The 280,879-nt window shown below is 52.6% G+C and overlaps 8 protein-coding genes, 1 long non-coding RNA gene and 1 pseudogene across 34 annotated transcripts in view; 4 read left to right on the top strand and 6 right to left on the bottom strand.

Annotated features, from left to right (window-relative positions):
• CELSR1 (cadherin EGF LAG seven-pass G-type receptor 1) overlaps positions 1-9,956 on the top strand; it is a 149,315-nt gene extending 139,359 nt beyond the window's left edge. For 2 of the 8 annotated variants that reach the window (XM_036864896.1, XM_036864894.1), the window contains exons 26-35: positions 1,998-2,110; positions 2,485-2,564; positions 4,027-4,153; positions 4,882-5,007; positions 5,374-5,468; positions 5,742-5,845; positions 6,113-6,262; positions 6,663-6,893; positions 7,147-7,408; positions 8,196-9,956. In XM_036864896.1, the coding sequence (XP_036720791.1) occupies positions 1,998-2,110; positions 2,485-2,564; positions 4,027-4,153; positions 4,882-5,007; positions 5,374-5,468; positions 5,742-5,845; positions 6,113-6,262; positions 6,663-6,893; positions 7,147-7,408; positions 8,196-8,220 (1,313 nt within the window). In that variant the 3' untranslated portion in view covers positions 8,221-9,956. Of the gene's footprint in view, positions 1-1,997; positions 2,111-2,484; positions 2,565-4,026; positions 4,154-4,881; positions 5,008-5,373; positions 5,469-5,741; positions 5,846-6,112; positions 6,263-6,662; positions 6,894-7,146; positions 7,409-8,195 lie in introns of those variants that run through there. The other 6 variants (XM_036864895.1, XM_036864897.1, XM_036864900.1 and 3 more) reach the window with 6 other exon arrangements.
• A 1,569-nt stretch (positions 9,957-11,525) lies between these two features.
• TRMU (tRNA mitochondrial 2-thiouridylase) lies at positions 11,526-37,618 on the bottom strand. Of its 2 annotated transcripts, XM_036864903.1 has the most exons (11): positions 37,487-37,618; positions 33,942-34,107; positions 33,131-33,237; positions 22,992-23,114; positions 19,740-19,912; positions 18,166-18,219; positions 18,015-18,081; positions 16,640-16,740; positions 15,130-15,274; positions 14,631-14,713; positions 11,530-14,181 (listed from the first exon to the last, which is right to left on the bottom strand). In XM_036864903.1, exons 1-11 carry the CDS (start codon positions 37,566-37,568, stop codon positions 14,017-14,019), a joined length of 1,266 nt encoding a protein of 421 aa, XP_036720798.1. In that variant the 5' UTR covers positions 37,569-37,618; the 3' UTR covers positions 11,530-14,016. The 2 variants fall into 2 exon arrangements, with proteins under 2 accessions (XP_036720799.1, XP_036720798.1); XM_036864904.1 differs by lacking the exon at positions 37,487-37,618 and having other exon boundaries at positions 11,526-14,181; positions 19,740-19,853; positions 33,942-33,979.
• On the bottom strand, positions 32,149-33,116 carry LOC118901617 (annotated as a pseudogene).
• Positions 37,619-42,248: 4,630 nt separating the features above from the next.
• GTSE1 (G2 and S-phase expressed 1) lies at positions 42,249-67,230 on the bottom strand. Of its 3 annotated transcripts, none has more exons than XM_036867499.1 (12): positions 67,194-67,230; positions 66,633-66,732; positions 60,192-60,249; positions 59,465-60,089; positions 56,712-56,882; positions 55,786-55,909; positions 53,776-54,150; positions 47,951-48,023; positions 45,476-45,706; positions 43,891-44,095; positions 43,219-43,422; positions 42,249-42,742 (listed from the first exon to the last, which is right to left on the bottom strand). In XM_036867499.1, the coding sequence occupies exons 2-12, from the start codon at positions 66,652-66,654 to the stop codon at positions 42,659-42,661; spliced, it is 2,172 nt and encodes a 723-aa protein (XP_036723394.1). In that variant the 5' UTR covers positions 66,655-66,732; positions 67,194-67,230; the 3' UTR covers positions 42,249-42,658. The 3 variants fall into 3 exon arrangements, with proteins under 3 accessions (XP_036723394.1, XP_036723396.1, XP_036723393.1); XM_036867498.1 differs by having other exon boundaries at positions 42,250-42,742; positions 43,210-43,422; XM_036867501.1 differs by lacking the exon at positions 45,476-45,706 and having other exon boundaries at positions 43,210-43,422.
• Positions 67,231-68,032: 802 nt separating this feature from the next.
• Positions 68,033-93,463, bottom strand: TTC38 (tetratricopeptide repeat domain 38). The gene is made up of 14 exons (XM_036866799.1): positions 93,395-93,463; positions 92,295-92,372; positions 89,480-89,561; positions 87,954-88,125; positions 86,904-87,077; positions 85,548-85,623; positions 81,971-82,090; positions 79,088-79,147; positions 78,201-78,239; positions 76,116-76,197; positions 74,166-74,331; positions 72,849-73,008; positions 72,552-72,625; positions 68,033-70,365 (listed from the first exon to the last, which is right to left on the bottom strand). Exons 1-14 carry the CDS (start codon positions 93,425-93,427, stop codon positions 70,272-70,274), a joined length of 1,410 nt encoding a protein of 469 aa, XP_036722694.1. The 5' UTR covers positions 93,428-93,463; the 3' UTR covers positions 68,033-70,271.
• Positions 93,464-96,743: 3,280 nt separating this feature from the next.
• On the top strand, positions 96,744-104,776 carry PKDREJ (polycystin family receptor for egg jelly). Its single transcript, XM_036867490.1, has 2 exons — positions 96,744-100,445; positions 101,277-104,776. The coding sequence occupies exons 1-2, from the start codon at positions 96,744-96,746 to the stop codon at positions 103,686-103,688; spliced, it is 6,114 nt and encodes a 2,037-aa protein (XP_036723385.1). The 3' UTR covers positions 103,689-104,776.
• Positions 104,777-110,604: 5,828 nt separating this feature from the next.
• CDPF1 (cysteine rich DPF motif domain containing 1) lies at positions 110,605-117,287 on the top strand. 4 transcript variants are annotated; one of them, XM_036865683.1, is made up of 5 exons: positions 110,605-110,663; positions 112,995-113,107; positions 114,174-114,285; positions 114,633-114,775; positions 117,174-117,287. In XM_036865683.1, the coding sequence occupies exons 2-5, from the start codon at positions 112,995-112,997 to the stop codon at positions 117,193-117,195; spliced, it is 390 nt and encodes a 129-aa protein (XP_036721578.1). In that variant the 5' UTR covers positions 110,605-110,663; the 3' UTR covers positions 117,196-117,287. The 4 variants fall into 4 exon arrangements, 3 of the variants coding, with proteins under 3 accessions (XP_036721578.1, XP_036721580.1, XP_036721579.1); XM_036865684.1 differs by lacking the exon at positions 110,605-110,663 and adding an exon at positions 110,696-111,116; XM_036865685.1 differs by lacking the exon at positions 117,174-117,287 and having other exon boundaries at positions 114,633-115,220.
• Positions 115,415-121,574, bottom strand: LOC118901902. Its single transcript, XR_005021487.1, has 2 exons — positions 119,479-121,574; positions 115,415-118,803 (listed from the first exon to the last, which is right to left on the bottom strand). It is a non-coding gene; the product is annotated as an uncharacterized LOC118901902 (long non-coding RNA).
• A 35-nt stretch (positions 121,575-121,609) lies between these two features.
• Positions 121,610-192,708, bottom strand: PPARA (peroxisome proliferator activated receptor alpha). Of its 11 annotated transcripts, none has more exons than XM_036865680.1 (8): positions 192,664-192,708; positions 190,209-190,301; positions 140,216-140,465; positions 134,327-134,487; positions 132,793-132,931; positions 131,668-131,870; positions 125,561-126,008; positions 121,610-122,875 (listed from the first exon to the last, which is right to left on the bottom strand). In XM_036865680.1, exons 3-8 carry the CDS (start codon positions 140,421-140,423, stop codon positions 122,628-122,630), a joined length of 1,407 nt encoding a protein of 468 aa, XP_036721575.1. In that variant the 5' UTR covers positions 140,424-140,465; positions 190,209-190,301; positions 192,664-192,708; the 3' UTR covers positions 121,610-122,627. The 11 variants fall into 11 exon arrangements, with proteins under 11 accessions (XP_036721575.1, XP_036721568.1, XP_036721573.1 ...); XM_036865673.1 differs by lacking the exon at positions 192,664-192,708 and adding an exon at positions 191,436-191,598 and having other exon boundaries at positions 190,209-190,375; XM_036865678.1 differs by lacking the exon at positions 192,664-192,708 and adding an exon at positions 191,436-191,598.
• Positions 192,709-265,503: 72,795 nt separating this feature from the next.
• On the top strand, positions 265,504-268,174 carry LOC118901899. Of its 3 annotated transcripts, none has more exons than XR_005021485.1 (2): positions 265,504-265,965; positions 267,622-268,174. XR_005021485.1 is itself a non-coding variant. In XM_036865682.1 (2 exons), exons 1-2 carry the CDS (start codon positions 266,221-266,223, stop codon positions 267,797-267,799), a joined length of 726 nt encoding a protein of 241 aa, XP_036721577.1. In that variant the 5' UTR covers positions 265,980-266,220; the 3' UTR covers positions 267,800-268,174. The 3 variants fall into 3 exon arrangements, 1 of the variants encoding a protein (XP_036721577.1); XM_036865682.1 differs by lacking the exon at positions 265,504-265,965 and adding an exon at positions 265,980-266,768; XR_005021484.1 differs by lacking the exon at positions 265,504-265,965 and adding an exon at positions 267,275-267,430.
• Positions 268,175-280,879: the final 12,705 nt, after the last annotated feature.

The raw sequence follows: 280,879 nt of genomic DNA, 5'->3' as shown, positions 1-280,879 counted from the left end.
AACACAGCAGACACACTACATCGCGTGTTTCCATGCCGTTTCTGGTCAACTTGTGAGGAAGGTGCTAATTCAGGTGGTTCCTGAGCCCCAAAGACGAGGAAGACTGAGGGCTGGGAGCAGCTCGTTTCGGGGTCCTCCCAGTGCCCATCTACTAACCCCCTAAGCAAGGACCTGGTTGTGCTTGGACACTCAGGACACTCATCTTTAATTTCATCTTCAGTCTGCCCAGAGCCTCTATTATTATTTGGGTTTCTTTTTTAATTAGCAAGTTAATCTCAGAAACCAGAGCATCGGATTTTATTTACATCAAATTCTATGAAGAGAAATGAAGTCAGATCAGAATCATTTGCCAATTTGCTTATTTTACAAAAGGAAGAGTTAGCGTTTGCTGTCTGGTTTTCTGTGCCCCAGTAAACTCAGAGTGTGGTTCCTGGTCTGTACTGTACCCTGTTCCATCTCCACCTGTGTGGTCACCTTGGGCGACCCCTCCCGATGGGGCTGGATGGAGCAGAGCATCTCTATGGGACCCTGCATGGGGACAGCCCTTGTCTCAGGTCGTGGGGCCTGACCCAGCCGGGCCTCCGGGACCCGGGGGATGGGGGACGGGGGCCTGAGGCCACCTCTCCATGTGCTTTCCTTAACCCCCACCAAGTCTTAGTTGCCCAAGAACCCGGGAGCATTCGCACGCTCCTTCATTCGTTCATTCATGGTGGGCCTCTTCTGTGCCGGCTCCGTTCTCGGCCCGGGATCAGAGCAGTGAGTGAGAACGGCAAAGCCTGTGTCTTCCAGGAGTTGCCCCTCCAGGGAAGACGGGCATTAAGTGATGGTGAACGTGACTCTAGGCTCATCCACAGACCCTGCACTGAGGGGTGGGCTCAGAGCCAGTGGGGCGGGGGAGGATGAGACCTGCTCTCATCTGGGGGGTGGGGTGGGGAGGCAGGCCAGGAAGGCTTCCTGGAGGAAGCACTCTTTACACTGGAGGGCTCGCAGGAACCAGGCTGCTGTGCTGGGGGGTGTGCCTTCAGGGCCCAACACGTGCGATACCTGAGTGGAGGAAGGCTGGTTGGGGACTGACCCGAGGCTGGGCTGGGGCAGAGTGGGAGGTGCCACGTGATCTGGAGTGTGGCCGTGGCCACGCCACGAAGGGCCCAGAAGGCCGTGGAAATACCCGTGTCCATCTCCTGAGGGCAGTGGGAAGCCATTGCAGGGTTTTGAGCAGTCGGTGGGGAGACTTGATCTTTTAGGGCTTAAGCAAGGGAGTGTGGCCTGTGGAACAGTCCGGGCCAGGTCCGGGGAGGCCACGGCGCGGAGTGGGCTGCTCTTTCGTCCTAAGCAAGGTCTGTGTTGGAGAAGCCACTCCGGACTTCACCTTGACGGTTCTGCAAGGGCAAGTCCTACTCTAGCTTGTGACACGGTTAGAAACCATGGCCGTGGCTTAGATAATATAGGAAACTCCCCATTTGCCCAGCACCTTGGAGTGGTGAGCCGTTCCTGGGGTGTGTGCACGTGTGTACATGTGTGTGTGTGGCGTGTGTGCTCTGTGCACGCACATGCGTGTGGCGTGTGTGGCATGTGCCTGCCCTCAGGTCCTTCCTCCCTCACACCTGTGGTCCATGGCCGTGTCCTGGCTTCTGTGTGGCCCAGCCAGCAGGGCATCCCCATCGTGCTTCGTGGCTGGTCCTGCCGGGTCCCATCACCTCCGTCTTCTGTCTCTCTCCCACCTCCATCAGCAGCCCCGGCCCGGGTGGGCTCCCCACCTCTGGGGTGAATCCGTGAGCAGGTCGTGGTCATGGTGGGCCTGTGACCGGCACTGAGAGGGCCTTTGCTGGGAGGGGACCTGGGCCTTTGTCATTTCCCGGCTGTTTATCTCGGGTTCCCCGCCCTTCCCTCTGAGGGCGATGCCAGGGGCCCCGGGTCCTGCCTGGGGGGCTGGGAACACCCCGTTGTGGCCACCCCCCATCGGGGTGGCCCTCACTCTTCTCCTCCCTGTTGTCCAGGACTTGCGGTGGGCCTGGACCCCCAGGGCTATGGAAACCCGGACTTCTGCTGGCTGTCCCTTCGTGACACCCTGATCTGGAGCTTTGCGGGGCCCATTGGAACCGTGATAGTCGTGAGTGCCGGGGGTTTCTCAGAGCCCCTGATTATCAGGGACGTGGGAGGCCGGGTGCCCCTTGGGTACGTTGGCTTGAAGGGTGTTTGGGGCTGAGCACCTGGGCGGGACAGGAAGGGCTGACCTGACGGTGATAAAGCCTCGTCCTCAGACCCGTGGATTCTGGGATTTGGTCCAGGTCCACGTCCACTGTGACACCGCTCAGCATCCACCCCCAGCGGGCTCCTGGGCTCCGAGGCCTCATCCCAGGGGGCACCTCCCGAGATGTGGGCTGGAGACCCTCAGAAGCCTTTGGCTTTTGAAGGTCTCTAGTGACAATACAGTGGAGCGGCCACTGGACTTCGGGTTTCTCTGTTTGTTTGGTTTTTTTTCAGGTCAACTCAGTCATTTTTGTCCTGTCTGCAAAGGTTTCCTGCCAAAGGAAGCGCCATTATTATGAAAGAAAACGGGTCGTGTAAGTTGGTGCTAAACCCGGCCGGTGGGTGGGACCTGACGCGGAGCCAGCCCCACCCGAGACCCCTGCCTGTCTGGTTTACACGCCAGGCAGAGCCCCATGAAAGTGCCCGTCACCGAGCCGGTCAGCTGCTGGCTTTCCGGGCCGGTCCAGGGCGTCACGGCAGCCACGTCAGTGGGGAATCAACAGGCCGCAGTGGGGAGAGGCCAGCCGTGTCTGGACGTGTCTGGGCTGTGCCGAGCCGAGTCTGGATCCAAGTTGGACGTCGTGGAGGAAAGCGAGAGAGGCTGACCTCAGGGGGACCGGGGCAGGTGGCCGGCCGGGATGGCAGCCCGGACCAGGGAGGGAGCGATGTTTAGGATGTAGGACCCACGGGGTTTGTGGTGGAGTCACTGAGGGGAGAGGGGTTAGCAGTGACGCCTGGGTGTCCTCGCCTGGATGGGCAGGAGGAGGGGGATGGTGACAGCCTGTGGTGGGGAGGTGCCAGGGTGCCTGGACACTCCCTGGAGTCAGGCAGGGTGGGGGTGGGGGGATGGAACTTTCTGGGTTGGTGGTGATAGTGATGCTGGCACCACAGGAGTGGAGGAGCTCGCCCAGCGAGAGGGGGCAGCACAGGAAGATGGGGCCCAACAGAGAGGGAGCCTCCCATGTCTTCAGGTTGGGAGAGAGCAGGGGACCCACAGAAAAGCCTTGCGGGAGGCAGGCAGGGCAGCGTCGGGAGAGCTCAGCGTGAGTCCAGGAGCCACGAAAGGGTCAGGGGAGGGGAGGACAAGGGTGTCCACTGGGCCGGGTGACCCGAGCTGGGGGGCCAGGGAAGGGAGGATGTGTGAGGAGGGGCTGAGGGGCCACAGGAGGTGCCGGTCCGCCCGGCCTGCGGGAGAGCAGAGTCTGAAAAGGCCACGGAGGAGCAGAGACCGCGGGCAGGGGACGCGGGGTCGGGGTCCAGCCTGCTCACCGCCTCCACCGTCCTCCACTTCCTCCCCGCCCCAGACCTGCCTCTCCCAGCCCCTGACTCACGTTAGCACACGCAGTTCCCTCCGCCCCCCCACGACCCCACCAGGGATGCGCGTCGCCGTCCGTTCCCCTTCAGCTGGGGAGACCGAGGCGGAGAGCAGGAAGCCCTTGCTAGGAGCCTGCACAGCGGGCCTGACACCTTCTGGCCACCCGCCTCCTCCGGGTCCACGTAACTTCCGGGCCCGTGCACCGGGCTTCCCGGAGTCGCTGTGGGTGCAGCCCGGGTACCAGTCTTGGCTCCTAGTTTGCTGTTTACCTGTTTGCTTTTTACTGCTCGCCTGCTCCCCACTCAGCTGTCTCTTCCCGTGTGAGCCAGGAGCTGCCTCATGGTGGATGCTTCGAAAGGGTGTGGGAAGGAAGGAGGGTGGGGCATGGCCGGCTGGCCGGCGGGCGGGTGGGAGAGAAAGAGGGGGAGGACGGTGCAGTCACGCCCGCGTCCGCCCCCCAGCTCCCTCGTGAGGACGGCCGCCTTCCTGCTGCTGCTCATCGGCGCCACCTGGCTTCTGGGGCTGCTGGCCGTGAACAGCGACGCCCTCACCTTCCGCTACCTCTTCGCCGTCTTCAGCTGCTTACAGGTGGGCGGCTGTCAGACGGACCTGGCGGGGCCCAGGGGTCACCTGTGCTGCTTCCTGTCTGAAGTGCCCCGAGAGGGTCCCTGGGGAGATCCTTGACCTGGCGTCCTGGCTGTGTTCTTGCTCTCTGGACACACGGGGCTGCACCGTGGCTGTCCTTCTGGTGGCGGCGCAGTTTGTTAGGGGTTATGGTGAAGCCTCGTGGTCCCACCACCAAAAAAAAGGCGGCTGTTGCTCCAAAGGCAGCTCTGCCCCGAGCCCTCCCAGGGACCCCCATCCATGGCCTCCCGTGTGTCCGTCAGGACGCAGTCCTCTGCTCAGCCAGTGCGGGGCCTCACCTGCTCCCCGGCCGGCATAAATCCCACTGTGTCCCCAGGAGGGTGCTGGCCATTTACTGTCCGCACCGTGGACCCTGATTAATGATGCAGCATTGGGGACCCGGATGGCCCGGGGGCTGGGGCCTGGGAGGGGGTCCTCCAGGCACCGGCGTGCTGGCTGCCCTGACCAGGCCCCCGACCTGGAGAAACTGGAAGCCCCCGGGGCAGGGAGGCCGGGCGTGGGCCGTGGTGGGCGTCTGCACGGCCAGGTCTGCTCTGGGCACCGTCAGCTCCACGTGGCTGAGCTGTGCTCCGTGCATCCTCCGGGCAGGCAGGCGGGCAGTGAGGCAGCGGCAGGGCCCTGGCTCCTCTACGGGGGCCAAGCCCGGCGCTGACCTGCCCCCTCCTCTGCAGGGCCTCGCCGTCCTCTTGCTCCACTGCGTGTTCAACAGAGAGGTCCGGAAACACCTGAAGGGCGTGCTCGCCGGGAAGAAGCCGTACCCCGACGACTCAGCCACCACGAGGGCCACCCTGCTGACGGTAGGAGGCTCCCGGGGACGCCAGGGCCTGGACCAGCGTCAGACACAGCCCCTTGGTCTCGCGTCCCCCACAAAAGGGGGCATCACAGACCCGTCCCCGGAGCGTGGCATCCAGCCTTCCCTGCAGCCCCGGGAGCGAGCCGAGTCGACAGGGTGGGGTCTGTCCCACTCACAGCCTCTCTTGCCCCCACGGCCGGCCGAGATCCTGGCCAGAAGCAGGGGCGGTGGGAGCTGCCACCGGGCCGCTGTGCTCCGTGCTCGGCAGGGGCACGGTGAGGGTGCTGCGTGGGGGCTGGTGGTGGGGACCGAGCCACCCTCTGCGCCCTGGTGGCCTCTGCTCGGCTGATAACCAGCCCCCTTCCCCCAGCGCTCCCTCAACTGCAACAACACGTACGGCGAGGAGCCCGACGTGTTCCGCACGGCCCTGGGCGAGTCCACCGCCTCGCTGGACAGCACCATCAGGTCAGGCCGGGCCGGCGCCCCTGCTGTGGCCGGTGGGGGGGGGCAGCTCTCCGAGCAAATGTGGGCTTTGCCGCCTCCGCCCCGAGCTGTGTGCCCTGCGGTTTAAGTCCACGTGTGTTTACCCGTGTGCTCCGGGAGTCTCGTGGCAGAGAACCTTCCAGAGCCTGGTGTGGCTGCTCTGGCACACGCAGAAGGCGCTGGGTGACGGCGGGTGGCCGGTCATGCGTCCCCCAGAGCAACGATGCTAAGCCCACCCACCTCTACCCTCTCCAGGGACAAAGGGGGCCAGAAGCTCAGCGTGTCCTCTGGGCCGGCGAGGGGCGGCCACGGGGAGCCAGACGCGTCCTTTGTCCCCAGGAGCACCAAGAAGCCCCACGGTACATGTCCCCTGGGGCACGGTCTCCTGCCAGCCTGCGCGTCTCCATCCCTGGGGGCCGTGGCGAGAGCTTCCTGCTGGCTCTCAGCTGCCCCGTGGCCCCTCGGTCACCGGAGAACATGCAGCCTTGAGGAGGTGGCCACCGCGCACTGGGAGGGTCAGCGGGCACCCAGTGCCCTCCCGTGCCCAGGCCCGGGTGGCTCCGCCCTGCCCCTGGCAGGAAGCCCCCGCCCCCGCCTGAGCGCTGTCCCTCCCGCCCGCCCGGCAGGCCACGACTCGGACTCGGACAGCGAGCTGTCCCTGGATGAGCAGAGCAGCTCTTATGCCTCCTCTCACTCCTCCGACAGTGAGGACGACGGGGTCGCGGCTGAGGACAGATGGGACCCGGCCCAAGGCCCCGTGCACAGCACCCCCAAAGGTGAGCGAGCCCGCTGGCCGCAGAGCGGCCCTCAGCCATGGCCACCTGCCCCAGGGACGGGGCTGGGCGGCCGGAAGGACAGCCCCCTGCTCCCCGTCCGCAGAGCCCAGGTGAGGTCTCGGGGGTCTCTGTGGGACCCCCGCGGCCAGGACTCCACGAAGCTGACCCCACGGCTGCAGGGAGCACGCGGCTCCCGGGTGTGGGGTGCGGGGGCGGGGCTTGAGGCCGGGATCCCACCCGGGACCTTCCCTCTCTAAGCCTCGGTCGGGGTCCCCACCTGGACGGCGCGGCCCGGCCAGGCCTGCGGGTCGGGGACCGTGGGTCAGCGCCCCCGGGACACGCTCCCGCTGAGCCGAGCAGGCAGCCGCCCTGCAAGCTGAGGGTCCGTCTTGTGCCTCAGCGGACGCCGCGGCCAACCACGTCCCAGCCGGCTGGCCTGACGAGAGCCTGGCCGGGAGCGACAGCGAGGAGCCGGGGGAGCAGCCCCGCCTGAAGGTGGAGACCAGGGTCAGCGTGGAGCTGCACCTGGACGAGCAGGGCAACCACTGCAGCGAGCGCAGCCCGGCCCGGGAGAGCGGGGGCCCCAGGCCCGCGGCCGCGCCGCCCAGCCAGCCCCCCGAGCAGAGGAAAGGTGCCGAGGGCCCGCTGTCCCCGAAGCTGGGGGCCAGGAAGTCCCTGGTCCTGGGGGAGGCAGGCCCAGGCACGGGCTTCGGGGGTGGGGTCCCTGGGGCACGGGGGTGGTGCCCGGCAGGGCAGGGGTGAGACCCGAGGGGGGGGAGGAGTGGCCGAGAGCTCGGCTCTGCATGACGGTCCCTCCCTGAGTCCACTGCATCCAGCAGAGGCAGCCCGATCGTGACCGTTTCGATCCCCCCGCCCCCGCCCAGGCATCTTGAAAAACAAAGTCACCTACCCGCCGCCACTAACGGAAAAGATGCTGAAGTCGCGGCTGCGAGAGAAGCTGACTGAGCGTGAGCAGAGCCCCGCGTCCTCGCGGCCGTCCTCCCTGGCCTCCAGCGACGGCGTCCGCGCCCCCGACAGCACCATCCCCGCCAAGACGCTGCACCGGGAGCCAGGGCGCGAGCACCTCAACGGGGTGGCCATGAATGTGCGGGCCGGGAGCGCCCAGGCCCACGGCTCCGGCTCCGAGTGAGTAGTCTGGGCCGTGGCGGGAGGGACGGCGGGGGCGGCCCCCGGCCAGCCTCCCCGTGGTCCCCCATCTGGAGGACAGGCCCCGAGCACAGAGGCGTGCCCAGGCAGAGGCCCGGGGGCTGCGGCGGGCTTCCACCCAGGAGAGGGCCCCTGCTCGGGATCAGGAGGAACCGGCCGGAGGTGGAGCAGACGCCTGTCAAAGCCCTGGGTCCCGTCCAGCCCTGAAATTCTAGGACTTGACACCATGTGGGACCAAACGTCTTATGAGCAGTTTCCTTGGCCCAGGGTCATTACTGCCCCATTTTGTGGTTGAGGAGACTGAGGCTGGGGGTCGGGGGGCGCCTGGCCGCAGAGTTGCGGAGCTGGGATCCGGCTCCAGACGTCCCGGGGAGGTGGGAAGAATGGGAGCCCGGTCTTCTAGAACGACCTTCCCAAAACTTAGAGAATGACTCAGGTTGCTAGCCTTGGTACTCCAGGCACCGTGCAAGGCCAGCCCTGGGGAGGACACTCGGGCCTGGGTCTCCAGGTGGCCCTGGCCGTCAGGGGTGCAGGTTGATTGTCCCCTCCCCTGCCTGCCAGTGTCGCTGTGTCCACACATGAGCGTGCCCTCCGTGGAGCCTCCGGGCACCCCGACCCCTGAGTGGGGGGTTCTGCCCCCTGCCCCCCAAGTGGGGGTCTGCCCCTGCACAACCTTGGACCCAGCCCAGCTGCTGGCTTCACGGGTGGCAGGGGCTGTCCTCGCTGACCCTCCTCCGCCTGCCTGACGGCTTCTTCCCACGTGCAGAGGCAGTAACGAAACTTCACTTTGAACCATCAGGAAACCGTGAGACAAGCCCATCACCTCCGCCCAGGCCTCTGCTGTGTCGTTGTGCTCCTGGACCTTGGAGCCCGAGGGGCCCCTGCCCTGTCAGTGAAGCAGGCCCTGGTGGCGGGGGCCCCATGGGGCTGCAGTGGTAGCCCCGTGACTGGCATGACTGAAGGTCCAGACACAAAGCCCTGAGCTGCCCCGGAGGCTCAGGGCCCCTTAGACCCGTGACAAGTGCCAAAGGCCACAGGCACGGGAGGCGTGGACTCCCGGGCCGGCACAGCTCAACCCTCGGACTGCAGACAGAGCCAAAACCGTGCGCTGGCCTGGCCGGGACAGGGCCCAGCAGGAGAGCTGGCCTTGAGAGGAGCCGCCGGGCCGTTTGGCCAGTACTCAGGGCCGCAGGCAGCTCCCAGCAGCTCCACAGCCCTCTGCAAAGGCAGCCCTTGTCTTAAAGCAGATCACTTTCCTTTGTTGCAAAGGTGTAGATACTTTTGTATATTTGTATGGAACTTTGAAAAGGCAAAAACCTCTGTATATTTTGCATTTGTACTGACTCTGTCCATACTGGGAGATCCGTGGGATGATCTCTCCCTCTTTCTGACGTCAGGAAGATTGCACAGCCAGCCTGGAGTCTGGCACGCATCCAGCAACTGGTGTCCCAGCAAAGCAGAGGGGGGTAGTGTGTAGGGAGTGCTGCTGGACAGAGGTTCCGGTGCTGCTTCCAGCCCAGAGGCAGGAGCCCGTGGGCATGACACGTGGCCGCCTGGATGTGCAACACATTTGCATTTGTGATGCTTGCCCTCAGCTCCCATCTGCCTGGACGGGTGTGGCTCCGAGACAGGGCCATCTGGGGCTGGACCGGACTCGGGAGCTCTGCTGAGCGTGGGATGCAGGTGCACACGGCCGCGACCGACACACTGGTCATCCCCTGCCCCCTTCGCTGGGGTGGGCCCCACTCTGAGCCCCGCAGGGCCTCCCTGGCCCCCTTCCCGGTCAGTGGTACTGCAGGTGGGGAATTCCTTTGTCCCTCTGCGCCTGTTCTCGGCGGGACTGTAAAATGTTCACACGTTCCCGATTCAGACGGAGGTATGAGGTCTTCCAGGATGTCAACATTCCTTCCTGCCAATTTTCTAGCTCTTTTAGACTCCGAGGAGCTCCAGGCAGGCGGGGGTCTCACCCCCAGAGTCTGACCAATTACTTCATTTTGCTTCAAATGGCCAATTGTGAGAAGGGACAAAGCCTCAGCCACACTGTTCAATGGTTACCAAGCTGTTTTTTGGAAACTCACACCAAGGACCGGCTGTGACTGTCCCTCTGTGGGCAGTCGGCACAGCGTGGCCTGAGGGGCTGTGGAACGGGGCCCAGAATTATTCAGACACGTCTTATTTCAGTGTTTCCTTTGTTCCTCAGTCGGATGCCCAAATAAATGGTCAGCACAGCTGCCTCCAAATACGAGAAACCATAAAATATGATGAAAATCAAGTAAAATGCAAAGATGTCCATACTGTATTATGTTGATGAAAATGCAAGTATTGTTAATGGCTGAGAGGAAAACATACCTGATACTTAGGTCTAAGACCACAGGCTTCATACAAAAATGAAATGCGATCCCAAAGCCCTCACACTTGAATGAATTATAAATGTGCCTTAGCAGGGGAGTGGCCTTTTCAAGATACAAAATAATAGTACCTTCAAACGTTTACCATTGAGGAGACATTTTCTAAGTAAAAAAAAAAAGTGGAAATATTTTTGAGTCTGAACACTTCACTTTCGTATTATCCCATATTCTTCTGCAACTGGATTTTGTCCCTTGAGATGTATTGTTTTTTTCATTTGATCAGAACTGTTACCAAAAAAACAACTGTCAGTTTTATTAAGACAGGAAAAATGTAAACCTATTTTTGTGACTTAAGACTTTATGAGAGATACTAGACACTGGAGGTTTTTTTTTTTAAACAAATGTGTATTTATTAATGTTCAGAACACTGGAATTGCAACACAAATGAGGAAAGAGTCTACAATAAATTAAGATTTTTTTGAATTTGTACTTCTGCTGTCTGGTTTTACCCCCCACTCCTGCATCCCTGTTCCCGCCCCTTCCTAAGGCAGCCCTGGAAAAGGGACCATGTACAGGATGCTGACAAGCCGGGGGGAGCAGGAGCCATTCTGGAACTTTCTATTCATTTCCTGCTCATCCAGACTCTTGCACCTCACACTTCAAAATTTTTTTCCTGCACCAATCTCTTTTTCCTGTCCTTCTGGGACGCCAGTGAACACAACTGGTTCCTGAGGCTTTGTTCATCTGTTTTCACTCTTTTTTTCTCTCTGTTCTTCAGATTAGATCATTTCTAGTGATCAATTTTCAAGTTGACTGATTCTTTCCTCTATCATCTCCATTCTGCTATTGAGCCTATCCAGTGATTTTTTTTTTAACTTAAAATATTGTAATTTTAAGTTCTAAAATTTCCATTTGGTTCCTTTTTATTACTTTTATTTCTCTACTGAAGACTTCTAGTTTTCCGTGAATTTCAAGAGTGTTTACCTTTACCTCATAGAGCATGATTATAACAGATGCTTTAAATTCTTTGGTAATTTGGGCATCTGGGTCATCTTGGGGCCGCAATCTGTTTTCTTTTCTCTTGGTGTTTCCTGGTTCTTTGTAGGCTGGCTAATTTCAAACTGAATCCTTGATTGACATCTTTGAATGTTACATCATGAGCCTCAGGGTCCTGTTAAGATCCGCTGGCAGATGTCAGTTGTTTGTTTTAGAATGCAGTCAACCCCATTAGGTTCAGACCACAAGTTCTGTCTCCTTCTGTGGCTGTGACTTTGCTGTGCCGCCTTGGGTCCACTCTGTACACCTGCCACTCCGTTAGTCTAGGACTTGGGGTGGTTTATATCCGTTCTGCCCTCAAAGCCTTTCATATGCTGCTTTGGGTCTGTTCCAACTCAGGGTGAGCCAGCGCCTGTCAGTATATATGGAAAGCGAGGGGTCCATTCCGCCAGCACTCTCTCCTCTCTGGGATTTGCCTCACACACTGTTACTCCTAGGGCCCCTTTTCTTGGTTCCTCTATCCAAAAAGATGGGTTTCTAACAGGGTTCTAGCTGCCTGCACTGCCTCACTTCCACCCACCTGGGGCTACCTTTGGGGAAAATCAGTGGGAGCAAAGAGAAGACAGTGGGGGATCCCACACACTCTTCAGCCCACAGGGCCCCCCCCTTCCCAGGCCTCTCTTGGAGTCCCTGCCCCAGTGCTGGCCACACAGCTCCAGAGGTTGGGGCCATCCTTGGGTCAAGCCTGGGAGAAAAAAAGAGGGAAACCACCCATGAACGCCCCACCCCCAAAGGTCACTCTCAGGTTCTGCTCCCTCCCCTGTTCCCCTGCTAACATTCACCGGTCAAGAGTGCCCGGTCATGAACGTGATAGAATACCACCATCTCAAGCCAAAAGTGCTGCTTAAAGGGGACACGTGAGGAGAGTAGCCCCCGGCTGAAGGGAGCAGGTGCGTCCGCTGGGCCTGGGTGGCCTCCCGTGGACGTAAATAATTGCACTCCATACCAACCTCTAGCCAAGGCCACTCCAGGACCCGCGGGATCGAGACAGAAACACAGACGTGAACACTGAACATCTGAACGCCGTCCAGGCCACAAAAACAACAAGCCTCCCCCGTCCCAGCTGTAGGAGTAAGTGCTCCCTCACATCACGCTGTGGCCTCACTCCAGGCTCCCTCCCTGTAGACACTGGGGGTGCAGGGAGGTCCGGGGCTTGCAAAGGCTTCTGGGGACGTGGGCAGAAGACAGGCCCCGGGGGTTGACCCTGACCCGAGCCTTCTAGGAGCGAAGCACAGGCCCAGTTCTAGGGTCTGTCTCGCTGAGATTATCCTGGAAATGATGTGGGGAGAGGAGAGGGGGGGCGGCGGGAGGGGGTGGGTGCGGGGAAGCTCTTGTTTACATCAAAGGCCGGGAGTTGGTGCGTGAAAGCATCCGGCTCTGGCCCCTCCTCTCGTTATCGATGGTGTGGGAGTGACCGGGCCCTGGCAGCAGGGCCCCTGTGTGGGAAAGAGAGAGGGGAAGCCCACCCACTTCTCAGCCCCAGCCCCTCTGAAGGTCACCTGGGGGTGCAGCCCTGGAGTCCGGGGGAAGCCAGAGGCCCAGGCCACGAACTCGGCCCAGTGGTGCCCCCCGGCCAACAGCTACACCTGAGTCTCTGAGGCGTTGCCCAGAGGCCTCCCAGAGTCTGTCAGCTGTGCCCCCAGAGAGAAGGTGGTACTGCGGCCCGGAGGCTGCCATGGGCGCAGCCAAGGGTGAGAGCTGGTGACCCGGGGGCAGCGGCAGGCTTGTGCTCCCTCCTCCCGCCTCCACTGGCCGACCTGGCTGGAGGCCTGGCGTCGGGCTGGCAGGACGGGAAGAGCCGTCTGGAGGCTAGAAGGGCGGCCTCCCCTCTGCTGGCCTGTGTCCATGCTGACTGCCTCCACCCGCCCCTCCTCCCACTGTGGCGGCTCCCCAGACGGGGCCAACCCCCGCCTGACCCAGCTGACCGCGCCCCCGGGGGAGGCCCGGTGGAGCATCTCCAAACCTCCCGCCTCCAAGTCCTGCGGTGGCTCCGCAGCGGGCCTTTCAACCGCCCACGGCAGGACGACGGCCACCCCAAGATGCCCGCGGCCAGAGCCAGCTCCGAAGGTGCTCTCATCTGCCACTCAGCGCCCGGCGAGCCGCCCGCCGCACTAAACGCGCACATGCTCTATGGCGTGTGTTTGTGTCCCGAAGGGCACAGGTTGAAACCCTAGCCCTGAGGTGGTGGCGGCCATTGGGTCTTGAGGGTGGGGCCCTCACGAAGTGGACAGGTGTTCTTCAGAGGCCGCAGGGAGCTCCCTGGTGGTCCAGTGGTTAGGATGCAGCACTTTCACTGCCAAGGGCCCGGGTTCAGTCCCTGGTGGGGGAACGGAGATCCCACAAGCTGCGCGGCATGGCTGGGGGTGGGGGGGTCCCAGAAAAACCCCTGCCCCTTCCACCACACGAAGACACAGCGAGAAGACGGCCACCGGCCACCCGTAAGAGGACCCTCCCCCGTCGGAGCCGGCACCCTGACCTCAGACTTCCAGGTTCCACAACCGTGAGAAATAAACTTCCCTTGTCTATAAGCTACCCTTCAGCTCTCGATGTGACTGGCCAGGGTGCCGGGCACTCTGCAGGGGGAGGGGAGGCTCCCACGCAGCTGCCTGGACTCGGGGCAGAGCCGCCGCCCCTCAGAGTGGCCTCAAGGCCCCACTGTCCCCCTCAGACACCCTGCAGGCTGGGACTCAGCTCAAGGCCCGTCACACGTCCTCTGCCACAGGTAAGGGTGGGCACAGCCGTGAACGGAGGCGGAGGAAGGGGGGATTCCATCGCTCTCCCGTGCAGCGCACACACCCGCCTCCCCACACGTGGCCAGTGCCGTGAAGCCCCCGGGACGGCCCACCCAGGCCCCACCCCACTGGAAGCCGTCAGAATCCACACCCCGGACAGAGCTTTTATTGGGTGCTGCCCCTGCAGCCCAGCCATCCCCCTCCACAGGTCCCCTTCTAGGGGGTGCGAAAGAGGAACTCCACCCATGGGGCACTTGGGACAGACCCGCCGGCCAGCGAGCAGAGAGGACGGGCTCTCCCTGGCTCTGAAGCGGCCCGGAAGCTGGGCCGGCCGGGCCAGGACTGGGGCGGCAGGTGCCGGCAGCAGTGGCCGAGCCCCCGGCGGCCCTGCCCCTGGCTCCGCTCCTCCACGTCTCCTCCCGCGAGCTCCGCAGCAGCCGCTCGGCCTCTGTCAGAGCGTGGGCCCCCGGCCCGGGCTGTCACCCCGGCCGCTGCCGGAGCCCTCCACGGCCATACTGGGTGTGCTCCTGCCCTTCTGGAGTGTGTAGGCGGATGGCCCCAGGCGCAGGATCTTCCCACTGCCCAGGCACTCGCCCCCTTTGTAGAACACAGCGAACTGCAGAGGAGAAAGGCCGTGTCACCTGCAGTGCGACCCGGCATCCGGGTGCCCACAGTGCAGCCAGGAGCCCGGACCGGGGGCTGGGGAGGGGCAGTGCTCTGCCTCTCCCACTCCCGTCCTTGTCCCCGGGGCCCAGAGCAGAGGCGGGCCCGGGCAGGGCAGCCGGCGCTCCCACTAGCCGCGCAAGAGCCAGGCCTCACGGTTGCGGGCTGGCTGTGCACCCACCCCCGCGGGCTGTGAGCCGAGCACCGCAGCCCCTCTGCCCCTCACTGCCCCCGGAGACCGGCTGCTCTGCTCGGGAGGAAGTGCCGGCCTTCCAGAGCACGAAGCCTGCTCCACTGCACAGCCGGGCAGGTGCTGAGGAGGGCCGGGTTCCGGGGCAAAAGCAGGCGCAGACTTGGGGCTGAGGCCCCAACCCGCCTGCCAGCCGGCGTACCCCCACTCACCTGTCCCAGGGCGAGAGCCCGCACGGCCTTCACGGCCGTCACCCACACAGTGCCGTCTTGATTGAGGGTCAGCACGCAGGGCACTGGGGGAAGAGAAGGACCCTTGGAGGGGGCGCTGGCCTTGCCACGTGTGCTCAGCCCCAGGCCTTGGGCCCCCGGGGAGGAAGGAGCAGGCAGTGAGGACAAAGAAAGCTCGGGGCGACAGCCAGAGGGGCTCAGCGCCGCCCGGGCCCCGGGGCAGCACACACACTACCTGCCGGCCGGCCTGCCAGTGGGACCCTCAATCCCACCCGCCCCGGCAACCTGCCCTCTTCCAGAGACCGACCCTGTGTCACGGACAAAGGAGGCTAAGCTGGCCTCAGCGCCCCCCAGGCTGTCTCTGCGTAGGCAGAGGGCAAGGAGGCCTGCACGTTATACAATCTGAAAAGTGGGGGCCCCGGCCCAGGTCGGATCGCCTGTCCTAACTCTGGCCTTGCCCGGGTAATCCCCGCTCAGTCACCTAGCGCCATCTGGTGGCGGAACCGGAAGTGGCACTCCATCATCTTGTCGCGGACCAGGGCTGCGGGCGGCTCCTCCGCCACCCAGTGCACGCGGCCGGTCCGCAGCAGGTCCCTGTACAGGGCCGGGTGGTCTGTCCGGGGGGCCTGCGGAGCGGAACGCGAGGACGTGACACCCTGGAGCCCTCAGCGGAGGGTCCTGCCCCAAAGCCCCCTCGCTGCACTTCATTAATAACGATCGTAACAGTAAACGCTCACTGAAATCCACGCTGACACGTGGAAATTCATGCGCTTATCCCTCGAGCCTTTCTACCCCACTTTGCAGATGAGGAAACCGAGACACGAGAGGGAAAGTCACTCGTCACGGTCACACTCAGCAAACAGCAGAGGAGCGTGCAATCCGACCCCATGACCTCTCCTCCTGGGAGTTCACCCTGCCCCTGCCACAACCCGGCGGCCCAGTGCCAGAGGCGCACGGGGCAGCCACGTCACCACAGGGATCCCACCAAGCCCCACGTGGCTGGGGACAGGGCTCCCGGCGCCTCCACGCACCCGGCCTCCTAGGACCTAGCAGGCCTCCCGTGAGGCAGGACCAAGGGCATCAAGTCCGCGGCCCTTGGGTTCTAAGTAGATAAGGAGACCCACACAGGGGACAAGTGTCGGTGATGTCCCTTCTCAAAGCAAAAGAGACAGCTAAACTTTACACTTAAGTCCCTTTAACTCATGCTGGACCAGAATCACCGTCCAGGCCCTTGCGCCCAGGGCTCTTCTGGGCGGTGATGTCTCAGAGGCCTGCTGGCCCCTCTGCCCGCGTCTAAGGGAGGGCCCCCCAGCTCTGGGACAGAGCGCGCTCAGAGCCAGGATGCTCAACCTCGGCACCGCTGAGATTTGGGGCCGGATCACTGTGCAGGGGACGGGGCTCCCTGGCTTCACCCACTAGACACCAGCAGCACCTGTTCCCCTCCTCCCTCCCCCATGCCGTGACACTGAAAATGTCCCCAGACCCTGCCAAATGTCCCAGGGAGGGGAGCAGGGCAAACACGCCCCCTCTGTGAAGCCCTGCTCTAGAGCCTGAGGACACGGTCCCGGGTCCCAGTGGCCCAGAGCCCCGCTGCGGCAGACGGCCTAGGCTGCTCCCGGCTCTGCACCCCACCTGTTCAACAGTGAGTCACTGGAGCCCTCTGTGTGCAGGCCCAGTCCGGGGCACTGAGCCACCCCTTCTCCAAGGGGCCTTCCCACGTTAACGTCATCTTTGAGTCTTGTACAATCGGAGGAATACATCTATTTACAGGGACTGATGTGATGATTAATAATGTGACCTGCATACAGTAAGAGCCTAGTAAGCACCTTAAACAAAACCCTTCTGGTACCTAGGGCCAGTCCCAGGAGGATGCAGAGGAAAGGCGAGGACGCTCCCGACCGCAGCTGCCCTGCAGGTCCCCCACGCTGCCTGGCTCAGCGCCGTGGGCTCTGCCACGGCCAGGCCTCCGTCACCTCACCCACCCGACTCACCACGAGCACGTCGCCCCTGGCGCTGTCCTTCTCCACCACGTACCAGGGCTCCCGTAAGCCACCTATCTTGGCTCTCTGGCCCAAAGTATACAGGAACCAACCTGTGGAAAGAGTTTCTCAGTGAGGTGGGAGGGGCCCCGTCTCAAACGTCCCACCCTCGGGACGGGGAGGAGGCTGGGAGGCAGCAGGCAGGGGGCTCCCTCTGCGGACCCCCCGGGCAGCCTGGCTTAGGCTGTACCTCCCCCGCCGCGAGGGGCCGTTCCAGCTGTGCGGCCCCCGACCCACCAGGAGCAGGGACCGCTCCTTTAGAACGCGGGCCAAGTGCCCCGCCGAAGCCACAAGCCCCTCTTGCCGAGCCCCCGGGCACTAACCACCTCGGGGGGCCAGGACACCCGGCTGCCCCGGTTTCTCTGTGCACCCTCCCCCCGCCACCACAAACATCACAGGGCCGGCCGGCTAGGCCACGCCTCCCCCAGCCCCCAGCCCGGAGCTCGGCGCTCCACTTCTGCAAGCCGGCAACGGAGCTGGGCTCCCCTGCGTGCCCTGGCAGCCTCCTGCCGCGACAGGCTGCGAGCGCCCTGCAAGTTGTCCCCAGCAGGGCCGGCACGTCCTCCCTCAGGAACGCTCAGCTCTCTGGGAGCCCGTGGCGTCTAAGGCCCGCTCCCTCCAACAGCACCAGGAAGGGGAAGCCGTCCGGCCCAAACTGAGGCGAGGGTCTCCAAGGAACAAGCCCCTTGGGAGTGTCCACGCCTGAGCCCCAGCCCTCGTCCTTCCGGCAGGTCAGACCCACGCTGGACCAAGTCTCGTCTGTCATCAGGCCCCCAAGGGCACAGCCCCACCGTTGACCAAGCCCGCCTCTGTCCTCCCACCTGGGCTGTGAACCCTCACGCCTGACCCGTCCTCCCCACGCCGGCTCAGGGCAGGCTCGGGGTGTCCTGACCCCCAGCAGCGTCTGCGAATGAGGGAGCAGCACCTGGGGTGCAGCACTCCGGCCAGGAGGGCCACCTTCTGGTCCCAACTCTTCACGGCGTCCTAAATCATGAAACTCGTGCTCTGAAGTCAACCTAACTCCTTCCCTCCAGTGGAGTTTTTCTGTAGTCTGGTATTCTCTATATGTAATGAAAAAATAAGTCTATTCACGGGGACTTAATACATAACTCAGACAGTGAGGCTCCTGAACCAGACGGCACCCTTTGTTATTGGCTGCGATGCTCTCGAATCGCAAACACCCAGTCAGAGCCACTCCCACCTTCCCTGGCGCCACGCACACCCGTCCCTGAGGGCCTGGAAGCATCCCGTCTAAGTTCCCAGAGCTCAAACTTGCCCCCCGCCTCAAGGAGCTCAGGATGAAAAGCAGCCCAGGGGTGCATCTCACCTTTATGCGTTCCCAGAACTTTATTGTCTTCTATAGAAATAAATTTACCAGGTCGAGGCTGTAAATACTGGAAAACAAACGTTTCATTACTAACGGATCCAGGTCCAGAGCAGAAACGTGGCTCCATCCTTGTGCATCAAAAACCACTCACCTGAAGAATGAAATTTTCAAAATTTCTTTTACCAACGAAACAGATGCCCATGCTCTGAAATGAAAGGAGGGCCGACCGTGAGACGAACGGCCGGGTGGGGTCCTGCACTCCACCTGGAGAGCCTGGGCAGGGGCGGGGGGCACACGGGGCCTCTCGGGGCCTCACCTGCCCCGAGCCGCCCCACCCCCGGGCCAGGGGCCTGGCTTCCTTTCTCCAGCACCACACACACCAGTCACAGCCACAAACAGACCTCAGGGGCTTATTTCAGGCCCCAGACATGGACCTTGGCAGCTAAGTAAGCAGTGCCACCTCCACACCCAGCAGGGTCTGGCCCCGCGCTGCAGACCCTCAGACCAGCTGCCCAGGAAAGAAAACTAAAGCTGCTTAAGCCCTCAGGCCACTGTTGGTGAGCCTCAGGGGACAGACACGGAGCAGAGCAGAAGCAGGAAGTACAAGCCAGGCCACGAGGTGAAGCATCGCGGGTGGGTCCGAGGAAGGAGAGTCTTTTCTCGAGGTGACGTTTCTAGCGCGCAGGAAGACCTAGCGGGAACAGGCCCGCCGTCCCGTGCTCGTCGTTTGGCTTCCGCGCTTCCGCGCTGACCTGTGTCCCTAGAACGTGGGTCCTATGAGGGTGGCTCCCTCGGCTCCTACCAGCCACAGCCAGAAACCGAGCAGGTAGAGACACGAGCAGAGATGATATGGGCGGAGGGATGGCTTCCCTGGGGACAGCGACTTGCCGACAAAAGCACAGCTGTGCCCGTCCCCAGGACAGACGTGAAGCAGCGGCTGCAGCCAAGGCCGCCTCGACCCGAAACAGCCTGCTTAGACTGACCACCCCGGGGTCTGCCGAGCCCGCTGGGACCCCTCCCACATCGCACCCCACCCTCCAGCACCAAGCGCCCACCACACTGGCTTCACCTCAACTCCACCACTGCGCCAGGCTCGGGCCTTTGCACAGGTTCTTCCCCGACCGTCTACGGGACACTAAATCCCATTCACCCTGAGGCCTGAGGACAGACAGACTTTCCCTGGAGGCCTTTCCTGGCGTCTCTCTCTGCCCCCGAATCTAGATCAGAGCCCGTGGCATTTTCTCTCACCGGACCCCACCCCTTCTCTCAGGGACACCTTCTGAGTTTACAACGGTAGGTTTGTCCGTCTGCCCCCTTGGCGTAAGCTCCCCGAAGGCAGGGATGGACCTGCGCTCCTCACCGGGTCCTCAGAGGCCAGCGGTGCAGTGCCTGGCGCAAAGAAGACGCCTGACGAGGCCGTGCTGACGCGTGGACGGAAACAGAGATCTGCGTGCCGACGGGGGTCTCGGGGCCCGGTCCTCACCGTCCCGCTCTCACCTGGCAGCTGAGCCAAGAGCACCCCAGCCAGCCACCGAGCTGCCAGGAGAGCTGCCACCCCGGGGGCCGAGGCACGGCCGGGACGGAGAGGTCCCTTCTCTGCTGCTTTCTGAAGGACCCAGCCCCTCCCACTGTGTGCGTGACGGGCTCCTCGCCCGATGCCAGACCCCGGGCAGGGGAGGCGGTGCGGGACCCCAGGCTGGGAGCACGCACACCCCTCAGTCCTACCTCTTTTTTCTGAAGCACATGATGAAGTCTATTCTCAGCAGCTATTTTCTTTACAAAATCTTTCGTTAATCCCCCCAAGGGGAAGAGGGTTCTCCTCAGGGCATCCTGGGAAACCTGGCTGAGAAAGAAGGTCTGGTCTTTAAAGCTGTCAGCTGCTTGGAGAAGTTTTACCACTGCCAAGAGTAAAGAACAAAAGATGTTGCAGGAATAAAAATAATCATACTTTGCTTTTAATAATGTCCCTCTGTTTACTTTGATAGATTACCCCTGGTCTGGCAGAAACAAAGATCAATACTCAATAGCAGATCTCCAGAAAAGAGAACTGCCGTGGTTAAGGTAAGAAAAATTCTCATCTCTAATTGATCCACTACTGAAAAAAAAATACACAGAAGGTAGAGTTCATGTGATAAGGACATTTATTCCAGTTCACATGTTAGACTATATTTGCAAAGATTAAACATCACATGATAAAAATGTTACAAAGTATTAAGAAAAAAACAAACTCAGCCACATCTGGGAAAACTGGACGAGACCACGTACAGAAAACCCTGCTGAAACGGTGTCAGCTGTGCTGCTTCCTAAAAACCACAGGATGTGTTTGCACCGTGGCTGCTCCCAGGGGCCCTGCTCACCTCCCAGGCCCCACAGTGGACGCCAACCACGCCCCCCAGCAGCACCCGGCTTCTAAACGTACGCCCCACTTGGTCACAGTGGGCTTTTCTTATGGTTCGAGCTGACGTCCCTCAGCTGCTCCTCGGCAGTTTCTCTAATGTTCTGTTCACTGTAAACACCCGTTCCCACCTGGGCAGCAACAGTGCAGAGCTGTGGCTGGCCCCGGCCACGGGATGCGGCTCAGAGCACAAGGCCCAGCTCCATCTCCGGGTCCCTCGGTCCTGCCTGGTGTGCTACAGACCTTCCATGACCGCCAACGCTGGGTCCCCCACTCTGCAGCTCAATGACCAACGGAGGAAACTAAACGTGACACCAGTGTTCCGGATTCTTTCCACGTGACTCCCATCCAGGGCTAAGCAAAGCCTCGGCAAGTCACACCCACAGCTCACACCCGTGCCAAGGGTACAAACAGCCCAAGTGCAGCGTGCAGATCAGCCCAGCCACGTGTGTAACATGCTCTCTGTGTAGCTAATGTTTTCCACCCGTGACCTCAAATTTGATTCTCACTTTAGCCCTATGATAGAATTATCCCCATTTTCAGATGAGGAAACTGAGGCTCAGATCATTAAAGCGACTGCCCACAATGGTGCAGGGAGAGAAGCACAGTGGTGGAAACTGAGCTCAATCGCCTGGTTTCTATTCCATCACTTTTTATGTAGAAAACAACAAAATCAAGTGAAAAGTGAAAAACCAAGTTCAGTCAGCCAGTCATCAGGTAGGCAGACCCATTTGCCAAAGGCTCTGTTTTTGTTTCAAAACTAAACTTAAACAGTCTAAGTGCATAGAAAAGCCTCAGAATACTGGGAGCAATTTCTCAAAGTTCTGGGTTATTTTAAAACAAACTCAAAATCTATGATTTTTAAGAAAGCAAGCAGGAACCCTAAACCACGGAGAGGGATGCCGGCTAGGCAATGGTCTGCCTGTGCCTGGAGCCTCATTCACACCTTCGCTCCTCCGGGTCGGCCGTGGTGCCACCTGCCACGGGGACGGGGGAGGACATCTACCCAGGCCCAGGGCCAGGGATCAGGAGGGCAGGCTGGACCCTGCTGCCCCTGTGCACTCTCCCCAGGGAACCAGGCCAGGAGGCCCAAGACCAGGTCTCCAGGGCAACTGAGCCAGAGCTAAACAAAAATCTCTAGGTGCCTAAAACGCACACAGAGAACAAAGACACTGTGGTATTATTAAAATAGCTACACAGAACAAAGCGCACGCCAATGCAGTCAGAGGTCTGAGTGCCTTCGGCCTGTCAAAAAGGCCCAGAAAGCTCTGTAAGGCGCCACATTTTCTAGGAGGTAAGCGGGGATGGCTATGTGACATGGAAACAAATCCTTCATCTACTCAGGCCCCTTAGACCTACGTTCACTGGGCAAATTCCACCGTGGAGTCCCCAGGCGGCAGGGCTGGGCAGTGTGCAGGGTTTCCTGGTGAGGGTTGCCCAGGAGTGCGAAGGCAGCAACCGGGGAGGGAAGCGGTCAAAACACACACACACACACACACACACACACACACACACACGTCCCCTCAGGGAACACAGACGGCCCAGCGCCCTGCAGGCAGCAGTGAGAGGCCTTTCCAACATCAAGCGGTGTCCTTGTCTGGGCCCTGCCAGTAAGGTTATCTCTGGCCTCGGCTGCTGTGAGAGGGGGTAAGGAGGGAGGGAGAAGGAAAAGAGTGGCCAAGCTGCAGCCTCCAAATCAGGCTGGATGACACGGAGGAGGGCGCAACGACCAGGGACGGCGGAGCTGAACAGACCCAGCGGGGATCCAGCCCCCCAACCCGAGGCACCCCGGTTGGCGAGTGCAGCCAAGCTTCAGTTTCCTCATCTGAGAAACAGAACCAGAGAACCTGCATGCTGGCACTGCCAGGAGGGGCGCGGGGAGGGAGGCGGTGGGCGTGATGCGGCCCGAGCAGGCCAGATGCGGAGAAATGCCAACTCCCCCACGGGCCTGCAGCAGTGGAAACTGCCTGCAGAAACATGGCTCCGAGCCCCATCTTGTCCTTCACTTAATAACGATGCAAATTCCTCTGTTCTACATGCAGATGTACACCAGGACAAGCCAGCAGCTTTCCAGGTGACTGCCTGGCATTTTCTAGGCAGGTGGAACTTTGCTCCCTTTGACACTGATAAGCTAATTTATATATGTAATCTTCGTAAGCATAGTTACAAGCCTGGCTGCCAGGCCTGTGCCATGTCAGGTCCCAGCTCTCGTGTCACACTAAAGTACACCTCAATCTCAAGTCCTCAAAAACTCGAGGGTAAGAATCAGGCCGTTAAACACTCCAATTATTATTGTCGTGCGTCTCCTCCCAGAACTGGGTTATGAATTACGGCTTCAGTTTCCCAGCAGCCCTGGCCCGGGCGCCCGCCTGAGCCTCCTCCTGGTACCAATCACAGGCCCTTGGGGAAAACGACCCTCTCGGTAACTGTCCTTTTTCGAAGAGGAAACCAAAACCAACAAGCTAGTTTGGAACACACGGAGAGAAGTCGTGCAGGTGTGCTCAAACAACTCACTGTCATTCTTCAAAATACTTTACTTTATTCACAAACAATTAAGCTCTCGCCCAGGCACTTTTACTCACCATTTCTAATTTCAAATCGATTTCTGAAAAGCCCTTCTGGCCTCTTAATGTGCTTCTGCTGAAAGACCTCTTCATCTTCCAGGGACGTTCTTGCATAGTGACCCGTAGCGACTGCATCTGCTCCTGGGAGGTTTTTAAAAACACGAGGATCAGATTTTATTTTAAATTTTTTTTTTAATTTTAATTTTGTAGTACAGATGTCTATCCTGGCTGTCAAATACTTTAATATAACTGACATTCTGTTTTTTTAATTTTTTGGCTGCGTTGGGTCTTCGTTGCTGCGTGTGGCCTTTCTCTAGTAGTGGCGATCGGGGGCTACTCTTCGCTGAGGTGCATGGGCTTCTCATTGCGGTGGCTTCTCTTGTTGTGGAGCATGGGCTCTAGGCACGTGGGCTTCAGTAGTTGTGGCACGTGGGCTCAGCAGTTGTGGCTCACAGGCTCTAGAGCACAGGCTCAGTAGTTGTGGCACATGGGCTTAGTTGCTCCACGGCATGTGGGATCTTCCCAGACCAGGGATCGAACCTGTGTCCCCTGCATTGGCAGGCAGACTCTTAACCACTGTACCACCAGGGAAATCTCCAGAGATTTTTAAAAAAATTTAATTAATTTATTTTTTATACAGCAGGTTCTTATTAGTTATCTATTTTATACATATTAGTGTATATATGTCAATCCCAATCTCCCAATTCATCCCACCACCACTACCCCCCGCCGCTTTCCCCCCTTGGTGTCCATACGTTTGTTCTCTACATCTGTGTCTCTATTTCTGTCTTGCAAGCCGGTTCATCTGTACCATTTTTCTAGATTCCACATGTACACATTAACATACGATATTTGCTTTTCTCTGACTTACTTCACTCTGTATGACAGCCTCTACGTCCATCCATGTCTCTACAAATGACCCAATTTCATTCCTCTTTATAGCTGAGTAATATTCCATTGTATATATGTACCATATCTTCTTTATCCATTCGTCTGTCGATGGGCATTTAGGTTGCTTCCATGAACTGGCTATTGTAAATAGTGCTGCAATGAACACTGGGGTGCATGTGTCTTTTTGAATTATAGTTTTCTCTGGTTATATGCCCAGTAGTGGGATTGCTGGGTCATATGGTAATTATATTTTTAGTTTTTTAAGGAACCTCCATATTGTTCTCCATAGTGGCTGTTTACATTCCCACCAACAGTGCAAGAGGGTTCCCTTTTCTCCACACCCTCTCCAGTATTTGTTGTTTCTAGATTTTCTGATGATGCCCATTCTAACCAGTGTGAGGTGATACCTCATTGTAGTTTTGATTTGCATTTCTCTAATAATTAGTGATGTTGAGCAGCTTTTCATGTGCTTCTTGGCCATCAGTATGTCTTCTTTGGAGAAATGTCTATTTAGGTCTTCTGCCCATTTTTTGACTGGGCTGTCTGTATTTTTAATATTGAGCTGCACGAGCTGTTTATGTATTTTGGAGATTAATCCTTTGTCCGTCGATTCGTTTGCAAATATTTTCTCCCATTCTGAGGGTTCTCTTTTCATCTTGTTTATAGTTTCCTTTGCGGTGCAAAAGCTTTTAAGTTTCATTAGGTCCCATTTGTTTACTTTTGTTTTTATTTCCATTACTCTAGGAGGTGGGTCAAAAAAGATCTTGCTGTGATTTACGTCATATTGTGTCCTTCCTATGTTTTCCTCTAAGGGTTTTATAGTGTCCGGTCTTACATTTAGATCTTTAATCCATTTTATTTTTGTGTATGGTGTTAGGGAGTGTTCTAATTTCATTCTTTTACATGTAGCTGTCCGTTTTCCCAGCACACTTATTGAAGAAACTGTCTTTTCTCCATTGTATATCCTTGCCTCCTTTGTCATAGATTAGTTGACCACAGGTGCGTGGGTTTATGTCTGGGCTTTCTATCCTGTTCCATTGATCAATATTTCTGTTTTTGTGCCAGTACCATATTGCCTTGATTACTGTAGCCTTGTAGTATAGTCTGAAGTCAGGGAGCCTGATTCCTCCAGCTCCTTTTTTTTCCCCTCAAGATTGCTTTGGCTATTTGAGGTCTTTTGTGTCTCCATACAAATTTTAAGATTTTTTTGTTCTAGTTCTGTAAAAAAATGCCATTGGTAATTTGATAGGGATTGCACTGAATCTGTAGATTGCTTTGGGTAATATAGTCATTTTCACAATATTGATTCTTCCAATCCAAGAGCATGGTATATCTCTCCATGTGTTTTCGTCATCTTTGATTTCTTTCATCAGTGTCTTATAGTTTTCTGAGTACAGGTCTTTCACCTCCTTAGGTAGGTTTATTCCTAGGTATTTTATTCTTTTTGTTGCAATGGTGAATGGGACTGTTTCCTTAATTTCTCTTTCAGATTTTTCCTCATTAGTGTATAGGAATGCAAGAGATTTCTGTGCATTAATTTTGTATCCTACAACCTTACCGAATTCATCGATTAGCTCTAGTAGTTTTCTGGTGGCATCTTTAGGATTCTCTATGTATAGTATGTCATCTGCAAACAGTGACTGTTTTGCTTCTTCTTTTCCAATTTGTATTCCTTTTATTTCTTTTTCTTCTCTGATTGCCATCATTAGGACTTCCAAAACTATGTTGAATAATAGTGGCGAGAGTGGACATCCTTGTCTTGTTCCTGATCTTAGAAGAAATGCTTTCAGTTTTTCACCATTGAGAATGATGTTTGCTGTGGGTTTGTCATATATGGCCTTTACTATGTTGAGGTAGGTTTTCTCTATGCCCACTTTCCGGAGAGTGTTTATCATAAATGGGTGTTGAATTTTGTCAAAAGCTTTTTCTGCATCTATTGAGATGCTCATATGGTCTTTATTCTTCAATTTGTTAATATGGTGTATCACATTGGTTGATTTGTGTATAATGAAGAATCCTTGCATCCCTGGGATAAATCTCACTTGATCATGGTATATGATCCTTTTAGTGTGTTGTTGGATTCTGTCTGCTAGTATTTTGTTGAGGATTTTGGCATCTGTATTCATCAGTGATATTGGTCTGTAATTTTCTTTTTTTGTAGTATCTCTGTCTGGTTTTGGTATCAGGGTGATGGTGGCCTCATAGAATGAGTTTGGGAGTGCTCCTTCCTCTGCAATTTTTTGGAAGAGTTTGAGAAGGATGGGTGTTAGCTCTTCTCTAAATGTTTGATAGAATTCACCTGTGAAGCCATCTGGTTCTGGACTTTTGTTTGTTGGAAGATTTTTAATCACAGTTTCAATTTCATTACTTGTGGTTGGTCTGTTCATATTTTCTATTTCCTCCTGGTTCAGTCTTGGAAGGTTATACCTTTCTAAGAATTTGTCCATTTCTTCCAGATTGTCCATTTTATTGGCATAGAGTTGCTGGTAGTAGTCTCTTAGGATGCTTTGTATTTCCGCGGTGTCCGTTGTAACTTCTCCTTTTTCATTTCTAAATTGATTGATTTGCGTCCTCTCCCTCTTTTTCTTGATGAGTCTGGCTAAAGGTTTATCAATTTTGTTTATCTTCTCAAAGAACAAGATTTTAGTTTTATTGATCTTTGCTATTGTTTTCTTTGCTTCTATTTCATTTATTCCAGCTCTGATCTTTATGATTTCCTTCCTTCTACTGACTTGGGGTTTTGTTTGTTCTTCTTTCTCTAGATGCTTTAGGTGTAAGGTTAGATTGTTTATTTGAGCTTTTTCTTGTTTCTTGAGGTAGGACTGTATTGCTATAAACTTCCCTCAGAATTGCTTTTGCTGCATCCCATAGGTTTTGGATCGTTGTGTTTTCCTTGTCATTTGTCTCTAGGTATTTTTCGATTTCCTCTTTGATTTCTTCAGTGATCTCTTGGTTATTTAGTAACGTATTGCTTAGCCTCCATGTGTTTGTGTTTTTTACGTTTTTTCCTGTAATTTATTTCTAATCTCATAGCATTATGGTCAGAAAAGATGCTTGATATGATTTCAATTTTTTAAAATTTACTGAGGCTTGATTTCTGACCCAAGATGTGATCTATCCTGCAGAATGTTTCGTGTGCACTTGAGAAGAAAGTGTAATCTGCTGTTTTTGGATGGAATGTCCTATAAATATCCATTAAATCTATCTGGTCTATTGTGTCATTTAAAGCTTGTGTTTCCTTATTAATTTCCTGTCTGGATGATCTGTCCATTGGTGTAAGTGAGGTGTTAAAGTCCCCCACTATTATTGTGTTCCTGTTGATTTCCTCTTTTATAGCTGTTAGCATTTGCCTTATGTATTGAGGTGCTCCTATGTTGGGTGCATATATATTTGTAATTGCTATATCTTCTTCTTGGATTGATCCCTTGATCATTATGTAGTGTCCTTCCTTGTCTCTTGAAACATTCTTTATTTTAAAGTCTATTTTATCTGATATGAGTATTGCTACTCCAGCTTTCTTTTGATTCCCATTTGCATGGAATATCTTTTTCCATCCCCTCACTTTCAGTCTGTATGTGTCCCTAGGTCTGAAGTGGGTCTCTTGTAGACAGCATATATATGGGTCTTGTTTTTGTATCCATTCAGTGAGCCTGTGTCTTTTGGCTGGAGCATTTAATCCATTCACATTTAAGGTAATTATCGATATATATTTTCCTATTACCATTTTTTTAGTTGTTATGGGTTTGTTTTTGTAGGTCCTTCTCTTCTCTTGTGTTTCCCACTTAAGAGACGTTCCTTTAGCATTTGTTGTAGAGCTGGTTTGGTGGTGCTGAATTCTCTTAGCTTTTGCTTGTCTGTAAAGCTTTTGATTTCTCTGTCAAATCTGAATGAGATCCTTGCTGGGTAGAGTAATCTTGGTCGTAGGTTCTTCTCTTTCATCACTTTAAATATATCATGCCACTCCCTTCTGGCTGGTAGAGTTTCTGCTGAGAAATCAGCTGTTAACCTTATGGGAGTTCCCTTGTATGTTATTTGTCGTTTTTCCCTTGTTGCTTTTAATAATTTTTCTTTGCCTTTAATTTTTGTCAGTTTGATTACTATGTATCTCGGCGTGTTTCTCCTGGGGTTTATCCTGCCTAGGACTCTATGTGCTTCCTGGACTTGGATGGCTATTTCCTTTCCCATGTTAGGGAAGTTTTCGACTATAATCTCTTCAAATATTTTCTCAGGTCCTTTCTCTCTCTCTTCTCCTTCTGGGACCCCTATAAGGCAAATGTTGGTGCGTTTAATGTTGTCCCAGAGGTCTCTTAGGCTGTCTTCATTTCTTTTCATTCTTTTTTCTTTATTCTGTTCCACGGCAGTGAATTCCACCATTCTGTCTTCCAGGTCACTTTTCCGTTCTTCTGCCTCAGTTATTCTGCTAATGATTCCTTCTAGTGTATTTTTCATTTCAGTTATTATATTATTCATCTCTGTTTGTTTGTTCTTTAATTCTTCTAGGTCTTTGTTAAACATTTCTTGCATCTTCTCGATCTTTGCCTCCATTTTTTTCCCGAGGTCCTGGGTCATCTTCACTATCATTGTTCTGAATTCTTTTTCTGGACGGTTGCCTATCTCTACTTCATTTATTTGTTTTTCTCGGGTTTTATCTTGTTCCTTCATCTGGTACATAGTCCTCTGCCTTTTCATTTTGTCTATCTTTCTGTGAATGTGGTTTTTGTTCCACAGGCTGCAGGATTGTAGTCCTTCTTGCTTCTGCTGTCTGCCCTCTGGTGGATGAGGCTATCCCAGAGGCTTGTGCAAGCTTCCTGATGGGAGGGACTGGTGGTGGATAGAGCTGGGTGTTGCTCTGGTGGGAAGAGCTCAGTCTGCTAGTGTTGGAGGGTCTCCTTCAGAGGCGGGGGGCAGCTGTGGCTCACCACGAGGACAAGGACACTGGCAGCAGAAGTTCTGGGAAGTACTCCTTGGTGTGAGCCCTCCTGGAGTCCGCCATTAGCCCCACCCTTATTTTTTAAATTTTTATCTAAAAAATATTTTTGGTCGTGCCACACAGCATGTGGGCTCTTAGTTCCCTGACCCAGGATTGAACCCGCACCCCCTGCAGTGGAAGCACAAGTCTTAACCACTGGACCACCAGGGACGTCCCGAGGATCAAATTTTAGACTTACACTTGCTGGCCTTGGCCAGTCTGAGCCCAGGGTGCACCAAGCAGCAGTCAGATGCCAGGTCTCACACCAGGCAGTCTGTGCAGATTACCTGCCCCACTCCCAAACACCCAGATCCCAGGGAACAGAGGCACACTTAAAATTCCATTAAATAAGCAGCCTTTAAGTCTCTAAATTGATATAATCTTGCTACAAGATTTCACTGTATCTCTAAGAGTGTTTCTAAAGTTAATATCTATCCATTCATTCTAGCTTAAGGAAAAATTCAGATATGCACACAAAGATTTAAGTACAAAAAGCTAATTTCAGTGTTTCTTATACTAAGGAAAAACTGAAAACAACCAAAACGTTCAACACCAGGAGAATATGAAGTAAATTAAAGTGCCATTGCCATAATAGCAGTGCCACTTACACAGAATTTTTAATGGGAAAATGCTTATGGTATTGTTCAGTAGGAAAAAAAGTTTATGACTCTACTTTTTTTAATGTACAGAAAAAAATGAAGACAAATATCAGAAAGTCTTTTCCTTTGATTCTGGGAGATGAAATTATAGGTGACACTTTCCCTTATCTTTTTTACTCTTCTGAGTTTTAAATTTTCTTTAATAAATACATATTATTTTTATAACAGTGAAGGACCATCCAGCATAGTCAATTTCTTCTTTCCACATAATGCAAAAAAGTGAAAGAACCTACCAAGGCACATATTAATCCATAACCTTTGCACTGTGTGAAAATTTCAGACATTTCGTATTGCAAGAGACTTTTTCCAGGAAGGTGCAGCAAAACTGATTCAGTACTTAACCAACCAAAGTAGCTCAGTGTAAAACAAAAGACACAGTAAGAATTAACTGCTGCATATTAACTACTTGAAAAAGCACATTTAGGAACACATTATTAAATCTTGATTGATTTTCTAACAGAGGAAAAAAAAACTTTATTTCCTTAAAGAACCACCAGTTACACTGCAAAAATGCAGGATTCTTTGTGAGAAGCCCTAAGATTTCAGAAGTCTAGGTTTCGAGTATTTTTATTCTGTGTTGTACTGTTCACACAGTAAATTCAGACTCAGAAACATTTACTGCAGAAATTCTTCCAAAGCATCCCTAATAGATGGCCACCTAGGGGCTCCCTGAAAAGCTAAGGTGACAAGGAGCTTCAAGCTCTACAAAGGCAAGCATCATTCCCCGTGAAGGGCTGTTTGTGCCTCCCCGGAGTGAAATCCTTCTCCTGAGCACCCCAGCTCTGCCCTCTGGGGTCCCACGCTAGAATGTGATCCTGAGTCACACGCTTGCGTGCCGCTATGATGGCCCCAAAGTATCGTCAGATAGAGTATTTCCCACACTCTCAAAATCAAAACCAACTCACGCTCCATGAGCCTGTCACTCTTTTTCCCGAGTAAACTGGAACTAAATGCAGCCACTAGACGTAGGCTGCCCAGTGTGGACCCCAGCGGACCCCTCCCCCTTCCTCGGATGTCCTGACCACAAGGCAAACTTGGGCTGCACTGGCTTTGATGCCAGACTGCAGGCTCACAGTCAGCTTGAGGCCCCTCGAGGTCCTAGATCGACTCCCAATCCTGTACCAGGAGATTTAATTACTGAGCCTAGGTAGCAAACTTTGCATTTATCTCTACTCAATTTCATGTTATTGGTGTTAGCCAGCATTCAAATTTGTTAGGACTTCAATTCGTAGTTCTCATAGGCGTTTTTAGTAAAAAATAACCTAACTCCATGAACCAACTTTTCATCATTGTCGTCTCAGTGGCAGGTCACTTGCACATCGGGTTGGCAAGCTGACTCTGTCCCCTTTTAAGTCATTACAAAGTGCTGACAGGACAGAGTGGCCAGTGGTCCTGTGACCCCACTGGGCCACTGGCACACAGCATGTCTTGGCACATGGCCAGATGTGGCAGGGTGAGCTGCAATGGGCCAGAACAATGTGAAAGACCAGCATCCAGAACTCCAGAAGCTCATTACGGTGGCCCTGACAGCAGCGGACAAGAAAAAGAACCTGAATTCACAACAGATACCACGAGGAGCCTAAGGAAGCAGGTCAGCAGCAGGGGGTTCAACAAACAGGAATGGGGATGTCCCACCAGGCAGACGGGAGTGAGAAGGCAGAACGCTGGGAACAGACAAAATCTGCAGGAAAGCTGTCAGTGGCAGCAGGACCTTGAGCAGAAACGGGCTTTCAGAACACGAGACAAAGCAGAATCCTGCTTTTAAAGCAAGAGAAAAGGTCTCAGTAGGACCAGCAAAAAGGATGACTAATAAGAAACTAAATGCCGAGTTTCTTAAGCTCTGAATTAGGGCTCCTGAAACTTCCACTAAATATTACCACATCTGGAACTAGAGCTGCTTTGAGCAAAGCCGAAGCTGCAGGCAGGGTCTGGGGGCCTCACCTTTCAACTCTCGCCAGTGATCCAACACTTCTTTCCTCAGGGTTTTCTGAGGTTGGTTCTCCTGAAATCCACTGTGCTGGTCCTTACAGCTGTGCGGTCCGTGACAAAGACACACTCTCTTCTCCCGGGGATCCTATCATTTGTGCATCACCAGAGAGTTCTTTCTTATCCAGTGAAATACAAAATACTATTGTTTTCACTGCTTCCTTTCCTTCTGCAAGATGAAACTGCTTACAAGGTTTTGACTTCTGGCTTTCTCTGAAAATCTTATGATATTCTCCTTTTTTAATTTCAAGATATTTTATTATTATTTTAAACAGCTCACAACACTAAGCTTCTGGTCCATTCTGCCTGCCACTGCACAAGCTACAAACATTTGCTCAGCAGTCAAGAGGCACTCTTTTTTTTTTTTTTTTTTTTTTTAATTTATTTATTTATTTATTTTTGGCTGTGTTGGGTCTTCATTTCTGCGCGAGGGCTTTCTCTAGTTGCGGCAAGCGGGGGCCACTCTTCATCGCGGTGCGTGGGCCTCTCACTATCGCGGCCTCTCTTGTTGCGGAGCACAGGCTCCAGACGCGCTGGCTCAGTAGTTGTGGCTCACGGGCCTAGTTGCTCCGCGGCATGTGGGATCCTCCCAGACCAGGGCTCGAACCCGTGTCCCCTGCACTAGCAGGCAGACTCTCAACCACTGCGCCACCAGGGAAGCCCAAGAGGCACTCTTTAGTAGCATGTTTGAGAAGTGAATAAAAATCCATCTAGAACAAATATTCCAATAGTTTCCATAGGAACACAGATAAGTGTGACCCCATCTCCCGGGCTTCCACATTGCCGCATCTGTGCCAAGCCTACTCACACAGAAATCTCAAACCTCGCAGAAACTAAGTTAAATGGTCCCCCCAAACCCTGAATTCAAGCTAAACTCACAGTTACCAGCTACGAGAATGGTGTCTACACATCAATACAAGTTGCAGCACAGGCTGCTGGGTGACCTTCATTCTACTCTCCCAAGCACACGACACAGGCACAGTGCCAACATCCTGCTCCTCTAATTTGTGTAGGAAGTTGTGGTTCTGGATTTGCTGCATCAGTTGCCACGTGGGCCCTGACATCACACAGTAGATGGTCAGCCTCTGGAATCCACTGAAAGTGGAAGCAGCAGCGACAGTGTGAGCACCCATGTTTTTCAAAGAACATCCAATCTCCCACACGCACCTCGGGCAAGTTACGGCGCTCAACAATGCGATCGAGGTCATCATAGGTTGGTCTCCAGATGCTGGATGGATAATACTTCCCATCTGGTTTGGGGCTCTTCTGCAGAAGGGGCTTCATGTGTGCACGGTGAAAGATCCATATACTCCATCATTCACGTAATACATAAAAGTCTGTTCACTCAACTCATCTTCATCATCAGAGCCTGTCTGTTCCTCTACTGTGAGTTTTTTTTGCAATGATATTAACTGTGAGCTTGAAAGCTGATGCAACATAGTATCCGCCTGGCTCAGCTATGATTCTCACTCTGGAGTCTAATGGAAAATACTTGTCCAAGGCTGGGTTGATCTCTTCAAATTTAAGCTTTACATCCTCAGATCCAGAAAAGTCACCACCAATATCAAACAGATACATGTTGAAACCAACCTCAGCTCGCGGAAGTCTTATGATTTTTAAAAAGACAAATGAAGATAATCCAAACTACTTACCAAGATTATCCACAGCATAATTAAAAAAACAACTGAATTTGATATGCTTGTTGCAGACTATGTCAGGATTGGGAGTTCTTCCTTTTTCATATTCATTTAAAAAATCACTGGAATAAAAGGAAAAGACTTTTCATTTCTAAGTGTGAGACACTCAATGGAAAAATAAATCAGCTAAATTACTTGCTTAATTTAGAGTTTCTCCCTGTCTTACCAAAACTATAATTTTCTGCAAAACAGAAGAGCTTCAGTATAGAGCCATTTTCAATATTTTCATCAAATATGTTTAAAGACAGCTGTACTTTCCATCTGAACCTACACTCACCAGGCACCAGGTCCCATCGCACCGTTTCCCAAAATAAGACCCAAAGGACACCCTCCATCAGAATCAGCTGAAGCGCCTGCTCAAGTGCAGGTTCCAGGGCCCCATCCCAGACCCAGGTCCAGGTATCTGTTTAAGCAGCACCCCAGCTGATTCTTCAGCCTGACATCTACTGCCCAGTAGATTTGTCCTCAGGGACCAGTCACAGCCAGCCTTCCATGGGAGACCTCAGCCTTAGCTCCCTTATACTAATTTAGCAGAGACATTAAAGAGACTTCTGGCAGGTAGCACAGTAACAGGAATAAGAGCTAGGGGGTGCTCTGGGATGCAAGCCTGGCCTCGAACACAGACTCCCTGAGGGCGGCTGAGGCCTCCCACACACAATCTTCAGCACCACTGGCAAAACAAGAAGTGCTGGCTGCACGCCATCGGCCCGGCTGACTACGGCAGTCCTGCCCTTAGGAAGCCTTCTGCGTCGGGAACTGCACCCACCTGAACACATCATTCCAATACTCCTTCACGTAGGACACTTGATGGAAGGGGATGTCTAGGATTTGGCAAACTCTGTAAGCATCTTCGCAGTCTTTGTCAGCCGTGCAAACTCCATGCTCATCCAGCGAGTCCCAGTTCTTCATAAACACCCCTGTCACCTGGTAACCTGGGGGAGGGGCAAAGGACAAATTAAAGAGAGTATATGAAATCAACCTTGGGTGGAAAAAGCAGTGACTCCTGAGCTCTCCTGGGCCTCTGTGCACTGGTGCCTGGCAGTCCCCCCCTTTGCCACGTGGCCTTCTGTGCTCTGACTACATCTTAGTGCAAACTGTTCCTAACTCTCCGACTGATGCTCCCACCCTGACCCTCCCCCTGCACTTTGTAAAGGCCTCCATCATCACAACACGCTGTGGGGCTGTACTGATTGCCTGCGTCCCCAAGGTGTGAACAAGACGCCATTTTTTCATCTTCGTGCTCCCACGCACAATGCCAAGCACATAGAGAGGCGCAGCCAACGTGTGACTGAATGAAAGAAGAGCAGAAATTCAGCACAATTTTTCGAAACAAATAAAATCCACCATTCAGTTATCAGAAAAGTAAACTCATTTCAAAAGTTATTTCCAATTACCAACTAAGAATTAGATTCTAAGTCATCAGACGTAAAGACATTTAAAATTTTGGCTACTTTATTGTAAGGGCTGTACTATCTGTATATTTTGAGACCGTTTTCTCCCTTTTCTGTCGCTTACAAAGTACCCAACCAAATATTGGAAAGACCAACTTTAGGACTACATAGGTGTCTACCACATATGAGAAATCTGTTTCTTTTGGGTAGGCTCAATGTAATGAAAGACAGGGCATTTGACCGTAAAAGGTTTAATACAGTACTCCAAAGAACAAAGATCCAGTGACACAGCTTCGCCAAACACTAAAAGGTCACATTAGCAAGACCACCCCCCCATCCCAGCAGGTCATAGGCCCTCCCTCCTCTGCTTCTCTTATAGTGCACACCACACTAGGTGCCAGTAGCTCCCGTCCACGCTCCCTGTAGCTCACTAAAACGTGGAGCTGTGTCTCATACACCCACGTGTCCCCAGCGCCCAGCAGTGCCCAGCAGAGAACAAGAGCTTAACCAGAACAAATACACAACTCCACATCCAGAGCTTTAAAAATCCCCTCTTCTACAGCCTGGTCTGCCTGCTCATCTTTCTCCTGGAGATGTGACCCACTTACACGGGCACAGGCTCTGGCACTCCAGGAGGGGACCGTAGCACCTTGCCAGTCCTTAACTTTCCAGGAGGCACGTGACAGAACACGCACGTCCAACAAGACTGGGAAAAACCCTGATGCCGAGTGGAGAGGACCAGGCTTTTTCTTTGCTACGTCCATCAGCTTCTCCCACGGAGCAGCAAAACCCAAGGAAGCTGGAATACGAAGCTGTACAGTCTGGATTCTGGGAAGGAGAGCTTACCTTCCTGAAGTAGTAAAATAACATATCTAGTCTCTCCAGGGCCACCTGCCACATCTCCCCAAACATGTCACAGCCCTGACAGAACCCTTCAAGGGCTCTGCACTGCTACCCAACACAGTCGAAAGCCCCTAATAGAACATATTGCATAACTAGGGCTCAACCTACCTCTCCACCCCCCTCTCCTTCTGATAGGGACAGAGTAAAGGGACAAAGTAGGTAATTAAATAGTTAGTCCCACTAGGGGATTGTAAGTAAAGAAGAAAGTATGGGAGACCCCTGTACGTTAATGATCACTCAAGAAAGCAGGTTTGCTTAACCATAAAACCAAGCAGGCTTGCTTAGCAACAAAACCATGCAACAGAAGCATGAGACATGCCCCAAAACAATAAAACAATGCTGGCATGAGACCCACGTCCTGCCCAGTGAGCTCAGTAAGTTAATGATTCCTAGGACACGCTACTCTGTGTACTCAAAACAAAAATATAAGGAAAGGGTGACATTATACTGGAAACTGAGATGATTTACCATTTTTAGGATACGTTACTGCCTTTTTGTTCATTCTCATTGTGCCATGACAGTCCTGGCTTGACCATGGAGGGACAAGAAAACTCCTCCACCCAATGTGGAGGAGCTGATGATGGAAGACTGACGTCTACTCAAGAATGAGGAAGAAGGTGGTCTTTTCCCCCTCCCCACTTCTCCTCTGATTTTAAAACTGTAACCCACTAAGTTCTCAGGGCACAGCACCCTCTCGCCCACCTGCTTGTAAGCCTCACAAGCGTCCTATTCTAATACATCCCTTATCTATCACTTTGCCTCTCGCTGAATTCTTTCTGCGCTGAGACATAAAGAACTGGAGCTACTCGGGACCGCCCCTGCCCCCAAACGCCACCTCACGGTCTCACTTCCACCTCCCTCTGGCCAGAGCCGGCTCCTAATGCTGACTCTGCCAGAAGTGCTTTCCTCCTCCCGGATCTTTGCTTAGTGAAATCCTACTCCTCCTTCAAGTCTTGCAACCATGGATTTGAGGAGTCTTGGTCTCCCATCTTCCAGGTTGGCACCTCCTCAACTAAAAAGCCTTCCTCTACTCCAAACTCGAACTTTTGGTTTGTTTAGCCTCACTTTGCGTTGGACACATGAACCTGGGTTCGACAAGTTTCAGCTCAAACACTACCACCTCTGTGATTCTTTGATTCCCCCTTTCTCGCAATTATATATGCCTACAGTTTGCCTAGACTGCTATTTAACTCTTTTTATTGCACCTTTCATAACAGCTACAGTTACTCATAATATGAACTAATAACCACTACTGTTTTCTGAGTGCCTAATATGTGCTGGGCACTGGGGTTAAGTCTCCGTATGAATTATGTTATCTAATACTTCCAGTAACCCTGGGAGGTAGTGTTCTCTCCACTTCACAGACAGGGAGCGCTTAAATCACTCGTCCCAGGTCAGGAACCTTGCACTCACTCTGCATTGAAAGTGCCTAAGCACGAAAGGCGGCTCACAGCAGAGGGTCCACAAGTGTCACTAGGGGTACGAGGCCTGACAGTGAGAGAGGGCCACACAGACGGAGAAGTCAGACGGGCAGTTCATCTCAGCTCCCGACCCGGGGCACCCGTTAGTCGCCTGAAGAAACACAAGCGCTTTTGCGCAAAAGTTTGTCATCCACGGAACCAAGACCACAGACGCGATTTAACAAGCAGACCGCCCGTCGGTACTTGTCGCACACGTTGCCTGACGGCCATGTCGTGTGTCGTAAGGACAAGCACCACCACGGAGGCTGCTGTGCCCGCAGAGGTCAGGGCTCCCCAGGCTAAGTGCGGACGCCGCCGCCATCGCCCCGGGCGCAGGGCCTCGGAGCCAGGGAGAAACGCGGCCCCAGGAAGTCGGAGACACCCCCCACTTCACTGCGTCGGTAACGGGGGGCCCGACTGCTCCCCAGCAGTCGGGGCTGCGGTCGCGCGCTCTCCGACCCCCAGGCACAGGGTGAGGGGCCGGGGCGCCGCACGACCGGGGGGGACTCTCCGAGAAGGGGCCGCTCAGGGGCGGTCTGGGCCCTCGGCCGCCTCACCTCTCCGCCTCAGCAGCAGCGCGGCCACAGCGCTGTCCACCCCGCCCGACACGGCACACACAACGTGCCGCGCCCCCTGCATCGCGCGCTGCCACCTTTCCTCGCCGCCGCCGCCGCCGCCGCCGATTCCACGTCGCGCCGGAAGTCCCGCCCCCTCGGCGGCGCTCCCGCAGAAGAGGCCCGGCGGGAAGCATGTTCTCGGCGTCCTGAGTTCCGCCTGGCCCGCCGCTCCCCGGCTTCAGTTCGCGAGTCCGGCTCTCCGCCCACGCCCCCCTGCCAGCCAGGCCGTCAGCTTCCCTCTTGGCGCGCGCAGTTGCGCGAGACGCTCGGAGTTTGTTGCGTTAGTGTGTGTGTGTGTCGTGTGTGGCTTAGGCGGGCGCCCTGTGACCAGGCTGGTAAACGAAAGAAGGATGTGAGGTCGCCCCGAGGGCGTGATGTCGAGCTGGGTTCTTCTGGAAGCGGGCGCAGGCCTTACCTTAACTAAGCAGGAAGAGAAGACTAGCAGGCGGAGGGCCCGGACCTGTACGAAGGCCCTGGGCCTGGGGACGGGGTGTGGGGCCAGACCAGGCGGGAGCAGGGGCGACACGATCACAGTTCCGTTCCTAGGAAGATGTTCGTGGCTGCGCCGCGGATCTGAGCTGAGAGCCTGGTTGGGAGGCCGTGACAGCAGCCGTCTTGTTATGGAATAGGGGGACCCGCTGCTCTCCGCTTACAGTATCAGTACTCACAAATGGTAGACAGGAAAGCTGCCTTTAATCAGAATGCGGGCAGTCTGGGGAGATGGGGGACTCAGCGTCCCCAAGAAGCCACCTCCAAAGATTCTACTCGGCCATGAGAGTTTTCAAAGGGAAACAGAGAAGTAATCTCAGTTAATCATTGAGAAGTGGGGAGTGGGGGGAGGTGGGGAGCGGTTAGAGTCATCATCTTCCTCTGGATGTTATCTTGTTCACACAGTTTGGTCACACGGTTTATTCAGGAGATTACTGAAAGGGAAGCTGAGGAAGAGATCTGGTCATGTTAATTACTTATTCTTCATTTCTACTTCTTTGATTTACGGAAAGAACTGGTAAGCTAGGCAAGGTATTGTGTGATTAAGAAAAGATTTGAGGGCCTTCCATGATAGCATAGTGGTTAAGAGTCCAAATTGCCTGCCAGTGCAGGGGACACGGGTTCAAGCCCTGGTCTGGGAATATCCCACATGCCGCGGAGCAACTAAGCTCGTGCGCCACAACTACTGAGCCCATGTGCCTAGAGCCTGTGCTCCGCAACAAGAGAAGCCACTGCAATGAGAAGCACGCGCACTGCAACGAAAGAGTGGCGCCCTCACCGCAACTAGAGAAAGCCCACGCGCAGCAACGAAGAACCAACACAGCCAAAAATTTAAAAAAAAAAAATTTGAGAGGTGTGCTTGGGCCAGAGATGAGTAGAGCATGGGGGTGCCTGGTTTAAAAGTTAGTTACAATATAGCTTTGCTAAAGGGACAGGAAAAGGGGCTTCCTGCTGAGGGCAGTTTCCTGTAAAGAGCCACTTACAGTCTGGGAAGGAAATGGTGGCAACAGAGAGATGCGTATTTGGAGGTAAATCTACAGCCCTTGCTGGTGGAATGGACGTGGGGGATGAGAAAGAGGGCGGAGGACTTGATGATTGTGTCTCGTGGCATGTTTCCTGAGGATGAAGGAGCCTGCCAGGTCAGCCTCAGTGTGTGCGGTGCATTGGGGCCATCGGACTGGAGATGCAGCTGTTCCTGAAGGAACAAGCGAGCCTGAGGGTGTGGGTGGGGATGGGGGCCTGGCACAAGGTGGCAGGGGGCTGATTTGGGGTGATAGAACCTGGAAATGTTTTCTGGGCCTAACAGAAGAGCGTGGGAAGGGAAGAGCGTGTAAATGAAAGCAAAGGAAGAGGCCCAGATGGGACACCTAGACAGAGCAGAGCTGGCTGGAGGTCCAGTGACTGACGGGGCGAGTGGCCGGGAGAGCAGGGAACTGGCGGTCAGTGCGCAGTGCCAAGGCCAGGAGTGCCACAGGGCTCAGGGGACTGTGAGATTTGGTTTGATGCCAGCGGCTACAGCCCACATGTGCAAAACACAGGCACCCTGTAAATCAGTGACTCTTAGCTTTTTCTACTTCCACCCACAGTTCCATTTTACAGGGTGGCCCAGTGTACACACCAGCCTATACACACACGAGTGTAAGAAAGAACGGTTCTCAAAACAGCTCTTATCCTTGAAACGTGCCATGTACCTATTATTTTTCTTGTTTTAAAACTGCTGCTGCTGTTCACTAAATTGATTTCAGGTAGGATTTGAACCACGGTTTGAAAAAAGCAGGAGAGGAAAGGCACTACAAATGCAGATGGTTTTTCAGTCTGGCCAATAACACACGCACCAAAGCTTGGCATTAAAATCACATTCATTTCTTAACAGTGGACATAAATGTCTAAACATGGATAATTATTAGGCAAGTCATTTTCTTGAGAACAGGAATAGTTTTAAGAGTCTTGAGTGAAATGAGGAAGGCCCCAAGTCCCCATTTATGAGACGAGAAGCAGGAACTGCCAACTGGAGCAGGCAGGATGAGCTCCCTGGTTGGAGGGAAGGACACAGGGCCCCTGTGGGGACACAGAAGAAGGTATTGGGGGAACATCCAACAAGGGGCACGATCCCATCTTGCATTTCCCAGAAGCGATGAGTAAACCCAGTATCTGGATGCCTGGCCTTCAGTGGATTTCAGGGTGAGCACTTAGTCGAGGTTGTGGAGTGGCCCAGCTGATGTCACTGGACTTTGGGCTCAGTCTGGGGGACCCCACCTTGCCCGGGGGCAGTTTGGTGCAGGGTTGGGGCAGAGTCCAGTTTCCTGACCAGCAAAGGGCTCTGGGGTTAGGAGTGCTGCCACCCACCTCCAAGGTGGCTGAAACCTGACACATCTTTTCTGCTCCTTTTCAGTTAAATGTTTCCTGAGGATGTCAGGAAACATTTAAAACATTTAAAACTACCAGGTAGTTTTAGCTACCTGGTAGCTCCAGGTCCTTAATCACTGTGCATAATCCAGGTCCACGATGGACCAGCCATGGAAATGACAATGACATCCCAAGTGCTGCCTGCCAATAGCAAGGTAAGATGTGTGGATGGCAGAGCTGTGAAACGTGAAGGCATTTGCACCAGGAAATTAACGAAATGTGAAAATCTCCTGAAGTTGGACCTCTAAACCTGGGAGGGTGGCCCTCTGGTGGCCATTGACACTGCTGTACAGAAGAAGTGGCCGGCACCTCCCCGGGCTCTGGAAGCACCTTGGTCTCCCTTCCAGTGGTGGACTTAGGGGCCGGGAGCCAGAGAGGAAGAGCTTTGTCGGACCCAAGCAGCCAGACAGAAACCCAGACAGGAAGGGAAGCGGGTGACACACGGGGTGGCAGGCACCGCTTTATCCAGCGCGTGCTCTGGGGGGCCTCCTCCCATCTGTTTGAAGAGACTTCAGGTCAGGTTACGTCTGTCCTGCCTGGGGACACTTGTAGATTGGACAAGGCACCACGGCCCCCAGGAGAGCTTGGCTGTTCCCAAGGAGCTTGGGGCAGGGGGGCACGGGAGGAGAAGAGCCAGGGAGCAGGCGGGGCGAAAGGCCCAGCTCGACCCCGGGCTGTGGGTGGGGTGGCCGGAGCCCATTTGGTCCCTCTCCCACCCACCGTCACGCCCCCAGAAGACAGTGATGCGTGAGCTTCGCACCCACCGTGACCCCCGGCAGAAATGCAGCCTGCGCACAGGAGAGTCTCCATAAATGTGTGTTGAATGAATTCCAGATGTTGGGTTTTCCCCTGTGAAATGAGGGGCCGGGTCAGACAGCTGAGGACCCCTGTGGTGGATTCTAGAATTCCACACTGCCCGCCGGAGTGGAGACAAGAGGGAAGGAGTGGACGGCTGTGACTCCTCTGGGCTCCTCTCCAGCTGGCCAGGGAGTGCTCCCAGGGCGAGGGCCCTGATCCAAGAGTCTAACCGCTAGTTTACCAGGGACGACTCCAGTTATGAACTCTTGACTTCCAAGCATTCCCGCCTTTACCTGTGACGCCCTCTCCACAGGTGCAGCGGTGCCACCCACGGTGCGCTCTTTTCTACTCTTGATACCACGGGAGTCGCCGTCCCAAATGATGACTTGCCTTCACGACATTCACCAGAGAAAGTGCAAGCACAGCCCTCTGGGGACAGAGTTCCCTGGTTTCGTGCCAGGAACACTGGATGGGAGCCCCCAAAGCAGGTCCAATCAGCAGCTTTTCTGTGTGCTGTGAGGCCACTGAATTAAGACTGTGAGAAATGATCTATACGGATTAGTGGCTTTCAGGCCAGCTAGTTTCTAACAAATGGAAGTTAGAACAGCTGCAGGCAGGGAGTAAGGCTTCCAGTGACCCTGCCGCCCTCCTGGCGCGAGCACCCCCGAGGGGACCGTCCCTCGTACACCTCCTGTCACCTTGGTATCAGATAAGCCCCTCCTCTCCCACGCTTCCCTCTCCATCCGGCACCCCACCTCCCCAGAGCAGCCTCCCCTAAGGTGTGGTCAGTGGCCCATCTCATCGGAGTCACCTGGGCGCCCAGTGAAAGTGCAGATTACCAGGCCTGCCCCGGACCTGAGGGTTGGGGCCTGGGGTCTGCATTTAACCAATTTTTCTTCACACTAAATTTTGAAAATCACTTTTGTAGAAAGAAAGTTTGGATAATATAAATTGTGCATACTGATTAGTAATAAAAATCGCTATGCATGTTTGAAAATCAGGATAATCTTAAACATCAAGATAGGCTTTAATACATTTCATTTATTTTACAATTTAACTTAATCTAGACTATTTAACTTTTCATACACACTTAATTTTAAAAATAGTCACTTGCTATTTTACATACAAAAGGTTCAAAACAAATTCTTCACCTGGAGCGACTGTGGCTCTGCACCCAGTGCGTGAGCGGGGCCGTGAGGACGGAGGATGGAGGCCGTCGGCTGGTGGTGACCTCAGGTGGCCAAACACCCCCCAACCCCACGGCCCCGCTCCAGGCACGGCAGCTTTACTTAGGTTTCTGTTTTGTGTTTCAAGTTTTCCAATACAATTCCTCCTAAAATTTATTTCTGAGGGTGGAAAACCACTTTAGGACTGACTGTTCTTGTAACTTTGAGTGAAATGCAAAGGATTTCATTCCGTTCAGAACTTGAGAAGTGGTGACTCCACGTTTTCCTTGTCAGCCTCGGGGCTCAGCAGGATCAGAGGGGAAGCCAAGTCTATGAGCTGCAGGAGAGAAGCCACAGAGGTGAACGGAGCGCCCACGCCGCCCCTTCCCGGCCCGCAGACCCCGAAGGACTGGTCCCCTGAAGACCACGCTGCCTGCGGCCAGCTCCCTGCGGCTCGGCACCCAACTGCTCGGTGAACCTGGCTCGGGCCCAGTGGAAAGGCACCTTGGCCATCGTGTGTAAGCAGCTGGAGGGAGAAGACGCCAAGTTCCTCAGGCGTTTCTGCTCGCACGGCGCACGTTAAGCACAGGGGGCCCCGGCCCTGGGAGGGCTCCCGGGCGGCTTCCTGCTCTCGACTTGGCGAACCGCGCGCTCACACCGCTAACGGTGAGGCGAGCCAAGCCACGTCGCCCTCAGGAGCCCCAGTGGCCACTCTCCAGGGTCACCGGGACGTGCCTGGGGGAAGAGCAGACCCAACTGAGACCACCCAAGGCCAAAGCCAGCAGGGCCCCCGCCACACCTCACCTGTCCCACCTCGTGGCAGGCGTTGGCCGCAGCCCTCCTGTTGACGCCTGGGCTGTTTGTCAGGAGGTCGACCAGGGGCCCGGTTCCAGACCCCGAAGCCACGCCCGCCTCCGGAGTCTTGCAGAAGTCAATGAGCGGGAGGTCGCCCAGGGGCGTGGCTGCAGCCCGCAGGGTGATGCTAAGTTGATCCAGTTTGACATCCACGAGAAGAGCCTAGGCAAGAAACAAGATTGAAAGGCGACCCTAGCATCTGTTGTCAACCATCTTGGGAAGACGAGTGGGCTCTGCTCAGGTCCCACGCGACCGACAGTTTGGAAACCCAAGGAAGCAGGGCTGGGGTGGGCCAGGTGGGGAGAGGGGCTGCGGTGGGCGAGCACCGACGTCTCCTCCTCACCCGCAGCCCTCCAGCCCGTCCGCCTCCCTCCTGCCAGTGGCCTGCGCTGGAGCTCCCGCTCACCCCCTCCCTGCTGCCCTCCTTCCCACCTCCCACCCTTTGAAACCTGGCCATCTCCGTGGTCGGAGACAGGGGAGACGCAGCCTTTGTCTCCTCCAGAGGTGGGAGGTCCTGACCCCCTCCCTTCGGTGCCGCTGGCACCAGAGGAGCCGGGGTCACAGATGACATTCCGCGGTCACCCGGGGGAGCCCAGGACAACACAAGTCAACGCTGTCTGCTTCTCTCACCTCACTGGGTGTTGCAGCTTCAGGGGGCTGTGCTTCGTCCAGTGCTACTTCCGTGGTGATACTTTTTGAAAAAGTGAAATCACTCTTTTCTGGAGAAAAGTTAAGTGCCTGCGGCAGAGCAGACGCAGGAGGAAAGCTCCCATCCGGGGACCAGTCTGAGGGCCTGGCGGCAGCCCTGCTGTCACCCTCTCTCACTGGTGCAGTTCTGCGGGAGGGAAAAAGGGCATCTCATCAGGACGCTCCCGGCGACGCTCATTTGTTTGGCTGTGACTCGGGAAGACGGTTTTTGGAGAAGCGCTGTCCAGCGGAGAGCGGCCGGCTCTGGCTCCTGCTCCTGCAGGAGGACTGCAAGGTCTCCGGGGTCCCTCTCAGCACCAGCTACCAGTCTGGGTCCCACGTGCCTATTTTACGCCCTTTTCCGTAAGGTATTAAAGAGGAGGGACAAGCGAGGACCACGTGCGGGCGTCCCGCCCAGGATGCCACCTCCTTGGAAGGCCTGGGCCCATGGACAGGTCTGAATGCCCTGGTTACACGCTCTGTGGCGGGGCCGTCCGCATCCACCTGTCACCCTGCAGATATGCTGCCCTGGTGTCTGTTTCCTGTTAGATGGTGCAGGGAGACCTGGCCGGGCCACCACTTCCCGCTGCATCTCCAGGCCCAGGACAGAGTCTGCCACCTGGCGGGCCTCAGACACCTGATGACTCGGAACCGAATTACAGGAGAAAAGCAGCAGTGTCCGTAAATTAATACAGCGTCTTTTCTTTTAAATATTTTAAAGGCTTCATAATAATTTGAAGGAACTTTTCCCTCTGCTGACGCCTGCAAACCTACGACGCACGTGAACGGAGCACTGCGACCGGCCACACACTGGGCCTGTGTCTTACTGTCTGGCGTCCCTTCTCCCCCACGCCACACACAGCCCAGCACTTTCTTTCTCTAGTCTTCTCTGTCCTCACAGAACTAAACAGACACGTACATGCCTGACACCCACTGCTGGCAGGTCTGCGCACTAGCGCCCCCAGCCCTTCCCGACGCTCTGCCACGAGGAGAGACTCGAGGCCTGATGCCGCATGGTGCCCGTTCAGTCTCCTGCACAGACGACGCAGGACCAGGGCCAGCGAGTGGGAGACAGGGCAGAGGCGGGTGGGCAGCGTCCTTCCCCAGGAAGCCTGAGTGTGGCCACCCTGACTGAAACCCTCGAGGGCGAGGCTGGGGGCTCCCCCGGAACCCGGCCACAAGGACGGCTCCTGAGCGTGCAGCTCTGCCCCAGGCCTCCTCCCTGTGGGAGACTCTGGTCTCCCCCAAGCGTGTCACGAGGTCCAGGCATCCTCCTCGCTTGCTCAGGCCTCCGGCCTGGCCCCGGGATGTGACGTCAGGAGAGAAACACAACCAAGGAGCAGGTGGCCTGCCTTCCCCGCAGAGACGCGCCAATGGGAGGGCGTGCAGTGTGGCCAGGCTCCCCCACGGCTGCCGAGAAGCGGTGATGGACCGCAGGCTGGGCGCTTCCTGACCGTGATTTCCCAGCACATGATCGCTCGAGGTTTTATGAATTTGAAACAGACTTAGTGCAGCCTTTAACTCTTACCTCACTGCAGATTTTTTCTGGGGCTCGGAAGAAAGTCGCCGAGCAGACACACGCAGGGGAGAAGCCAGAGCCCTGGGCATAGTTTTAGGGGTCGCCAGGGGCAGGCTGGAGAGTCGACGGCTGGCAGGCGTGGGCAGGGCTGACCTGCGCCCCGTGCTCACGGGGGTCCTCACGCTGCTTACGAGGCTCTGCGACGCTGAGGACCACCTAGCAGGAGTGCTGTGAGCAACCCTAGAAACACCAAAGTCTTAAGCAGAACAAAAAATCTAACAATTCAGCCACGCGCTAACACAGCAGAAAGTCTGTGGTGTCAACGTAGAAGATTCAAGCCACCGAAGCCCATGAGAGCCCTGTCCTCTGAGCAGCGGGTGCTGCCACCGACCCCCCGGGAGCCCTGGCATGGGCTTCGGTTCCTCAGTGCGCCCCTTTGAGGTTCTGATCCAGTGTGGCTGCACATCGTGGGTGGTACCATGAAACGCTCTTCGTGGGAGCTCACAGGGATCTCAAAGTCACCTCTTGCAGGCGTAAGTATTTCCACAAGGAAGTCCAGACCCAGGGTGGGCCCGGCCGGGCACACGAGCGGACAAGCACTCTCCCTGTGTGCACCTGCTCCTGGGTCTAAGGCCCCTGAATCAGGTGTGAACACAGGTGAGTGACCCGGGGCACCGGATACCTGTTTCCCACGCATCTCTCCTTCCCACCCTGGCGATACCTGTGGCTTCACCTGCCAGCGCATCCTGCCTCACTGTCAGTTTGTTTTGTTGTCGATAAAGGAGAGAGGCCAAATAAAGTAAACTGTTATCTTATTAAATAAAATAAAGTCAAGGACCTCCCACCAAGGTGGAGCCCATGGGAGGCCAGATGACACATCTATTATTCATCCAGGACAGTCTGCATGCTCAAGAAGAGTCTAAACGCAAACTTCAACAGCTACCGAAAGACACAGTCACTGCAGGCGCATGGGCAGGAGAGGGGCGCTGTAAGCAAGCTGCCGCGCTCTGCAGACTGCTGGACTCTGCCCCACGTGCTTCACTGCTGAGCCCTGGCAGCTCCACCACCAACTCCAGTGAAAATACAGACAGATACAAACAAATGCAAGCTTCAAAGTAACCCTGGCGGTAGGAACCGCTTCCCTACTGTACGGGTGAGAAGACCGAGGCACGGAGAGGTGAGCCGAGGCCGCCAGTGGCTATCAAGTCTGGGTCTTGCTCTGACCCGCTGTGCATGGCGGGAAGGCGGCTCAGCACGGCTGACACTGTAAGGGGAGCGTCTGGCCCAAGCCCAGGAAGCGCCTCCCAAGTTCACATACAAGGAAATGAAGGCCCAGAGCCACGCAGACTGGCGGACGGCCCAGGCGGGGCTGGGGCAGACCCAGGATTAGGGCCCTGCTCTGGTGCTTGTCTTGCCCATCCCACCCCAGCAAGGTCCGAAGCAGCGCTCCCACCCCGGCCACATGCTGGTGCCAGGACCCCAGCCTTGGGAACAGTGCTCCTGTGCGTCAGAGTGACCTCACTTTTGCCCCGCCCCCAGCTGATGGGCCCAGGCCTGAGCAGCACTGGGCCAGGGTCCCTCCACTGTGACAGCACTCAGAGCTGGGCTGGGGCCCGGTCACCAGAGGGCCAGATGTGTGGGTGGAGCAGCCCACCCCCCTCAGCAGGGGGCAGGAAAGGTGGCAGCAGGAAAGCAGTCAGGGGAGGGGCTGTGAATGACTCCCAGGCGTGCACACGTGTGCGCGCGTGTGTTTTCTTACTGTTTGCAGCACTGCTGTGCTGTGCTTGGTTCCATCCCCACTGGACAGATGGGGAAACCAGGTCGGAACGTTCGGTAGCCTGCACTAGATCTAGAGCACACAGGGGCAGCACCGGGACTCAAACCGGAGTCCGAGTGGCTGAGCCAGGCCAGTGGTCTTCAAATGCGGTGCACGCGCGTCACCCCTGAGACCCCGCAGGCCCAGGGCTCCACCCCAGACCCACGGATTGGAAACTCCGTGGGGGGCTGGGCGGTCTGGCTGGAGAACTGCAGGCTCAGGGCTGAGGAGTGGCACCCCAGCCCCGGAGGCGAGTCTGCGGCTGCCATCACCACGAGGGGCACAAGGGCGGCTCCGAGAGACCAGGCTGAGGCCGGGCGTGCGGAGCCAGGCTGTGGGTTCAGAAGCTAGCAGGGGCCTCAGTCTGTTCTCGTAAGAAAAGAGTGACATGGACACATATACGCTACCAAATGTAAACCAGGTAGCTAGTGGGAAGCAGCCGCATAGCACAGGGAGATCAGCTCGGTGCTCTGTGACCACCTAGGGGGGCGGGATAGGGAGGGTGGGAGAGAGACGCAAGAGGGAGGAGATATGGGGATATATGTATATGTATAGCTGATTCACTTTGTTATAATGCAGAAACTAACACACCATTGTAAAGCAGTTATACTCCAATAAAGAAGTTAAAAAAAAAAAAAAGAGAGAGAGTAAGCAGACTGACTCAGTACCTCTCCACCGACGTGCAGGACTGCGGCCTCTGCGCCCGACAGGACTTTGGTGTCGCACCGTCCAGGGGTTCACCTGAGACGAGAAGGGAAGTGACGGTCAGTCAGATGCGGGGCAGGTGACGCATCCGCCTTCACCAAACAGGCGGTCCTCCTCTAAGTGTCCCATGTTCCCAAGCTGCAGTGAAGACGGCACGTAAAGTAGACGAAGGCCAGACAAGCCAGAGGGAAAACCTTCCGGCCCTGGCGTGTGGGAAGGGACATGTCCTCCCTCCCCGGAGACCCACCGGGCAGGGCTGTGGTGCCCAACCAGCGGGTGCGGAAGAGGAAGAGTCTTGGTCCTTCCACTGCCCTCAGCCTGGCTAATGCCCAGACGGGGACGGAGTGGCCCGAGGGACGAGGCGGCACTCAGCACACGACCCCGTCAGGTCTCCCCGTGAGCCCCGCCTGCAGAAGTGGCGCCAACACGGGGGGTTCCAGGCAGGCCCCACGGAGCCCGCCACCGCCTCGGCTCTCGGGAACCGGGAGGGCACAAGGTCATCTTAGGACGTGACGTTATTTATGTGCCATCTGGCGGTTGATGAGCATTTCTGGGTGTGTGATCTCATCTGGTCACAAGGCAATGACCAGCGGGCTCAGAGGACTGAGCCCCAGGCCGCCATCCACGGGGACCAAGTCCCAGACTCACCCGAGGGCCCCCAAAGCCGCAGGTGCCAGGCCCCCTGGCAGCACCCTGCTGTGTTTTGGAAGCCACGGGCAGAGGCCGACCCCAGCCTCAAAGGGGAAGGCGGCCTGGGTCTCCGAGGAGGCAGGAGAGACCCAGGCCCTGCTCCTGCGGGTACCTCCCCGCCGGCCCCCCATCTCAAACCAACCTGCACCTGCACCCTCGCCCCGTCCTCCCTCTCTGCCCCCGATCCACGTCTCTGTGCCTCTTCGCGGCAAATCTTCTCAAAAGAGCTGCCCGTACATGCTTATCCTCATCTTCCACCTCCTGTTCTTTTCAAAAGTTGATCAGATCAAAGCGATCCACACACCAAAACAAATGAACAGATTCAAAATGGCAGGCTCCAGCCACACCTACCCTATTTCCACCTTGCTTGTTTCCTGAGGTGTCTACCTTCTATCTCTAAATTACATATCCTGCTACTTCCTCGTTTTTCAGAACCTTGAGATGTCATGATACGATCCCAGCTCCCTCACAGCCCCACGGGCCGATCCACGCGGCCGCCCACCCTCCAGGGTTTCCGTTTTGACAGCTGAGTCTAACGGAGCACACAGCCCGTCTTCTCGCAGCGCCCATCCATCCCCTTCCTCGAGTTCATAAGAACTGCCTCCAGGGACTTCCCCGGTGGCCCAGAGGGTAGGACTCCGTGCCCCCAGTGTAGGGGACCCGGGTTCGATCCCTGGTTGGGGAACTAGATCCTGCACGCATGGCACAACTAAGAAGTCCACACGGCACACCGAAGATCCCGCATGCCACAACTAAGACCCAGCACAGCCAAAATAAATAAATATTTTTTAGAAAAGGAAAAAAAACCCAAAAAGAACTGCCTCCATCTTTTGCTGGTTTCTTATTTGGGGGCCTGTGACGAAATGTCCTGCAGCCTCTTCGGGAGCGTTTCCATGCGCTACCGCTTGGGCTCCGAGCCCACACGTTTCCTGGAGGTCTCTCTCCCAGACCGGGCTGGGCCCCTCACTCTCACCGCCTCCTGTGTTGGGTTCCCCCTTTCTCGGGCCCCACAACTTCTTCTTTGCTGCTTCCTCCCTCATCTTAGTGGAAGACTCTTCAGGAGCTTCCAGAGAGTGCACAGGAGGGCAGCTACTTTTGAGGAATTTTAGATTATTCAAGTACCCTTATTACACCCCAGTCAGCCAAGGCTTAGCCCAGGGCCCGAGTCCGAAGGGCTGGAAATTACTCCCTCCCGGAGCTGCAGGTGCTGTTCCCTCCAAGTAGCTTCTGACCCACAGAGACGCCTGCCGGTCCCCCGGGTCTCCGTCCCTTGTGTGGCTCCTGGAAGCAGTCACGGTAAATGACACTCCGTCCCAGGAGTGTTTTCAGAAAGTTGTACCCTAAAGGCTCTGCTGCAGGCTCTGTTCACACTGTCCCCACGTCTCCTCTGCAATGACAGCTAGTGTCACACGGCAGCCAGAGCAAGCGGCCACCACACGGGCAGAGGTGCACGTACTCAGCAGCAGGGCCGTGCCTGCAGCCTGGCAGTGCAGACGTCGTGGGAACCGTTCGGCCCAGGACAAATGACGGAAGGTGTGCCTGCTGTGGACCTGACGCTGCGAAGCAACAGGAACGGCCTGGCGAAGCGAGCGTGCGGATGTCAGAAGGGCCGAGGGGCTGAGGGCCCAGCCCGGGCGGCGGAGGGTAGGAGTCCTGTGGCTGCACGCAGCTGACGGCTCGGGGGGGGCACCAGTCGGCAGCCAGGCAGCGGCTGCACCTCGGCCAGGGGTGCGTCGGGCTCCGGGCGTTTGAGAAGAGGGAGCAAACGCTGCTGAGCACAGTTCCCGGGCCCTGTGCCAGCGGCTGCCCCGAAGACCCCGTCTGTAGGGCGTCCGTGTCTGCAAACACACCAGGCTCTCCGCGGCGGAAAGCTAAGCTTCACCTGCAGCTGCGGCTGCTCCTCTGAGGCCCAAGCTCACACCCGGCCCACGGAGCCCGCGGGTGCTGCACACTCCACAGGTCCACACTGGACGGCCGGTCTCCGCCCCGAGCTGCTCTCCCTCCGGCCCTCCATCACCACGGTGCTCCCGCCGAAGCCTCGTGGTCACTCTGAGTCCCCGTGGCCACATTCCCTCCTGGTCTCCCAGAGCGTCCCCAGGTCGGAGCCCTTCTCACCTCTGCTGCCACCACCTCCGGGATCTCTCATCTGGACCCCAGCCAGGCGTGCACGTGGTCCTCCCTGCTCCCACTCTGGCCACAGGGCCTGTCTCTCCCTCTGCTGAGGGATCTGTCGAAGGTCATGTTCCTCCCTGCTCAGACCCTCACAGGCACCCCCTCTTGCACGGGTACGCCGACGGCCGCCTCCATGCAGGGCCCACGCAAGCTGGCCTCTGACTGCCTCTCCGTCTCCGTCTCTTCTCACCCTTCTCCTCGCTCACTAACGGGGCTGAGGTTGCTGGTTTTGATCAGTATCTGCTCCCCTCTTCTTAGAAAGACATTTTAGCTGAGTGTAGGAAAGACCCCATACCTTAGCATCGCCTGCAGGTACGTGTGGTCACGTGACTAAGTCCCGAGCTATGACTTCTGCAGAAGGAAGTGGCATGTGCAACTTCCAGTAAGTATCCTTGGAAGGTAGGGCTTTGTTCTTCTTCACCTATTTCATCTTTCCTGCTGGTAGGTGTGAGGGCTGGAGCTGGTGCAGCCATACTAGATCATGAGGAAGAGAAGCTAATCATGGCAAAACAAGATGGAAGAGGCCCGGATTCCTAACACAAGGAGAGCCATAGCAGCTCTGGAAAATCTACGTAGACTTTCATGTGAGAGGGAACTAAACATCTATCTTGATTAAAACCAACGCTATTTTGGGCTTGTAGCAGAATCTAATCCTAACTTAACTACGTCCCTACCACTCCAGCCTTCGTTCTGTTTTCAGAACTTGTCCAGCATCTTTCTGCCTCAGGATCTTTGCACTTGCCGTTTCCTGCCTGGACCGTTCTCCCTCTGGCTTTTCTAATGGCTGCCTTCTCCTCATGCTTCAGATCTCAGCTCAATGTCACCTCCTGAGGGAGCCTGCACTGACCATCTAAGCTTAAAGAACCCCTCTATCTAAATTCCTCCCCATCCTCTTTTATTCACTTATGATCTGAAAGTATACTTATTTGACATTTCTTATCTTTTACTCTTAATATGTACGTTCCACGAGTAGGATATCTGTCTTACCATTACATCCCTTATACCTAAAAGAGTGCCCAGCACTGGACAACGCTCCAAAGAACGGCTCATTCTTACATAGGCAGTAACTCAAGTGAGGTTGTCAGGTGTTAAAGGCCACCTGTACTGGCCAGTGAAGCCGACAACTTCAAAATATTCAAGCCACTAGAAGGCATGTGTTTGAGAGAGGAGGCCAGAGCTGTCCTCCCCCTTCATCAGCTCCATGCAACTCCCTGCGTTGTACACATTTATCAGATTAATTCACCTTGACCAAACGCCCCGCCTAATACTTGCCGGACACCATGCAGGGCTTTCTGCCTGGTGGCACTGCCAGGATGCCAGGGCAGGTGGGGAGAGCCCAAGGAGGCTGGAACTGGAGGGGCAGAGTACTAGAGAGGAGGGAGCTACACAGAGAGAAGGAGCTCTGGAAACCTGAGCGGGACCCCGAGTCCTCGCTGCATAGCGAGCAGCAGCATGCACGTGGGGCAGGACCCCAGAACAGACAAGAACCCCCACTAGGAACGCTGCCACCGTCACACGGGGCTGCGAAACACACCAACTGGCCGGAGTGGACGCCTCGTGGACACAGCACACTCAGGAGATGCTCAGAAAGGCCACACGTTAGTTGCAGGGCTAAACTATCCCAAGAGTAAAGGCCAAGACCTGCCCCATCAAAGCTCTAAAAGAAGCCCCGAAAGGATCAAGTTCTCCTGAAATTTAACTGCCTGCCAAAGCAAAATTCAACTTCTTAAAGAAAGACAACAAAGTCCAGACATACAAAAATATAAAATTTATGATGTCTAGCAAACAACAAAAAATTATTGGGATGAATTGGGAGACTGGGATTGACATATATACACTATTGATACTATGTATAAGATATAGACAACTAATGAAAACCTACTGTATAGCACAGGGAACTCTACTCAGTGCTCTGAGGTGACCTAAATGAGAAGGAAATCCAAAAAAGAGAGGATATATGTATACGTAGAGCTGATTCACTTTGCTGTACAGTATAAACTAATACAATATTGTAAAGCAACTATACTCCAATTAAAAAAAAAATTTTTTTTTAAAAAGGTGTATCTATAAACATTAAAAACAAAATTATTAAGCATGTGAAGAAGCAGGAAAATGTGACCATAACCAGGAAAAAATTAGTCGATAGAAACAGACCCAAAATGACGGGGAAGATGGAATTAGAAGAAACAGACTTTAGAACAATCATTATAAATATGTTCAAGAATTCAAAGGAAAACATAAACACCATGAGGACAAAAATGGGGAAACTATAATGTCAGAAATGAAAATTTAACTGGATGGGCTTAAGAGCAGATTAGACACACTGCAGAAAAAGCTGTGTACACGTGGGGACGAGACGGTAGAAACTATCAGAACTGAACCACAAGACAAGAGGCCGGGGTGGTGCGGGGAAAAACAAAGCTTCGGTGACCTAAATGACAACATACAGAGGCCTACAACACAGGTAACTAGAGTCCCAGGAAATGAGGGGAAGCAAGAAAAAATACTTGAAGGAATAACGGACACATTTTTTCCAGATTTGATTAAAAATATCAACCCACAGATCAAAGTAGCTCAAGAACTCCCAAGGAGGATAAACACAAAGAAAGCCATATGAAAATACCTAATAATCGACACGCTGAAAATAACAAGAGAAAATCTTAAGAGCAGCCGTGCAACAATGATATGTTACGTAGAGGGGAGGAATATAATATAAGGTAAGAAATTCACTGAATTATCCAACACAAAGAAAATTAGAAGACATATATAAAGTGCTTTAAGTAAAATGAAAGCAAAGAAACCACCATCACCAAAACCAACAATTTTTTAAATTTTAAATATAATTCGTTCAATATCTTAAAAACACATTAAAAAAATAAATAAAAATAAAAGAATAAAAACACACTAAAGTTCATCTATTACTTACCAGTAGAACACTTAGGAATTTTAAAGTGATTTGTAGGGGAAGGCATAGCCTTTGTCTTGGAATTCAGACGGGAATCACCCCGTCTTGTACTCCCAGTCTTATTCATTTGAGAAGATTGTGACAAACTGAGATGAGAGTTCAGCCCGGGGCCTCCCTGTCCTGGAGTCTGGGGTTGGGTGAGAGCCGCTCTGGTGGGCGCCCTGGGCTGCTCCGCAGTCGACTCAGCAACTCCGGGCCTCTGGCTCTGCCTGCAGGACATGCCTGCAGGGCCCGGCTGCAGACACAGCCGCGGCAGGGCAAGTCCTGTTCTGCCCGACTGGCTGGTGTTTGACTGGGAACTGTCCACAGGAATGCTTGGACGTTCCCTTGGCTTAGCTGGAAGAGGAGACACAAAATCTGGTTATCACTCAAGCTGATGTTACTTTTAAATTATAAAGTTATTTCTCTCTCTCTGACACACACACACACACACACACACACAAGATATGCTAACCTACCTTAAAATATTTTCAAATGAGGAAAATTACTTATTTCTATCATGGTGATTTCCGTATTAAAAAAAAATACGACATATGAACAATATTCTGTATGTCCATCAGGCAACATCCTCAAACACGGGACAACCCAGATTGCTCGTGGCTTAGCTGAGTGTAGTCTCAGGCGGCAATTCTGGACACAGTTACCAAGATGCATATAAAGATACATAAGTTCAAGCTCTCCTATCTTCATTGATTATGTCGACAGCAGAAAACTACCCTAGCCGAACAGGTGAAAATGGATGGTCTAGACACGTGCCCCACCTGGCCAGTCAGGGAGGTGGGGAGGGAAACATGAAGAGAAGACAATCCTTACTGGTCGGTTCCTTTAAATCACAAGGAAGTTAGGTCACATCAATTAGGAGCGCTACTTAAATCAGCAGAACAGATAAACTAGGGTGAAAATACTCAGCTGCCAGTATACGCAACACAGAGCTCAACCTGGTAAAAGGTTCTTAAGAGAAATTTCAGAGAATGACTGAAGCCACAGCTCATGTGACACCGTGCGTAACAGTTTCACCATGCTCTCCCCATCACACTGTCGAATCTGACCCTGGTGATTTTGCTACGCACAACAGAGAAATATACACTCACCAGAAGCCTCCCCTCAATCTGTCTCAGCCTTTCCCAGAGGCAGGATCAGAAATCGTAAACAAAAATGGTGCTGATGCCCTGAACCATTACAGCAAAACAGACCTCACAGCACCTAACATACTGGAACTCTTTTTCACTGAACACATGCCACATGCGAGACACAGGAATGGGACTTTACGTGGTTCTTGTAAGGCCCACAAGGACACCGTGTGGGAGGTGTCATCCTCTCAGTTTGTAAAGATACACAAACAACTTAAGTTCTCTTAACCACCAACTGACAGGATTCCAAATCAGATCAGTCTCATTCAGGAGTTTAGACTTTTCACATTTTGTATACAAAATGCACACCGTGCTGCTTAGCCTATGGTCAGAGTCTACACAGCAAATATAATTTGAGGAGAGTTTAGTCCTAAAGAGCAGGAAGTCGAATGCCTTTCCCCAAAGCCTACTAGGGTTTCTCCCCTTTACCGCTAGATGGCACCCTTGGCTTGGAAAGATTAACAAGTAGCTTGAATTTAAACAGGTTTGGGAGTACAGATTTAAATAAACACGCAGGAGTTACAGGGGTCCTATGCCCTAGACTATCTGCAACAGCCCTACTTTAAAAAAATCTGTGTCTAATCACATGACTGAGGCTGGCCTCAGTGTCCTTCCAGGGCCGCTGGCACCAGGAGAGTGTGCCCACTCTGTGACTGCTTACCCTACCCTGAACTAGGACTGCCCATCAGAGGCATGCCCCTCGGAGGAGGGGAAGCACCTTGAGGACAGGGAGCCCAACAGTCTCCCCTGCCCCAGACCACAGCAAGCCTTCCAGAACCTTCTGCTAAGTGGTTCTGTGACAAGTCTGGCAGGAATGGACAGCGCTCAGGGCCGGCCTTACCTCTGCCAGCCGCTGGAGAAGCACACACGCTGGCACTCACTCCCGAGACGGACCCTGAGGAGGACTTTCTTGCAAGACTGCCAGCACATCCAGGTGGTTTTAACATGGTTTTCTTCAGCCCAGACTAAAACAAAGACTTCATTACTACCCATGGCTTATTACTGCAAAAGTGGGGTTTTTAAATGGCTTTTAATAGTTTACAAATTGTCTTGAATTTAAGGAAGAAAAAGGTCAAGCAGTACTTCCCACAGAGTGGCCGACAAAGCCCTGCATGAGGAACTCCTGGCAGCCTGCTTACGGCTCATCTGGGGCCTGGACCCTGGCCTACGGAGTCAACAGCTGCGGGGCCCAGCACTGGGCAGCCTTAACGAGTACCACCAGTGATGTGGCACTTTTCACAAGCACACACAGATCAACGCTGGAAAATAAACAGCAAAGATGTGGACGGTAGTCCCCATGCCTGTGAGGGGCTGCAGTTTTCAAAGCACCGACGTTCCATCTCCTCGGTGCACGGACGCAGTGAGGGAGACCCTGTGCTCAGAGGGGCTGACGTTCCTCAGTCCATTCGGCTCCCCGGGGGCAGAGGCCGGCCCCTCACGCATGCCAGGCCTGTGTGCCCTGCATTTCGCCAAGCTGCCTCTCCTGTTTTCAGCAGGGTCCTATTTTCAACCTCCCTAACCTTGATTTTAATCAAGACGCGTTCCCACATGGGGGACTTCCCTGGAGGTCCAGAGGTTAAGACTCTGCGCTCCCACCGTAGGGGGCCCGGGTTCGATCCCTGGTCAGGGAACTAAGATCCCATGTGCCGCATGGCGCGGCCTGAAAAAAAAAAAAAAAAAAAAAAAAGACACGTCCCCGGTATACAAAGCAGCCCCTTATTCCCTTCGACCACAGGCCAAAGCCCCCCTCGGCACTGGCCAACCCACCTTGTTTGGAACAGGGAGCGACCGCTTGCCTTGGACCACGTGGTTTCCACCGGCTGGCAAGCTGGCGACGTCCCGGGCGGCACGGGGCTTGTCGGGGGGCACGCTGCTGTGGGAATCCTTCTCATTTAGGATTTTCATCCTGGAAGGACTAGCTGGTTTCTCTTTCACGGGCTGAAAAATTGTAAATTGAAACGTGAGAACCCTCTAGTCTTTCACAACGTACAGACACACGAAGGCTTCAGTTAGAGCACCCGCAGCCACCACCCATCTCCCGACACACGGTCCTCAATTCAGCCCCTGGATGGAAAGGAATACGGCGGTTCACTTCCTCCGGCAAATTACCAGACGGAATGGCGATGGAGCTGGCTTCCTCACTGAACACAGGGCAAAATAATACCAGGACAGACCATCAGTAGGAGGAGCTCCTCTAGAGCTCCCCCTCGGTCAGGATTCGTATTTAAGGGTGATAATGAGGAAACTGGTCCCAGTTACATAAAGTTTAAAATGCTGTACAGAACGGAATCATTCATTAAATGGTCATGCCCTCTACCAGAGGGGCTGCTTAACTGGAATAAATCTTCATCTAGGACTGAAAGCCATTTTTCTTTGGCGAGCAGAGTCCAACAGAGAATAAATTCCTGACATTCAGGTACAAGGGCATTCGTGGAACAAATCCACGCTTACACAAATAACCCCTCATATCAAGAAGACTTCGTAAGAAGCAAAAGAAGCTCATAAAGCACTTTCTCTTTCCTTTACATCATTTTTAAAATTGAGACATACTTCACATAACATAAAATTCACCATTTTAAAGCATACATTTCAGTGGTTTTTAGTATACTCTGTGCTGTGCAACCAGTTACAATGTAACTTTAGATCATTTTTGTTGCTCCTAAAAGAAACTCATGACCGTTAGCAGTCACTCCGCACTCCTCCAACCTCCCAGCCCAGACAACCACAGATGTACTGTCTCTAGAACATGACTTGCCTATTACGGTCACTTCCTGTAAATGAGATCATATATGGGACCTTCTGCGTCTGGCTTCTTTCACTGACCTAGTTCCCCAGGGTCATCTGTATGTAGCATGTGTAAGTCCTCCATTTCTTCATGGCTAAAAATATTCCATGTATGGAGAGACCACACTTCCCTTATCCATTCATCAGCTGATGGGCATCTGGGTTGTTACTGATTTTTGGTTATTATGGATAATGCTGCTATGAGCATTGCTGCACAGGTTTTTGCATGGACATACGTTTTCAGTTTTCTTGAGAATATGCCAAAGTGTGGAAATTGCTGGGTCATGTGATAATTGTGTTTAACTTTTCCAGGAACTGCCAAACTGTTTCCACAGTGGCTGCACCACTGCACAGTCCCGTGAGTGATGCACATCCTCACCAACACTTGTTATTTTGTTTTTTCTCCCAACTACGGCCATCCTAGCAGCTGCCTTGCAAAGACACTTCTAAATAGTACAATCAAGTGGTCCAGCTGTGTCTAGAGGCGATCCTCACAGGGGTGACGTGTGTCAGTCACTCCGGATGTGAATGACTCTCCCCACAGAAACAATGTGGGGAGTGATGGGGGTGCCCAAGGGAGCTCAAACGCTGCCCAGGGGTCCAGCTAACACCTCACTGACCAAAAACTCAGCTCTCTGGCAATAGAGCACTACTTAGGACCAGGAAAATAAAAGGACCCAGAAGAAGCAAAATTATACCCCAACTCCCTGTCCTGAGTCCACGTGTTACACACACAAATCCGGGCCCAAGTCCACGTGTTACACACAGAACCACGTTGCTTTCATTCTAGAAACATCACTTCAGAAATTTACATCCAAATGATTTCCAGACAGAGGAGTTTGCATGATTAAAGGAGCAGTCTCAGCCCTGGGGAAGCAATGGCCGCACACCCCGCTGGTGCAGGGCTCTGCAGGCCAGACCCACTTTCAGCTTGGTTCAATTCTGGGTTCTGATAGCAGGGAGTCATGTGGTTCAGGAGATGTGCTTGTAGAGGGAAACGATTTTCTAGGCCCTTGCTGGGTGTTCTGCGTTGATCTAAACCTGCTAACAACCCCACAAAGCATCACTCCTCTCTAACTGGCTCGGAGAGCTGAAGCCCGTCGCGAGGGCAGCGGAGCTGGGAAAGGGAGCAGGGCAGGCTCCAAGCTGCTCCGCCCTGAGGCAAACCCAGGAGGCAGCTGTAATCTGACACCCACCCTCTGCTGCCCCAGAGCCCTCCCACAAGAGCCGCTAGGACCCCTGCTTCCCAGAGATGGCTGGCCGTACCCCAAAGGCACACAAGTCCACTGCCACCTCCCAAGGCAGCGCATCCACTCGTGCCTGGGAGGGAACAATCTAAACTCAGTCATGGTTAAGGAGGGAGACCAGTGGCCATTCCCGGAGGGGGGATTTTTGGAAGAAGTTGCTTGTTAACGCCCATAAAATCCCTAACGGGCGGAATGTCCAGTGCTGTAACAAAGCAGAAGGAAAGATCGCAAACAGAATTGAGCAGGAGGTGTTTCTAAGTCCCCACAGTAGCGAGGCAGCCCTACCCACGGCGCCCCAAGCCCAGCTCCCACACCACTGGCACTGCTCCTCCTGGACCCTCCCTGCCTACGCTTCGGAGCCCTCAGAGCAGCTACATTCCCAGGCTCCTCCCCGTAACGGTTTCTGCTCTAGGGCATAAACCAAGAGGGCTCAGAAGCAAGGCAGCGGCTGGTTCCCCAGATAAACGTGCTGCTGGGGGTCGCGGCTACCTTCTCCAGGGCCGAGGGAATGCTTTTTCCTCTAAGAGACGAGGCTCGGGGCGGCAGCAGTTTGCTGGTGGCCTTCTTCTGCGTGCCAGCCTGGCCCGGAGGGTGAGCAGCACTTGGCTCCGCTGGCAAATAAGAGCACGAGGCGCGCGGTGGCCCTGGTGTCCAGGGGCGGCTCGCCTGGGCAGGAGCAGCCGGCAGGGCCGCGCCCGAGGGCGGCTGGGTGCCCCAGGGCGGCGGTCCCCTCGAGGGGCTGTCCGACAGGTGGTACGTCTCCCTCTTCAGTGACTTGGGGCTTTTCTTCACTTCATTTTCTCTCTCAAAGAGGTTTATTTTTAGTTTTGATTCCTGTATGAATCCGTCCACTCCCTGGCTCCCAGCGTCTTCGGGCTTGGCGGCTGGGGCCGCCCTGGTTTTGCCGTTGCTTTGTATCTGTAAGGCCAGTAGGTGAGCTTCTTTATAAACTTCCACAAAGTTTTCCCCAGTCAGAGGACTCCAAGTGAAGGGACTTTCAGATGCTGGCAAAGGAGGTTCTTCAGGAATGTGATGATTTAATTCTAAGCTGGCAGCAATACATCTTTCTTTATGGCCAACAGGTCCAAGAAAGACTTCATCATCTTCATTGGCACTATTTTAACAGAAAAGGATTATTAATAACACGGGCATTTAAATGAAAGACTTCACTGAACGTGGTTATACAAAGGCAAGGGAAGAAAACTCATTTGTTTACCTTGAGGAAGATAATGAGAGATCAAAGTCAAACTTTTCATCAGCCAAAAGAAGAATATCTGCGGAGGAAAAAGTCAGTCGTTATTTTAGGGATGGGACTGATAACGAGAAAACATCACCATAGTCTCTATAGCTGTCAAAACTATTTTGAAATCTCACTTCCAAAAGTGTGACATCATGATTTTAATAGCCACATTTTCTTAAGGGGCGTTAGATTATCTTATTTTTTCCATTTCCTTTTAAAAATAGCATCAGCCATTCTGTGTTTGCTAAGCTGCCACCAAAGCCTAAGTCCTTATTTTTCAGCCCTTACTTTAAAGATATAATCTAAAATGCATTGGAATAGCTTTGCAAGACTAGGTAAGTCGTTTTCTGGTACAGAACATTTTCAAAAGACCAGCTGCCTCAGCTCCCCTAGAATTAAATTCCCCATTACAAAGTGCACCTAGTCCTCTTTCAAAAGCAAATTCAGCGCTACTCAAGCGCACGGCAGGGCTCCATGCGTATCTGTTGACTGTCGCCTCTCCTTGGAGCTCATCCTGAACGCCCAGATAAAACTGCTCCTCGTGCCCTGGAGGCCTTCCCCGGCCCGGCCTGTCCACCAGCCTCCCTCCACTGACAGACCACCGGCTCTGGGGTAGCGGGTCCCTCGGCTGGGACAGCCGCTCGCTCCTCCAGCTCCACACCCAACTCCGCTCCTGCCCTCCCCCAGGGCCCCTGCAGCCCCCGGACCTGACCTCTGCCTTAGCATCCCTATCCTGTAGATGTCTCTCACCACCGACTGTAAGCTCCCCCGAGACAGCAAACGCCTAATACTCTCCCAAACTCCCCAGTGTCCAGCTAAGGGCCTGGACTCTCAGCCAATATTTATCAAAATGCAGTAAACTGGCATTTCAATATTATAAGCTTCATATACCACTTTCACAAATCTTACTTTATTTGATCCTAATAAACAATGCACCATGCTTATCAAAACCATAAAATTTTAAAATATACTGATAGCCTAATTAGGTCCTACTTAGTCAATTCAATTAATCCTAACTACCTAATCAAGGAAAAGGTAGAAAGCACAATTGCACAAAAGAAATAAAGAGAAACAGAGAAAGAGATTAAAAGATTCATAAGCTAGTTTGCTCAACTCTGTGCACGTAAACCTAAGAATTTGGCTGACAGAGATAATGTTCTGGGAAATAGAATATTTTTTGTATTTAAATGATTAAAATCGATTTATTTACAAACCTGACTCCAAAAGAAAAAAAAAAAAATCTTAATAGTTCAATTATCACAAAATAACTGGAGAAATTTATTAAAGAGCTATTCTCCCCAAAAAAGCACAAGTCCTAGATAGTTTTGCAGGATGATTCTATCAAATCTTTCAAGAATACGTCATTCCAAAACCATTTATACTGCTCCAAAGGACAGGAAAAGAGAAACCTTCCAGCTTGCGTCTATCAAGCAAGCACAGCCATACCAAAAACCTACAAAGTTTGCTCCATAAAGAAAACTAAGGACTTGGCTTGTGTCAACATAAAAATCCTAAATAGGGATATTTGCAAACAGAACCCAGCAACACATTAAGAGTCGTTGATGATGACTCTGTCATGACCCAGTGAGGTTCAGCCAGGACCTCAGGGCTGCAGGACAGTTTAATTTCACACAATCTAGTAGCATGATCCCATTACTAGGCCTAAGCGGGAAGCCAGGGTCATCTCCACGTACACTGACAAGGCACATGACAAAACGCAACATACACTGTTGACTTTAAAGGAACTATAAAGAAAGTAATAGACATATTTTATCATATAAGGAAGTACCCATCTCAACCCAAAAGCCAAAATTAGATTTAATGGGATACCATCAGAAGCATTCCTCCTAAAGCCAGGAGCAAATATATATTATCAGTTAGGATAGATTAACTTATGCTGAAATAACAAACAATCCCCAAATCTCAGGTGGCTTATAAGAGCAAAGCTGTATTTCTCACTCAAGCTGTCTGCCAGGGCCCCATTCCATGTCCCCCTCACTCCAGAACCCAGGCTGACGGAGCCTCCACCAGCTGGTGGAGCACTGCTGGTCTTCAGGGCAGAAGAAAGGGGAAATAGTAAATTCCACGTTGGGTCTAAAAGACCTACAAGTGACACATAACATTCCCCTGTCACTGGACATCTGAGGCAAATCCAACTTTAAGTGGGCAGGGAAGTACAATTCTACCATGTATCCAAGAGGAAAAAAAAAAGCAGAAATAACTGATGAACAGCACTACTGACTACCATCTACACATAAATTAAGCAGCAAGCCCACATCAGGCTTAATGGAAAACTACAGAAGAAATTTCTTTAAAGCTGGGAACATGGCAAGGCATCTACTGTCAAAATTCTTAACATTATTTTGGATGCACTAACCAATACAATTAGACAAAGGAAAGAATTTGGAGGTTAAAATTACCACAGTGCACCGATGTTATGATTATAGACACAAGAAAAATCAAGAAAAATCAACTAAAAACTATTATAAATTGTAAATGGATAAAAGCACATGGCTGACAAAATTATTACACAACAATCAACAGCTTTCAGGACATCCCTGGTGGTCCAGTGTTTAAGACTCCGCACTCCCAATGCAGGCGGCACGGGTTTGATCCCTGGTCCGGGAGCTAAGATCCCACATGCTGCACGGCACAGCCACAAAAAACAAACAAACGAACGACAGCTTTCACATCTAAAAAGAACAGAAGATACAGTGGAAGAAAAGACCTCATTTACTGTAGCACCAAGGAAATGCAAAACACCTATGAACAAACCTAACAAGAAATATGCAACATGGATATAAAAAAAAGCTGAGTATATCATAAAGGTAACACATCAAATAAAAGGGGAAAGTGGATTATTCAGTTAATGGTATTGAGATAAACTTGATAACCTTTTTTGGGGGGGGAAATATATGTATCTAAAGTTTGATCCATACCTAATACCATACCAGGACAAATTCCAAGTAAGTCAAAGACTTAATTGAAAAAACGAAACCCTAAGGGAACAAGAAACCATGGGGAAATCACTTTATAACCTGGTGTGCAGAGGTCTAACTATGATACCAAACTGGAAGCCATAAAACAAAAAGTTGACAGTCCAAGATATTAATAATTTAACATCTCTGCATGGCAAAAATCACCATGAGCAAAGTTAAAAGAAACAAGCAGGGAAGAGGACATGTGCAGCTCACATCACGAAGGGCCGACTGGTGAACAGTGCTACAAACTGTAAGAAAACAACTAAGGCAGAACGGAAGAACACACCAAGGATATGAACAGAGGAAATTTACGGGAGATAAAATGAAATGTTCTTAAATATATGACCAGAAGTCCGGCCACACTCAAAAATAAGAGTAATGAAAGATCCTGAGATTCCTGAGATTCCACTTTTCACTTATAAGATTGTTAAAAATCAAAAAGTTTGATTTGTAAATTACTACAGCTCTACAGAGGGTAACCTGGCAGTATCTACTAAGTAAGAAATGCACATACACTTTGACCCAGAAGTCTACCGCTGTCAAGTATCCCATATTATTATTATTATTATTATTATTTTGTTTTTGGCTGCGCTGCACGGCTTGTGTGATCTTAGTTCCCCGACCAGGGATTGAACCCGGGCCCTCAGCAGTGAAAGCGCTGAGTCCTAACCACTGGACCGCCAGGGAATTCCCCCCATGTTATTTATTGCAGCAGCATTTGTTACAGCAAGACACCAGACACAAACTAAATGTTCCCGGATAGCAGACAGAAATACAGCACAGCCCCACAGAGGAATGGAACACTACTTAGGCTCAAAAAAAAAATAGTAACACTTCATATATTGATATACAAAGATCATCAAGATACATTAGGTGCAAAAACCAAGATGCAGGGCAGAGTTCTATATGCTATAGAAAAGGGGGACTCGAAGGACACATGCTGCCTTGCCCTTGCACAAGTTAGGTCTGGACCACCCAGGAGACCGATGACATCAGTGGCCTTCGGAGGTGGTAACTGGGCAGCTGAGGGACAAAAAGGAGATGGAGACATACGCTTCACTTTTTACGTGTCTGAACCTGGGAAGTCATTTTTACCGGTCACTGCTACAGACTTCCACCTGTCTGCTGTGGAGAACGGAATCCCGGACCGGGAGTCCGGGGAAAAGTCTTCTACACCAGTCTCCGCGGCCGGCTCCGAGTGACCTGGCCTGGCTGCCTCGTCCATCCTGCAAACTCGGGCCGCGTGCTCCTGCTCCCCTGGGAGTGCACTGCCCAGTGGGCACACTGAGTGAAAGGCAGTGTGCTGAGGGGCCAGCGTGGAGGTGGGGACACCGCTGAGGAAGTGGCCAGTGGCAGGAGGAGGTGGAAACATAGGTAGGATCAGATCCCAGACAGCGTCCAAGCCACGACAGGCTTTTACTTTAGCCAAAGTGGGACAGGAGCTATTGAAGGGTTTTAAGCAGAAGAGTGATATGCTCTAACTTTTGTGTTTAAAAGGTTACCCTGGGGGCTGTGCACAGTGTATCAGAAAAGAAGCAGATAGTATCTACCAAAATTACAGTGCACACACTGGCCAAAGTGCAAAATATACAAGTAGGTAGGGACTTCCCTGGTGGCACAGTGGTTAAGAGTCCACGCTCCCAATGCAGGGGGCCCTGGTTTGATCCCTGGTCAGGGAACTAGATCCCACATGCCACAACTAAGAGTTCACATGCTGCAACTAAGGAGCCCACGTGCCGCAACTAAGACCCGGCACAACCAAATAAATAAATAAATAAATAAATATTAAAGAATAAAATAAAATAAATACTTATGAATAAATATTAAAAAAACAAACAAACAAAAAAGTAGGTGGAGGTGAGTTAACATGGCTGAGACCAAGGTGGTGGCATTTGGGTGGAACTGGAAAGAGGTAGATGGATCCAAGCTATATGGTGGAAATCACAGTAACTGATGATTGAACGAATGTGGCAGCTTCACAACTTTCACAGCTGGGTGAACGGAGAGGCAATTTACTTCCATTAGAAAGACAAAGAGCCTGCTAAGAATAGGGTGGGAGGGGGGGACCTGCTGAGTTAAGAGGTGGGAGACATTTACGTGAAGATGCCAATTACAATGGCAGGTGAACACACAAGTCCAGAGCTCAGAGGAGAGGCTGCGCTCAAGACAAAATGTGGGCACCACCAGAAAGGAGAATGGATTTAAAGCCATGGGACTGTCCGAGAACCTGTGGGGGGAAGTACAAAGAGACCCCAGACCAGGTCCCGGAGAGAGAGGAAGAGAAATCTGCAAAGAGATGGAAGTACACCAGCCAGGGAGGCAGGAGGAAAACCAAGATGCCTCAGAAGCCAAGCAAGGAAAGTTTCCGGAAGGAGAAAAGGTCAAAGGTTACTGAGAAGACAGAAAAATGAGAGCAGATTTGGCAACACGGATGTCCTCAGTGACGGATAAAGGCAGCTTGAGTGGAGTGTTGGGGCAGAGGGGGTTGGCAGGGGTTGAAGGATGTGAAAAAATAGTGAAACAAATACAGAAGGTTCTTGAAGTCTGGCTCTGAATGAGGCACATGGCAGTGGAGAGGGAGCGGAGGATATGGGACAAGTCAGATAACAGGACCTATTTGCACGTCGATGATGAGCATGAGTTAATAGACAGGCAAAAAAGGATGCGAAGGGAGGGTGACAGAGGGGTGAAGGCCTCAGGAAGCGGCAACGGGGATTCAGCGGGCACGTGGAAGGGCCTCGGAGGGGGGACAGAAGAGGAAGGGGGAGAAGACTGCAGCAGCAAATACTGTTCTAGATCCGACGAAGCAGCACTGATGACTGGCATCCTCTAGGATGGTTTTTCTGCAGAATGGAGTAGTTAAGGATACAGGGAGACCCAGTCTACTCGCATGGGTGTTGTGAAGAACAAAGGATAAAGGATGTCAACAGGCTTTAGCAGAAAAAGAGGGCATGGCCCTTAACTCATTCTGTGAGTCCGCTGTCACCTCCACACTCAAACCTGACAGGAACAGGACAAGACAGCAAAGTTACAGGCCAGGCTCACTCACTAACGTGGTGCCCAAGATCCTAAACAAGTCTCAGCCAACAGAAACCAGCAACAAGCCAAAAAAAAAAAAAGGCAACATCACATCCAATTCCACAAATATCCGAGTGCCTATCAAGTGTCAGGCACTGAGGACACTGCAGTAAATAAAACCGACAAGAATCTCTGCTGTGACAGAAGTTAAAACTGGGGGGTAAAGGGAATGTAGAAAAGCGGAAAATAAAGAAGTTAAAGGGATGCAAACTCCTTGAAGACAGGGACCAGGAGTTTAACGGGTGCAGAGCACGGGATGAGCAGTGAACAAATAAACGAGTTCTCGCAGGAGCATTAAATCGACTTGCATCTTCCCTGAGCTCCCCGAACCGACAGCGCAGTAGTGACAGGGACGTACCATCCTTCTTGGGAACCTCCATCTCCGCTTCTCGGGCCAGGCTGGCTGAAGGCACGTCGCTGCCGTCCCCTCCTTGCGCGGCGAGGGCTGTCAGAAGTCACTGCAGGGACCAGAAGCAAGAAGGTGAGCGGGTGTCAGAGCCCAGGCCCCGGGTTCCTCCAGCCGCCGGGAAGCCCCGCAGCGTGGGCCGCTTTAGCTCGGACCGGGCAGAGGGGGCTGGGGGCCGCGCCGGGTCAGGGAGGGACGGGGAGGCCGGCAGAGGCCACCTCAGCCGTAGCCCGAGGCCCTCCGCGACGCACACCCCGGGCCCGCACGCCTCCGGGCCGGGAGCTCTGGGGCGGCGCCGTCCGAGGGAGGCCTGAACGCCCCGGACCCGGACAACCGAACTCCTGGGCTGGACTGCTGGGGGCTTTGGTTTGCCCCCAGGGCGACCCCGTCCTCGCCGCACCGCGCGAGGGGACCCCGCGGCCCCCGGGCCGAGCCCCTGCCGCGCCCGAGTCCCCTGGGACCCCCGGCCCGAGTCGCCCGCCCCGCCTGAGCACCCCGCCGGTGCCCCCTCACCCCGAGCTGCCGCGACGCCCCGGCCGACGCGCCTCCGCCCCGGGTTTAAACGCGCCGCGGCGGACGCGCTACGGGCTGCTCATTGGCCGGTTTGAAAGGCCGCGGCGCCCGGTGCTTCCTGGGGTTTGTAGTCGGAGTCACAGAAGAGGAGCGCGGCGCGCGTGCGCACTGCTTCCGCGCTCTTCGCTTGCCAGAGGTCCGCCCTGGGCCTGCGGTGAGCCCGGAGAGTGGGCAGGGTTCCCTAGGGCTCGCGTGGTGTCTCCGCAGGCTCTGCATCAGAACAGCTACACGTTGCAAGGGACATGGTTCTGATCCCAGCTCTTCATCCCTAAGTAAAAATCAAATTCCTATCGTAGGGTGTTGACTTGACGACCAAACAAAATAGGTGCATCTACCTGCTTTGTAAAGCATTACGGGTCAGTTCTTAATAGCGTAAGAAGACCCGTCCCTGCCCCGAGGAGCGCCCGGGTGACTCTGGGTGACCAGGCATACTAGTCTATGCCCCTGGACCAGGAGAACCTGCCTAGGGCCTGAGCACAGCCTGCCCTCTGCAACCCCTTTAGGCTTAGTCCTGGCATCCCTGACACCTCGTTTTTATCTGGGGGCTCCCTCTGCAGCCTTCAGCCTCGCCCTTTGCCTCCCCCTCCACTGCATTCTGATGTGCTAGTCTCCCCCCTCTCCTCTGTCCATGGCTCCTTTCTGAGCTCCATCATCTCAGGATCCTGCTTAAGTGGAGAAGAAAGATGGGGCCAGACAGACCCAGGTGCAAATCCCAGCTGCAGGTATTGGTCAAGAGCCTTTGCGTTGCAAGTTACAGAAAACCAGCTTCAAGGTGGCTTCAGAAAAAGAATTTATTAGCTTGAGGAACAGGGAAGTCCAGGAATGGCCCTGGCTGCTGGCCTGGAAGGAGAGAGGGGCTTGAAGGAGGGTCCTGGGTCGGATTGTCCCCCCAGCGGCCTCTCTGGGTCCCGCTCAGCTTCCAGCAGGCTGCCTTTGTTGGGCCCACTGGCCCGGGAGCTCCACGCTTCCCTCTGCCTGCCAGGGCCTCCTGAAGACAGCGGCCAGGTTAGTGTGGCCTGTGCTCAATCCATGGTCCCAAGGCCCGGGTTTGCCTGACCCACGACTACAGGGCCACTGCGGCAGGAGCCCAGAGGGTCCTAGATGCAAGGGCTGTTGGCCCAGGTGTCAGATCCCCACAGCCCTGTGGGTGTCTGCTAGGGGCGAGGGTCCCCAAACACCCACTCCTGATGCTCTTCCCCCTGTATCATGTCAGCACGTACTACGTGCTCAGTAAACACACCAATTGTTAACAAGTTGTTGCTGCTAAATCTTCATCCATCTCTTCTCTTGGCCTCCTCCTCTCTTCTATCAATGGCCTACCTACCCACTATAGATTCGTTTCTTCCTTTCCCCAGTAGATTCTGATTCATTTTTTAATGCACTCATTCAAGGGATCATTCACCAGTCATGGGTTCACTGACAGGTAGTCAGTGCAGGCTCTGTGCTGGGTGATGTGGGGACACAGATGCTGTCTCTGATCTGAGGAGGTCACAGCTGGGGAGAAAGGTGCAATAGCAAGGGCTGTGGGGCACCAGCCTGCAGTGGGAGAGCAGAGGCCTTCCTGGAGGAGGGACCAGGGTTCCTGCTTCCCTGGCCAAGTTGTGTCTTGCTTGGAACCAGGAGCGGGGAGGGCAGACGGGGCGTGGGCAGGCTCTGTCAGGGGAACTGGCAGGAGGGGACAGCTCAGGATGGGAAGGCAGGCTCTCCCTTGGGTTGTGTCCCTAGCTCCTGGGGATTAACAGCCCCTCTCTTGAAATCCCATTGTAATTACTCTGTTCTTGGCTCACTGCCCAGCCCCACACCCAAGTTCAAGGAGAGGCCTGTCTCCCCAGGACCCAGCCCAGGCCTAACAAATAGAAGATGCCCATCCAGCAACAGTTAGTCAAAGGAACCGATTAACTAATTTATTTTAATCCCAGGAATTTGTCTAGTCGATTTGCAGGTGTCTGCTGCCTCCCAGGAGACCTGCCCCCCTGAGTCTCTAGCTAATTTCAATTCGCACTGAAGGAACCTGAGAAACATCTATGGGCTGGGATCGCCCCTCACAGCACGGCCGAGTCAGCACGTTCTCCTGAGACCCGCAGCGTGCTGGCGGGGGTGGTGGCCGTCAGGGCCAGGTTACTGATGGGGAAGGAGACCGAGGCAGCATTTATAAAACTGGCTCAGATCTTGTTCAAGCCACGTCACAATGCTTTGGTTTTTGCCACAGCAAGGCAACCTCTGAGCTCAATCCTCACACCCCAGAAAGCACACCACCAGCTCAGTGAGTGTGCATTCCTATGATTAAAAGCATGGCTGACAAAGGAAACCAGGTACCTGAGGCCCCTTTACGAAGTGCAGCTTAGAATAAAGAGAAAACAAGCCCAAACCAGTGCCACCAAAGCCCAGGGAGAAGCTTGAGGACATCTCTGCAGAGACAGCAGAAGGGCCGAGGCCCCAGGCAGCAAGGTGGGGGTCCCTCTCCCAGGAAGCACAGGGGCCTGGGGTGAATGTCAGTAAGGCCTCCGCTAACTGTGACCCTGGGCAAGTCACTCCCCCGCATTGGTACCCTCACCCAAAAGGTCGGACAACAGAACCTGCCTGGAATACGGGGAGGAAGACAGAATGAAGGGGTTTATCCCAGGGGTAGCCTAGGCTGGGGGGGAGGGGTGCCCCCCAGGGGCTGCGTAGGAGACTCCCCTCCCCCAGCTGAGCCCAGCACCAACCCTTCCGACCCTTGACCGACCAGAAGGTATAAGGGTTCCCTGGGAAAATGCAATTTGCAAGGCAAGTGGAACAGCGGTCCCACCTCGGCTCTAACTGCTTAAAACTGCACCCTGGCCCTTAACGAGGATTAGAAGATGCAGAATCACGTTGAAAATTGATTTCTGTCCCCTCTTCCTGTAATGCTGCTGGTTACAGGGCTTCGCGCTTCACAGGCCTAATCAACAGGCTCCGGCTACTTGTAACCCTGCGAAGCCAGTGTGGCAGCTGGTCTGATGGCCGGGGAGGCTCCTTGGGGCAGGCGGCCAGGCCGGCTCACTGCAGGAGGTGGACGGCGGCCGCCCTGCGGATAAGCCTCGCAGTCAGTGGGGAGTTGGGCTTCAAGGCGTCTCGCTCCATCAGAAGGCTCCTGGGGAAACAGAGACAGGCTCTGTGCTGGAACCTCCTAGAATGTGGGGGGCGGATGGTCCCTCCACCCCAAGGCAGGACACAGGCAGCACGGGCTGGGGCCGAAGTGGCAGCACGGGCTGGGGCCGAAGTGGCAGCACGGGCTGGGGCCCAAGTGGTGGAGGGAGGGGACGGCATCACGGCAGAGGGTACTAGAGGGACAAAGGCCCAGAGGCAGGACGCCAGGGGTGGGGACCAGAGGGAAGGTGGGCGGAGATGTGAGGATGAGAAAGCGTGGACTCCAGAGCCCCGCGTGCTCGCACTGGCCCAGGACGGCCGGTGTTCAAAGAGCATCCTGACAATGCTCCCAGCGATGCCCGAGTGCAGAAAATTTCAGGGTGAGCACATCCCCGTGGCCTCGTCTGCCCCAGGAACTTGGGGCCCATCCTCCCGCCATACAGAATGCTGGGACCAGAGGGTAGAGCACGACTGTGGGGATGGGGGGGAGAGCCACGCCTGAGAATGTTCCAGGAAAGCAAGTGGCAGAAGAGATGCTGTGGGAAAAATCGAACTTTCAACAAAGAGAGAATCATTTAAGGCAAAGACCCCAAACAATTGACAACAGCGATTATGTGCGCTGAGGGTGCGGTTAAGGGGCCGGGGCCTGGCACTTGGGGCAGGGACACCATGGCAGGGGGCCGAGGGTTTCCACCTTGGACGGGAGGGGAGCTGAGCCATGTGAGGACGGCAGGAGGGCACCAGGAAGGGGCGTGCCTGTCACCCCGACAGCAGCAGGCTCCCCTAGCACTCCCAGGGGCAGACCCCCTACTGTGCCCCCCGCCCCCCAGCGTGGACCTCGTCACCCCGCCCGTGTGCTGGCCCCAGCTTCCCCGCTCAAGCCCGCACCCTCCTCTCTGTCCAAAGGGCCCCACCCTCCCTGCCCAGCTGCCACCAGAGGTGCCACACCAGGCCTGGAGCTCCCCAAGCGGCTCCACCGCTAGAGAAATGCGTGTGGCTTTGCACGTGGCCACGGAGGGGGACAGCGAGGGGCATGTGTCCAGGGCGCTCCAGGGTTTGACCATTTCCAGCATGTCCATCCAGGCTCAGGTGTGACACAGCGTCCACGCCTGTTTCACCAGCACCTGCACTGCTTGCTTTGGAACGGTCGTCGGGGCAGCCGGGCCTTGCCCACCGTGGGCCGCCCGTGCCTGTGCTTGGACGCTGGCGCTTTCCACCTGACCTCTAACCTTGAGCGCCCAGCAAGGCCCTCCTGGGCCCCACGGTGCTTCGCTGGGCCTCACGACACCCCTTCTGCCCACCCGGCACCCCTTGGCTCCCCTCTTTCCCCTTGGCGTTCCAGGAGGGCCTAAGGTACGGGGGGGGTCACATCTCCCCCCAGGAGCATAGGGGCTGGTGCAGGTCGAGGTGAGTGGGGTGTGGGACAGCGAAGGCTGCCGGTGATGGCTGGCTTCACAGGTAGAGGTTTCTTCTTGGGGTGCCCCTCCCCTGACACCCCCAATCCTCCAGCCACACCCCTCCTCCTAACCAGATCACCCCTGGCCTGGTTAAACTCGCTTGGTTTCAGGCCTCCCAGAGAATGTCACCTCCACCAGGCACCCTCCCTCCCTGACTCCCGCCCACTCATCACAGCGTCTTGGGCAATACGCCCGCCCTCGTGGCAGTTGTACACATATTTGTGGGATTGGTTGCCTTGTGTCAGTTCCCACAGGAGAGGTAAGCTCCACACAGCCTGGGCCTGGGTCTCCTGCCCACCACTCCCCACCCCGCCGGCACCCAGCACAGGTAGGAGAATGTGAGCTGAGGCCCAAAGGATGGGTAGGCGTCGGCAGGTGCGAGAGAAGAAAGGATGTCCCAGGCAGAGGGTGTGGCACGTGCAAAGGCCCAGGGGCCTGAAAGAGTAACTGTAGCTCACTGTGGCCAGAAATGAGGACTGGGCTGGGAGGGCAGGAGGGTGGGCCTGGGGGTGGGGGTGGTCAGATCCTTTGGTCAAGTTGAAGACTCACACAGGGGGAGAAACAGGCACCCCCGCAGCCTTGCATCTCTGCCTCAGAGGTGGGCACCACCTCGGGCCAAGGGAGGTGGGAGCCTCTGGGCACCTGGAAGCCTGTGGGGAGACCCCCCGAGTGAGAGGGGGCTGTGCTCAGGGTCCTTCCCAGCTGGGCTTTGGGACCAGAACGGGGAACTCACCGGGCCACGTTCTTGTGGATGCCGGACGAGCAGTTTAAGGCCGCGTGAATCAGTAACTGGTTGAAGATATCTCTCTGAAAGGTCAAGTGGGCACGTGAGGCTCTGTGATGTGGGACGAGGGATGGGGACACCTGCCCCCTCCCCGCTGCAGGCTGGCCTGTTCTCAGGGACAAGCTTACTGGGGGATGTGAACGGCAAGGACTCTCCCACACCATGGGCGCCAACACCGTGGAGACAGAGGCTGTGGGGCACAGGGGCTCCCGGACTGGGGCCCTCACGCTGCAGCTGCTGGCTCACCTGGGCGTTGCTGCCTCCGATCTGGACAAGCCGGTAGCGGATGGGCTGGAGCAGTTCCACCACGCCGTTGGGGTTCCCGCTCTGGGCCTCCACCAGGGCCTGGCACAAGGGCAGCCCCACGTCGCGGGCCAGGAGGTGCTGGTAGTTCTCCCCCGGGGACCTGCCGGCCCGAGAGGGTGCCCTCAGCGTCCTGCAGGGCCTCGTGCTGCCCCCCCCCCTGCCACCGCCTGACTCAGGTGCCTGAGGAGGGGGCTGTCTTCTCCTCCGCCCGGCACCCCTGGCTCCGTGCCTGACACAGTAGGTGCTTTGATCAGGTGACCTGACAGAGGACAAGCCTCCAGGGAGGGGAGAGAACTGGGCTCTAAACTCAGTTCAACTGCGACGTGGCCTTGGGCAGATGCCCCACGCCTGGCCTCGGTTTGCTCATCTGTAAAGTGGGAGTAGCAGTGCCGCCCTCGCAGGGCAATGCAGGTAAAGGCTGGCACTGGAGTCGGTGCCGGCGCCTGGAGTGAACAGCTGTGGCAGGCTTTGTCTTCCCGTTGCCCTCAGGTGGCGGTTGATCTGGGTCGTGAGGGCTGGGGGCCTGAAGCTACGTCCCCAGCCAAAGTCCCCAGTTCATGCAGCTCAGCCCTGGGAGGAGGGGCAGGGCAAGCAGCCGTGGGTGGCCACCCTCCCCCAGGTGCCTGGGACAAACCACCAGGGTTCACGGGTCCCACAGCTCTAGCCCTACAGGCAGGAGACGAGGGCTGGCTGCCTCCTTGGTGGCCTGTGCTGTGCAGAGCCCGCTTCCCTGGACTCTCTCTGGCCCCCGCTGTGATTGGAACCGGCTCAGGAACTGTGCTGGGTGTGTGTCACCACGTCACTGCCCCTCACTCTCCTACCAGCCTGTCCCAGCAGATGAGGAAACAGGCTCACATCAGAGAGCTGAGGCCCTGTAAGCGGTGGGTCTCTCTGGTTCCAGGGCCTCACCACATCCCCTGTGCGTGACACTGACATTGAGGCCTAGGGGATGCAGAGGCTGCTCTGTGTCCTGGGGGATCCAACTATACCCTCGCAGGGCACACCCTGCAGGGACGCACACCTAGGCGGGGGGTGGGGAGAGGACACCTGGGGGCACACACTTGCAGGGGACGCACACCTATGGGGACAAACACCCAGGAGGTGCACACCTGCAAGCGGCCCTCCACGCGCGTCTGTGCGGCTGTGCCCACCAGTGGGGCCTCCAGCCCCGCAGGCGGGCAGGGGTGGCATGAGCAGCCCCCAGGGCCCCCTCAGCAGGGTGCGGGTCCCCCTGGTGGCCCCGGCCCCTCCACGTACTCGCTGGCATCCTGCAGGGTGGTCAGCAGCTCCTGCGTGGTCCGGGAGTCCCCAGCGCCCAGGGACGCCATCAGGAAGTGCACATCGTTGAAGAGCAGGATGTGGTCTCGGCTGTGCTTCTGGGTCACAGACAGGACATCTTGCCACCGCTCACCCACAGACACCCCTGGGGGCAGGGGAGGACACCCGCAGGCCTGGCATGAGCGCTGTGCGCACAGGCCTCTGGGACCCACGGGTGGCTCCAGGTGAGGAGGCCGGGTGATGCTGGCAGGCGGTGTCTGGCCTCGGGCTTAGGCTTTTGGGGCCGGTTTATATTAACTTCGTTTAATCATAAAAGCGGCAAACGGGTAAGGTAGAAAGCAAATTAAAACAAAAACAAAAAAAAAAAGCTATGGAAGGGTATTAAATGAAGTCTCTGGCCCCTTTGACAAACCCCAAACCACTTTAAAAATTCTTCCCCTGGTTCTCACTGGGCAGGCACCTGACACAGCACAGCACGGCGGAATTCATAAAAAGCATCCTTCCGCCTTTGGGTCTGGATTTCCAACTCGACAGCCCCTCCTCTGCTCCGCTCTCCACCACCACCTCCCTCCCCCTGTCCCTCTCCGCTCCTGCAAGTTACCCGATTTTTCCTACTGCTCCTAGCGGGCTCCTCCCGTGACCTTGTAGTTGCCCTTGACTTCCGATTCTCCGCCTGTCACTTGGACGCAGCTCTGAAGTTTCCACTCTGCATGTTGAGGGAGCAAGTGGCCTTCCTCCTCCCTCCACCGGCCCCGAGGCACCCACACCGTGCCTCCCAGCCTCCAGGCCGGGCCTGTCCCTTCCTGACCCCTCCTCAGGCAAATTCAGGGGGGCCCAGGCCGCGCCTCCACAGGCAAAGGGTCAACAGGACTCAACTGCCCCCAGGCCCCTCCCCTCTCCACCGAGTTCCGGATGGTTTTGGCTGGACAGAGACACAGGCCTCCACCAGCCTGGGTTCCGGTGTCCCGGCCTTATTACCTGGACGGCTGTGAGAGCCCCTCACTGTTCTCCCAGCTCCTCATGGATGCCCCGGCCTCCAGCCTGGCATCCCCTGGCTCAGCCCCCCTGCTGGACAGAGCCCGGCCAGCCCTGCCCCGCGGGCTCCCCGCAGACCAGATGAAAGCCGCACTCTTCACCCTCCCTCCCCAGCTCTCAGCCTCCTCTGCTCCCCTGAGCGCACGGACCCCACACTCCGTCACTCATCCCCGTACGGGCCACTGGCTTCTGTGTCTTGGGGGCTTCAGATAGGCTGCTTCCCACCTGTAACATCCTGTCCTGTCGCCACCTGGCAAAACCCTACGTTTCCTTCCATGGCTCACATTTCACCTCCTCTAGGAAGCCTTCCCAGAGCCCTCGGAAACAGCCAGTCCTGCCCGGGCCTCATCCCCACTGACCCAGGACCTACAGTGGGTACAGGTTTGGCTCTGCTGAGCCTGGGGGAGAGGGGAGAGCTATCTGGTACCCCAGTGGTTGGCCATAAGCCTTCCGTAGCCCTCAGGGCTATGGCCAACCCCATCCAGGCTCCCTGGAGAGCACTGCATGACACTGTTGGGAAAACCCTCCCTCTGAAATCCCAGGGAGTTGAGAAACTGAGGTGGTGCCCAAAGACAGGTGGCCAGGCGCCACCCGTGCCATGCAGGCAGGTAGGCTGTGGGAATGGCAGGTGCCAGCAGGATTCGGAGCCTGAGGCCTGCACACCGAGGAGCGGAGGGAACTGGGAGAAAGGGCAGCAGTGGCCTGGCCCACTGGCCTCAGGCCAGCCGGAAGGCAGCCGCAGAGCTGGTACCCGAAGCCGCGCCGTCCCAGGACCGGGAGCGGGCCCTGGAGAAACTCGCTAATGAGCTCCTGCCGGCCTGAGCCCAGGCCGTGGCACCGTCCCCTCGTCGGGTGGGAGGAGAAGAGCCAGAGGAGAAGGCCCAGACCGGGTACCTTCCATCTGCAGCCGGTAGAGCATGGAGCAGCTGTCCACCACGTCCAGCATTGCCCCGCTGACCCGCAGGCTGGGGAGGATCTGGAAGACAAGGGCAGGTAGGGGATGAGGACTGCAGGGACGGCCAGAGTCCACCCACCTGGGCTGCGTGTGGGGCCTGGGCAGAGCCAGCCCTCAGCCAACGGGAGCCACCACCAGTGTCCCCTCCACCCCAACGCTCAGGGCCATTGCCCTCTCCGAGGGCCTGGACCGCTCCAGGTGCCCCAGGGACACCGGACAGACTTGAGAAAGAGCCCACCGCACTGGCAGCTGGGGGAGCACCTGCCGGGCCCTGGCACCTGTCACCTCCTGCCCCCAGCCCTGGACTATAATGGCAGAGAATCATCGCGCCCGACCACGATTCCACATTCAGCTGGTCTACGTCTCACGGCACGCAGCTCTTGTCACCCTTCACTCTCTACTATGAAATCCCGACAACTCGAGAGGATGATTTATAGGAAACTTTACTGAGTGTTTTTCTCTGGGGTTTAGATCCTCAAATTACAAGCATTTTTGTGACCCCAGGCTCTGCTATTAAGCCCATGGTGGGGTCCCCAGCAGTGCAAGTTAGGCTTTTTTTTCCCTCTTAAACATACCTAGAGGGTGGAGGGAGGGGGAATAGGGAGTTAGTGTTTAGTAGGCCAGGAGTTTCAGTTTGGAAAGATGAAAAAGTTCCAGAAATGGATGGTGGTGATGGCTGCACAACCATGTGAATATACTTAATGCTACAGAACTGTACACTAAAAAATGGTTAAAACGGTAAAATATGGCATGTATATTTTAATACAGAAAAAAAATTCCTGGGGGCCTTCCCTGGTGGCTCAGTGGTTAAGAATCCGCCTGCCAATGCAGGGGACATGGGTTCGATCCCTGGACCGGGAAGATCCCACATGCCGCGGAGCAACTAAGCCCCTGTGCCACAACTACTGAGCCTGCGCTCTAGAGCCCACGAGCCACAACTACTGAGCCCACGTGGTGCAACTACTGAAGCCCACGTGCCTAGAGCCCGTGCTCCACAACAAGAGAAGCCACTGCAATGAGAAGCCCGCGCACCGCAATGAAGAGTAGCCCCCACTTGCTGCAACTAGAGAAAGCCTGCACACAACAACGAAGACCCAATGCAGCCAAATATAAATAAATAAATAAAAATTAAAAAAAATAATAAAGTCTGTAATAAAAAAAACAATTCCTGGGAGTTCCTGATGGTCTAGTGGTCTAGGGTTCGGCGCTTTCACTGCCATGGCCTGGGTTCAATCTCTGGTTGGGGAACCAAGGCGCTGCAAGCGGCGTGGCGCAGCCAAAAAAAAAAAAACCAGAAAACAAAATCCTATGGGCAGATCAATGTTTTTACCAAAGAAAAGCAATCTAAAATAACTGGAGGGGGACTTCCCTGGTGGCGCAGTGGTTAAGAATCCGCCTGCCAATGCAGGGGACACGGGTTCGAGCCCTGATCTGGGAAGATCCCACATGCTGCGGAGCAACCAAGCCCATGTGCCACAACTACTAGGCCTGAGCTCTAGAGCCCGCAGGCCACAACTACTGAGCCTGTGAGCCACAACTACTGAAGCCCGAGAGCCTAGAGCCCATACTCTGCAACAAAGAGAAGCCACCACAATGAGAAGCCCGCGCACCGCAACGAAGAGTAGCCCCCACTCTTGCAACTAGAGAAAGCCCGCGTGCAGCAACGAAGACCCAACGCAGCCATAAATAAATAAATAAATAAATTTCTGTTAAAAAAGAACATACAAATACATTTAAAAATAAAATAAAATAAAGTAAAATGACTGGAGGGAAGCCTGAGATTCCAGAGATGACCAAATGAGATGTGCAATCTACCAACGCCCACGGGCAAACAGAGTCAAATTCCATTCTGGGTTTCGACACCACTCTGCGAGAGAATCAATGCCGTGAGGTCTTACACAAGAGCTGTGTTCTTGCTCCACCTGTGGGTCTGGCTGGGGTAATACTGATTGGCTCAAAGATCTGTTAGAGACTGAAGGGTAAATCGCTGCAATAAACCGAATCGGGTGCAAGCGTGGACTTACGTGGTCATCATAAATGGTCAATGCGGCCTCGTATTCGCCCTGGAAAAATGAAGTTCCGGGATTAACACGTGCAGGAGGTGAAATGTGATGCTGAGACATGAATTGCAAATGGCCTTGACAAAGCCCCCGCCCCACAGCCGGGGTGGGTCTCAGGATGGGAGGAGAGGAACCCACCTCTGCCCCAGCCCTTCGCTCCCCCGTGTAGAAGACACAGCAGCAGCTGCTGCTGCTAAGGGAGCCCTTTCTGCGAAAGCATTATTCTTCCTATGAAGCGCTTGTCAAACGGCTGCCAGCTTTTTCATGTATTTCTCTAGGATTGTTTTTCCCTTTATTTTCCTTACTGCCCATTCAGTTGGGTTCACTGCTTTCTTGGAGACACTGTATCACTGCATTCTGCCTGTCATTACAGGGTCCTCATCTTCCAAGCATTTCTCTTTGGACATTTAGGGAGCTTCTAGATTTTCTCTGCGATAAACTGTAAGACAAACCCTTATAAATGGGAGCCAGTGGTGGAATCACTGGGGTCAAGGGCGTCCCCACACCCTCACTGCCACTGGGGCAAAGCATTCGGAGGGTCCCATGGTTCATTCAGCTACAACCGTGAGGTGGGAGCCTAGCAGCCCACTACAGCGGCAGGCGCTCGGGCTACCCTGTCTCCACGAATGGCACACAATACACATGATTTCTGAGTCCAGACAGTCCAAAATACCTAAAGTAGTTTAAGCCTGAAAAGCTATTTGAAAACATGAGTGCTCTTATTGCATCAGGACACCATTGAAATGTGCAATCACGCCGTACTGCTCCACAGGATACAAAGTATAGCAAAAGGTAGAAAAATATATCCTTCCTTGGACATCTTTATAGGATAAGACAGCCGGTCATCTTACCTTTTCAATCAGATATAAAGCCCAGTGCCAATAATTATGACAAGCAAGCATATCAGAGTCCTGGGGAAAGAACGAGAGAATGAGAGAAAAATCTGACAGCCTGTCGCGGGGAGGGGGGAAGCAGCTGTTGTTTTGTGCCAGTGCAGAGCGCCACAGCTCTGAATGCAGGAAACACTTCCCAGGCACCTGCCCCGGCCGGCCTGTGCTGGCGAGTCCACGCCCCATCTTCTCCTTTGGCTCTGAGCCTCGGCGAGTGGCGTGCCTGAATTTTCTGAGGATGCTGAGACTGCGGCAGGCTGGCATCTTAGCCCCAGAGCGAGAAGGGAGGAGAACCAAAGCCGCACCTTCCTTAGGTGTGGAGTGGAGAAAATGAATAAGTCTATCCGAACGGCTGCAGAGGCCCACTGCGTCCAAACAGTGCGATGCATCCAGTAAAACCCTACAGATCAGTGAGCCCAGGGCCAAACTCCCCGCAGGTCCTGGCAGAGCCCACAGAATAAGGGGAATGGGGTGACATCTAGATGGCTGCAGCTGGTACGCTTTTGGCCCTACCATGAACACTAGCCTACAGGGCTGCGGCTGACACTTCCTTCTCTGCCTGGATACCACCTCCCATCTCCTGGAGAGGAACTGACGATGCCTCCTCCACGGCCCACGTCTACCTGGCACCTGTATTTGAGGATGCCAACCCACCCAACTCCCCTCTCCCTTACAGGCCACTGTAGGCCTTGGTGCTTTTGCTTAAGCTGATCCTACATCTCCCTGTCCTTTGCCTAGCAAACACCTACTCACCCTGCAATACTCAGCTCATACATTGCCTCCTCCAGGAAGCCTTCCCTGACTGCTTCCCCCTCAAGCCCAGTTGGGTGGGATGCCTCCTCTGGGTTTCCACATCCCCAAGAATGCCCCTGGCATGGTGTGGTCATGCGCTGCTGGGGAACTGCTTGCTCCACTTGACGGGCCTTTTGAAGACAGAGAGGTCTCAGTGGGACTCTCAGTGGGGTCCCCAGGGAGGGGCACAGCCTGGCGCAGTGACTGGAGACTGGACTGAGCCACAGCCAACTGCCTGGGGCAGGTGCTGGAGGAGGAGGAAAGGGAGCCCCAGGCCACATCGTCCACCCCAGGGCTGTGCAGCCAGGCCAGAGGCTGCCAGGAGCCATTGCAGGGACGTGTGCAGGCATCGGGGGACGAGCGCCTCTTGGAGATGGCCCCAGTCACCTCGGGCTGCCTGTTACAGTCGGACTAACACTGATGGGGACTCCTTCGGGGCAAGGGCTTCACAGTTGTTGCAACAGCAGGTTTTCAGGTAAGGAAACTGAGGCTCAGAGGGATCACGTTCTTGTCCTGGGGTAGAGCCAGGCCTCAAGCACCCAGGCCCAGGAAAATCGGAGTCTGGGGGCAGGAAGTAAATGGAATACAAACGATCTGGCCCTGGCCAGGCCTCCGCGGCCTCCCTCTCAGAGGACACGGCAACTCTGGCGCTCCCTCCACCCAGAGTCACTACCTGTCGGGGGAGCCCGAGGACAAGGGTCCGACCCACACTGTACCCCCACCCCCACCCAGGGCCTAGCTCGTGCCCAGCGTTTGGGGATCCTTAAAAAGATCTGGGTGTGGGGCTTCCCTGGTGGCACAGTGGTTGAGAATCCGCCTGCCAATGCAGGGGATGTGGTTTCCATCCCTGGTCTGGGAAGATCCCACATGCCGCGGAGCAACTAAGTCCGTGCGCCACAACTACTGAGCCTGCGCTCTAGAGCCCGTGAGCCACAACTACTGAGCTCATGCGCCACAACTGCCGAAGCCCGCACGCCTGGAGCCTGTGCTCCGCAACAAGAGAAGCCACCGCAGTGAGAAGCCCGCGCACCGCAACGAAGAGTGGCCCCTGCTCGCCGCAACTAAGGAAAGCCCGCGCGCAGCAACAAGACCCAACGCAGCGAAGAAAAAGAAAAAAGATCTGAGTGTGAACCTAATGAGATTATAGTTCTCAAAGGTTATCTTACACCTGTTCGCCTGCTCTACTTAATACCCCTCTGGGAGAAGCCGGGAATCTGCCTTCTTGTAAATTACTTCTTGCTGGCCTGTCCTAGGCCAGGGAGCGGCTGGGAGGAGCTGAGGTGACCATGCCAGTCCCCTGCTCCCCGCCTGGCTCCTGGTCTCTCCGTGGTTCGCTCGATCACTGAGCACCTGCTGCTCGGTGCCAGGCCCTGGCAGAGACTCACTGTCTTGGCCGGCGGTGCCCTGGGAAGCCCACCACGGCACAGAGAAGGGCAGAGCAGCAGACCGCACCTGGCCAGGTAGCCAGGCTGTACGCCAGAGACAAACTCAAGGACGACAGGCGCGTGCAGAGAGAGGGCCACAGCAGCTGGGCGCAGGCGGGCGCCGGGAGTGGGAGCAGGGAGGCCCCTGGGCGTTAAGGCCCCAGGAGAGGGTCTGGAAGGGCTTGAGGGGTCTGGATGGTACCCACCAGGGCCCTGACCCCCACACACCAGCCCCACCGACGGTGGCTGGGCCGTCATCCCTCCCATCAACCCCCGGCTGCACCACGTGCTCCCGGAGGATGCTCTGGGGTTCTGGGGTCTGTGTCGAGTCTGCTGGCCAGTGAGCTCACAGTTCTCACCCCTGCTGGGCTCTTGTTTCCCCTTTCTCATCCATTCCTTCTACAACCTCAGGCCACAACCAATTCTAGAAACACCTTCAAAACATCAGCAGATGTTGGGAAGCCGTGGGGTTCCCAGGGGATTCGGTGGCTTGACAGAAATGCCTCCAAGTGGAAGATGAGTTTTCCCCAGAACTAAGCCACGCCTTGTAACTCCATCCGTTAATCCCTGGCTTAACTTGGGGGAACAAACAGAATTTTCCAGGCAGGTGGACGGACGAGAATCATACCTTCCAGTGGGTTTCTGAGCGCTGCATGAACTCCAATCCATCCTGGACCTCTGCTTTCATCTCATGAATATGGGCGATGGTGTGCACCGACCACGCGTCCGTCGGGTTAACAGATAAAGCCTACGTGGTGGGGGTGTGGGGGTCGGGTGGGGGACAAGTCGAGATAACATGGGTGAGTCAGGCTGCCCGGTGACAAGGTGTCCCCAAGCCGTGCAGGGGCACGAGGGGCCTGAGCAAGCAAGGGGACTGGGCTCCGCCTCAAAATAACGACCCCAAAGACCAGCCCGTTGACCAAACACCAGATGCTGCCAGAGAGGGTATCACTCCCCATTTCACAGGTGAGGAAACTAAGGCTCAGAGAGACTAAGTGACTTGCCCGGGCCCACACAGTTGAGTGGCACTGGGGTCTCTCCAAAGCAGGGGCTCATCCAACCCCCTGGCCCCCAGCCTCCTGCATATAGCTGAGTCACTGCCCAGTTTCCCCTGTGGTGAGAAGTAAGGCTGCCTCCCTCTCGCGACTGCCGTGGAGGCCAGTGGACAGAGTGTGTGTGCTCCAGGGGCTCTCGGCTGCCCCTCCCGACTAGCACACATGCAAGGACCACACACATGCAAGGACCACGTGTGTAGCTTTCCAGGCTCGTTCTGGTATCACTGCTAGTAACAACAAGAGCCGCTCCGATGACCGGTGGACTTGACGGTGACGACATGGCAGGCGGGACATGAGGTCCGACTCCCGCCTCACGGCGGGCAGTTTAGCTCATGGCTACTGAGCGCCTACCGATCCTGGCACAGAGCAGTGAGCCGAGGCTCACCATGGGCCTGTGGACCATCCACATGAGCCCAGGTCCTCCACACCTGATCACGGGGTCCCCCCAGCCCTGCCACCTCAGGCGCCCACGCCTTCCGCAGAAGCGGAATTGGGAAGGCCCAGCACCTTCAGCCCTGGCCTGGCACCTGCTGCGGGGTCTATGCTGGCAGGTGGTCCCCAGCGAGCCCCACCTCCCTGCTGCAGCCCTGACCTGCATGGGCCCAACCAGTCCGCGTGGGGACACAGAGAAAGGCCACGTCTGTAGGGAACGATGCGCAGCCCGGGGCAGAGCCCTGCAGGACCAGGACCCTTCAGGAGACCCCAGGGGCGCAGCTGAGCAGGCTGAAGGGACCTGCTAAGCGTGCTGTGGAAGGTAGAGGCTCAGGGCGGCAGGGCTGCTCTCATCCCCCTGCTGGGATTAAGCTCCCCCCCCCCGCTGAGGGGTTCCTGACGGGCTCCCTCCCCAGGTCCCCTGGGACAGAGTCTACAAGGCCAGAGCGATCCGGCCCTGCCTGCCCCCGGACTTTGCTCCCAGCACCCGGCCTGCCCACCTCCGCCCCAAGTCTCAGTCTATCAGGTGCTCCGTGCCCCTGAACCCTGGCTGCCGCTCTCCTTCCCCGACAGCTGCCCTTCGCTCTTCCTGCCCTGGGCGTTCAGCCTGCAGACAAGGCCCACGTGTCACCACCGTGAGGCCTCTCCAGACTCCAGTGGAGCCTGGGCAGCCCACCCTCGCTCTCCTAGAAGCCTGGCCTTGCCCACGAACTGTCTGTGGTGGGCTGGTGCTGGGGTCAGAGCGTGGGCGCCCGAAGGAGAAGGGGCGTGAAGGGAGCAGAGGGGGGCACCCCATGCCACGGCTTCCTGCTCCTGGCGGGTGTGAACCTGCACCTTTTGGTCACTCTCTGACTTCTTGAACCATCCTGCCAGCCCTCAGGTGCCCACACAGACGGCACCCAATGGGAGAGACCAGCTGCCAAGGTCTCCAGGGGAACCTTCCTACAGCTGACCCCCTGGATGACGGCGCCTGGTCACCCAGGCCATGGAGCCAAGACTGCCGTGAAGCTCCCTGTGCCCCCCGACGGCCTGACTCAGGGCTAAAGCACAGACCCCATCATCCTACTGTCAAATCTGGGCTCTATTCTATAAATAGAGTGGTTGTCACAGGCCCTGTGGGCCCCCGGAGGGTGCCGGCTGTCTCCCAGGGAGGGATGCTGGGAGCCAACTAGGGCAAAGACTGGGGGGAGAGCCCTGGCTGGGTGCTGGGGAGCAGCTCTGTCCAGGCAGCATGAAGGACTGTGCTCAGGTGGCCTGGGGGGCCGTGGCTCTGCCTTCTGTGAGCTGTGTGGCCATGGCCTTGGCCTCTCTGGGCCTGGTCGCCCTCCTCTGGGCAATGAAGAGTTCGATGCCCCGCTGCAGAGGATCGAGCCGACAGAAGCGGCGTGTACACTGAGTGCCAGCCCTGAGCCAGGCACGGGAGTGGTTGTCACCCCCTTGTGCGTGGCGGCCCCTCCCTGGGACTCAGTTTCCACTCCCGCGAGAGGAGGAGCTGGAGAGGGACTCTGAGAGCCAGAGGTGCTGAGGCTCCCGGGCCTGCAAGCGAGGGACATCCACGGTGCATCCACGGTACCAGGCAGCCCATCTCCGCCAGCACGGAAGGAGGGGCCTGGGCCGGCAGGAAGCGCTTAGCATCCCACCCTGTTCTGCACCCTTGGCCGCTGCTGCCTCCGGATGGGGGCAGTGCTGAAGAGAAGGGCTGGCCAGCAGGACCCCAACGCCAGGTCAGGGCCCACTAGAAGCAGTCTGATGAAATAAAATTTCTACCTTAAGGCAGGACAAGAAAAATTAAACATAAAGTTCTCTCTCTGGGCTTGTTTGGGCCTCCTCCCTCCCTCCCTAACGTGCAGTGTGCACGTGTGTTACACATCCACCAGCGCTCCTCAAAGATGAGAGTACCTGCTGGACTGTAAAGACCGATTCTCCCCTTTTTTCTGATGCTGGCAAAGTAAGTTCTTAAAAGAACGCTTCTTCCCCCGCTCTCTAGGGGGTCATGGTGACTCATTGCTTGCTTCTTCTGTGCTTATCCGGACTATGTATCCTTGGTGACCTCTACGTAAAATATCAGGATGTCACTTTGATGTACGATCCTTTGTCTCCAAAAGGTAGATGGCTGAATGACTGTACCTTTGAGTTCTAACAGGCTGAACAGTTCTCAGAACTTTCTGAGAATCTGCTTCCTGGGTTACAATCCTCAGTTTGGCTCGAATAAAATTCCCTTTTTTTTTTTTCTTAACTTATTGTTCATTGAATTTTCGGCAACAAGTCTCACTCATCACTCATCTGTCAGCTCCCGGAGGCTTGGTGAAGTCAGTGACACTTAGAAACGTGAGGTCCCAGGTGGAAGAAGTAACACTGATACTTGCTTCCCCACCTACAAAGTCTGGGTCCAGCAGCGCAAACTGTGGGCCCTGGAGACACGGAGCTGGGGGCGTGCAGAGCTGCCACTCCGTGTGACCCTGAGCAAGAGGGGTGGACGGAACCCTCCCTGGGCCTCATTCGCCTCCCTGGCCTGGGTGGGGAGTTTGCTGAGCAAGGCGGCTCTGCAAACCCAGGGTGGGGAAAAGGTGACGGGAGGGAGCTGCCCTCTCTGTTAACATGAGCCCTCCAGGTGGGAAACGAGGTCCGGAGGGGGGTGGGTGCAGCGTGCCTGGCGTGCTCTCCTCCACCTGACCCCACTCCACGAGGGCTCAGGCATCTCAGGAAGGGCCCACTTACCTCTTTGGCGAGCTTTTCCGCCCGATCGTAGAAGTTGGTTTCCATCAGTCCGAAAGAATAGATGCCTTTCACGTAGCTGAAAACAGAAGAAAATTATTTTTTAAAAAAGTGCACTAGAACCGTTCAACCCTCAACATGACCCGTGTCGGTCGAACGGTGTCTCCCTCAAAATGGTACGTTTAAACATATGCCCTAACTTGGAATTAGAGTCTTTGCAGATCATCATCAAGCTCAAGTTAAGATGAGGTCATCCTGGATTAGGGTGGGCCCTACATCCAATGACTGATGTCCTTATAAGAGAAAGGAGAAGGAGGAAGGTTTGGACACAGACACACATGGACACACACACAAAGGACAGACAGTCATGTGGAGACGAAGGCAGAGACTGGAGTGATTTCAGACTTGCCAGTCCCCACAGTCACAGGAGCCAATTCCTTAAAACAAATACCTTCCCCCCACCACCCCACCCCCGCTCCATATATATATGTAAATAGTATAGATATAGATACAGATATACACATCCTATTGGTTCTGTTCTCTGGAGAACCCTGACTAATACAGCTCTTCAATCTATTAGTCCACTTGACCTTCACAACAATCCTATGACTAAAATGCAAAGGAGGTGATCATGTGTGGTGGTCCCTAGGGCTGTTCATGGTTATTCCAGGCCTCCCTCTCCTCCAAGCCCAAAGTAGAGCTGCATTTCCTGGCCCCCTGTGATTGGGTGACTGGATTTGACCAGTGACTCGGGAGCTGCAGGGCATCCCCTTCACTCTGAGCACTAATGCCATTGTGAGTCCCCCAGGAGAGCTCTTTTCCCTCTTAGCAGCAGGTGTATCCCGAGAGCAGTTACTTCAGCTGGGATCCTGGAGGGCAACAGTGGCAGGGGTGTGGAGCCTCAGCTCTCCTATGATGGACAGTGACAAACTAACCTTTGTTGTAATAAGCTTCGGAGAAAAAGATCTAGAGGATGTTTGTCACTGCGGCAAAAATTATCTTGTGCTGACTGATACATAATAGTACTACCTCATTCCCAGGATGGGATAAAGATCAAATGAAGACGTGAAGCCTTTCACTTTTTTTTTTTTTTTTTTTGGCCGAGCTTTGCGGCTTGCAGGATCTTAGTTCCCCGACCAGGAGTCAAACCCGCACCCCCTGCAATGGAAGCGTGAAGTTCCAATCACTGGATCATCAGGATCCAGTGGATCATCACCCCACCTTTTCACTATAAAAAACTAGGAAATAACAACAGTAGTCTCACTAGTTTTAGGGCAGGGCCAGGAGAGTTGCCATGTTTTTAGGGCAGAGGAGAGAGACTAAGAAACAGAAACGATGTGATTTCCAGCTGGCACCTACCTGCTAAGGGGGATGTCGGGTGTCCAGAAGGGATAAATTCGAGCCACAGAATCTCGCATCTGTTCCTGGTAGCCCAGGTAAAAATAGGCATCGTGGGAAAATTTCAGGGCCAACATGTCTGTTGGGTAGTCCTGGAGAATCTGTTCCCACAGCTCACAGGCTTTTGGAAGGTTCCTGGAAGCCAAGAGAAGTTTCTCAGCAACACTGAACACACTTCACACACGAGGAGTGGAAAAGGCTTAATTTCCTGCCAGTGTCACAGCCTGCACTGAACTGGTTAAAAGATACACGTAAGTTTCTACGTTAGGTTGTGGCTCAGAAAATTGAAAAGCTTCAGTGGGAAGTTTTACTCTCTAATTCAAGAAAAAAAAAAAAAAAAAACTAGTTTAACAAGTTACCAAAGACAATTTCACCTGAGACCGTGAACCAGCTGCAGGAAGCCTGAGAGGTGGAATTCCACCCCTGTGCTGACATCCGCACCCACTTGCCAGGAAGACCAGGACAGAACTCTGTCACTGCTTCAGAACGCCCGTAGCATCAGCTCAGGTCACCCAGCTCTGCGGGCATCTCTCCTGCCCAAGCAGACACAGGGGCTGTCCTGGGGGCAGGCGTCAGGGTCAGGACTCCCACACACAGGGGGACGGACAGCCGTGGGAACAGGGGCAGGGGAGACCGGAAGACTATAAGCAGATGCTCACAGGTGTGTAAGGACCAGGAGCATGAGGGCGAGGGTTTGCTCCTTTCTGCTGTCTCTTATCTGTTTCTGTACTGTGGTCCTACTAGTTTTGTAATGAAAATAATAACCAATTTATTTAACAAAACACAACAAGTTGCTTTGAATGCTAACCTGGGAGTCCTAACCAACCACGTCCTCATTCAGCAGTCAGCTGAGGACAGAGCAGCAGGCAGGATGCGATTCTCAGTCAGGCGGGCACGGAAGTCAGGGTGAGAATCCCCCCAAGGCCCCCTCCGCACGGCGCGGGGGGCAGCCCGTGGCATCGCCCAGTGTGGCCTCGGAGCGCCAGCCCCTGGCCCAGGGAGGCCCCTCACCCCTTGGCAAAGGTCTCTGCTGCAGACACGTGCAGCCGTTCCCGCTGCGTCAGGGGCTGAGCTTTGGAAATCTCCACCATCGTCTTCACGGCCAGGTCCAGCTCTTTGTCCAGCCTCACGGAGCTTCCGGTGCCAATCAGAATGAGGCCATTAGCGATGGCGTGGCCCAGGGCTGGCAAAAGGTGGGAAAATAGCTGGTGATTCAGACAGTCCCACCCAGCCCAGCCCAGCCCCGCATGTGAAATAAACACCCAACGTCCCAGGAGGGGCAAGCCAGGCGGCCGGTAGGGTGTGTCCCCACCGACAGTCCAGAACTCAGCTCCTCACCGGGCACGTGGAGGGCACTCTGGGGAGTGCCAACGTGTGGAGCACCTGCGCCCCCCTCACCAGGTGAACTGGTTAGGGGTTGCCTATGGGCTCCTCTGGAGCCCCACCTGCTTCCCTCTCAGCCGCTACTGTCACTACCACCAGCATAGGGCCTCCCAAGGGCCACCCGGTAGATGCTGTCGGGGGGCTGGTCCCCAGAGGACGGAAACCATGATCCTGTCTTGGCTGCTCTCATTCGCTGAGAGCTCGGGGGCCGCGGAAGGTGGGGGTGTGCCTTGTGGCCCTTGTAGCAGCCTTGCTGGCAGGTGTGCTGGCCCCCAGGTCCTACCTGGGCTTCCCAGCCTCCACCTTGACAGAGGAAGGGTATCCGCTGGCGTTTGGAACTCAGTCCTTGGCCCAGGCTTAGGACCTAGGGCCCAACCACAGTGACAGGACCACCCATGTGGCCCCTGCTTCTGACCTGGGGCCAGGGTCTGCTCGGAGAACCTGAGCCCATGCCTGGACACTGGCTCCCGTGACAGCTCCCTTCATCCCCTATTCTGCGCCCCTTGCCCTCAGTGGGACCTAGCCACAGTGGGGGTCCCTGCTGCCCTCCCATCCTCAGCCTTTCTGCCCAGCCCAGAACCTCACCCACACTGGGCCACCCTCCTGGGGTTCCAGAATGCACTGGGCTGACCCCGCCCGCGTGCCTGCCACGCACATGGCTTGCCTGTGATGGCAGCCTCTGTCACCAGGTCGGCCCTCCCCATCACAGCTGCTGTGGAGTTGGCCTCACTAGTGCCCAGAGAGGCTGCAGTGGCCACTTCTTGTGTCCCGAGGGGTCCAGGCTTTGGACTGAGACAGCCTTGTCTGATCCCAGTGCCCCAACTACCAGCTGGGTGGCTTTGGGTATATTTCTTACTCTCTACTCTCTCTGAATCTCAGTTTCCTCATATGAGAAATGGGATCAGTGTCTTCCCTGCAGAAGTGACGTACAGTTAAGGAGAACGTTAGAAAGACACCTTCTATAGAACCTGGCATCTTTATGGGAGTAGCTGTTATTCCAAGCACAGTGGTGGCTGTCACCTTCCCTCCCTCCTAACCTGGTCACTTCCACCAGCCCTGCCCTCCCCAACCCAGCTGAGTCCTGCAGTCAGGGAAGCAGTGAGGGGCTGGACTCGTGAAACGGGGTTCCTCAACCCAGGGAAAGCATCACTCACCGAAGGTCGGATCTGCTGCTTTGAGCTTTGACAGGCAGCCCTCAATGCCACCAAGACTCTGGTCATTGGTCCATTTTACGTACTGAAATTTAAAAGGTGAAACAAAGCTGTCCCCAGGGAGTTTTTAGTTCATGTAAATGAAGGCTTGTTTCTAAACCTTGATTTTTTTTTTTTTTCTTTCTAGAACACTGGTATTTTCTGGACCTTAGCTCAAAGAAAACATAACTGGGTTGATTTCATATGAAGAGACTGAATACACGGAACTCAAGGCACATTTTCTAGGGTTGGTGAGGCCACCATTTCCAAAAAAGAAACATCTAAAGGAAGGTTCTTCCTGACAGGTGACCTGCCCACAGTGTCGGCCTCGTCAGCCCCAAGAGGGACCTTGACATTGGGTACCAAAATAGGAACCTTGCTACTTCCTATTCATTCCTTTAAAAAAGAATCACAGTAAACATTCATTATAGAAAGGAAGAGGCATGAAAGCCAAAAGATCAAAAATATCCTTAATCTCATCTCATTATCATTTTTGACAATTTGGTGTATTTGTTTCTAGTCTTTTTTTTTTAATGCCTAATTTTTTTAAAATAAATTTATTTATTTTATTTATTTTTGGCTGCGTTGGGTCTTCGTTGCTGCGTGTGGGCTTTCTCTAGTTGTGGCGAGCAGGGGCTACTCTTCTTTGCGGTGCATGAGCTTCTCATTGCGGTGGCTTCTCTTGTTGTGGAGCACGGGCTCTAGGCACATGGGCTTCAGTAGTTGTGGCATGCGGGCTCAGTAGTTGTGGCGCACGGGCTTAGTTGCTCCGTGGCATGTGGGATCTTCCTGGACCAGGGATCAAACCCGTGTCCCCTGCATTGGCAGGCAGATTCTCAACCACTGTGCCACCAGGGAAGCCCCTAATTTTTTTTTTTAATATTTATTTATTTTTTGTCTGTGTCGGGTCTTAGTTGTGGCATGTGGGATATTTCCTTGTGGCAGGTGGGCTTCTCTCTTGTTGTGGCGCATGGGCTTAGTTGCCCCATGGCACGTGGCATCTTAGTTCCCCGACCAGGGATTGAACGAGCGTCTCCTGCATTGCAAGACGGATTCTTAATCACTGGACTACCAGGGAAGTCCCAATGCCTTTTTTTTTTTTTTTTTTAAGATTTAATTATTACTTTTTATTTATTTATTTTTGGCTGCGTCGGGTCTTAGTTGTGGCACACGGGATCTTCGTTGGGGCGCACAGGCTTCTCTCTACTTGTGGCGCGCAGCCTCCAGGGGGCGTGGGCTCTGTAGTCTGCGGCATGCAGGCTCTAGTTGAGGCGCGCGAGCTCAGTAGTTGTGGCGCGTGGGCTTTGTTGCCCTGCGGCATGTGGGATCTTAGTTCCCCAACCAGGGATCGAACCCGTGTCCCCTGCATTGGAAGGAGGATTCTTTACCACTGGACCACCAGGGAAGTCCCAGCAAACACATTTTAAATGAAAAATACCTGACCCAGGTCTTAATTTTTAAAAATCCTAAAACCACAATAATGCATTAGATTTTAGAATGTGCCCTATCGGTTGTCCAACTTACATCTACACAGAATTAGCACATGTATTTTAACAAGACACAAGGGAGTTGGCACAGAGACGCAGACGCACAGCAGGGGCGGGGGTAGAGGTGGGGTGGCTGCCGCTGCACTGGGGAACTTTCCCTGTAACAAACTGGGCTCTGCAGAGGCCAAAAGTCGCGGGAAGGGGACAAATAGACAAAGAGCTCAAACGCACACAGTGGAGGCCCTTGGCAAGCCGACGGCATTTCACCAGTTGTTTCTTGTATGGCCCTTATGTTTCTAGAGGTTTCCTTGGCCCTTATGCTGCATGGACAGAATCAGTAGGTAGCGATTTCACCGCCCTTGAAAGAGCTCAGCTCTAGTTTTCCATCAGTGTGTCTAGACCTAGGTGCATCCTGCTGCTATAACTCACTGCAAGAGTCAGCTCAGCTCTCTGGACCTCAGTTTCCCCACCTGTCAAGTCTTACCTCTGAGACTCCCCTAGTTCTAAGACTATAGGCTCCTTCACTGGTGTTAGAAATGACTGGTAATACGGTGGAAGGTCTTAGAACAGCCATAGGTGGGAGCGGTATATTCACAGATTAGCCCCAGGAGAGGGGCCCCATGCCTTAAATGGAGGAGCCCCACACCAAACCCTCAGCACCCTCACAGGCCAACGCCTGCCACCTGGGGGACCTCTCAGCCATGCCCTGGGCAGGGAGAACTGTTCCCACGCCCTGGGGGTACAGGTACATGGATTCTGTTGCAGTCGATTTCTCAAGTCTGCATGCAGTTTAAAAAGCATCCATCACTTTCTGAGACATTGACTGTGGGGCTCTGGAGCAGCCTGAGCCATTGGTCCTGTGCAAGGATGTTTCAAAGCATTATGAAGAACGTTCAGGTCCCCGGAAAGCCCTAATATACTCAAGTTTACCAGGAGATTTGGGCAGGAATGGGGTTAACGGGCTGCATTGCTTATAAAATCAGGATAAAGATGTAAAGTTTTGAAAGCTTCGAGTCCCGTGCCTGCTCACGGTCACCGCTGACAAGCTTTACCTGGAGAGCACATCAGCTGGCAGGCAGTTTGGCTGTAAACTTAAGCAAGCTGTGTTAGCTGGGCGCTAGAGCACCACTGTGCACGCGTGGAAGTACCATTTACTTGTGGCACGAATAAATGCAGCTGTAAGATGCACCAAGAAAAATTTTTTTTAATGAAAATAAAAACCATTCACCCATTTAAGAACCTTACCCCTGGACCGTTACAGAAGGGGCCACCACTTCTCTCCACGGGCATACCTGGGTCAGGGTGGCATCAAACAGCCTGCAGGCCTCGTTGCTTGGGGTTGAGAGAGGGAGCCCGGCATCCTTCCAAGCCTGCACACAGCAAGAAGGGGTCTTATTCCATGTAGCCCTCCAAACAAACACGCACGAACCCCAACCCCCAAGCACCGAAGATGCTAATGCCTAGCATCCTGTAGGTATGGGCTTCCATAAGACCCATCCTTGTGGGGCAGGCACAGACTCCCAGATTTCATAGATGGTGCGGTGTAGAGAGAGCTGAGCCCTGGGTGGGACAGATCCTGATGCAAATCCCAGGGCCCTCTAAGTAGCTGAGTGCCCTCAGGCAAGGTCCTCCCTCTGACCCCTGTCTGGCCCCTCTGTGAAATGGGGCTCTGGAGGACACGTGGGGTGACTGTAAAGTGTCTGCCAGGGAGCAGACGCTCAGTAAGGGGTTGTCCCTGCTCAGGCCGCAGGGAGGTCTGCCAGGGCAGAAGAAGGGCTAGCGCTGGAGGGCAAAACCAGGAGGGTGGTCCTGCCACCTGGCCGGCAAGGTACCAACCACCGAAACAATTCCTCTCATCTCCTCACTCTACCAGGTAGTTCAGACCTTCAGGAAACATCTCCAACTAACTGAACTGTTCACTGTAATCGCTGTCGCGGTGTCTTGCCAGGGGCGCACAGACAGGCGACTCCCCAGTATGGAGAAATGACCTTTACTCCGGCCAGCCCAGCGGGCGGCTCCTCGGAATGGCTGTGCGCAGGTTCCCTCGCTCCTCTGAACGCCCCTCCCTCAAGTGCAAAATGGGCCCAGGCTCCCTGCCCCGGCGGGTCCCGTGGGAGACCCTCACTAACGCCCAGCGTCCCCGCTGTGTCGTGCCGGGGTTCAGGGTCTAAGCTTTTTAGGAGGACCTGGGGTCTCCGCGGGGCGGGGCCCCGCGCCGCAGATTTTCCCGGGGCGGGGGTCACAGTAGGGTCCTCTGGTCCCTTCCGTGCGCCCAGGACGCGCGCCCGTCTCTCGGGGGCCGTGTCTCCGCCGGACCCCTGGCAGGGCTGATCCCGCCACCCCCGGGGTCGTGGGGCCGCGGGGGACCCGGGCGGGGGCGGCCTCCGCATACCTGGCAGTCGCGCAGGGGTGCGGCCGCCGCCATGGTGCTGGGTCGGTGTCGGGGGCGCGGGCTGCGCGCGCCGCCGCGGGCTTCCGGGTGAGGGCGGGGAGTCGAGCCCCGGGGGCGAGGCGGGGCTGCCCCCGATCTCCGCTCGCTCACTGGTCCGCTTCGGACACACCCACCTCTCCCGGCCGGGTCCCCCGGGCGGACCCCTCCGGCTCCCTTCTCCGGGGCTGCGGGAACCCGAGTCGGCTCGAGGCGAGCAGCTTTGGTGTGCGCTCCCGCCTCCCCCATCAGACAGGGAGCCTGGGGCGGAAGGGCCAGAGGGCGGGCCGGGAGGTTCCTCCCTGTGGGGACCCTCTGGGAGGCGACTGCAGAGTCCCCTCGGAGGCAGAGGAGCCCTGGGACAGCGGTCGCTTTCAAGCTCTAAGAGGCCCACTCGGAAGCCGCGCGCGCGGGCACACATTCACAGAGGTCATTTTGACCTGTGGTCGGGCCTTGCCCTGCACCCTCTCCAGGGCAGAGGTTGGAGTGGCGGGTAGGGAGAGTGTCTTTGAGACCAAAAAAATGTGAGGTGGCATTTTCCCAACCCTTCCCGTCACCCCTGCAAGTAGCAGGGCCTTCTGGAGTCCCCTAGACCTGTGCCCCTGCAGGGCCTGGGCCTGGAAGCTGGTGTTGGCTGGTGGCAGCAGCTTTGAGCAACCAGTGGGTTCAGGGGCTGTGGTAGGCAAGCCCTGGGTGTGGCCATGGGTGTGCAACCTGGACAGTCGTACCGGGCCTCACACTTAGAAGGGCCCCGTGCTTGGCTGAAAGCTCAGCTGTTGCCATCTTGAAATCCTTAACAGTTTTTGAACAACGTCCCCACATTTTCATTCTCCACAGGGCCCTGAATATCATGTAGTCAGTCCTCTGACAGCCAATCCATTAACAAGTGCATCTCTTCTGAATTCCCCACTGCTCACCGCCTCCACCATCACTAACCCTAAACCGAGTCAGGACCAGCTCGCTTACATACCAAATGTTCTTCCAGCAGTCAGGCCTGTCCCTTTGACTTCCCTGGACCCCGCTTTATTGGCCTGTCTCCTTTCATTCCTGCCCACCTACAGTCTATCTCCCTCACAGCAGAAGGATGCTTCCAAACTGGAAATCAGATCAGGGCCCTTCCCTGCTCAAAACCCTCCAAAGACTTCCCAACCCACTTGAGATAAAATTCAAATGTATGATCGTGGGCTCTGAGGCTAAGCTTGCTCTGGTCATCGGCCATCTCTCCAACTGCATCTTCTACCACTTTCTCTCCTCTCTGCTCACTCCAGGCCCCTACTGACCTTCTCTCTCGTTCCTGCCTCCACACATTTGAACTTACAGTTGCCTGTGCTAGTTATGCCGCTCTCTAGCTCTTTGTGAGCCTTGCTCCCTCATTTCTTGCTGATCTGCTGGCTCAGATGGTGCCTCCTCCAAGAGGCCTTCCTTGACTCCCCTATCTCATCCTCATTTCTGATCTCTTAACCTGCCTTATTTTTCTTCATATCACTTATCACACTCAAAATTACACATGTTATATCATGCCTGGGTTATTTTTGATTGTCTCTCACCCCCATTATAATGGAAGCTCCATGAGAACTGGGCCTAGGGCTGATGCCTAGAAAAATGCCTGGTATGTAGTAAGTGCTTGAGAAACATGTGTGAAATGACTAATGCTAAATGAATTAATGGGGAATGAAAGGAAAAAAAATCAGAGATAATAAGGGATAATCGGGGATAATAAGAAAACAAATAATTAGGTGATAGACCTAAATCCAACCATATCAATAATTACATGAAATGGTGAGAGTAATTACATTAAATGTTGATGGTCTAAATACTCAATTAAAAGGCAGAGATTGACTGAGTGGATAAAAGAGTAAAACTCTATTAAATGTTGCCTATAAAAGACCACTTTAAACATAAAGACATAAATAAGTTGAAAGTAAATGAATGAAAAAACATATGCCCCATAGACAGTAAGCATAAGAAGGCTAGTGTGGCTATTTTATTTTACTTCATTTCCCCCCCCCCCGTTTTCTTGAGATATAATTGACATATAATGTGGCTATTTTAATACCAGGTAAAGGAAACTTCAAAACAAAGATTATCACCAGAGATAAAGACATCTCATAATGATATTAGGGGCAATTCATCAGGAAGATATAACCACAAATGTGTATCTACCTAATAAACAGAGTCCCAAAATACAGGAAGCAAAAATTGACAGAATTAAACAATGAAATAGACAATTCCACAGTTATAGTAGGAGAGATTAACCTCTTCTCTCAGCAATTGATAGAACAACTAGACAAAAATGCAGAAAAGACATAGATCTAAGCAACACTACCACCCCTCTTGACCTAGCTGCCATCTACAGAACACTCCACCCAACAACAGTAGAATACATTCTTTCTTTTTCTTTTTTTTTCACATTCTTTTAAAGTTTCATGTAACATACATTAAGACAGACCACACGATGGGCTTTCAAACAAGTCTCAATACATTCAAAGGGATAAAAGTCATACAGAATGTATTCTCTGACCATAACAAAATTAAATTAGAAATCAGTAACTGTGAGTATTTTCACAGAAACTCCAAATATCTGGAAATGAAACAACACACTTGAGTTCACAGGTTAAACCAAAACAGGGGAAATTAAAAATATTTATAATTGAATGATAATAAAAATACGGTAAGTATGTGGGATGCAGGGTTTGGCGGGAAACTGACGGCAGTAAATGCTTCTATTAGAAAAGAAGATCTAAAATCAATGACACAGGGTTTCACCCTAAGAAAGCAGAAAGACATATACACACTGCTATATATAAAATAGATAACTAATAAGGACCTACTGTACAGCACAGGGAACTCTACTCAGTACTCTGTAATGACCTATATGGGAAAAGAATCTAAAAAAGAATGGATATATGTATAACTGCTTCACTTTGCTGTACAGCAGAAAATAACACAACATTGTAAAGCAACTATACTCCAATAATAATTGTTTTTAAAAAAAGGAAAACTAAGTAAGAAACCCAGTGAGCAGTCCCCCTCGCCCTCCACTCAGGGAGCCCACTGACCCTCTCGCTTTCCACCGCTTTGTAATGAGTTTTCCCAGGGGGGGTGGGCTCCTGCTAAGGGGACTCCTCGGAGGGTCAGGAGACTGCGCCACAGGAACCCCACCAACAACCCTGACCCGAAGCCTAGCCAGGTGTGGGCACGGGCCAGCCGCCCGCAGCCCCTCCCCCCCTGCCCCGCCCCCCGTGACCCCGCGGCCCGCGACCCCGTGGCCGTTGGTCCGAGGCCTCCGCAGCGCCTCCCACTTCCCGCTCCCATGCGGCCGGGACCCGCGCTCCTCCTCCTGGGCCTGGGCCTGGGCCTGGGCCTGAGCGGCGGCCCTGGCCGCCGCCCTCCGACGCCGGCTGCTCGCGGGGCCCGCGGCACCGTCCCCAGGGTGCCCGGCTCGCCGTCCGGCGACCTCCTCGGCCGGGAGCCCGCCTCGGCCCGCCGCGCCCCGCCCGAGGCCCGGGTCCGCGTCCCGGCGCGGCCCCGGGCGGCCGTGCTGCGCTCGGTCAGGGGCGCCCGGGGCCTCGGGGTGCGCGGCGGCGGCGGCGGCGTTGGCGGCGGCCGCGCCCGCCTCAGCCTGCGGCCCCGCGCGGCCCCGGGCGGCGCCGTCATCCTGAGCGGCGGCCGCGACCTCTGTCTGCGGGCCGGGCGGCTCGCAGGCCCGGCGCCGCGCTGCCTCCGCGCGCACGTCCTGCTGCGCGCCCGCCGCGCTGCCGCCGCCGCCGTCGCGCCCACCCACGTGGACCTGCAGCTGTCGGCGCCCGGCGGCCGGCTCTCCCTGCGCTGGCTCGCCCGCTTGCCGCGCTCGCTCGGGCGTCTGGAGTGGACCTTCCGCCTCGGGCTGCTCGGGCCCACGGTCCCCACGGCCGCCGCTGCCGCCGCCCGCGTGTCGCCCCGCTCGGCGGTGTCGCCCCGCTCGGCTCTGCCCCGCGGCCCGCGCTCCTACGCGGGCTTCGTGGCCAGAACCAAGTGTCCCACGGACGGGCCCACGCCTGTCGTCTTAGAGGCTGTCAACCCGAACAGTTCCCAAGCCATGGAGTCCTCGGTGTCCTGTCAGATATCACGCTCGGGGGTCTGTGTGTTGGATCCGGTGAGGATCAATAGGAATGACGATTCTCCCCTGCAGCTGACCAGGAAGATGGAAGTCACCATCAATGCCACGGTTAAGGCCCGCTGCCCAATCCAAAGTTTCTTTGGTCAATATTGGAAACTCTTTTCCGTGGCCTCTGTATCTGACAAGCCGGACTGGACTAAACCTTTGCAAAACCCACCTTTCAAGTCAGGGAACTCTCCATCAAGTATACATATCTCCGCACATTCTTTATCTTGGGGGGTGTATCTGCTTAATTTCTCCGTGTACATCGTCACATATGATCCAAAGATACCTCTGAAGAAAGACTCGGATTCCATGTATATCATCATTGTTAGAAGTCCCCTGGAGGCGGTTATTCCTGGGGATACCAACATCACAGTTAATTTCACAGATGGGCTGACTTTGAATGGAAATATGTCCTCTGATCCAGATGCAGAAAACCCTTTAGAGGGACTTCATTTTTTTTGGTACTGTACCACAGACCCAAGAAACTACGATGGACATGACATAACAGTGAGGAGCAAGGAAGTCTGTCTCCCAGAGCAGGTTGATCTCAGGTGGACATGGGCCTCTGGTCCTATACTCACACTTTTGCCAGAAACGCTTCACGGCGGCCGTGTGTATTTTTTCAGACTGGTGATCCAGAAGAACGACAGAACAGCATTTTCTGATAGGACGGTGCATGTGCTCCAAGGACCAGCACCTGTAGCAAGCATTTCATGTACTGAAAATTGTGATACAGTTTTGATTATATCAGAGAGATTTTCTTTGTCTCTAGAATGCCCACGTTGTAAAGCAGGCCGTGATGTCTATCGATGGTCCATTCTGTCGTCTTCAGGTGATAAGATGCCATTTGATTGGACGGGGCAGACTACAACAGGGCGGAATGGTGCTTATTTTTCTGTAAAAGCTTTCGCTTTTCGGCGTTTCGTTGAAGATAAGTTTTGGATCTCTCTAAATCTAGCAACCTGGGGTGGATCGAGCTTGGTCTTAAGGCATCCCTTCGTTATTCACCACATCCCTGAAACCACAGAATGCAAAATTGATCCAGCTAAAGGAATTGCATTCATTACTAAATTTGTTGTCCATTGTAGTAGTTTCAAGGATAAGAACATCGTTCTTACATATAAAATAATAGTTCCCGATGTGCGTGGTTTTGGTGAAATCAGTTCTTTAAAAGAGAATAACTTTGGGTCTATCCTCTATTTGGGGAAGGATTGCACAGCACCCCCTTCCTTTCTCCCTGTTGGTGTGTTGGCCAATCATTACGCCTTGAAAATATATGCTCAGGCATATAATACCTCTCTGGGAGCTTTTTCTCAGGTGACTTTGTACGCCACTGTACAGGCTCCCACTGACATAAACTCATCAAGGACTGTGCTGCAGGAGTTATTCAATTCCACTACGGGACCAGATTCATCGCTGTCTACTTTGCTTCAACAGCAGGATTTTTTACCTGCAGGTTATTTAATGTATATTGTAGCTTCTGTCTTGAATAGCATGAAAACCGACTCACGTCTGCAAGCTGACCAAATTAGACTCCGAGAACACCTTCTCAATCAGTCTTTCATTCTTCCTGTAAACACTTTGGTGGAAATTAGCCAGGTGGTCATGACTGTTACTAAATTAACGCAGAAAACCTCTGAGTTCTCCTCAGTTGTTCAGAAACTGGCCACGGTGAGGATTTGGCAAGCAAGCCAGGCCCTCCAAGAGTGTCACCAGAGAGAGAAACACATTTCTTCTGAGCAAATAGAAAGTGTAAGCACTGGAATATTAACAAGTTTGTCTAATATCCTGAAACTGATGGCTCGTCATGAAGTGGTCGAAGAGCCTTTCCATGTCGTTGAATCTCTAGCAGAGACAGTATTGGCTGTGAAAGTGCCAGAGGATAAGACCACTGCAATGAGGACCTCCAACTTTAACATGTATGTCAAGAAAACGGAAAAGTGGAATGTTACCAAGTTTTTCAGCACCGAGAAACACTGTCGAAATTGTTTTTATCCAACCCTAAATGTGAGCAGCGTTCCTAGTCTGCCTGCCAACGCTCCAATTTCTACAATGTTTTGTGAGTTTGCAGACGACCCTTTCCCTTGGCTAAATTATGGGGAAAACATTTTGACCGAGGTGGTTGGATTCCGAATGACAGGAACCGAGGCTACCGGTGACGTGATTGAGATCACACCTGATGTAGTGGAAGTGTACCTCATCAGAAAAAACTTGAGCTTTGGGACTTTTAATCTCACGGTGGGACCCAGCAAGGAGTCTCATAAAGCGGATGAGTCGTTGAGAAAGACGACGGGGGCATTTAGCTTTGAAGTGGACAGCAGAGCAGGGAAGGAGGTGTTGATCCACATTGTGACGGAAGTGGCCGTGTTGTTCACGGTGTCGGTGTACGCCGGCCATCAGATCACACCCACCGCTTTGATCGCCACCTACCTCGTGCCCCATCGCATCCCTCCAATTGCCAAAGACAGTGACCTGTTTGACCCTGACTGTACAGTGACGGAGGCCCGAGTGGTTTGCCTTCCCCCGTCCCTGTTGCGGGTCATAGCTCAGCGAACCAGCTCCTCTGAGTGTACCGTCGCTGTGGTTCTGCAGGCACCTCGTTTTGTCCTAAAACCCAATGACAAGTTAGTGAGAATTTCTGTTTTCAGCACTCAATGCTTGGACATGTATGGGATCCAGAGCGATTGGAGAGAAGATACCTGCGTTGTCGGAGAGAAGACCACCTGGCAGAAAGTGCACTGTATCTGCAAGAACCCAGGGCGGGCCAAGCGGCAGCTGGACGCAATGAAACTAGCCAACCTTCACCTGCATACCCACTATTTGACGGCCAGGGTGATCGTGGTCCCTAACCCCGTGGATCTACGATTAGAGGTCATCAAGAACGTTACCCAAAACCCCGTGACCCTCTTCACTGTACTTTTCATTATGCTCTTGTACATAGTCCTAGCGTTCTGGGCCTTGCACAGAGATGAAATAGACAAGTGTCTTAGGGAGCATGTGGTAGTTCTACCTGATAACGATCCTTACGATAATGTATGTTACCTAGTCACTGTTTTTACAGGAAGCCGTTGTGGGTCTGGGACCAGGGCCAATGTCTTTGTCCAACTGCAGGGAACAGAAGGTAGCAGCGATGTGCATTGTTTAAGCCATCCACAGTTTACAACCCTCTACCAAGGAAGCATCAGCACTTTCCTCCTAACAACGAAAAGTGACTTAGGGGACATCCATTCCATCCGCGTGTGGCACAACAACGAGGGCAGGTCCCCTAGTTGGTATTTAAGTAGAATCAAAGTGGAGAATCTGTTCAGCAGACACATCTGGCTGTTCATGTGCCGGGAATGGCTGTCTGTTGACACCTCTTTGGACAGAACCTTTCAAGTAACCCCCCCAGATAAGCCTCTCAACAGAAAGGACTTTTTCCTTACAGATTTAAGTTATAGGCTGGGGAGAAGCCACATGTGGTTCTCTGTTTTTTCTGGTGTCATTGCCACACCGTTCAGTAGGCTCCAGAGGCTGTCCTGTTGCTTAGCCATGTTGCTCTCCTCTCTTCTGTGTAATATTATGTTCTTTAATCTAAATAAAGAAAAAGAAGCAGAGTCACAAGAGGGGAAGTACCTCAGGTCGATGGTGATCGGGATGGAAAGTGTCTTAATTACCATCCCTGTGCAACTAATGATCACGTCTTTGTTCATCTATTCCCAGAGGAGACCTCAGGTGACCCTAAGGGAGGTCGCCCCTCGGAAGCATCCGTGGACACCAGCAGCAAGTGAACACTGGGAAGAACGACTAGCGAAGTGGCACGCTCATGAAACTGACGACGCACGCTCCCAGGAGCCTGAAAAGCTTCCACCTACTGGGAGAAGTCCTGGACTTCCCAAGGCTTCTGTCAAGGCCACGTCTAAAAGACGGCCCCAGCCCAAGCGAGCAGAAAGCAAGGTCTCCCGCACCCAAAGAGAAAATAAAAACGCCAATAACCCAAACGTTGAAGACAATCAAAGTGTTTCTTCTGGAGAGCACCCTCCCCAGCCCGGTGCTACACCCCTCAAAGAGAAGACCAGGATCGTTCTGCCGTGGTGTTGCGTTTATGTCGCGTGGCTCTTGGTTTTTGTCACTTGTAGCATATCCTCATTCTTTATTGTATTTTATGGACTGACTTACGGCTATGAAAAGTCAATAGAATGGCTGTTTGCATCATTTTGTTGCTTCTTGCAGTCAGTTCTTCTGGTGCAAACATCTAAAATTATATTCGTGTCAGGCTACAGAACAAGTAAGCCCAAGTATTGTAAAAACCTTCCGTGGGTCGGCAACTGTCGCTACAGTGAGATCAAGCTGCAGAGCGTCGCGAAGAACCCAGAGGAAATGCGCAGGCGCCAGCAGCACATCGCCCAGCTCCGAAGCTCGAGGATGTACCAGCCCCTCACTGAAGACGAAATCACGATATTCAAAAGAAAGAAGAGGCTCAAGAGAAGAGCTTTCCTGTTCCTGAGCTACATCCTCACTCACTTCATGTTTCTGGCCCTCCTGTTGAGCCTGGTCACCCTCCTATGCCACACCGATGGCTTTTACTATAATCAGTTTATTCGTGACCAGTTCTCTGTGGATCTGGCGTCGGTGACCAAGCTGGAAGACATCTTTCGGTGGCTGAACAGCGTTCTGTTGCCTCTTCTCCACAACGACCTGCGTCCCACCTTTCTCCCTGACAGCGCCTCTAAAATCCTGGGCCTGCCACTTATGAGGCAGGTGAGGGCGCAACCTGGAGAGAAAACCTGTCTGCCTGCCAAAAACTTCACGCAGGACAGCCTCAAAAGAGAGATTCACTGTCACCCCGAATACGGCACTGACCCAGAAGACACAAAAAGCTACTCCGGGTTGTGGAATAGAGTTAGTAAGCGGGCTCTAGACAAGACTACGAAAGGATTTACTTACAAGCCTCGAGAAAAGAGATGGGTGTACTATTCCTATGGGCTATTGCATACCTACGGGTCAGGAGGATACGCGTTCTATTTTTTTCCGGAAGAGCAGCAGTTTAATTCCACACTGAGGCTCAGCGAACTCCAGGGAAGCCATTGGCTGGATGAGAAGACATGGGCTGTGATTTTGGAACTAACAACTTTTAATCCAGACATCACTCTCTTCTGCAGCGTCTCGGTCATCTTTGAGGTCTCTCAGTTAGGAGTTGTGAACACTAGCCTGTCTGCGCACTCCTTCTCGCTTGCCGATTTCAACAGAAAAGCTTCAGCAGAAATCTACTTGTACGTGGCCATCCTCATTTTTTTTTTCGCCTACGTTGTCGACGAGGTCTACATCATCACACAAGAAAGGTCCGCCTACGTGAAAAGTGTATATAATTTGCTCAACTTTGCTTTAAAATGCATCTTTACTGTGTTGATCGTGCTCTTTTTCAGGAAACACTTCTTGGCCGTCGGTATAATTCGGTTTTACCTGTCGAACTCTGAGGATTTCATTCCCTTTCATGCAGTGTCTCAAGTAGATCACGCCATGAGGGTGATTTTAGGTTTCCTGTTGTTTCTGACAATCCTGAAGACCCTTAGGTATTCCAGGTTCTTTTACAATGTGCGTCTCGCACAGAGGGCCATCCAAACTGCCCTTCCCGGCATCTGCCACGTGGCACTACTGGTGTTCGTGTATTTCTTTGTCTACATGACTTTTGGTTACCTGGTATTCGGGCAGCACGAATGGAACTACAGTGATATGATTCATGCCACGCAGACAATATTCTCCTACTGCGTTTCAGCTTTTCAGAACACGGAATTTTCCAATAACCCGGTTCTCGGGGTCCTGTTTCTCTCATCTTTTATGCTGGTGATGATCTGCATATTGATCAACTTATTTCAGGCGGTGATTTTGTCTGCCTACGAGGAAATGAAACAGCCTGTGTATGAGGAGCCCTCAGAAGAAGCGGAAGCAATGACCTACCTGTGTCACAGACTAAGAACTGCATTTGGCTTTCTGTCCTTCAAATCCAAGGCAGAAGACCAACCCAAGTTCTTTGTCAACATGCTGTACGGGCAGCCAGAGAAGAACAACAGCCGGTATCTGGGGCTGAAGACCAGAAACATGAATGGGAAGAAAATGGTTTATCTCGTTGTGTGATCCATGACAGTTTCAAGATCCACAGGCCAGCTTCTCTCAAATGCTCAGTTTCTGGGATTAAGGAACGTTTAGTGGCTCAGTTGTGCTTTCTACCCGTGTCCTTCACAATGCACACCCCCTACGTTTGGAAGTATCCGCAGTCTTGGCCTCCCCTTCGGAACTTGAAAGGAGGGTGTCAGAGTGCAGTGCAGCCTCTACAGAGAGAGGACGATGACAGCCTGTGAGTCCTGGGTTGATTTCCCTGTTCCTGGGAAGTTGGTGTCTTTGGAATCTGCTGCAGTTTAGAAGGTTAGAGACCCAGATTTGGGGTAGGGAACTAAAAGGCCCCCTCAACCTCACCCCACCTTGCCAGAAGCAGCAGGAAAATTCTGCTGCTTCTGTGCCCCCCTCCCTGGGGCTGGGAGGCCAGCGCTTGCGGTTCAGTGCCTCGGCCCTGCTGGCTGTTCCCTTTGCACACAGGGCTACAGGGCCTCCTCCACCCTCCCTACCTCCACTGCCCACACTCCAGCTGGGCCAGGGCCTTGTGATGAGTCCCAGGAGTTGTCCTTGTGCCTGGGAATGCAGGGGTGTGGACCTGGGGGTCAGAAGTCTGAAGCTTCCCATCTACTTCTTAAGGCCACTGCAAGTGAAAGATGTAAAATGTAGTAACATTTTCTGGCCATGAGACGTGACTTTTATTAAACAGCAAGAAGGTGTGTGTGGGTGTGGGTTCACATTGAAAGATAGTAAATACTCTATATAATGTATATAGCAATATATACATCCAGGATTTGGGGTTCGGGTTATTGATGGCCTGGTGGATTGTTTAGAAAACATTGTTTAAGAAAAATGGGCTAGCAGCTGTTGGATTTTCACTCAGAAGTATGTTCATTTATGTAGATGCCACTTTAGGCTTGATCAGAATTAAATGTGAGATTTCTTCTGTGAGACCTGCAGTGATTCCTGTCAGGGGGTGTGTACACCGATGGCTCCTGCCCTCACTGTCGAGGGCCAGCAAAGGGGGACAGCAGGCAGGTGGGCAGCTGCTGTGTCCCAGGTGTTTGTTACTCCCTTGGCGCCCCCGTAGTCCTGCGCTGCACGGGAATGGTCACGGCACCCTGCACCTTGGCAGGTACGGGCACGCACGCACGCACGTGCACACGCGTTCCATCGTTTCCTCCCTGGGGGAGGCCTGAGAACCTGGGGTGGGGAGTGGCCTTCTCTGCCAGGTGAGATAATGAAGAGGTTTTGTGACTCACCCAAGGCCACCCACACGATTAGGGTCAGAAGGTCAGTTGTGGGTTTTCTAACTGCGCTGGTGGGACGTATCAGGTGTGGCTGGGCTCTGGCCGCTGGTTCCAAGTGAAGTGCACGTTCATGGTTAGCACCCCTCATTACCACCTGATTTCTGAACAGGTTCGGAAGGCGTAACCATGGGGGCCAAATGTTTACTTTTTACTGGGGTCTGGTCAGGTGCAGTCACCCATGGAACACAGAACGGGGGAGTGTAAGCCCCAGGTGATGTGCAGGCGACATGGGGCAGGCCTCCCCCTAGAGGCTTCGAAGACCCAGGCAGACAAGGCAGACTCGGGTGCTCTGTGGCTGGGTACACCCAGACATTCTTCCCAAATTTAGGATCAGCTGAAGTCTCTGCCCCTCTGGTGCTGTGGGAGGCCCAGGGTTACACTAATTGGCCTCCCTTCCCAGGAAGAAAGTCCCCACGCCCGCATAGCATCTCAGGATTCGGAGCTGTGAGTGACAGGGTCATAAAGGCAGGGCCCAAGTGGGCCATCCAGGAACAAGGCGGGGGTGGGGGCGTGGGGTGGGCTGAGTGAGGGCCAGGGACAGCAGCTGCAGGCCCCTCAAAGAAGACAAGACTGTCACCTTGTGGCTACAGTGAGAAGTCTAGCAGAGTCACAGGGCTGTTTCCACGCATCCTGGGAGAGGGGAGTGCCAGGGGCCTCCTAATGATAGAGCAATGACAAGTATTTCGATAGTTTAGAAATATTAGAGATGCCAATTATAATATTGTCAGTGTGAAAATTAATAAAGGGACACCTCACTAAAATGGAGTCGGGAGGCCAGAAGTGGGGGCTCTCATGCACATACCACTCAGGCCAACACAGATCCCAACAGGAAGAGAGGTACCATGCCTCTCCGGCAGGAAGCGATGCTACTTTACTAGGCAGCAGGAGGAAGGAAGGTTTTCTCCTCGCCTGGCAACAGCCCAGCCAATGAGAGACTGTCACAACTCACACTAGACTTCCGACTCCCAGTTTCCTCCAATGGACAGTTTGTTTATAAAAGCCCCGCCCAACTTCCCCTTCTCTGTAAAAAAAGTTCCCTCTCCTTTGCTTTACCAGACTTACATGTCCCAAATCGCAATTCTTTGCTGCTCCCGAATAAACCCATTTTGCTGGTAAAAATAACCGCTGGTGAAAACAAAACTGGCTGTTTTACTGTTTTAAGTTAACATCAGGAAAACAAAGTAACGAGACAAATCAAAATTCAGGTTTCTTTAGAAGGTCATTTTCACAGGACATGGCAACAATTTCTAAAGGAGTCTTTTAAGACGCCTTTGTTCCCATCACGTTTCCAGGGATAGGGTAGGCATGTTCCAGAACAAGTTGGAAACAGTTATGAATACCCTCCCAAGCCTGTATTGCACAGGAAAACAAGATAAATGTTCTTGGATTTGTCCTCCACGTAGCCCCTTATTAACTCAGAGTAGGAGAACAAGTTTTAGATGCAGAGAGATGCTCCATCTGAAGCTCCATGTCCTTCATCTACCTCAAACCCTTGTACCAGTTACGAAGACTTGCATTTGTAAGGCCTGCTTCTGTGTGTATGTTATACTCTTAGATATTTACTTCAAAGCTATACACCATTAAAGGCATTTTGTCCATTGGCAATAAATTCAGGTCTCTCCATGCATCCTCCCTCCACCCACAGAGGGCCAGCCTTCCTCTTGAGCCAGAAGAAACCTCCAGTGTCTCTTGTCGTGGAAGACCCCATCTGGGTGCCGGTTACACTGCTGTACTTACTTTGTGAGAATTCATCTTGCCGCACACTTAGGAAGTATGTACTTTTCTGTATGTATGTTACGCTTTTAAGGGTTTACTTAAAAAACTAAGGCCTGCTTCTGGAATTTCATTAGCACTAAAAGCAAAGTGCCAGCCTTTGGACGTTAATTTTACTGGCAGAAATGGAGAAAGGGATGAATAAGATTGGACTTAACAGTGAAATGAGGTGTGTAAGGAATTAATCCTCCAGAGTTACCCCCTCCTTTTATTGCTATTAGCAATGCTTTGCTTTAGATTCTAATCTGCATTCAATTCCTTATTTTTCAATTTTCAAATTTCCTTTCTCAGGCTGCACTTCAATATGCAATGTATAATACTTGTTTAGTGTCATGATTTTTAAAAAGCTTAATCATTTAAGACAACATTTATACAATGTCTTATAAGTCCTGCCACAACATCTAGGTAGTTATATTCCCTGGCAAGGCCACCCCTAACATCGTGGGGTCCAGGCAGGGTGACAAATATCTGCATGTCTAAATATTTAAAGGTTATAAAACAAGTTTACAAACCATTACATAAAATATGTTATAGCCACCTGTCTTGACACCCACACTTTCATAAGGGCAAAATTAAAAATTATTCGTAAAGCTATGGTTTTTATATAGATGAAAATGGGCAAAATATCAAAGATAACTGAATTACTATTGTGTACCTCTGGGTGTTCTGTTGGTGGGCCACTGATCTTTGGATGAGTAAAAAAACATACATAATCCATAAATTATTGTGTGTGTATTCCATAAAGTTCATTTTTCTTGAATTCATTTCAGAAAAATCGTGTTGATAATAACAAAGATTTTCACATAACTGTGTTGTATTGACAGTAGTGCCAAGTTAGACAACCTTTCCTGAGTCTTAACAGTTTGCAGATAGTTTTTAATGATTTCAGCTGGGAGAAACTTCACTCTGCTGAGGGAGTAGCAACTGGAATTGTCAATACATTTCTGAAAGTTTTAGACTTAGAATTGAACCATGAGTATTGATATCATGTTTAAACACTGTAAGGAGGGTGCATATAAAAAGATCATTATATTATATTACCATTATATTCAACATCATTATAGTCTCCTTTCGTTTCATCATATAAATGTCATCATTAATTCACTGTTATCATCATTTCTTATAACACATCTAGATCCATCCAGTATTTTTTAAGTTTTTCACCTTTCACATTTTTCAGCACTGGGATATTATAAAGAAAACTGAAAACTGCAGTGGGTTGCTCACTTTGTTCAAATCTCTGTCAGATAGAGACTATAATGGTCCACAATGGTCAGAAAACAGTCTCTATGGAAATTAGTTTTGGGATTATTTGTGCACGACTCTTCTTCAGACTCCAGTAGATGTTACTGTTTCCTAGTTCTAACTTCCCTACGTTGTATTTGAATGTCATTTTAGTGGGTTTTTAAAAAATGCACTTTATTTTTTAGAGCAGTTTATGTTCACATCAAAATTGACGGGAAGTTGCAGAGATTTCCCATATACCTCTGCCCACACACACACATAGCCTCCCCATTATCAACATCCCCTGACAGAGTGGGAGATCTGTTATAATTGATGAACCCACACTGGCACACCATAATCAAAGTCCATAGTTTACATTAGGGTTCACTCAGTGTTACACATTCTATGGGTTTGAATAAATGTATAATGACATATATCCACCATTATAGCATCATATAGAGTATTTTTCACTGCCCTAAAAATCCTGTGTCCTCAACCTTTTCATCCCTCCCTCCCCCCAACCCCTGATCATTTTAGTATCTCCAATATTCTGCCTTTTCCAGACTGTCACAGAGTTGTAATCATACACTATGTAGCCTTTTCACATTGGATTCTTTCACTTAAATCATATGCACTTACGTTCCCTCCATGTCTTTTCATGGCTTGTTAGCTCATTTCTTTTTAGTGCTGAGTAATATTCCATTGTCTGGATGGACCACAGTTTATTTATCCATTGACCTACTGAAGGACATGTTGGTTGCTTCCAAGTTTTGGCAGTTATGAGTATGAATAAAGGTGTAATAACCATGTGTGCAGGTTTTTATATGGACATAATCTTTCCACTCCTTTGGGTAAATGTCAAGGAGCATGATTGCTGGATCACATGGTAAGAGTATGTGTGTTTTGGTAAGAAACTTCCAAACTGTCTTTCAAAGTGGCTGCACCGTTTTGCGTTCCCACCAGCCACGAATGAGAGTTCCCGCTGCTCTACATCCTCACCAGCACCTGCTGGTGTCAGTGTTCCGGATTTTGGCCATTCTAATAGGTGTGCAGTGGTATCTCATTGCTGTTTTAACTTGCATTTCCCTGATGACATAGGATGTGGAACATCTTTTCATATGCTTATTTGTCATCTGTGTATCTTCTTTGGTGAGGTGTCTATTAAGGTCTTTGGCCCATTCTTTAATTGGGTTGTTTGTATTATTACTGTTGAGTTTTAATAGTTCTTTGTGTATTTTGGATAACAGTCCTTTATCATATATACCTTTGGCAAGTACTTCCTCTCATTCTGTGGCTTGTCTTTTCATTCTCTTGATTTAGTGCTTATTTCACATGCAGTTTCTTTTGGGAAACCATTTTTTTCTAAAGCTTTATTAGATATTTTTAATCCTTGTGGATTGTTTTGTAAGCTTTTTCTTATATTAATAACTGTGGACAGCTCAAATCAAAATTAACTTTATTTTCTGACAAAGACCATGATTTGCTCTTTGAATATTATTTCACTTTAACTCTTCCAGTGCAGCGCATAACTTGTCTAAACTGTCTAATGGCTTTGACAGCATTCATGAGATAACCAGTCATGTATCTCAGAGTGGATTTAGGTCAAATTTGAAATGCTTTATCAAGTGGCCCATCTTTGGGCAGATCCAGAAATAAAAACCACAACAGTATGTAATCTTTGCATTGATCCAAAGAGTGCCATTGCTGTAAGCACAGTTGAGGTCACATGCTCTAATAGCAAAATATAAGGGCTCGCTAATTCTTGAGGCTCAGGGCAGGAGCCGCTCTTGCTCAAGTCCAGAAATAGTTCTTGTTGCCAGCATTAATAAGACACCTTATGTAATCCTTATTTCTCGATTCCCCAAAGGAAAAAGTCCCAGACCTCAGGGCTGCTGGCTTCAGAATCATCCCCTAACCCCGTAGAATGGTGCCTCGAATACACACGAGTAGAGGGGCCAAGAGTGGGGTGGGACGGCCACTGCAGGTCTAGGGAAGCACTTGTCTGAGCTTCCGGACGGGGAGCTTGGGATCCAGTGCAACTTTTGGTAGCTGACGTGGTTGGTGCCCCAAGGTGAAGACCTGGAAGTTGCAGGATGGTGGTCCCAGATGACGACGGGCATTGCAGGCCACTTAGGCCACTTTAAGGCTTTGGAGGAGTACAGTGACAAGTCCCGGCGGCTGCACACAGCTTTTAAAGGTCGCAGGAGACAGGGCTCATTTTGAACCCATTCTGTCTGTTGCCTTAGGGCACATAGTAACCACTGCCTGCGGCCCTGGCCCCAGGCCCCGGAGGCTTCCGTCCTAGTTGGGGGACGGGTAGCATGAGAACTAAGACCAGGGCATTTCGGCCCGAAGCGCGCGGTGAGAGAAACCACGTGGGGAATGGAAATGCGGCTGGGGCCGGGTTATCTGTGGGCCGCGCACTGGCGGCACCGACTCTGTGGAGCCCGGTGGGAAACGCAGAAAGAAGCTAAGAGCCTTGGAGCAGCCAGGACTGCAGGCCACGTCGGCGTGAGCTAGCCGAAGTACCCCCAGGTGCTGCCCAGCCGCTGCCAATCCCGAGAGATCGCGTACCGGAAGCCGCAGCGAGGCGGAGGGCGAGGCGGAAGTCCGCCGCGAGGCCCCGCCCCGCGCCTCACCGCGCACGCGTCGTGGGCTCGGCCGCGCGGCGGCGGCGGCAGCGGAAGCGGCGGTGAGTGGCGCGGCCTGGCGGCTTGGCGGGAACGTGTGCGGCCGCGCCCGGGTCCCTCCCCGCGCGTCTCGTGCGTCCGGCCCGGCCTGGGCGCCTCCGCGGAGCCCTGCGGTGTTCCGAGCGCCGGAGGCCCGAGCGGCCTCCCGCGGCGCTGGGGGCGGGCCGCGGAGCCTGCGCCCCGGCTCATCCCCGGTCCCTCCCGGACTGCGCGGCGCCGCGGAGCCTTCCGAGGGCACGTCGGCTGATTCGACATAACCAAGGGAAAATCAATGAACTTGATGACAGGGCAGTAGAAATGACCCAAACTAAAACACAGAGAGAAAAGAGTAGAAAAAAAACAAACCCAGAGCAAAGGGTCCAAGAACCGCGGGACAACATCAAAGTTTAACGTATTTGCGGTTGGAATCTCAGCGGGAGACAAGAAAGAATGGGGCAGAAGAAATATTTGAAGTGGTAATGGTTAAGGATTTTCCAAAAATAATGAAAGATACTAAGCCACAGGTCAAAATGCTTAGAGCAGCACAAGCAGGATAAATAGGTTTAAAAGGAAAAAAAAAAAAAGTAGTTGTATAGTCAAACTGTCGAAAGCCAAAGGTGAACAGAAAATCTTCAGGGCAGCCAGAGGGCAATTCCATAGGTAGAGACTTTGGGGAAAACCCTCCAGGTGGCAGGAACAGCAGGAGCGAAGGCCGGGGTGGCGGGTGAGAAAGTGCAGGGAACACCTGAAGGACAGTGATGGAGCCACTTGAACTGCAGCCTGCTGTGTGGAGGGGTGGGGGCTGGACGGCAGAGTCATTGGGAGATAAGTCCCAAATTAAAGAGGTCTTAAATGCCGAGGAAGGGAGTTTATTCTGCAGTCTGGTGGGGAGCCCCTTGGCTCTGAAGCACCACCCAGAGCCTTGAATTTTGTCATGCTTTTTATGCATCTATTGAAATGATGGTGTGGTTTTTCTTCCTTTATTCTGTTGCTCTCATGAGTTGGCATTCACTGGTTTTCGAATGTTGAGCCAACAGTGCATTCCTGGGTTGAATCCACTCTGTCGTGACGCCCTAGGCTTCTTATGTATTATTGAATTCAGTTTGCTAATATTTTGCTAAAGATATTTGCTTGTGAAGGATATTACTCTGTAGTTTTCCTGTAGTAGCCTTGTCTGATGAATGGTATCAGGGTAATACTGGCAGTTTTGGTGTCCATGTAATATTGGCCTCAAAATCACTTGGAAAGTGTTCCTTTCTCTGTATTCTGAAACAGTTTCTGTAGGTTGGTATTACTTCTTCCTTAAATGCTTGACAATTTGCTGGTAAAGACATCTGGGCATGAAGTTTTGCTGGTGTTCTATTTCTTTTTTTTGTTGTTCTTTTTGTTCTATTTCATTTTAAAGGAAAATTTTAAATTATGAATTCAGTTTTCTTAATAGATAAAGGGATATTCAGGTTTTCTATTTCGAGTCACTTCTGATAAATGGTGTTTTTTTCAAGAAATATATCCATTTCATCTAAACTGTCAGATTTATTTGGTAAAAAAGGTCACTGCATTCCTTTATTATCCTTTTAATGTCTGTAGTGTTAGTGATGTCCCCTGTTTCATTCCTCATTGTGGTAATTTGTATCTTCTTCCTGTTTTTCTTGATCAGTCTGATTAGAGGTTGTCAACTTTATTGACATTTTGAAATAACCAGCTTTGGTTTTATCGATTTTTTTTCCCTATTGTTTGTCCATTTTCTGTTTCTTTGATTTGTGTTATTATTTTCTTTTTTCTGTTTATGTTGAGTTTAATTTGCATTTTTCTAGCTTCTTAAGATAGAAAGTTAGATGATTTATTTTAAGCCCTCTTTTCCAATTTAAGCATTTAAAACAGTGAATGTCCCTGTAAACACTGCTTAAGTTGCATTCTATGTATTTTGATATTTTGTATTTTAGTTTTCATTTAGTTCAAAATATTTTCTAATTTCTCTTGTGATTTCTTTGAATTATGGTTTATTTGGAAGTATATCATTTAATTTCCAAATATTTGGAGATTTTCCACGTATCTCTTTGTTACTGATTTTAATTTAATTATTATGGGGTTGGAGAATGTACTCTATGACTTCAGGCTTTTAAAGTTTGAGGCTCATTTTATGGCCCAGAATATAGTCTATCTTGGTGAGTAGCTCAAGTGCGCTTGAAAAGAACGTGTGACCCTGAGCAGGTCTCGTACTTACTCTGAACTTGAGGTGCCTTGTCTATACGGTGCCCTTCTCACCTGTGGGTAAGAAGCAGGCAGTGGGGAGCTTTGAGATGTGGGTAGCTCTTGGTTCTATAGGCGACATGCCCTGTCTTTTGACCTTGCAGATGGCGTGTGAGGCGGAGTGCCGCCCCTTGGGTGTGTTTGAGTGCCAGCTCTGTGCCTTAACAGCTCCATATAGCTACGTGGGGCAGCAGCCCCCCGGCACCCAGTCTGTCGTGTGAGTACCAGGGTCCCAGCACCCCAGGGAGCCCGCCCAGAGCTGGCTGGCCTAAGTCTGACACAGGGCTTGACACAGGGTGTTGTGTCTGGGGCCACCCGGCCCAGGCTCTGGGCACTTCAGGTGTGACCCAGGAAGGCACAGGGCAAGGTTCGAGGGCCATCCGGCTCTCCTAGAACCTCCCAGTCCCCACCTCCCTGTTCAGCCCAGAGTCCGGCAGCTGCCCCAGCTGTGGGGTGGGAGCACCGTGGCTCAGGCTGAAACAGCTCCGCAGCTGGGAACGCAGGGAGCCGCAGAGGCCAGCGCGTCTGGGGCTGGGCCTTGTCACTGGTCCCGCTGGATCCTACGAAGACACCTTCTCAGCGGGAAGCTGCCTGCCTTGCGGCTCTTGTACTGGTGGGAGTGAGCCCTGAGGACCAGCTTCCCGTGCACCTGCCCATGGATGGCCCAGAGTAGAGCCAGTGGGTCCCGGGGCTTGATTCTTGACCTTCAACTTGTCCTCCATCAGAGGCCACCTTGTGGGGATCTGACCGGTGCATTACGTGGGACAGGCGGCGGGGGCCAGGCTTCTTTCCTCCGGCCCTGAGGAACCTGGGGTGTTGCCTCGGATCCTGTTGGTCTCCTTTCTGATGTGTGCTGTGAGGCCAGAACCTTAGCCAGGGTAAAGCGCCCTGTTCTCCCCGTGTGGAAGCAGGCAGTTTGGGAGCGGGTGTCATCCCGGAGGTGAGGGGAGGGCTTGGAGAGCTTGCATGGAGGTCTTGTGCCCGCCCGCCGCCCTGCTGAGTCAGGCTGGGGTCTGGGGGCTGAGTTGCAGCAGCCCTTCTTTGGGCCGAGGAGGAGTGGTTCTTTCCCTGCGGTTGACACGGAGCCCGGAGCAGGTCTCATTTCATCCCAGCCTGGCACCACTGCTCGCCTCCCTGCTGCTACTTGGTGGCACAGGGGGCCACCCCTCCCCGCGATGAGCACGCATGGTGAGCAGGCCCCGGGGAGGTCCGTGCAGCCGGTTACCTTCCGTCAGCAGAGGTTTGGGCCATTCTGCCCACTGGCACCACTTCCTGTCCTGCAGCCTCCTGGAGGAGAGCTACGTCATGAGGGACCCCTTCACCCCCAACAAGGACAGATTCCTGATCCTCGGCTCGAGATGCGGCTTATGCGGCAGGCTGGTGTGCGTGGGCCCGGTGGGTAAGCCACGTGTGGCTGGGGCCGCCTTCCCTCTCTCCCTGTGGCTGGGACCTCACGTGCGTGACTGTGAGAGAGGTGACACGTGAGCCTTTCCCAGGGACAGTGTGAGCGGCAGCCTTTCCTGGCCTTGGTGGTCCTGGGAGCCCTCACGGTCACGCAGCTGGTCTGCTGTGTTATGGGAGGGTCCCTGCAGCCAACAGAGGGGTAGGGGACAGGCAAGCTGGGGTCAGTTAGAGGGTCTCATTGGGAGTTGAGGAAGAGAGCGAGATTCCTGGAGGCTCTGGGAGATGCTGCAGTGTGCTTCCCATGGCACTCAGGCTCCTCCGTCCCCCTCTTCTTTCAGGAATGCAGTTTATTCTACTCCAAGAGATTTTGCCTCCCCTGTGTCCGGGAGAACATTGATGCTTTCCCTCAGGAAATTCAGCAAGACTTGGAGAAAAGGAAAGTCCCATCCAAGAGGCCTGCCAGCCAGCCTGGTTCTCGAACGTGAGTCCAGTCGGGTACCAGGTCCGCAGCAGTGCGCTGCACGGGGCTCCTGGCCAGCGGGCTTCTGTGGCCTGGCTCAGAGATGGGGCCAAGCTGGGAGCCGCTGCGACCGACCTTGTTTCTGGGCCATCGGGAGCCGTGTCTGTAGCCAAAGGGAGCTGGGGTCCGCCTGCAGCAGCAACAGGGCCAGGAGCCGCGCAGAGAGGGCGCCCAGAAGGCAGACCCCAGACCCCAGTGCTCCGAAGACCGCAGCACCCCCGCCCTCACGGCCCCCACCTTAGCGATTGGTGAGACACTGATTGTGGGCTCGCCACGTGCCTGCCAGTTCTTAGAGGGCAGGAACTGCTCTGTCCGATTCTGTAGTTTCCGCAGGGCCAGTGCACACTGCCTGGAGGGTGCTAGAAACATGTTTGATGAGAGAATGAATAAAGAGCTTTTACTGGCCTATGTTAGCGCTGGGTTTTGTCTTCTGGGGGCACGTCGTCCCAGGTCTGCTCTGTCACTGGACTCTACAGGTAGAGACCACGTCAGCTATGGGGCTGGGGGGCTGTTCCGGGTTAAGGGCAGACCCTACAGCTGGGGATTGGTTTTTTTCAGACCAAACAGTTCATCTCATAGCATCACTGAAAACTCGCCAAGTAATTTTTAAAAATAGTTTATTTTTTAAAACCATTAAGGCAAAACTGTACCCTGAAATTAACTCTTTACATTCATCAGTCTTACAGTAGGACATTCCAAACATATAAGTTCCCATAAATTCAGGATAGAAATCAATATATACGATCAGTTCAATCTCCTAAAGGGAAAATGAGTAAGACCCAAAATTAAAAAAAAATTAAAGTTATTTTATAGCCATTTTCTAATTGCCTGGAACCACTGCCAGTAAAGTGACTAGGAAGATTCCATTTGCTCTCCTCTGCACACCCCGGCTTCCTGCGGCCCTGGATTCCCCACCGATCACACCCAGAGGGTCTGCGCTGGAGAGAGGGCGTCAGAGCCTGCTCAGAAAAGATCTGCTTTGGAATTGCTCCTGTTTAGTATAAAATACAAAGGGTCTGTTAGCCCCTAAATACTTTGAGAGTATAAGGCACCCAAGAACAGTAACGATAAACACACATCAAGGAATCAAGCTCAGTCCTGGCTTTGGGAACCTGCACCACTCTGCCATGTGTCTGGCAAAGGCTCCCCCTGGGTTTGGGTGTGACGGCCCTGTGGGTCTCGGGGGCGGTACAGATACACATCAGGAAGAAATCTGCCAAGGTATGGAAAACATCGTATGGGAGACTCACGGGCTCTGTGGCTTCTGCTTTATACTCCGGGTTGGGCTCTGGAGGCTGCAGAGACCCAACCGTTGCCAATCACTGCCATCGGCATCTTTCAAATTGCAAAGTTCTTTGGTAACAACCCACAGGTAGTAATTCCCTGAAGAACAGACAGCTGCTTACTACACAGGACTAGTTCACGGTCTGCAGCGGGATCCTGCTGTGTGAAATCGGTGACTTCTGACCTGGGTCGGAGGCAGCCTTGCCGGTAGAAATGATAAAACAAGACTCATTCGTGCCTCTTGCACGTGAAGCATGAGGAAGGGAACAGGTTTACAGGGAAAAGAATTCCCCATGGCTCAGGAGAGAAGGAAAGCTCTGATGTGTGTGTGTGCGTGCGTGCAGTTGTATTTCAGTTGTGATATTTCAGCTTCCTGTGTGTTTCCAACAAGTCCAAGAGCCAGGCTAGTGAGAGTATACGTCAATTAACACTGATTGCAGAAGAATCCCAATATTTGCTATTAGATGCATGATTGTGAGTAAAATATTTACATTAGGACTTTTTTAAAAAAACCTCAAATCACAGTATTTAAGATATAGCTATTAACATAGTTCTTTTTTACCATACAGTGTAGAAAAAATAGTGATACTCGAACCCGAATACTGTAATTCTACCGAAAACCGTACTGAGTGGTATCCATCTCGTGTGAGGTACATTTTTTTAGGCCTGAAAAAAGGACCAGACCGCCTGTGCCTTTAAAAAAGAAAAGACATTTGCCCAAAGTGAATGATTTGACCTTGAAAAGATGAGCCACTCACTTGTGTTCAGGGCCTGGAGACTCAGGGGCCCCCACCCCTTGTCAGGGGAGCCAGGGCTCATCGTGGGGAGCTTGTCTGCGCTCCGGCTGGCATGACGCTGTAATGTTCATCACTTAATGAATTTTAGATGCTGAGGGTGGGAGCGGGGAGGCTGGTGTATTACCTTCTCTGGGGAAAAACATGGAAGCTTTTCACATTCCACCCAAACTAGCAAACACATTTTAAATGAAAAATACCTGACCCAGGGCTTAATTTGCTATTTGTGATGTAAAAAATTGATATTTCTTCGATTTTTTTTCATATAATGCATTTAACAGCCGCGGGGCCCGAAGTCCTTGACGTCTACCAGTTGCTGTAGTCAAGAGGTGACCTTGACGTGGATGCAGTGTGGTCTTGTTCTATGTGGCGAAGGATTCCAGAAGGATGTGACCTCATGTGTTCCCCCGGGACACGGTACATGGCTCCCCTTTCTCAGGGGGGTGGAAGTAAACGGTTACACTTATCTTGTCTCAGACTGAAATTCTGAGAAGCAGATGGTCTGTCGAGAGCCCCCTTCGAGATCTGAGGAGTCCGGGTGCCTCAAGCCGGGAAAGGGTGTCTGGAAATGAGCCCTGGGCGGCAGCTTCTTACTCTCTGCCCTAATAAGCAGCCATACCCACAGCAGCCCACGCTGCTGAGATAAGTTTAAGGACCTGCCGCGTTCCACAAACACAGCATCACGCAAAGCGCTACGTAATTCTTTAAATGAAAGCGTGAAGACGCGTTGTCTTATTCTTTTCCTTGCAAAACTTCCACTATCACATTTCAGTCTGTCCTGTAGTTTCCAGAGAAGTAGAATGGGCCTCCTATATTCTGAGTCAGACCAAATTTACTGCCTTTGTTCTCACTCCCGTGTGTTTCACGGGCTGAGGGTCGACGACCATTTTCCTGAATTGTATTAAAATGGCACCTAAAAGTAGATACAAATCTCAGCAAAAACTTTTAGACCTCAACCTTTGGAGCCTAACCTTAGATCTTTCTGGGCAGAAGGTCCCTAGAGGAGAACACGCCCCCGGAAAAGTCCTCGCACTGAGAAGGAGGAAAGCGCCCCGTTAGCGGGGGTGGGGACGCTGTCAGCGTTCACTGTCCGGCCCTTCGTTCGCTCCTCCCAGCCGAGCTGTCTGCGGTGCCTTCCTGCTGTGCCGCCTGGAAGTCACTGCTGTCAGGAAGGCAAGAGTCCCCTTAGCTGACAGCTCCATGCAAAGACTTGGTTGGTAAGAACCCATAATCCCGGGGGAGCCTCGTAAGTCAGCTTGGACCAAGACTTAAGAGCAGCTGGGCCGCTTACAAAACGAGAAGAATAAATACAGACAGTCTGTCTTTGGAACCATCCAGTGCCCGCACCACCAACGCCCTGGGAACAGTGAGTGTGGCGAAAATCCTCCCTGGACACTTTTTAATAATCGCTGAGCCCCCCTGCTGGTGGCATCGGTCTTAGTTTGCGACTTCTATGGACAGTACAATTTCCTTGCATCTCCTGAATCGACACCACTGTTGTGAACCTAAGAACAAGTGACCCTTCCAGGAACACGTGCAGCCTGGGCTCCGGGCTAACCCACAGGGACCGCCTCGCCGCACCCTCGCCCGTCTTAAATGCAGGGGCGGGAAGTGGGGGAAGCAGGCCACCCCCGGGGCTAAACCTGCACCGCCAGGCGGCCCTTCGTCCACGCCGGGTGTTTCCACTTGAAGACGGGGCTGAGGATTGGAGGCGACAGCAGGAACTTGCACCGAAAGCGCAGGTGGGGAGCCGTGAGCACCTGGCAGTCTTCCTCGTGGGATCTGCGCTTCGCAAGGCCACACGGGTGGAAGAGGCACTTGAAGGTGGCTGGTTTTCCCCCGGTCCCCGGAAGCCCCCATAAAAGGCCGGGCCGGCGGTCAAGTTGGTCTTAGCTGGGAGCGCCGGACCCCCTGGTTGAAACAACGGACTTATATTTAAACAGGACTTTTTAAGACATTGCAGAGACAGGTGTGGTCATTGGGTCAAGACAAAAACAAGAAACAAAAAGCCTCCATAGTGCATCTGGCCACCAGGTGTCAAATGTGCCCAGTGTCACAGTGGCTTGAAAAGGAGTCAGGCACAGAGGGGCACAGGTGGGGCCGGGGCGTGGCGAGGCCTCGTGAAGCCACGGTGTGACTAAGGCTCGCACGGAGGCATCTCTCCACCCTCATCTGCCAGGATTTCCCCGTGAACAGCCTCATGCATGGCCAGCAGGCATAGCTCAAGAGGAGACGGCCCTGGGTGAGCAGGTCACCCGGTCCCTCGGTAGTGAAAGGGTGGAGTCCTAACCACTGGACCACCAGGGAGTTCCCAAGGCTCCCTTTAAACAATAAAATTCCTTTAAAAATCCACATAACCTTCCATTTCTCAGTGTGCACACGGCAAAGGTGAGCATCCAGCCTCTGAGCCCTAACAATAGATGGTCTGACTAGAGCTGCACCAAAAGGCCCAGTGCTACGTGGACCTTAATTTTAACAGTATCTTTTGATAGCTCTATTGAGGTAGCTGTCATGCTGTAGGTTTGGGAAAACAGTAGTTGCTCAATTAATAGTACTTATCACCATACATCAAACAAAGGATCTTACTTGGGCCTTGAGCTTCTGCTCAGATCTTAGGCTGCTGCCCTTTGCTGGAACGTCCACGGTCCTCAAGGTCGTCTGTTTTCTTAGCGTTTCATGTGGCCCAGTGTAGGAAACGCATCAGTACCGTGGAAAGGTGCTGTGCTCTTAAAGTAGAAGGAAGGACTCCCTTTAACAGGGACATCTCTCACAGACATTCTGGAATTCTGGAATTCTTTCCCCTCAATTCACATTCACTGTTTACCCCTGCGCATATATCCTCTTTGGGAAGATGCTTGAAACGCCTCTCACTGGAGAGCTGTAGAAAGGTCACAGGGAAACCGGAGGCCAGGCGGGCAGCAGGAAGGGCTCTGGCGCTCTGGCAGTAGTCAAAATGCTCCTCTGACGGCTGGGGCGCCCTGTTTCTGACAATACTGGACGTCAGGGCGGCGGCGTCCTGCATGTGCAGCCCTCAGGCTTCTCACAGGGTGGCAGGGGCAGAAGGCAGGGCATGGGACCCCCAACTGGAAATGCCCAGGAGGCAGAGAGGAGGGGCATTGGCAGGACGGCAGCAGGGTGTCCTGGAGGAGCCCCATGGTCCCCCCTTCCCAGACAAAGGCTGCCTGGTAATCTGTGGTCTCTGAAGAGTCTGGCACTTTCTGTGATGACAAGTTGAGGAAAGGAAGAACCAGGTTTAAACAGTGGCTTGAAGAGCGGGTCAAGGTGGTGAAAGGGGGTCCTGCCATGTCCTGCATCCAGCATCCCGGGCTGCCAGCTCCACGCTTGTGGTTTGAAGCTTCTGGAACCTGCTTCCATCGGACCTCATGCTGACGTCTACTGAAACCTAGCAAGCAAGAAGTGTGCTCTTTAAATAGCTACTATTCGAAAAACTACCATATACTGAACTGGTGAATAATTCATCTATATTTGACTATCAGTGCTTGGAGAAATCTTTGATTAGATGACCACATATACTCTGAGTGGCAATTAGTGACCCTGTTATTTCAAATGAATTTCTTCCTATTAACAAGTGAACAATGTCAAGTGGCTTTCAAGCTGAGGTCCTCTGTGGCTTCGCCAGGGGCATCGCTGGTGGTCTAGCTGGGCCCCAAGAGGACCAGACGCTCACTAACGCCACTGATGCAGAACCTGGGCCCGCCGTCAGCTTGTTCCCGTGGCACGCGTGAGCTAGGAGCTCTTTCAGACAGGCTGTATGAGAAGCTAAACAGAAGAGACAACCCTTCCAAAAGCCTGAGTCTCAAGGCTCACTTTCCGACGCCGTGTCCATTTGAATAGATCTGTCCCAAGACTCCAGAGCAAGAGGCCACATACACCTGGCACCGGGATCCTGCCCCGAGACCTTGGACAAGCCACAGGCCTCCAGGCTCATCAGCCCAGGGAGTTCGCATTTTAGGAAAGAATGGGGACACGGATGCACCCTGTGACTCAAAGCTTAACTCCTTTCTGACTTAGGGCGACCCCTGACTGGTGTCATTCTGAAGTGGAAACGCTTTGATTTGCTTCCAGCAGATCCTTTGATTGGATCTTTAAAAAAAATAAAGATAAAACACACCACTAAACGTGTAATGGGTAAAAGGATGTCCTAATTGTAAGTTTTGCTTTTTTCTAGTTGAAGTCTCACAGTTTTATTTACAATAATGCTGATCTTGGGAACTTTATCAAATTCAAGCCTAGCCATTCTTTAACGGCAAATAATAATGACCTTATAGAACCAGATTTCCTAAAGATAGAGGAGGAGGGGCATCAAGGGTACAACCAGGTCGTAAATGCTATCGCCCAAGAGGCATCCAGGGGCCGAACTGGCAGGGTCAGCCCAGGCTGGCTCGGGGCAGGCACTGCTGGAAGTTCTCTGATGGGACCATTAATCTACCATGGTGGACAGAAAAAGAGTATTTCCAGGTCCATGTGCTCTAGGCGAAAACCATAATCCATACCGCCTTCATAACTGGACCAAGGTTGAAAAGTTGATCTTTAAGGCTGAAACAGATATTGCAGATAATGGCAAAACTACCTTACATATGTAGTTGGAAAAGGAAACAACTCTGAAAATCTTTGTAAAAACCACCAGCCTGTTGTGCATCCTGAGATGAGTAAAACCACCATCTCATATCCACCCCACACCCCCCCGCCCTGTTCATTCTCCAGATGAGACCCCTGCCCCCAGGCCACACTATAAAGTCACCTGTGCCTCGTCTTCTCCACTCCAGGGAGCAGCTACCACCAGCAAGAGTTATAAAAATTAAGCCGCATGTTTAAAAAAGCAACACAGAAAAAGACCAAGGAGCTGCCTTGACAGAGGGGGCCCAGAGCAAGATTTACAAATAACTTGTCACTTTGCCCCTGGAGACGTGACCCTGGCCCCCAAACAGCCTGAGTCAGTTGGTTCAGATTTGATAGGAAATGGAGGTGAGAGGAATGGGAAGCTGACATGCTTCAGAGTCTGTCTTGTTCCTGTTGACCACAGACACTAGCCTTAAACAGGCGGAGGATCGAGTCCAGAGGGCCCGTGAGACGTGGCTTTCCGGGATCTACACAAACCTGGGAATAGGCTTTTTCACATATTAGTTACACCACAAAAACAGCGAACTGAAACAAAACAATCGCTGCATTTTGATAGCTTATCGAATCATTCTTTGACATTCTAAATCCTACGATTCAAAAACAGCATGTTGTCTTTCTTCAAATTCAGGAAACTTTTAAAATACCTAACCTTTGGAGACATCTAGGTTTACAGGATTATAAAAATTACAAAGTGCTGATTAGTTTTCAAAATTATAAAGGAGCACAACAGTCAAAAGGTGGTGAAAAGGGAAGACAGACCACGTATTTTGAGGTTAATTCACCAGTAAATTCCTAATGTGACAAAAATCTGCATTGATTCACATCGGGTGCATTAAATCAGACCACTGAACACCATTCTGCTTAATTTTCCAAGTCCTGACTAATAGCTGTTTATCACTCGCATTTCTTGAAGCAGTGGTTAAAAAAGGAAAGAAACATGGAACAGGATTCCGGTTACCTAGAGCTTATACTTTCCTTCGTCCCAGGTTCAAATGGTGACACTTGTGCAAAGTTGCGTTGCTCCCATCTCTCACTTGTAGTGCTGTCGCCTTTAAAAACGCTTGAAAAGTTTTTTTGTGTGCGTTTCCAAGAAATCAGTACATATCCCTGTAAATTTCCTGCAGCAGCGGGTGCAGGGCGGCGTCGGACTCTGTCTTCTTGATCACCTGCACCAGTTGCGCATGCTCCGTGACCAGCTGCCGCAGATCTGCCATCTTTTGCAGGAGTTTTGGGAAGAGAAAGACGTCGTCGGGATGGTTGCTCTGTAAGTGAAGTTTGAGCACGTGCACGATACCCTCCTGCATTTTTTCAATGTGTCCCACATTTAGAAGGCCGGGCCGATCTATCCTCAAAAGAAAGGAGAGATGTTTGAGTGCAATTACCAGCATGCTAATACCTAATAACTGTTTTTCAGTTTGAGAAAACTTTTTTTTTTTTTTTTTTTTGGCGACGCCACTCAGCATGTGGGATCTTAGTTCCCCGACCAGGGATCAAACCCACGTCCCCTGCAGTGGAAGAGCGGAGTCCTAATCACTGGACTGCCAGGGAATTCCCGAGAAACCAAACATTCTGATTGGACACGGCCTTTTTTTTTACCAAAAGCTCAGCTGCCTTTAGATGCTGTCAACTTACCTAGAAGATAGAACTAGATTTTTCCCAAGTCGCTGGGCCTGATAGGGGCAGACAGGACAAATACTCATTCCTAAATATTTCTACGACCTTAAAATGACTAGCTACCTTACAGGGTGGCCGCTTCATTTAGGATTTATCTGATTACCACCTGTCAGGGGAAAACCTGTACGTAGAGGAGTAACTATACACACAAACTGCTTCTGCATAATATGGAAAATGAAATTCTTCTTCCTGTGTCTTCTTAGATGCTCGGTTTCAACAATATTTAAGGAGTGTGATTATGTTTGACTTCGGTTTTGTGGTATAAAGCACCGTTACAGGTACCTTCCAATATAAATCAGCTGAAAAGAAGGTGGAGCCAGAAATGAATCGGAGGATGGATACGGGAGGATGCTGAGGTGACCCAGAGAGGGGAGGTCTGAGGCTTGGTGCAGGAAGGGTGATGTGGACACCAGGTGACCTCCCCGGGGCGCCTCGGACACAGACACCAGGCTTCCTGGGACAGCTCAGATCCATGCATCCTGCGCTTGGTCCAGAAAATCAGCCCCCACCATCCATATTCAGTAGGCAGTGCTCTCTTTAGAGTCCCACGCATTACTAGGATTTTCAAAAGTGTTGCTCATGATGTGGATTTTTCACTGTTTTTTTTTTTTTTTTGGTTATAAAATAATTACTAAGTTTTTAAAGAGAGAGATTTAAAAAAATAGTAAGTGAACCCCCCTCATAATTTTAACCCCATCATACAGATTTCATGTATATCTCACCAGACATTTTTCTGATCTATGATTAAAATGTCTTTTATAAAACTGTCATACTACTTATAAATAGCTGTGCATTGCTCTCCCCACAACACGACATCTTGAGCGTGCACAGGACGGTGACAGATTACATTCTGTGCTTTTTGCCAGAGCACAGGACTTCCTCCACCTGTGCCCAGCTGGATGGTCAGAAGGACAGACCTCGTGGAGCTGGGCCACCCTCACCCAGCTCCACGTCCAGAGTCCGGGCAACTGTGGCCAGCCTCAATTCCGCGAGTGAGGAACTCGGGGACAGTACACCTTCAGGCAGCTTGAGGAGGCAGTGGCCCCTTCGGTCTCCTCTAAGGGTGGGTAGGGTCAGCCGAGTTTACAGTAGAGGGTTGACCTTCTTAGACCCAGGACAGGGCTATTTAAAGGAACGTGACACCGAGCCAAAAACCTGGGGACTGCAGAGCCAGCTCCCCCGTACAGAGGCCTAGATCCTCCTTCACTGGGATCCATTTCCTTTGGCAAAGCACACTTTGCAGTCACTGACAGTTAGCTACTGATATTTTTCATTATGAAATAGCATAAATATACCAATAGAGACAGCAACTGTACTAACATCTGTATGACTTTATAGGATACTGTCTGTAATATGGATATAATATGATAATAACATAATTATAACACTGTCGTCCCTTGGTATCCGTGGGGGATTTGTTGCAGGACCCCTCGAGATGCCAAAATCCACGGATGCTCAAGTCCCATATATAAAATGGCATATAACCTACGCACCTTCTTCCATACACTTTAAATGATCTCTAGATTACTTGTAATACCTAACACAATGTAAATGCTATGTAAATGGTTGCTGGTGTGTGGTAAATTCAAGTTTTGTTTTTGGAATTTTCTGGAAATGTTTTTTTCTGAATGTTTTCAATCCGTGGTTGGTTGAATCTGCAAATGCAGAACCCACAGATATGGAGGGCCGACTGTATATGATGATATTATACACCATGCATTATAATATTATTACAATTATATCTGATATATAATAGATATTAGATATAATAGATATAATTACATTATAATTATTAATGATACCTAATCTTCCACTATATTCTAAATAAATATATATTCATGTAATTACAGATAGAACATTTATACTTTACAAACGTGTTTATATATAATAACATGAAGTTTGGGATTAACATATACACACTGCTATACATAAAATAGATAATCAACATGGACCTACTGTATAGCACAGGGAACTCTACTCAGTATTCTGTAAAAATGTAAATGGGAAAAGAATCTGAAAAAGAATAGATATATGTATATGTATAGCTGAATCACTTTACTATACATCTGAAACTAACACAACGTTGTAAACCAACTATATACTCCAATATAAAATAAAAATTTTAAAAAATAAAAAATAAAAGCTCTGAAACAAAAAAATAACATATGCTATAGTATGATATGATATTGATATCATTCTCACTGAATTCTGGTCAGTGGCAATGTGGGGCTCGGACACCCTTCTCCCCTACAGTGTTGGCTCCACCCCACTCACGTCGGATTCACCACCGCCAAATTCTCTAGGTAGGAGGCTGTGAGTGCCACAGCACCAGCAGGTGAAATCAGTAGCTTACCTCCACAGCAAATTATAGCAGCCACAAAAAGGGAAATATCACTGTCATCCAGCTCCAGTGCATTAAACTTCATTGCAAAATCGAACTTGGGCTCCATGATATCACAAAATGGTTTTCTTAGGCTTTTTAGGAATTCACGAGTTATAAAACCATTTCCATATGCTACCAGCATCCCGTCTTTATTCATCACAGAAGACAGCATTGCAAATATGGCCTCGTAAACTCCATATTTCAGCAAAGTGACTTGGTCGTTCAAGTCCAAGTTTGCGAACCCCGGGATGGACTTGGCGAATTCTGTGAGCTCCGTGACCGTCTCCACAGACGTACACTGGCAACAGTGGAAGATGCGGACCTCTGCCTCCTTGTTCTGGATGCCGTTGGCCACCAGCTTGGCCACGAGAGTCTTCTCGGCCATACACAACGTCTCCATGTCGTGTATGACAAAAGGCTGAAAAGAAAAACAACGGAATAAGTCGGGTAGTTGGTGACAAGCTGTCTTCTTAATTATCAAGAAACTGGGGCTTCCCTGGTGGCGCAGTGGTTGAGAGTCTGCCTGCCAATGCAGGGGACATGGGTTCGAGCCCTGGTCTGGGAAGATCCCACATGCCGCGGAGCAACTAAGCCCATGCGCCACAACTACTGAGCCTGCACGTCTGGAGCCTGTGCTCCGCAACAAGAGAGGCCGCGATAGTGAGAGGCCCGCGCACCGCGATGAAGAGTGGCCCCCGCTCGCCGCAACTAGAGAAAGCCCTCGCACAGAAACGAAGACCCAACACAGCCAAAAATAAATAAATTTAAAAAAACAAAACAAACAAAAAAACCCTCAGAGCTTCAGCTCTGGGCGGCGAAAGAAAAAAAAAAAAAAAAAAAGAAACTGATGAGTAGCTGCAGTACTCCAGTCACCTGTCGAGAATCAAATCATGTACAAAAAGTCCTCATCCTTAAACAACCTCAAAACTAGTTGGGGACAAGACGACATTTAAGAGAGGACAATATAAATCAGTAAGATAATAATCATCGTCGCCTAAAACTGGTGGGGATTTCATTGCTAAGAAAGTGAAGTTCTGGGAATTCCCTGCTGGTCCAGTGGTTAGGACTCCGTGCTTCCACTGTAGGGGGCACAGTTTCGATCCCTGGTCGGGGAACTAAGATCCCGTATGCCGTGCAGCATGGCCAAAGAAAAAAAGTGAAGTACTGATTTTGGCAATAAAGCTAACGAGAAAGAGAATATTAGCAAAGCACTTCAAATATTTTATAATATTCTCTGAATTCCCAAATACTATTGCAACAGCCAGTAATTACAATAATTCTTTTTTTAAAAAATTAATTAATTAATTAATTTATTTATTTTTGGCTGTGTTGGGTCTTCATTTCTGTGCAAGGGCTTTCTCCAGTTGCGGCAAGTGGGGGCCACTCTTCATCGCGGTGCGCGGGCCTCTCACTGCCGCAGCCTCTCTTGTTGTGGAGCACAGGCTCCAGACGTGCAGGCTCAGTAGTTGTGGCTCACAGGCTCAGCTGCTCCGCGGCATGTGGGATCTTCCCAGACCAGGGCTCAAACCTGTGTCCCCTGCATTGGCAGGCAGACTCCTAACCACTGCGCCACCAGAGAAGCCCCTACAATAATTCTTAATTTTTCCATTTTATGAACTTTGGAGATAATCATCATTATCCAACACTGACTGTTGAATGAATAAATTTGGCATGTAAATAAATACAAGTCAGAAAGTTGGCATTTGTGTGGAAGTAAACAAACAAGCACTGTTAAACCCTTGCTCTTGGGGGATAAACCGGAAAGCCTTGAAGGACCCTCGTTTCCCGGTACAGGAGACTGAAATCTTCCCACCACTGCTCCATGTTCTGAGACAAATACCAAATCCCCATGGCAGCTCCCTAAATGTGGCCTTACCACTTGCATCTAAACCCACCGTTCCTGCCACTTTATAAAGATCTAGCAGAGGAAAGAAGAGATGGTTGGCCATGTTATTTGAAGCCAACATGCTCAGAAGCGATGATGTATCTGGTGGGGCTTAGAAGAATGGGCACAGATACCGCTGCTGGCCAAAATTTATGCCAGCTCTGTGTGCAGAGCAGAAGAAATGGCAGTCTCTGAGGGATCTCTCTGATTCATAATGTGTTCTACAGACCAATAATGAAGTGGGCTGAGGCATTATTTTCAATCCCCACTGGATAAACACTGAGTGTATAAGAAGCCCAGTGATTTTAAGAATCACTCTGCCTGTGGGCAAAACACATCACTGACAGTGCCTCTGTGCCCACGGCACGACGTGTGTCCTATTTCTGGGCTCACAAGAGCATCAGGAGGAATCACAGCACAAAGCCATCTTCTGGGTACCTGCTGGGTATACCGGGCACAGAGGTGGATGTGTTGGGATAATGTGATGCATTGCCTACGAAATGTTTAAACAGAATTAGAATTTGCAAGATAGTGTTGGACAAAAAAAAGATCTGATTTCACATCTGAGGAAAGGGAATATCTTTAAAATTATCTGTGAATGACTGAAAACATTCTGAATACAGAACTCAAAGCCCAATTTCTAACAATCTCAAGTTTGATGAAGGAAGACTAAAACTCTCTCTCTCCAAAGACTTTAAAAGCAGGCCAGGACTTCCCGGTGGCGCAGTGGTTAAGAATCCACCTGCCAATGCAGGGGACACGGGTTCAAGCCCTGGTCTAGGAAGATCCCACATGCTGCAGAACAACTAAGCCCATGTGCCACAACTGCTGAGCCTGCACTCTAGAGCCCACGAGCCACAACTACTGAAGCCTGCGCACCTAGAGCCCGTGCTCCTCAACAAGAGAAGCCACTGCAATGAGAAGCCCGCGCACCGCAACGAAGAGTAGCCCCTGCTCGCCGCAACTAGAGAAAGCCCGTGCGCAGCAACAAGACCCAACACAGCCAAAAATAAATAAATAAATAAATAAATAAATTAATTAATTAAAAGCAGGCCAGATTTACCACTGTTTTGAGAAAGTTTGGGGGCAGTTCTGCTTCACAGGAAGTTGGAGCTCAGATTTAAAGTATTAACGTTTATAGGATGGACCAGAAAAATGTTTTTAAAGGATAGATGGCAGTACTCCCTCAATTCCAGAAAATATTATAAGGCCACCTTGACTTTATTCAAATCACTGGCTTTTCAAAAGTACATTCAGCAGAAATAAAGGTGTTACATAAAAAAAAAAAAAAAAAAAAAGAATCCTGTTGTCAAAAAAAACCCTCGAGAAACACTGAGTTAAATTAAGTTAGAGCCTACCAGAGTCTTTAACATGAGTGTACACCGTGGATCTTTAAGAATGGGATTAGCATAAACAGTGGTTCCCAGTGTTTGATTGCAGAACGCTTATTATTATTATTATACTGTTGTTGTTATTTGGTAGGACATCTCTTGGACTAGCACAGACTGGCTGTATAATTTGCAGGGCCCAGTGCAAAATGACAATGTGGGGTCCCTTATTCGAAAGTGCTTACGAATTTCAAGACAGCAGCAGAGCATTAAACATCAGCACAAGGCCCTCTAAGCAGGGGCGTTGTGAAACTGGACACACGCCCAGGACGCTGGCCCTGAACTATTTTTATGTGTAACATTCTCTCATAAACAGAGACTTCAATGGTAATAAATATTTCATTTCAGTTTTATAAAATTATCGCCTGGATTTTAAAAGGCAGGCCTCATTAACAGGCAAAATTAGAAATGATCTGAATTCAAAACAAGTGCTAACATTTAAAAAATCATGTCTATTACAGCCAAAGAGATATTATAGAGTAACACCCTTGAAAGTTTGCCAGACTTTATTGAGAAACATTCTTGATTAGACTATTTTAAAAATCCAGAAGCTTATATTTAACTTTGGAATATTCTTTTTATCCTCAAGCTTGAACATGAATATATCTGATGTCACGGGTGGTCATTTCAAATCAATGAAGCACGTTGTAAAGCTTTTAAACAGCACAAGGCAGAAAGCTGCCCACTTTCCCCCCATATCACTCCACGCCAGGACCAGAAGTCTCCCCTAACTGATATATATTTCCCTCGCTCACACCTGACACTGTTCTATGTGTGTTAATGATGTTATTTATAAGAATTCATCTCCAAAACACATTGAAACAGCATTTTCTATGAAAAAGTTTGGCAGCGCCACCTTTTTGGAGAAATTTAATTGTGACTTATTGGTAGAATTGCTTTGGATGAAATGATCTAATAAGCTCTTGGGTAGGTTTTACTACACACTTCTAGATACAGTATAAAACAGTATGTTTTTCAATCTACTGACAAGCTATAGGTATAATATTTCAATATAGCACAGCAGGCCAAACCCCATGGTGTGGTGTGAGGGGGCTGCCATTCCAGGATGCCGCCCCTCCCGGCAGCTCTGTCTCTGACCCAGCACAGATGGAGCAGAGACTGTGGCCCCAAGCTGGAGGCCCCAAGCTCTGGGGCGCTCTGGGCTGGGCGGGGAGGGAGGAGGAGGGCTGTGCTTCGACACAGAGAGGAAATGGGGTGGGAAGTGAACCCAGCTTGGAGCAAACAGTGCCGTCAAAGGCAGTGGCTGGCCCTGGACACTCCCTTTCAAACTGGTACCCGCGATGCTCTGGTTTGGAGGCGGACAGAAGCAAGCAGTCGACTCTCAGCAGTACCGCGAATTCTGTTTTTCCTATCCAGTGAAGCCCAGTGCTGGACTACTGGTTTATCATTTATTTCCTTAAGACCAAAAGACAGATCCCTCTCCCAGAGTAACTGTGTGATGGTCCTCAGCTGTCCAGGTTTCAACATGGCTGTGGGTGATGGGCTCCTTCTTAGAGCACGTGGATCTCAGTGGGGTGTGAGAAGGATACTCCATGGAAATCAAGTTAATATTAAACAAGAGTGTTTGGTTCTGAGTAAAGATGACTTTTAAGTTTGCTTTGCATTCTGAAAACCCAAGGGAGATGTAGAAGAACTCAGCAAGATCTAAAAGGATTCCAAGAGATCAAGAATTTGGGTTGCTTTAATTTGGGGCTATACGAATCATTTCCAGGATAGAAATTCAAAGGTAAAAGATTGCTTTGCTTTCACCCTTGTGATCTGGAAAGGGTTAGGGTGGAGTTTCTGCGAGCCTCTGGGGCCGCCCAGCATAGGTGTGGCTTTGCCGATTTAACAAGAGTTTGCTTGAACCCTCCCTCCTAAAGTACCTCAGCCTATTTAATTGGAGAATTCACCGAAGAATGAAAAGACTCAGTAAAAAAGAGGTTTGGTTTGTTCATGAAAGTAAGTAGCTTGTGAGATGCTTTATTTTCCTGTGACTAAAAATTCCAGCTTGTAATTCCCAATAAAGATGGCTTCAAGCTACTCATTAGTACAAATCAAACCTGTTCCACCACTCTCATAGGAGAAAGGCAAAACATCTTAATTCGCCAACCTTGGGCCATGCCCCTCTTTGAAGGTAGCTCTGAGATTAGGTCTGTAATGGAGACAAAGGCTTAGCTAACTGTGGGGTGGGGAGAGGGTGGCATCAGGCAGGGGAGGCGAAGTGTAGGCGTCCACAAGGGGCAATCTTAGTTGCTACCGAGAAGGTCCAGAACCGTCCAAAAAGACAATAAAGTTTCTGTAAACAAAGGACCCTTTCTAAGCCCCAAGATGTCATTTCCTTCTCATTGGAGAAAAAGAAGATGGGCAGGGGGTACGAAGGGGAAGGTCGGAGAGGAGAGAGCAGTTTTAGGGGAAAGGATGCAAGAGCACACTTTGAGTGGGAAGTGAATAGTTTCATTTTCTGGCATTAAAATAGGGATAAAAAAATCACTTAAGAAGCAACCTTAGAATCTGGTAAACTATTAACCAGACTTTTTGAGTGCATTAATTACATAGTCATTATAAGAACTTGGTTGCTAGGAGCTTTGAGGTGGATCAAATGGGACGGGAGTTGCTGTTGGGCTACGTTTTATAGTCTCTGAAGGAAATGTTTCCATTGCATTGTCTCTCATTTGCGTTGGGGATAAATATGACTTTCTCAACATTTAGGACGTATTTCCTCAATCCTCCTCCTCGACTCTAGCTGACGTGTTGCCAAAGGAGTGCTTCAGACTATAATAAACAGCAGCAAAGCCACCTACCGGATTGTTGCTGGCCTTTCCTGCGAGGATGACCCGGGCCTTGACCTTGTTCATGTTGAAGTTCTTCAAGTAGGCCTCGTAAATCCTCTTGGCGAGAGATTTGAGATCTGCGGTTTCGGAATTTTCTAGGTCGTGTTCACATGTAAGGATTTCTGCTTTCAATTTTGCTTTTTCAGATCTTGGCATTCGTCCGAAACGAATTGCTGGGGGTCGGAGGGGAGAAACGGAATAACGGAAAACACAGAGAAATGAACAACAAAACATGGAACAAGGACTAACAGCTGGACGAAAGGGTCACACCACGGGTTAAACTATGAGCAAACATTCATGGGTACGTTAAAATCCACTTCTCGGCACTATACAGCTTTCTCCCTTGGAGAGATGAAAATAAAACTCAAACTCCATATATCCTGGACTTTTAAAAAAGCTTAAAATCAAAGGTAGCACCATGACTCACTTTATCAGTAGGATGGGCTTAAGGTCACTTCATGTCGTTAGGTACATAATTGATCCTTTCGGTTAAGGAGATGAAAGTGAGCCTTAGAAGGAGTTAACATAATACTGTTTTCTTTTTCCAGAAGGTAGACATGCAACCCTTATGAACACATTATTTTAAATTCACTTTCCTATAGTAATTGGCAAGTTCTAAAATAAGAGTATGGGGACTTCCCTGGTGGTCCAGTGGTTAGGACTCCGAGCTTCCACTGCAGGGGACCCAGGTTCAATCCCTGGTCGGGGAACTAAGATCCTGAAAGCCGAGCAGCACGGCCAAAAAAAAAAAAAATAAGAGTAGGATTGAAGATAATTAAATTCATAATATGGTAAAATGTTTGAAATGGCACATGCTTCATACATATGATATGAACATTAAGACATCCCAGTGGTTTCCAAGGGGTTTCAAAATCTTATATCAAAGTTGTACCATTTGAAGTTTCTAACAGTATTTCCAAGGGTTCTACTGGATCTCTGCTATTTGAGGCTTATTTTTCTTAGGCTATCATGTTACAAAATGACCCGAGTATTAAATGCTGCAGCACATTCATTCAAAATACAGTCTGTTCCGACCCGATCAGGGGGGTAAACTGAGGCATGGGTGGGGAAAATGCGATAGACAACCTTACCTACCATTATGGGACATCCCAACTGAAAGGCACTTGTGAAAACGACAATACTGGCACTTATTCCGATTCTTTTTCTGAATCTTGCAACTACGGTCACATGTGTCATATGCCAGCTTTAGCCGAATAGTTCTCCGAAAGAAACCCTGAGGATTGATATACAGTTTATTAAAGAATATGGATCACTGAGGAATCAGTGTCATTCCTTTATTCACGTTTCCTGTTGCTCATTTATTGTCTTTTTTTAAATGAACGAAATGTAGAGAAACAGTTCATCTAGAAAGTCTGATGTAATTGGGGCAAATTGAAAATTTGAAATTTCATTACATGTAAAATGAAAAACAATAAAATGAGGCCAAAGTCAAAGTAATTTCAACACATCCTCACCTGGCTTGGGAAGACACAATTACAGTCTCCTGAAGAGTGACTCTGCCTTGCTAAGATTTATACAAATGTGACTTTCTCTTCTCAGAGGACAGATCCATATTTGTGACTAAAAAGTTCTAGGAATTTTTGTAAGAGAATATTAACTCTCTAAAGGACAAAGATTATATAATAAAAGGAAGCCAGCTGGTTGTAAATAATTTTCTTGCTTTATAAAAGTATCTTAGGGACTTCCCTGGCGGTCCAGTGGTTAGGACTTAGCGCTTCCACTGCAGGGGGCACGGGTTCCATCCCTGGTGGGGGAACTAAGATCACATGTGCCACATGGTAAGGCGCAACCAAAACAAAACAAAACCAAAACCAAAACACAAACAAACAAAAATATCTTAAACTTTACTTTAGCAAAGAATCAACTTTACTATTTAGCTCATAAAAAAACAAAAGTAAACAAAGGTGACTAATCATCGCCCTGCAGAAAAGGCCACTTTGCAAGTAGTTTTTTTCAAGGTATGTGGTTGGCAAATTGTGAAAGGTTTATATTTTCACTGGGCTCTTTCCTCTTTGCTTTCCGGTCATCCTTCCATAGTTCCGCTGGAGGACATGGCCTGACCCCCTGCATTGCGGGCCCTGGGTCACCTATGGTTAGAGGTCCAGCTGAGCTGGCACAAGAATAAGGATACACACAAGGGTGCTCGTGGTTCGGGTGGACAGGCCCCCGACATGCAGGAAGGGACTGCTGGGGGATCCCGAGAAGCTGGGGAGGACACAGCCGTGGGTCTGGTCGTCGCCCAGCATGTGCTGCAGGATCCTGACATCTGTGATGGTCGTGAGAACCACTGCCCTCCGTGACCTTCGGATGAGGGTGGAGAGAGAAAGTGGGCAAAAGCTCTCTGACCTCGCATCCAAATGAAGGGAGCATCTTTCATGTGGTTTATTTTCTGTTAAAGAAGACACTCTCTACGTCATTTACAAAGAACAGCCCAGCAATATGCCATAGACTCTCCAAAGAGGGAAAGGAATGTGTTACGTGGGTCAGTTTCTGATCTACAACTTGAGCAGACCTTTCTTGGTTGTGACAAACATTTGTGTATAAAATAAAAGGAACCACACGTAGTCCCCGAAAGGCCACCTTTCTCCCCATCCAGGGTCCACGGTACCTTGCAGCCTTCACATGCGTGAACTCCGTAATGGTAGCCTGAGGCTTTGTCCCCACAGATTCTACACTCGATGTTCAGTGCTACGCTGGACGATTCCTCGGTGCTGCCAGGAACCACAGGGTAAGAGACAGACGAGGGACTCGAGGCTGGTGAGAGGGTGTCTAGGAACACAAGGGGAAGATTTACGAATGTTCACAGCCTCGCCATCCGATGTCGAAACCAGCTTTCTGAGGATCTGAGTTCACGGGTGAGGCATTGAGCGGGGAGGCATCAGCCGCTGGGCAGGGCTCCCAGGCTGCATCCGCCCTGGCCTGGCCCTTGCACGCCCTCTGTGCTCCCACAGCGACCACGTCGCCGGCATCCCCGCAGCTCCCACCCAAGGGGCTCCCCAACTAAGAAACAACTTCACTTTTTAATCCATAAAAAACAAAACAAAATGGACTAAACCATGGCCCTGCAGAAAAGGCCACTTTGCAAGTAGCCTTATTCACACAAATGGTTACAGCAGCTTTATTCCTTTTTTTGGTGGGGGGTGTATACTATTTTATTAACATTTAAATGTCACCAACAATGAGCTCAAGTATATGCTTGCCACATGTTCAGATTTTTTTTTTTTAATAAATGTATTTATTTATTTTTGGCTGTGTTGGGTCTTCGTTGCTGCGCGTGGGCTTTCTCTAGTTGCGGCGAGCGGGGCCTACTCTTTGTTGCGGTGTGCGGGCTTCTCATTGCGGTGGCTTCTCTTGTTGTGGAGCACGGGCTCTAGGCACATGGGCTTTGGTAGTTGCAGCACACGGGCTCAGTAGTTGTGGCACACGGGCTTAGTTGCTCCTGCGACATGCTCAGATTTTTGACACAAAGATAAAACGGACAGACAGCTTTAAGGGTGCAATGTATTTAACACTGCACAATATAGTCAACAATTAGACAATCTAGGGGGTGGTATAATTATACACTACAAGTATAGTGACAAACCCTGGAATTGGAGGAAAACCCGCCATTCAGGACTTAGCAGAGGTCCTTGCAGCAGCTTTATTATTCTTAGTTTGCCAAAAATCGACATGTCCTACACAGAACTCATTGCTTTCTTTGCGTCCTCCCTTCCAGCCCTTTTGTAATTGTTAACTCAGTAAATGGCATCAGAATACAGAATAAAAATCCATGTGGGCAACACAAAAGCACAATCCATGAAAGAAAAAAAAAGAAGCTGGACTTTCTTGAAATTAAAAACTTCTGCTCTGCAAATGACACTGTTAAGAAAATGAAAAGAGAAGCCACCAACTGGAAGAAGCTATTTGCAAAGCACGCGTCTGATGTAGACTTTTATCCAAAATATGCAAAGAAGTCTTACAACTCAACAGTCATACAATAAAAAACTCAATTAAAAAATGAGCAAAAGATCTGAATAGATATCTGGCTGAAGAAGATAGCAAGTAAGCACATGAAAAGATGCTTCCCGTCACTGGTCACTAGGAAACTGTGAATTAAAACAAGGAGACAGGGACTTCCCTGGTGGCGCAGAGATTAAGAATCCGCCTGCCAATGCAGGGAACACAGGTTCAAGCCCTGGTCCGGGAAGATCCCACATGCCGCAGAGCAACTAAGCCCGTGCGCCACAACTACTGAGCCTGCGCTCTAGAGCCCGTGAGCCACAACTACTGGGTCCACATGCCTAGAGCCTGTGCTCTGCGACAAGAGAAGCCACCACAATGAGAAGCCCGCGCACCGCAATGAAGAGGAGCCCCCGCTCGCTGCAACTAGAGAAAGCCTGCACGCAGCAATGAAGGCCCAACGCAGCCAAAAATAAATAATAAATAAATAAATTTTTAAAAATAAAAATAAATAAATAAAAAAATGAGACATCACTACACATCTATTAGAATGGCTAAAATCCAAAAAACTGACAACACCAAATGCTGATAAGGATATGGAGAGCAACAGAAACTCTCATTTACTGCTGGTGGGAATGCAGAATGGTGCAGCCACTTTGGAAGACAGTTTGGCAGTTCCTTATGAAGCAAAACAGTCTTAAAGGAATTACACTCCTAGTTATTTACACAAGTGATTTGAAAATGTATGTCCACACAAAAACCTACACATGAATGTTTTTAGCAGCTTTATTCTTTTTTAAAGAATTTTATCGAAGTATAGTTGATTTACAATGTTGTGTTTAATTTCTGCTGTACAGAAAAGTGACTCAGTTATATGTGTATATATATATATATATTCTTTTTCATTATGGTTTATCACAGGATATTGAATATAGTTCCCCATGCTATACAGCAGGACCTTGTTCTTTATCCATTCTATATATAATAGTTTGCATCTGCTAATCCCAAACTCCCAAACCTTACCTCCCCCATCCCACAAGTCTGTTCTCTATGTCTGTGAGTCTGTTTCTGTTTCATAGATATGTTCATTTGTGTCGTATTTTAGATTTTACATATGAGTGATATCATATGATACTTGTCTTTCTCTGACTTACATCACTTAGTATGATAATCTCTAGGTCCATCTATGTTGCTGCAAATGGCATTATTTCATTCTTTTTAATGACTGAGTAATATTCCATTGTATATATATATACCATGTCTTCTTTATCCATTCCTTTGTCAATGGAAATTTAGGTTGGTTCCATGTCTTGGCTACTGTAAATAGTGCTTTGGCAGCTTTATTCTTTTTTTTGGCTGTGGCATGTGGCCTGTGAGATCTTAGTTCCCCGACCGGGGATTGAACCCGGGTCCTCGGCAGTGAAAGTGCAGAGTCCTAACCACTGGACCGCTGGGGGAATTCCCCAGCGGCATCATTCTTAATTGCCAAAAATCAGAAGCAACCAAGATGCTTCAATAGGTGAGGCCAATCCCCAAAGGCTACAAACTATATGATTCTTAATAGCTGACATTTGTGGAAAGGCAGAAATAGAGCAGTGGTAAAAAAAAAAATCAGCGGTTGGAGTAGGGGTCGGGGAGGCAGGGTTGAGTAGGTGAAGCCCAGTGGCTTTTTAGACGTGGTGAAACTATTCACATGAAAATGTAATGGTGACTACAGGACACAATGCACTTGTCAAAATCCACAGAATTTTACAGTACAGAGTGAACTTTAAACGTGTGCAAATGAACAAAAAAAACTGAGGAGGTCCAGAGATTCCAGGATGGCACACAGAATGTGATGATACAATCTATATCACAAATGTAAGAAACATTTGTAGGAAACCTCGCTGAAGATAATCGTGTAAGTGACCTTGGAAACGAATGGAGTCTGTGAGGCCAAAGGCCAAAGAACTGCACCTGGCACTGTCCTCAGCCGATAAAGTTGTTTTCCACAGGGCTTTGGGTGAGCAGTTCTGATGCCACCGCACTGGAAATGAACAACTAATTGTGCATTTAATGATGGTGCCTGAATGGATGGCTGGACGGTGGGCCAGGTCTCTCACTGTTGGAGTGTGAGCTCATCGATAAAGCGAGAGGAGGAGGCTAAAGTGGTCCATGAGGTGGCGGATTAGAGGTGCAGACGTCTGTTTGAACTCACGTTTACCCTGACATTGAGACAGACAGCTATATACAGAAATACAGACGTGTACATACACGCGTTAGTATGTCTCTGGTCTATCAGCTGAGAGAGCCTAAAAGAAAAGATACTCCAGGGAATTCCCCGGCGGTCCAGCAGTTAGGACTCCGCACTTTCACGCCCGAGGGCACGGGTTCAATCCCTGGTCGGGGAACTAAGATTCCGCATGCCGCTTGGTGCGACCAAAAAGAAAAAAAAAAAAAGATACTCCAATAGCAACCTGAAATGCTTAGAGGGAACAGTACCGAGGGCTAAGGGGGTAGTCCCATGACCACCACTCATGGTGGAAAATCTCAGAATCCTTGGGGCACTGGGTAAAATACTCAAAAGGGTTTTTGCCTCTGAACTGGGGCAAAATTACCTCTAGAATCAACACTGCTCTGGTTCCGTCTAACAAAGCTTAACCACAGGACCTGAAAGGATCAACATTTTCCACGTAACTTAACTGCATTTCAGAATAAAACTCAAGAATATTTGTGTAAATACAAAATTCTCCATCATCAACAAAGTTCCCAATGCGTAGTATCTAATAACAAATTGTAAACCATGCAGAGAAGCAGGAAAGCATGACCCACTGCACTGCTATCTACACAAGAGAAGTGAAAGCGCTGCCCACAGAGAGAGAGGTGTGCACATGTGCGTGTGTGCTGCGGGATTGTCCCCTTGATCATTACGTAGCGTCCTTCCTTGTCTCTTGTAAAAGTCTTTGTTTTAAAGTCTATTTGGGGGCTTCTCTGGTGGCACAGTGGTTGGGAGTCTGCCTGCCAATGCAGGGGACACGGGTTCGAGCCCTGGTCCGGGAAGATCCCACATGCCGCGGAGCAACTAAGCCCGTGAGCCACAACTACTGAGCCTGCGCTCTAGAGCCCGCGAGCCACAACTACTGAGGCCGCGCGCCACAGCTACTGAAGCCCGCGCACTTAGAGCCCGTGGTCCACAACAAGAGAAGCCACCGCAATGAGAAGCCCGCACACCGCAACGAAGAGTAGCCCCTGCTCGCCGCAACTGGAGAAAGCCTGCGTGCAGCAACGAAGACCCAACGCAGCCAAAAATAAATAAATTTAAAAAAATAAATAAATTTTTTAAAAATTTGAAAATAAAGTCTAGTTTGTCTGATCCAAAACCCACTTCTGCCAAGAAGTACGGTGGAGTCAAGTCCACCCCAGACAGGGCTTCCTTTAAATCAAGGTACAATTTACACCACATTATACCGGGGTGGCTTAAATGTTGCTCAGAAAGATGAACTGTGCAATGATTTCCTCTTTCCCAGTGAGGTTACCTGAGCAGACCCCATGTTTTATTTCTTTGTATCTGCCTTGGCTGATGCCTGATGTAGTTTTTTTTTCCTACTGTCACCATCTTGAAATTTATCTTTTCAGTTTTAATATTTTTTTATTGAAGTATAGTTGATTTACAATTTTATGTTAATTTCTGCTATACAGCAAAGTGATTCAGTTATACATATATATACATTCTTTTTTGAAATATTCTTTTCCATTATGATTTATCATAGGATATCGAATATAGTTCTCTGTGCTATACAGTAGGACCTTGTTGTGCATCCATTCTATATATAAAAGCTTACAAGGGAGTAGGGAGATGGTTCATATACATTTCCAGATAAAAGAGAGTGATTTTTATGACAGTAGGAGTCTCTGCTTTAAAGAAATATAAACTCACAGCATTTAAAAAATGCAGCTGACTGCTGAATTTTAAGCATTATGTGATTTATGTACAGCTTTTAAAAAGAAGGCATACTCGCTGGTTATTTATTTTAAATATAGCAGTGTGTACATGTCAATCCCAAACTCCCTAACTATCCCTCCCCGCCAGGTAACCGTATTTAACATAAATAACCAACAGGGACAAAAAATTAAAATTAAAAAAAAAATCAGTCACCCAGGATGCACTCAAAGATTTGTCCACAAGGAGGTCTGTTACAGAGCTACTTATCATGGTGAAAAATTACAAACAACAGGCGGCTCAGATAAATTACATGCAAGAGATTACCCTGTAGTGTAAAAATTACATTTTCATGTGAAAAAATCAAATGAGCTACACATTTATGGTGTGTGCACTCTTATGTGTATATTATACTTCAATTAAAAGTTTATCCAAAAACAAACAAAAAAAGAAGGCATACTATGATATGCGAGACACACCTGAAAAGTTTCAAGGCCCAGTGGCACTGCATGTCGTGCTTTTACACATCTAAAGCTTTTAATGCAGAGAGATGTGACTTCTTCTCCAGGTAAAGAGAACAACTTTCTCTGTGGAAAAAAACATTTCTAGATAAAGCTTTCTAGGAAATAGCACGCTTACCTGTAATAACGGAGCCATCTGAACCTGGACCACTTCCTAAATACTGGTATTCTGTAAAACTAAAGCTTCCAGAACTGTCCTCACCAATGGACTGAGAAATCTCTTGAATGGTTCCCATTTCTTGCAGGAATTCTTCAGAGAGTGGACTTTCCAGATCATCAGCCTCGAGTGGGGAGAGGGGACCAATCGGGCTCTCTGTGTCCACCATCTCGACTGGATAGGGCTGGTCCCACCGCCGGGCTCCACGTTCCTGGGAGGAGAGAGAAGTCATGGGTGAAGTGGACATACAAGAACACTGGTTTTCCTTTAACAAAAACATCATTTATCAGCAGAGACACACCTGAACTCATAATCTAAAAAGTAACATTGTTGGCCATCTTACCTCCGCTTGACTCTTGACAAACTCATTAATGAAAATGAAAATCTTTATTATTTTTTTTTATTTTGGCCGAACAGCTTGCAAGATCTCAGTTCCCCGAGCAGGGATTAAACCCAGGCCCCTGCAGTGAAAGCACCAAGTCCTAACCACCGGACCACCAGGGAACTCCCAAGAAAATGAAAATCTCTAAACAAGAGCACGTCTCAGGAGCCAGAGCCGAGCAGGCCAGGAATCTCATGCACCGTCGAGCACGCACTGTATCCGAGCTAGACGAAAACAGCAGAGGACACACATAAAGTCCCCGCTGTCCCGGAATGCCCCTTCTGGTGGGGACAGACCTGGACAGCCTGATGGGGATACAGTGATGCAGGGGGAGGATGGGGAGGGACACACTGCCCTACATGACCGGCCAGGGAGGACCTCTCAGAAGAGGGGCGCAGACACCTGCAGGAATGAGGGAGTGAGCTGTACGGACATTTTGGGTAGAATGTTCCAGCAAAAGGAGCGGCAAGTGGAAAGCCCCCAGGATGGAAGCATGCGGGTACTTCCAGGCATGCGCAGGCCAGTCTGGTTCAGGTGGGAGCCCGGGGGGGAGTGGGACGGGCAGGCAGTCGGCACACACGCTGGAGGCAATACTATACGTTCTCCTTGCACCCGTGGGGGGAGTCATGTAGGTGTTCCTAAAGAATGACTGCATAACAAATACATCGTAGAGTTAAAAAAATCTAAACGGGTCAGTCCCCAACAGCGCTAGGCTGTTTCAACTCACACACAGAAGAATGCTCTCCACGTGGGCACTGTTACGGGCTGCACCGTGTCCCCCCAGATTCCGCTGCGGGAGTCCTAACCCTTAGGACCTCAGAATGTGGTTGCCTTTGGAGATAATAAAGAGGTGACTCCACTAAAATGAGGTGCTTAGAGGGGGCCCTAATCCAATCTGCTGGTGTCCTTATAAGAAGAGGAGATCTGGACGCACAAAGAGAGACGGCGGGGTGCACACACAGAGGGACGACCACGTGAAGACCCAGCGGGAAGGCTGCCACCTGCAAGCCAAGCAGAGCGGCCTCGGGAGAGACCAAAGCCGCCGACACTTTGATCTTGGACTTCAAGCCTCCAGGACAGTGAGAAATAAATGCGTTGTTTAGGGGCCCCAGTCAGTGGCCCCTTGTTAGGGCAGCCGAGCACATGTGCACAGGTGCAAAGTCAAAACAGCGGTCCTTCCCGTGATGGCTGGTTTCATGCTCTTGCTCAAGCCTCTGAAACCACCTCCTGTGACCCTCAGCCTTGTGCCCGTTCTCCTAGCTCGACGTGGGCCCTGGTGACGTTGTCTCCCCCGATCTCGCCCTGGTCACCATCCCCCACCCCCAGGGTGACCAGTGGCACCGGCCATCGCCTCGTCCAGACCTCCCTGTGCTGTCCGCCTCTGTGCCAGGCCCCAGCCCCCCTGCCTGAACCCCCCTCCCATCCCTGCCTTCCCCAGGCCCCGCTCCAGGTCCACCCTCGAGCCCTGTCGGGTCCCTTCTCGCCAACGAGGCCGACAAGGTGACATTTAGCTTCTGAAATGGTCACAGGGAAGCCCATGGCTCACATCGCGGACAGGACCCGAGGAGGTGCGTGCCACCAGCCAGCGCCAGGGCCCAGCGCGAGGCGGCTGCCCTTTCACAGCGATCACAGAAGCCGGGGCTCTTTGGACCGAGTGAGAACACGCTGCCAAAGCAAACGCGTGGAACGGACTTGAGTACAAACATTGCACATCTCAGCCCAGCTGAAAGTAAACAGTAGCTTTAAGTGCAAAGATGAAGGGATGGTTCGGCTTCCTTTAGAAATAAAAAATGGGTCCAGTTCACACATTTTTGTGAAATTCACCTCTCATGCCTGGAATTCTGAAAACAAATGGTCATAGTGGACAGTAACCCACAACGAAAAAGAAAAGAGAATCATTGAACGTCCGTAAGATTTAGAAGACTTTATCGTCTATTAGTGTAAATCTGGCTGTGAATCTGTGCATTTTTTCTATCCTATTTTATCCTGCATCACAATTGAATTTCTTCAAATGGCAAGTAAGATAAAGGTGTAAGCGTTACTTAAGATGTTTTCCACCATGAACAAAAGGTTCCAAAGTGCGGTCATTAACTTACACTACCTTCACCATAAAGTTCAGCCTAACAAATATCTGATAGCCAGGCAGAGGCTGTGTTATCAATGGGGCCGTGACCACCTTCTCCTCTGCCCTGTCACAGTCTCAGCGCTGCAAGGAAAACACACCTGGACAGCAGCCTCTTAGTCCTGCAAATATTCTATCTTCCAACCAGGAGTGTCCAGAATGGGAGGAACTGATCTTTGACTAAATGATAGTCTCCCTGTCATTACATCCAGGGAGTTAGAATGTTCTGAGATCTTATTATTTTACTTATCAGCTGCTTTTAAAGGATACCTGAGATTTATGTAGAGAAACACCAGTGTTCCTGTTAATGAAGAGCTAAACGAGATCCCTGGGGAGTGAGGCAACACCGTGACCTCCGGCCAGAGGACTGGCCTTTGCACAGATCACTGGACACCCTGGCCCTGCCTGCTTCCAGCCAGAGCAGATAAGGGAGAGTGCCCTTTGGACGTGTCCCCGGGTAGAGCTGAGGCTGCATGGCACGCAGCCCGCTCCGCCGGCCTGCGGCTTCCTGGCAGGCTCTGCACCTGCTCGCCCCACGCCGCGGTCACCTCTGCTCGGGGGGCAGGAAGGTCACGGCAAGTACCTGCCTCTCAAATCCACAGAACACGGCCACCACCTGGGTCATCGAGACAGGCAATCAGTTACTGTGCCCTGTGCCCGATGGCCTAGGTCCTCCGGGGCTTTGCAGGGAGAAAGAGGCACAGCAAATGACCTCTTAGCAGCTCCCAGTGTGGCCGAGGAGGTAAGAAACCAGGAGAGGATGCAAGCGGAACTCAAACAGGCCTCGGATCCCTTGCAAGGAGAAATGAGGGAGAGAGCAGGGGGTGCTGAGAAGAGGTAATAAAGCCAAGTTCCAGCAAAGACGTGGTGAATGCATAATCCCATCCCCCCTTCCTGGATGATCAATCCTGAGACGTGTTGGTTTCTAAAGGCATTTTGTTTTCTTTCCCATCCAATTTAAATGTTAGAGCTGCATCCTGTAGAACAGAAACTCAGATGTAAACTGCTGAAATTCTACTTTTAGTAGAACACTTTTCAGTCAAAATGTTGCTTTGAGAATTACGAAGCAGGGTATAGGAAAACTATAGAACACTGGGGAAAAAAAGATATAGGCAAGAAAGAAAGGAAGAAGGAAGGAAGGGAGGGAGGGAGGGAGGAAGAGAGAGGGAGAGAAGGAGGGAGGGGGCACAGAATCCTACCATTGCTTTATGTCACCCAAACACAGGGCAGGTGAAAACACCAGAAGAATTTTAACACTAATTGTTAACCTTGACATCAAGGGATTTTCCTTATCACCAACTCTTCGGTGACACGGCTGTTGGGAAGATCGGCTAAAATGAGTTGCTGGTGGCGTCATGAGCTCTGAGTCTGTGAAGACAAGGAGGGCCCAGCACACTCTGCTCAGGGCCCCCCCAGCACCTGGGGCCCAATTCTGATGTAGCCCTAATTATAGGGACAGTGTTGGAAATGTTTTCATGTCTCCCACTAGACGGGACGTCGCTTGCGAGTAGGGACGGACTTTGCTATCTCTGCGTCCGTACTTCCAGCACAATCCCTACGATGCAGCAGCGTTCCGTTTCCACCCCCACTGCTTAGCGAGGTTGGCACAGAACTCGAACTTAGTCCACACTCAGCAGGTGAAGGTCTGTGAGGCCCCACCTCGGCTTTGCAGCTGCCTCCACAGCCTGTGTCACCCAGACGGCAAAACGGCACGTACAGTCAGTATTCAAAAGACAACAAAACGTAAGGATGTCTGAAACAGAAGTCAGAGTGGCGCTACCTCGGGAAAGTGATCAGAAATTTACAGAGTGAATCATAACCATTGTAGGGGCTTAAAAACTAAGCATGAGAGAGGAAACAAACAAACAAAAAATCTAAGCATCATAGTGAACAAAAAAGTCCAAGTCGGCAGGAAAGGGCAAGCTTCAAACAGGGATGTAGGGGGCAGAGGTGTTGCTTATCGACCCCTTTATCCTGAGAACGGGGACTGTGCCCACAGCCTGGGCAACCGACTGGCACACATTACAGACTGCTCAGGAAAGGCACGAACAGATCACCAGCCTGACTCTACCTTAGAAGCAACAGACAGAGAACTTGGGAAATGATCGGTGATAAAATAAGTTCAGTGCTTTGAAGAAAGAGTAAAGAAGCATCATCATCTGACTGGAATAAAAGACTAAGAGGAAATCACTTGGTTGTTGGCTCCCAACCGTGTTAATGTATGTCACCCATTTTTGCCCCGTACATTATTAACCGACCTTCTTGGACCTAGAACGTCTTTTGTAAACGTTCTCTGAAATTAAGTGTTAAATAAAAGTTAGCTATTGAAATATGTTTACATGCTATGAAAATAGATACTCAAAGAAAAAGAACAAGTGGAACTGGGCTGGAATTCTCACACTCAGAACTTATATTTGACTCAAAAGGGTCCGAGTAAACAGTTACAAACATCAGTCTTTTACTTTGCTGCTTTTACCTTTCTGTACTCGACTCGAACTTACTGTGTTGTAAAGCCCTCTCAAATGATCACTTATTATGCCTCATTAATGCCAGCATAGAGGAATCTATTGACATCTGCCTTTGCTAAATCAAGTCCAATTAGACTTCATTGAGTGGTTTAAAGGTAAAAGATGGAATTTTTGTTAAAGGAGTACCATTTATGTAGCAGACAAGCAGCTCTCAGGCAACAAATTTTTCTGTTTTTCACCATTTCTATTTCACTCCCTTGTCAGGTTCTTTATACTTTCCTGTATACTTTTTAGATATTACAGATACTATTTAGATGCCTTTTGGCTTAATTTGTTGGGCTAGGATTGAAAACAACATTTCAAAATAAACAAAAGAATGCTAAAAAGCCCTCTGTACCTTTACCTCGCACCAGAAGTTCACTGAAATAGATTAATCATTAGCCCCTGCATAATGATTAACGACTAAGTAAGTATAGAAAATGCCTAGGAAACACATTTAAAACAGAAGAAAAAAGGACCAGAGTATAATAATGGTAAGGCAACGAAGGACTATGTATTTTAATGAATTAAATCAAACGTATTATGAACAGTCTGCACATCAGTGAGATTTAACTAGAGCTTTCTAGATCTTTCCCAACAAAGCCTAAGGCATGAAATTTTATAACCAAAAGAATCTGGCAAAAATGGGGGATAAAGGGTAGTTGTGAGCCTCTACACCTTTATCTTAAAGGTGCAAAAAGAATGTTCCCGACTGTTTCCAAGAAAACGCCCTCCAGTTTTACACAAAGATCACACTCTATGATAGTATAGAAGTGGCTCCAGCCACTTCAAACCCAACTCTTTCCCATTGTCCTGAAAAGGGAGTTATCATTCTTAAATATAATCTTACCTTTGTGGATGGTGATATCAAAATAATTACAGGAAAGCTACAGTTTGGACACACTTTAATGTCAGCTGCAATGGAATTTGAGGGAGCAGAGAAGCTTACTACAAGAATCAAAAGTCAATGCATGGGGACTTCCCTGGTGGTGCAGTGGTTAGGAATCCGCCTGCCAATGCAGGGGACACGGGTTCGAGCCCTGGTCCGGGAGGATCCCACGTGCCGCGGAGCAACTAGGCCCGTGTGCCACAACGACTGAGCCTGTGTGCCACAGCTGCTGAAGCCTAGAGCCCGTGCTCCGTAACCAGAGAGGCCACCTCAGTGAGAAGACCGCGCACCGCAACCAAGAGTGGCCTCTGCTCGCCGCAACTAGAGAAAGCCTGCGTGCAGCGGCAAAGACCCAACGCAGAGAAAAATAAAATAAATAAATAAATTAAATTAAAAAAAAAAAACAGATTTAGAAAAAAAAAAAAAAGTCAATGGATGCAGCCACTATGGGAAACAGTATGGAGGTTCCTCAAAAAAACTAAAAATAGAGTTGCCATATGATCCAGCAATCTCACTCCTGGGCATATAACCAGAAAAAACTGTAATTCAGAAAGATACATGTACCCCTATGTTCATATTAGCACTATTCACAACAGCCAAGACATGGAAGCAACCTAAATGTCCATCGACAGAGGAATGGATAAAGAAGATGTGGGGGGCTTCCCTGGTGGCGCAGTGGTTGAGAGTCTGCCTGCTAATGCAGGGGACGCGGGTTCGAGCCCTGGTCTGGGAGGATCCCACATGCCGCAGAGCAGCTAGGCCCGTGAGCCACAAGTACTGAGCCTGCGCGTCTGGAGCCTGTGCTCCGCAACAAGAGAGGCTGCGATAGTGAGAGGCCCGTGCACCGCGATGAAGAGTGGCCCCCGCTTGCCACAACTAGAGAAAGCCCTCGCACAGAAACAGACCCAACACAGCCATAAAAATAAATAAATAAATAAATAAATAAATAAATAAATAAATAAATAATTTTTTAAAAAAGCAAATATATATTTAAAAAAAAAAAAAGATGTGGTACATACACACAATGGAATACTACTCAGCCATAAAAAAGAATGAAATCATGCCATTTGCAGCAACATGGATGGACCTAGACATTATCATACTAAATGAAGTAAGTCAGACCGAGAAAGACAAACACCATATGATATCACTTATGTGTGGAATCTAAAATATGACACAAATGAACTTATCTACAAAATAGAAACAGACTCACAGACATAGAGAACAGACTTGTGGTTGCCAAGGGGGAGGGTGGGTGGGGAAGGGACGGAGCGGGAGGTTGGGATTAGCAGATGCAAACTACTATATATAGGATGGATCAAGAACAAGGTCCTAGTGTATAGCACAAGGGACTATATTCAGTATCCTGTAATAAACCTTAATGGAAAAGAATATGAAAAAGAATATATATGTATATAACTGAATCACTTTGCTATCCAGCAGAAATTAACACAACATTGCAAATCAACTATACTTCAATTAAAATTTTTCTTTGTCAGCAGAAGTCCATGGAAACGAAATTCGCATTTACCACCCGAAAGTTTTGACCCAGTGTAGACAGAACCAGTAGCAATGGTGATGACGCTGAACTTTTAGCAGCCAGACAACAGAGAAGCAACGGAGGACCGAGGCCCTCGACAGTTCCAGACAAGGAGGTCCTGATGGGTCTTGGCAGAAATACAACACGTAGACGACAGGCAGACGTTAAGGCTGAGCCTTCACTTTCAGAGTCAAGCTGGTGGTCACCGTTGGGACGGGAGGCCGTGTTTTACGAACTTCGTGGACCATGTAAGTCCCCCTGAGCTGGTGACTGGAGAACCCTGGAGACACCTGGCGGGGACACCCAGCCCAGGGCAGCGGGCGTGGGGGCCGGGAACAGGGCAGGGAGGAAGACAAGGAAGGTGCACAGAGCACCCCAGAGCCGGGCCCTCGGTAACAGTTACTGCATTGCTTTTTTTTAATGGGCCCAGCACCGGGGCAGGGGAGGTAGCACTGGTCCCATTGACAGAGGAGAAAACGCAGAGACTCGGGGAGGAAAGTCACTTGTGCTGCCAGTAGGCGAAGAGAGAGAAAGAAATAAACAACTGATCGTCGCAGAGGCAGTGTGACGAGTGCCGTCACGGGACACCCTGAGGGTTGGGAAGGCTCCACAAAGGAGGGGACACCCGAGCTGCATCCTAAGAGGTGATCAGAAAGAAATGCAGCAGCAGAAAATAAAAAACGGTAAGGGGCATTTCTAAGAAAAGCCCACATGCAGAGATGACCTAAGACATCACAGAGTAAGTAGCCGAGAAGGTCTGGACAATCCACTTTGAGGGGGCTGGGTCAACTACGCGTCGCTGCACAGCAAACAACCCCAAAGCTCAGTGGCTTGAACTACACCGCTTTATTTGTTCACAATTCTGTGGCTCAGCAACTTGGGCTGGGCCGGGCTGGCCGGGTCTTCTGTGGTCAGGTGGCAGCCGCGGCTGGAGGGTCAGTGGAGGTGGGTGACTGTGGCCGGGCCCTTCTCACCACGTGGCCTTCCGTCCTACGGAGGCCAGCACAGGCTTCTGCAGGTGCCTTCGTGTTCCAACAGTGAACGCGGAAACTCCGAGACCTCACTCGTAAATGCTGCATCACTTCTGCCACAGTCTGCGGGTCAAAGCGAGTTACGAGGCGAGCCCAGATCCAAGGGGTGGGGAAATGAACCCTACCTCTGAGCGGGGGGCGGGGGGAGGGAGCCTCAAAGAAACTGGGACCATTTTTGATGCAGCACAGGGTGGGGGCAGGGAGAGGAGCCTGCAGAGGCGGGAGAGGCCGGCAGTGCAATCAAGGTGCATCGCCGCTCTCAGGCGCAGGAGTGCGGACCCTGCCTTGCAAGCAGTAAGGAGTCCCGGAGGGATGGTAAGAGCTGCAGCAGGATTGTTCTGGCAGCAGGGTGGAGTCCAGATTTAAAGCAGATAAGGTGAGAAGCAGAAGACTCCTTAGGAGGCTGGGGTAACCGTCCCCATAAGAGGTGACGATGCCCCCGGGAGCTGACGTGGGGAGGCGGGGAGGACGAAGAGCTAACATGGGCAGCTGGCAGGGCACGGAGCAGGGAACGGGGGCACAGCCTAGGATAAACCTCCTCTCTGGCTTAGGTAACTGGGCGGACGGGTGACATCCACGAAATCCGGAACGTAAGGAGAAGAGCGCGGTCCCAGGGTGGAGAGAGTCATGGAAGGGAGAAAGGTGACGAATTCAGTTGTGAACTGCAGGTTACGGTGTCTGTGGGACGCACAGGCTGGGCCTCTGCTAACGTCATCTCCTCTTCTGGGAAGTTCTGATAATGTTACCAATGTTCTCCTCGTAGGGTTCTTATCAACAGCAGCACCTAGGCGGGCCGGGTGGATGAAGTCCCAACCTCCGGGGTGAGGGCAGTGCTCCTGGCGACCTTGGACACTTCAACTGTGAATCAGGTTAATAACATCCACGTGCTCGCTGCATGTGTTCCTTGCGTTTGTGGAGCTCCAGGCTCGTGGCGGCTCTCCTTCCTCCTTCCTTACTGGGGAACTCTGTTACCTCCGCCTCACCCCTGCCTTTATCCTTTAATCACGCCCTTCCTCCTGCCTGGCTGGTCTTCCCCAAACTATAATATCCCCAAAGGCAAGAGCAAGCCTTATGCAAGTGTCCTGCACAAAATACCCCTTGGATGAGCTGAGCTGAACCACAAAGGAAACGTTTGTTTTCTAGGGCACCACTCTTCCTTATATTGCATTGCTTAGCCTTCAAATTTCAGAGAGTATTACATTGAAGTCTCTTTGACTCTGTTTCTCACCATTTTTCCCAAGCCAGGGTCAACAGCTTCAGGAGAGGTAAGTCAAAAGAGTACAGTTAACCACGGGGGTAGAGTTGCAAACTGGAGAAGACAAGATACTAAGTGCACTGTTGTTTTGCTGCTTTGATCAATTTTTCACTCTGTTAAGCAGGTCATCAAATCCAGATTTTTTTTAAACTGGACTTTATTTTTAAGAACAGTTTTAAGGGACTTCTCTGGCGGTTCCGTGGTTAAGACTCCGTGCTCCCAATGCAGGGGACCTGGGTTCAACCCCTGGTTGGGGCACTGGATCCCGCATGCCTGCCGCCACTAGGAAGCTCGTGTGCCGCAACTAAGACCCTGTGCAGCCAAAAATAAATAAATAAATAAATATTGGGGAAAAAAAAGAACAGTTTTAGGTTCCCAGCAAATCCAAGTGGAAGGTACAAGAGAGTTCCCATGTACCCCCACATAAGCAGAGCCTTCCCGACTGTCAACATCCCACACCAGAGTGGGACATTTGTTACAATCAATGAATCTGTACTGACACATCATTGTCACCCAAAATCCACAGTTGACATTAGGGTTCACTCCTGGTTATGAATTCTATGGGTTTTGACAAATGTATAATGACACGTATCCACCATTACAGTATCATACAGAGTAGTTTCTGCTCTAAAAATCTGTGCTCTGCCTATTCATGTCTCCTTCCCACTTAATCCCTGGCAAGCCCTGATCTTTTTACTGTCTCCATAGTTTGGTCTTTTCTAGAATGTCATATATTTGCAATCATACAGTATGTACCCTTTTCAGGTTGGCTTCTTTCACTTAGTCATATGCATTTAGGTGTTTTTTTTTAATTTTTGAATTTTATTTTATTTTTTTATACAGCAGGTTCTTATTAGTTATCTATTTTATACATATTAGTGTATATACGTCAATCCCCAATTCATCACAGCACCACCACCACCCATGCTGCTTTCCCCCTTGGTGTCCATACGTTTGTTCTCTACATCTGTGTCTCTATTTCTGCCCTGCAAACCAGTTCATCTGTACCATTTTTCTAGGTTCCACGTATACACGTTAACATACGATATTTGTTTTTCTCTTTCTGACTTACTTCACTCTGTATGACAGTCTCTAGATCCATCCACGTCTCTACAAATGACCCAATTTCACACCTTTTATGGCTGAGTAATATTCCATTGTATATATGTGCCACATCTTCTTTATCCATTCAGTGTGTGTCGATGGACACAGGTTGCTTCCATGTCCTGGCTATTGTAAATAGTGCTGCAATGAACATTGGGGTGCATGTGTCTTTCTGAATTATAGTTTTCTCTGGGTATATGCCCAGTAGTGGGATTGCTGGATCATATGGTAATTCTATTTTTAGTTTTTTAAGGAACCTCCATACTGTTCTCCATAGTGGCTGTATCAATTTACATTCCCACCAACAGTGCAAGAGGGTTCCCTTTTCTCCACACCCTCTCCAGCATTTGCTATTTGTAGATTTTCTGATGATGCCCATTCTAACCGAAGTGAGGTGATACCTCATTGTAGTTCTGATTTGAATTTCTCTAATAATTAGTGATGTTGAGCAGCTTTTCATGTGCCTCTTGGCCATCTGTATGTCTTCTCTGGAGAAATATCTATTTAGGTCTTCTGCCCATTTTTTGACTGGGTTGTTTGTTTTTTAAATTTTGAGCTCCATGAGCTGTCTATATATATAATTTTGGAGATTAGTCCTTTGTCCGTTGATTCGTTTCCAAATATTTTCTCCCATTCTTAGAGTTGTCTTTTCGTCTTGTTTATAGTTTCCTTTGCTGTGCAAAAGCTTTGAAGTTTCGTTAGGTCTCATTTGTTTATTTTTGTTTTTATTTCCATTACTCTAGGAGGTGGGTCAAAAAAGATCTTGCTGTGATTTATGTCAGAGTGTTCTTCCTATGTTTTCCTCTAAGAGTTTTATAGTGTCTGGTCTTACATTTAGGTCTTTAATCCATTTTGAGTTTATTTTTGTGTATGGTGTTAGGGAGTGTTCTAATTTCATTCTTTTGCATGTAGCTGTCCAGTTTTCCCAGCACCACTTATTGAAGAGACTGTCTTTTCTCCATTGTATATCCTTGCCTCCTTTGTCATAGATTAGTTGACCACAGGTGCGTGGGTTTATCTCTGGGCTTTCTATCCTGTTCTATTGATCTGTATTTCTGTTTTTGTGCCAGTACTGTACTGTCTTGATTACTGTAGCTTTGTAGTATAGTCTGAAGTCAAGGAGTCTGATTCCTCCAGCTCCAGTTTTTTCCCTCAAGATTGCTTTGGCTATTCGGGGCCTTTTGTGTCTCCATACAAATTTTAAGATTTTTTGTTCTAGTTCTGTAAAAAATGCCACTGGTAATTTGATAGAGATTGCATTGAATCTGTAGATTGCTTTGGGTAGTACAGTCGTTTTCACAATATTGATTCTTCCAATCCAAGAACATGGTATATCTCTCCATCTGTTTGTGTCATCTTTGATTTCTTTCATCAGTGTCTTATAGTTTTCTGAGTACAGGTCTTTCACCTCCTTAGGTAGGTTTATTCCTAGGTATTTTACTCTTTTTGTTGCAATGGTGAATGGGACTGTTTCCTTAATTTATTTCTGATTTTTCATCATTAGTGTATAAGAATGCAAGAGACTTCTGTGTATTAATTTTGTTTCCTGCAACTTTACCAGATTCACTGATTAGCTCTAGTAGTTTTCTGGTGGCATCTTTAGGATTATCTATGTATAGTATCATGTCATCTGCAAACAGTGACAGTTTTACTTCTTCTTTTCCAATTTGTATTCCTTTTTTTTCTTTTTCTTCTCTGACTGCCATTGCTAGGACTTCCAAAACTATGTTGAATAATAGTGGCAGGAGTGGACATCCTTGTCTTGTTCCTGATCTTAGAGGAGATGCTTTCAGTTTTTAACCATTGAGAATGACATTTGCTGTGGGTTTGTTGTATATGGCCTTTATTATGTTGAGGTAGGCTCCCTCTATGCGCACTTTCTGGAGAGTTTTTATCATAAATGGGTGTTGAATTTTGTCAAAAGCTTTTTCTGCAATTATTGAGATGATCATATGGTTTTTATTCTTCAATTTGTTAATATGATGTATCACATTGGTTGGTTTGCATATATTGAAGAATCCTTGCATCCCTGGGATAAATCCCACTTGATCATGGTATATGATCCTTTTACTGTGTTGTTGGATTCTGTCTGCTAGTATTTTGTTGAGGATTTTTGCATCTATGCTCATCAGTGATATTGGTCTGTAATTTTCTTTTTTTGTAGTATCTTTGTCTGGTTTTGGTATCAGGGTGATGGTGGCCTCGTAGAATGAATTTGGGAGTGTTCCTTCCTCTGCAATTTTTTGGAAGAGTTTGAGAAGGATGGGTGTTAGCTCTTCTCTAAGTGTTTGCTAGAATTCACCTGTGAAGCCATCTGATCCTGGACTTTTGTTGGAAGATTTTATTTTTTTAAATTTATTTATTTTGGCTGCGTTGGGTCTTCATTGCTGCGTGTAGGCTTTCTCTATTTGTGGTAAGCGGGGGCTACTCTTCGTTGCGGTGCATGGGCTTCTCATTGCGATGGCTTCTCTTGTTGCGGAGCACGGGCTCAAGGCACACGTGCTTCAGTAGCTGTGGCATGTGGGCTCAGTAGTTGTGGCACATGGGCTTAGTTGCTCCGCAGCATGTGGGATCTTCCCGGACCAGGGATCGAACCCGTGTCCCCTGCATTGGCAGGTGGATTCTTAACCACTGCACCACCAGGGAAGCCCTGTTGGAAGATTTTTAATCACAGTTTCAATTTCATTACTTGTGATTGGTCTGTTCAAATTTTCTATTTCTTCCTGGTTCCGTCTTGGAAGGTTATACATTTCTAAGAATTTGTCCATTTCTTCCAGGTTGTCTATTTTATTGGCATAGAGCTGCTTGTAGTAGTCTCTTAGGATGCTTTGTATTTCTGCGGTGTCCATTGTAACTTCTCCTTTTTCATTTCTAATTTTATTGATTTGAGTCCTCTCCCTCTTTTTCTTGATGAGTCTGGCTAAAGGTTTATCAATTTTGTTTATCTTCTCAAAGAACAAGCTTTTAGTTTTATTGATCTTTGCTATTGTTTTGTTTCTATTTCATTTATTTCTGCTCTGATCTTTATGATTTCCTTCCTTCTACTAACTTGGGGTTTTGTCTGTTCTTCTTTCTTTACTTGCTTTAGGTGTAAGGTTAGATTGTTTATTTGAGCTTTTTCTTGTTTCTTGAGGTAGGACTGCATTGCTATAAACTTCCCTCTTAGAATTGCTTTTGCTGCATCCCATAGGTTTTGGATCGTTGTGTTTTCCTTGTCATTTGTCTCTAGGTATTTTTTGATTTCCTCTTTGATTTCTTCAGTGATCTCTTGGTTATTTAGTAACGTATTGTTTAGCCTCCATGTGTTTGTGTTTTTTATGGTTTTTTCCCCTGTAATTTATTTCTAATCTCATAGCATTGTGGTCGGAAAAGATGCTTGATATGATTTCAATTTTTTTTAAATTTACTGAGGCTTGACTTGTGACCCAAGATGTGATCTATCCTGCAGAATGTTTCGTGTGCACTTGAGAAGAAAGTGTAATCTGCTGTTTTTGGATGGAATGTCCTATAAATATCCATTAAATCTATCTGGTCTATTGTGTCACTTAAAGCTTGTGTTTCCTTATTAATTTCCTGTCTGGATGATCTGTCCATTGGTGTAAATGAGGTGTTAAAGTCTCCCACTATTATTGTGTTACTGTCAATTTCCTCTTTTATAGCTGTTAGCATTCACCTTATGTATTGAGGTGCTCCTATGTTGGGTGCATATATATTTGTAATTGTTATATCTTCTTCTTGGATTGATCCCTTGATCATTATGTAGTGTCTTTCCTTGTCTCTTGTAACATTCTTTATTTTTAAGTCTATTATATCTGATATGAGTATTGCTACTCCAGCTTTCTTTTGATTCCCATTTGCATGGAATCTCCTTTTCCATCCCCTCACTTTCAGTCTGTATGTGTCCGTAGGTCTGAAGTGGGTCTCTTGTAGACAGCATATATATGAGTCTTGTTTCTGTATACATTCAGTGAGCCTGTGTCTTCTGGTTGGAGCATTTAATCCACTCACATTTAAGGTAATTATTGATATATATGTTCCTATTACCATTTTTTAAATTGTTTTGGGTTTGTTTTTGTAGGTCCTTTTCTTTTCTTGTGTTTCCCACTTAGAGAAGTTCCTTTAGCATTTGTTGTAGAGCTGGTTTGGTGGTGCTGAATTCTCTTAGCTTTTGCTTGTCTGTACAGCTTTTGATTTCTCTGTCAAATCTGAATGAGATCCTTGCTGGGTAGAGTAATCTTAGCTGTAGATTCTTCCCTTTCATCACTTTAAATATATCGTGCCACTCCCTTCTGGCTGGTAGAGTTTCTGCTGAGAAATCAGCTGTTAACCTTATGGGAGCTCCCTTGTATATTATTTGTCATTTTTCCCTTGTTGCTTTTAATAATTTTTCTTTGTCCTGAACTTTTGTCAGTTTGATTACTATGTATCTCGGCGTGTTTCTCCTTGGGTTTATCCTGCCTGGGACTCTCTGTGCTTCCTGGACTTGGATGGCTATTTCCTTCCCCATATTAGGGAAGTTTTCAGCTACAATCTCTTCAAATATTTTCTGAGGTCCTTTCTCTCTCTCTTCTCCTTCTGGGACCCCTATAATGCGAATGTTGGTGCGTTTAATGTTTTCCCAGAGGTCTCTTAGGCTGTCTTCATTTCTTTTCATTCTTTTTTCTTTATTCTGTTCTGCGGCAGGGAATTCCACCATTCTGTCTTCCAGGTCACTTATCCGTTCTTCTGCCTCAGTTATTCTTCTATTGATTCCTTCTAGTGTATTTTTCATTTCAGTTATTGTATTATTCATCTCTGTTTGTTTGTTCTTTAATTCTTCTAGGTCTTTGTTAAACATTTCTTGCATCTTCTTGATCTTTGCCTCCATTCTTTTCCAAGGTCCTGGATCATCTTCAGTATCATTATTCTGAATTCTTTTTCTGGAAGGATGCCTATCTCCACTTCATTTAGGTTTTTTTTCTGGGGTTTTATCTTGTTCCTTCATCTGGTACATAGTCCTCTGCCTTTTCATTTTGTCTATCTTTCTGTGAATGTGGTTTTCATTCCACAGGCTGCAGGATTATAGTTCTTCTTGCTTCTGCTGTCTGCCCTCTGGTGGGTGAGAGGCTTGTGCATGCTTCCTGATGGGAGGGACGTGATGGTGGGAAGAGCTGGGTGTTGATTTGGTGGGCAGAGCTCAGTAAAACTTTAATCCGCTTGTCTGCTGATGGGTGGGGCTGAGTTCCCTCCATGTTGGTTGTTTGGCCTGAGGTGACCCAGCACTGGAGGCTACTGGCTCTTTGGTGGGGCTAATGGCAGACTCTGGGAGGGCTCACGCCAAGGAGTACTTCCCGGAACTTCTGCTGCCAGTGTCCTTGTCCCTGTGGTGAGCCACAGCCACCCCCCACCTCTTCAGGAGACCCTCCAACACTAGCAGGTAGGTCTGGTTCAGTCTCCTATGGGGTCACTGCTCCTTCCCCTGGGTCCCGATGTGCACACTACTTTGTGTGTGCCCTCCAAGAGTGGAGTCTCTGTTTCCCCCAGTCCTGTCAAAGTCCTGCAATCAAATCCCGCTAGCCTTAAAAGTGTGATTCTCTGGGAATTCCTCCTCCCATTGCCAGACACCAGGTTGGGAAGCCTGACGTGGGGCTCAGAACCTTCACTCCAGTGGGTGGACTTCTGTGGTATAAGTGTTCTCCAGTCTGTGAGTCACCCACCCGCCAGTTATGGGATTTGATTTTATTGTGATTGCGCCCCTCCTACCATCTCACTGTGGCTTCTCCTCTGTCTTTGGATGTGGGGTATCTTTTTTGGTGAGTTCCAGTGTCTTCCTGTCGATGATTGTTCAGCAGTTAGTTGTCCCGTGAATGTATTTCTACTGCCAGTCCTGTAGTGCCTAGAGGCCCAAAGGTGCAGTACTAGTTTTAAGGGAAAGACAGAAGTCCCTTTCCCTTTATCTTTAACTTCTCAGGGCCAACTTGATGGAAATCTAAATTTGCTCTAAACCAAGAGTAACCAAGTAGAAAGATAATTACTTTTGGTGTAGTTCTAATATATGCTGGAGGTTAGTTTTGGTTTTATGATTTCAGGAAGTTGATAAAAGAGATGTGTCCATTTTTCTTTCTTTTTTAAAAAGTTTATTTATTTATTTATTTATGGCTGTGTTGGGTCTTCATTTCTGTGCGAGGGCTTTCTCTAGTTGTGGCAAGCAAGGGCCACTCTTCATCACAATGTGCAGGCCTCTCACTATCGCGGCCTCTCTTGTTGCAGATCACAGGCTCCAGATGCGCAGGCTCAGTAATTGTGGCTCACGGGCCCAGTTGCTCCGCGACATGTGGGATCTTCCCAGACCAAGGCTCGAACCCGTGTCCCCTGCATTGGCAGGCAGATTCTCAACCACTGTGCCACCAGGGAAGCCCCTCTTTTTTTTTTAACCATTTTTTAAACACTGAAGTATAGTTAACTTACAATGTTGTTGTTGTTAGTACAACACACACACATACATATATATTCTTTTTCATATTCTTTTCCAGTATAGGTTTTTACAAGATACTGAATACAGGTAGGTCCCTGTGCTACACAGTAGGTCCTTGTTTATCTATTTTATATACAGTAGTGTGTATCTGTTTAATCCCAAACTCCTAATTTATCCCTCCCCCCGACCATCCCCTTTGGTAACCATACGTTTGTTTTTTATGTCCGTGAGTCTGTTTCTGTTTTGTATCATTTTTTTAGATCCTGCATATAAGCGATATCACATGGTATTTGTCTTTCTCTGTCTGACTTCACTTAATATGATAATCTCCACGTCCATCCATGTTGCTGCAAATGGCAGGGATGTGTCCATTTTTAGACCTTTCTCCTTTAATTTTCCCCTTCCGTTTTGGATATGGTCAATGGTATTGTATTTTGCCAGAGCAGATAAGTTCTGAATGTCCTTCCATTTCTTCAAGTCTTACAAGAAGCAGCGGTGGAAGAGCAGAACAGGGTCGACCACAGAATTCTGAAACAAGGGAACTCAAAGTAAAACCTTTCTCACTCTACTCATAATGTAATGAGAAATGGTAAATACCAGAAGTTTCTAAGAGAGAAAAGCCCCTCCAGCAACACTCTGAGTATCCAGTGCTCACTCGGCCCACAGAACCATCTGGGAATTTAGCATCAGCCTTTTCATAAACACACTCAGAATAACATAAAACTTTACCAACATGGTTCAACTTTCTGCAAGGTGAAAACCATTTTTTGGACATTTTCATAAATAACACTAAGGTTCAAAATGAATCGGTGTGTCAGTCCTTCAGAGTTTTCTGTCTTCTGCTTCTCCTACTTGACTGAACGATGGATGCTTGCTCATTCTCAGTCTGTGTTTTGCTCTACAGCAAATGAGACAAAAGGAAGAAAAAAGCCCAAATCTGGGATATTAATATAATGTTTTCACTGGTTTCATCCTCTTCCATAAGGATAAGGAGATTGGGAAAAAGAAACACACTTCTCTTCAGCAGTTCTATTTAGGCAATGGACATATATTATAATTTTATTTCTATCGTCACTGAGCAATGGCTTCTCTTCAGCTTTATTGGTCTGTGAATGGCCTGTGATAGGCATTTTGAGGAGACAGCTGACTAGGACATAGCTCTTATCCTTAAGGAGTTCCAAAGTAATCAGGAGATGGTGGAAGCTAAAACATGTTCACCGATAATTACCCCAGAAGACAGAATACTAGGTGGCACCGAGTATTGTAGAGGGAGAGATTTCAGCGAGAAACCCAATCACCGCACTCAAAAATTAAACAGGAGCTCAGCTTTGCAGAACTTCTTTTTTTAATTTTTATTTTGTGTGTGTGTCTTTGTTTGTTTTGGATGTGCTGCGTGGCATGCGGGATCTTAGTTCCCCAACTGGGGATTGAACCCGGGCCCCCAGAAGTGAAAGCGTGGAGTCCTAACCACTGGACCTCCAGGGAATCCCCAGAACTTCTTTTTTTTAATTCAAACTTTAATCTTAGCCCAATGATTAGGAAGCGTGGGTTCTGGAGTCATCAAAACTGCCACCGCTGTGTGTTAAGTTGTGTAACATCTGAGCTAATCTACAAGGTCCCTAAGCCTCAGAGAGATGTTGAACTTGAGATGAAGTGGTGAGTCATATGCACGTCATTTCACTCTTTTCTGCATCCCCTCTGAAACCACAGGGAAAAGACTGAAAACAAAACCAAAAGGGATCAATCCAGGAAGAAGAGAAGAGCAGGAGGCGACCGCAGCAGGAGCAGCTGGAGGCTGGAAAGGAGCGGGATGTGGAGGATGGAGGAGAGACCGCGAAACCAGCACCTAGAAAAGCAGGAACCCCAGGTTCCTCCTGCAGAACCCCGGGCACTCAGTAACTGGAGGTTACCAGGCAGGGGTACAACTGGGGCGAAAGCAGGAGGATGGGCAGAAGCTCTGAGCAGTGGTCCTAGATCCCCTCCCCCATCTGTCTCCATGGCAACTCGCCATGCCTGCAGGGATGTGAACCAGGGCGTCAGCAGGCACAGGGGATTGCTGACACCCCAGCCTGCTTCTCCTCGTCCTTCTGGAACCCCAGGGGCTCTAGGTCTACTTCCCTCCCTCCCCCTCAACCCCAAATAGGGGATTGAAATATCTTCTATGGGAATATCTTCCATTTAAGAAGGGAGACTTAAAGACACCAACAGTCAGCCCATCAGGAGCCCATTCCTCCCTGTCCCAGCCTGATCTCCACAAGGATGTCTAAAGTGAACATCCCCACCTTCTGCCCACCACTTCAATCAGCTTTTTAGTTCCTCACTTTTAAAGAAAATTAGACAACCCTCCCCACAAATACCAGACTTCTGAGGAAGACCCCTCTCGTGAAATAAAGAGAGCCAACCAACCAAGCAACACAGAAAAAACAGCTCAGAGGAAACAATACACAGGAGGAAGAAACCTACATAACCAGGGGAAACATTATTAATATCCTCAGAAAGATGAGATATTGCACTCATGAAAAGCAGAGCATGGCATAAAAAGGAGCATTCAGAGAACAAAAACCTCTCTTGGGAATTAAAAACACGATCCCAAACTTAATAGAAGGGTTGGAGGATAAAGGCCGTAATCTCCCAAAAAGTAAAGAGAAAAGAGAGAGATGGAAATGGGGGAAGACAGACGAGAAAGTGAGAGCACCAGCCTAGGAGGTGAGACTCATCCAAATGACGATGTCCCAGAGGGACGGAGGTGAGGAGACCGGGCAGAGGCAATTATCCACAAATGAATTCAAGAACAGTTCTCAGAAATGAAGGCTGTGAATTTCCAGGTTCCCAACAGAATGCGTGAATGCAGACCCACATCAAGGCAGGCCACTGGGAAATTCCAGAACACACTGGGATAAAGAGGACAGCCCACCAGACCCTACTAGCTCTCAGAGGGGGGACACATGCCCCATGCAAAACATCAAATATCAGAATGCTTTTGGATTTCTCACCTTTACAAAGCTTCAACACCTTTACAACGGAGAAGGAAAGTGACTCCCACTCGTAACTCAATATCCCGGTAGACCACCCATCAGATGGGAAGGTAGAAAAGCTCCTGTTTATTCTTTTAGTGTGGTAACTGTGTCTCACTCTGAGACTCTGGATTCTCTCCCTCCCATAATACCTGGTACTTACCTTGTCTTGGGGGTAATGATGGACAAACTTTTTTTAAAAAAATAAATTGATTTATTTATTTTTGGCTGCATTGGGTCTTTGTTGCTGCACGCGGGCTTTCTCTAGCTGCGGTGAGCGGGGGCTACTCTTCATTGTGGTGCACGGGCTTCTCATTGCGGTGGCTTCTCTTGTTGAGGAGCATGGGCTGTAGGCGCGTGGACTTCAGTAGCTGTGGCTCACGGGCTCTAGAGCGCAGGCTCAGTAGTTGTGGCTCATGAGCTTAGGTGCCCCGCAGCATGTGGGATCTTCCCAGACCAGGGACTGAACCTGTGTCCCCTGCGTTGGCAGGCAGAGTTTTTTTTTTTTTTTTAATTTAAGAGAAGCTTTTTATTGACTGAAAGGTACTGATTTGGATTTACTATAACAATACACTTCTGGAAATGTCTTACATGAGGGTTATACACACATTCACTGGTAAAGTTAGATGTACCCCATTTTTTTTTAACATCTTTATTGGAGTATAATTGCTTTACAATGTTGTGTTAGTTTCTGCTGTATAACAAAGTGAATCAGCTATACGTATACATATATCCCCATATCCCCTCCCTCTTGCGTCTCCCTCCCACCCTCCTTATCCCACCCCTCTGGGTGGTCACAGAGCACTGTGCTGATCTCCCTGTGCGATGCAGCTGCTTCTCACTAGCTATCTATTTTACATTTGGTAGTGTATATATGTCCATGCTGCTCTCTCACTTCGTCCCAGCCTGCCCTTCCCCCTCTGTGTCCTCAAGTGCATTCTCTACATCTGCGTCTTTATTCCTGTCCTGCCCCTATGTTCATCAGAACCATTTTTTTTTTTAGATTCCATATATATGTGTTAGCATACGGTATTTGTTTCTAATGGGTCTGTAGTAGTACCATATCACCTCTGTGAAAGCTGCAGAATGCTGGTGGGGGGATTGTAGGTTTAATTTGCGTTGCCCTGATGACTAACGATGTCGAACATTTTCCTCATGCTTATTGGCTATCCACATATCTTCTTTGCTGAAGTGTCAGTTCAAATCTCTTGCCCATTTAAAAACTAGGTTATTTTCTTATTGGTGAATTTCCAAAGTTTTTTTTTTTCTGTATTCTGGTTACAAGTTCTTTATCAGGTTTATGCTTTACAAAGATTTCTTTGCAGTCTGTAATTTGTGTTTTCATTTTCCCAAAACTGTCTTTTGAAGAGCAAAAGTTTTCATTTTGATGAAGTCCAATTCATCAATTTTTTTCTTTTGTGGATTGTCTTATTGGTGTCATATCTATGAAATCTTTGCCTAACCCAAGGTCGTAAAGATTTTTTTCCCTGTGTTTTCTTCTAGAAGTTTTATAGTTTTAGATTTTACATTTAGATCTATGATCTATTTTGAGCTAATTTTTGTATATGGTATGAGGAATGGATCAAAGTTCATTTTGGGCATATGGATAACCAGTTGTGCTGGCACCATTTGTTGAAAAGATTGTTCTTGTTCCACTGAACTGCCTTTGTACCTTTGTAAAACACAGTGATTTCTGTTAGTAGCAAGTATGGAATTTTATCAAATGCTTCTTCTATATCTATTGAAATGATTATTTAGTATTTCTTTTTCATTCTGTTAATTTGGTGAATTACACTAATTTTTGACTTTTAAACTATCCTTATATTCTTGGGATGAACCCATTTGGCTATGATATGACATTCTTTTTATACATCATTGATTCAATGTCCTAAACTGTAAATTAGAATTTTTGCATCTATGTCCAAAAGGGATATCGGCCTTTAGTTTTCTTTACTTGTAATGTCTTTGCCTAGTATTGGTATCAGATTAATGCTAGCCTCCTGGAATGAACTGCAAAATACTCCCACCCCTTCAATTTTTTGGAAGATTTTGTCTAGAATGGAATTGTTTATTCTTTAGATATTTAGATAGATAGGTAGAACCTACCAGTGAAGCCATCTAAGCCTGAAGTTTCTTTGTGGAAAGGATTTTAAAATTCTATTTATTTAATAGATGTAGGGCTAGATAGATGATCTATTTCTTCTTGAGTTCAGTTTTGGAAATATGTGTATTTCAAGTAATTTGTCTTTTTTATCTGAGTTGTCAAACTTATTGACATAAAGTTCATAATATTTTCTTGTTATCCTTATATAATAGCTGTAGAATCTGTAGTGATGTCACCTCTCTCAATGCAGATATTAGCAGTTTGTATCTTTTCTTCTTTTTCTGAATAAGCCAGGCTAGAGGTTTATCAACATTATTTATCTTCTCAAAGAACCAGCTTTGTGTTTCATTGATCTTCTCTGTTGTGTTTGGTTTTCTATTCATCGATTTCACCCTGATCTTCATTATTTCCTTTTTTCTGCTTACAGTGGCTTTAATTTGCTCTTCTTTTTCTTAAGGTCATTGATTTGAGTCCATTCTTCTTTTCTAGTATAGGTGTTTAGTGTTATGAATTTTCATCTAAGTACTGCTATAGCAGATTCCACAAATTTCAATATGTTGTTTTTATTTTCATTCAGTTCAAAATACTTTCTAATTTCTTCTTTGATTTAGTTTTTGACACATGGCTTATTTAGAAGCATGTAATTTAGTTTCCAAATATTTGGTGATTTTTCACTCCTGTTTATATAAGCGATTTCTAATTTAATTCCATTATGTCAGAGAATCTACTTTATGTGACTTGAATCTTTTAAAGTTTATTGAGATTTGTTTTATGGCCCAGAATACAATGTACCTTGGTAAATGTCTGTATGCACTTGAAAATAATGTATATTCTGCTGTTTTGGGTAGATTGTTCTATATATTGTTCTGTATGTCAATTAGATCAAATTGGTTGATAATGTTCAAATCTTCCATATCCTTGTTGATATTCTCTACATTTGTTTAATAAATTACCTCTGACTACAATTTTATATTTGTCTGTTTCTCCTTGCAGTTCTATCAGTTTTTGTTCATGTATTTTATTATTTTTTAAAATTTATTATTTATTTATTTATTTGGCTGCATTGGGTCTAAGTTGCTGCGTGCAGGCTTTCTCTAGTTGCGGATAGCGGGGGCTACTCTTCGTTGCAGTGCGTGGGCTTCTCATTGCGGTGGCTTCTCTTGTTGCGGAGCACAGGCTCTAGGCACACGGGCTTCAGTAGTTGTGGCGTCTGGGCTCAGCAGTTGTAGCACGCGGGCCCTAGAGTGCAGGCTCAGTAGTTGTGGCGCATGGGCTTAGATGCTCCGCGGCATGTGGGATCTTCCTGGACCAGGGCTAGAACCCGTGTCCCCTGCATTGGCAGGCGGATTCTTAACCACTGCGCCACCAGGGAGGTCCCACTTCATGTATTTTAAAGCTCTGTTATTAGATGCATAAACTTTTAGAATTGTTAAAACTTCCCAATGAATTGACCCCATTATTTCTTCAAATATTTTTTCTGTCCCCCACTTTTTTCCCCAGGGTCTCCAATTATACATATATTAGGCTGCTGTTGGTCAACAGTTCACTGATGCTCTTTTTATTTTTTAAAAATTGTTTATTCTGTGTGTGTCATTTTATATATATATATATAATCAGTTCTGGGTAGGTTTCAATTCACTGATATTTTCCCCCTCATTATGGATCCTCTTTTCCTGCTTCTTTGCACGTCTGGTAATCCTTGATTAGATGTCAGACATTGCAATTTCTTACCTTGTTCAGTGCTAAGTAGTTTTGTATTCCTATAAATATTCTTGCGCTTTCTTCTGGGATGTAGTTAAATTACTTGGACAATTACTTGGAAAAGATCCTTTTGTACCTTTTTTTTTTTTTAAATTTATTTTTGGCTGTGTTGGGTCTTCATTTCTGTGCGAGGGCTTTCTCCAGTTGCGGCGAGCGGGGGCCACTCTTCATCACGGTGCGTGGGCCTCTCACTATCGTGGCCTCTCCTGTTGCGGAGCACAGGCTCCAGATGCGCAGGCTCAGTAGTTGTGGCTCATGGGCCCAGTTGCTCCGCGGCATGTGGGATCTTCCCAGACCAGGGCTCGAATCCGTGTCCCCTGCATTGGCAGGCAGATTCTCAACCACTGCGCCACCAGGGAAGCCCTGATCCTTTTGTATCTTATTTTTGAGATCTGTCAGGCAGGACCACAGCAGTATGTAATCTAGTGCAATTATTCCCCCCTACTGAGGCAAGATCTTTCTGAGTAATCTATCCAATCCCTCTTGAAGTATGAGGTTTTCCAGACTGGCAGGTGGAAAACAGGCACTGTTCCTGGTCCCATGTGAGTGCCAGGCACTATTCCTGGCCCAGTTTGAGTGCTGGCCACTGTTCCTTCTAATCCTCTCAGATGGTTCTTTTCCTGGCCTCAAGTAGTATTACTCACATGCCTGCACCAAGCATTACTTAGCAGATCTCCAGAGTTCTCTCCTCTGGTACTCTGCCCTGGGAACACTAGACTCTTTGGTCTCTCCAGAGTCTCAGCTCCATCTCCTCAACTTAGAGAACCTTCCAGGCTCTGCCCAGGTTCTCCCTCCCTACACCACGGCCTGGAAACTCACTTAAGTCACACCTCTCACCTTGTTTGTTTTCACCTCACAACCATCAGTGTCATTCATTGCCTGATGTCCAATGTCTTGAAAAACATTGTTTCATACATTTGCCTGGATTTCTTGTTGTCTCTGGCAGGAGAGTAAATCAGTTCCATTCCATCTTGGACTATGGAACCAATCATTTTTACACACATAGAGTAAGTTGGTTACAAGGTCACAATCACTATCTCTCAATCTTTTTAGATCTATGTCCCATTCTGATAAATAGAAATACCTCAGATTCTCCTTTAATATTGTTTAAAATTTTTAAGTAAATGATTTTTAAAGACTACACTTTAAAAATTCACCCCCTCCTCAGAGAGTCTGCTAAGCCTCCTTGGTATATGAGATGCTGATACATCTTTTTGGTTATAAACCTGAGATCCTGCTACAAATTCTTGGGAATATATCCCAAAATCTAATTACCTCTTGGGGTCTATACCTGAGACTCTGCAATACCTACCTTTAAAGGTATAACACTTTCCTATTCATACAGAGATAAAAAGTTGCAGAACAGAAAATAACAATTGTCTTGTTGGAGGCTTATAGGAACATTGTGACTAGATCTACGGACAGCTGCAAGAACAATGGATTCTGGCACCAAAAAGTCTGCAATAACCTGCCACACCCCCTCCCCTTTTAGTATAAAAGAAGCCTGAATTCTAACTCAGGGAAGATGGCTCTTTGGGTCACTAGCCCACCATCTTCTCAGTCTGCTGGCTTTCCAAATAAAGTCACTATTTCTTGCCCCAACAACTCGTCTCTCAATTATTGGCCTGTCACTCAGTGAGTAGTATGAGCTTGGACTCGGTAACAGTACTAAGATCTACTCAGTAATCATGACAGTATGGTATTGGCAAAGGAACCAACACATAGACCACAAAACCCTGAAATAGACCCATACAAATATGCCCAACCGATTTTTGACAATTAAAAAGCAATTCAAGGGAGGAATGACAGCCTTTTCAACAAATGGTGCTGGTACGATTGGATATCCATAATTAAAAACAACAAAAAAATGAACCTCAATCTAAGTCTCACCTTACACAAGAATTACCTCCTAATGGATCATGGACTTGCATGTAGAATATAAAACCAAAAAACTTATAGAAAAACTAGGAGAAAAGCGTCAGGATCTACAGCTAAGCAAAAAGTTCTTAGGCTTGATGCCAGAAGCACAATCCCTAAAAGGAAAAATTGATAAACTGGACCTCATCAAAATTAAAAATGTTTGGTTTATAAAGAACCTTATGATGAGGCTGAAAAGACAACTATACTTTGGGTGAAAATATCTGTAAATCACATATCTGACAAAGGACAAATGTCTTGAATACATAAAGAAATTTCAAAACGGAACAATAAAAAGCCAGAATTTCAATTAGAAAATGAGCAAAAGACATGAAGAGACATTTAACTGAAGAGAATATGCAGACAGTAAAATAAGCACACACAAAAAAATAATAAAATAAGCACATAAAAAGATCTTCCACATCATTATCCACTAAGGATTTGCAGATGAAAACCATAATGAGATATCACTGCACACCTATCAGAATGGCTAAAATAAAAAAGAGCAACAACACCAAATGCTGGTGAGGATGTGGACAGATAGGGTCACTCAGACATTGCTGGTGGGGATGTAAAACAGTACAGCTACTCTGGAAAACAGTTGGTCAGTTTCTTATAAAACTAAACATACAACTACCATATGACCCAGCAATGGCGCTCTAGGGCATTTATGCCAGTGAAATGAAAACTTATGTTCACACAAAAACCTGTACACATACCAAGAGCACAAGTGACAAAGGAAAAAAACAAATTGGACATTGAAATTAAAAAATCTGTGCTATAAACACTATCATCAAGAAAGTGAAAAGACAACTCACAAAATGGGAAAAAATATTTGAAAATCATATATCTGATACAAGACTTGTATCCAGAAGATATAAAGCGCTCTTACAACTCAACAATAGAATGACAAATACCCAATTAAAAAATGTGCAAAGGGGCTTCCCTGGTGGCGCAGTGGTTGAGAGTCTGCCTGCTAATGCAGGGGACACGGGTTCGAGCCCTGGTCTGGGAAGATCCCACATGCCGTGGAGCAACTAGGCCCATGAGCCACAACTACTGAGCCTGCGCGTCTGGAGCCTGTGCTCCGCAACAAGAGAGGCCGTGATAGTGAGAGGCCCACGCACCGCGATGAAGAGTGGCCCCCGCTTGCCACAACTAGAGAAAGCCCTCGCACAGAAACGAAGACCCAACACAGTCAAAAAAAAAAAAAAAAAAAAGAAATGCGCAAAGGATTTAAACAGACATTTCTCCAAAGAAGATATACAAATGGCCAACAGGTGTATGAAAAGATGCTCAGTGTCATTAGTCAGGGAAATTCAAATCAAAACCACAATGAGATACCACTTCACATCCACTAGAATGGCTACAATCAAAAAGACAGACAATAACAAGTGTTGGTGAAGATGTGGAGAAACTGGAACCCTCACATATTGCTACTGAGATTGTAAAATGATGTAGCCATTTGGAAAAGAGTTTGTCAGTTTCTCAAAAAAGTTAAACACCGAGTTACTATATGACACAGCAATTCTACTTCTAGAGAAATGAAAACATACATCTACACAAAAACATGTACGTGTTCATAGCAGCATTATTCATCACAGCCAAAAAGTGGAAATTACATGTCCACCAATTGATTAATGGATAAAGAAAGTGTACTATGTCTATACAATATTCTTGGTGACAAAAAGAAATGAAGTATTGATTTGTGATACAACATGGATAACCCTTGAACACATTATGCTAAGTGAAAGAAGCCAGTCACAAAAAACCATGTATTGTATAAATCCATTTATACGAAATGTCCAGGACAGGCAAATTGTAGAGACAGAAAGTAGATTACTGGTTGCTTAGGGCTGGGGTGGGGTGTGCAGGGAATGAGGAATGATTGTTAGTGGATATGTGGTTTCTTCTAGGGGTGATGAAAATGTTCTAAAATTAGATCGTGGCAATGGTTGCACAACACTGTAAGTATAATGGAAACCATGGAATTGTATACTTTAAACCATTGTTTAAATATACCAGTTATATATCAGTGTATGGTATGTAAACTACATCTCAATGGAGCTATTTAAAACCAGTACAGCAGCTTTATTCATAACTCATAACTGGAAAGAACCCATATGTCCTCTGATGGTGAATGGTTTCACAAACTTGGTACATTCATTCCACAGAATACTACTCAGCAATAAAAAGGAATGAACTATTAATATACCCAACAACCTGTATGAATCTGATGGGAGTTATGCTAAATGAAAAAGTCAATGCCAAAAAGTTACATGCCATAGGATTCATGATATAACACTCTTGAAATGACAAAATGATAGAAATGGAGAACAGACTGCAGGGTAAGGAAGGGGGTCAGGGTTTGAGGGATCAGTGTGGCTCTAAAGGGCAAGCAGAGGTGATAAAAATGCTCACCTTGACAGTATCATGTCGATATCTTGGCTGTGATAATGCACTATTGTTTTGCAAGATGTTACCACTGGGGAAGCGGCATAAAGAGTACTGGGGATCTCTCTGTATTATTTCTTACAACTGCATGTGAATCTACAATTATATCAAATTTAAAGATTTTTTAATTTTAAAAAAGTACTAAAAGGGAGCTAAATTAGGAGTGATGTCTTCAGAACAGGTGAGCTGTAGCTCAACATTTTCTGATCTGCAGCTTTCAGAAGCCGAACATGGTAATACATGCAGCTAAGATACAGAAGTTACAAACTGTCTTTCTGGTTTGTTCGTTCGCTTTTTTTTCCACTTGGAAGTAATTTCACTTACAGAATAATTGCACGTGTGCGCAAAATAGTACAAAGAACACTGTGAACCCTGTACCCTTTATCATATTCACTGATGATTAACATTCTGCCCACTTGCTCTGTCTTTATACTTAGGTAGGCATACAGTGTGTGTGTGTGTGTGTGTGTGTGTGTGTGTGTGTATTTGAAGCATGACCCTATCTCCCTCAATACTGAAGTATGTGTTTTCTACGAATAAGGATGTTCTCTTACACACTACAGTACACTTATCAATTTCAGTACATTTAACAGAGATATAATACTTTATGATTCAAAGTCAAATTTTGTCAGTTGACCCAATAATGTCCTTGATATTATTCCCTCCAGGACAGGATCTAGCGTAGGGTCAGATATGGCATTTTGCTGTCATTTCTCTTTTGATCTGAAACACTTCCACAGCTTTTCTTTGTCTTTTCATGACAGCGACTTTTTAAAAGCATACCATTTTCACTCCTCCTGTTTTTAAATAGAATGTAGACACTGCTTTAATTCCTACTCATAGTAGCTTGTCTTTAGGTAGGTATCTTCAGAGAAGAGTCAGCACTTCCTAAGAGCCTCTAACTTGAGGTATCCTAGGTCCTCTTCTGGAGTTGGGTGCTTCAGTAGGCTCCTAGCCTCTCTAGCAACTTTTCACGCCCTCAGTTTTGTCCGTTTGCCAGCTGGAAATGTTTGCAAGGCTTTCCTATTTGGAACTACAGGTTCCCAGAGCTACATAGCTTCAATTCCTATTCGCCATGACGAATAAAAGAAAACTAAAAACATAATTATTCTGTAAATTCCCAAATAAGAGCGAAAAGAACAGAAACGAAATAATCGACTTAACGTCGATTTTCAGCAGCTCACTGATTCCAAAGCGAATGTTGGTAACAATAGCCGATTGTAGAACAATGGCTTTTCTAAAGAAACAAGGATGAATGCAACTTAAAGTGACAAGGACACTAAGGGAACAGAAGCAATCTGTTTAAGGAAAAAAGATGAATTTACTGCTATAAAGTCAAGCTGTGCATAAAAATAAGAGAACCAGGAAACCTACTAAGGGTTTATTCATAAGACCCAGCGCCGGGGATTTTAACGAGGAGACGGTCATGTTTCCGCGGTAACTGATTATGTATATCCACTGGGGCAAATTGGGGAGGGGTTGAGGTGCCTGTCAAAGCACCAGTGCTTGACATGCAGAAGGCTCTGTGCGGCCACCCTGCCAGCAAGAGGGCACGTCTGATAGCACAAGGAGATCAACTCAATGCTTTGTGACGACCTAGAGGGGTGGGGTAGGGAGGGTGGGAGGGAGGCTCAGGAGGGAGAGGATATGGGGTATATGTATACGTATAGCTGATTCACTTTGTTGTACAGCAGAAACTAACACAACATTGTAAAGCATTTATACTTCAATAAGGATGTGGGAAAAAAAAAAAAAAAGAGGGCACGTCTGAGGCCGGGACCAGCTGTCGACATGCCTTTACCCAACATGCCCTGATGTGACCTTGGTCTTTTACGTCTGCAGCAAGTTACAGCTTAGGGCCTTTTGGACAGTCTGGTTTGTTTGTTTTGAAAGATTGTTTTCTTCCTAATTACTTGCATCCATCCTGTCTCTGCCCACAGCATCACTCCCCCCCCCCACCGCCCCACCTGGACTTCTGCAACATCCTCCTAACTGGCCCCCTAGCCAGCCAGCTCCTCTCTCCAAGGGTCTCACGCGTTGCTGCCAGTTGCACCCTGAAGTCCAGCCCTGATCACCCCACCCCTGCTTTCGGCACCCCCCGAGGAGCATCCGTTCCATACCTGGATTTGCAGGGAAGGAAACAGACCAAGGATCAGCAGCATCCAAGGTCACATGGCTACTCAGCTGTCAGTTTCCCTGCCCCGTGCGCGGTGCAGTGTCCTCCCGCCATACCACCTTGCTGCCCAAGCTGCACGCTGCCAGCCCTCGGTGAGGCCCACCAGCCTCACAACCGGCCTGCAGCTTCTGTCCCTGGCCTCTGACGACAGCCAGAGGGAGCCTGGAGCAGCTGCATCGCAGTGCATGGTGCCCCCACTCAGAAGCCTCCTCCCCAGGGGCTGCTTTCACAGAGGGTACAGCCAGGGCCCTTACAATGTCCCCAAGGCCCTCCACGGTGACCTGCTGCCACCTCCCCGCTGGGACTGCACGCCCTCCTCCTCCCGGGACATTCTTGCAGTCATACTTGCTTGCGCTCCCCCCCGCGAGCCGGGCCCCTGCTGCCTGCTGCACCAGGACGCTCCCCTCCTGGAGTCTGCTGAGACTCTCACCTTCCAGTCCTTTCTCAGACGTCACTTTCTCAGTGAGGCCTCTTGGCCATCCTTGCAGCGCCTTGGCCCTCCCTGGATGCATGCCCCACCCCCGCCTCTGCCTGTAGCGTCTTTGAACACACCAAGCCGAGCACGGACTCCACCACTGGGCTGATCATCTGTCTCTCCCCGCCAGAGAGCCAGCTCTACAAGAAAAGGGATTTTGTGGGGTTTTTTGTTCGCTTATGTATCCCCAAATGCTTAGAATGATGCCTGGCACAGAGAAGGAGCTTAATAAACATTTGATGACGTTTTATCCTGAATGGATCAAACTTCTCTTCATTCCCCTTTGCAAACCCTGTGTTCTGGCCAAAATAAACTACTCAGCATCTGCCAGACTCACCTCCTGCTTTCCAGCCTCTGTACTTTATCTGATTCCTTTGCCTGGAATGCTTCCCATTCCCACACACGTTAGGGGAAGCTCAAATACAATTCCTCCCAAAAGCTTTCCCGGATTCACCCAGGTGGAAGGACCCCATCCCTCACATCACATGTATTGACTGATGTCTAACTATCCCCCTGATCTGTAACTCCTTAAGGCAGAATTCACACCTGCTACCGTCCTTGCCATACAAGGCAGGTGTTCAATAAATATAGACTGATTCAATCTAACATCGGTGCTACACTCTGGACATTGGTCCTGTTCCTACAAAAAACCTTCATATCATTTTAAGCAACGAACCAAAGAAAGGAGTCTATGCAGAAGACACCACCAGGGTTCAAAGGCAAAGGCTGGGCGTGGCACAGATGCTCTTCTTTAGAATTAGGGATTCATGCAACTTCAAGGGACAAGAATGCTAAGGGAACAGAAATGATCTGTTTAAGGAAAAAAAAAATGGCAAAGTTCCTGAAGCTTATCCTAAGCCATTCTGGGGGTGGGCGGGGCATGTAGGGGCTTCAGGGCTGTATAACCTGCCTGTAACCAGCCCCAAGAGTCCACACCGTCCAGCTGAGCATAGTCGAGATGCCCACGTGAGCTTGGTGGCAGAGGTCAGTGTCCCTTGTTTGGCACATCAGGCCTTTCCAGAGAGAACTGACCCCTTCCCAAGACTGAGTTGTCCCTTCCGGGAACACGGTACAGCCATCTGTTTATTTGGGCTACATTTAATGTCAATAGTGTGATCAGTTTTCTCAGTAGAGGTCTTGCATACCTTTTTAAGGTTTATTCTTAGGTATAAGATACATACATTTTAATTTAATTCTTAATGAACAGATTGTATTATTTAGAGTAGTTTTATTTTTTCCAATTTTTAATTTAAGTATAGTTGATTTATAATGTGTTAATTTCTGCTGCACAGCAAAGTGATTCAGTTATACATATATGGAGAGTCTTTTTTTTAAATATTCTTTTCCATTATGGTTTATCATAAGATATTGAATATAGTTCTCTGTGCTGTACAGTAGGACCTTGTTGTTTATCCATCCTATATATAAAAGCTTACATCTGCTGACCCCAACCTCCCACTCCATCCTTCCCTCTACCCCCTCCCCCTTGGCAACCACCAGTCTGTACTATTTAGAGTAGTTATAGGTTTACAGAAAAACTGCGCAGAACGTGCAAAGAGTTCCCATGTACCTTCACAGTTTTCCTATTAGTAACATCTCGGTACAATCGTTACCACTGATGAGCCAATATCAGTATATTATTAACTAAAATCCATAGTTTACATCAGGGTTCACTCTTGGTGTTGTACTTTCTATAGATTTGGACAAATGTATAAGGATATGTACCTCTATTACAGTATCATACAGAATGACTTCACTGCCCTAAAAGTCCTCTGTGCTCTGTCTAATCATCCTTTCCTCCCCCAACCCCCGGTAACCACTGATCTTTTTACTGTCTCCACAGTTTTGCTTTTTCCAGAATGTCACAGAGTTGAAATCATACAGTCTATATAGCCTTTTCAGTTTGGGTCCTTCAGGTATATGATACTTTTGGCAATAACATCAGTGATATCACTTGCCAAAATGTTTTTCAAAGAGGCGGTACCACTTTACATTCCCATTATCAGTGTTGGTGAGTTCCTGCCACACCACATCCTCGGCCTTGACACTTGGTCAGTCTTCTTAATTTAGCCATTCTGGCTGGTGTTTAATATCTCTCTACTACTAACAGCAATATCTGCTACTAATAGTTTGCATTTTCCTAATGACTAATGATGTTAAACATCTTTTCATGTGCTTACTTGCCATCCAACACCTTTTGTTGAAGAATTTGTTCAAATCATTTGCCCACTTTTGCTTTCATTCTTAATTGGGTTGTTGTCTTCTTATTGAATTGTGAGAGTTCTTTATATATTCCTGATAATGGTCCTTTGTCAGATATACGTTTTACAGATATTTTCTCCAAGCCTGTGGCTTGCCTTTTGTTTTCTTAAATGCTTTTTGATGAGCAAAGGTTTATAATTTCGATGAAGTCTAATTTATTAAATTTTTCTTTTGCAGTTCATGTTTTTTGACTCATATATGACATCTTTGCCAAATCCCAAATCACTAAGATTTATTCTATGTTTCTTCTAGAAGTTTTATAGTTTTTTAACTCTTACAATTAGGTCTATGACCCATTTCAAGTTCTTCTTCTTATTTTTTAATATCATGTGAGATGAGGGCTGAGGTTTGTTCTTTTGAATATGGCTATCCAATTGTTCCAGCATTATTTGTTGAAAAATTATCTTTTCCCACTGAAACGACTTCTCACTCTGTTCAAAATCAGTTGACCATATAGTTGGGTCTATTTCTCAACTTGCTACTCTGTGCCATTCATCTATTTATCTGTTTTCATATCAATATTATATTGTCAATTACTGTGGCTCTATAATAATTCTTGAAATCCGGTAGTTCAAGTCCTCCATCTGTGTTCTTCTTTTTCAAAGTTGTTTTAGCCACTCTAGGTCCATTGCATTTCCACATAATTTTAGAATCAGTTTGTCAAATTCTACAAATAGGCAAGCTAAGATTCAATTTTGATCACTCAAATCTGTAGATCATTTTGGGAAGAACTGCCGTCTTAACGATACTGAGCATGCTGTAACTTGTCATTTATTTAGGTCTTTCAAAATTTCTCTCAGCCACGTTTGGTAGATTTCACTGTCCAGGTCTCGTGCATTTTATCCAGAAGCATTTCGTATTTGTTGATGCTTGATTACTTTTTAAATGTTAAACTAATCTTTTATTCCTGGAATAAACTCGACTTTCAGCACATTGAAAATGTCTTTCCACTGTCTTCTGGCTTCCATCGTTTTGGTTGAGAATTTCTCTCTGACTTGCTGCTCCTTTGAAAGTAATGTCTGGTTTTGTTTTTTGTTTTTAACCTCTAGCTTCTTTTAAGATTATGGCTTTGCCTTTGTTTTTTCAGCAGTTTTACTATAGGGTGTGTAGGTATGGATTTTTTTGGTTTTTAACTCTGCTTGTAGTTCTATAGGAGTCTTAAATCTGTAACTTAATGTCTTTCATCAGTGTTGGAAAAACTTCAGCCACTATCTCTTCAAATACTGTTTCTGTCCCATTTCTCTTTCTTGTCCTCTTAGGATTTCAATTATATGTATGGTAGAATTCATCACTATATTCTCTATATTTGTAGTCCATCCTTTTTTCTCTTTGTGCTTCACTTTAGATATTATTTCTGATGTATTTTATTACTCACCAATTCTCACATCAGTTGTGATGTTGTATCTACTCTGCTATTATATCTTTCTACAGAATACATAATTTCAGGGGTTTTTTTTTCAGTTTTATGATTCCTACGTTTTTTCAAATCAATGTCCTTTCTAAAATTACAATTTCTAGCGTTCTACCAAAATTCCCAATCTTACCTTTCATCTTCCTGAATATAATAAGCAAGTTTATTTTAAAGTTTACATCTTTTAAGTCTAATATTTAGAGTCATGTAGGTCTATTTCTATCATTTATTATTTTTGCTGGTTCATGAGTTGTCTCATACGCTTGGTTTTGTTTGTGCCATTACTGTAAAAAACAGGCTTGATTTGCATGGTAATGCAAGACCATAAAAAGCATCACGCAAGCAGAAATTATGCAAAGTGATTTTACTAATCAACGGTAAAAATAACAAGTGCACCATGACCTTTAAAGTTATTGTCAAAACACTAAAATATCTCTTATTATCAGTTGTAAATGCAGAGGGAAATATAAGATACAGTAAAACTAATATTTATTTAGTAGATTGTAATGTAAGACGTTAGCATCACTAAGAATTAAAATCACTGAGAATTAAAAATGTTTTATTTTGTTGTAAAAAACTTACCAAGAGTAGTTTGGACTGTGCCTGCTGCCTTCTTACTGTATAACTTGCAATTCGGAGCAGACTTCTCTTCTGTGCCTTACCAAATTGTCAAACTCCTTTCTAAGTTTGGGTGAGCCTCCAACATTTTATGCTTTGCACTTTCAACGTCATGAAATGTCTTACAGAGTTCTTTAATGTGATTTTTGTTGGAGCTGGGCTCACTTCCTGTGTGACATCTTCAACCATATTCCTCAAGTATGTTTTTTTTTTAATATCTTTTATTTTATTCTATTCTATTTATTTATTTATTTGTTTGCACCGGGTCTTACTTGCAGCCGGCAGCCTCCTTAGTTGAGGCACGTGGGCTCTTTAGTTGCAGCACGTGTGCTCCTTAGTTGCGGCACATGTGCGCCTTAGTTGTGGCACGTGGGCTCCTTAGTTGCGGCTTGCTGGCTCCTTAGTCACGGCATGCAAACTCTTAGCTGCGGCATGCTTGTGGGATCCAGTTCCCCGACCAGGTATGGAACCTAGGCCCCCTGCATTGGGAGTGCGGAGTCTTACCCACTGGGCCACCAGGGCAATCCCTCAAGTATGTCGATAAGTCACTTTTACTACATTCCTCTGGCTGCCCCTCTGGAGTCTCTTGAACTGGCAGCAGTGTCCACGTTCCCACAGTCACTATTTCTTCTAGAACTCCATTGATGTTCGACTCTAGTTTTACTTCCAGCATTATCATTTTTGACTTATTTGCTGCACTTTCATCTTTGTTGGCCAATTCCTCTCACTTATCCTTTTTTTTATAAAGCGTCATGTGGGTTTTTCACTGGGAGACAAGGAGGCAACACCAGGACACACTTTGCTGTCTGTAGGTGAACTGACTGACAGATGCGCAGGGACCAATCACAGAAGGACTCTGAAAGGAGTGACGGATTGGTCACTGATCCTATGCACATCTGTTATCTATGTAGTGATTTGTGGACTGGGGAGCTGGCAGCTGAGACTGTGTTTTCACAGCTACTCAGTGCTTAATCCCTGATAACTGAAATAGGAGCCCTGGTGTAGGGAGACTGGTGTTATTTAATTAACTGTGGTACTGAAATTTGTGCATAATGGAAATGTGCAAAGTGAGGACTGCCTGTATTTGAAAAACTGTTGATAGAAACAGCGGCTGAGGATGATGCTTTGTTCTCCAGAGAGGATATTCGTCTGCTTCTGCCAGGCGTCAGAGGTCTTAGTAGTCTGGAAGCACCTTAATCCAACCTCAAGGACTGAGATTACTTAGAACAGGCCTTTAGTCCTGGAGCAACGGATTGACTTCCAGGTCACCTGTGTTCCTAGGGGGCAGCTTTTTGGGGCCCCAACCCGGAGTTTGGGATGTTTACCAGGGTCTTTCCTTCTTGGAGCCTTTGTGGCTCAACTTTTGACTCCTAGCCCCATGGACGTATGTAGGTTCTTAAGTGCTTCTTCCATAAATTAGCCAACACCCCAGGGACAAAATGACCCCAAATATCAAGTTTCCACCTTCTCCAGATCTCAGCCTGGCAACTGCTCACCACCTCATGAGCTTGCCAATGCCTTGGCATATGTTTAAAGATTCTGTCCACCTTTTCTGAGTTGACTTCCAAACTGCTAAGCCATCATCAGCAATGGAGCCTCCAGCTTAACATTTTAAAACCACTGAATACTTAACAGCTCCACAGTTTGAAATTGCTCTTTTTCTCTTTATTTTTCACTTCCAGAGTTACAAAGAAGTATTTCTGTACTCTTCAATAAAATCCATAGACTGGAATATAGAAAAATGATTATAGTTCCTTAAGGTTTTCCTCATATTCAGGCAGTATTACTCAAATAATAATAACTTTCTAATAATATGCTAATACAATTGTAGAACAGAAAAACTTATCTTTTCAACAAGCAGGAGGGCACAGATCATTAAGCAGAGTGGAAAGCTTTGTTCATTCAACAGATATTTTTAGGTGCCTCCTGTGATAGCCAGTTTGGGTACAGCAGTGAAGAAAACAGACAAAAACAGACAAATTCCCCTGCCCTCGTGGGGCTGCTATTCTAGGGGAAACAGATGAGAAACAGACCAGTAAAGCTTATACTATGTGAGATGGAGATAGGGTCGGGGAGAGGCTGCCATTATAACTAAGGGGAAGGCCTCCCTACGTGGGGAAAGAGCACACTTACATTACCCTTCCCTCCTGTAGCAGGGACATGGAGCTGGGAGAGTCCCACGGGGCCCCACCACCCCCTGGCTCTCTAGCCCCTCCAGTCACTTGTGTTTTCGCCTTGGCACCAGCCTGATGAAGGGAAAGAAAGGGGCTACCAGGCTCTGCACTCACGGTGCTGTGATTCCTACATGTCTGTCCCCTAAGCCTTCCATCGCCCTGTGTGAGGTCCACAGGACCAGCCCTTCCTAAGCCGCCTAACACACCAGGCACCTCTGATCATGACTCCTTATCTTTGATGTTATAGATTCGTCCCTAATTGACAGAGCTAGACTCTGAACAGGTCACCCACCTTCGAATATGAACAGAACATGTTTAGTGGGGTCTCATGTCTCCAAAACTCCTTGAACGGGTGTTAGTTGCCTGTAGACTGTGAGTTCCATGAGGGCATGACCATGGAATGGTGCCAGTTAATGGCCCCAAAGATGTCCATGCTCCAATCCTGGAGCCTATGGCTATGTCACCATGCATGGCAGAAGGGGCTCTGCAGATGTGACCGAGGGTACCATCACGGGTTCACTTGAGTCCCCCAAAAAGGTATGTCCACATCCTAACCTCCAGTACTTCAGAATGTGACCTTATTGGAAATAGGGCTCTTTGAGGATATAGTTATGATGAGGTTATACCAGAGTGAAGCGGATCCTTAATCCAATATGACTGGTGTCCTTATAAAAAGTGGAAATTTGGACACACACACACAGTGAGAATGCCATGTGATGACAGGTGGAGATTGGAGTGATGCTTCCACAAGCCAAAGAATGCCAAGGGTTGATGGGCACCACCAGAACTAAAGAGGAGGCGAGGAAGGCATCCACCCAGAGTCTAAGAGAGAGGGCGGCCCTGCCGACACCTTGAGTTCAGACTTCTGGCCCTTAGAACTGCACAAGAATAAATTTCTGTTCTTTAAAGCCACCCAGATCGTGCTCTGTGACAGCAGCCACAGGGAACTGACACAGGTGCAGGCCTGAGAGGGGAGAATGTTCTGGATTATCCAGGTGGGCCCAACTGAATCACTTGACCCCTTAAAAGCAGAGAATTTTCTCCGGCTGAAAGGAGGCAGAAGGGGAGGTCCTAGAGATTCAGAGCATGAGAATGACTTGAGCCACGTTGCAGGTTTTGACAACCAAGGGGCCACACACCAAGAAATGTGGGCACCTCTGGCTGACGACCAGCAAGAAAATGGGCCATAGATGCTTTTCAAAATGCACAGAATTGTCCATCCAAAAAGGATGGATTTTACTGCATGTACATTATACCTCAGTAAACTTGACTTTTAGAAGACCTCAAACCCATCTCCACTGACTGGTTTTTAGGGAACCTGATACAAAGAGGCGAGTCTGCTGTTAAAAGGCGACCCAGCGCATCGTCACATCCACGGAGGAGGGCAGCCAGAGGGATTTCTCTGGCACCTCCGGAAGCCAGCCCTGCTCCCGCCTGACGTACCTGGGCTCCTAACCTCCTGGGCAGGATAGAGCCGCCTCTCTCCCCACCTTCCCAGCCACAAAGCAAGAAGCCAGAAGCCCTGGAGGCACAGACTTCACCCGTCTATTATCCTAGGAAAGGGGCTTGCGTGTGTCTAAGGACTAATTCGCCTCATTCATGACTATGAAACCAAACGATGTCAAGCTAATGGCACACACGATCCCTCGTGTCCCTGCTCCTTTCAGGAAGCGATTATCACGCTTCTGTGATGAAGACAGAATCACTGCTCAGAGGGCTTATCTGCTTTTCATGCCAGAACTATCAGCGACAAAGAGAAGGCAGACACCGCAACTAAACGTGTGGTGTTTTCTGAAAATAGGTCATTAGATGAGAGTTAATATGCATCTAAGATTTAAATCCTGCTGACCTAAGTGGTTCAAAAGGATTTCACTTGAGCACGTAATGATAAGTGAAATAAGAAGATAACGAACAGGAGAGCTAAGATGGGTTCTACAATTGCTTGGATCGCTTTTATTCACTCTTTTCCTTTCTCCCAACTTAGTTCCTTTAATTGAAAGGAAATTTTGAGGACAAATATTTCTTGAGCCGCACGTGCAGATCATTGTCAGAACACCGCTGCTCGCCTGGCCGCCGAGAGGCTCAGGGAAGGGCAGCCTCACCTATCAGGCCTTCTAGGCTGGTTCTCACCACGCGGCACCGTGTTGCTTGAGTACCTGCATCTCCTCTGAACTTAGGAGTCCTGCTTGTCATGTAATGCAGTGCTTCCTGATGGCAGGGAATGGTGCCTGCCGTTTTCCACTGCTGTCCCCAGCTCTTGGAACACTGCCTGGCACATAGCAGGAGCTCAGGAAAGGTGTGCTGAATAAATGAATGAGCTCTGGGATGAATGACTGAAGTGCTCAATAAACAGTTGCTGAGGTGAAGGCAGAATATGTCCAGTCAGAGAGATTCAAAATGCTACAGGGTGGACTTCCCTGGTGGCGCAGTGGTTAAGAATCTGCCTGCCAGTGCAGGGCACATGGGTTTGAGCCCTGGTCTGGGAAGATCCCACATGCCGCGGAGCTACTAAGCCCATGCACCACAGCTACTGAGCCTGCGCTCTAGAGCCCGCGAGCCACAACTACTGAGCCCGCGTGCCACAACTACTGAAGCCCGCGCGCCTAGAGCCCGTGCTCCCCAACAAGAGAAGCTACCGCAGTGAGAAGCCCGCACACTGCGACGATGAAGAGTAGCCCCCGCTCGCTGCAACTAGAGAAAGCCTGCGTGCAGCAACGAAGACTCAATGCAGCCAAAAATAAGTGAATAAATAAACTTATTTTAAAAAAAAACGCTATAGGGTGTCTGAGTGACAAAATTCCTGCCTCTCATTCGGGGGGGGAATCAAGGAAGGCTTCATGAAGGAGGTGGCGTTTGATTAAGCCTGGAAGGAATCTCAAATGTAGGGTAGCCTGACCGGAGCTGCATGTTCACCCAGCCGGTCCTGCAGCACCTGCTGGCAGTACATCCTGGGCGGTGGAGAGCGGGGCAGCTATGGTTTCCTGCCCCCTGGGGTCTGTGACTCATCGGGGAGAGCGACTTTCACCAAGAGGCCATGCAGATGAACATGTAATGGGCAAGCTTACAGGAAAAGCACCAGGCGTTGCATCAGAGAGACCTGACCGGGCAGGCAGTTCTGGAAGGTCTCCCTAAGAAAGTTTTCAGCTGAGGTCTCCAGGGTAGGGGGTAGAGGTAAGGGGTGAGGTGGGGATGAGGGGCAGGGTGAGGGAATGTCCCAGGCACAAACAAGGATCTGGCCATGGAGGAAGAACGTCGGCCCCTGAGAGTCAGGGCCCTGCCCTCCCAGTCACCACGGGAGCTGATAAATGAGGAAGGATGAGTCCATGTTATGGTTGGACAGTTAACAACAAGCAAGGAAACAATGAAAGCATTAACAGCAAGGTCCTGCTGTAGTGCACAGGGAGCTGCATTCAGTATCCTGTGATAAACCATCATGAAAAAGAATAGGAAAAAGAATATATATATATAAAACAATCACTTTGCTGTACAGCAGAAATTGACACAAGATTGTAAATCAACTGTACGTGAATAAACTAAAACAAATTTTTTTAAAGCATCCTTGGGAATTCCCTGGCGGTCCAGTGGTTAGGACTCCGCACTTTCACTGCCGAGGGCCCGGGTTGGATCCCTGGTTGGGGAACTAAGATCCCACAAGCTGTGCAGCATGGCCAAAAAAAAGTAAAAAATGAAAAAGTAAAAAGCGTTCTCACTCTGCACCAGGCAACAGTCTCCCACGCAAAGCATTAGCACTTGCCCCATTTGTAGACAAGGAAACTGAGGTGCGCGCGGATGAGTGGTCCGTCTGTGGCCGAGAGCTGCTAAGTGGGTCAGGACCCTGCACCTGTCCTGCCCTCACTGCCCTCCTGGAGGCCACTTACTGGACGGGGAGGAAGACCAGGGTTGGGGAAGGAAAACTCGGGGGGTGCTCAGAACCGGACAGTCTGAGTTTGAGTCTCCGGGAGGGTCGGGTGACGTCAGGAAGGCTGGTGGACGTGGGGCCCGAGGTCATGACAGCAATGACAAAGTACAACTTTGGTGAACTTCCACTGCCCTGGTTCAATGTAACTTCACATCTACAAATACAAAGACGGCAGCTGGATGGAGGTGTTTATACCTTCGGTTGGAATTTCATCTTTTCATCTCTTAGAAGTCATTCCTTTTCTAAATTTTATTTACTAGCTCTTGTCTTTCAGAGGTCTCATTCTCAAAGAGACCGTACCAGATCTGATATAAGAATTGGGCATGAATCTTTCTGAAACACCTCCTAGAAAATGATTTATCTGACGAAGAAAGCCTGCATTTGAATTCATTCGTTCCAGAGTTACTGAGCCCGTCCAAGGTTTTGTGTCCCAGTCTGTGAATCAGCCATGGATGTATCTGCTTTCCTGGCTATTGTTTTTCCTTCTAGAATCTTCTTTCTCTTAAGGCTTGTGCCCCTATTAGTATTAAAGATTATTGGCCATCCTTGAATGTGGTTAGATACTCACTTTCACTTAGACTTCTGACCTAGACACTAAAAGCTAACTCTGTTAGACTCATCTAAGTGAAGAGAAGGTAGCCGGAAAACAGTCGATAATTTTTGGTTTCCAGAGTGAAAGACCCTATTTTCTCTTCTTATATTGATAACCTGCTAGATACTCTTCGATTAAAATTTATTTTATTGAAGTACTGATTGACAACGTTGTGTCCTGCTAGGTACCGATATTCACACACAAAGCTGGGACTTGGAAAGAATTACTCCTGCCCGTCACTGAATGCTTCCCACTTAACCCTTCCTGCTGTCGCCAGTCGCGGTCACCCTCGGCCAGGATGGGAACCCTCCCCTTTCGGTTCAGCACACCAGCGCTGGATCGGGAATTCCTGCCCCTGTGCTGGCGGGCGGTTACAATCTTTGGTTTCCAGGCTGCTCGGGTGGAGGGTGGGTCACACTCCCACCACCACTAGAGATCCATCGATCTAGATCCATCCTCCCTCTCCCCCTCCCGAGTGCGTGCAAGCACCCTGACCTTTCCTCCCTCCCCAGGTCCAGAACCTTCTGTCTCTGGCTCAGACACCAACATTTCCACCCTCACAACCTTCTGTCATCTTGTCTCACACATCCTTTTAACCCTGTTTGTGCTGGTCTTTTCTCTCAAGCAACATCAGCCCTCACTGCATGTCAATATTCTCAAGCCTTTCTCTTCACGACTCTTTTCTTTCTCAAAGTCTTCTTTTTAGGATATCACTCCCTGTCAAGCTCCCGCCGTGAATATTTTTGCACAATTGAACTTTGTGGGGTTTTTTTTTAACTACTCATGTCTCTCAGGACCCCTCACTGAACGTAATGGATGAGGTTTATTTTTATGATTTGAGAACTACAGCAATGGAATGCCTTCCTTTCTGGAAAGGGCTCTCGACAAGTGAGCTTTTCTAAGAATGGTGAGAAGGAAGGTCATTTTCTGAACCTCCATGCGCTTTGGACCGCTTGCTGTGAACCATCGGGAGGACTCTGCAGAGATGGGGCAGGAGTCCCCTTGTCTAGAGCTGGTGACAGATTCTGTGACGGGTTTCAAAGTGGGCAAAAAAGGTGATTGTAATACTCAAGCAAAATAATCCTCCACGAATCCTAAAATCCAAGGATGTCGTAAACACATCAAATATTACCCTTTTGTTTGTGTTATAAATAACTTCCACACACCAAGAGATGCTTCTATTGAAAGCAAATTTCAAATTTCTCGGATTTCTCAATTTTCCTTTTACACATCAGTCCTGTTAATCCCATCCCCAACACACAGTTAGAAAACCAGAAATAAAGTGAGTGAACAGTGAATAAATAAGACACTAACCCACTTATCAAGCTGTCCCACAAAATGAGCCAAAACGAGACTACCGCCTAGAATTTATCAAATTTATTCATAATCCTAGACAGAAGGGAAAATACTCTTCATGCCGGCAGCCTCAAAGATGTCAACTTGTGCAAGAAGGAACACTGCCTGAAAATGCTTCTAAAAATTCTTCTGGTAAAAAAAAAAAAAAATCCCATTTAACATCTAGGTAATAGAAGAAAACTTGATTTCAGATCAAGATTTGATTGTCACTTGATTCTGCAATCCTGTATTTTACAAGCCTTATTGTTTCATTGTAAATACGCACTTAAATACGCGTCAGGCTAACAATTTCTTAGACTGTTTCAGAAAGGGAGGGAGGCAGCCACGTGTCAACTTCTAAATAACTGGATCTCTTTTACTAGAACTTGGCAATTTGTCACCTCGGTGTGGTTATCACATAACCACAGACTTATTCAGTTACAAATGGCTGCAGGGAGCCTGGTGCCTCACTCTTAAAAGTGGTCGGGGTTGTGGGGGGGGGAAAGGAACTACAGTATACTGTTTACTTAACTGTATCATCATTTCCAGTCTTTCATGTGAAGCTTCATAAGCTTTGAGACAATTCATTCTGCCTTTGCTTTCCTAACTCTGACTATTCAGGTGATCCTTCTTCAAAGGTGTACTTGTGACCCCTGAGTTAAAAGTGTAAAAGCAAGCGCATCAGAAGAGAAACAGCCACTCCTCTTTATTTGCAAACCTCTTTAAATAGAGCAAAATAAAAGCAGTCAGATGGGAACTACATGCAATATCCTGTGATAAACCATGATGGAAAAGAACATGAAAAAGAATATATGTGCGTATAACTGAGTCACTTTGCTGTACAGCAGAAATTAACACAACATTGTAAATCAACTATACTTCAATAACATTTTTTAAAAATTAAAAAAAATTAAAAGCAGTCGGATGAGTGATGCGTCTGGAACACGGAAGACTTAAACCTCTCGAATGCTTTCGCTAACTTCTCCTGTGCCTATCTTATCTCCACAACTGGAGGGCCAGCAGGACCCTTGCCCCGTTAAATAGAAACACTTCCCAACTCCCAAATGTTTAAACACACCTCTTTCCTTCTGAGTCAGTTGTTTGGAATTAGAATCCGTGATCTTGCAGAAAGAAAGAGCATTTTATTTAATTAGATGCTCAGGCCATCTCATAAAAAGTCTATTTAATGTTTAACATACCCCAAATCTAGTGATAATTATAAATAAAATAATTTGAACCGCAGCTGCCACCTTTATAACACCTATGCCATGGGAGCCACGTGTGGGAGTCTAGCATGGCGTGCAGGAACACACCGCAAGGATGGGCTCTCGCCATCCGAGGTTTGAGGGAAACTGCAAAATGCCAAGGGGAAACCCTCTTGCGGTGGGTAGGCACCCTGCTGTACTTCTAAGTCCCCCCCAGCCAGCTCCCACCCATATCTGAGTACTGTAAAAAGAAAAAAAATCGATAAATTCTTATTGAATTAAATTCTGTTCATGTCTTACTTGTTCAATGAACATTCAGAGTCCTCCCTCAGCATCCTCAGGGGACTGGTTCCAGGACCCCCTGGGGATACCAAAATCTGTAGAGGCTCAAGTCCTTTATATACAAAGGTGTAGTGTTTGCACATAACCTACGCACATCCTTTGTATACTTTAAATCATCTCTAGATTACTTATAATAACTAATGCAACATACATGCAATGTAAATAGTTGTGAATACAATGTAAATGCTATGTAAATACTTATGGCACGTGGTAAATTCAAGTTTTGTTTTCTGGAACTTTCTGGAATTTTTTTTCCCGAATATTTTCAATCCATGGTTGGTTGAACTGGTGGATACAGAACCTGCAGATGTGGAGGGCCTACTCAGTATATAGGACCAGCCGGGCAGAACTGATTAACACATACTCTGTTCTCATCAAGGTGGACTCAGCGGGGAAAGTGAGGTAGGGCAGCACCCAGGAGCAGCCCTGGTGGGGGAAGATTTCACCCAGCCTGCATCTCCGCAGACCCTCCAAGGATGAGGAACAGTTGTTTTCATGGTCTGGGGATACCGGAGTAAAGACGAATGCAAAATATATCACCATAAAAACCTGAGGGCAGGGACTTCCCTGGTGGCGCAGTGGTTAAGAACCTGCCTGCCAATGCAGGGGACACGGGTTCAAGCCCTGGTCCGGGAAGATCCCACATGCCACGAAGCAACTAAGCCTGTGCGCCACAACTACTGAGCCTGCACTCTGGACCCGCGAGCCACAACTACTGAAGACCGCGTGCCTAGAGCCCGTGCTCCACAACAAGAGAAGCCACCGCAGTGAGAAGCCCGCGCACCACAATGAAGAGTGGCCCCAGCTCCCCTCAACTAGAGAAAGCCCGCACGCAGCAACAAAGACCCAACGCAGCCATAAATAAATAAATAAATAAATAAATAAATAAATAAATAAATAAATAAATAAATAAATAAACCTGAGGGCATATCCATGTGCAGAGAAAACAAAAACTGCTCAGGACAGTTTTGTTCTTAGTGGTGTAGGGCTCTCGATTACCTACTCAAAAATGAAAGGAAGTATATATTTGGGGTGGGGGATGTGCTTCTTTCCAAAAGCCTTTGAAAAATCATCGAATGGTCAGAGCAAAAGTAACACAGTTACCAGATCCGGCTCAGGGAGAGGCAGGCAGTACAAGGTGTGCTTCTTTAAGACACTACCTGGGCTAAATATGCCTTTTTACTTGTTACAAAGAATCTTCACATAAGCCACCACTTTTGAGCCTCCCAACCCTTCAAAGAGGTGGAAAGGAGAGGAACTCCGTTTTGTGATGAGAAAAAAGCATTTAGAGAGGTGAACAGAGATCCCCAGGCCCGGCAGGCAGCCTCGAAGGGACGAGAATCAAACCTGGGGATGACCTAACACCTCTTCCACTATGTCAAGCTGCATCCCTGATGCAAACCAAAATTCTCAAGTACTTTTTCTGGTACTGTATGCCGACCTCAAAACAAATGCAGCTCAACTACCAAAATAACTAATAATATGTCTGACTTAGTAAGGAGTAATCGTTTCACCTTTTCTTTTATTTATTTATTTATTTATTTATTTATTTATTTATTTATTTATTTTTGGCTGTGTTGGGTCTTCGTTTCTGTGCGAGGGCTTTCTCTAGTTGTGGCAAGCGGGGGCCACTCTTCATCGCAGTGTGCGGGCCTTTCACTATGGCGGCCTCTCTTGTTGCGGAGCACAGGCTCCAGACGCGCAGGCTCAGTAGTTGTGGCTCACGGGCCCAGTTGCTCCGCGGCATGTGGGATCTTCCCAGACCAGGGCTCGAACCTGTGTCCCTTGCATTGGCAGGCAGATTCTCAACCACTGCGCCACCAGGGAAGCCCTCGCTTCACCTTTTGAAGTGCATAAACCTTCCCACAATAGTGCTACAACAAGATACTAATTAAATACTCTAGAAGCAAAGAATGACCACACCTCCAAACAACAAGCAAACCAGACTAGGTGATGTCTGTTACCCACAGTACACATCACTGCATGCAAGTGACAGAAATACTTGGAAGAACAAACAAGTTCTTTTAAATCAGGTCCACTGGGACATCTAGGGCTTTTCCTGTTTGGTTCTTACCTTAAACCTATCTTCACACCAAGTTGGAAATTAAAATTCTTTGCCTAATTTTCCCTAACCACATGGCCTTAGACGTGAGCTAGCTGGTTCTATGTAATTACGAAGGCAGAAATAACAGACACAGCAAATGTCTATCCTACAAACAGAAACTATGGCTTTATTTGAAGTGTCTATGAAGCCTATACCAAGCCACCAAAACCAGAAATAAAAACAGAGGCCCTCAAATTCCCAAAAAGCCACATCCTCTAACTGCGATGCAACAAAATTAGTACAAACGTTCACCCCAAACACCGGCCACTTGGAAGTTAAGACACTCATCCTATTTGCTGTTAAGAATACATCCAGGGGCTTCCCTGGTGGTGCAGTGGTTGAGAATCTGCCTGCCAATGCAGGGGACACGGGTTCGAGCCCTGGTCTGGGAAGATCTCACATGCCGCGGAGCAACTGGACCCGTGAGCCACAACTACTGAGCCTGCGCGTCTGGAGCCTGTGCTCCACAACAAGACAGGCCGCGATAGTGAGAGGCCCGCGCACCGCGATGAAGAGTGGCCCCCGCTTGCCGCAACTAGAGAAAAGACCTCGCACAGAAACGAAGACCCAACACAGCCATAAATAAACAAATAAATAATTAAAAAAAAAAAAAAAAAAACATCCATGGGTTTCCCTGGTCACGCAGTGGTTAAGAATCCGCCTGCCAGGGCTTCCCTGGTGGTGCAGTGGTTGAGAATCCACCTGCCAATGCAGGGGACACGGGTTCGAGCCCTGGTCTGGGAAGATCCCACATGCCGCGGAGCAACTGGGCCTGTGAGCTACAACTACTGAGCCTGCGCATCTGGAGTCTGTACTCCACAACAAGAGAGGCCACGATAGTGTGATGAAGAGTGGCCCCCGCTCGCCGCAACTAGAGAGAGCCCTTGCACAGAAACGAAGACCCAACACAGCCAAAAATAAATAAATAAATAAATAAATAAATAAAAAAGAATCCGCCTGCCAGTGCAGCGGACACAGTTTTGAGACCTGGTCCTGGAAGATCCCACATGCCGCGGAGCAACTAAGCCCGTGCGCCACAACTACTGAGCCTGCGTGCCACAACTACTGAAGCCCGCGCACCTAGAGCCCGTGCTCCCAACAAGAGAAGCCACTGCAGTGAGAAGCCAGTGCACCGCAACGAAGAGTAGGCCCCGCTCACCGCAACTAGAGAAAAGCCCACGCGTGCGGCAACAAAGACCCAACGCAGCCATAAATAATTAATAAATAAAATAAATAAATTTTAAAAATAAATTAAAACTATTTAAAAAAAGAATATATCCATTCACACACAGACTGAGAGAGGAAAGAGAAAAACGTGGCATGTTTAAAATCTGTTTACAGTAAGCAAAGAAACATTTTAATAATAGTTTTTTAAAGAAGATTACTTAAAGAATCCTTATTATAAAAACACAGATGCCCATACAACAACACACAAGGAAAAGACCGCTGGTTACCAGTCCCTAAACCACGAGGTGCTGCGGCAAAAACAGCCTCCCTTTCTGCGCCCCAGTTTCATCCCCTTTCAGCTCCCTTCTTATATTCTGGTGTAAGAGTCAACTTCATGAGCAGATCCCCAGTTGCCCTGCTCAATACTGAGCAGCTGAAAACTCAGTAAACATTCACAGACTAAAAGAATTTTAAAATATACATATGTTAAAGGATTGGCTTAATAATTATTGTATCTAAACACAATGAAATATGATATAGACATTTAAAATGATAAAGTGCAAACACATTTATTCACATGGAAAGATTTTTCATAACTTAATGGTTAATAAAGCAGATGACAAAATAGTTTATATACAAGAAACACATTTTTTCTCTCCTCTCTCTCTCATTCTCTCTCCCGCATACACGTACTACGTTTAAAAATCTGTGTATAGGGACTTCCCTGGTGGCGCAGTGGTTAAGAATCCGCCTGCCACTGCAGGGGATACGGGTTTGAGACCTGGTCCCGGAAGATCCCACATGCCGCAGAGCGACTAAGCCTGTGCGCCACAACTTCTGAAGCCTGCGCACCTAGAGCCCGCGAGCCACAACTACTGAGCCCATGTGCCACAACTACTGAAGCCCACACGCCTAGAGCCTGTGCTCCGCAACAAGGGAAGCCACCGCAATGAGAAGCCCGCACGCCGCAACGAAGACCCAACGCAGCCCACCCCCCAAAAAATCTGTGTACAAGTTGGACAAACATGAGCTAGTAACAAGAATTATTTTATGATTATGGAATAACTTTTATACGTTCAAGATGTGAGAAGAGGGAAAACATTTTTTCTATGGTCAATTAATTTGCTATTGCTTCAGAGTTGTACAGAAGTTTGTCAAGTTCACTGTCTGGTCCCTCACACACAGTGACCACTCAATCTATACTACAGGCCCACTTCTCCAGGGTATCACAGTCCTGGCTGATGGCAGTTCTAGACCTGGCCAACTAGCTCAGCAAGCCATCTGCCTGATATTCAAATTGGAATTAAAACAGCTAAGAGAAGGCACGGTGCTCTTTACTTGTCAGCGTCTGTAACTTAAGTGTCTGTTAAGTGAAAACATTTCTCACAGTTTTATTACCTAGTTTTAAATTACGTGGAACCTGCCTGCCATAAAGAAAGGAAGTTCCCGGTAAAACTGACAGAATAAAGTTTTCAGAACTTAAAAGGGAATCTATCCACATTTATCTTACTTTCAAAGAAATGAAAATAGATCTAACCCGTTGCATCACAAGGTAATAATTAACCCCCAAATTGCTAGTCTGTAGGGCAATGGAAGTAAAGACTTAACTATTTCAGTCTGGAAAAACGAGTAAATCATACCTTCTATTTACCTGTGATGGCAACGTCTTGGTTCTGGACTTGTCTGGCCACAAACTGTTACTTCACAGCAGAGGCAGGGCCTTTCACAGCAGCCTTGGCAGTAAGAAGGTAAAGGACGAAATGATTACAACGATATGTCCTCTGGATTCTCCCCAACTCTCCACCACCTTGAAAGAGGAAAGTCACCGTGACCCTGCGTCTTCAACGGCTACGGTGTGGCAGGGTCGTCCCCAGGAAAACCCTGCCACCCCCTCCCGGCCCCACGCACCCCTTCCCAAGCAGCCCTGGGGGAGGAGGGGCTCCCTGGTTTGGGGAGGGGTGGCTGGGATGGGGGTAGGCATGCAGCCCCGAACGTCCCAGAGCGCCCCGCGAAATCCAAGGCATTATACAACCGTGGACTTTTCTTAGAAAGAACCTTGACATTCGGGGCACGGCTCCAGCCTTTAAACTTAAAAAGGCGAGGAAAGCACAGGCGCGCAGTTGTTCCCTGTTAGTCTGGGGAGGCCGTGCGGGCAGAACCGACCCTCCGGACTTCCGCCAACACCGCCCTGCGCGGCCGGGGACTCGGGGAGACCCGGGCGCGGACGCCCCGCGCCAGACCCGCGGGCCCCGGGATCGGGAGGACGTCCCGCGGCGGAGACTGCCCTGGGCTCGCCCGGCCCGGCCCGTCTGGGTCGCGCGACTGCGCCAGGCGCAAAGTGGGGCAGTTCCTCAAAGGTGGACTAAGCCGCGTGTGAGTCTCTCCCGTAGGACCTCGGCCGCCAGGCGCACGAGGGTCAGTCTGCCGGGACCTCCGGCTACCTGGCCTAGGGGATCCCCGGCGTTCTCGGGAAACGCCCCCAGTCGGTGACGCCCAAGCTCGACCACGCAGAAGGAAGGGCGCGCCTGATGCCCCCGCCTGGTGGGCCTTCTCTCCGGGGGGACAACCTGAGGACCCAGTGTCTCTGAGGTCCTGGGTCTCGACCTCTGCCCAGGTCCCAGCCCCAGCGACAGCTGTGAACGCCGAGGCTCCGGGCAGGCCACGGGCGCGCGGAGGGAGGCCGAGCAAGGGGCGGCCCCCTGGGCCCCGGGATCCCCGGCACGAGCCCGCGGCAAGCGCCCTCGCCCCGCGCCCCGGGCCCCGCGCATGCGCCGCCCGGCCCCTCCCAGTCCGCCGCCGCTCTGGGTCTCGAGGTGGGGGGAGCCCGGCCCCCGAGCCCCCGCGCGCGCCCGCCCGCCGCCTGGCACCTGGGGCCGCGGCCCTCCGCCTGCCGGTCCGCCGCCTGCCGGTCCGCGGGGCGAGCGCGCCGAGGGAGGCGGCGCCGGGCAGGGCGCTAGCGGCCGCCTCCGCCCCCGCCGCTCGCTGCCCCCCGCCGTGGGGCCGTCGCGTCCCCGGCCCATGCCCGGCGCCGCCTCCCCGCGACCGTGCCAGCCGCGCCCCCGCGGCACGCGCCGCCCCTCCGTCCCCCGCCCCGGCCGGGCCGCTGGGGCGGCTCGCGCGGGTGGCCCGCCGGGAAGCCCCGCCCCGCGCGGGACACAGCCCCCGGACGGCGGCGCCCGATTGGATGCCCGCGGGGGCGGGGGTGGGGCCGCTCTCGGGGGCTCCCACCGCCGGCCCCACTGCTGCAACACCTGGGGGAAACTGAGGCCGGGGAGGCGGAGGGACCGCCAAGGTCACCGGGCGGGTGGGCACAGCGCCGCGATGGCACACCGCGTGCGGCTGGGGATCGGCCCCGCGCATTGGGAAGGGCTGACGTCTAGGAGGGGCGGGCGCGAGGCTGCGGGAAGGGTGGAAGTTCCCGTCCGGGTCCCAGGCCACGCTGGCGAGGCCCCTCCTCCCTCGGGGAGCCCGGCTCTGCCAGTCTGTGCGATGAGCTGGTCTAGACCGGGCACCTAAGCGCGGGTGCCCTCGAGTCTGGGGAGAGCGCGGGGCTGCGGGCGGGCGGGGAAGGACCTTGTCCGGGGGAGCCCAGAATGCAAGAGAAGAAAGGGAACGCAAGCTGGGAGGACGCGTCAACAGGTGGCGGAGTTGCCGCGACGAGTGCGGCGGGCGGGGGACCCAGAAGAGTGAAGGGCAAAGGGGCCGGGCGCCGGGAAGAGCTGTCTACTCCGACCAACCGCCCTCCCCCCCAGCCCACCCCACCCCGGGCTGTCAGAGAGCCTGCCCCTCCCCCCATGCGTCAAGGGTGAGGGGCTGACTTTGTGCCCAGCCGAGGCGCTGGGCTTCTGCCAGCGCAGGGGGGAGGTCGCGGCCCGGCAGCCAATGGCGGAGAGCAAGAGCGAGAGCTGCAAAGCGGCTTTGTTTGCGCGGCGACGCCCGAGCTCCTCGCGCGGAATGCACAAAGCCCCCGGTGCCTGCGCATCAGGACGGCGCTCCTGCGGGAACGAAATGTGTGCTATGCCAGCTCCGCTCCTTGCCCTCCCGCTGCTCCGGCCACTGTTCTATTTGTAGCGGCGAGCGCCCAGGAGGACCTACTCCGGGCCCGAAACAGCTCCAAACAAATCGCCGCACTACACCGAGACGCTGGAGACTCGGCCGTACCGGACCCTTTCACCTATGTCTTAAGCTCACCCTTGTTGATTGGCCCCATACCTGTGATGAACTTTGCCCCACCCAGCAGACACCCACATAACCTTCCCACTAACACATTGACAAGCCCAACTCTTATTGCACATGCTATATAGCAATGGACAATTTTTGTATTCTGTTTCAGAGTTTATGAAGTGATCCGTGTCCATTATATCCTGGATATCTCATAGGCTGGGCAGGCAACAGTATTATTTATTTATGCAGCTAGGGGCCCCTACCGAGCTCACGTCCTCATGAGGGCATCCGGTCTCAGAGATGTCACCTGACATACCCCAGATCCCATGCTGTCAAGAACCAAGAGTGCAAACAAGGGGTGTCGACTTCTTTTCCCAGATGCACCACGATGGTCTGCCACAAACCCAGTTAAATCCGGCACTTGGAAAGGCCTGGTAAAAATTGTTTTGAACAAGGGCAAAGGAAGCTGCATAGGGGTCAACAGAGTACTGTGTACACCCAGCAGACATAAAGAAATGATGTTCTTGGGTTCTTGGGGCTCCCAAGGTTTTAGGGAGAGAAAACTTGTTTTTCACGCATGTGACGAAATCTATCACCTTTGAACAAATGCTCTCAGCCCGTCCCTTGCCTCCCCTTCCCCAGGAAGAAAGGAGAAGGATGCTCAGAACATTTTCTCATGGGAATATTCATGAAAGGGCTCCATACATGCTGCCCCCAGGGGACCGTGTGTTCCTGTTTACCTTGAGCAGACTTCTGTTAGCCGTGAAAAACATGTCACACCCAGGAGGAACTGTCACAAAGGACATCCCCCTCCCTGCCCCCAGCTCCTGGAAGTCCCCCCCCAACCACCGCCTTCAGCACTGATGAAGCGTGGGCAGTACAACAACCTAGACAGTCTCCTGTGCAGGGACTGAGCAGAAACTTGTGACTTCAGGGACAAATCAGTGCTCTTGGATATGCATCTGAGCAACACCTGAGTTCCTCAGGTTCCTTGGTAAGTACTTGGAGCACTTGGGGGCCCGTGCGTCTTAGTTCATAGCTTCCATTTATTTGGCGCTGATGCTGTTTCGGGTCCTGTTTCACATTTTCTAATCTTGAAGATGTTTGGAGAAATAATTATTCTTGTGCCCACATTACAATAGGGAGACTGAGGCACAGAGGCCCCCCGCCCCCTGCACCAGGTCACACTGGCCAGTTGCAGAGCCCAGGAATGCAAGCGGGTCTGTCCTGCCCACACCTGCCCTGCTGAGCCACTTCCGGATGTTCCCAATCCCACTAGAGCAGCCGAGGCTCTCCCTTGGCCTCCAGGGGGGAAATCAGGAAGCGGGACATTCAGGAGAGGAGAAGGGGGTAGCTAGAGGAGGCTCCTGCCACTAGATACCAGGCAGCAGGTTAGACCCTGAATGTGCAAGCAGGTGATGTCAGCCATCTGTGTTCAGAAGCTGGCCTTGACCACTGCAGGGGCGAAGTGTCTCCCACAGGTCTTGGGTCCAGGCACCAGACAGAAGTCTGTCTGTTTGCCGTGCAGTTTAGGTAAGCCCTTTTCCAGGAACTGTCCAAAGACTCTGTGGATCACTTGTTTGCCCTTTGCTGATGTGCAAAGCCTCCCGATGAGACGGAGTTTGTGCTTCTGGGGTGTCATTGGCCGGGGCAGTGGCCTCTGATCTCCTGGAAGTGTGCCCTCTGGTCAGGTGGTGGAAGTCAGCGGGGACAGAGGACACAGACTAAGAAAGGGAGAGTTCACTGTTGGCAAGTCCAGAGCTGCTCTGTGGCCCACGGCTGGCCCTCAGCAGGGACCAACCATGGGCGTGTGCGTGGCTGCCATTCTAGTATTGATGGCAAAGCCTCAGGGGTCCAGGCAACAGCGTCTTGCCACACAAGTGAAGGCACAGAACTCACAATCATCCCAAAAGCAGCTGGGTTCATCCTCATTTTGCAGAGGTAGAAACCAAGGGAACGACATCCTTTGGCCAAGGTCTCCAAGAGGGAGCAGGAACCTGGCTCTCAGACTCCAAACCCACTCTTCCATCTGCACCAGCCTCGGGTAACCCCAGGGCGTGGCTGTCTGGTCCCGAAGTCTGTGCTCTCCTGGCCTGATAACCCGGCTGCCTCTGGTAGACCCGGGAGCACACTGTGAAGGGTCAGTCTGGGCCCCAGATCTCCAGGGGGTGGGGGAGTGGCAGCAGCAGCACGTGCACAGGCCTGCGGCAGGAGAAAGAGGCCACATGCAAGGGGAGAGTGGAAATGGTACAAGCCAGGCGGAAGTGGGCAGTGACCTGTAGCCTGGTGGGTTGTTTGTCTTGACTCCATCAGATCAGTAACAGATAACAAATAACAAATGATACATGTTAACCAAGTGTTATCACTGAAGCAGAGCAGGTGGTGGTGGGTAAAGCTATGCGCTCACTTGAGGTCCGTAGGGTCTGGAACCTTCTGCAGGCCCAGCAACGGGTGCTGTCATAGACACCGGGCCCCTTTGATAACTAACCTGTCCCCAGCCAAAGTTTACAGACTGGCTTTGCTACAGGCCTCACCTGCGCGTGGGTCTCTGTCTCTGATATCTGTCTCTGTTGTTCTTGAGATGCCCAAGGCAGTTCACCGGCAGCAACGCTCCCCCACCTGCCACCATCCCTCCCCAGAGTCAGATTCCCTCCTCATTAGCAGGGGCTATTCCAGCCCAGGTGGCTTAAGCTCCCTGGGACAGGCTGGGACACTGATATCTTTTGCCTGGTTCAGAGCTTGGGCTGGAGCTTCAGAAGCTGGGTGACCTGGAAGGTGAGTCTCACCGTAAAGCTGATATATAGATGAATTTGGTCAATAAAGGGCGCCCTGCTCTGCTGGAGACGAAGTTTGCAATTATCTGACCCGGATGAGGGTCCCCGACTGCGAATTGCACTGTGGTGGTGGGTGAGGTCAGGGGGCGGTTATGTGCAGAGATAAGACAGGTGTGTTGACCCACAAATGCATAATAAATGCAGGTATCTGTGGGCCTCACTGCCTCTGCCTGGGACACCCCCCCCAATTCCTTCATGAAATTAGTAGACAGAACCTGGGATTTGAAGTCAAACAGACCTGGATTCAAGTCGTTGCTCTGCCTTTTACTTGCACTGTAACCTTAGGCAAATGACTTGACCTCCTGTCTGAACTTCCTCCTCAATAAAATGGGGCAGCGATGCTGAGCTCCCCGGGCCCTGGGGTGAGAATTAGGAAGGAGCGTGTAGGAAGTGCAGGGACAGAACCTGATAGGTGAGTCACATTTGAGACTTGGTGATCACCTGCTTGAGGGCTCTGCCAAGGGTCACCTCCTCCAGGAAGCCCGCTTGGCATCCATCCCAGCCGCAAAGCTGCCCTCTTCCCTGTGTTGCCACCACGTCCCACGTGGCTTTTGTCTGGTTCAGCACTGTCTTCACAGTGCCTATCTCCCTGCCTGCCTTGCCACTCAGAAGAGCCAACACGATTGAGTCCTTGAACCTCTCCGACATCAGGTGAGGTGCCTGTTTCTCGCTCCCTCTCGAGATGCTCAGGTACATGCTGGTACCTGCATTTTACGGAAGAGTCCCGCCAGCCACTCGAGGCAGCATGACCTCTGCCACTGGCTGCCAGCTCCCTCCCCCGGGCCTTCATCCCTGGGTGCAGCACAGGGCCTGGAACCCACACCACCAGGCCCCATAATGTGTGAGGGAGTGGCCAGCATGTCTGTCAACATATCCAGGCCTTGGTTTTCACTAAAATGAGGAAGTGGACCGTGGTCCTCAGTCCCCTGAAGGGACAGGCCACATTTGACGAAATGTTCCCTGTCTGTGGCAAAATGGGCAAAAGAGCCAGGGACTTTGTGGAGAGTTTTCTGTAAAGCTAGTCACCTTAAAGAAATACCCTCTTTCTCCCTGGGTGTGTCCTTGACACTTTTAGTTATTGTTGAAAATGCCTTTTCTTACTAAAAGTGTCTCAGGTGAGGTGCTGATAATAGCTTACAGGGATGGTGTGTCTTGACTTGACAGCCCCATGTCTGTCCCCAAAGCTGTGTGAAATGTTGGTTTGTGAGCCCAAAGTCCGGGCCGAACTGCCCAGGTGAGCTCTGTTTACCGATAAACACAAAGCAAGTTGCAAAGGCCTCCTGACATTCTTCCAGTCTTCTTGCCCAGCTCTCTCTTCCAGATTTACTTATGATATTTATTTTCACGTCAACACCTCGGCTTGTGTTGAGACTTGCAGCTGGGAATATAAAATCCTACGGGAGGGCCTGATTTTGATCTTTGACAAAGTGAGGGAGCAGGGTGTGGGCAGCTGCCTCGGGAGCCTCCAGGGGTCAAACCCACTCGGAAACCCAGCTCACATGCCATCGGGTACCCTCAGGGCGGGGGCCAGGCCTGGGGATGAGCGTTCCCTCTGCCTGGGAGCCTGAGGTGTGCAGGGGAGGGCTTTCATTGGAGGCCGGAGGGAAGCTGAAATCTACATGCGGGAACACTCTAGAAGGAGCCAGTGGCATGAGGCAGAGGACACAGGACCAGCACCCTGGCAGGCGGGGTCCTTAGTGGCTGGTGGAAAAGACAGACTGGGGACTGTAGACCCGTCAGTTCATTTCTCTAAGTTGAAATATTAGATGAAATCAACTTTCTGGGCAAGCGTTACTGCTGAGTTTAATTTGAAAACAACCCCTCCCTGCAAAGGGATCTAGTGATTGCTAAATAGATGCCAAGGACTGAGCTGGTGCTTTCCAAGCGTGGCACCCGTTTCACCATCCAGTGCTCCCAGCCCTGATTTCTGCCAGGAGAGCAAGGTGGGCTGTACCCCCTTTGTCCCCGACTCCCTGGCCTCCAGCTTAATATGAGAGAGAGTCCCTGACTTGTTGCCTCCTACCTTGAGTTCTGTCCTTACATGTCCCTTCCCCGTCAAGGTCAAGGCCCAGCCTTTCCAGACGGGCAAAGGCCCTCGGGGCAAAATCGGCTGCAGCGCCGTCGGGCCATTCCTGCACCCCGCCAGACTTGGCCTGGAGGTTCTCCACTATCTTGGCCACTCTTAGAGGCTTTTAGCATAATTTTTAATTTTAATTTTTTTGTCAAGATAAATACATTAGGAAATGCCCTTTTGATCATTTTTTATCTTGTATAAGATCGTTACAATATTGATTTGTTAGACTTGTTTACATATTAAATTATAAACATTTAATTTACTATATATATTGCAAATCATGATTTCCAGTTTAATTTTATTTTATCTTTTTTTTTAATCATATGCAAGGTTTTTTTTTTTTTGTATGGTGAATATTTAAAAAAATTTTTTATTGGAGTACAGTTGCTTTACAATATTGTTTCTTTCTGCTGTATAGCAAAGTGAATCAGTTATACGTATACATATATCCACTCTTTTTTAGATTCTTTTCCCATATAGGTCATTACAGAGTACTGAGTAGAGTTCCCTGTGCTATACAGTAGGTCCTTATTAGTCATCGTCTTATATGTAGTACTGTGTATATGTCAATCTCAACCTCCCAGTTTATGCCTCTCCCCGTTTTCCCCCGGTAACTATAAGATTGTTTTCTACATCTGTGCCTCTGTTTCGTAAATAAGTTCATTTGTACCAATTTTTAGATTCCACGTATAAAAGATATCATACAATATTTGTCCTTCTCTATCTGACTTATTCACACAGTATGACATAACAATTTTTTAAATGACTTTTTTATTCTAAATTTTTACTTGTTTCTAGAGACAGAGAGTCAGTCCAAATAATCTGGCCTGCCATTACTGGACCTAGAAGCTTAAACCATTGTTTCAATCATCGGTGATATTCATTTATCTTCCCATTCAGGTGTTAAACAGCTCGAAGACTGGGTCTGCGTGCTCCTACCTCATGCTCTGCATGTACCCAGCTCTCCTGGCACAGAGGAGATGGCAACTAATCAGGGATTTTTGAGCACGTCCCTTAAGGGTGCTGTTGATCTGGAGGAAAGCAGGTGGGTAACTGCCCCTCTTCCTGGGCAGAGGGTCAGGTGCCCGGAGGCCCCTCCTGGCTCTGCTGCCTGGAGAGGGTGTTGATGATATGCCCACTGGATACAGGGCACTCTGTGCTCAGCACTGCTCAGCCCCAAGCAGCCCTGAAGGCAGCTGCCCTTCTCCCTGCTCCCAACTGTGAAAACTGAGGCTGAGAGGCTGACCCATTGCCCTGAGCCTCATACCTGGGAGCTGCAGGCCTGGGCCTGGTGCCTGTTGGCCTGGCTCACGTGTCCTCACTTTTTCCACTGTGCCTACTTCTCCCCTCCCGGGCTCTGTGACCTTGGATAGCCATGACCGTCCTGCATCTGTTCCCTACCGACCGTAAACTGAGAGGCAGGCAGGGCTGGATGATCTCAAAGTCCCCTGCCAGCTCAGGACTCTGCGTTGTGCTCAGGGGTGTGACCGTGCCAGGCCCCAGAGGCCAGCTGCCAGGCCCCAGAGGGAGGCATTTTTTCCTGCCTTGCTGGGGGAAAGCAGACACATGACTCTTCCGGCTGAGCTCTTGTGTGAATTACCATCAGCGACTCGTCTCATGCTCTGCGCTTTGGAAATGCTTTTGGGACCAGCCTCCAGGCTTGGGATCTGCCTCCAAGTTTGTGGCCTGGGGGGAAATCAGCTTCCTTTTTAGCCTGGAACCTCACAGGCCAAGGCTGGTCAGCTGAAAGTCACCCACCTCTGCTTCTGCAAACACACAGCAGACAGACTGTGCCGTGTCTCATCCCAACCCCGTACCAGGGAGGACACACTCACTGGGCCTTCCTACCCTCCACTTCCTCTTCTGGGGACTCCTCCAGGTCTGCCTGCAGCTTTGGTCTAAAAATATGCTCTGGCTTCTTGTTGGAAACAGTAGAGGTGAGAGATCCTGTCGGTAAGAGGAAGAAGTTACCCAATGGGGCATGCTTTGGCCAATTAACAGAACAACGGGAACCCCAGCTGGCTGCCCCATGCATCCCCCTGTCGTGCACCAGGATATTAGGGAAACAGAAGGCTGCCTCCCAGTCGGACCTGGGCCCCCTCACCCAGTAGCTCCTGCCCCTTTTGGAAGGCAGCCAGAGAAGTCGGCTGGGGAAGGGCTTCTTGGCAGGACCTGAGGTCCAACTGGAACTTTCTGGACTGGGGGGTTGCTTCAGGGCAGGACCCCATGGAATCCTTGCTGTGCCCCTGGGTCCAGGCCCAGGCCCTGAAAGGAAGGCTCAGGCAGCCACGGGGGTGACACTGGGCCCATCCCTGAGAGAGGCTCCCTGTCACCCTCAGCCATTTTGGTCAGGGAGCAAGGCCAAGCTAAGAGTCTGAGCTCTAATCCCACCTCTGCTGGGTGAACTTGGCCAGTTGCCTCACCTCTCAGCTCCTCAGTTTCTTTGTGGGGAGAATTAAGGCTTCCCTTGGAGGGTCACTGTCAGGGTCAGAGGCAATGAAGGTCAGCATGGCTGCAGGCCCCTGACTCCGCCCCCAGCTCTGCTGGTCCTGCCCTTTCTGCTAGGCCCTCATTTCTCACTTCCCTTATCCTCCAGCCACCAGGCTCTGTCCCGCCTGCACAGCGCCCCCCCCCCCCCCCCCGCCCCATATCCCTGCACTGCTGGCAGCCTGATAGGCCCGGGCAGAGCCCCTGGGCCTGACACCTGGGGTCAGCCAAGGTCACATCCCCACCTCTCTCTCCAGCCTCTCTGCTTGCAATCTACCATGTCCAATGTGCTTTTACTTCTGCAGGGCATCTCCTCCTCCCGCTTCTGTTTTTCCTTTCATGCACCACCTCTTCCAGGAAGACCTCCCAGATCTCCCCTCTCTGGGCTGTGTTCCTTTTCTGAGCTCTCTCAGCCCCAGTGCCTCTGCTGATCTCTGTGTGTTATACTAGTCTGTTTACTAATCCGTCTCCCTCACTAGATTGGAAGTTTCTTGGGGATTAGGATCTTATCTGAGATTATTAACATCAATAACAGCAACAGAAATGATGAGCTTTTAAAAAATCCTTTTTAAAAAAAATTTTACATCCTGCATGTTCAGATCTAACAATGCCCAGCTACTCTGTGCAGAAGACTTTCGCTAGTGATTGCTTTTATTCATACTGCAGTCTTATTTTGTAGTGAAATATATCACAAATGCATTCTATAATTTTGCTTGTTTTTAATATGATGCATATTGTATTTGCTATAGTTAAATAAACTATTTTTCACATAGTAATTTTTAATTGTGGTAAAATATACATAACATAAAATTTTCCATTTTTAAGTATATGGTTCAATGGCATTAAGTACATTCACATTGTTTGCTACCTTCACCACCATCCAGAACTTTTTTCATCTTTCCAGACTAAAACTCTGGACCCATTCAACTGTAGCTCCCCATTTCTCATTCAGGATTTTTAGCTGCTATAAAAGAGATTTTTGGAACATTTGGTGAAATCAGAATGAGGTCTGTCCTCTAGATAGTGTCACATCGGTGTCAACTTCCTAATTTTAATCATTGTATGGTGGTTGTATAAGATAGTGATTCTTAAACATTTTGGTTTTATTACTCCTTTATCCTCTTAAAAGCTATTGAGAACCCCAAGACGTTTTGTTTCTGTGGGCTATACTTGTCTATATTTCTGGTATTAGAAAATAAAACTGAAAAAAACTTTAAGTATTTATTAATTCATATAAAAATAACACTAATAAGCCCTTCATGCCTTATCATATGTAACATTTTATGAAAATGATTATAATTTTCAAAGCCCCACCAAATTTTAAAAAACATTTTTTCAAATCCCCTTAACGTCTGGTTTAATAGAAGGTAGCTGGATTCTCCGTCTGCTTCTTCCTCTTTTTTTTTTTTGGATGACTCCTATTTTTTTTAAATTTATGTTATCTAAGTATCGTTGATTTACAATGTACAGCAAAGTGACTCAGTCATATATATACATATTCTTTTTCATATTGTTTTCCATTATGGTTTCTCACAGGACATTGAATATAGTTCCCTGTGCTCTAACAAGTAGGACCTTGTTATTTATCCTCACGTCTGCTTCTGCAATCAATCTCTTGCAATCTGTCATTTTTGTCGACCTCTGTGAAGAAAATCTAGCAGGTGGAAGAAGGGGTGTAATTTAATAGTGAGTTCAGGTAATTGTGGGTATTCTTTGACACTGCCCCTAAATTCAGCAAGTGGATGTTTCTTTTCTTTTTTGATATAACACTTTATTGCAGTATAATTCACATGCCATAAAATTCATTCTCTTAAAGGGCACGATTCCCATGGTCTTTAGTACCTCACAGAGGCCCAGCCCTCACCACTGTCTACTCTTCCTGTGGCCTGGAGGGTGTTTGAAGGAGTGAGCTCAGCCCAGGGGAAAATCGGGACTCCTGCCCCCAAACCTGATAGGAAGACAGCACGGAAGGGGAGTTGCCAGGAAGACAGGAGTCCGGTTAGGAGAATCCTCAAGCCCCCAGACAGGCTGACACCGAGCCCTTCTCCCCTCCTAAGGCCACACGGGAGGAGGGGCTTCAGCACGGTTGACCATGACCATGGAAGAGAGAGCATCCCCTGCGCCCAACATGGTAGGGTTGATTTTGTGTCCGCTGGGAGGGGGATATATCAATACGAAGCCTCTGAGAAACGTGGGAAGAATTCGTGAACTGTCGTTAAGTGAGATGAGAGAAGCACGCGGAGGTCAAGAGCTCAGCCATTGTGTGAGTGGCCTGTGGCTGCTATAACAAACGACCACAAACATAATGGCTGAAAATAACCCGGGTTTATTCTCTTGCGGGTCCCGAGGTCAGAGTCTGACATGGGTCTCACGGAGCCAATGTCAAGGTGTGGGCAGGGCTGAGTTCCCTCTGGAATCTCCAGGGGAGAATCCGTTTCCTGCCCTTTTTCAGCTTCTAGAGGTGCCCACGTTCCTTGGCTCGTGGCCCCTTCCTTCTATTTCCAAGGCAGTAGGGTAGCATCTTCCAATCTCTCTCTGACTCTGACCTCCTACTTTCTCTTGTGACCCTTGTGATGACCTTGGACATACAGAGAAAATCCAGGAACGTCTCCCCATCTCAAGATTCTTAACTAATCCCATCTGCAAAGTCCATTTTGTCATAGAAGGCAGCGTATTCACAGATAATGGGGATCAGGATGTGGACATCTTGGGGGGCGTTATCGTGACACCACAGTGGTCGAGAGCGTGGCCACTGGAGCAGACTGGCTCTGCCATTTGCTGCCTGTGGGGCCTTGGACAAGTCATTTCACCTCCCCACGCCTCAGTTTCCCCATCTGTAGAGAGAAGATAATGACAGTCCTACCCATCAGGCTGCTGGAAGGGTCAGTGAGGTCACATCCATACATTCTTCAGGGCAGGCCGCGCACTCGACAAGGGCTGGGTGGAGGTTTGCACTTGTGGGACCATCAGAGCTACAAGGGGGTTGGACTTTACCGGCCGTGGGCCTGGGGCAGGGGCCAGATGCCCTCTGCAGCCCAGGAATCTGACCTTGATAGGGCACAAGCGGCCCTCCAGCCCCCTGCTTGGGCTGCTCTGCTTGGCTCTGAGTGATAAATGTGCAGCCCTGGAGGGCAGGCTCATCTGTGTCCCAGAGCCCGCAGCTCCAGCCACCTTCTCCCGCCTCCGGGGAGCTTCCCGAGGAGCTGGGAAGGAGCCTGGGGGTGGCACCCAGGCAGCAGGCCACAGGGAGGTGTCCCGGTTCAACCCCCTACTGTGCAGGTGGGGAGACGAGAGAAGGACGAGCCAGCTAAGGTGGCGCAGCTGCTACTGGTCTCCTGACTCCCGGCCCCCTGCTGTTTCCACAACCCCCTGTGGCAAATGTCGAGGGATGTGGGTAGTGGCCATGTTACTGGAACCTCCCCTGGCCACGGCCCATGTAGCTGAGGAGGGACCGCCCCCTGAGATCACCCATCCATCTGTCCCTCGCCCCCTCTGAAGGGCAGTGCTGGTCACACCCACACTCGAAGACCCTCAGGCGTGCCCTGGGAGGGTGCAGGAGGGCAGGGAGTGGCTGGGGGCGCCATGGCCACACACGGCTTTTTCTTGGATTTAACACGTTTACATGAAAGGACTTGAGTTTCCTTCAGTGTTACGTCCTCCCGTATCACTGGGAAGTCATGGGCGCTGAGTGTACACTTGGAGTGTGAGTCATCCATTGGCCGAGTGGTGGAGAAGAGACGGAATCAGAATTTCTCCGTCCCACCCCAACCCGCTCAAAGCCTCCATTTTTCTCTGTTAACATATGATGTATCTGCATTTCTCTAATGAGTAGTGATGTTGAGCATCCTTTCATGTGTTTGTTCCAAACTGTATGTCTTCTTTGGAGAAATGTCTATTTAGGTCTTCTGCCCATTTTTGGATTGGGTTGTTTTCTTGATATTGAGCTGCACGAGCTGCTTGTATATTTTGGAGATTAATCCTTTGTCAGTTGCTTCATTTGCAAATATTTTCTCACGTTCTGAGGGTTGTCTTTTCGTCTTGTTTATGGTTTCCTTTGCTGTGCAAAAGCTTTTAAGTTTCTTTAGGTCCCGTTTGTTTATTTTTGTTTTTATTTCCATTTCTCTAGGAGGTGGGTCAAAAAGGATCTTGCTGTGATTTATGTCATAGAGCGTTCTGCCTTTGTTTTCCTCTAAGAGTTTTATGTCTGGCCTTACATTTAGGTCTTTAATCCATTTTGAGTTTATTTTTGCGTATGGTGTTAGGAAGTGTTCTTTTTTAAAAAAATAATTAATTAATTAATTAATTTGGCTGCGTTGGGTCTTCGTTCCTGCACGCGGGCTTTCTCTAGTTGCGGTGAGCGGGGGCTGCTCATTGCGGTGGCTTCTCTTGTTGTGGAGCATGGGCTCTAGGCACGCGGGCTTCAGTAGTTGTGGCACGCGGGCTCAGTAGCTGTGGCTTGCGGACTCTAGAGCGCAGGCTCAGTAGTTGTGGCTCACGGTCTTAGTTGTTCTGTGGCATGTGGGATCTTCCCGGGCCAGGGCCCGAACCTGTGTCCCCTGCACTGGCAGGTGGATTCCTAAGCACTGCACCACCAGGGAAGTCCCAGGAAGTGTTCTAATTTCATTGTTTTACATGTAGCTGTCCAGTTTTCCCAGCAGCATTTATTGAAGAGGCTGTCTTTTCTCCATTGTATATTCTTGCCTCCTTTATCAAAGATAAGGTGACCATATGTGCGCGGGTTTATCTCTGGGCTTTCTATCCTGTTCCATTGATCTATATTTCTGTTTTTGTGCCAGCCACACCCATCAGAATGGCCTACATCAAAAAATCTACAAACAGTAAATGCTGGAGAGGGTGTGGAGAAAAGGGAACCCTCTTGCACTGTTGGTGGGAATGTAAATTGATACAGCCACTATGGAGAACAGTATGGAGGTTCCTTAAAAAACTAAAAATAGAACTACCATATGACCCAGCAATCCCACTACTGGGCATATACCCTGAGCAAACAATAATTCAAAAAGAGACACGTACCACAATGTTCACTGCAGCACTATTTACAATAGCCAGGACATGGAAGCAACCTGTGTCCATTGACAGATGAATGGATAAAGAAGATGTGGCACATATATACAATGGAATATTACTCAGCGATAAAAAGAAATGAAGTTGAGTTCTTTGTAGTGAGGTGGATGGACCTAGAGTCTGTCATACAGAGTGAAGTAAGTCAGAAAGAGAAAAACAAATACCGTATGCTAACAACACATATATATGGAATCTAAAAAAAAAAAATGGTTCTGATGGACCTAGGGACAGGACAGGAATAAAGACGCAGATGTAGAGAATGGACTTGAGGACATGGGGAGGGGGAAGGGTAAGCTGGGACAAAGTGAGAGAGTGGCATTGACATATATACACTACCAAATGTAAAATAGATAGCTAGTGGGAAGCAGCTTCATAGCACAGGGAGATCAGCTCGGTGCTTTGCGACCACCTAGAGGGGTGGGATAGGGAGGGTGGGAGGGAGATGCAAGAGGGAGGGGATATGGGGATATATGTATGTATATAGCTGATTCACTTTGTTATACAGCAGAAACTAACACAACACTGTAAAGCAATTATACTCCAATAAAGATGTTAAAATATATATATATATAATGTAAGAGGTACTTATTTCAGAACAATAGGAGGATCCTGGCCTAGGCAGCCTGTTTGACCTTGAGTGAGTCCCTCCCCTCTGCCCAGGATGCGCACGACCAGCCCGGAGCCGCGAGGGGGCGCCACGACCACAACTGCTCATCCCTGCGCCCCTCCCAGGAGCTGCCCTTGGAAGTCGGGAGCTGCACCAAGGGAGTGAACCTGACCTTCAGCGGAATGTGTGCTGCCTGCAGGGGACGGTGGGGAGCTCTCCAAGACCAGGGCTCTACTTCCTCACCCAGTAGAGGAGAAAGACGAGGGTCAGAAAGCCCCTGGACCCTGCACAGCTGAGTCACTGGTGGAACGGAAGCCCCGCCTGCCATCTTGAGCACGTACGCATGTGCAGGACCGCGCACGTGTGTATATGCTTGTGTATGGGTGTGTGTGTGAGCAGGTATGCATTTCTGTCTGCGTGTGTGTGCACGTGCATACGTGTGACTGTGTGCATTTGTGTGCCACCTGAGTATGTGCATGAATGCACGTGTGCATGCACACCCGTGGACAAACAGGCATGCACGTGAGTATATGCTCGTGCATGTATATGTGTGCATTGTGTGCACGGGTCTCTGTGTGCACGTGTGCCTGTGCACGTGTGTACATGCATGTGCACACCTCTGTGTGTGCTCACTTCTGTGTGTGAGTGTGCATACACTTCTGCACAGGCTCTGTGTGTGAGGCTGTTTGTGGGTGTTCGTGTCTCTGTGCACACACATGTGAGCTTTTCATTTTTTCCCTCGGGCAATCCAGAGGGCCCTGGAGATCCGACGTAGTGGCAGAGGTGGATGCAAAGACAGGCCCAGGGAGAGCTGCTGGCCTGGGCCTGGCCCCGCCTGACACCCACGCACTGTGGGCTCAGCAAAGCCAAGGTCGTGGGCGGGATGCTCCCAGGACCAAGCTGCCAGCGACTTTGGCCTGCTCCGTTGCTTATTTTTCAACTTCTCCCACTCGAGGGCATCTTGCTGTGTGTTCTGGGTCCAAGCCCGATCCAAGGTCCAGCTGCTGTCCCTCCTGGGGGAGCTCCGTGTTCCCTTCGCACGTGCCCACCCGGTCCAGGCCAGCCTCTGGGGGTCCCCTTCCCCAGGCTCTGGGGGACTTCTTTTAAAGGCCCCACCGTCGTGCGAACACTGTTGGTTTCTCTATCGGTTGCTTCAGCGGGAACAAAGGCAGAATTGTGACGGCTTGTGGGAAAGGGCAGCCGTTTTGCGGCACAAAGGATATATTTTTTCCTTCCCTGATCCGAGCCCTGTCACCGGGCTCATGGGCTGCCTGGGAGTTCGGAAGCGGCTTCTGGGAGAAGGCTGGGCAGGCGGTGTGGGTGGCCAGCGGGTCAGGGTGCCTGCTGTCCCCACAGTGCCTCGAGGGGAGCCTGTTCCACCCCTGGAGTCCCACCCACGGCCCACCTGCGAGTCGGGAGGCGCAGCCGACCTCTGCTTCCCCTCGGCCGACGCCAGCCACTCCAGCCCTGCTCCTCCGCACGCCTCGCCGCCTTCCCCGGCCTCCGCGCGGGCCTCAGGCGTGCGCCCTCTCGCTCCGGCTCTGCTCCGGCTCTGCTCCGCGCACTCCCCCTCCTCCTCTCCGGTGGCCCACCCCCCGACCCTGCTCTTGGAACACTGCCTGGCACATAGCAGGAGCTCAGGAAAGGTGTGCTGAATAAAATGAATGAGCTCTGGGATGACCCTGCTCTGGCTCCGTGGACCCCACAGGGGGCAGTGCTTCCCGGTCTGCCCCCAGCCCGGCCCTCCCTCCTGAGCTGTCCCCCGGGGTGCCTCTCAGGAACCCCCAGATTGCCCCGAAGCCTGACACCCCTCCAGGGTCCCCATCTTGGCCAACAGCGCCACCCGCCGGCCAGTCTGTCCAAGCCAGGCGTCGGGACAGGGCCGCCCCGCCAAACCCATCACCAGCTCCAGCCACAGCTCCCCACCCTTGTCCCCTCCTCGCCCTGGTAGAGTCCCCCCCCCGCCTCCCCCCACTCCCCAAACAGCCCCAACTGCAGCCCCCTGCCCCTCGCACCCCCTCCTCTAAAAGCACCTCTGATCCTTTCACTCCGCTGCCTGAAACGTGCCCCAGCTTCCGTGTCTGTGCAGGAGAAAGTCTCCGACCCCGATGTGCCTCTGACCCTGCAGGGGGATCTCAGGGGCTCCGAGCACAGGGAGGAGGAGGGAGCGGAAGGGAGGTAACGCTGACCCCGAGGAGCGCCAGGTCTGGGGGTGAGTGAACTCAAGGTCAGCTGGGCAGTCCAAAGCCAGGGGTCCCGAAAGGGGGGGAAGGGGTGGGGGAGGGGAAGGCATCGTGGGGCTGCAGGAGCAGAGGCCTGGGGGCCTGGGGAGGCGGGCAGCCATGGAGGGAGCGGAGCCTGGCCCGGCAGGGGCAGGTGTGGGCCTATGCAGCTGAGGTGAGGACTGCGGGGGCTGGCGGGTCGGGGGGAACCTTCTAGGCAGAGTGCAGCCAGCAAAGGCCCGGGTGGGGGTGGGCAGGGTAAGGCTCCGTGGAGGGCATTTAACCCCCACCTGGTCCTACAGGAGGGTGCCGGTGATCCCCCTTCTGCAGCTGAGGAAACTGAGGCAGAGAGAAGCCACAGAGCTATGACTGGTGGTTCTGGGATTTGAAGCAGGTCCAGAGTCCGGGCTCCCAAGCCCTGTGCAGTCCTGCCCCTGAAGGAGAGGGGGCAGCTGGGAGCAGGGGCGCCAGGGGCCAGCCTCCCGGGCTGAGGCATGGGTGGCTCTGAGAGAGGGGTTAGGGGGCAGGGGGCGTGGGGACACAGGACAGGAGGAGGGAACTGGGGGAGGAGCCCAGGATGGGCCGGGGCTCTGGCGAGAGCCCTGGGGTGGACGGCGGGCCCTTGGCCCTGGAAGGAGGATGGAGGGGCAGGTCCGGGCTGAAGACACCAGCAGTGTTTGGGCCCCTGAGTGGGAGGCGGGGGGCAGGAGCTGAGCCGGTCCTCGGGGCCTCCCTCTGGGAGCTCGCCCGTAGCCCTCCTTGGAGCAGTGTGGCCCCAGGGACAGGCTGGCACCCACCAGCCCTCAGAGCCCAGAGAGACCTACGATCCAGATGCCAGGCTGAGGAGGGGCTGCCGTCTGTGGGGCAGGAGGCCTTCTCCCTGGGGGCCAGATGCTCAGACACCCCAGCCTGCCAGGCAGCTGCCCCTCGGGAGCCGCAGCCCCTGGTTCCCCCCTGCTGGATGGGGTGGAGGATCCTGGAGCATTCTGGCCACACCTGGGTGCCCAGTGCAGCGGCTGACAGCCTGGGCCTGGGCTGCCTTCCCCAGAACGGTAGAAAACCACGGCCTCACGCTGGCCCAGTCCAGACACCGTGGCCTACGGCTGGGAGAGGGCCAGCGCAGGAGTGGAGACCCAGCCTCTGGCCCCGGCTCGTCCCGACCATGGTGGGACTTTGGCCTGGCCTTCAGCCTCAGGGACGTGTCACACAGACACTGAGTGAGGCCCTCTGTCCTGGTGGCTCCAGGGGACGGTGGTGCCCATGACAATCTGTCCACATCATCCCCACCCCAATGACCCCCTGACCCTGAGTGTCCCCAGGACCCTCTGCCAGCTGCTCTCAGATAGACGGCCACTGCCCACAGCTCCACCCAGCACAGACCAGATGCAGGAAACGTCAACTACAAGATGAAATTCCAAGTGGGGTCTGTTGGGAGATCCACAGACCAAGGGGCTGAGACCCCTCTGAGGGGAGGGGAGCCCGGGGGCTTTACACGCAGCCCCACAGATGACCTGGAGCTGGGACGCCGCCCCTGAGGACGTGCAAATCTCACTGTCCAGTGGTGGCGGTTGTGGACCTCCTGGCTGCCGGGGGGTCTGGATCCTGCGGCTGCATCTGAGGCCTCAGGTGCCGGACACACACGGCCCAGGTGCTGACGGGGGCCTTCCGACTTGGCACCCCGACTCATCTGGGGCTGGGCGCCGGCATGAACCCAGCCTGTTGTGAGCCCAGAAGCCAGATGTGACTGCCCCTGAAACGGGCCCCCATCCTGGGCCACCCTGGCCACCAAGGGCCACCTCACACCTTCAACACCTGCCACGGGCCATGCCTCCTCAAGCTGGGACCTCGCCCCAAGAGCCACACTCCTCCTTCTAGAAGCCTCCGGGTCTCCGAGCCACGTTCCCCCCACTTCCCCTCATGTGCCCTTCCATGAGCTTGGGGACTTCCCGCGATGCTCCACACCGAAGTCCCTAAAATAGGCCTGGGGGCCCAGGGAGGGCTCAGGAGAAGCCCCCCAACCCGTGGCAGGCGTGGCTCTGGGTTACTCTTCCCCATGTGCCCCCGTGACCTCCATGGCCTGCGGGAGTCCCCATCCCGTCCCCCACAGGCGCTCATGAGGCCTTGAGCCTCACCCGAGCCTCCCTCCTCCCCGCTCCCTGCCTGGGGCTCCTCCCCTCCCACCGGGGTCCACACTGGGCACAGAGCTCCGTCTGGGAAACCCCAGGCCCCCAGTGGCTCCCCTGCTTGGGCCCACCCACCTCCCTCGGCCTGGTGGGCCTGCCCCGGGGCCTTTGCTTGGCCCTGCAGCCCCCTGCCCTGTGCCCTCCCAGGGAGACACGGGGTGCGGCTGGCTGCTCCTGCGTGGGGCGGTCAGGGGTGTGGGCAGGGAGGGTGGGCTCCTCCAGAGCCAAGCCCACCTCCTCTCCCCCCCGAGCACTGGTGACCCGGAGGGTGGACCCAGCAGAGGAGCCGGAGTGGGGACTCTGATCCAGAATCCACGCGGCAGCCAGGTGAACTTTCACAGCACTCACCTGATCTTGTTACTCACTGGCTAAAACCATCGATGGCTCCCTGTGGCCTCCGAGGACCCAAGGGTGCCCCAGGCCTTTTGCGGCCCACCTACCCACCCACCCTCCTACCTCTTGCCTCCAGGCCCTGCTCCCTCCAGGTGCTCCCTCACCCGTGGACACCACACACTTCCCTCCCCACCCCCACCCTTTGCCTTGTCTCGGCTCCTCGTCTCTGAGGACTTGGGTTAGTGGTCACGTCACCTCCTCCAGGAAGCCTTCCCGACCCCCAAGCCGGTGAGGGCACACGTCCTACAACCCTCGCTCTTGATTCACCCCAGATAGAGGAACCCTCTCCCTGCAGGGGTTGGGGGGGATCTGGAGACTCACCCCTGCAGCCGGGTGGGAGGGGGTGCAGGTGGGGAGCGCCGGCTTTGAGGCCACAGACAGCGTGACCTTCCCTATCAGGGTGTGAACTCAGGGGCTGATCCTCCCCGGGCCTCAGTTTCCTCATTTGTGAAACAGGGCACCGTCCCCCTAGCACGGGGCAGGGGGTGTGGAGGGAGAGGCTGTAGGCTGAGGCCAGCAGATGCGTCCAGCCCCAGCTCTGTCAGTCACCGCTGTGTGACCTTGGGTTGACCTTGTCCAGCCTCTGTCTCCTGCCTGTGAACTGGGGACCACAGAAGAGCCTGAGATTAGAGCCAGGCCTGCAGGGGGCCCGGGGTCCTGTGCACCCAGGGAGGTCCAGCCGGGTGGTCGGTCAGGAGATTGGCCCAAGGAGGGCTTCCAGGAAGGGAGGGGACGAGGGGTCAGAAGACATGGTCCTTGCCTGGCTGTCCACCCTTGGGAAGGTCGCCAGCCTTCTGAGAGGACTGGCCCTCGGAGGCCCCACGGCTCGGCCGGGTCCTGCCTGTGTTCCCAGGCCCTGGGTCATGGCTGGGCCGCCCTGCTGCCCTGGGAGCCGGCCCGGACTGAACTCGGCGCTCGGCCAAGCCATGTTTCTGCATTTAGCGCTGGAATTGAGTCGTATAAAGTGGAGGGGGCACCTCCTTCTCCTCTGCCTGCAGTGATGGAGGGGCCGAGGGTGCGCCTCTTCAGCTGTGGGTCACCTCAGGCAGCTGGGCACCAGCCCCTGCTCTGGCCAAGAGCCTTCCAGCTGTGACAGGCTCTGGTCAGGAATCTCGGGGCTGGCGCCAGCTTGGGGTAAAAAAATAGCCATCAGGGGTCACTGTGCCTGGGGGCAGCACTGGCCTGGACTGGGTACTTCACTCCCCGTGCCTCAGTTTCCCATCCCCTTCCCCTCACCACTGAGTGAGTTAACTGGCCCTCAAAGCCCACCTGGGCCCCAGCACCATGCCAAGCCCTGGCCTTGGCCCTGTCTAAGTCGCCCCCTCTGGTCCAGCTGATTCCAGGACAGGCCAATCCCTGCCGGGGAGGAGGGGGGTGGAATGACATGGTGCTGGGGGCACGAGGAGAAGAGGAGGGAACCATATATGTGGTCTGCGGCCAGGGAACCCAAGTGACTTCCCAGGGGAGGGGGCACTTGGGGCTTCTCCCCATTTGCTGGGGCATCGCTGCTTTCTTGAGCCCCAGCATCGCTCTAGGCCGTGTGACTACTCACTACAGCTGAGGCCCAGAGAGGGTGGGCAACTTGCCTGAGAACACACAGCCTGGCTGGGGTGGGCCCGTGACCTCACAGCCTCGGGGGAGGGTCATTCGAGGGGAGGGGGCAGGTGGAACGGTCTGGACTCCACAGGGCCGGGCCTGGTGGTCCCAGCACAGCGGGAAGCTGTTGGGGGTGAACAGCGAACAGGGCAGGAAGGTGAAGTCTCCGCACCTCTTGGGTCCTGTGGCTCCAGCCTGGGCCAAGGCGTCCCGCGCGCTCCGGTCACTCCCTGTCAGGCCTCCCTGAGTGCACATGGTGGGTGGGGCCTGGCCAGGACCCCCTGTCTCTCCCTCACCCTCGAGATGGAAGGGCAGCTCCCACCCACGCTGGTGCTGCGGCCGGGGAAACCACAGGGGGCTGGGAGGCGAGCTGCCCTCGGCTCACAGCCTTCCAGGCCCATGGTCAGGGGGGCAGGGATGTCACAGGCGGCCACGGGGGCCGTAGGTGGACCTCCTGCAGCTTGGGGTGCCCAGCCTCCCGACACCTGTTCTGGGCCTGACCCAGGCCTGCTCTCAGGGAGCTGCCCGGAGACGGCGGCGCCGCAGATGTAAGTGCTCGGGAGGAGGCGCGGCACAGTGGCTGCCGGCCCAACCTTGGGAACCGGAGGAAGAAGCCCCCAGAGGAGCTCGGGTTCCCATCCAGGGGGGACGAGCAGGAGGCGCCAGCGGGGGTGGGGCTCTCCCAGCAGGATGTGCAGCGAGAGGCAAGGTGGCTGGTGAAACAGGCAGGGGCCCTGTCACAGGGAAGCAGTGACCCGGCTTGGCGGCACTGAGGTGTCGAAGTTGAAGCTGAGCGTGAGGGATCCACAGGGCGGGGCGGGGGCAGGTCCTGAGCAGGGAGGGGAGCCCTGCGCCGGGCTCTGGGCACCCCATGACCTTTCTCTCTGAACCTGTGAGACACGGACTTCCTCTTGTCCGCGGGGCTGGGTGAGGGTCCCACGTTTGACTCGGGTCCCTGCCAGGTGCGGGCTCAGAGCAGAGAGTGTGGGCGACGTCACAGCCTGAGCGCACCCGCAGGGAGTGTGGCCCATAGGAGGAGGGAGGCCGGGGCAGCAGTGGGCGCCTCGGTGGCGAGGCCTGCGGGCTGATGCCCCGGGCCTCTGCCCGGGCCTGGTTTGAGCATCAAGGTTGAATTCTGCTGCCCGCCCAAGCCCCCCTCCCCAGACAGCGCACTCAACCATGCTGCCCCTGGGTCCCTGGGGTGGGCACTGGGGAAGGTGCCCATCTGCAGTGAACGGCTCGCCCCGTCCCGGAGGGGGCTAGGGCAGTGGAGCCAGGTTAGGAATGAGAGCAGGGCCAGGGCCCAGGTCATACGGGGCAGCTCAAGTTGTGTGCAGGACAGGCCTCCAGGCCCCTTTGGGCCACAGAACTCGGCTCCCGGCCTGAAGAATGGAGCAGAGGCGAGCAGTGCCTGCCTACCTGGTGGCTGCCAGAGGCGTGGCTGGAGGTCCCACGGAGCCACAAGTGGCTGGAGTGAAGCAGGACAGCCAGCACCCATGCCCTCTCCCTGCCCTCCCAGAGGTCGCTGCCTGTGCCACCCTGGCCTGGCCTCCAGGGGCGCTGCTCCCTGGCCCCGGGTCGCTGTGCAGAGCTGAGGGCTCAGACAGGCTCAGGGGGGACAGATGGGAAGTTCCAGCTGACTCAGCCCTGGGGGCCGCCTCCATCCTCCGCAGGTCAAGGTCACTGCGAGAGCCCAGGTGAAGCCCATTTCCACCCGGCACTGATCTCAATGGAGCAGCAGCTGGCTCCGCCCACCAAGAATCCTCTGCCTCTTCCATCCCCGCCCGCCATGCGGCTGGCTCCACCCCGGGCACCACCTGGCCGGGGAGCACGCACAGCCAGTGGTTCAGGGCTGAGCATTCGTGACTCACTGCTGGAGAGGGGAGAGGGCTTTCCACGGCGGGGGGAGGCAGGGGTGGGGAAGGCGATCAAGGCCTGGCCTTCTCTACCTTTCCAGGGGGAGCCTGCTGGGGCTGGGGAAGCACGGAAAAGCAGTCAGCAGAAATGGAGCGGGGGCAGAGTCCTGAGGACGCCCTTTGAACCAGCCATGCCTGACGCTGGTCCAATTCCTCGATTTTTTTCTTACATAAGGCTATAAGTCCCCTCTGGGCCTAAGCTAGTTTGGCTTGGGTTTCTGTTACCTGCAACTAAAGCTTCCTGATTAATTCTGAAACTGACTCTAGAAATGACCTACCCTTTTGGGCATGTGGGTCGCACAGGACTCAACAACACACACATACAGTCAGAGTGTGAATGTGGGGGCTTCTCATTCCTTTTCGTATTCTGTAGCTGGCAAACTCCTATTCATCCTACAAAACCCAACTCAGGACTTACCTGTCCCAGGAAGCTCTCCATGAACTCTCCCACACACCACTTCTGCTGTGTGGTCCTCCCTCTTACGCTGTGCCTCCAAGGCCTTGGGCATCATTCACCTAATCCTCCCATTCCCGGTCTGTCTCCCAGCTGCAATGTATTGAACGAAGGATCGTTTTGAGGGCTGCACCACCAAGTGGATCCCTCAAGGTGACGAGCATTCCATTCTGGCCGGTCTGCAGTTGAAGCTGCCCTGGACCCTGAACCACTCCCTCTCCACTGCCAGCTAGCCACAAGTGCCCGAGGTGCCAGGACTTGGGGATGCCTGGGTACAAGTGTGGGAGCAGAGAGGAAAGACAGCTGCCAGGAAGGTTCCCCAGAGGTGAGAGAGGCTGTACTCCTGCCTCCAGAGAGGGCTGGTGGAGGCAAGGCTCGGCGTGCTGGGGTTTGTGCAAGTCTGCCTGGGGCCCTGGGCACTCCTGAATGGGTGCCTTCCAGGCTCTGGGGGCTTGGGCAGGTTTCTCATCATTGAGATGGAGGGGAAAAAAATAACACCCACAGGAGGATCAGATGACAAGACAGTGCCAGGCACATAGTTGGTGGTTAACAGAAGCTGGGGTGGTGGCCGTAACGGAAGGCCCAGTGGAAGTGACTGGGATGAAGGGACAGCAGGAAGGGCGTCCCAGGCAGAGGCTTAGTGTGAGAAGAGGCTGGGTGCCATGTGCTCCAGGTGGCAGTGGCCTCCGGTGGCCGGAAGGAAGCTGTTGGGAGAGGGTTGCTCCTGCTGGGAGTGAGCCCCCCAGAGCAGGGGGAGATCAAGTCAAGGCTGTGACCCAGGTGGTGGAGGACTGGGGGATGTCAGGCCCCAGGAGCTTGCTCTCTCTGGGCGGCAGGCCCTGTCTAGGGCCCAGCCCTGTGCCAGGTGGGACAGCGGCCCAGGTTTGGCCTGCTCAGGACCACCTTGCTCAGGCCCAGCAAGGCTGCATGGCCCATGGCCTCCCAGACAAGCCTGCCTAGCTGAGCACTGCCCTGGCCACCAACCCGGGCCCAGCCCAACTCCCACCAGGCTCCCTTGAGGCCAGGCCAGCAGCCGTCCCCACCCTCTACCAATGGGGCAATCTCACCTGCTGGGCCGCCTGCCCCCTCACTGGGTCACGGGTCAGCCAAGCTAAATAGCCCGTGGCTCCCATGCTCCGTGCGCCCGGCTCCCATCAGCTGCCAGGGACGGCGCCTGCTCGGCTGCCCAGGGGTAGTACCTGCCCACTTGTCCGTGCCCTTCCTATGCTCCCTGCCTACGCGGCCACTAGTCTGTCCTTGTGAGCCCAGAGCCTTGGGGGGCCTCCTTACGGCTGAGTGACACCCCCAGGACTGCTTTGGGGGTGGGGCTCCCTGAGGGTCTAGGAGGGTGCTGACTGCCCAGGGCCACTCAGCAGTGACTGTGCTGGTAACACCAGTCAGTGTTTACTGCCCACTCTACTCCCGTGGCTGGGCTCACAGGACACAGAGGCGCGTGAGGGAGGCCCCTGTCCCCGAGGGACACCGCTGTGTGACCCTGGACATGGTGCTGACCTCTTCAGGTCCAGGGTTCAGGGATGGGAAATCGGACTCAGCTCCTGTTGTGGGATCAGATGAAACCACCGCTCCCCACCCCTGCCCCCGGGCCTCCTGCCGCCCGGCAAGTGGTGGACAGCCAGGGCTTTCATCCTGGGCCTTCTCCTGCAGTCCAGCCCCTGTGGGGTGTGACCTTGGCCACACAGCTTTCTGCAGCCTGGGACAGGTGGCACCCTCCACTTCACAGGATGGCCCTGCTGGGGATACCCCCATCTGCAGGGGCTGGCACACGGGGCGGGGGGGGAGGGGGCAGGGGCAGAGGGGAGGGGGAGAGGTGGTTCTTCTCTGTTTTACAGATGGGGAAACTGAGGCTCAGAGAGGAAGAGGTATGTGGTCCAATGCCACAGCGGGGGTGAGTGCAGACAGACGTGGGGTCGGACCCCAGCCCAGTAATCGGACCCCTGTCCAGTGCCTGGACGGGGCAAGGGGCAGCAGTCCTCCTGGTGGCCGAAAGGGGGGATGTCCTCCACCCCCCCATAGCCACTAGAGCGCTGTATCCCCCCAGGGGATGTTGCGAGGGGAGAAGAGGCCGGGGCTCCTGCGGTGTTGGTGGGCTGATGCTGAACCCATCCGCTGCCCGCCCCCCTTGTTCTTGACCTCACAGGCTACTGGGCCTCGGGACTGCGGGGGTCCCATCCAGGCCTCATGAACCCCCGCCGCTGGTGACAGAGAGGGGGGTGATGGGGGGTCTGGGGTTCCACAGGCCGCCCTTCTCCAGCCACAGCTGCGCTTTTCGTCTGATGCAGGGCGCCACCTGGTGGTCACCCCGGGTCTCACCTCAGAGGCTGGACCAGAGCCGACCCATCCTGAGCACACAGCTGAAAGCGGTCTGGACCTTCAAGTTCAGGCCCATGGGGAAACTGAGGCTCACGGGGGCCAGGAGCTCTGTGGGCCCCTCGGGGAGGCAGGGCTCCTGATGCCGGTCCAGTGCCCAATTCCTCTCTGGTTGTGCTCAGGGCCCCTGGCAGGGTGGCCAGGCTAAAGTGACTTAGGGCACATGGGGACCCAGGCCCAGCCCGCAGGGATTCAAGTCACAGCTGGGCTTGTGCAGCCCCTGCCAGTGGGTCCGGTCTGTCTGCCCCGGCCAAGCCAAGACCCCACCCTGCTGTCCCCAGCACGCTTCTCAGAGCCCACTGTTGGCTGAGATGGAGGGGGAAACACCCCCCAGCTTGTGACCACAGGTGAATGGGACTGGTATTGCCCAGTCCTGAGGCCCAGCTGGCTTGGCCACCTGCCTGCCTTGCCCTCCCTGAGCACAGAAGCAGCAGGAACATCAGGTCCTGTCCTGCCTCGGGGCTTCTCAGAACATCGCGGCTCACCGCCCAGCTCTAAACCCTGTCCTGGGGCCCAGGGGGCCTGTGTCCTTGGGCGCACCCCTCCCCCCGCACCTCTCAGGGCTCTGCCTCCATGGGGTTCTCTCCCCTCATGGCAGCCAGAGAGACCTCTGGCAAATGCAGAGCTGTTCTGTGGGACGGCCACTGGTGTGACTTGCCCAGCTGGGATGCTGTAGTCAGGCCGGTCTGGGAAACTGTGAGCTAAACCAAATCCAAGAGGTCTGTCTCCTCTCTGCAGGCCTTGTCAGAGCCTTTAACGGGCTCACCGCAGTGTGACTCCAAAAGAGGACACTGTGGGCAGCAGCTCTGGACATATTCATCCGGAGTCCAAGAGCATCTCAAGGCCTTTTCAGGGGACAGCCAGTCCCCTCCTCAGCCTGAGCCCTTAGGGTGCCCAGGTACTACCTCTCCTGGCAGCTTCCCTCACGGCGCTGGGCTCCACCCCAACAGACCCTGTGTTCACTCTCATTCATTTGTTCTTTCAGTGGGCATTTATTAAACACCCACTGCACCAGGCACTGGGCTAGGTGCTGGGGATACTGCAGGAACAAGATGACACAGGTCCCCGGAGCTCAGAGCCTCCTGGGGCGGGGAATGGACCACACCCGGATAGATGAGGAACACGGGAGTGGGGGTGGGTAGAGCTTAGAAGGAAAGGGGTCCTGGCAGCCGGGAGCAGCCTGGAACATCAGCTGGGCCTGGCCGTCCTCCTGTGGACATGAACAGCTTCACAAAACGCCAACACCCCCCGGGGAATCAGCGAACACAGACGGCAGTGTGGACCTCTTCCAGGCCACAAAAATGTTCAGACTTCCCCCTTCCCGGCTGCAGGAGTGACCAGTGCTTCCCTGGTGAATCACAGCCCCCGCCAGCTCCAGGCTCCCCTCTGCCCACAAAGTTTATCACGACGCCCCTTTCTGAGAGCATCCGATCTGGAGCAAGTTCGCCTCCTCAGACCCGCCCAGCACCCAGCGCACCTATGGTTGAGACACCCCGTGGCTCTCCCCGGTTGCAAAGACCAATGGCTGTAGGGTTATGACAGCTCAGTGGAGAAAAGCAAAGTGGGTTGGAGGAGAGAGAACAGAGAGACACAGGGAAACAGTGTGGGCACTGTTGGCCTGGGGGTCTGGGGAGCCTCTCGGATGTCTGGGGGAGGCCAGGCGTGGGGGGCTCCGTCCCGTCGAGCAGCGCTGGACCCTCATCTCCTCGTCCCACGGAGCCTGCCTGCTCTGCCCGCCTGGCCGGGACCCCGCAGGTCCTGCAAGGGCCAGTCTTCTAGTCCTCAGCCTGGGTGAGGAGATGGGCTCAGAGAGGGCCAGGGCTTTGCCCCTGCTCACACAGCTGGGGTGTGTCTGAGCCGGGACCCTTCTGCCGGCTGGTCTCCCGATCCTGTGCTCCTTCTGCCACACCCTGGGCCCCCTCCATGGTGGCAGGGCCCTCCCCAGTGCCACCCTCAGCTGTGGCACGTGGGCCCCTGGGGGGTGCCTCCATCTGGGGGTGACCACAGACCACCTGCAGAGTACCTCTCCCGATCCCCAGCCCCACGGGGGCCCCTGCTGGGTGCACCCCCTCTGCGCGGTGGGCCATCTGGCTGGGTCCTCGGGTGCTGGGGTCCCTGGGCCTCTGGAGACCCCAGCAGACAGGGGCTTCCTCGCTCCTGGAACTGTCACGCCCCACTTGCCCTGCCCCCGCCCTCTCTGAGCACATCCCACACTGAGAAGGGGGCTCTGCTCGCTCCTACCCAGTCCCCCACCTGCTGTGCCGCTGGGCACCCTCCTGCGGGCGCTTCCTCCTCCCACGAGGGCCCCCGCCCGCCCGGGCTGGCCCCAGGGCCCTTCCTCCCCCGTGCCTTCCCTCCAGGTGGTTCCTGCCCTCCCTCCTCAGCCTGGCCATCAGGGGCTCCCAGGACACCCCCACCCCGCCCCCAAAACCCTCCCTGCTGAGGCGCCTTTCCTCTCTCCCCCTTTCCTCCCTGTCCTCCGCCCTCCAGGTCTTCACCTCCTTTCCACCAGCCGCCGCCTGGGCCATGATGCCCTCAGAGCACAGGCCAACTGCTCGGGCCTCCCCGCCACACGTGCGGGGACAGAACACCCACACGGAGCCACGGGGACCTCTCGGCTGACCCGGGAGAGATGTGAAGGAGGAGGAGGCCGCATGATGCGGAGGGCGCGACGAGGGGAGGAGGGGAAGGAGAGGGAGGGCAGGGAGGGGCTGAGGGCTTCTTCAGAACACGCTGCCCTTTCCTGTTGCACCCCTGGAGAGCACGGCCGGCAGCACGCCTCGCTCACCACGCTGGGCTGCACTGCCCCCCTGGGGCTTGGCCAGAGGCAGGACCAGACACCCAGGATTTGGGAAGGAGGTGGAGGGTTGGGGTCCAGGCCCGCCAGGAACTGGCCCCACCATCTTCGAGCCCAGGTCACGTGGGCGGGGACAGAGAGTCGCTTCCTTCTGAGGGGCCAGATGTCTGGTGCACAGGCGGCCACTTTGCTCTTGTTAGGATGGACTCTCAAATGCGAGGCCTGCGGCCGAGACACCTGGGAGAGCCCGGGCCTGGCCTGCTTCCTTGGCTACAGGGAAGGGATTCCAGAACTCATCTCTTCTCTGCACCTCCATTCCCCCTCCCTCACCACGGGCAGGAGACACCATGGGGGTGGCAGGACAGCTATAGGCCCTGGAGTAGACAAACTGGTCGCCATTCCAGCTCTGCTCTGGCCTGCTGTGTGGCCTTGGGAAAGTCTCTCCGAGCCTCAACGTCCACCTTTATGAAATGGGCTCAGGACAGCAGCCCCTCGCTGAGGACCAGGGACGTCGCCCTGGCACACGGCGCCCCAGCGGGGGGCTGACTCAAGATTACTTACACCAACGGCTGGAGCCCTCTGCTGCCTTCCCTGCAAAAGTCACCCCTTCCACAGAGTCCTGGTGGCCAAGTAGACACAGAGCAGCTGCGGCCGCCTCTGCAACGGGCAGCCCAGGAGGCTACGGGAGCCTTGGGGTCAGGGGCACTTGCTGCTGTCAGTGTGGACGGTGAAGTTGGGCCACCAAGCAGGAAGCCTGAGGGAAGGAGACAGCCTCAGGCTCTGGAACAGCTGGGGCTATGGTGGGATTGGAGCCCCTTGAGCAGGCCAGGCCTGAAGGCCCTCCCCTCCTGGCCCATCTCAGTCCTCCAGCTGTCCAGGTCTGACACGTGTAACCTGGTGCTGCCCCCTCCCCTTCTAGAGAGAAACAGGCGTAGCTCAGCACCTCTAGCCTGCTGACACGGGGACGCCCCCAGGTCCCCAGGCCCCCAGCCCACCCTGGCCCCTCAGGCCCTGCCTGATCCAGGAGGGACAACATCAGGGAGACCCATCTCTGCTAAATGACACTGATGGGCATGAAGTCTCTGCCAGGCGGCCACGGGCCCGCAGCAAGAGCGAGACCCTGCCTTCTTCGCCTGGTGTCTGAGGCCTTCACTGCGGCCCCAGCTTCCCCTTCGGGCTCCTCTGCCTGGGCCACCCCCAGCTCGGGGTTTCCAGACTACCCAGCGCCCCATCCTCCCAGGCTTGGGGACCATCTCCCTTCCTGCAGAAAGCCTGGCCTTGGGCCAGCAGGCGGTGCCTGGGGACAGATGTGGGTCTAAAGCCCTGGCAGGGGGCCCTGGTCCTCATGGGTCTGCTGTGGGTGTGGCCATGAGGAGGGGGCGCTGATGGGGGGCAGTGGTGCTGGCAGTGAGCAGGAGGTTGCCAGCTGTGTCACCTGGGGCCATGGCAGGGGTACACCTGGAGCGTGGAGGAGCCGGCAGGGGGTGCGGGGTGAATGCCGCTCAGTTATTAGTCTGCAGTTCAGGCCCCGCACACCAGAGGAGCAGGAAGCGCTGCTGGGGCCCTCTCCCCTGGGCTGACCTTGAACCCGAGGCTTCCGGCCCAGGAGGGGTCATCCCCTTCCACCGCCCTGGCTGCGGGCGGGGGTGGCGGCTCAGAGCTCACGGCCGCCTCTTCCCGCTGCCGCCACACGGTGTCGCTGTCGGGAAACGCAGAGCCCGATGGCAGGGGCCGCCCAGCTGGCCGTGGCCCAGGCCTCCCGCTGGCTGGCCAGGAAAGGGGGGACTAAGGGGGATGAGAGCAGGGCTGGGCCCAGGGCCAGTGAGGCTCCCAGGACACGGAACTGAAGGAGGCGCTCAGCCTCTCAGGGCGGCAGGACAGTGGCCACGTTCGTAGGCGGGGCCCAGGCTGACTCGTGGGGTGGGAGTTGGGGGCACTCCGCCTTCCTGGGTGTTTCTTCCATAAAACAGATTACAGAACATGTTTTATGACCAGGTGGTGCAAAAACGAATATAATCCAAGCTAGTTTCATTATTATGGATGCTGTATGTTATATAGCACAAATTATTATATACATTTGCTACATATATTGTATATTACATATAATATACAGTCAATATTGTTGTATTCATTTTTCCTTCAAACTTTGAAAGGAACTGAAGTGAAACTGCTTCATGGGCCCCTAATAGTATGTGGGTCTTGGCTCTGTGCCCACCGTGCTGATGGGCAGGCTGGAGGTGCCATGTCACCCTGAGACTGAGGGCCCCTGAGATGCTGGGCCTTTGCCACCTCACCCTAGTCCTGGCCCTGGGTGACGGCCTGGTCACTCCGTGCCCACATGGCCAGGCGGGCCCTGGCTCAGCCCCGGTCTGTAGGGTCTAGATGCTGGACTGGCTCTGCCATCCCTCCCCAGGGGTCCAAGGTCAGAGGTGGCCCTTGTGGACCTTAAGGCCCATGGCCTATCAAAGGCCCCACCTTGGACACCCCAGAAGTCCCTCGAGTCTCTCTGATGAGTCACCTCCCAGGAGGAGCAGGGACATGCAGACCTCTCTCCTGCAGAACACCAGCGGCACCTCGGTGGCCCGTCTCAGCTGGGAGGGGGCCGAGGGGGCCCGGCTTCTGCATGCCTGGGGACGGGGACCACCTCCAAGGTCTTGGACCCTCGCTCGCTCCCTGGCCTTGAGCTGAGCCGCTCTCAAGTTGACTCATCCACATCTCTGACCATGGTCCTGGCCTGCCTGGGGAGCGCACAGTCTGGGGGTGCCGAGTCCTCAGGGCTCCCCAGCCTGCTCTCCACCCTGCTCACCTGCTGACTAGACCCAGGGCCCAAGCCGAGCCAGGAGCCACTCCCTGGCTAGGCAGCAGGTGGCACCAGGCGCCCAGCCTCGGGCCAGGGCTCAGGTCTGGCGGCCGGCTCCCCTGCCATTCTCGCGTTCCCTCCCAGTGCCTCCCACACACCCCTCCGCCCCCCAGCTGAGTTCTCTCAACCGCTGTCTCCTGACATCCAACAGCCCCCTACGACGTAGGATGGGGAAATCGAGGCTTGGTGAGTAGAGCAACTGCCCCAGGCCTCTGCCCCCAAGGCTGGGCCTTTTCTGCCGCCTCGCAGGGCCCCGCAAACGAACTAGCTGCTTTGACCATACTGACTTCATCCAGTTTGTTTTGGGATGAAACTGCTTCCGCACATCACTGGTGACCAGATGATGGGTAGCACCCTGCCCCCATGCCCCTCGGGCCCACATTTGGGGTCCTGTTGGTCTCTAGGGTCGGCCAGTTGGTGGCAGAGGGGAGGCTGGAAGTTGGTTGGCTGGAAGGTGGAGAGGGTCACAGGGTGAACCAGGTGTCACCTCCTCCAGGAAGCCACTCCCTGACTGCAGAGCTGGGTCCAGGACTCCTCGGGGCTCTTCTAGACCCTGGGTGGCCCCCATCATGGCACTGACCATGGCAGTGGCTGCTGTGTGTCCGGACTGCTCCCCACCAGGACATGAGCCCTGATTACAGGGCCGGGCACTGTGGGAATGCCAGAGGAAAGGCTGAACTAGGGGTATAAACGGTCATGGTCAGCTCAGATAGACATGGGCTACCGTGGCCCAAGGCAGTGCTGAGCTGTGGGATTCAGAGGAGAGGGGCTGTGCGTTCAGAGCCATGATCAGCAGGAGGGGCGGGGAGGGGTCCAGGTGAGGGTGTACACAGGTGTGAGGGCAGGTCCGCTCACAGGGGGGCCCAGTGCCCCCTTGTGCCCAGAAGAATGGCAGAGGGGCTGCTCCAAGAGGCTCTGAGGTCTGGCATTGGGAGTGGGGATGGAGAGACGTGAGGGACAGAAATGATATCCAGGGGACACAAGTGGCCAGATTCTGCCACTGACTGACCACAGGGCGAAGAAGAGCAGGTGGACAGTGCCCAAGTTTGTCACCTGCCTTGGTCCCAGAGGACGATGGGGGAGGAGAAGATGGGGCACTCCACTGCAAAGGTCTCTTCTTTATGACTTACACAGCCAGCAAACTGCAAGCTGCAAACTCCTACACAGCCATCAAGACCCAGCTCAGATGGCCCCTGCTCTAGAAAGCTCTCCCTGCCCCTCGGGACCCCTGCTCTGGGCTCCCGTGGCCCCTGACCCACGGTGCAGCAGCAGCTCCTCAAGGGCAGGTGGGCCACGGATGGGTGTCAGGTTGGGGAGGGGGTGCTGGACTGCACAGGCGTGGCCATGCCGGGCTGGGTGGGCCTGCAGAACCCAGGCAGGAGGCTTGCGATGGGTGGGGGCTTGGGCAGAGATAGCAGCTTGGGGACAGTCATCATGGTGGGAGGGGAGGAGGGTCCCTCCAAAGCTTCAGGCTGCTGCACTCAGGGCTGAGAGGTGCCCAGCTCAGCCCCCCTCTCCTCCCTCCGGGACCCTGGCTGCATCAGGAGCCTCCTCTGGCCTCTGTCACAGGGTCCCTGTCCCAGACCACTGCCTGGAACCTGGACCTGTCCGAGCCCTGTCTGTCCCCTCAGGTGGTGGGCACTTGGAGGCTGCAGTCGTGTTCCGTTCTGTGTAACCCGGGTCGTTGGCAAGAGCCAGCCTGCAGGGGGTTGTGGGGTGACGGGGGGGCTGGCTCCAGCTGGGGCAGGTGGCACCTCATTGCGCTCTGTGGGCACAGGGACGGGGGGCGGACGCAGCCGCGGCAGCACCTCCCCCGGAGGGTGCTCTGGGCGCTGGGTCAGACACAGATGGGTCTCTTCTGACACCCAGGCTGTGACCGTGGGGACGGGCTTCAGCAGCCACCAGCACGAGAGCCTAAGACCCCCGGCAGAAACGTGGGTGAACATTTGGGATGGCGGTCAGCCCAGGATGGACACCCGAAATAAGGGCTACCCTGGACACTGTCCTAATGGGGCTGCGCGTGGCAGGCAGGAACTTCCGGGCTCCGGTCAAGCACTGGGTCTGGGGTGGCCTCGGGGACCGCGCCCTGGACTGTGCTCTGAGCTGCTGATTGGGGTCCGCGCCACCTGCAAGGGGGCCTCTTCACCAGTGTGCGGGCCGAGTGACGCCTCTGGGGCCTGGGTCCCCCAGCTTGTGCGCAAAGCGGGTGTGAGTGGGGTGCAGACTGCGCTGGGGGCCCGGGTCCAGGGCTGAATCCATCAGGAAGGCCCTAAGACTGCGGGGACAGCAGACTAGGGTGCGGTGACCCCCGGTGGCCCAGAGGCGGCTCCCCCGCCAGGCCACGCCCACGCCGCCCACGGCAGACGGCAGACGACGGCAGACGCGCCCGACACCGACAGGCACGCCCTCTATCGCCCCGCCCCTGGGCTCCCAGAACAAACGGGCAGACTCCAGATTCCCATGACAGCAGCCTTTATTGAGATCCGGGTGTGCACACGGCAGCCTCCCACCCGCCTGGCCTGGGCTCAGGCCCCCGAGTCATCTGCCGCGTCCCCTGCGGAGCGCGGGGGCGGCCCTCCCGTGGGACGTCGCTGGGCCCCTCAGGGAAGGCAGTAGGTTGTATAGTTATCTTCCGAGGGGGCAACATCACTGCCCTGAAACCACACAACCTACTACCTCACCCCGCCGGTGCCCGGGTTTGGGAGGGTCCGCCGTCCTGCCGCTGCCCCCGGCCCAGCCCCGGCCCCTCCTGGTGGTCTGCAGCCACCAGAGGCGAGCTGGAGGGCTGGGCAGGCGCAGGGGAGGAGGGACGTGCAGACGGCGCCTCGGTCCCCACGCTGGCCAGTCCCGCTGCGCTTGCTGGGGGTGGAGCGGGCTCGTGCCCACGAGGGCTGCCGTGGGCTCGAGGACATTCCTCTCACTCCCTGCCTGGGAGAGGGGAGCCCTGGCCTCCGTCCCTCCGCTGACCAGAGGCCTGACGCTGAGCTGGGCAGGCTGTGGCCTCGGGGGACGTGCTGATCGAGGCCGACCCCGTGGGCTGCCCTGGGGTGCTGCCCTGCAACGCCAGCCGAGCCTCAGTTGGCCCAGTCCCCCTCGGGGCCCGAGGCTACTCCTCCTGGTGCCCAGTGCCGGCCACAGGAATGCATCTGAGGGCAAAGTCCAGGCTGGGGGCCGCCCAAGAGCCTGATGTGGGGTAGGGGGATGTGGACGGGGGAGGGGTGGGCTGCCCAAACTGCCCGTAGGGTCCGTCAGCTCTCAGCACAGCGTGGGGAGAGGGAAAGGTCGACTCTGAGCCCTGCCCTCCTTGGACACTTCACATGGTACTGCCTTCAACCCTCATCTGCCCCATTTCACAGACGAGGAAACTGAAGCCCAGAGAGGTCAAGGGACCCACCCCAGCTCACACAGCAAGTGGAACCTAGGCCCGTCAGACTTCTTACCACCCGGCAGCCACTGTGCCCACCCTGCCGAGGCTGCGTCCCCACCCCCCCTGCCCACCGCACCCCCCTCCACCAGCCAGGGTCCTGGATGCTGTCCACTGTCGATATTACAGCCACTTCAGGAAAGACAGTAGATTGTATAGTTATCCCATAGCAGGGCAGAGCCCCAAACTATACAACCTACTACCTCACCCCAAAGGGCCGTCAGTCTCGGCGCCTGGAGGGACGTCGTGGCTCCGAGAGGCATCTCCTGGAGGGGGAAGGAGGAGAGCAGCAGGGGGACGGGGGTCAGGGTTGCGCTGGGGCGCTAAGGGCACGGACACTGGCAGGCGGGTCAGCAGAGGGCCCGCATACCCCGGGAGCAGCCCCACAGGAGAAAACCACCAACCAGGGAGGGAAAAGGAAAGAGGGAAGAGGGAGGGAGGGAGAAGTGCAATGTGGCTTTTGGGAAAGCGTTACAGGTGATGGGATCACTCCCATCTGGACAGGAGTGGACAGGACTGGCCATGGTGTCCCCAAGGGACTTCTCCTGCACTGGTGACACTGGGAGGAAGGCTGTCATCTGTTAGAGGCCAACCCATGTCCAAAAGGGGCTACGCATGCCCACCTGGCCCCCACCTCTGACAGCACCGCCCACCCCCGGCTCCCTGCTGCCCCAGGACACACCTCCACCCACTGGACAGGTGTGGACTCCCTCCCCGTGGGCTCTGGTTGGTCTGGTCCCGCCATCCAGGGTGACCTGGGCTTTTCCCATCTCAGGAGAGGCTATAGAATATCCTTCCCTTCCAACAGGGAACCTGGCTCCCAGGAAAGGCTGGTCTGTGCCATCTGGTCCTCACAGGCCTGGTGAAGCTAGGATCACTGATGCCATTTCGTAGTGAGGAAGCTGAGGCTCGGCTGGGCCCCAGGCAGGGGGCAGCGCTTGCTCTCGGGCTCTCCCCGGCGTGGCCTCGCCCGCCACTGCAGAAGGGGCCTCGTGCCCAGTCCCAATAAACAGGGCAGCTGCTGCTTCCTGAACCCCGAGGGGCACGAAATGGTCCCAGAACCCTCCGCTAGTGACGAGGACACCAGGGCCCACACCCAGCGTGGGACACTTAGGTGCAGTCACCTGGGAGTGGGGCCAGCAACACCCCAACGCAGCCTGCCTGCCCCCCAAGACCTGGCTGGCCTGTGCTCACTGGCACCCTGTCTGTCCTTGAGGCCCCAGAAGGAAATCTTCACGAGAGGGTCTCGAGGTCCCGTCTCCCGGCCTCCACTTGGACTCCTTGGCTGGCGGACAGGACCAGGGTGTCCCTAAGGACTCTCCAGGCGAGCCAGCCAGCCTCTAGGACGGGGGGCGAGGAGAGGGTGACCAAGGGCCTTCCTTCGACGCACCCCCATCCTGGCAACGATGCGTGGTCCAGGCAGGCAGACTCTGGCTCGGTTTGGGGACGGGCAGCCTGGTGCAGCCGCCCTGTGGGGTGACCGGCTGCCCTGAGCCTCATCGCCGGGGAGGCCGAGGACACGGCGCCCAGCCCCGGGTGCTGCCGACTGTCTCAGAGTGACTCTGAGGAGGCCCCCTGAGCGCGGGCTCTGGCTCCCAACTTAGCCCCCGAGACCCCCAATGGTCTCAGGCTGCAGGGACCACCTGGCTCTGACCGCTGGCCCTAGCAGGCTGAGGGCGGCACGGGGCAGGACAGCCCAGCAAGTGGAGCTGGCTGCGAAGCCGGGCCGGCCTCCTCGCTGTGCTTCTCCGGACACCTCTTCTGCCCTCGTGGGCCTGGACTTCCTCACTGAGAGGCGGGGTCCATGCAGCAGCTGCTCCCAGGGGATCCGAGTGGCTGCCAGGCCGCCCGTAGTTAACACCGGGCTGGAACCCACGCGTGTGCCACTACTCAGACCCACCTGCCCTCCCCTGGGCCGGGGCTTCAGCTCCAGAGCCTGCAGTGTTGACCCCACGAGGGCCCCAGCCCAGCCCCGAGCTGGGCTCCACGGGGTAGGGAGAGGCAGGGAAAGAGAGGGAGGAGACAGACACACACACACACACACACACCCGGTTCTCCCTGGCTGTCACCACAAGCACCCCCGGACCCCCAGCCCAGCCTAGGAGAAGCAGATGTGACGGGTTCCCCTCATTCAGCCTTTCTGTTCCAGGCCAGACTCACCCGTGTGCATCTCAGGTCGACGGCAGTGGCCTGTGTATTAGGATCACAGCGGAGGGCTGGAGAAAAGGGGGCGACGGGTCCTCACGGTGCAGAGGGAGACAGGGCCCAGCGCTCCTCTTCCATCCAGACACCCTGCGGCAGACCATGGCTCCTTCAGGCCACGTCCAGCCTGAGGTCACAAGTGCATCGTGGGACACAGCTCTGACCACATCCCTCCCCATTATAAACTCCCCCATGACTTCCTACTTCCCAGAGAAAGGATGGTAGGAAGGGCGTGCATTGCAGATGTCACCCGTGCTGTCTTGTGTCCTGTGACAGTCCTCTGGGCATTCAGCAGGGGTGGCCGTGCACCCACACCGAGGCCGGGGGTGGGCCTATCTCCTGCAGAGGGCCCAGGGCGAGGCCTCCTGTGGGCTCTGGCTGGGCTGGGAAGAGTGGGGCGGCGGTGAGGTGCCCCCGCGAGTGGGGACGGCCCCGCCCTAACGCTCAGCTCACCATTGAGTAAGGCTGGCCTCGGATAGAAGCTCCCATCTCAGTGCCACTTCTTGACCTGTTTGGGTTTTAGAAGAAAGTCACAGGCGTCAGGTTTGGAAGAGCCGCAGCTATGCCCCTCCGGCGGCTGCTCCGTGCCTCCTTCCCGGACTCGCCCGGCCGCCTGCTCCAGGTCCCGCATTTCAGCCCAGCCTGTCTCACCATGGCCTCTCGCCTGGGGACACACCCTGTGCGGAGGCCTGGAGAGAACGGCCCCTGTGGCTGCCTGTGCTGGACGATGCTGGGTCAGAGGTGAACAAGACCCAGGCCTCGTCCTTGAATGGCCAGGGCCGCCGGCGCTCCCGTGCTGGGTGGCCAGCGCCCCACCAGGCTCGCACCGACGCTCTGGGGCCTGGAGGATGGGGCGCCCAGGGGAGAAGGGACGTGTGCCCACCTCCTGGGCACCTGGCACTTAGTGGGACCCGGGAGGAGGAGCCAGACTCCCCACTTCACAGGAGGCTCCCGACAGGCTGAAGCTCCTGCCCCGGGGCAAGCGAGGCCTGGGATCGTCCCAAGAGCAGAAACCCCGGGGAAGGGGCGCCCAGGACCCAGTCTCGGAGGCCTCAGCCAGCGCTCACTCAGTGAACTGCAACCCCACCTGGCTCCGGCCCATTCCGGCCAGGTGCCCTCCCGGGACCAGCACAAGGGAAGGGACACGGGTGTAAGACAAGCACACAGCCGGCCTGCTGGCCAGCTGCAGAGCCTCTGAGGCCGAGCCCGAGACGCTGGACTTGGAGCCAGACCTACTTGGGTCTGTCCAGCCCTGCCACGGGCCAAACACCGAGCCTCAGTGTCCCCGGCCCCTAACAGGGACGGGAAGAGTAGCCCATCTGGCTGCGGTGGTCCTGTCCTGGCCCCTCTCCCTCAGCGCTCCAGAGGCCAGACTGTGCATCACCAGGGCTCACGTCTCTGTGCTGCCGCGCCTCTGCGCCCCGCCCAGCCTGGCTCCCCTCACGTCCCCCTCCAGCCTCCCGGAGCAGAAAAACGCCCTGGGCAGCCCTCCCCCACCCTCCCCACCCGTCTGCCGCCCCCCGCTCCCCGCACCTCTCGGCCCCTGCCCTGGCCTGTCCTGTGCCAGGAGGGACCGCCCCATTGTTCCTCTCCTTGCCATGAAGACCCTGTGCTCCCCACACACGTGCCCCTCTCTTACTGCCCATCGGGAGGCCTGGGGAGGGCAGTGGCGCCCAGACGAATCCTCGCTCTGCCCTGGTTCTGGGACTGGGCCTTGCGCTCCTAGGCTCCAGGCCTCACACCTGGACACGCGGACCCGCGGCAGGCATGTAGCTGAGGTGAGCGGTGCCCGTGAAGGTGCCCACGGACGGTGGGGACTTCCTCTCTCCATGAGGGCCAGGCGGGCTCCCGCACGTTCACAGCCTATCCAGGTGACCAGGAGGCAGATACGGTACCCCCGGCAGGGTCCCCTGAACTCTGGCTTTATCCACCAAGGCACAGCTCCCACACAACCTGGCTCTTTCTTTAGCCAGCACCCCAGGTTTGGGGGGAAGGAGGAGCAATGACATTTCTGGGTCTGTGACCTGATCGTGGAGACATTTCTGAGCTGGGAGGTGGCCCCAATTCCATGTGTCAGGGGACATGATTTGCTGCCCCCCCTGCCCCACAGTCCTAGAAGCGACCACGGGTCTTGGCCCAGGGAGGGACGGCAGAGACCTCCCCTCTTCCGGCGTGATGGCAGGGGTCTGAGAGCTCCAAGGGGGCCCTTCCCAGTCAGCCTGGACGGGGCGGTGGCAGGAGCAGGCAGTGCGGCGTGAAGAGGGCTCCCTGAGCAGGGCTGCGGGCAGCAAGCAGTCGGCAGTCGCCCTGCCATCTGCCACCGCCGGCTCAGCCCCAGTCCCCAGGGTCTGCCTGTGGGCAGGGCGCCGGGCAGGCCCGGGCTGGGAGGAGCCAGGCCAGCCGGGGACAGGTGTGTGGGAGGCCTCAGTGGGCAGGTGGCCTTTTCAGGGCCAGGCGGATGTCTGGAGCGAGCGAGGCAGACAGACGGTGTCACCCTGCAGTCACCTCGGGCTTGGCTTGGGGCCACCGGGAGCCGGGACCCCCCCGTGGCTGGCCCCCACTGCTGCCCCGATTAGGTTTCTCCCCATAAAGCGGCCGGTGTTTCTGCTCGGCAAGCCGTGCCAACAGTGGAGTCTGGGAAAAAGGCATGGGGGTGGCATCCAGGGGCCGGGTCTCCCTGCGAACACGGCCCATAAAGTTAACGAGACGTGCGCACCGGGCAGAGGCCAGCTCGGGCCGGGCAGGGGCTGTGTGCCCATCACGCCCCGGGCAGGGCCGGGCACACACTGAATGGGGCACCAAAACTCAGGAATCAAGACAAATGTTTCAATATAAAATTTTTTAAAAATGCAGAAAGGCCCATGACATAAGAATATCAAACTTAAATAAGGGCACAACGGATGGTTACTAACTCCTCCTTTTGCCTCAGGTTCCAACAGCTCAGCTGAGCACGGGGCCCAGTGGCTTCACTGCCCCCAAGAGCACCCCTCAGAGACAGAGGGGCAAAACTAGAACCGGAATCCAGATTTCTGACCCCAGGCTCTTCCCATGGCCCTGCACACCTCTAGGCGGCGCAGGCCACGCAGGTGGGGAAGTGGGGCCTCCAGACAGGAGCCCCTGCCCCAGCCCCCTGGGGTCCACCCCAGGCCTGCCTTCCTTCCCAGGGGCCCAAGGTGCTCTTTTGTTGGTTCCCTTCCTGCCCAGCCTCCCCGAGACAGACGCCCATGTGCTCTGGGTCGGGGTCTCCCATCCCGGGAGTCTGTGCCCCGCCCTTGGCTCCCTGCTCTCCTGTCCCCAGAGAGCTCCAAGCTCATAAGTGGAAGGTGGCCAGGCACGGGAAATGTCCACTCCCCAGGGAAGGGGCCAGACACGTACCTGGAGCCGAGTGTCACTGCCCACAGATGTGTGAGTCTGAAAGCCCACAAGAGTCCTAGCATCCAGGAAGCTGGGGGCCTGGTGCTGGCCGGGGAGGCCCGGATGGCCCAGGCAACGGGATCCAGCCCTGCTCTGCAGACATACCTGCACCCACGGGAGCCATGGGCACGGGGTGGGGGTGGGGATAGATGGTTCTGGGAGCTGCCAGGCCACAGTTCTGACCCCTGCCTTGGCCCCAACCAGCGACTGGCCTCGGACAAAGTTAATCAGCACCTCTGGCCTCCGCCGTTTCCTCTGTAAAGTAGGGCAAGGATGCCAGGGCTGTCGGGAGGAAGGTCCAGGTGCCTCTGTGCCCGGTGGGGGGAGGGGGGGAATCACCAGGGGAAGCTGATCTTCACGGCTGCAGGGTTTGCTCAGAGTCTAAAGGGAAAAGCCAGAAGGCAGAGCCCTTCTGAGCCTGTGGGTGTGTCCATCTGGTGCTTAACCATTAGGCAACAGTTTTAACCTCAAAGGCGTGTATTTATCTGAAAATATTCTCAGTTCAAGCCGCATTCTGGGTCACAAGGCGAGGAGAGGGAGGGAGAGAGGGGGGACCAGATGCAACCACATCATTAAAAATGCCTGGCGTGAAACCGTGTTCTGGGGCAGCCCCACCTGGCAGCAGCCCCTCAGGAGGGCCCTTCTGCTGCGGGGCCCCCTGGCCCCCCGGGAGGCTCTGGGCCTGGCCTGGCGTGTGGACCCGTGACTCTGGTCTGGGCATTACACCATCCTGTCCTTGGCTGGGTTTCCCGGGGCCGGGGCCGGGGAGCCGAGCAAACCCCACTTCATGGTGACGGAATGTTCTCTCCGGGAACTGCGAGGCGAGGCTGTCTGGGAAAAACCTGGGCCTCGTCCCATGACTGTCCCAGCCTGGAAGGCTTGGCTGGGCCGTAGGTGTCTGGGGAAGCCACCCCGCTCCTGAGGCCCTACTGTGCGCTCTTCTACACGTGTGCTGTCCAGCGAGGACCTGACCTTCGTCACCCAGAGAACACAGGGCAGAACTTGCCCCCAGTCCACCTGGCGCGCCCCATGCTGCCAGAGAAACCAGCGCAGTCCCTGTGAACGCACGCACTTTCCTCAAAGCCCCGGCTTCTTTACGCAGACGTTTCCGCGAACACGGGCGGCCCTCGGAGGACCTTGTCGCGGGGCCCTGCCCTGCGCTGGCTCCTGGGGCAGTGGCGTCTCCTCTCGACCGCCCTCCAGGCCCTGCAGCCCAGGCTCCCTGGACGCCCCGGGGCTGCTCCGTGCACCGCTTCCCCTGCGATCGCCGGGTGCTGTCGGGCGGTGCTGCTTCACGCCGTGCCGGCTCAAGAGCAGCGGGCGCGGCAGGAGGCAGAGGGCTCCGCGCTGACGGAGGGGATGGTGCTCCCGGCCTGGCCGGCGCTCTGGGGGCCTGAGGTCTCAGGGTCTGGTCTGCGCAGGCACCCCGATCTGCAGCCCAGGCCCCAGGGGAAGCGCAGCTGCAGAGCGCCGCCTCCCCCAGGAAGCCCCCGCCCCCGCTTCCTAAGGACAAGGGCCACTGGAAGCCCGACTGAACACCGTGAGCCCCGGAGCCCGGCCCGGAGCCCCGAGGCCCTCAGGCAGGAAAGGGGGTGCAAAGGCCGGCAGAGGCCCGGGGCTGCCTCCGTGCGCGGCGTGTCCGGGGGCCCGCTTCCCCCGCCCCGTCATTTCTAGAACTGTCCACACTGGCCGCCAGGGACTCCCTCCGGGGGTGCGGCTTTCACAACGGCTCTCCTAGGGGTGGTCTGCAGCGTCTCCGCCCGCTTGGCGGGGAGGTCTGGGGCGGCAGGGTCGGGGCTCCCAGACGCCTCATCGAGACGTCGGCGGGTGCCAAGCCCGGGGTGGCCACGGCCGAGGCTGCGCGGGGCCAGAGGGGAGCGGTCCCCTCCCCGCGCCGGCCCTCAGCCTCGCACACAAGAGGGCGGACGGCGCCGGGAAGACAAAGGCGGCGAGGAGGGCAGGGCGGCCCGGCAGGATGCGGAAGTCCGCCTGGGAAGCAGCCCCGGCCTGGAGGCCGGGCCAGGGAGAGGGGCAGGCAGCACCCTCTTCAGAACTGTCCTCGCGCCCGAGCTGCCAGTCACCCGCTTGCCAGAAGCCCTGTCAGCCCTTCGGGGGGCTCCGGGCGGTCCCTAGGAAGGCTTATGCCCGAGGCACCGGCCCTGACGCCCGCCTGCCTGACGGGGTATGTGTCCTCACTGGCCTGAGGGCGGGGCAGCCTCCGACCAGGTGGCCCGAGGTGCCGTCCTGTGTTCCGGGGCCATCCCAGCACAGCCCACCCCGTGGTCCAGGCCGGCACCTCCTTTCTGTCCAGTGCAGGGGGCACAGGGGCGGCTGTCGAGGGACACGGGGAAGACCCACCCCAGGGACGCAGGGCCGGAGCCCTCCCGACCCCCGGAAGCACCGGCCACTTCCCAAGCCTCAAGACTCCTGTCCTGCTTGCCCGCCTCACGTCCCCTCTGGGGAGCCCCCTCCGCACGGCCCCAGCAGACAAACAGCATCTCACTCAGAACCCCAGATGTAAGGCGGAGACCAGAGACAATGCTCTGGGTCCAGCCACGGCCACCCCTCCCAGCCTGTGCAGGGCGAAAACCCAGGATCAAGACCAATCCCACTTGAAAGATGGGTAGACAGGCCCAGGGGGTCGCCGTGCACTGGCCCTGGCCGCGGGCAGCAGTGGGGCCCTTGAAAAGCAACCGTCAGCGGAGACGCTACTCACGCACCGGGGGGGCACAGCTGGGCCTTGCGCTCTGACGGAGACGGGCAGGTCAGGAGCCGGTGCGGGGCCTGGGTCAAGGAACAAGAGAGTGGAATTAGTGGGGAGCCCGTGCCTCTTCTACAGGGTGGGGGAGCCTTGGTGACACAGCATGGCATGGGGCGCTGGAGCCGCTGGCCCCCTCGCTTGTGTGACCACAGTTGTACTGACAACGCCCCAGGCACCAACCAACCAGCCGTCCTCACCCAAGACCTCTCCCAGGAGCGGCTGCTCCTTGCGGGCTGCCCCACGGGGTGGGGAGCTCAGTGGGGCAGAGCGAGCGTCCCAGCCACAGGGCTCGGGGTTCGCATCCCTGTTGGCCCAACACTGCTGCAAATACACGTAGCAGCACTTCCTGGGCACGCACTCCCCGTCGGAAACTGGGGAGGGGCAAACCCCCTGCCCCCTGGAACGCTCCCCACGCGCTGACCTGAGCCCGTCGCACTGGGTAGCTCCGTCAGTCCTCATTACAGCCTGATCTGGGGGTGAGGGAATGCACGCAGAGAGGCTAAGTTATTTCCCCACGGTCACACCGCCAGCACAGGCGTTATCGTCCTCCCTGGCGTTACAGGAATGAGGGAACGAAGACCCAGAGACGTCTCCATCTACCTGCCTGAGGTCACGCAGCTACTAGCTACTAGGAGAGACCAGAGCCCCCTGTCCTGGGTAACCCCAGGGAGCCCCCCATCTGAGACATTCAATTTCCCTTCCTCAGGGTGACGGCCAAGGGCCTTCTGGCTCCCCAGTTCTCCCAGGCCAGCCAGGCTGAGCGGGCACAGTGTTCTGGGAGAAGGGCAGCTCAGAGCCGGGCCCGGGGGACACAGTGGGAGCCTGCTCTCCCCACCCAGGGCTGGACACAGCTGAGCTTCCCGCTCAGTAACGTCTGGGGAACAAGGCCTCCGACAGGGGAAACGTCTGACGGCAAGCGCCCAGCTGAGCTCAGGCCGGGGCGGGAAACCCGGGCTGCAGCCCCGGTGTCGCTGGGTCTGAGGGCCTCTTGGCTTCACTCCAGCAGGAAGACCCCTTAATAAACCCTCTGGTCCACGCCGGGGGCCATCCCAGCCCTCCCCCAGCCCCCGCTCAGCCTGCCCCCCAGGGAGGCGGCCTCTCAGGATGTGTGGCAGCCCGACACCTCGGGGGCACCACGCATTCCCAGAGCCCGGAGGTGTTTCCACCTCCCCTGTTGGGCGGCTCGCTCCTGGCTCAGTGGCCCGGGGCTGGCCCTTGACCTCCCTGAGCCTCAGCCCCCATAGGAGAGTGGCACTGAAAGATGCCCGTCGGCGGGGCTGTCGTGAAGACTGTGACCTGTGTGGGAAGAGCATGGGCTCGGGGCCCGGCCCACAGGACAGGAAGTGCTTCGCAAGAGACAACCAATCAAAGTCACCTCGTCCAGGTGTGGCTTTCAGGGTGGGCATCCCTGCCCCCGTCCGGGGTCCACTGCACCCAGCCAGAGAGCACTACTCAGAGCCGACAGGTAAGCCCTGAGCGAAAGCCATCCTTTTGCGTTTTGTCAGTATTCTCACCGGGACCAAAAAGACCAAGTGCCACGTATTTAAGGCCTTAATTTTTCTGTCTGGGTAAATAAAGGACACTTGGATGTTTGATGTTAGAACAAACTCCTGCCCCTTTGGGCTTGGGCTTGGAGGCCCCCTTTGTCCACGGGTGAAAAGATTAGGTACCACGTGTGCATCTGCAGAGCAGATGGGGGTCACGTCTTGGCATCGCCGTGGGGCCCCTTCTCCAGGCTCTGGCCACACACACGGGGCCGTATTAGGCCCAGCAGATACAGCTTCTGAATGTGGCTCTGCCATGGGGCGATGGGCCCACCGCCCAAGCCTTGATTTCCCGTGAACCCACATTCGCGCCAACTCCTAAAGAACGAACGGGGTAGCCTCTATCCCAGGAACCCAGGGCGCCAGAGAGGACAGGGACCATTCCCTTCAGAAAACTGGCCAGCACGGGGTGCTGACTGGGCCCACAGGGCTCCCGTCTGCTGCCCAACGTGGGTGAGGCACCAGGGCACCAGGGCAGGGAAAGAGGCCGGGGCGCCGCCCAGGCCCAGACCTCTCCCGTCCTGGGCCGAGTCCGGGCAGACTCACAGGAGAACAATTACGAGTCGGTGCAAAAACAAACCCCACCAAGTAAGCCACTGTCCCCCTAACCCTTCACTGCTCCCCCAGCCCAAGCCAGCACCCCAGAGGGCTCGCCTGGCCCCCACAGAACCTCCAGAACCCCAGACGAGGCCGGAGCTGGGCTGCTCTCAGCCGCCAAGCTCCCCTTTCTGGATGCACAGGCCGGTCCCGGGTGGAACGAGGACGGTGTGCACACACGGAGGGGCGGCCCTCCCCGCCAGCCCCGGGCACGGCTCAGCCTCGCGGTGACCGGGCCGTGTGGTTGTCCTGCTGGTTCCTCCGGCGCTGCACGAGCCCCGAGTGAGCCCCAACCGTGAGCAAGGGCCCCATCTCCCATCCGTCGCACAGTATGTCCTGGACCTCGGCCGCTTCACACAGCCACCATCGCCCTGGCCCGGGAGCCCCTCCCCACTCCTGGGCACGTGCCCTCGTGGCCTCCTGCGTGTGTCCGTCAGGGCCTGGGGCTTGGTCCCTGGTTCACGCTCAGGTGCCCGAGCCCGTGTGAGGGATGCACCTCTCAGTGCCTACGTTTCATCTGGACCCAGGAGGCTGCCACTGCTGCCCGTGGGGCGTTGAGGGGATCTCCCGGTGGGCGCCGAGGAAAGCACCTGCGCTAGACGGCCTTGGGCAGAGCCCGGCAGGCCCTGTCTCCCCAGACACAGCCGCGCGGTCAGTCCCTGATTGCTCTGCTGGGTCTCCTTTCTCCCTGTGCCCAAGCCCTGCTCTCTGCCTCTGCTCTGTTCTTCCTTTCCCATGCTATACCCCCTCATGTCCCCCTTTCCCCTCTGTCCCTGATGTCCCCGGGGGGGACCTCCCCCCTCCCTACCCGCGTCCCACCCCACCCTCGGGCACCGGCTGGCGCATGCCCTGCGTGCAGACACAAAAGCCCCGGGGCGGCGTCTGCGGAGTCTGGCGGGCAAGCTGGACCTGTAAACACATGAGACCCAGATGGCAGAGGGGTCCCGGTCCTCTCCACACAGCCCTGGGAGGCAGGCCTGCCCCTGGCCATGGCAACAGAGGGGAGGGAGACGCCGCCAGTCTGGCCCCAACCCTCACGGCCCCACAGACTCCCCAGGAGGCTGCAAGCAGCCAAGTGGGCCTGACAGTCTGCACCGGCGGGCTGGCGCTCGGGGGCGGGGCGGGGCGTGGGCTGGGGGCCCAGCAGACTCTGAGCACCGCAGCCCCATCAGGGCACGAGGCGGAGGGGCAGGCTGGGACCTCCTCACCTGCCGAGCCCCCGAGCTCTGCCCAGTAGTGACTGGTCCCCAGCGCTTGGCCCAAGCCCTCCCACCACGGAGCCCTGCGATGGCTGCCTCCTTGCAAAGGGGGCTTCGTTCAACTCATGTGCAGGGGGAGCCGGGAAGACGTCATGGGTCCAGCTTCCTGGGGTGAGACCTGGGCGAGCCCCTGACTCCTTACTGACCCTGGTCCCTCGGCCGCAGAAAGAGGCTGGTGGGAGGGCAGAGCTGCGGGGGGAGCGCCCGCAGCTGAGCCCGAGCAAATGTGCGAGAAGTACCTGCCCAGCGATCCTCCAGAGGCCGTGTGGGCATGTGCACGTGTGTGCACATGTGTGTGCGACACATGTGCATGTGTCCTTTCAGGCATGCCCAGCCCAGGGTGGCGTCTGGAGGGAGGGGGTGGGGAGCTCTGATTTTCAACATTCGAAACGCTGCGCTGACCTGAGGGTGGCCCAGTCATCCAAGCTCCAGATGTCAGCCAGGGACCAGGGTGGCCGGGAAGAAGGGGTGAGACCTGAGAGGAGAGAGTGATGCTGGTTAAGTCTTGGGAAGGAGCCCCCGGGTGTGTGCGGGGTGCATGCCCTGCATCTGTACCCTGCTGGCTCCGGCCCACCCTGCCCTGAGACTCCGCGAGGCCCAGCACAGCTCAGGGGCCCCTCAGAGCCTCGCAGGGGGACGTTACCGGCCAGGAGACCACTGCATCAATGTGACTTTGTGCCCAAAACACTGGGGCTGAAACACCCTGGTTTTCTGGGGTCACCTTCTCCAAGGGGCAGCAGCTGTGGCTGCAAGAATGTAGATCTCGGGGACGGAGAGACACAAGGTCAAAGTCAGGCTCAGAGAGGGCTGGGGGTCCTCACTGCCGCTCTCTCAACCTAGGTTTCTAGGGTTTGGGAGAACTAAATGAAACAAGGCGTGAGATGCGCGGGATGATGGAAGGGTGCAGCTGTGCTGAGCATGAGGGCGTTCCCTCCCTCTCTTTCTCCCCGGCCTCATCGGGGCCTCTGGGGTAACCCTGAGTGTCTGCACCAGGCAGCGCTCTCTCAGCATCACTACGGAAGACAGGACTCCCTAAACAGCACTTCCTGCAAGGGATAGTCTTTCCCTCTTTGCTTTGGCTGCTAGGAAGCTCAGAGCTGAATTGACAGAACTGGGAGGCGCCTACATGACATGGATTCTCTAGGCCTACCTGCGATTCTCCCTTTGCCCCAATTTCCTCGGCTGTTTATTTCTACCCTTCTGCATTGTCAATATTGCTCTAAGCTGCTTCACATGTATATTTCTAATGTGGCAAGACATAAACAAAAAAGAAAACAAACAACGCCTTAGTTCCCTTCCTGCCTATACGACTGGTGAGGGCCGTGTGTGTAGCAGGCGTCATCTCTGCAAGTGGTGGGCTGTGATTGGTCCCGAGCCAGACCCCCGCTTCTCAGCCAGGTTTGGCATCCCCTTCTGCTCTTTGGTGTCTGGTAAGGAGGCAGGGAGAAGTAGGGACGCCCTTTTTGCAAACGAGAAAACAGAACCCCAGGCAGGGGCCATGGCTTCCCTACGATCACACGGCAGGGAAGGTGGGGTGAGGCTGGGGCCCGGCAGTCTGACCCTAGGCTGTGGCTTAGTCTTCTGCTACAGTGTGGTCATTCCCATGAGCCCTCAGATGCTGTCCCAGGAGATGCTTCGTAACACTGACAGAGGACCTCGGGGGTCTGGAATACCCCCTGGCAGGGGGGCACCTTGTCCCGGTGATGTGCAAACAGACGCACGACCACCCATGGAGCTGCTAAGACCCTGAGGCCTCAGAGCGTTCGCCTCTCCCTACTCAGCCACCTCTGGCAGTGTCCTTGCTAATAGGGCCACCTCCATGCCCTCCCCAAGCCTGTGAAATTGACCCGAAGCCACGTGGCCACAGCAGGCCTGGGTTCCTGGGCCACTGAAACCCTCCTGGCTGCCTCAGAGATGCTGCCAAAAAAGCCCCCTAGCCACTTGGAGCGGAGGCTGCCACAAGTCCCCATGCTGCATGGCGCAGGAGCTGGCTTTGCCTCGACCCACCCCTTCCTCTCACTCAGCACCCAGCACAGTAAACCCAAAGTAACGAACAGATGAGGCCGGGCCCTGCTGAGCTCCGGTGAAGGGAGAGGGGGCCAGGAGAGCGCCACGTTGGGGAGTTTTCTGTCTTTCGGTGGATTATAAACCCCTGCTGCTTCTCGGGGGCAAAGACTGTGTCCCACCCCCAGGCCCTCACCGAAGCCACGGGTGTTCTACGCTGTGCACCCCCAAACTCTGCTAGGAGGTATTCCTGCCTAAGTCTTACAGATGGGTAAACCGAGGCTCAGGCCACCAAAGAAGCCCATCCAGCCAGCTCGTCAGAGGGGGGCTGGGGGCCGTGGGCGCTGACAGCATCCACGTGGGCGCTGAGAGCACCCTAGCACAGAGCTGGTTCAGGGGAGTCTCTGCGCCAACGAACTGGGTGGGGCCTCCCTGATTCCATCGGCTTCCAGGAGGCCAGCCGGCCGGCGCCATAATCGGGCCACAGGGCAGGCGCGGGGCTTGGTGGGACCAGAGTGGACAGGGAATCCTTTGCTCTACTCCCTCGCTCCGGGTGGCGGAGCGGGATCTCTTCCATCTGCCGGGGGCCAGGCCGAGCCCGCCCCTTGGGAACTCTGGGCAGGATGGGCCCGGCTGGCTGCAGGTTGGGGCCTGCGAGGAAGGGGCTGGTGCTGGGGTCTCCCAAGACCGGGTCCATGTTCCCCTCCCGGCCAGGCTGCTCACCTCCTGGGCTGCCTCACCACCCGGACGCAGGGCAAAGACCATCCACCTGGCCGTGTGGTCCTGGAGCGTCTTTTGAAGGCCATGACAGGTGTGCACTTTCTTGGGGGTGCTCTGGGACCAGCCATGTTCTGCAAGAAATAAAGTGACCAAGGAGTCAGCTCAGCAGGTCTGGTGGCTCACGGCCCGAGCATGGAGCGGGGCTCAGTGCGGCCTCTCCCCACACCTCTCATTTACCCCCTCGTGCTGCATCTGCAGATGGGCCTAGCCTGCTGCGTGCTGCCGCCGAGCTGCCTCGGCGCCCAGAGGTTAAGGGCCTTAGAGGCGAAGGACCGCAAAGAAAAGCTCTTCTGACCATCTGGCTGCCCCGCTGCCACCCCTGGTGCTGGACTTACACTCAAACCCCGACCGCCGGCTCCCCTGCAGCCCTGATTGCCACGCACATCCTCCAGCGTCTGCAGAGGAAGGGGGCTGGCGAGACTCGAGGCGCCTGCTCCTGGCAGAGCGAGGTCGCCGCTTCATGGCACCCCTGCCCCCTTCACTCCGGCCCTGCCTTGGCACCCACCGTTCCCTGGGGCCAGAATGTTGGCCTGCCATCAAAGGCCTAATTCCCGCCCATCCGTTAGGTTACCTCCCCCAGGGGGGCCTCCTGGATCGGGAGCAATAGGTCAGCTCTAGCGATAGGCTGGGGGTCCCTTGAAATCAGCTCACGGGTGCTCGCACTGCCTGCCTCCCCACAGGCAGGCAGCTCCGCGGCAGGGACCACCTCTTAGGCAGCGGTGTGACCCTCAGGGCTAGCACCGTGCCCGGCTCCCAGGAGGCGTGGAAACGCCCCCATTCGCTCTTCGAACAATGCCCAATACCTAGGAACAGAAGGTGCAAACGTGACTTTGGGTCTTTCCCAAATGAGCCAGTGAGAGCACATCCTAGGACCGAGCAACCATGAACACCAAGGCCCCGAAGGCTAAGCGCAGGCCCAGAAGCCGGCACTCGGCCGACGGCAGCTCCCAGGCCTGGCCCGGTGCTCCTGCCCTGCCCCGGGCTCAGGCCGTCGCAGGCGCACAGGCTCTCCCAAAGCAGGGATGGCCCGTCCTTTGTGACAACGAAACAGCAAATCCAGACGGAGGTCTGACCCGCCATGACCGGGAATTCTGCTGGGCCTCGGCCTGACTCACAGGTCAGGGCAGCTACCCAGGCCCCGCTCCTTTCTCAGGCCTCTGCCCCAGGCCCTGGTGACGGGGTGGCCGGGAGGAAGGTGGGTCTGGGTGCCAAGCCCCCAGGAGCGTGCTGGTGACCCCACGCTCTCCTGCCCGCGCCCAGGCGCAGGTGTGTGGTTCCCACAGACGCCGGTCCTCTCAGGAGCACGTCCCTGTCACCTGGGGACCGGGGCCGAGCTCCCTACGGACGGGTGAGAGCTGTGCGGGCGCCGGGCAGGGTCTCTGGGACACGCATGGGACTCGTAAGGTGCTCAGAGGCCAGAGGGGACCTGCTGGCGGCTTCCCAAGGATGTGCTCGAGCCCCCTGCCCCGGACGCTGGGTCGAGCTTGCAGCAAGACCCCACCTTCTGGAAACAGAGACGGGAACCTGGAAGCCCACTGCACCCTGTCTACACGCAGCGTGGGCTCAGGACCCCGAATCACGCAGCTCGGGGTGCCTCCCCCTCACACGCTGCCCAGCGCCTCTCGCGGCCTCAGGTTTCCCCGACTGTAGTACGGGGACCACCAGGTCTGTGGCCCAGAGCGCTGTGCAGGTTCCGAGAGAAGCTGGGGGCCAGGAGGTCAGCCCAGGCCTGGCTGCCACCACCGCACGGAGCCTGCACGGGCTTCTGGTGAGCACATCACCGTCCTGTTATATCGGGGGGAACACCTACCCACCCATCCCCCCGCGCCCCATCAAGAAGGGACGGCCCTGAGGCTGCGTAGCCCTGCCTGGACGGCTGGACTCCCTCCCTGTCTCTCCTAACAGTGGCATGGGCTGAACAAACCCCCGCTGCCCGGTGAGGATCCCTCTGACGGCCCCTCACCTGGGTGACGGGGCAACAGCTCCGGGGCCCACCCAGGAGAGACCACAGACCAGGGACCCTCCAACAGCACGGGGGAGCCGACGGCACTCTCACCCACTCTTCCCTCTGGACGGCGAGCACAGCCCGGCTGGCGCTCAAGGGGGGCACCACTGTGGGCAGCACGCTGAACGCCCACAGGCCCAGCCGCTGAGGCCCCCCTTTCGCAAATAGCCTAGGTCAGTATTCCTCTAGCTGACGCTGGCGTCAGAAATCAGACTTCCAGGGCACAGGAGCGGGGGGAGGTGAAACAGCACAAGGCCACGCTCAGCAGAGGAGAGCAAGGGGAGATGGACGCCGGCCGCTCCGCCGGCCACCCCACGCCCGCTGCGCGCACCCGGCGGGGACGGGGTTTCTATCCTGACGGGTGAGTGGAGCTCCGGCTGCAGGGGCAGGGGCGGCTCTGGGGCCCTGGCTGCACACCTGAAAGTCACAGGAGCCGCACGTGGCCATGGCTGGAAAACTCACTGGGACAGCCGGCCACGGGACCGTTCTGGGGCTAGGGAGCACCCCCCATGTCTGACCTCACAGCAGCATTTACAGGATGCCCTCCCTCCGGGACACGCAGTGCCCCCAGATCCTTTCACCCACTTGCCCAACAGCAGCCACGGAACCACCAGGCTGAGTGCCCTCTGGGCTCCCTGGTCCGGCACCTGGCACAAAGAGGCGCCTGGGCAACACCAGCTCCCTCGGCCTGAGGTCTTCGCCCCCTGCCTGCCCCCAGTCCCTGCGTTCTCCGGTCAGACACGGCGCGTTACCTGCCCCGGAGCCTTTAAAGCTCTCCTGAGAGGGCATCACGCCACCGAGGGGCGGCTTGAGCCTCCCAAGGCCGCCCTCTCTCGATGGGCCAGCCCACGTGGTGTGCTGGAAGGGTGGCCAGGGGCCTCAGCCTGTCTCAGGGTCACTAGTGGACCCCGAACGGCAGCCCCCCACGTTCCAGGATCTATGAGGCAGGTTGTGGGGGAGTGGGAGTGAGCGGGAGTCAGCCAGACCCGCTGCCTCTGCTTGCTGTGTGGCTCCAGGCACAGGACCGCCCTCTCTGGCCCAGTTTCCTACCCTGTGATGTGGGGCAGCCTGTCCACCTCGTAGGGCTGTGACATCACAGGTGACAAGAGTCAAAGTCCCAAACCCAAGGCTGGCTCATAACAACGTTCCCTTCTCCCAGCCCCAGAATCACCCAGGGGCCGGCACTGCTCAGAGCCCGTGCCCCACGATGTGGCCACTTGGATGGCACGGCTGGCCCGGGCCATCTGGCGGTTCTTTGATCACAGGCGGTTCTGTCCTCTGGAAGTTTCTGGCCCACTGAGGTTGGCACCGGCACTGGGCCCAGCAGGATGCCCCAGAGGCTGATCCCCACCTCACCCCGGCCCCTCCTTGCCCCTGCCCTGTGGAACATTCCTGCGTCCATCTACAGTGTGGCCGGAGGCCGCTGGGTTCCCATCTCAGCTCTGTCCTGTGACCCTGGACAAGCCCCTTCACCCCTCTGAGCCGCAGTCTCCTCGTCTGTAATAAAGGGACAGCGATGCCACCTCCTCAGATTCACACGCATGATTACAGACGAGGCACGTGCCGTGCCCACGCGCAGTGGGGCTCAGCAGACGGTTGCGTCCACTGCCGACCACCCCCCAGGGCACTTCGAGGACAGAAGACAAGTCACTGCACTCTGGTGCCTGGAGGCGTTTCTCCCAGCCTCTTGTCTGACAGCTGGCCAACTTGCCAGGGCTGGGGCCTGCGTGGACACAGCTGAGGGCGGGCCTCGGGCAGGAGGCTCTGAGCCGCCAGCAGGAACTCTGATGTCAGCCAAGCTTCAGGGCCCAGGCCCACGGCACACAGCCCACCCGCACCCCCAGAGGGCTCAGCCCTGCCTTGTCCACGCTGGTCTTCAGCATTCAACTTGGCCTCTCTCAGAGGTCGCACGTAGGAGAAACATCCCCCGTGCAAACGCCAGTTGCTAACGAATCGTGCACAGACCACCCCTCAACGTACGTGCAGAGATGCCGTGGGAACCACTGGGACCTGGCCCTGGGTGATGCCGTGCCGGGCCCCCAAGCCCTCCGAGGGGCCCGAGCCAGGTCAGGAGGAGTCAGAAGTCGGCCAGCGAGCCTCTGGTCCACGTCCTCCAGCCTCCCTGAGTTGCCAGATGCACAAACCAGGGGTAGGTCCCCAGCTCTGCCACTTCACTTGGGCCAAAATAGCTCCAGGAGGGACTTGGGGAGCCGACGGCTACCAGGGCAGGCAGTGCAGTCAGGGTGCAGGTGAGCTCACGTCGACACAGACTCTAGTGGCAGACCTGCTAGCCCTGGGGAGAAGGCTGCGGTCCAGAGCCAAACAGGCCACAGAGAACCTTCTGGGCTGTGTGGTCTTCAGGAACCTGGCCTCTCTGAGCCTCAGTTTCATATCTTAAAAAGGGGCCATTTACACCTACCGCCTGAAGCTGACATCGGAGCAAATGAATGAACGCGGAATTCCCAAGAGCTTGGCCGGCACACACAGTAGGTCCTCACAAAAGGCAACCGCCAACACCAGGCTAACCTCCAAGTCGGTTCTGGAAAAGCCAGCCATTGCCAGACGTGCATCTGCTACATGGGGTCTGTCACGGACGAGGGCGGTGTCTGGAACGGCAAAATAACGGCCTGGCTCTAGCGTGACGACAAAACAGAGGCCTGCTTTCCCTACAGATTCGTTTCCAGGCATCAGACTCGCAACATCCCTAATGTGCGTCCAGATGTCCAGACGTAAGGACAGGCTCTGCCTCAGAGCCGCAGCCCCGCCGCCTCTCGGGGGGGACACACCGCGTCAGAGCACCACCTCCCCCCAAGTGGCCTCTACTCCTTTTAAATGGACAAAATGCACCAGGACGACGGTGTTGTCCCCACTGTGACGGCCTGTGCCTTGTGTAACATCTCTCCTTTGGGGAGAACATGCAGTGAGAATCTGGGCGGGTCAGTTTCACTCTGGCCAGGTGGTTAGTTTTGTAATTTAAATTTTGTTTTCCTGTTGCAAAAAGAATAGATGCTCATTAAACATGATTCTGGAAAACTGAAAAAAGGAGAAAGAGGCAGCAAACATATTTTTGCATTCTCTGGGAACCCAACACACAGCAAAGCTCCCTCCCGGAGGGGCCTCTGCCCTTCTGGAAACACTTCCACCCCGGGGTGTCCTTCTGAACGGCCACAGAACCTGCCACCAGGTGACCTCCTCACAAGGCGGAGGATCCCAACTCAAAGCCCAGGAACACTTTCACACGCCCAAAGCAGCTACCCCAAACCTGGCCCCTCCGAACCTTCCAGAGACCCTCCCGACGTGACAGGTGGAGATCAAAGAGACGGTGCAGCAGGTGGGGAAACCGGCTCACGGCAGGGGAGGGACTGGTCCAAGACCTCGCAGCGGGCCGACGACAGAGCTGCGGGTGCTACCGAGGCCCCTGCACGCTGGTCAGCCGTGATCTCCCCAAGGTACACTTTGAAAAGGGCTGAATGGAAGCTGCTCCCGACCCTCCATAGCGGGACAGATGCCAGGCCCCTGGGAGGGTGCTGGGCACCGACACGCTTGTTCTCCACCAACCCGTGGAGGTGACCGACGGGAAGACGAGGGTTGCAGCGGGTCCCACCCAGGGGCTGCAGGCCCAGGGCTGACCTGGAAGGAACCGGCCACTACCGGGGGCGGGGAGGTCGAGAGGGCCCCGCACTTTGTCATCACCCCCTGGAGGAAGAGGACCCCTGTGGGCTGTGACAACGTAGGGGCAGGACCAGGCAGGATATCTGTGAATTGGAAATATCTACTCTAACTGAACAGAACGTGCCGAGACCCACCGATGACATCTGATGGGCCGACGGACCCCTGCCTTTCATACCCAGTGATCTTCGGGGAAGAGGCCCACAAGCCCCATGGGCACCGCTACCAGCTGGTCTTCCCAGCTGGAACCCCCAGGAAGCAGCGTGGTTCCCCTCAGCCCCGCGTTACCCCGCAGTCCACCCTCCCGGCCATAAGGGTGCAGAGCTTGGGCCTGTCCATCTGGCGCCAGCACACCCGTCGGTGACAAGGTGTGGTTTCACAAGCCCCGGATTTGACCTAAAGGGGAAGGTACCTGGTGGAGGTGGAAAAGTACACTCTGCCCGCTGTCTCTCCGAGCGCCTTGACCCGCCGGCCGCAGCGGCGCGCTTGACGGCTTACGTGCAGTGGGAGCTCAGGGAGTCGGTGCACAGCCTTCTCTTCTTCTGTTTCAGTCTCTGGATTCTGTTTTGTTCATTCATGAAATGTTCCCCAAGAGCCTGCCCTGTGCCGGGCTGGTGCTTTTGGCCTGTCCTTCTCAAGGCGCCCAGTCTCCCAGGGCAACGGGTCTGTAGGGCAGTGGGCACGTGGAGAGCAGGGAGGGCTTCCAAGAGGAGGTGATTCTGTGCCACAGTCTGGAGAGGTGGGGGATAGCCCCGTGGAAGGGGGAGGGCAGGTTGCTGGGGGCCTCTCGAGTCCCACGAAGGGGAGGCTGGACTGCAGCCAGGAGCTGGAGGGGAGCCTGCAGGATGGGAGACGGGGCACAGGCCTGCGTTGTGATGGCACATGCCAGCGTGGGCAAGACAACGGGCACCATCCGGCAGGTGGAGGAGGGCGTCGGGGAGATGCTGAAAGACAGCAGAACTGGAAGGACTTGGGACGGTCTGGGCGTGGCAGGGAGGGGAGTCGAGGATGATTGGGCAGGTCAGCAGCTGTGGGGACATCCATCCCCTGGGAATTTTAGGGGGGGGGGATGGGTGTGGTCACAGCAGAGGAAAGTCCCCAGTGGAAGCCACCCAAGGTCAGGCCCAAAATGGTGCACTGTCCAGGCAGCCTGCCTGGAGTCTCTCATCTAGTTACAGGGCGGCCCCAGATCCAAGCCAGGAAACGCACCCTCTTACTTCTGCCCAACTCTGTGGTCTTGGCTGTCCCCCTCCTGTGGCACCGACAGTGATAGCTGCCACCCTGCTTTGACCTGTCACCTTTCTAATGGGCCGCCTCCCAGGCCCTGCCGGCCTGAGGCCCCAAACGCAGCTGTGGGCAGAGGGAAGGGTCTGGGGTTTAGGACACTGGCTAGTCTGGCTTGGGCGCCACCATTTAGAGCTGCGTGAGGGGCTCAGCCTCCCAGATCTCAGCTTTCCAGGTGGGGGGCACATCAAAAGTTCCATGAGGTCGCCCCGATAACTGACGTCAGGGCCCAGCACACCGAGGGGCTCCATCCCTGTGACACACGGCCAAATTTGGGTGCTGGGAGGCGCCTGCTGGTCTCCGGGCACAAGGGGCTGAGACGGGAGCGGGCAGCGCTGCCGGCCAGGGGAGCCCGCCCGCCCGCCATAAATCACCATGCCAGGCTTTATAATTATCTGGGCACTTAAGCTCCTCTTTCTTCGCTTCCTTCTTGCCCTGGGGAAATTTCCATCATTTCCTACATTATCCCAGTCTCCCTGTGTGTCTAAATCAACCTCAGCCAGCACAGCAGGCTGCTTCTCCGAGCTCACGCCCTCGGCCTACTTTACCGGGGAGGCCGGGCTGGGGTGCGCAGAGGCAGTGGCTCCCGGGGCGCCGTCATTCAGACCAAAGTTCCATTCCTGCCCAGGACAGAAAACGGAAGATGCTACCAGCCTACCCTTTGAGCTGCAATGACGATGTCCCCAGGGCCCGTCGGCTGCTTCTCCTGCCACCACAACCTGTCAGCAAACCCAGGCGGCGTCCGGCAGGGAGGTTCGTGCTGCCTGGGCTCAGATGAGGAAGAGGAAGCACCATCCATCGTGCTGGCTGCCCAGGGCCTTCCAGCAGCGGGTTCCAGGTGACCTTGAGAAATGTCAGCCTGTCCCCAACTTTCCCTGGAGACGGGCCGGGTGAGGGTCAGCCCCGCCGTGGGTCTGCGGCATCCTGGGATGTGCTGCCTGCTTCATTCACGATGGGGATGTGGGGTGGGTGCAGTCTGACACCATCACCTACCACGTATCCAGCCTTGACCCCAAGTCTCACCTAATTTCCACACTATCCTGGCAGGTCAGTGTCACTACCCCCATTTTACAGATGAGAAAACAGAGGCCCAGGGAGGAAAGCAATCTGCCCAAACCACCCAGCAAACCACTCCCTGCTGCTATGAAGGCCCGTCGCCCCTGAGGTTCTGCTCCTTGTCGTAAGCTGGAAAGTGTCCCCCGTACAGCAGTTGCAGGGACCCAGCAGAAGCCAGCCCCCACGATACCTGTGACATTTCACAATAAGTGGGAGCTGAGGGTTCTCATGGGAGGAGCCAAAGCACCCACTGGGCAGGTTGGGCAAAAACGTCCCCTAGCGTCACCCGTCATCTCCTGTGAAAGGAGGAGTGGGGGAAGACGGCACCTCCGCCAGGGCGTCGGGCTGGGTCTGCAGCAGCTGCCACGGATCAGCCCTGGGCGAGCTCTTCAAAGATAACCGAGCGTCGGCGCTCCCCCAGGTCTCTCACAGGCTCCCGGTCTCCCTGGACGATGAGCCAGCTGGGTTTTTTTTTTTTTTTTTTAAAGCTGGATCTCATTTTCTGCCCACATTTCTGACCTCCGGAAACCTCTCGGGTAGTTTTCCAGAGCCCTCTGGATTCCGTCAGGGGCACGGTGCATGCCTCTGCTCACTGCATTCACAGCCAGGTCACTGGGCACCCAACAGATGCCAAGCGGAGCCTGGCGGGCACAGCCGCCCACAGCCAAGCCCGGCCTTCCCCACTGTGGGTCCGCGGGATCTGGCTGGCTGTTGGCCTCTCAAATTTGATCTCCGGTCAAATTCCACGGCTCCTTCCTTTAAAAAAAAAAAAAATCCCTCTTTGAAAACAAAAATCCCTGAACTGAGACTCCAGAAGAGCTGGCGTTGCTGCAGCTTCATTTTCTTTCTCCTTCTTTTGTGGCGTTGTAAGGAACTGGAGAAACACTTCAACCCTCTCATTTTACAGAGGGGTAAACTGAGGCCAGGAGAGGGGAAGGGGCCCATTCAAGGTCCCCTAGTGACTCTACGGCACAGCTGGGACGGGAGACCGGGGCCCCTGACTCAGGTCCAGCGTGCGCGCCTCAGCAGCTGGTGGTCCTGGGTGAGAAGAGACGAGGTCTGAGCCTGTAGCCTGTTAAGATCAAGAGCAGCCACGGCCCTGGGTGGGACTCTGGGCACTCACCCCACTGAGGGATGTCAGCCAGGATGGGCAGGCCTAGACCACTGGGTGCCCTGGCACAGGAGAGGCCGGCGCTCAGTAAACGCAGGAAGAAACCCCTGGGAGGAGCCCCGAACTTCAGGGGCAAGTCTCAAGGAAAGCAGGCTGCCTCTGATGGAAACCAGTCAGCGGGCCAAATGCAGCAGGACCCCCAGTCCCCGTGGTTTCCATGGGGATGGAGGCGGAGCCCTGGCAGGGCTGCGGCAGCAGATGTGGCCTGTGCAGGGCTGGCGTGGGGCGGTGGGAGGGGCGGCGCCTGGCAGCACGGCCCTGGGACGTGGCAGGCCCGGGGCTGGATTCGCTAACAGGCCTGGGGCCGTGGGTCTGCCACCTCCTGGGGGCCTCCCGGATTCCTCGGGCTCTCGCACTGGCTGCCCCAGACTAACTTTCTGTTCCCCACCCGTACCATCTCAGCCTGGGCCTGGGCCTCCTGGAGGGCGCCCACGTTTGCTGAGTGACGCCCCCCGCGCCTGGGAGCTGGGGACAGACCCTAGCCCTCACGGCTCTAGCCCTCCAGCTGGGGGCCCGGCGCGCCACAAGGTCTGCCCCATCTGGTCGCTGGACAATGCCGCCAGTCCCCTCCCGCACCCCAAGCCGGGGCCGCCCTACCCTCTCTGAGAGGTGCCCTGGAGAATCAAGTGGGCGCTGGGCCACCCTGCTATGCAAGGAAGCTGCAGGATCAGGGACAGAGTACCACACAGGGGGCCGGGCAGACGGGGACCGACAGCGGGGTCTCTAACACATGACGGGGCGCCTGTTCGCCGGCAGAAAGCCGCTTTCACAAGAGCTTATCCTGCCCTGCACACGGCACCCCGACACCTCTGTTCTGCCCTCACCTGTGGGAGCCCCCTCACCCTGGGACGCGGCCATGGAGCAGACCTCAGCGGGTGCCGCTGACACCCAACTCCCGGCCGGTCCACGGACCCCAAGATAAGGTGAGTGCGTCTCCACGGGACAGCGGTCAGGGTCCTTCAGACGTTGAATGGTGCCTGCAACAAGCCCCAAGGAGAAAAACCTGAGAAAACCCCTGGGCTCCTGGTCTACACAGCAGGCTCCCCGTACAACGGAAGGGTCTGGATTTGGCACAGAGCAGAAAGGACCGTTTTGAGAATGCTCAAGCCTGCAAAATGGTCTTGCCTGTTGTGGGTTTCTACAGCATCTCCCAAAGGTTTGACTCCTGGTGTCTGAGTGTTAAACTCTCTGTAGAGCTTCCGAGATCACCTGGGCCTACAACCTCGTACACTTTCCCACCCTGGGCCGTAGGAACACTGAGAGGAAGGATGACCCACGGCTCCCTCCTTGCCATCGCCTGCTGCCACACTGCGCGCTGTCCTCGCCCGGCCAGCACTCTGAGCACAAAGGCCTGGAGCCTTGCCCAGCAGGGCGCTAGGGGGCTTCGTCAGCCCAACCGGCAGGCCCGAGATCCTAGAGAAACAGCAACCCAGGCAGAGACGGGTCCTGGGGGCCCCCAGAACCACCACAGTGTATGGTTCCTCAGGGGGGGAGGGATGGAGGCAAATCCTGGCTCTCCCTTGGGGCAGAACTCCACGCCAAAGGGCAGGTCCTCCTGGTGATGGCGATGTGGGGAGAACGCGCCGAGGTCAGCATTTGTGAGAGGGACCCTGTGTGCGCTGTTCCCCGGCCGGCGGGGAGAGTGTGGGTCCTGCAGTCACGGACCTGGGTTTGGGTGCAGGCTGTGTCACCTGCTAGCTGTGTGACTCTGGCGACATTCCTTGGCCTCTCTGAGCCTTGGTTTTCTCAGAGAGAGAACCGTTAACACCCACCTTCCACACGGGTGTCTTGTTTGTGCCCTATTCCAGCACCAGAACAGCGCTGGCACATGCTGGCTCTGATTGGATGTTGAAACAAAATGGAATTGGGCAGATTAAATTTAAAAATGGATGTTTAAAAAGAGTTGATTAAAGTGCTTGGCCCTGGGGACTTCCCTGGTAGTCCAGTGGTTAGGACTCCGCGCTTCCACTGCAGGGGGCACGGATTCGATCCCTGGTCGGGGAGCTAAGATCCCGCATGCCACACGGTGTGGCCAAAAAATAAAGAAAAAATTAAAACAGAAAAAAGTACTCAGCCCTGGGCCTGGCACTTAGTAGGTCAATGAAGGTGAGCTCCCCCCAACCCCAAGGAGCTGAGTCCTGTTTGCAACATCGGACATCGGCTGGCCTCCCACGGGGGAGACAAGTGCGGCCCCCGCCCCTCTCCAGTGGGCCAAGGCAGGGGATTTCTGCCACTCGGGTCCCCCCGCTGGTCCTGCCCCAGCCGGTCTCACTCACCCCTCCCCTGGCAGCTGGACACGGACTGCAGGACACGCCTGTCCCTCGTGGCACCGCCGAGGCTGGGGGCCGTGGTGGCCTGCCACGCTGCCAGGCCCAGGAGTCACCACCTGGAAGTTGTTTCCCTGGGCCTCCCGCTGGCATTGGTCACGGGCCGGGCAGGAGCACCAGGCCCGAAGCTGAGACCCTCGAGGCACACCCACCCACCCGGTGCCGAGAGCCTCGGAAGTGCTGGCGACTTACTACTGCGCGTTCGCGGTGACAAAGGCGCCGGCCGGAGGGCACCCTCTCCACACCCCGAGCCCCCCACGCAGCCGCTGGAGGCCTCGGCCGCCACGGTGGGGGGCTGCTGGCCTGGACCCGGCGCGGCGGGCTCAGGTGGGACCCCTCGTCCCATCGAGTTGAAGGAAGCAGCACAAGTTGGAGGCTCTGGCGGGCGGGACGGCGGGAACTGGCCGCCTGCCCCCAGGATCCCTCCACCCACGGCGGCCGGAAGCGCGGGCACACCCACCGCAGGAATCCCGGGGCAGGGCCGGCGCCCAGGAAACTGGGCCAGAGGTTCCCGCACACACGCTGCAGCAGCCAGGACCCCCGGAGCCACCCCGGCTCCCTTCTGGGGTTGGGGGTCCGGCTTCTGCCTCCCATCGAGTCCCCCGAGAGTCACAGGAACCCGAGGCAGGACCCTCTTCCCGGGCCCCCCAAACCTGCTCCCGTCAATGGCAGGTGACATCGTTTTCCTCCACAAGAAGCCTGTGGGTAGGACTTAACCTCTGCCTCACGAGCGGGGAAACCGAGGCCGAGAGGGGCAGGCAGCTCACCTGGGCGCCCAGGCCTCCGGGCTCTTCCCTCGAGGCCACAGCGAAGGACGAAACAGGCCAGCCGCCCGGCCTCCAGACAGGCTCCCACTTGCCGCGTGTGACCGCGCCCCGAGGCCGACGCTGTCGCCCCACTTTAAAGATGAAGCATCAAGGCCCGGCAGCAAGAACCATCCTTATCGAGGCCTTGTTTGCCCAAAGGTGGGCTGGGGGCTCACGCCGTCTCGTCAAACCCCGCGCCCAGTCCCCGCCGTGTTCCTGGGGTGGGGGAAACGGCGCGCTCAGGCTCCCGCGTGTGCGGCTCAGGGGCCCGAGCCTGGCACGCAGGCGCACGCACACACAGGCACACACATGTGCACACACGCGCACACACGTGCACACACATGCAGACCTGCGCGGAAGGCTGGCTCTGCCACCGGAGGAGGGTGCCGGCACGATGACGCGCCCACCCCAGGCCTTCCGGCCGCTCCCGCCCTCGGCCGCCTTCCCCGATCCCGTCCTGGGCCTGCCCCGCCGCCATTTCCTCTCCTGGGCTGGAGGCCCGATGCCAGTCCTCCGGGTCTGCAAATGGCCGGCATCCGGAATGGCCTGCCTCTCCGAGGAGAACGAGGGTGCCTGGCCGAGGCCCAGAGTGCAGCCGGCCCAGCTTCACGCACCTGGGTGCCTGTCCACCCAGCGCTGGGAGACCGGCCCATCCAGCGGGCAGTGGAACGCCCGGCCAGGCATCTTCAGGGTGGCCCAGGGACCAGGGAGCACAGGACACCCGTGTGTATGCACACGTGTTACAGTACCGTCAAGGTGCACACACACTGGCAAAGGCACGCCATCCACATCGGGCTGCCGCGTAGACACGCGTGTCCACACTATCACTTAATGCACAAGGCACACAGGCTTTGGAGGGCGGCTCGAATCCATCCCAACCATCATCAGCTGGTTGACCCTCTAAGGCTCAGTGCCTCCCCTGGAGGAATGGCGATGATGACCCCCACCTTGCGGGCATTTCTGAAACTCAGAAATAAATCGAGGATGAACAGGATTTATGGGGTGCTCTCTATGAACTAAGTGTCGCGTCAAGCGCTTTATGTGTGTTACTGTGAGGTGGCGGCACTTGCTGTCCCCGTTTTACAGATGAGAAAACTGAGGCACAGAGGGGTGAAATGGCTCACCCTTGATCAGCACAGCCAGCAACTAAAAATGACTCAGCTTGAACCCCAGCCATGAGTTCTGGAGCTCATGCTTTCCTCCACCCACCCTTCTTTTCCAAGCACGAAGAAGCCTGGCATGGTGCGAAGCACACGGTGGAGTATTGTCATGACTACCACTGCCACCACCACTGTCGCTACTATGACGCCATCGCTCTGAGGCTCTGACCCGGGAAGGCTGGGATCCTTCACTGTGCCTCATCTTTGAGAGCCCCAGAGCAGTGCCACATTCACGGGGCTGATAATAAACACATTTCTGATTCAGAGGCAAGAGTCAAAGACCAACGTCAGAAAGGATGAAATGGTTAAAAAATCCGAGAGCACAGCGGCTACAGAGAGCAGCTCCCAAACGGCTCTGGCAAATTTCATCAACATTTCACTTTTCCCATTATTCCCCAACATCTCCGCCAACAGGTACATTCCTTAAAATAAACAAGCCGCAACAAAGCACTTCTACTTTGGAAGTTCCACAATTGGAAGGGCGTCGGGCGCATTCAGGACACAGCAGAGGGAAGCACCCTTCTCTCATTCAGCACCGCAGACACTTGGGCGAGCTGCTCCTGGCCAGGAAGAGCCTTGGAGGCTGAGAGCTGCAGAGCCTGAACCCAGAATTTAGACACGCAGAAGTGACCATTTCAAGACAGGGAGGGGGCGGAAAAAGAACCCTCAGAACCGATTACCTCGCAACGTGAGCAAACTCACAAAATAAACAGTTACCATCATTTGCAAATTATTGTGGCTGTAAAACTGCTCTGCCCTCACGTGTGTTGATATGGACCGATAAATTCTGCATTTTGTTATCTTGCGAGATAATTTTTTTTAAGTTTATAGCTAGTGTTTGTAGTTTACCTGTTGAATTTTTTATTTTTTATTTTTTATTTTTTTTAGTTTGGACTTAAATGTACCTTGAGACCATGCAAGATATTTATCATCTGATTTTTTCAGAAGCTTCTCAAAATAATTTCATGAAAGTACATAGAACAAAAGGTTTAATGTCTCTTCTACAGAGATTATGAAGATATTAAAATCAGAAGTCCCAAACCCCATAATTTTTTAATATAAATCTAGTGTTAGGCTGTTCATGATGCAAAAAAGATAAAAATTGGTAATTAATTAAAACATTTAAGGTCCTTTGCCATAGGGCATTTGGAGTCTTACAAAGATGCAGATGAAGACCAAATTTTAAATTAAACTTTAATAAAGGTGATGGTTGCTCTGCTATCAAATTTTTCAGGGGATCAGAAGATCATTTAATAAGACTGCTTTTAAACACAAATGCAACTTGTTTATTTTGACCTCAGTTCTTCGAAATTGTCGACTCCACAATTGAAATATGCTGTGTGTTCCAACAAGGACCCGGCAGTCATAATGACAGACCAGCCCATCTGTGCTGTGAGAATGTATAATTTCAGTCTATAGTGGAATTTATATAGAAGCGATGATGTGAAAACTGCTATGTGTGGTACTTTCTTAAAAAAAAAAAAAATACTGCTGAGAAGTACTGGGTGCCATGGAGAATGCTGATATTTTTGCCTGATTTAAAAAAAAAAAAAAAAAGATTCTGTGGAATTTTACTGATTTGGGGGAGGTAAAGTATTATTACCAGAGTTAAAAAACGAAGATGATAATTGATCACATATAACTATCTCAACTATATAAGGTGTATGCTGGAAAATGTGTTATCCATATACATTAAAACCATTAGATGAACATAATCTCGGTGGAAAATACTCATTTAGAATGAAAATGCTCATTTATGGAAATTAATTGATTTTATGCTGCTTGCCCCTACCTTGTCCAAAAATAAGATGAGTTAATGCTCAGGAAATCTGCCTATCATTTCAGGATTTAGGATTAAAGGCCTATTCACCTACATTAATTATAATAAAACTGTAATTTTATTATAATAAAAATTTTAAAAATGAGTGGGCAGCTATTAAAAGTATAAATTCTTTAAAAATGATGAACCTTCCTCCCCTCTCCCCCCCACCAACCTCCCTATCCTGTTGACTCTTTTGCCTTTAGAATTTATTACACTCTGTTTTTTTTCTATTACTTTTATTTTGTCACCAGTGTTTTATTTGGTGCTTGCTAAATATTTGGGTGGAGTGATCTTCCAGCTTGCAGCAGCAGAATGTGGCTGTCATAATCATGAAAATGTTTTAATTATCTCTGCTCTATCTGCCTGTCTCTGCAGCCCCAAATCCTCCAGGATCGACTGCTGTCGAATCTAAGAACAAAAGCAGCCGCAGATACTCCTCGTGTGCGCTGAGCTCAGTTTCAATATTTGGTGGTGTCTGCTCCAGCCAGCTGCAGGCCTGCACAAACAGGACCCCAATGCCTCCGAATCAGGAAAACAAAAACGTATTCACGTGGGAATTTTCCCCTTAGTTGCAATTTAGAACTTTCGGGGCCTGATTTTCCATTTTCCATAAATCAAGACCCTGGCTGCTACCCTCAAACGTGGGGAAACCGGGCCGTGTCTGTGGTGCTTTTGTCAGCCTGCCAGAGGGTGGAGGTGAGCTCGGAGCCGAACCCTGCAAAGCCCACCTTTTAAATGCAAAGGTTCTGGGACCAACAGAGAAACTCAGGCAGCCACGGAACCCAGCTCCCGGACGGCAGCGGTGGCGTGGCCCAGGGACCCAAAGGTCTTCAAGGGACTCTACTCCCTGCCCCGCTGGCCACGGGTTCAGGCCCTGGATGGTCAGGATGTCTTGGGCCACAGCTCTGTAAATGCGAAACCAGGATGAGATCAGGGCACAGGCAGGGCCTGGGACCACTCAGGGCCCCCGAGGGTTGGTCTGGTGGACGTGCCCATGTGCGCCCCATAAGCCGTCTGTGGGCAGGGGGGTTAGGAACCGGCACAGCAATGTTAGCTGGAACCCCCGGGCTTAAATAAGTGCTTAAAATACAAAGCCCAAAACAACCTAAAAGATTTTCCCCACGCTAAGCTGAGAGCCGAGAAGAGCTTCCTTTTCTCCCCCCCTCCCAAAAAATAAAATAAAATAAAAGGGAGAAAGAAACTGGATCGCTCAACTGTGGACATGGCAGCATTAAAGATGCCGGACAAAATGAAAGGGCCTCTGTTTCTCAAAAGCAGAATCCACCCTCCCGTGTGCCAGCCTGGCCCTGCCTGCCGAGGAGTTTGCTGGGAGGAGCATGGATGTTTCTGGTGTTTTTCCCTCTGCCACTCCTGGCGTCGCCAAAAATTAAAATCATAATAATGATGATGATAATAATAATAAGACCTCCCCCCAAAAAACCGACATAACTGAGCACGAGAGAGTAGGCCGTGCCTATTAATGCCTCCTGAAACATTTGTTCAGATTATAATTGAACATGCAGCTACTGTGAAATAACAAACATTCATTTTTATTGTGATTTCTAAAGCCTATAGCTTTGGATCTTAAAAATAAATGGGTTTGGCTGCTGCATTTTCCCTGCAGTTTTTGGAAGGGCTCACTTCACTGAAGATGTGGGGGGCTGGGGGCGGTCTGAAATAGAATTTTGAATTTCGGATAACCAATTAGAGGGAAGGAAACGTAACAGGCACCGAGCACAAGATGGCAGAGCCCTCGGCTTATCTCCAGCACGAGAGAAGGGAAGAAGGAGACTTACCCGAGGTGCAGGAGGATGAGGAGCTTCTCAAAAGCAAGGAAGTGAAAACGGTGTCCCTCACCCGGCCGGCTGGTCACCGCGGCAAGCAGGGGAGGGCAGGGGCCGCTGGCCAGCAGGCCGTGCCCAGGTGCCAGCCCCCGTCCAACAGGCCCTCAGGCGCCTGGTCTCCGGCCACCATCGTCCATCGGTTCCTCGGCCCTGGCCGGCGCGGCCTGGGCCTCGGCCACCCCGGCACCCAGAGGCAGGGCTGCCAGGAGCCAAGTGGTGCTGGGGAGGCCCCGCTGCCAGCCCAGGAGGACGAGGAAAATGCTACTTTTGTCTCCTGCTCTCATCTGGCACTGGCTGCCCGGGGAGGGGGGGCCAGAGGCGGCCGCTACGGCTCAGCCCCGCCCACCGGGAATTTTTGAAAGATGCTCATGGGTGCCGGGAGGATGGCAGACGTGGCAGAGGCGGGTGGGCCGGACCCCCAAACCCACCACCGGGGGAAGGGGGGGGGGCGGCTGGCCAAGCGGGAGAGGGAGGGGGCAGCAGGAGCGTCTGGCCACTCAGCGGCCGGCCCGAGGAGGACGCCGGGAGCCGGGCCGGGCCCGGGCGCCAGCCCTCCCCGTGGACAGGCGGCGCGGCCCTGGGCGCCATGTTGCGAGGCGCCTGCCTGGCCGGGCTGCTCCGGGGATAGAGGCCACATTGTTCCCACGCCGGGCCCGGCCGAGGGGCAGGCGGCAGCCAGCGCCCCGGCTCTGCTCCCCGGATCCCCTGGAGCGAGCCCACTCTAGCCGATGCCCTGGGAGGTTATGCCGTCAGGCTGAGAGCCGGACCACCGGCTTGAACCCAGCCTTGGGTCCAACTGGCCACCTAACCCCGGGCAAGCCACGCCACCTCTCCCGGCCTCAGTTTCCCCATCAGTACGCGGGACAGGGGTCTCAGCTCCAGCCACTCAGGGCTGCTGTGACGACACAATGAAAAATGCACACAGCCAGGCCACGGCGAGGGGCCCAGGGTCGGGCTCCAGGCCCATCACCACACCCTATTCAGACCGTCACAAATCCACCAGTTTCACCGAGGCAAATCCTCCACCACAGCGAGGAAAGGTGACCCGTGCCTGGCCTGGGTCAGTGGGCTTGAGCTTCTAACACGGGCACTCTCACTTGGAGATTTCTCGGACCCGGCGGCCCTCTCCTGCAGGCACGGGCCGTGGCCGCTTGGCCAGGCCGCCCAGGTCTCTCCATCGGCCCTTTCTGTGGCCAGGAGCTGAGGCGATGACCGCCAGGCTGTCCCTGTGCAGGGCGAGCCACAAGGCTGCCAGTGTGGGCAGGGTCCCCGGGCAGGCAGGGCCAGCTCTGGGGGTGGAAGGGATCGCGTGGAGGGACCGAGGCTGGGCCGCCGAGGCCAGAGTTCGCTCGTGGGCCCTGGGTTGCTCCCCGGCTTACGGGCCTTTCTGTGGCTGGGAGCTCCCCCCGCGCCCCGGCTGCCCGGAGTACGTTTTATTTTAATACTGCTTTATGCCTGTGCAGAGACGGCCGTGCCCAAAGCACAAGGCCCGGGGGTGGGGGGGAGCGAGAAGGAAGAGGCCGGGAGGAGCCCTCTGATCTTCGGGCTCTGGTCTCACGCACACGGCCACGTGACTAGCTCACCAGCTGATGCCAGAGACAAAGCAGGTAGGATTCCGATGCCACGCGCCTGACCAGGAACGCTGGGAATTCCATTCCAGGAACGGCTTGGCACGGCTGCCAACAGCCCGGCCCCGGGAGGAGAGGGTCCCCCATGCTCCGTGGGGAAAGCCACTGAAAACTGTGGGGCCGTTTGGGGGCCGCCCTGAGAGGAGGAGGTGGGCACCCTCCCTCACCCGGCCTCCCTGACACACACACACACACACACACACACACACAATCACCACGACCAGAAGTGGCCGCTGCTGTGCCCAGCTGGCTGCCCAGGAGATAAAGGCCTCCGCCCCAAGGCCTGCGGGCCAGCGTGGGGTCCGGGACACAAGACATCAGCCAGGGCGGATGGGCAGCCAGGCCCAAACCAGGCCCTTCTCGGATGCAACTGCATGCTGTGAGGTTTGGCAGTCACGCCACAGTGCCGGGGCCAGAATCCCCATCCACAAGCCCTTCTCCTCCTGGCAGGGCGGGGAGGGCTCCGCAGGTGACATGCATGGACCCTGACATGCTCAGGACACACGTGTGGCCCTGCAGGCCAGCACCTGCGTGTCCGGTGCCTGCTCACGCCCGCTCGGAGCCCAGGGCTGGTGATGTGATATGCAACCCACCAGAGCGTCTCTTACTGTTAAAACATATGGAAGACTGAAGCCCCGGCTCCATCAGTTCATTATAATTTAAAATGTAATTATAAAAGGCTGATTTGAATGTAAATATCGCTCTTAAACACATGAAAGACGAATCTAGATTTAAGAGCCCCAAATCAGCAGGTAAATATTTCAGCTAAATGCTCTTCGTAACCATCTGAAATCCTAGAATTAAAGGAAGGGCGATTCACAGAAAAACCCAGCCCTGCCTTTAGAAACCGGGGCAACAGGGACAACATTCTTTTTTTTTCATCTTAAGGGGAAATTCTATTACTCCAAAAACAGAAAAAGAAAATTTGGCCTTTACTTTGTATATCCCATGCACACATTTTCTCACCACAACTGCCAGGCTCATTTAGCAATAACCATCACCTCTGGGGTCATGTATCTACTCAGAAAACCTCTTAGCCACTGATTCAACAGTGAGCCTGGCCGGCCGTTTGCAGAGGTGCCCCATTTATCCATCCACACGGATTCTGAGCCATCCCTAAAGGCAAGACTCCTGAATCGGACTGAAACAAGTTTCCCGTCCAAAATTTCACAGTGAGACTTTGCAGCATTTTACTTTCAAACCCCTCTCCATTAAAACAAACAAACAAACAAAAAACCCAGTAAATAAAAGCTTGTGTTTTAGGGTTGTTCTGCCTCATGTCAGGAGATTTCAGTCTTTTCCATTTCAATTTTACCAGCTCTACTCGTGGCCTCAGAGACTGTTACGGTTACCCCCCAAAGAGAACTCTCTTCATAGCATTTTTTTTTTTTTTTTTTTGGTTAATGCAGAAGGTGAAACAGACCACAGCTAAGAGGTTCCAGGATTTTTTTTTTTTTAAAGATGCAACAGCAATTTTAAAAACAAAACCTCACTTTTGAAGCCAGATATTATAATCTGCCAACAAAGTCTTTGGGGTAAAGGGGAAGCCTGACAGGGAGGGGCCCCTCTTCGTCCACCCTGATCGGGGCCACTCCCTCTTCTGTCCTCCACCTACCAGTCTGAGGACCCCCTAAGCTGGTGGGGGGGTGGGTCTCGGCCGATTGTCCACCACGGCCTTCCCAACGGCAGGAAGACTGATTCTCCGATGTTTCCATCATGTGCCCCAGCCTGATCTGTTCCTCCTGGAGTCCCTAACGTGAGCCTGGGATCCAGGCCTTGCTTCCCAGGGCGCCTTCCTGGCTGCACTGAAGCTGGACCTTGAGCAGGAACCAGGGTCGGCAGCTCCAGCCCACCGGCAGCCACAGAGCAGGGAAGATGGAGCTGGCTCCTGAGTAGGCCTCAGAGTAAAATCCTGTTCCTTCTATTTCTTCACAAAATGTCCATCCGGCACAACTCTGGGCCGCCAGGCTTGTCCAGCCGGAAGGGTGTTTGAGAGACCATGTGTGGCTTCCCCAAGTCAGGCCAGATCCCAAGTTCATCGGAGAACGGGATTAGGGGAGGAGTGAAGGACACCAGAGAATCACAAATATTGTCCAGAATTGCTCTTGGTGGCTTTCCCCCCACCCCCTGGGGACAGACCCTTCCTCTTCTTAAACTCAGACAAAGTGAGTTTGTCTCACTTCCATTCTGCGACCTCCCAGCAGACAAAGGCCGACAGGCCTGGCCCAAGGGAGGCTTCATCCAGCCCACAATCCAAAACCTGGCTACCTTTCCAATGCTTGCCAACATGCCCCTGTGGCCTTGCAGAAGAAATCACAGAGGAAGAAAAAATAAACTTGTGAAAGTTTAAACTCCACTCGATAAAAAAAAAAAAAAAAAAAAAAAACCCAGACATTCCCACTGAAATTTCCCAAGAACCACAGGTCAGGGGACTTTCTTTTTTTCCTTTTCTGTAAATCTCATCCCTGACTGAGTTCTCAGGACCTGTGATGCTCAGACACTGGCACTCCACTGGCCCAGCCAACGGGACACTGGTCAGCCCTGAAAATAAATATTTCATATAAAAGGTCCATTGTCTTTGCCCGGAGACAATTGTTGCTTTTTCTCCCTCCTCGGGTCCATAACATCAGAAAGCATGGCTGGTGCCATCTGGGGTTCTTTCTTGTTCCAACAAGATGTTTTGAGAAAGGGCAATCTTGCTGGGTCTTCCTGGATGATCAGCTAAGAGATAAAATTCTCCCAAAGCAAGCGTTTTGGTAAACGTTCGCTTGTATGGGGCCAAAGAACAATTAGCTCGTCAGAGTGGTGAAACCCTCCCATCCAACTGCTACCTGCATTGCCCGCAAGGAGGCTGGCGGCTGGGGTGGGCCACTCTGGACCCCTGAGTCAGGATGTCTTGCCCTTGTCTTTCCCTGGTCAGCCCCCTGGGGCCAGCGCCCAGGTGGGCTCCTCGGGTGCCATCATTGGGGAGGTCTCGACTTCCTAGGTGCCGAGGAAGGGGCACCTCCTCCGTAAGCACGTCCCTAAGCCAAGTCCCTGTGATAAGGGAAGCCCTAGCTTTGCAAGTTCCTGACAGTCTACGTTGAAAATATCAAGGTTCACTTTCGCTACCACCTGGCGGGTGGGGATGGTAAACTCTCAGGTGTCCTTTCTAATGAAACCAAAACTAGGTTCCCTGCTTCTTAGAAACTCAAAAATATAATAATAACTAGCAATAAAAATGGCGATTACTACTTACAACGAAAACAATTACAACAGCCATTTATGGCGTCCCTGCCACGTGCCAGGAACCGTGGTTTGCGGAAATAATGTTGTCTGAACCTTCCGAATGACCCTCTGAGGTTGGGATTCTTATTCTTGCTCTAGAGCTTGGGGTGCAGTCCCAGGACATGATGCCACTTGCCCAGGGTCCCATGGTGAGCCAGGGGTGGGGGCCGGATGGGAGCAGCCTGGACGTGAGCTAGGACACCCCCCCTTCATGGGATTTCTGCAAGGGCATTCTCTCTTCTCCCCAGACATGCAGATACACCCTCCCAGCCCGACAACAGCCAGGTGTGATGCTTTTAAGATGTTTTCCTGCCCGGCCTCTGGGGCCTCCTTCTCTTCCTGAGCACCGTCCCTCGCTTGGGGCACATGTCGGTTTCCCCGGACACCAAGGAGCACCCACCCAGGCAGGGTGCCCGTCAGGGTGGGCAAAGCCCTCTGGCCCCTCCCTGGGCCCCACGGGCTGCCTTCCGGTCAGGCCTCGTCCACGCCGGGGTGAGGATGGGAGCAAGTGAGACCCGTGCATGGCGTCAGCCATGGTGACCACAGGGACCCGAAAGTAGCCCTGCCGCAAAGCTCCCTGCTGTTTCCGCGGAGCCAAGCAAGATGTTGTCTGCACCTGTTCAGGCGGCGTGTGAGACCTGGGCAGCCAGCTTCACCCGCACCCTGGAGACGCCCAGGCCAGAATCGGGGGCCTCAAGTGGCCAGAGGCAGGGCACGGCAAGGCCCCAGTGCAGGCCAGGGGCCACGCCGGGCCCGGCCCTGGTTGAAAACAAAAACAAGAACACGAGGGCCATCCTCCCGCCAGCCCGCCAAGGTCCGTAAGACCCTGTCCCCTGCTTAGCACATTCTTTCCCTTAAATCCAGAGTGATAAAAACCAGACAGGCGCCAGTTTCATTTTCAGAACCTCGTCTTGTGTCCTCGTCCTCAAAAATACATTTTGATCCGGGTGAGACATCCCAACATAGTAAGAAGCCCCTGGCGGGACCCAGGTCTCCACCGGGAGTCTCCAGTGGAACTGGGCTGGCTCTAAGGACAAGGACAAAGGCAGGACAGGATGTCTTGGTGCCGGGGCAGGGCCTCCATCTGCGGGGCAGGCCCCGATGTTGGCAGTGGACTCTCAGCCCCGCCACATTCCCTTTGCCCAGGGCACACATGGGGCAGGCGATGGGCCTCTGGAGCTGTGACGAAAAGCAATCCCCCACTGAGTGGCCCTGGGGGTGGCTCCTCGATGCTCAGGCCTTTCCCTGCTCCCGGCGTCCGGCCCGTAGGCCCGAGGAGAGGGAGCAACCAATGCCCCTTGTTTCGGGGTCTGTTTTAATCCTGGGGGATGCCCAACAGTCTGAGCAGAACGCCACACCATCCCTGCCCATCGTGTGCTACGTTACGGGTCATCTGTGGACCTGGGAAAACGTCTCCCGCATTTTACAGGCAAGGCCCCGACAGAAGCTGGGCTTTCCGTAATTACTAACCCGTCACCGCCAATGCCACGGCAAGCAGCAGCTCCCGGCCGAACTGGCATGCCTTCCGCAGCTGCGCCCCGGTTTCTGAGATCACTCCCCAGTGTCCCACCCCCGGGTTTCATGTCTGCTAACTGCCTCTGATAAAGTCATAAATACAAATGTAAAACAGGGGACCGAGGGAGCAGAGGATGGCCTAGCAAAAAAAGATGGCGAGGATAGTTCTACAGTACGAAGCAAACTTTCAGCCTCGCTGCCAGGTGGGCAAGAGCTTATTGAAGTGGTCTCCTTGTCCCTCTGGGTTCTCCCCTCAGATCTGGAAACCAGAAAGCCCGGGGAGAGGGAGGCATGAGGCAAGCCTGGGCTACTCAGGCCTCTGTCCACGTTCCCGGAAACACGGCCTCCGAGTGCCAGCTCACACTCCGGGGTGTTATGGAAACAGGCCCCCCTCCCCATTATTTTGTGGTCAAGGCACCCAGCAAGGTTGTCCAAACCACATCAATAAGATGGGGGAGAGTAAAGGGGAAATCACACCTGCGATATGATCATATTAAAAACCGGGTTAATACCCCCCCCCCGTTACAGGTTTCATTTTAACAGGATAGGTACACGCAAGTACAAACAAGCATTTGAAAATCCCGAATAGCTAGAACCAACAAACTAAAATAAAATGAACATAGTGCTGGCCTGCAGAGACTGCCTTGGCCTCTGAAGCCCAACTTGGAAGAAATTAATTTCAGTGTTACCTTAAAACCCTGTAATTACGGCAAATGTGCATTCCTCCACCCCCTTTCTTGCTCCCCACAAATTCCCCAGGGCTGCCGGCTGGGCCCGTGTGTGACCCACCTATAAAGGGGGATTTATTATGAAAAGTTATGAGTTGTTTTTCGTTTTATGCCACCATAAACAGCAGCTTCCATGCACAGGGCTTTCACTCCACCGGCCCAATCGGCCAGTGCTTGACCGAGGGCCGCCCTAAGCCAGCTCTCCATAAACGCCTGACAAGCAGAAAAAAATAAGAAGCACTGCTGGACTGTAGCTTCCAAGTAACCTTTCCGAACACATCTAATCTAAAAACAGATGTGTTCTCTTTTCCTTCTATTCTATGTAAGATGCCTGCTAACGGTATTTTATGTGTTCAACAAAATTCTCTCTGGCAAATGGCCTGCACACACCTGAGATCAGAAGCTGTATTTCACAAATTCCAAGTTCCAGAATTTTAATGACGGCCATGGAGTTCTTGCAAGCTGGTGCGGCTTCAGGTTCAAGAACAACCTCCTTCCCGGGTCCCCTGGTCTGTGGAAGGCCTGACCTACAGAAGGGCTCTTCTTAGAAATCCCTTCATTAATATTTAAATATCCACTAAGTAGCGAAAGTGAGAAATGCACTTACCGGCCTCAAGAATCGAGAGTGAACCCAATCGAGACAGGGGCGCTCTGCCCTTGCCGGAGGGACGCGCCCGGACGCAGCCGGCGCTGCGCTATCGTGCCCACGGCTGCACAGGCCCTCGGCCATCGGTCTGAGTCGTGGGTTCCAAGTGATTCTCTCCTTCACGCGGCGAAAAGGCAGAGAGCAAAGCGGTGTCATCTCCCACAACTCTTGGCAGGGTGGGACAGCTCCGGGACGGCGCGGGCGAAGCGCACGGCCAGGCCCCACTCCCCTGGTCCCGCACCGCGCCTCGGACCGCGCTGCTCCACTTCTCCTGGCTCCGGCTTCCCTGTGTTGAACGACCGGACCTCCCCGCAGAGTGGCCCGCAGGACACGATCTCCACGTCCGCGACCTGCGCCGCGAGGGACCTTTGTCCCGGACGAAAACGAAAGCGCGCGGGGCCGGGGGCGCCCACGCCCTGCAGCGGAGGTCCGCGCCGGCGCGCCCCGCGACTTTCTCCAAGTTCACGTGCATCCCGGGGCGGGCGGCCGGGCTCCGCGGGCCCGAACTTCCAGCGCCGGGCCGTCGGGCGCGCTGCGGGGTGCGGACGGTCACCGGACGGCCGGGCGGCGCGGGCCCGGGGCACAATGAAAGCCGCCGGGCCGGCGGACCGGCGGGCGAGCGCGGGGACAACGCGGGCCCAGCCTCCGCGCGGCCGCTCGTCTAGTGCGGCCGGGGCGCCGAATGCGGCGGCGGCGGCTGGGCACAGACGCGCCGCGCGCCCGGTGCATGCTAATGGCCGGCGGCCGCGCCATGAATTATTCAGCAGCGGCGCAGAGAGGGCGAGCGCGGCGCGGAGGGCGGCCCGGCCCGTGTGTCCCCCGCCGCTGCGAAGCCGCCGCGGCGACTTCCCAAACTTTCCCGGGTCGGCACCGAGGATGCGGCCCCCGCGGCGCCTCCGTCCCCGCCCGAGCGCGCCGGCCGCGCTTCCCCCGTTGCCGCCTATTTTATGTCTTTTGTCTCGGAGTTGGCACCTGTCCCAGAGAGCGCGTTTCCCTGCCCACCCCTTCGCCGCCGGATCAGGGCGGGGGAGGGGGTACGGGGGACCTGGAGAGGAGGGGACGGGTTGGGGGGGAGCAAGGCGCCTACGGCCCCGCAGCCCGGGGAGACCGCCCGGGGGCAGCGGCCGTGACGCGCTCCCGGGCGCCCCTGTTCCGCGGGGAGGTCAGGGCTTCGGCTGTGCCCGGAATACCAACAAGGCCGCCCGGGGCCCCCGGCCGTGCCCGCTGCGGGTGAGGACCGGGCGCGGCCCCTCCCCGACTCCCCCCCTCCGCCGCGCACCCTCCTCCCGGGGCCGGCGCGCGCGGGCGGGGCGGGCGGCGCGAGCAGCGGATTCGCCGCCCGGGCCCCGCGCCTGGGCCCGCAGCCCCGCGTGCGCGCCCCCGCGGGCACGCCGCCCCAGGGGCTCCCCGCCCGCGCGGTCCCGGCCGCCTGCCCCCGCGGGGTAGGGGGCACCGTGCCGCGGGGACTCATCAGCCTTCTGCTTCGCGCCCGGCGGCCCGCACGCCCCGGCCGCGGCCCGCCCCCGCCGCCCTGGCACCGAGGCGGCTGCCGGAGCGCGCTCGGCGGCTGCGCTCCGAGGCGCCGGCTGCCATGATTGCGGGCAGCGGGGCGCGCGCGCGCACGCTCGGGCCCGGCTTGGGGACCCGGGGCGAACCCACGGCCCCTGGCCTGACCGCAGCCCCGTGCGCGCCGCGGAGTGCGGCCAGGTCTCCGGGCTCATCCCTGCGAGGCTACTGTTCGCCGTGGAGTTCTAGACGAGGCTCCGGGGCAGGGCTTGGGGTCGACGGTGGCAGCGGGCTTCCCCCGGGGCAGGGCGCGCACCAGGAGGACCCCGCGGCGGCTCGTCCCAACACTGCCCGCCCGGCTGCGGAGGGCCGCGGTGCCCAGTGGGGTGGGAGGCGGGGTGCAGAGGATCCTGTGAAGTGGAGGGGGCAGCGCACTGTGCCCAGAGATTGGGGGGGGGGCGCAAGGTGCCTGGTGGAGGGGGGGCCCTCACGGTGCCCGGGGAGGCATGGGATGGGCGGGGGCACCGTGCCCGGAGCTGCTGCCCGGCTCCAACCTCGCTCTCTTCCTTCCCCGCAGAAACAACTTCCTGCTCCCCCGGCCCAGGGCGCAGGAGCTGCGGGGAGAAGTTCTAGGCCGCAGCTTTGCTATCTTGGAGCCGGACGACGACACTGCTGCCCACGGGCCGCGCGGTTCCTTCCCGCGCCCTCTCCCGCGGTCGCGACCAGCCGGGCTCCAGGGTCCGGACACTGGTTAGAATGACAAGAAGGCCGCAGCTGCTTTTTCTGCCTGCTCCGCAGGAGCGCCTGAGTGGTTTCTGGCGCTTGGGGACGCCGACACGGGGTCGCTGTGCTCGGACCCCATCCCCCTGCCTGGGCATGCCCTCTCTCGGAGCCAGATGGACCTGGTTGTCCCCGGATGCCCGCGACAGGGGCCCGAGAGAAAGAAGGCCTCCTGGGCCCCATCCCAGTGTCTCTCTGTGCCTGTCTCCCCGCCCCCCCCCCCAGCCGGCCTTGGCATTCTAACCAGTGTCCCTTGACGTCACATCTCGCCATTTCTGTCAACCAATTGAAACTTGCCCGTTGTCATAAAAATATATATACTTTTTATGCCATTGGTAAATTCAAAAGTTCCTCGTGTGCCCTGCTTCCCAGGAAACTTCGTTCCACCTTGGATTGGATGGCCCAGGCAGAGGCACTGGCCATGGGGCGAGGCTGGGCTGGGGCAGCTGGAGCAGCTCGGCCAGGGCCTCTGTTGCCCACTGACCCACCCTGGAGGCTCTCTAGACCCCCATGACCTTGGCCTTAAATTGTGCTAGACACACACACACATCACTGCCACCACCGTATGACATACGATTTGGGGAGGGGAAAAAAACAGGATCCATTAAGAAATCTTCCAAAATTACTTTCCTGTGTGTTAGAATCTTACTGTGGCCTCTTCTTTCTAGGGATAGCTCCCCCCCCCCACACCGCCCCCATGAGAAAATTCACTTTTAGAAAGTGGAGTAGAAATGTTTTCTGGTTAATCTTTTCACCGAAATCCTGACCAACTTTCACTTTCCACGGCTGCTGACACCAAGCCGAGAGAGCCCAAGCAGGGGTGATTTTTCAAGGGGGTGGGTTTCACTCTTTCCCTGAGGAAGGTCCAGGGTGGCCCTCCCAGCTTCCAGGACTATGGGGTCCAGCTTGGGAAGCCCAGGAATTCTGTGCTCCTCCTTCCTCGGAAAAGGACTCCGAAAAGGACAGCCTGAGACTCAGGAATGCCGTACCCACGTTCTAGCAATACGGCAGAGAAAACCAATCTCTCTTGTCCTTTATAATTTTCTTCACTATTACAGTTCCCAGCCCTGACTAGGACGTGTGGAGTAAGAGGACACATTCCCACGAGATGATTATGTGCAGGGCAGTCCCCCAAAGCCACCCAGATCCTGCTATCACCCCCTCCTGCTCCGGCCACGCCAAGGAAGAACCCAACCACTAACTGCCATTATAAATTCCCCCTTTCCCCATCTTTACTGTATGGTTCAACTACTTTATAAAAAACATATTAAAGACATTTTGTGGTTTAGCAACGCTGGGGACTCTAAAACAACAGAAATGCTTCGCAGACAGGGCTGAAGGCAGAGATCTAAACACTGTAAGTACCAGGCCCCTTTGATACCAAATCTTGTTTTTCCAAAATAATGAGCAAGCCTGGTAACAACCAAACGGGGATTTTGAAAATAAATATCTGGTTACTATTCTCATGTAAAACCATTCCCAAGTGCAAACTCTAGAAATGCTTCATACCTTTGAGATACGTTCACACACACACACACAAATACTACAACCAATACACCCAACAACCACACTATATAATTACTTTCCTAAACACTATAAATATTATAACTAATGTGATATATGTTGTGTGATTAAATGGGTGGATTAAAACATTGAATTAAAAAAGCCACAAAGAAAAAGAGATTATCTTCCATTATGCCACTTACAACTTTTGTTCCATTGGCACAAATACAAATTTGACAACTGTATCATTACTGAAGGCAGTGACTAAATGCCAGGATATTAGCTTTGTAATTTTCACCTGAAATCATTGTATAATCATAGCGGCTTGCTAACCTTTTTATTAGCTGACTTTTTTTTTTCTGGCTTTCACACACAGTAATAAGTTAATTTAATGCCTTTTTCCTCCTCCCAGTTTTTATTTGGTAAAACAAGAAATTGGGTGAGTCAGAATAATATTCAAGAACACACACTCTTTTTTATCCTCTCTCTACTTGGCAAGGATTTACATATAATTTGGTTGCAAATTCAGAAATCAAATTCTGCTTTATGCAAGGAAAATAATAGCACTCAGGTAATTCTATTGGGTATTTTTCAGGTTTCAGGTTTTTAAAGTCTCTTTCAACTCGCTATCACATTATATTATTCAAAGTAAATAATATTAAAAAGCGTGCTCGCATTAGCAAAACGGAAGCCTGGGAATTGACTTTGTTGAAGAATATGCTGATGGACAGCTTTCCTAGAGGAAGAACTTGGTCTCTGCCTGTGGGCCGCACCATGCCCGCGGTCAGATATTTGAAAAATAAGTCCTAGGAAGGCTCTCGCTATACCAGGATGTTTATAGTATCAGCCTTATACAGTTATTTTTTCCTGATTTCTCCCAAGATTTGCCTAATGGGAATGCGGCCGGCCACTTCCTGCTATGCCCCGGCTCAGCCTTCGGCCGAAGCCCAGCCTCACAAGGATGGGGCACTTGAGTGTAGTTTCCCTTTTCTTAACCTAGCGACGTTTTAATAGTTTAAAATTTTCGGTATCCAAGATATTACCAGGACTTAGTAAACAGATGCATTTAATCGAATTAAAGCAAGCAGGATGAGTGCGAGTGAAAACTTACACTTTCACTGGGGTTTTGGACATTCGACTTGCCCACCCAAGACTTTGATGCTTTTAAAACTAGCCCGGTAAACCGGAGATGGCCAGTTTGTGGCGGCTCGTGGGTGAGATGCCACTTCTTCAGTCATCCCAGACAATGTGTCCTTTTGAGCAGCCTCTAAGGAGCTCTGGGTACCGTGTGGAAAGGCAGAACAGGCTTATGATTTTTTTTTCTTCTTTTTGCCTTTGTCTCCAAGTAGTTTGTAGGTTTGGGATTCCATTTTGATACCTCTGTTTCGTAATAACTTGTACTCCTACTTTATGAAGGCTTCATTTTTACTCTCAATTATTTACCCAAAAACCTATTAATTAGTATCAATTTACCTTGGGTAAGCATTTTTTTTTCTTATGGAGAGAGTTGAGGAGAGCAGACAGAAGCCTTCAGAGCAGTTAAACTGTTTATAGGGTCTCAGGCTGGTTAAGGAAAAGTGAGCAAGCATCCGCAGAGAGGATTCTTTCCTTCCACACATAATGAAGCGTTTTTCAAAATCTTTTGCTTTAGTTTACTCAGTTTTTGAGTTAACTAGCAACAGAAATGAAACTCTGGCCATGGGACAAGCATATGTGAGGAACAGAGCACAGGGCAGGATACTGCATTACTAGCCAAGCCTCCCCCTGCAAAAAAAAAAAAAGCATGCTGGGAGAGCATTTCTATATCTTCTTTCTTTAAAAAAAAAATGTAAATATATATATATTGTGTGTATATATATATATATATATATATATAAAATATATATACGCACAAAGAACAGACTTAGTGTGCCCGGAGCTGACGGTGATCAGTGGCATGCCGGGTGGAGCTCCACACCCATGCAATCACCTGTCTTGGTTAGAAACCTTCTGTGAGCAGCTGTTTTATCATATTTAACACATTTTGGAAGTCCACACGTTCACTTTCCATGATGTTACCTGTGCATATGTATCAAAAAAAGTCTATCAACCCTGAGAGCATTCTTTAAGGAGTTAATTTATATTTTTCAATTAAAAGGGGAGCTTTAAACAACCAGAAGTCTAAATTAATGTGTTTGATCATGTATATAAATATGTGACTATACTGTATGTTTTACATACATGTTAGTATGAAAAATTTTCCCTTACAGATGAGGAATTACAATGAATAGTTTTCATTCCAAACTAGTAACAACACGAATCAGAAAATATGAATTAAAGATGAACGGCCAATATCCCTGGTTATATATGCATATATCAAATGCCAAAGCTAGATTCTTGGCTTCATATAAGGAATGAGAAAAAGCACAGGACAAACTAAATTTTTAAAAAAATCAATACTACCTTTCAAAAAGATGTGGGTGCTGAATTTATTTATTTAGGTTGCTCAATTCTGCAATTTCTAAAATGGAATCATCATAAATTGGGAAATTAACACTTTTCTGAAGAATCTATTGTATGGCTCATAGCAATTTTTTTTTAGCAATTAAAGATATATTAGAATTTGGACTTTAACAGCTTCTGGTAGAAGGAGGTACCAATTTCCACAAGAATTAAAAGACATCAGAAAATCTGAAGAATTTCACTCCCTCAATTTTCAAGGAATGCCTTCTTTTCATAGTTGAAAAGCCTTGATTTTCTGTGAAGAATTTTTTTGTATCTGATCAATCCTTTATAGGGGCCTGAAATAGTCATTATTCTTTTTGAATTATATCTAAGCAGAATTTAGCTATTAAGAATTTAAAGCAATTTTAAACTTTAAAAACTGTGAAATGTTTATTTTTTAAAAATTTAAATAATGCCAAAATGCTAATGTAAGTCAGTTGAAATTTTTTCTTCTCCACAGATGAAATGGGAATTTTAGTATCATTTCTTAGCCCTTCAGTCAGCTAGGTAAATTATAAGCCCTCTAGAATAAAGAAAAAAACAGAAAGGAAATAAACCCTGATTTAGAACTCATATGGTTCAGTGCTAAATTGCAAGGGACAGCAGGAACTTTTTTAAAAAACCAAGATTTCACAGATGACTTTAAAATGATTGCAACAAAACCTAAACTGCCTGCAAAATGAACCCATATAGAATGAGGGACTTTTGGGGGGGTGGGAGTGTCAATTACAAATTGTTTGAAATTTGACCACACTGGTCTTATTTACTGAAATACTCCCATTTTATTTTTTAAATATCTAACATGATTTCACACAACACAAGTAAGTACTTTGCTTTATGCATAATGACACTTTCATTTTCCCGACTACGTGTAAATATCATAGCTTTTAGAGCCGGTTAACAGAAAGACAAGGTTAAAGTTGGATTTTTCATATACGCCCTTTCTACAGAAAGTGAAAAAATGTCTCACCTAAATTTATCACCACAAGACAAGATAATTTTTAAGGGCTGCAAAAAAAAAAAAATGCTAAAAAAGAAAGCCAATGCTTTTGTTCTGTTTTGTTTCTTGCTATTTATAGAGCAACTTTTGGTGTAATTCCTAATTTTAAAGGAACTTGAAGTTCATTTTTTTTTTTAACCAAAAGAAAGTGGTCATGTAAACAATCAGACAATAGGCGACATTAATCTTGAAAATGAGTCTATATAATTTTTACATGATGAACACATTTTTTTTCTTTTTTTTTTTTTTAACACATATTTTTTAGATGTATTTGAAAATAATGAGAGACGTGGACAGGCATTTTCACTCCTGTGCTTGGCTTTCAACGATGCTCAGAAGCAGGGATTTTTAACTCTCATCAAGGATTTGTGCTTTTGCTAATATCTGAGCCATTGACCAGTTTTTCAGCTCTGTATTCTAAACAGGCTACAAGATCCTGCTTCCAAAGTCCTTCCCAGCCTCGGTGTCTGAGAGAAGACAGGGGATGCAGGCACCACCACCTCCTTCTTCCCTCACTCACAACTTCTCTGATATTGGCAGTCTCTCTCACACACACAACGCCGGAAATTTCGAGGAGGACCCCAAGGCTCACTGGGAAACTTCTTGTGCTTGGGAAAAAACTTCTCAACTCACACCTGGATCTACAGATTCGGAAAAATTAACCAGCTGTAGCCAAAAACCAAAACACTCAACCACCCGAACACAGCCTACAAGAAACACAGAGTTCTTTGACGTGACAAGAAGACTTATAAATAAAATAGCTCCAAGGCAGACAGGCTGAATGAGCCTTTCAAGACAGCCTGTTGGTGCCTCAAACTTGAATATCAGAACATTAAAATGCTGGCAACATGAGGATAATATCCTGGGATTTGTGTGTGTGTGTGCATGCGTGTGTGTGCGTGCACTCCTATGTATGTTTGTGTGTCTGCATGTATGTGTGTGTATAGAAACACAAGTTTTGCTGCCCTTATGGTTTGGGGCCGACTTGAGGTCCTGGTGGTGAGCCCCAAGCCCAGAAGAAGGGCAGGCCCTACCTGTATTCTTTTGGGGTCACTCCCTTTTTCATGACACATATGCAAACACCAAAAGTCAGTGAAAACATAGCCTGCTGTAGATAACAAGGACTTCCTCAGACATAGAAAAACTTTCCCTGCAATAAAAAAAAAAAAAAAAAAAAAAATTGTGTTTTGTGAATGGCAAACCAAGCTGACCTCATTCGGCGTCGTTAGGACCAAAGTGGCAAGGCCAGCTTTGGGGAGTGAGGCTAGGGCCCAGGGGCTGGGGAGGGGGTTGCTTTCGACCCTGCAGCTCTGGAAGCAGGGTAAGCCTGATCCCTCAGGAGAGGAGGTCAAATTTTGTGGACCGGGCTGGGGTTTGGGCCCCGCAGATCCCTACCCAAGCCAGGCTGGGCAAGGCGGCAGACAGAGCCTTGGACCCTGGGATACACATTCCAGGCTCTGGGTGTACATGCCAGGAGGAGGAGGGTCTCCAAAGCATCAAATCCAATCCCCCAAACTGGGAGCCATCTTGCTATCACGATCAAGGGCTTGAGGGCACGAGGACGCTCCGTATCTTGTCCAAACTCTCACCATGCTCAGTCCGCACCCTGCTTGTACCATTGCAGGAGGTTTCGATACAATTCAAATCAACAGAAGCTCCCCAAGCATTTAGTCAGTGCCAGGTACCACTGAACATTTTCAGAAAGCAACGACTCACAGTGAAGGTTTTCCCTAAGGGAACAAGGATGGCATCTCGTGTGGGTGGAGAACAAGCGTTTTGTCATTTACGCAGCGTGTTCTGAGCCCTGTCTCATGTGATCCTCACAACCCGAGTGGAAGACAGAACAAGAACTGTCAGACCTCCTTAAAGACCAGAGAAACTGAGGCCCAAGTGGCTGCAACAGTGACTTGGGCACAATATTGCAGAGGCCTGGGATCCCCGAACCCCTGCACACACACACACCACTTTATTATTTTTGCTTTTTTTTTTTTTTTTTTACGGAAAACATCACCACCCACCCCTTTGCACTCATGCACACATAGGCTTATTTAAAGGTAAGAACAGTTCCCAAGAAAAACAGCACTCCATTGAAATCTGGGCCCCAGAACTGCCTTGAGCCGGCCAGCTTTGGCGATCCCCTACTCCCGCAGCCAGCTCTGGTCATCTGAGGCGTCCACCCTTCCCTGCCAGGTGCACCCTGATCACCCCCTCAAACATGGGCTGGACGAATCAACCTCCGGTGTAAAATCACAGACTTGAGCTCCCCGCGCTGGGCCTGCCAGAGTCTCGCAACAAAGCCGCCTCGCCAGAGCCAAGGGGTCACAATGCCCTCTGTCCACCACCCTTTCTGTTGGGGTCCCAACACCCTGCAACAAGGGGCTCCCCAGCCAAGCACCCAGGGAAGCTCCGAGGCCCCACCTGAGTCTTCCCCGACTTTCAGCCCTCTGCGAACCTGCCAGGCCCCTGCCCGTGGTCTCAATATAAAAGGCCAAACAGGTGACAAGGAAGATCTGGGAAAACCTCAAAGTCTCGAGTCAGCAAGGATCCCTAATGACCGGCCCCCTGGGGAGAGGCTCATGGTAGCAGTTCTCTCCTGGAGGGGTGGCCAAGGTCCTGGACCTGGACATCAGCATTCTGCAGGGGCAAATGCAGTCCGTCCGATCAGATAGATATTGATCCTCAGAAACGAGAAAGGACAGGTGATGCTGCAGCAGTGGGGGGAGGGGACACGACAATGAGAAAGGGATAAAGAAAGAGGGAACCGGGTTATCTAGGAAATGGTTGTAGCGAAGGTGATGCTAGCAGGGCCCATCTCCCCAGGGTTTCCCTTTCCAGCAGAGATCTGCACCACACCGAGAAATTCCCAAAGCACCTGCCTCCCCCCCCCCCCCCCCCCGGCTCACGGTACGCACGCCAGCTCATCCTCAGGGCAGCAAGGCACGACCCTACACTCCAGAACACCGCCTTCCGGAAGAGCCAAATTCCACATCAGAATATTCCGCCGCCCCACAAACAACAAGCTCAGAAACAAACTTAACGTTTTTAAAAGTCTCCCTGGCAAAGCCAGGTGAACAAAAACCATGAAATAAACGAGGCGCGGGCCAGAGGTCCTGCCTGGCTTGGCCAAGAACTTGAAGCCACCCTATTCATTTTCAAAGGCAAAGTCTTTCAAGACTCCTTCCTCTTGCTTCCTTTTTGCACCTAATTATAAGAGCACGGTGCTTTAAAAAACAAAAAAAAACAAAAAACAAAAAAAAAAAACAGACAAAAACCTTAAGAAAAAAACAAGTTACAAGGAGCTAAGTCTCAAAAGCTGCTTGGGATACAAATGACAACCTTGTCCAGCATTTGAGGAAAAAACAAAGAACGCAGAGGACGATGATCAAGGCTGAGTTTAGTGTCAACTGCCTTCACCACGTCGGGCCTGACGGGTCTCACCTAGAACTGCCCCCAGACTCTGGAAAGGCAGTGATTTGGAGGGAAAGAAGGGCTGGGAGGGGTCGGAGGCGAAATCCCGGTGCAGAAGGGCTTGAAGGGTCCTGCTTTCCCTCTCAGGGGACTCCGGATCCTGCTTTCCTGCAGCACCTTTGCTTTCCGATCTGCAGGATTCCCACAGAAACGAGGAGCAGAGAAAGGAAATCAAGGCACAGCGGACCTCCCCTCTGCACCTCCGCCGGCGGCTCGCGGTCCCTGAGGGCCCTGCAGAGAGGCGCCTCCAGCCGGGCTCCCGGCCTGGGACGCGGGCAGCAGTGTCGTCGCGGCCCCCCCCCCCTTTCCCCGGGTGACAGGCGCCCACGCGGCCGCGGTGGCCGCCTGGGGTCCGTCCTCGGACCAGCGCATCCGCGACCGGGCCGGGCGGCGGGGCCGAGGCTCGTCTGGTCCAGGCGGGTCCGGGCGGGGCAGGGGACTCGACTGGGTCCGCACCGGCTCTGGAGGCCGGGAGGCCTCGCGCGCCTCCTCCAGGCAGCCCCCCGGCTCCCAGCGGGGGCGAGGCCGAGGCAGGGCCAGGGCCGGGCCGGGTGGCATCAGGTCTGGAGCCTGGGGTCCGCATTGGGTGGGGAGCGGAGCCTGTGGCTGGGTCCACGTGGCCGGGGGTCCTGGAGTCTGAGCTTGATTCGGGGGCCGGGGCCGGGTCTGCAGCCAGGCAGGGATCGGGGTCCAAGCAGGGGTCCCGGTCCGGGGTCCGAGTCCGAGCCGGGGTCCGGATCCGCGCTGGGGTCGTAGGGTCCGCGGTGGGAGTCCCTGTCAGACTCCGGGTCCGAGGCGGGGCCGGGGTCCGCGGCGGCGGCGGCACGCGCCCCAATTAGCCGCGGGCGGGCAACGGGGCGGCCCCATTGAGGGCGAACAAAGGGCGCGACCCCGGGGTCAGGGAGTCGCGGGCCGGCGGCCGCCGCTTGGTGGGCCCGCCCTGTTTACTTTGCCCAAGCAAAGCGCACAATATAGTGACTAAAGCGGATTAGAGGGTCGCGCCCCGGAGGCCGCGGGACCTCCCAGCCGGGCGCCTCCCCGCCGGCCCGGCCTGCCGCGTGCGGACCCTTCCCCCGGGTCCCCGCCGGCCCGGCCGCCCCCGCCCGCGGAGCCAGCGGGGGAAACTGAGGCTGCGGGTCAGCCGTGCGCGCGCGGGCGGCGGGCGGAGGGGGTCCCCGCGTCCCGGCTCACCTGCGCCACGTGGCGTCCCGAGCGGGGGTCACTCTGGGAGACCCCCACGGGGCCTTTTAAACCAACCCCGGAGAGAGTTATTTCCCCAATCCCCGCATTTTAAAGATTCTACCCTTTCCAACACTGCTGGTCCTGGGGATTCATTTTACAGGAACGCAAATGGCACTTGCTTGAAGGCTGATATTTGAGATGGAAACATGGACAGGATTTTCCAGGTCACAAAATCCTGTAGCATTACGGTTAAAAAAGAAAATTCCTGCCTCTTGTCTTGTCCCAAGAGATGCACCTCCCGGCTGTGAATCAGCAGGTGACTTAAGACTGCAGAATAATATATATTTCTAAAATAATACTTTGAGATATAGAAATCCTGGGAAGTATAAGCTGGAAAAAAAATTATGTTTTCTTTCTTTCTTTTAAAAGAAGGCACATGAGAGTATAAATAAGCCACTAAGATTTCCACCCAAAGACCACAGTGTATCATCCGGCAGGCTGAATGCAAGATCTATGTTCTCCAGATATGAACTTGCAGGATCTTTTCAATTGCCCTTAAAAACCAAGCAGTAGAAGCAGAAAGCACAAACTCAAACTCAAGCAGAGTCTAACCATGGTGGGGGGAGTTGTGGGGGGTCATTGGACCAAATATCCAAGAAGAACAAGAATGCCTGTTTCTCCCCTTCTTGACGCTATTGTTTAGGGAACAAAAATACTTCTCCTTAAGTTCAAACAAAATCCTAGCTGACATTTTTATGCCCTAGTTGTGCAAGTATATATGTTTGGCTAGGGAACCCATGTAGTGTTTGATTAATAAGCTATCAATGTACAAATCTTTTATAAGAGAACGAATAGTATTTACTGACGATACATATTTGTTGCCCTAACGAATATTTCTGCTACATGCCATCTATCCACAACTATTAAAGGGAAATATGCCATTTGTCTATATTTCTACTCACAAGACTTTAAAAATGATTTTTTCTTGCTTATAAAATACCATATGTTTAGAGAAGCACAGCATAATCTAAAGCATAAGTAATTTAAAAGTAAAATATGAAGATAGATATTTAAGAGCGAGATAATTTAAGTAGTAAGTATAAAGTATAAATAATTCAAGTCTAAAATACACAGAAAAAGGAAAATTCACCTATATGCCATTACCCAGAAAAAAATATTCGATTGCATTTCCTTCCCCACAGTGAACATATGCATACGATTATGTAATTTACATACATATTTACGGTTTGTGAAATATTGTATCCCATACGTCCCCATGCTGTTACAAACTCTGTCAACAGCATTTTAACAGTGACATAATATTCCATTATATTGTCGCGTGATAATTCAGCCCAGCATTCCCTGTTATTATTACAAATTTCAGTTCTTGCTAATATTTCTGTACTGTAGCTAACACTACGACCAATGACCTTGCCTGTGAAGTCTGTCTGCAATGTGGGTTGTTAATAAATCTCTAATGATCAATCGTTAATCTGGTGTTGAAGCCACTGCATTATCTAAGGGGGTTAAGGCAGAGCCTATAGACTCCATTTATGGTGGCAGAAATGAACTTAGAAAGTCTAGAATTCACTTCAGATCACAGTTACTCCAGAAACTAATATGGAAATCAGTTTGTTTCCCCCTCCAGAGGCCTGGTAAATGTGGAACTTTTGCCTGATGGATTTGTGGGACCAGCCGAGGAACATGCCCGATTGCAACACACAGCATTTGGGAATTGTGCCCTTGCACGAAAGTGCTGGCCTCTTTCTGCCTACCAAGTCACTTGGCACTAACCCTCAACGGCTTGGTGGGTTTAAGTCAGGACCAGAGAGCTGAACACCTTGGAAACATCTCGACAGCTCTGACGAAACTTTGCTCATCTAAGGAGTGCTTTGGCCCAAGGGGCTTTCTGTGCCGAGAATTCAAACCTTAGGCCTGCTTTTCACCACCTCTCTCCTGCTGCAGGGTCCCTGCTGTCCTCCCACCTCCCGGCCCCGTCCTGCACGGAGAAGGCCTAGCCATGCTCTTCGCCATCTCCATGGCTTGGGCACCGTGAGAGGCTGTGTTTTCTGCCACTTGTCCCTCGTCCCAGATGCCCTGAGTCAGCCTGGGCTCTGCCCTGGGGCTGCGCTGGCGTTTTGTCTGGCCTTCCCCTGACATGGCTCCCAGAAGGCAGGGGAAGGAGGCCAGGGACCATGGAGCCCGAGACGTTCTCCCCAAACGCCAGGGCCTGTGCTGGGCCTGCTCAAAGGAGGCAGCCTGGGGGCCAGAGGGGAGGCGCTGCCACTGCAGAAAAGAAGCACAAAGAGGACAGGTGGCCCCAGCGATAAAGTGCCAAAAAGTGCCGCGGAGTCATCCGAAAGTTGATGCTACGAGGCAGAGAAGAAAGCCTCGAAGGAAATTTGTGGACGTGTGACCAGCACACATTCCCTTGAGTGGGAATGATGCCGAACAATTTTTCCCTTACATGCATTTTTCTGCATCGTCCAAATTTTCTACAATGAGCATATATTGCTTTCAAAATCAGAAAGGAATCATATTCATGATTCAACCGTATTTATTATAAGTCAAAGAGAATTCATTTTAAGAGTAAGATAAACGATTACTACTACTTATGAGTTAAACCTAAACAATCATAACCATATATTATGGCCAGGAAAGTTCGGTTGTTCACGTGTCTCTAGCACTTTACCCTTTGGAGAAACACTTTCAAATAGAAAATGAAACCGGGCAGCTTTGCTATGCAAATATTGGTGACTGTGGTGATATTCCTGCAACAACCCTTGACAGTGAGCTGGGAAGGACACTTTTTTTCTCCTCTTAAATCTGGGAAACTCAGGAGTGGAGGAGCCAAGTTAAGAGTCACAAGATCTGAACGGAGGCTTTGAGTCTGCCCTGTCCCTGTGGCAGCTTCCAGACCTCTGTCCGTCCCAGAACCTTTCTGCAGGGGAGACATTTTCCCCAGGGATCTAGTGTGTTTCCCGTTTTTCCAATTTTTTTCCCCATTACTGGAGGTAGTGCCGATGGCCCGGGCGGAATTGCAATTAGTGAAGATGGTGCTGGGTTTGCTTGAGAACAGTGGTATTTGCACAGGATCCGTTTATCTGTTGAGAGGTGTGCTACAGCAAAGTGGCCTGGCTGAGGCGTGACGGTGCCTCAGACAGGCAGGGGCTGCCTTTTTTTTCACACGATGACACTACAGCTGAATGCCACCCTCCTCCTGGGAAGGAAAAACATGTCTGTGGCCCCTCTGGGGCTACAGTCTAACCCAGAAGGACTCTTTATGCTTGCTTGGGAACGAACACGCCTTTTCCTACCTTACTTTGTAAAAGTGAGCCATTTCCAGCCCCTGGATAACAACGGATGGGAACAAATCTACGAATCAAATACATTTGATCTTCAGTGTCTTTCTTTTAAA

Source organism: Balaenoptera musculus, chromosome 10 (genome assembly GCF_009873245.2).
Source record: "Balaenoptera musculus isolate JJ_BM4_2016_0621 chromosome 10, mBalMus1.pri.v3, whole genome shotgun sequence".
Classification (NCBI taxonomy): Eukaryota; Metazoa; Chordata; class Mammalia; order Artiodactyla; family Balaenopteridae; genus Balaenoptera; species Balaenoptera musculus.
The sequence above is the reverse complement of the archived record's forward strand: the minus strand, read 5'-3'. Positions and strand labels throughout refer to the sequence as shown.

Coding starts and splice junctions, on each gene's coding strand:
- TRMU (XM_036864903.1), bottom strand. CDS start 37,568: ATGCAGGGGGCGCGGCACGTTGTGTGTGCCGTGTCGGGCGGGGTGGAC. Junction 34,108..37,486: donor GCTGCTGCTGAGGCGGAGAG/GTGAGGCGGCCG, acceptor CCCCTCCCCCAG/GTTACCAGGTGACAGGGGTG. Junction 14,182..14,630: donor GGGCTCTCGCCCTGGGACAG/GTGAGTGGGGGT, acceptor TCTCCTCTGCAG/TTCGCTGTGTTCTACAAAGG.
- GTSE1 (XM_036867498.1), bottom strand. CDS start 66,654: ATGGAGGTTCCCAAGAAGGATG. Junction 54,151..55,785: donor TTCTCCAGCGGCTGGCAGAG/GTAAGGCCGGCC, acceptor CTCCTCTTCCAG/CTAAGCCAAGGGAACGTCCA. Junction 45,707..47,950: donor TCCTGCACGTCGGTGGAGAG/GTACTGAGTCAG, acceptor TGGTGTTTCTAG/GGTTGCTCACAGCACTCCTG.
- TTC38 (XM_036866799.1), bottom strand. CDS start 93,427: ATGGCGGCGGCCGCACCCCTGCGCGACTGCCAG. Junction 87,078..87,953: donor GCAGAGACCTTTGCCAAGGG/GTGAGGGGCCTC, acceptor CTTGGCTTCCAG/GAACCTTCCAAAAGCCTGTG. Junction 78,240..79,087: donor CTTTATATCTGATTGAAAAG/GTAAGATGACCG, acceptor TCATTTTTCCAG/GGCGAATACGAGGCCGCATT.
- PKDREJ (XM_036867490.1), top strand. CDS start 96,744: ATGCGGCCGGGACCCGCGCTCCTCCTCCTGGGCCTGGGCCTGGGCCTG. Junction 100,446..101,276: donor CCGTGGATCTACGATTAGAG/GTCATCAAGAAC, acceptor ATCTATTCCCAG/AGGAGACCTCAGGTGACCCT.
- CDPF1 (XM_036865683.1), top strand. CDS start 112,995: ATGGCGTGTGAGGCGGAGTGCCGCCCCTTGGGTGTGTTTGAGTGCCAG. Junction 113,108..114,173: donor CCCGGCACCCAGTCTGTCGT/GTGAGTACCAGG, acceptor CCTGTCCTGCAG/CCTCCTGGAGGAGAGCTACG. Junction 114,286..114,632: donor GGCTGGTGTGCGTGGGCCCG/GTGGGTAAGCCA, acceptor CTCTTCTTTCAG/GAATGCAGTTTATTCTACTC.
- PPARA (XM_036865680.1), bottom strand. CDS start 140,423: ATGGTGGACACAGAGAGCCCGATTGGTCCCCTCTCCCCACTCGAGGCT. Junction 132,932..134,326: donor ACGCATGTGAAGGCTGCAAG/GTACCGTGGACC, acceptor ATCAATCCTCAG/GGTTTCTTTCGGAGAACTAT. Junction 122,876..125,560: donor TGCTATAATTTGCTGTGGAG/GTAAGCTACTGA, acceptor TTTTGAGGATAG/ATCGGCCCGGCCTTCTAAAT.
- LOC118901899 (XM_036865682.1), top strand. CDS start 266,221: ATGCGGCGGCGGCGGCTGGGCACAGACGCGCCGCGCGCCCGGTGCATG. Junction 266,769..267,621: donor CCCGGCCGTGCCCGCTGCGG/GTGAGGACCGGG, acceptor CCTTCCCCGCAG/AAACAACTTCCTGCTCCCCC.